We start from the raw sequence: 288,358 nt of genomic DNA, 5'->3' as shown, positions 1-288,358 counted from the left end.
TACTTCTACTTGTTCATGTGTTTGGGATTCTAAGCTCAAGTGTTTATGATACAATAAGTAATGCCAGGGTACCTAAACTTGTTAGGGGTGGGGCAAAGAGGGCATAATTTACAGTGTAAATAGGAGAAAAACCAGGGATTTTTTTTTGTTTGTTCACTTGTTCAAAATTAAAGAAAAGCTTTTGAGTTGTAGAGGCCCTCTGTTCACTCCTGCCAAAGGTCAGCACCTCCTCCTATTGTCCCGCTAGATCTCAGAAGCTGCCTGCAGGCTACAGGGGCAGCTGAGGGCCGGGCTTGCGAAGAACACTGGGTGAGGGATTCGTACTGACGCAGCCTTCTGCAGTTCAGCAGCAGCAGGCCTGTGCAGACGCATTAAAGTACCAGCAGCCAAATGTATACAACTATGTGCACATGCATATAAAGCATCATGGAAAATGTTCACCTACCAAGTCTATTTTCAGTAAAATACAAAAGTTTTATCCTACCATCTATTCAAATTTAAATGTAATTTGTAAGCCAAGCTATTTAACTTTATCTCTAGGAATTTTATGTTTCTCAAGTTGTATATACAATAAAATATAACCTTTGAATATTACTCAAAGTATTTGCTCAATATTTCTTTACAATATACTTGAAATGTATGTCTTAACATTATTACACCAGTAAATTTGTCTTTCATTAAATAATAAAAATAAAGTCAGTAATGATAAACTATTCCAACTCTGCACTGTCCATTATATTCTTTTCAGATAGTTTCTACAGATATGTTAATATATTTAAATTGAATTAGTAAGTAAATATATTTCAAATAATCATAATTTTTTCAACTAACTTGTAGACAATATTATCTATAGTATCATATTCAGTGAGCACAAGTAATTATTCTGTTAATAGTTTCCTAAATGAAGCTGTCTGAACATGATAGAATATACTATGTACATTAATTTATTCATTCACTGATTTTGCCACCCCTATATGCTTTAAAAAACATCAAGGCGCGCGGGCTGGGAACCAAAGTGTCCCAGGTTCGATTCCCAGCCAGGGTACATTCCTGGGTTGCAGGCCATAACCCCCAGCAACCGCACATTGATGCCTCTCTCTCTCTCTCTCTCTCTCTCTCTCTCTCTCTCCCCTTTTTTCCCTAAAAATAAATAAATAAAATCTTTAAAAAAAAAAAAAAAAAAAAACATCAAGGCCTCAGAGACAATAATTATAAGCAAGTCCATTCTGCCATTTGCTTTCTGAAAGTAAAGCCTGTGGAAATTTTTATTTTTTTGTGTTGTTGCCTTGCCTCTTGAAAGAAGAAATAGAGATCTGCTGTTCTATGGAGAGGTTAGCTTACTTTGGGTCCCCTGTCATAACCTAGGGAAGACGATAACATTTATTTTGTTAAATATAGTAGTTGACAATGGTTTTGAAAACAACCAAAGCCAAAACATTTGTATGCAATTGTATGCATATGCATATGTATGTATATATGAGTATGTAACACACACACAGTCTTTTCATCCCTACAGCCTTATGAGGCAAGTATACTATTATTATTCTATTAACCCATGAGGAAACAGAAGAAAACTCAGAGGGGTTAAGGGCTGTGCCTAAAGGCACACAGCTAGTGCTAGTAAGTGACAGAGCAAGATTTGCAATCAAACAATCAGGTTTGAGGTAAAATTTTAATCACTATAGTCTACTGCTTCTCATCATTTGAGAAATATATATAGAATGTCTATTACATGCATGGCTCAGTGCTACATTCTGGAGTGAACAAAATGGGCACAATATCTGATCTCACATGGACCAAACTTTACTGCGAGTTGTAAACAAATAAATGGACCACTGATAACCTGGTATAACGAGCTAATGTGAAAGCATCTCTTTTGAATCAAGCACATATGATCACTAGATAAAACATAGTAATATTTGATACATAGCCATTAAAAATAGAAAGCAATTCCTAAAACCCAGTCATGATAGATGAACTCTGAAAACAACAATCAAGAGGCATGACTGAAGAGTTCATGGGCATATATGAACATCATCTGAACCTTAACTCTTGGGACATGGGTTTTGGATCTACATTCAGTGGGGGACATCCAGGTCTTAGGTCCTGTGCACACGCAGAGCTAATGCTGATCATCGGTATAAAGTTTAGAGACACTAACTTTGCCCTGTCATAAAATAAACGGAACCAAAAGAAATTCCTCCCCCGGCCCACAAAAATAACAAATTTTGAAGCTTCTGTAGGTGTGAAGTTGACTCAATATACTCAATAAGTTCTTTCCAGTAATTTGCTAAGTCATTATACCAGTTCTCTGGTTCACACAGCTCTTCCCTTTGCTGAAAGTTCTCCTGGAGGAATGTTGGGGCCTCCCCAGCTGATCAGGACAGTCTTCCATTCATCAGAGACCCCACAAAGCAAAGATGATTCTCAGTCAGTGTTCTCATAGGATACTCATTGCTGGAAACCTGCCAGCCTTTTCTCCACAGCAAGGCCCACTCACTGTTTATTGAAAGGAGCTGTCTTTGTCAGGCTATCCAGTGAAGGCTCTTTGTAACATTTTATCCTCAAGAGGATGATGGTCAGCTAATCTCACAGTTATACAACTAGAAAGAACCATTCAGCTGACTTTTAAAAAAAAATCAGATTCAAAATGACTTGTCTCCACTCCCAGAGGAAAGGAACCAGCAGCTTATTATAGTTCTATCCAATTAAGCTTTCCTCTGTAGGTACAAATTCCTGCAGGAAAAGTTTGTATGAAGGAGAAGGAAAGATTCTTTTAACCAAATAATGTGCATGCTCTTATGGATTGAATTTTTGTCCTCCCCAAAATCCGTGTGTCCAAGTCCTAACCTCCAGTGGCACAGAATGTGAACTTATTTGCAAATAAGATGTTTTAGATGTAATTAGTAGAGATGAGGTTATACTGGAGAAGACTGGTATCATCAAACGGGGAAATTTGGCCACAGGCACAAACACAGGGGAAACACTATATGAACAACAAGGTGGCCATCTAGAAGCCAAGGAGAGACAGCTGGGACAGGTCCCTCCCTCACAGCCCTGAGAACTAATCAATCCTGCTGACACCTTGATCTTGGACTTCTAGCCTCTAGAACTGTGAGACAACCCATTTCTGCTACTTAAGCCACTCAGTTTGTGATATTTAGTTTTGGCAACCCTAGAAAACTGATACAAAACCCATAGAAAAGGGTTCTAAAGTCTCCTAACACTTGTGTTGGATATTTATTCAAGATTTTATGTAATAATTCTGAAATTCTTCTACTCATTACATAACATAAAAATACTTGAAAATTCATGATATTTTAGCATCTAACCTACATGTCCTGTGTTGTCCTAGCTAATGGTATAAAAGTCCTTTACCATAATATGGGCTTATCTGCTTGGGGGAAAAATGCTCAGATGTCCACTGAGGGCTGAGGTGGTACCTAGGCCCTTAGGATGGAGTAGTGAGAAAGCTTTGTGGTATGTCCCAAGATACAGGGCTCCAACAGGAAAGAAAGAGGTTTTTTATTTTAATTGCAGTTGACAGTCAATATTATATTAGTTTCAGGTATACAGCACAGAGGTTAGACAGTTATATAACTTGTCCAGTGATACGCCAGATAGGCCTAGTACCCACCTGGCCCTATACATGATTATTACAATATTATTGACTATATTCCCTATACTGTACTTTATAGCCCTGTGACTATTATATTAAATCCTCACCCAAGGATATGTTGATTTGTTTCAGAGAGAGAAGAAGGGAGAGAGAAAGAAACATCAATGTGAGAGAGAGACATTGATTGGTTGCCTCCTACGTGCACCCCAAACAAGAATCAAACCCACAACCTAGGTGTGTGCTTTGCCCACGAATCGAATCTGCAACATTTTGGTGCACAGGAAGATGCTCCAAGCAACTGAGCCACACAAGGCCAGGGCCCTGTGACTGTTTTTGTAACTGCCAATTTGTACTTCTTAATCCTTTCACCGGTTTCACCTGTTTCCTCACTCCTGTTTGGAAACCGTCGGTTTGTTCTCTGTATCTGTGAGTTTCAGCTTTGCTTATTTATTTTGATTTTTAGGTCTATTCATCTTGTCATAATGACAAGATTTCAATTTTTATGTCTGAGTAATATTTCATTGTATATGTGTACCACGTCTACTTTATCCAATTGTCTATTGATAGACATTTAAGTAGCTTCTGTATATTGGTTATCGTGAATAATGCTGCAGTGAATATAGGAATGCATATATCTTTTCAAAGATGTATACATTGGTCTTTGGGGTGTCTATGGGTAAATACCCAAAAGTAGAACTGTGGTTCTATTTTTTATTTTTTGAGAAAATTCTATACTCTTTTACATAAAGGCTGTACCAATTTACAATTTACAGTAGTACCAGGGTTGCCTTCTCTCCACACCCTTGCCAACACTTGTTTATTGATTCATTGATTATAATTATTCTGATAGTTTTGAGATGATATCTCATTGCAGTTTTTATTTGTAGTCCCTGAACATATATTCATATTTCTCTTTGGAGAAATGTCTATTCAGGTCTTCTGCCCATTTATTAATTGGATTGTCAGGGTTTGGGGAGAGGCATGCAAAAGAAGAAAAAAGGAACTAAAACACTTTCTTATACCATATCCAAGAAGACTCAAAATGAATTAAAGGCTTAAAGGTAAGACCTGAAACTATAAAACTCCTAGAAGAAAACATAGGCAGTAAATTCTTTGACATTGCTCTTAGCAATATTTGTGGATGTTTCCTGGGGCAAGGAAAACAAAAGAAAAAATAAACAAGTGGAACAACATCCAACTAAAAAGTTTTTTACACAGTGAAGGGACCCAATCAACAAAACAAAAAGAACCTACTGTATGGAAGAATATATTTGCTAATAATACATATGATAAGGTGTTAATATCCAAAATATATAAGGAACTCATACAACCCAACACCAAACAAACACCATAAAAATTAAATTAAAAGTGGAAAGAAAAAGTTTTAAAGTTGAGTCTCTGGCCTTTATCCACCGCTGATAATATAATCCCCTGTAGAACTCCTCTGGGCAGTGTGATAGGTGTCCTGCACAGGGTCTGTATTTTAATTTCAGCTTTTCCCAAGTGGATAAAAGTTTGCTGAATTCTATTGGGTTTACTTTTTTTTTAAGCAAGGTGGGTGGAATGTATTGTTTTCCAAAATAAGCACTGTCAGGTCCATAAAGATTTAGGTTGCCTGAAAATGTGACTATTGAAACATGAGACAGCGTATCTCTAAGTCTGTATAATTGGATCTGTGCAGCTATTTACTGTAGAAAATGAGGCAGCATACCATGAGTATTACCTTCTTTTGAAAATCATTTCAATTATCTTTTGTTTTTAGTTTTAGTTTTTATCTTCACCCAAGGACATGCTTATTGATTTTAGAGAGGGCAAGTGAGGGAGAGAAGAGGGAGACAAACATCAGTGTGAGAGAGAAACATCTATCATTGCCTCCCATACACACCCCAACAGGGGATGAAACCCACAGCCTAGCTATGTGCCCTGACCAGGAATAGAACCCAAGACCCTTTGGTCTCACAGGATGATGCTCACCAGGTCACACCAGTCAGGACCATCTTTAGTTTTCAGAAACGATTGAGTTATTTGAAAGTTGTTCCTAAACTTTAAATAAAATCACATTAAAAATGATAAACGCCTTCTAGCCAAGACGTCTTTATATTTGGAAACAGGAGTTGTTTAAATATCATCCTTGTTACATAATACTTCACTGCAAAATGTGCAAAACATTATGGTTTTCTTTTTTTCAAAGAAGACTGCTTTTTTTTTAAAGAAAAGACTGTTTCAAATGGATACGTCCTACATGATGCCATGTATGTAACATTTGTGAGAAAACATAAAGATGGAGAACAGATTAGTGGTTACCAGGGTCAGCGATGAGGAGTAAAGGAACAGGTAGTGATGGTATTGTTGATTATCTTGACTTCAGTGGGGGTTAGGAAGGTACATATGTGATAAGATTGCAAAGGTACATATAAACACACACACGAATACATGTAAAACTGGTGAGAGACAAGTCAGCTGTATGGATTATACCAATGTCCTGACTTTGATATTGTACTACAGTTTTGTTAGATGTTGATTTTGACTGAGAGATGGGTAATGGTGTTTCCTTGTACTTTTTTCAATTTCCTTTGAATCTGTAATTATTTTAAAATAGAAAGAAAAAATATTGAACCAATTTTAAAAAACCACCATGAAAGTCCTGGAATCTAGCTGATTCCCTACCCTGGGTTTAGGATTCTGTAAAAGAGAGCTATCTGATTCCTTACTACATCTTGGGTCCTGTCTGCAGTCTTCACATTCTCATCCACCAGGAGCTGCTGCTATTTCCAACTGGTGTGAAAGTGTTAGGATTTTCAATATTTCTTTAATTGGTCCAAGAAGCCATTTCAAAGACAATTCAGGTTGAAGTGGACTTCAACCCATAGCCTTCCCATTTGAGAAGACCTGCTCAGTTTTAACATATAATAAGGATCCTGAAAGATGTCTGTTCTTGCTGACTTTCTGTATTAGCTATAGTTATAGGAAACAGGAATCACTTTAGTTGTTTTTTTAAACAGGTTGGATTTAATACAGAGAATTGGACACTGACAAAATCATCCGAAGAGCTGGAGAAGCAGAAATCAGGGTATATTGCTGAATGTTTAGATCTTAGTATCTGAACACTGTTGTTGTTGCTGCTGCTGCTGCTGCCACTGCCATGTGAATGTGACTGGGCAGTAGAATGCATAACCCATCGTTTGTCTATGGAAAATTTCTTGTCCCCTGCTACAGATGCAGGCTTAGGTCTCTGGCTCTCTTCTGTCTTGCAAACTTCTGCAGATGCATCTCACTATTGAAACCTAATTCTCATTCAGAACTCAAGTCAAAGAGACTCGGAGAAATAGTGTTTAAACTTTCAGCCCTCTATAACAATCATAAACATAGAAGCAGATGGGAATGGGTATCAACTGCAATAAACAATACCATAACATTGGAATAACTTCCCTTCAAGAGCACAGTCTACCCAAGTTAGGTTCCTGGAAATACTCACCTTGGAAACCCAGTGTTTCCGTAATTCTTGGTCACTATGAAGATGGAAGTGCTTCATTTAGCCATCCTACCTTTTATTCTTATTTCACATATTGTTCACTTTCCTAGCCCAAGAAACATTTCTGTCCTTTATCCTCAAATGTTCATTATGCCTTCTGTATTCAATTTAATTCCATTGTAACTAAATTTAATTAGAGCCTCATCTACTCCCATATATTTGACCTTTGAGCTTTATTCAGATTGGCTCTTCTAATTTGTACCCTTACAACTATCACTGACTTTCTGAACATCTCTTATTCACTAAACACTTTGTTAAGGTGCCAAACTTCTACTCTCTTTCCTATGTTCTTCTATACAAATATCCTTTCAAATTATCATAGATTCTTATTTTCTTCCATATTGGCCACTCCGTTAGTCATTCAGTACCCTGATTACCCTCTTCGGTTACACTCCTAATCCAACTTGAAAACTTAAATTCTGAGTTCAGCTTCAATATTGTAGCATCTAATTAATTTACCTGACTTAGAAATGTTTTCTAAATATATTTTCTGTAAGATTTATATCTCTGGTTCCTAGATCCTCCATTCTTTTTCTATGACTACTGTCCAGTCATCGTCTCACACTTTATTCAGTTTAGAACTCGTGGGCTATCATTTCAAATGTGCGCACATAAATATCACCAATTCATTTGTCACATTTTTCTTCTGTTGGATCCCATTAACAGAATCCACACTGAGCATTACTCTGTGGGTCCATATGTTCAGGGTTGTTCAACACTGAAACACACTAATTGGTGCCTTTAGGAAACCATGGTCCATACTTCTAAATGTTTTCCCATTGCTTGCAATCACTCATGTTTCCTAATCTACCTTTACCTCCAGTTTTCTCAGAAGCCTTTTCAAACCCTCTTTGCTGTCCTCAAGGCTTCTGCTTTTGTGTAGCTTCACTTCATTTTCAAAGTAAAATATAAAAGTCATTGGGTGGGAAGTTTCTTAGCATTATGTCATCTATCTTCATACTTATTTACTTTCTCATTCTTTCTTGTTTGCAATATCCCTGAATTCCAGGGTCCTTCTCCCTCCACCTATTTGGGGATAGCAATTCAATCATTTCTTTCTGTCTTATGTATTTGCAATTATCTACTGTTATTCCAGATCTCCTATCTGCTTGAGTCTCTTTATTTATTTATTTTTACAGAAAAAATAAATAAAAAATCTTCCTTGATTCTTATTTCTCTTCCAAATATTTTTTCTCCTCTCTTTTATAGCCAAGTTTTTTCCTTTCCTTTCTTTTCTTTTCTTTTTTTTTTTTTTAAGTAAAGGTACTGAGTATCTTGAGTTGTGCTAAATGAATACCTCTACTGGGAAATAAGTTTCTCAGAGAATCTCTAGACAGAGTGCCTGGGGGTTAATGACTTTTGGGCTCCCAACAGTTTGCTCTACTAGCACCCTTGGAAACATTGGTGCTAATTATTGTCTGAGAGGCAACAGAGCTCATGGTGACCTCTGTGTACTTGCACCTTCTTACAGCTGGGTCAGTGCCCTCCAGGCCCCACTGTGGTTGTGGTCTATGTAGGACCTTCAACCAGGACCTGAGTCCATCTTACTCTTCTTCAGACAGAAGCCATCACAGAAAAGACCTAGCTCAAGGATTAATACCAGTTCCTATGCATAAAGTACAGGTGGGGCAAAAGCAGGTTTACAGTTGTGAGTATGTGAAACACAGAATTTAGTCTTGTATTATTACTAATTAATTAATGTATTATTTTTCATATGGACATCTGTAAACCTACTTTTGTCCCACCCTGTATTTACTCTCAACATTGTATTAAATTTTAAACCCTTAGCTATAAGCACCAAAATCAAGATTCTCAAGTACACCATAGTGACTTGGTTTTCCCTAAATCAGGATATTCGGAACTGTCTTCACCTTGGTTAATTGTGTCACATATGTGACAGATAGCACTTCTGGTGTCACTGAAGTAATGGAATAGTTTTCTGCTTGTTTTTGTGAGTCAGGAAGAAATATGGCACAGTGGTGTGATTAATTTGTATTGAGTTCCATTTTTCTTGCTAACCTGCATTTTTCTCTAAGTAGACTAATGTTTACATTAGTGACTTTGTGGTGAATAAAATTACTGCAAACAAATGCAATATTTCTCATTCACTTACTAAAAAAGATGTACACCTTAAATATGGTACCTGTCCAACTTCTAATCCACTTGTTTTTAATATGTTAGGCAAGCTGGCATGTAGGATAATGCTTCTCAGTGTATGATACTCCTGTCACCTGACACAATCAACCTGGGGGTCCTTGTTGTTATTCTGGGTGCTCTCATTTCACAAGATTCCAGGTGATTTCAAAACCCAGCTATATATGTAAACCACCAACAAAGTAAGTGCAATGGTATTCATAAAACCTTGATTTTGAACTCAGACTTTTTAATGTATTATAACTGTGATTTGGGGAAAATTGTCTAATATCTCTGAATTTTAATTTTCTTATCTTCAAAGTGGAAAAGTATATTAGCTATCATAAGGACAATGGAACTCAGATGAAATATGTGAAACATGAAATGTCTCATGGACCATAAGTTCAAGACCTGCTGCCTTATTCTTGATCCTTCTTTTCAGATTTCTTAAAATTATAAGGAAAATTATTTCATGGCGTTTGCATGAATTTACATAATTGCCTTTAATAAGGTTCATAACTGTTTAAAACTGACCCATTAATTCAAATCAGTTTTGTGGGTATTTTGTCTGCTTTTTTGAGTCAGTCAGATCAAAGTGGTAGAACTGGTTGTGTGTAAAAATAGAGGCAGCTTTGATAAAAATTACTGTTACATGCAAATAAACTGAGCATAACTAAAATAGGAAACCCCTTCAATTCTGTGACGCTGATTATAAGGCCTTGCTGTAAGGACAGCTGATTTCACATGTGACCTGCTCTAACACATGCCTGTGATGAATGGGAATGATGGCTCACAATTGCCAGTGACTCAGTATGTCCTACTGTCTGCTTTGAGGTACTTTTAGTGAGTAACACACTACCCTAGGACCACAAGATAGCTAGTAGAGTTATATACAGTTAGTACAGTTAGTAGTCTGTTTTGAAGACTTCCTGAATCACCCAATTTTATTCTGATAATTCCTTTATTTCTTCTGTTCTAAAATTGAGTCATTATATTTGCTTGGATTTAACAATCAACTTTACATTCTTTTCTGTGTGTTCTTTTTTCTTTCATTAGTATACATTGTGTCTGATATCTGGTGTGAACAAAATCAGAAAATATTTACTGAACACCCACTAGATGCATAACAATGTTGGATTCCTACTCCTATTGAGGGCAAGGGGCGATTCCAACATCCCTTGCCCTCAAAACACTTATAATCTCTTTGGAATGATAAAACAGACACCTTAAAAAATGCATAGTAAAACAGTGTTTATGCAGTAAAACATAGAGTTCAGAAAGCCCGTGTTTTGCTCTGAGTCTCTCACTAATCTACCACAACACTGTGGAAGCCTTTGGTCAACCTGAACGCTTGCAAACGAGGCTGGTCTGGAGGGTGTTAAACTAGAGCAGTCTGCCATTAAATTAGAGTTTGGAGAGTAAAGAATTCAAGGTACACTGGCTAATCAAAGACTATAATGAAAATATTTTGTTCATGGATCATGAAGTGTAAGGAAGGAAAAAGAAGGGGAAGCGAAACAAACACCTCCTCAGTGCACCGAGAGGTTGGCTTCTTGGTGCACTTTATCTCACTTAATCCTTACAATAATTCTGTCACTTTGGCATTAGATTTAACCATTTAAATATGGTTTTTGTGTGTTACTGACGGTCAAAATAGGCAATTTCATATGGTATAAGCAAATGCTATTATCCCAATTACAAAGAGAAATTTAGCCTAGGAAAAGTTAAATAGTTTATTCAGGGTCAGACAATTATATCTGACTCAAGTGTTTACCAAATAATTTATTTCTATTTCTCCTGCTTGTAATCCATCAGCTAGGTCCTGTAAATTCTATTCCTAAAATATCCAAAACTTACTTATTTTCCCTCAATCTCCACTGCTGTCATTTTAGTCCAAGTCTTAATAACTTCTCCCAAATAATATTATGGCCACTTTGCTTCTATTTGACTTCCTGAGACTCCCATTCTCTACAGATGCCGGCATACTTTAAAGTCATGTCAGTCCATATTTTAAAAACACATGCAAAATTAAAACAACAAAAAAAATCTGATGGCTTCCTGTCATGTTTTGAAACAGATTTATTTGTTTTTACCATGTTTCTTTGCCGCAGATACCGGCCTGCAGTATTTGTGGCACTGCCGATGGTCGAGAATCTAGAGAAATACACACAGACTACCAAGTCCTGTGGAGGAATTGGGATGGCGCGGCCACTCTCTCTAAAGGAGGGAGAGCGTGCCACCATCTTGCCTAAACATTCTTTTATTACGTAGTTTTGGGTAGGAATACAGGTACAGCTTATTAACCATTGAGGATCAAACAGATAAGTTCAAAGAGCTAAAAAGGGCTCACACTGAGTTGGGGTCTTGTCACCTAAAAACCTATGGAACTTAAGGGGCTAAATTCATTTCCTGCCTGGGCCTTCATAATCTAATTAAGAGCGTCCTCAGCAAAGCAGGTTTCACAGGATTTTACATATCCTTTTTTTCAGGCATAATCATCCCGGGAAGTTCGCTGTCCCCAGTGTGGATTGCACCACCCCTTGTTATTGTCACAGGCTTGAGTTGGGCAGAGGAGACAAAGGCAGCTGGGAGATTTGGATGTCTCGCAGGCAGAATGAGGACTCAGGCTTTGTCAAAGCTAAGGGGTGGGGGTTGAACATCCCCTCTTGTCCACAGCCCCCTGAGTCTTTCCCTGAGGGCCTTCTCACGTGATCATGCCTGTCTTAGATCCATCCTCCTCTGAGGAATCTTACCTGTCATTGGCTAACTGACCAAGCAATGAGGACCAGGCAAGGAGCAGGCAGCACTCCTGCCAGGGAGATAAGCTTGTCTCCTTAGTGTCTCAGGTCTGGAGGTCTCTCACTCAGCCTTAGCCCTGGGGGATTACAGTTCCTGAAACCAGGCAGGGCGGTTCCCAACATTTCTTTACCATAGTTCCTTCTTCCTACAGTTTAAATAGGTGGGATACATGTGGTCAGATTATTGGTAGAGTGAATTTAAAGTGCAATATCTGTTAAAGAAAGGTGGGAGAATAAAGTAGGCTTGATGAGATGGAAAATGACTGCAAGGGGTTTTGAATGGTGAGCATTCAAACTCGACTTTTTTTTGCCATTGTTTTGCAAATATTTTATTTTTTACTTTTTAATTTTTATTTTTTATTTTATTTTAATTATTGTTCAAGTACAATTTTTTATCTTTTACTCCCATCCTGGCCCACCCGCCCAGCCCTCCCCACCTCCCTTCCATTTCTACCTGCCCCTAGTTTTTGTCCATGTGTCCTTTATACTTGTTCCTGTAAACCTTCCCCTTTTCTCATGAAACTCCCTCCCCTCCCCGCTCTGAACACTGTCAGCCTATTCTCTATTTCAGTGTCTTTGGTTATATTTTGCTGGTTTCTTTCTTTTGTTGATTAGGTTCCTGTTAAAGGTGAGATCATATGGTATTTGTCTTTTGCCTCTTGGCTTATTTCGCTTAGCATAATGCTTTCCAATTCCATCCATGGTCTCGCAAAGGGTAGGAGCTCCTCCTTCCTTTCTGCTGCATAGAATTCCATTCTGTAAATGTACCATAGTTGTTTTTTTTTATCTATTCATTTACTGATGGGTACCTAGGTTGCTTCCAGCACTTGGCTATTGTAAATTGTGCTGCTATGAACACTGGGGTGCATAGGTTCTTTTGGATTGATGTTTCAGGATTCTTAGAATATAGTCCCAGCAGTGGAGTTGCTGGGTCAAAAGGCAGATCCATTTTTAGTTTCCTGAGAAAATTCCATACTGTTTTCCATAGTGGTTGTACCAGTCTAAAATCCCACCAGCAGTGCACTAGGGTCCCCTTTTCTCCCAACCTCTCCAACACTTGTTGTTTGTTGCTTTATTTATGATGGCCATTCTGACTGGTGTGAAGTGGTATCTCATTGTGCTTTTAATTTGCATCTCTCTGATAGCTAGCGATATGGAGCATCTTTTCATGTGTCTCTGGATCCTCTGTATGTCCTCCTTGGAAAAGTGTCTGTTCAAGTCCTTTGCCCATTTTTTAATTGGGTTGCTTGTCTTCTTAGAGTCATGTAAGTTCTTTGTATATTTTGGAGATTAAACCCTTGTCTGAGGTATCATTTGCAAATATGTTTTCCCATACAGTTGGTTCTCTTTTTATTTTGATACTGTTTTCTTTAGCTGTGCAGAAGCTTTTAATTTTGATGAGGTCCCATTTGTTTATTCTTTCCTTTATGTCCCTTGCTCTAAGGGACATGTCAGTAAAAAAGTTTCTGCGTGAAATATCTGAGATTTTCCTACCTACGTTCTCCTCTAGGACTTGAATGGTGTCATGGTTTATATTTAAATCTTTTATCCACCTTGAATTTACTTTCATGTATGGTGTAAGTTGATGCTCGAGTTTCATTTTGTTACACGTAGCTGTCTAGTTCTCCCAACACCATTTGTTGAAGAGGCTATTGTCACTCCATTTTATATTGTTGCCCCCTTTGTTGAATATTAATGGACCATAGAGACTTGGGTTTATTTGTAGACTTTCTGTTCAGTTCCATTGGTCCATATGCCTGTTTTTATGCCAATACCAGCCTGTTTTGATTACATTGGGCTTTGTAATACAGTTTGGTATCAGGTATTGTGATCTCTCCTACTTTACTCTTTTTTCCCAAAATTGCTGCAGCTATTCGAGGTCACTTATGGTTCTATATAAATTTCTGAAGTGTTTGTTCTATGTCTATGAAATATGCCATTGGCACTTTAATAGGCATTGCATTGAATGTGTAAATTGCTTTGGGTAGTATGGACATTTTGATGATGTTAATTCTTCTGATCCATGAACACGATGTATGTTTCCATTTGTTTGTGTTTTCCTTGATTTCTTTCCTCAATGTTGTGTAGTTTTCTACATACAGGTCTTTTACCTCCTTGGTTAGGTTTATTCCTAGGTATTTTATTTTTCTTTTTGCTATATTGAGTGGATTTTTTTTCATGATTTCTGCTTCTGCTGTTTCATTGTTGGTATACAAAAATGCCTTAGATTTCTGGATATTGACTTTGTATCCTGCTGTTTTGCCAAATTCATTTATTAAGTTGAGCAGTTTTTTGGTGGAGTCTATAGGATTTTCTATGTACACTATCATGTCACCTGCAAACAATGACAGTTTTGTTTCCTCCTTTCCAATTATTATGCTTTTTATTTCCTTTTCTTGTCTGATCACTGTGGCCAAAACTTCCAATACTATATTTAATAGAAGTGGTGAAAGTCAACAACCCTGTCTTGTCCTAATCTTAGTGGAAAGATTTTAGTTTTTGCCTATTTAGTATGATGTTGGCTGTAGGTCTCTCTATGATATATGGCCTTTATTATGTTGAGGAATGCTCCCTCTATTCCCACTTTGCTGAGTGTTTTTTATCATAAATGGGTGCTGTACCTAATCAAATGCTTTTTCCACATCTATTGATATGATCATGTGATTTTTGTCTTTGCTTTTGTTTATGTGATGTATTACATTTACTGATTTGCAAATGTTGAACCATCCTTTCATCCCTGGGATGAATCCCACTTGGTCATGGTGTATGATATTTTTAATGTGTTGTTGGATGCGGTTTGCCAATATTTTGTTGAAGATTTTAGCATATATGTTCATCAGCGACATTGGCCTGAAGTTTTCTTTCTCTGTTGTGTCTTTATCTGGTTTTGGGATTAGGATGATGCTGGCCTAATAAAAAGAGTTTGGGAGTCTTCCATCATTTTGGATTTTTTGGAATAGTGTGTGAAGGATAGGAGTTAGCTCTTCCTTAAATGCTTTGTAGAATTCTCCTGTGAAACCATCTGGTCCTTGGCTTTAGTGTGTCGGGAGTTTTTTGATAACTGCTTCAATTTCATTTGCTGTTATGGTTTGTTTAGGCCTTCTGCTTCTTCTTTATTGAGTTTTGGAATATTATATTTTTCTAGAAATTTGTCCATTTCACCTAGATTTTCAAATTTCTTGGCATACAGTTCTTCATAATAATTTCTTACACTCCTTTGTATTTCTGTGGTATCAGGTGTAATCTCTCCTCTTTCGTTTCTGATTGTGTTTATTTGGGTCTTTCTCTTTTTTTCTTGATGAGTCTGCTTAAAGGCTTGTCAATTTTGTTTATCTTTCCAAAGAACCAGCTCCTGGATTCATTGATCCTTAGAATTGTACTTTTAGTCTCTATGTCATTTAATTCTGATCTTGGTTATTCCCTTCCTTTTGTTTGCTCTGGGCTGTCTTTGTTGTTGTTCCTCGAGCCCTTGTAGACATAGGGTTAGGTTGTTTGTTTGAAATGTTTCTATCTTTTTTAGGTAGACCTGTATTGCTATGAACTTCCCTCTCAGGACTGCCTTCACTGTGTCCCATAAGTTTTGTGTTGTTGTGAGTTCATTTTCATTTGTTTCCAGAAACTTTTTGGTTTCTTCCCTAATTTCATTCTTGACCCATTCATTGTTTAATAGCATGCTATTCAATGTCCGTGATTTTGATTGTTTTGGGTTTTTTTCATTGGGGTTGGTTTCTAGTTTCAGTCCTCTGTGATCCGAGAAAATGCTTGATATGATTTCAATTTTCTTGAATTTGTTGAGGCTTGTTTTGTGTCCTATCAAGTGGTCTATCTTTGAAAATGTTCCATGTGTATTTGAAAAGAATGTGTATTTAGCTTCTTTGGGATGGAGGACTCTGTATATATCAGTTAAGTCCATTTCATCTAGGGCATTGCTCAATGCCACAATATCTCTGTTGATATTTTGTTTGGAAGATCTGTCCATTTTTGACAGTGGGGTGTTAAAATCCCCCACTATAATTGTGTTGCTGTCAATATCTTTCTTGAAGTCCTCTAAGATTTTCTTTATGTATTTGGGTGCTCCTATGTTGGGTGCATATATATTTACAATGTTTATGTCTTCTTGGTGGATTCTTCCCTTGAGTATTATGAAGTGACCTTCTGGGTCTCTCTTTATGGCCCTTTTTTGGAAGTCTATTTTGTCTAATATGAGTACTGCTACCCTGGCTTTCTTTTCCTGTCTGTTTGCTTGGAAAATTTCTTTCTAGCCCTTCACTTTCAGTCTGTATAGGTCTTTTATCCTGAGGTGGGTCTCATGTAGGCAGCATATGTGTGGGTCATGCTTTCTTATCCATTCAGTTATTCTATGTCTTTTGATTGGGGTATTTAATCCATTTACATTTAAAGTTATTATTGATAGGTACTTATTCATTGCCATTTTTTCACACCTGTGTTCCCCCCCCTCTCTTTTCCTCCTTTCCTTAAAGCATTCCCTTTAGCATCTCTTGCAGAGCTGGTTTGGTGGAGGTGTATTCTTTTAGACTTCTTTTGTCTGGTAAGCTTCTTATTTGGCCTTCTATCTTGAGTGAGAGCTTTGCTGGGTAAAGTAGCCTTGGTTGCAGACCTCTGGTTCTCATTACTTGGAATATTTCTTGCTATTCCCTTCTAGCTTAGAGCGTTTCCATTGAGAAGTCAGCTGCTAGCCTTATTGGGGCTCCCTTGTATGTTACTTTCTGTTTCTCCCTTGCTGCCTTTAAGATTCTCTCTTTGTCTTGAAATTTTGCCATTTTAATTATGATGTGTCTTGAGGTGGACCTCTTTGGGTTCCTCTTGATTGGGACTCTCTGTGTTTCCTGGATATGTGTGACTTTTTCTTTCATTAAATTAGGGAAGTTTTCCATCATTACTTTTCAAATAGGTTTTCTATCCCTTGCTCTTCTTCTTTTGCTTCTGGTATTCCTATTATAGGGATATTACTATGTTTCATATTGTCTTTCATTTCTCTTAATCCCTCTTCATTCTTTCGGAGCCTCTTTTCCTTTTCTTGCTCTTACTGGGTATCTTTTTCTACTTTGTCCTCCAATTTCCTGATCTGATCTTCTGCTTCATTGATCCTGCTTTTAATTCCTTCTACTGTGTTCTTCAGTTAAGAAATTGTATTCTTCATTTCCTCTTGACTTTTGTTGAGAGTTTCTATTTCCTTTTTCATGTTTATATAATTTGCAGTGAGATTGATGTAGTTTCCCTCTAACTTCTGATAGCTCATTGTGAGTTCATTGAACTTCCTGATAATCATTGTTTTGAACTCACTATCTGATAGTTGAGTTGCCTCTATTTCATTTAGCATTTTTCCTGAGGTTTCCTCATTTCCCTTCAATTGGGGGTTGTTTCTCCATTTTCTCATTGTTCATGGGTTTCTTTTTGTTTCTTCTTGTTTCTTAAATTGATCTGTTCTGGTTCCCTGTAATTATGGTGTGAACTTCTGTGGTAGAATACTTGTGAGATTCAGTGGTGCAATCTCCTTCGTGTATCCTGGTGTTTACAGCTTCCCCCTACCCTTTTTTTGTGATCAGTTGGAGGAGTATGGCGAAATAGTTTAAGACAGCAAGACAGTGTACTATGATATTTACATTAGCAGCCAGTAGAGAAGAGATGGGTTATCCTTTGGCTCCTTATAGTGTTAACCGTGATCCTCCACCCCACTATCCATGTTGTAGAAAGGATGGAAAGAGGGCAAGACTCTTATTAGGGATGAGAGGATTGTTAGTTGGATCTAGAAAGCTGTGAGGCTGTGGGAGGTCAGATTCTAAGGTAGGGTTGGATTAAAGATTAGTATATAAGAGTAGTGTGTAAAAGAATAGAGACAACCCCACAATAGTATAGTTCAGGAAATTGCAAAGTGGGCTGAGATCAGGTAGGGGTATTGAGTAGTATTTACAATTGTATGGACTAGGTCTTATTAACAGTAATAGTAAAGTGACAGTCTTGTGGCAGAATCGGTGAGATCTAGATAATAAGAATAAAGAGTATAGAACCTTGAGAGGTGTATTAATGGAACAAAGATGAAGGATAGTAAATTATCAACACACTGTGACTGAGATACCAGGGGGAACCTATCAAATGACAGTATAACCAGCCAAGCAAAGAAGATTATACAGAAAGAAAAAGAATACCAAAATATTATTAAAATAAAAAATGTCAGAAAAGTGAGAAAAAGATAATACAAATTTACAGTAACTTGCAAGATTAAAAAAAAAAGGAAAGGAAAGCAGAAGATGGAGTGCAGGAGAGATAAATTTGGAATGGAAAGAATAATATTAGGATGAATGGAAGAGAAACATAAGGGATTGTGAGATATAAAAATAATAAGAATTGAAAAATAAAATGTCACTTAAAACACAAGATAAAATCAATCAACCAACAACAGCCACAAAACCAAAGCCAAACCAAACAAAACCAAACAAAATAAGAAAAAAAACCCTTGTTGGTTTCTAACTGGCCAGACCAGTTTTTCTGATCTTGCTGGCTTCAGCTGGCTGAGGGACCTTTGAAATGCTTCTCTCTCTTCCCAGACAGATCTCAGCAAGTCTCTCAGGTACCCTGGGTGCTCCCGAGCACACTCGCTCTCCGGAGCTCACTGCCACCTTCTTCCGGACTCCGGGGTCCCTGCAGGGTTCCAGGTCTATGATCTCAGGAGGCACCCGTGACATTTTGGGATTCACTGCACCCTCCCTTGGAATTGTAAAAGGGCGCGCTTCTCCACCAAACTTTTGAGATTTGGGCTCTAGGATCGCCCTAAGCACCTCGACCCTTCGGGTTTCATAGCGCACAAGTCAGGATTCCCGATGAGGTGTGAGCCAAGCCCTTCCTGGCTCTGGGTTTTCCACTGATCCGAACTCCCACCGGGCTAGGGGTGCGGGCACATTTCCCGGCCACCCCTGGTCATGCCGGCTGGAGCCCCTCACTTCTCCCAGGTCTCTGGGTGGGTGTTCATAGTCCCTGGGTGATTTTTTTCCCAGTCCAACTGGCCAATCTGTTCCTTCAAGCAACATGTTCTCCCCTGGAGTTGCTCAACCCCCATATTCGGGGGAGGGAGCAGTGACTCCCCTTTCCCGGGAGCCCTGAGGGAGACCCGGGAGCCACGGGCCTGGGGACTGCACACCCCTAGACTCCAAGCTGATCCCTGGGTCCCTTTTGTCCTGAAGCAGTCTCCTTACTGTCTGGTTTTTCAATGATCACAATAATTTTTGATGTCCTGCTTTCAAAAGTGATTCAGTAACCTAGTCCACTTGCTCTGTTTCTCCACCGATCTGCGAGTTTCCCTCCTCTTCACAGAAGCCAAGAAACACGCTGCCTAGAGTAAAGCCGCCATCTTCCATCTCTGAAATCCTTCATCTCTTAATGAAAGATCTCAACTCATCCTCTTTCGCATCCTGCTGGTGTCCTAGTTCCCTCTTGCATTATTGTTGTTCTCTTGCCTGGACTCAGAGAATAGTTGTCACCAGGTCTTTACACTGCCTTTGGAGAACTTTCTTAAATGCAATATGTTCTTGCATTTTCAGACTTCCAGTGGCCTCTCTTGTGACCGTGTTCCTGTTCTCCCCATGTCCTGTAGCATCATGTCTGCTATCCTTAGTGTGACATACAGGGAACTTCTCTGTCTACAGCTTAATTCTCTTGCCTTCTTCATCTTTCACACTCCATTGTCTCCCCCTCCCATGCCTATGAGAGTTATCAGTAAATGGGCTCAGTAGGTTCCTCCTGCTGCACCCTCCATCCCCAACTCGAAGGGACCTAGGGCCCTGCTTTACACAAAACAAAGCAAAGGGGGTGTGGCCTCTCTGTACCAACCACGTGGTCAGAAACTTTAAATTACTCAAATAAAAAGGAAGACTCTACTGGGAAAAAGCACAAATGCAAGAATCAAGAAGTGGCGCTCAAGGAAGTTAGAATATTCTACAATGTGAATGTTTCATTGCTATTACATGTTCTGCTCCTCTCCAGAAAGCTGCACAAAGACCATGACCTTCTGCCCCTGGAGCTGGGTGGGGTGATTTGAGCTGCCCTAGAGCACTGGCTCTCCTCTTTCCTTAAAAAACTGATTCAGAGTAAAAGAGAGTTTGCAGGGTGACCTCATATTTCTGTAGTCTGGAGCCACATAATGACACTTCAATCAACAGTGGGTCACAGGTACCATGGTAATGTCGTAAGATTTAATGGACCTGAAATATTCCTGTCACCCAGTGATGTGAAAGCTGTCATAGGGTCATAGGGCAACACATTGCTCATGTATCTGTGGCAATGCAGGTGGAAACAAACCTACTGTGCTACCAGTTGTATAAAAGCGGAGCACTTTCAGCTATAAACAGCTCTGTTACTGGTTTCTGCATTTGTAGTACAATACTTTTTATTGTTATTTTGGAGTGTACTCTTTCTACTCATAAAATGACATTTGCTCTAGAACAGTATGCCCTGTTACATACTGTGTGGTTACCATATATCTCATGTTTATCATGTTTCTTGATTGCATCATTTTTCTTGTGCTTGATTTAATGTTGTGTTGTTTTATAATTTTAGTAGTGTAACCTAAACATAGAGTTTTATAAAGTCTATAGGACTGTATAGTAACGTTCTAGGCCTTCACATTCATGTGCCCACCCACTCACTGAGTCACCTAGGGCAACTTCCTGTCTTAGAAGCCCCATTCACGGTAAGTACCCTACACCAGTGTACTGTTTTTTATCATTTCTACCATATTGTAACTGTATCTTTTCTATGTTTAGATACACAAATATTTACCACTGTATTACAATTGCCTGTAATATTTAGCACAGTAACATGCTGTCAGGTTTGCAGCCTGGGGCAGTAGGCATCACCGTACAGCCTCGGTGTGCAGAGGGCTATCCCATCCTGGTTCGGGTAAGTGTGCTCTGATGTTCCCACAATGACAAAATCGCTTCATGGTGATTTCTCAGAATGCACCCCTGCATTAAGCTATGCATGGCTGTATGCACACACAAATGCAATATGAATGTTATATATGCACATATAAACACATACTGTATATGTTCATGTGATAGATATGAAAACAGCTTCAAAAATAATACTTATTTTTACTGTTTGTAATGTACAGTAATATACATTCCATTTTATCCCCTTCTATTTGGAGCATTATTAATAAGACCCACAACTCACTAATGGCTTGAGACCAGCACAGTGAAGAACGTTACTTAGAGATAAGTTAACCAACAAATGGTAAGGTTATTTGCACCTTTTGGACAGTGCTAGCTAACTGTGAGATTATGACTGGCCTTATTTTTAGTGTTATGTGTATAAATGTATTTTCTATCAGTAGTGTGAAATGAAAAGTCAATACAGAGAAATTATTTGGCCATCTCCAGTTTACTTGTACCCAATTGACAAGGGTTACATGGTGGACTCTTTTATGTACAAAGTACTATGTTGCTTCTGTAATGCAGAGGTCTAGCTTACACTTACAAAATAGTGTTTTTCATAGGTGAGCTTTAACCCAGATGCCTTCCATTACCCACTCTTATCTCTATTTTAGGGAGTGTCCAATTCTTTTATTTCTTTAAAAGAGTAGAAATCTTAGAGGTTATTTCATCCCATCATTTTATCCATCACATCACAGATATAAAAACAGAGGCATTAAATTAAGTGGCTTGTCCCAAATGATAAGCTGGTGGCATCGGGGAAAGGTCTAGAATCCTGGTCGCCTGCTTCTGGCTGCAGTGTGTTCTGCTGTGTGGAATTGCTTCTTTATGTGTTCTTATGGTACATGAGTTCACTGAGCTGCCAATGAGCAGGAAGAGCACACATATGGGAAATGTTTCCATTCCCAATTATCATGTGTTTTTCTCTTAGAAGCCCAAGGCACACAATGATTGACAGGTTTTGTTCAATATACTCATTATTTTTATAAATGAGAAAAATTGAGGCAGATTGACTAAAAAACATTTACATATTAAGTCTCTGGTGAATCTTTTACATTTTCTGAGCTTCTATGATTACTCTATACTTAGGAATGCCTTCTTTTAAGGCTTGAAATCTTGATTTTATTTTTTATTTTGTGACTTGCATGCCTTTATTGTTTTAAATTTTTTATGGTTGTCCAATTCCAGTCATTTTTATTTTCTCTCCATTACTCTCCCCAGCCCTACCCACCCCTACCTCCCACATTCAATTTCCCTCCCCCATTGTCTTTGCCATAGGTCCTCTATTCATGTTCCTTGAAAACCCTTCCTCTTCTTTGCCCCATCCCCCCCACCCTGTTACTGTCAGTTCTTTATTTCCATGTCTCTGGTTCTATTTTGCTCACTTGTTTGTTTTGTTGATTAGGTTCCATTTATAGCTGAGATCATATGGTATTTGTCTTCCACTTCCTGGCTTATTTATCTCATTTAGCATAATGCTCTCCAGTTCCATCCATGGAACTGTTGAACATTTGTTGCAAAGGGTAGGAGTTCCTTCTTTTTTTCTGGAATATAGTATTCCATTGTGTAAAATGTACCAGAGTTTTATGATCCACTCATTTACTGATGAGCACTTAGGTTGTTTCTGGCACTTGGCCTTGATTTTTCTTACTAGATTTTCAGTTTGAAGCTAAGAGGGAGAAAGAGTGTCTTAGAAGACAGAAATCAATTGTTAACATTAGTGCTGTCTTCCTCATTTACTCTCAACATAAAACTTGGGGAAGAAAGAAAGAAAACATGACTGCCGTCTCTTTCCTCAGCTGTTTTTTGGGGCCCAGGATGGGCAGACTCACCCTGGTGTCACTAAAATACAGTTTAAGGAACTTGAAGAGGATAGCCTGGTAAGAGGACACAGGTTACCCCAGGAGACAGGGCTAATTGGTGTGCTGGAGATTTCCAGGCCACTTCCCCACCCTACAAAGAACTTATCATTGGACAAAGGAATAGATCAAAGAGAGGCTTGGAGAATGTCTTCTGGAGACAAGGGGTATAGGGAACTTATCTGCATGGCAGTGGCGAATGTAGCCCAGCCCCTGATTTGGAAAACCAGCAGGTAGTGTGTTGGCATGCAGGAACCAAGCCCACAGATCAGTTCTCCCATGGGGAACCAGGCCTGCATTGTACCTAGGCTGCTTTGAGGCTTGCTTTTTGCTAAAACTCCCTCACCCTGAATTGAGGCAGTGAATGTTTACTGCATATTTTTAACTTCCTAAAATCTGTGTTAAACCTCCCAAGTATGGAGTGTAACTAGTTCAACCACTTTTTCCCTTGCATCTGCAAATATCCTTTTTCTTTGAAGTAATTAGCAACATTCTTTCCTTTGTTATCTATAAAAGGTAACCAACTAAAGCGAACCTGTGAACCCGTGCATAGTAAATGAGGACCATCCTCAATGTAATGTACCCAGAAAAGCAATAAAAGCTTGTCCAGGCAGTGCCAGGGCCCTCTCTCACTTGGAGAGTGGCCATGCCATCCCTTTTTCTCCACAGGACTTCTATAGTCTGTGTGAATTTGTTTGTCACAGGCACAACACATGGACCCTGCTGGCTGGAGTCCACATCAAAGGGGTACAGGGAGTAAATAAATAAAGCATCGCCTCTGCAAAAACCCTGAATCCAAAATCTGTAGAGAACCAGCTAAGTGTGGTGATGGAAATATCAGCAGTATTTGAATGTCAGGCACACATCATGAACAAAAGCTCCCCTCTCTTCAAGGGGGCTTGTCTGGGTGAAGGTAAAGAAAACCTGCTTCCATTTAGGAAAATAAAAATCTTCCCACCTGTCCCCAGTAAAAACAGAGGACAAGGAGAGGCATAGGAGAAGGAGAAGGAGAAAGGAATAGTCTTCAGATCCCATCATTACAGTCTGTTTTCCACACTCTCAATTAAGGGTGATATTATGGAATAAGTCGTGTCCCCCACCCCTGCAAAAAAATATCATATGTTGAAATTCTAGTCTCCTGTATCTCAGATTTTATGTATTTAGACACAGGATCTTTAGAGAAGTAGTTAAGTTAAAATTAGGGTGTGTCCTAATCCAATATGTTTGATGTCCTTAATAAGAAGAGGAAATTTGGACACAGGTACAAACACAGAAAGGTACACCATGTGAAGACACAGGGGGAAGACAGCTGTCTAAATCATGGAGAGAGGCCTCAGAAGGAACCAATCCTGATAACACCTTGATCTCAGACTTCTAGCTTTCAGAATTAACTTAGTTTCTAATAAAATTAATTTCTGTTGTTTAAGCTACTCAATTGGTGGTGCTTTGTTTTGGCAGCCCAAGCTGACAATAGGGGTAGATTGCTAACTGATCTAAGCCAAAATGGTCATGCATGATGTTTTGGGGAGATATTAGGGATAGCTGAACTGGGTAAAGACTTTAGGTCTTTTCTATCATATCCTCTCTACTAAGTTACAAGGAATGTAAACCTCAGACCAAATTCCACCACATTTCAGGATTCATTAGAAAAACAGCACAAAATAATTCTGTAACCCCTTCTGTAATCTCCCTTTTAGAAAATGCTTCATTATTGCATGTGGATGGGTCACTCAGAAAAGCAATATTCTAGAGACAGTGTTCAGTTAGCTCACTGTCTAGGTCAGAAAACCAGAAACTTCTGAACTCAGGACATTTCTAAATCTAGCTCTGTTCTAGGACAAATAATAAATGGCTCAAATAAATAACTATTCACTTAAGGTAAGTGGGTATTTGTATAATTTTTAGCCAAGATATGTAAGTATCTTGAACATTACTGCTTTCTGCAATGGCTATGTACTTCCAAAATTTGAGAAAATAAATTTCTTACTAATTCATATCTAACACCTTATCTTTGTCAACATTAGCCCTCCATTTAAAAGAAACATATCTGAGTGTGTGTAAAGGAGGGGTGTCTTATTCAAAGATTGATAGCAGAAAGTCTTTTTATAACCATAGACAGACTGCACTAATGGATTTAGAATTTAGAATGTGAAAGCAACTGCAAATGGTAATGGCTTCTCCATTTCCCTGAAAGTCACCCACACACTTCCATTGATTTTTCAATGTCATTTTATAGGTCATCAATATCAAAGGCATTATGGAAAACCTAAGTGTATTTTTTTCTGACAGAGTTAATGCCAAATATATAATTGCTAATGTAAAGTGTGTAAATCATCACTTTTGGCATCCTACCATTCTCTTTAGAATAGTTTCAGAAGTAAAGTCTGGAGAGAATAAATAAATCCACGGTTCACTTGGACGCCAGCTCTTCTTTCAATCAATACTGCCAGAGGATGCGGTTAACTTTATTGTCTTGCCATGCTATGCATAGCATGACTCCAAATATATGAATTTTATTTTTTAGACTTATTTATTCCCTAGTGATAAATCTGTGAAACTAATTTTTTGGCAAATGGTGAGGTTCAGCTTTGTCTCCCAATGGCTCATAAACAAGATGGTTGTGTCCTGATGGCTCTGTCACCTGATGAAAAAGTTTCCAACACAGCAGGCAGGAAAGCAGGTGGCCCACACGCCCTGCTGTCACCAGTCCTTCTGATTCAACAGACAACTGGCCTATAACAGAAGTGTTTTTATGACTGGATGATTATAAGTACAGATATTTGGATTAAAATTTATTAGGAAGCTAATCAGATCTAGTCAAGTCATTTCCTGCCTCGGTTTTCCCATTCACCAGTGTGGATGATGACATATTTATTTACGTCAACATTCAGATGCTGGAAACTTTTTAGATTTAACTAAGGCCTTGTAGCTAGTTCACCCTGTGTCTATCTACAGTCAAGGTACTTCAGAATAATAATGGAAGGTCAAAATTTCTTAGAAACTTTTTTTAAAATATAGAATTACTACCAAAGTATCATTAGTCCTCTAAATAATCTTGAAATTGCCAGGAAGCAAATACTTATATGAAAACATAAATACAAATAGAAATTATTAGTGATTCAAAATACAAATGGAATCAAATTACTTCTTACCTGGCATGTCTTTCCCACCTTCTTATGATGGAACATGCTCTTTAGTCTGCTAAGACCCACTGCAGAAATGCCACCCACTTCATCACTTCATGAGTAACTCTTCTCTTCTCTGCCCTCCTTCCTCAGGCAGAGCTGACAGCTCTACGGTATCTTGTCACTCCTCAGTTACAGTTTATGCAATGCATATTTTTGTTGCCCCTCTATTCATCAGCATAATGTGTGTCCATCAATAGTCTATGAATTCCTAGAAGCCTGCACTTACATTGTAACCATTCTTATTTGACCAAGAATTCAACAAGAATCTTGGCCTATGGTAGAGCCTCCATAAGGGGATGAAAGATTAATGTAGTACATGGGAAACTAAATAATAACACCAGAGAAATCATATTTTATGCTTCAAAAGGCAATAAATGATAACAAAAAGAAGTTCCATAAATTTTCAAAGAGCTGCCCTTGAACTGTCTAAGAAGGACTTATGTAGAAATGGGGACTGAAGGATGACTTAGAATTAGAGTAGCTAGAAAAAAAGGGAAATTGTTCCAAACCAGAATTACTGAAGTTGTCACAATAAGAAATTAATTAAATTAAATAAACTTATTTTTCCTAGGATGTTAAGTTGAAAATTATAGATTACCATTAGTTTTTACAAAATTACTGGGACATTATGGAACATTCAAAATTAGGACTTTGAACAAGAGGGTTTTGAAAAGAGAAGCCTATATTCATTGATTTTCTGATATAGATTGTAAACAACTTTTGTTTCAGTTTTTCCTTTATAGGATGGGACAAGAAGCATGTTACTTTTTCTGATATTGACTTGCTGTGATAGACCATCAACGTGGGGCCATCACTGGGGGAATGTTTCAGGCTCTGACATCGTGTGCCCAATGCTATGTGCAGAGAGCAACACAAGTGGGGTCACCCAGCTTGTCAGCTCTGGCTCCATGCCTCACCTGGTGCCAAGAAATTTGATAATCAATTGCTTTTGCAAATCTTCCCTTTTAAGAACAGATATATGCTTATACACAAGAAACACCAATTAATGAGATAATTAGGTAAACTTATGTTGAATGTCAATGAGGAAAACTGTAATTTGGAAAATGAATAGCATGTGGATCACTATAAAAACAGTGTTTATGTTTTGGTGAAATGCTAGATCCACTAAAGCAACCAACAATCAGTGATTCCTTGGAATCTTTCATTAATGTGCTTGGATCCAGAGATCAAGAAATGATGCTTGTACCCAGGTACACATTGGTGCTGGTGTTGATATTGACATTGATTTTTCTCTATGACAGAAGCAACTATTTGCCTTGGGGACCACAGTGTTGCAATCAAAAGAGTCCCCAGTCCTTCTGCACTAAGAACATTCTGAAAAGTCAGAACATTTTTATTATAGCAGTTACCATCTTAGCCTAGAATGGTGGTAGAATTATAAAATTGTCAAGTTTTCTAATCTTTCATTTTTGAATTTCTCCTTTTTCCTGTAGTACTGCTTATAAACCTCGACCTCCATAGAAAAATATGCTTTGTAGTACTAATAACTGTCAGAATTTAGTGAGCCCTTATTATGTGCATGGCCTAAGCATATATTAACTGTTTACCACAATAATGCTCATAAATACTCTATTATCTTGTTATATCTCTTTTTTAAAGATTTTATTTATCTATTTTTAGAGAGAGGAGAAGGGAGGGAGAAAGAAATGGAGAGAAACACCGATGTGTGGTTGTCTGTTGCACTCCCGCACCTGGGGACCTGGCCCACAACCCAGGCATGTGCCCTGACCAGGAATCAAACCAGCAACTCTTTGGTTCACAGGCCAGTATTCAATCCATTAAGCCACACCAGCCAAGGCTATTTTGTTATCTCTTTACACATATAAGAAAACTGAGGTCAAGGGAGGTCAAGTAACTACTTGAGACCACTCAGCAAAGAAATGATGAAACTAAGATTTTTAATGAAAGTAGTCTCATTCCAGAGTCAAAGATCTTGATCTCTATCTTATAAGGACATTGTGGATTAAAAAACCAAAAGGTCATTGAGTGATTAAATCTACTACAAATCCAACCAAAACAATGAGAAAACATAATAGTTTAACAAAGAGTTTATAGCCAGGTGCACTGTAAATTTAATGTATAGGACAAAATCCATGCTAACACATTTGATTGTCCTGAAGATATGATCAAACCCAATAAAAATAAAATGAAACAATAAGAACCTAAGAAGAAATAGTCAAGAAATGAAAAAAGAACAAAAATAATTAAAGTTGCTCAGAAATAAAAGAGGCAAAAAAACCAAGTTGTTCTATGGGGAAGATGTAGAAACGAAGCAAGTACCCTTTATATAACTATTTATTTTATTATTTAGATTGTTTAGATATATAATACATAGATATCTAATTTTTATTATCTGTAATAGGCATTATTATGTAAACCATAAACTAAACAAGAAAAGAAATAAACAGGGCCAACAGAGATTTCAAATCTTTAATTCGGGCAAAGAAAATTAACAACTAGCAGTAAAGGAAAAAGGCAATAATAACCATAACCAATTTCCCTACTAATCAAAAGCTAAGACTTTTTAAAATAGAGCTTTTGCCTAGTAATAAGAAAAGAGATAAAAATAAAACAATATTCATTAAATCTGATGTTACTATTTTTCTGAACAATCATTTTATACATAATAAATAAATCAGGAAAATCCACTTCAAATATACTTACATTCTCCACAGAATTCCATAAAGAAATGAAGAGTAATGACTATAAAGAGTATGCATAAATGTATTTACTGCATGATTTATTACAGTTGTAAATACTTAAAATATACTGGTGTAGTTTTTACTTTCATTTTTGGGGGGGGTCTGAGTTTTTATATTATTAACTGAGAATAAATGTAGTAAATGCCTTCATTAGATTTTAGATCCTTGCTGAGGGGAGACACCATCGCTGTGCTCAGGAAGCCTCAGATTCGTAATGTGAAACACATGAAGAAATTCAGAATGTTGTAAGAGGGTATATAATTCAAGGCTAAATGAGTTCTCTTTTCTGTGGGAATGTAGAATAGCTGGAGATCAATGGGAGTTAATCAGGGAAGGCTCCATGGAGGAAGTGGGACTTGAACTGGACATTGGATTTGACAATATTGAGTGTTTTAATCCATGAAACATGGACTATCTCTTCATTTGAATTATCTTTAATTGTTTCATCCATGTCCTGTAGTTTTCTGGGTATGGATCCTATGTATAGTTTATTAGATTTATATCTAAGATTTTTTGAAAAATATATGCTACTGTGAATGGAAATTTTTTAAAAATTACAATTCCAGTTGTTCACTTCTGGTATATAGGAAAGCAGCCAACTTTTTATGTACTGACCTCATACCTGTGACTTGCTGTATTCAGTTAGTTCCCAGAGGTTTCTGTTGTTGTTTTTGCTGTTTTGTGGATTCTTCAGAAGTTTTCTCCATAATCACATGTGCTAATGAAGACAGTTTTCTTTCTTTTGATATGAATACCTTTCATTTTATTTAATTTTTTTATTCTACTTACTAGGACTTTGTGTATGATATTGAATAGGAGTGGTAAGATATTATCCTTGAATAGTCTCAATCTTAAAGGGAAAGTGTTTCAGTTTTTCATTAAATAGAATGTTAACTATAGACTTCTTTTTTACAGAAGTTTCTTACCAAGTGCATTAAGTTCCCTTCTACTCATAGTTTGCTGAGAATTTTTACCATGAGTAGATGTAGATTTTCCCATATAATTTTTCTCCAGCAATGGATGGAATCATATGAGTTTTTTGCTGGCTTGGCCTATTAATTACTAATGGGGGTATTAATTAATTACTAATAAGCCTATTAATTAGTTACTAATGGGGGTATAATCTCCAACTATAACAATGAATTTAATTATTTGTCCTTTCAGTTTTTATTTTTTAATATATTTTGTTGATTATGTTATTACAATTGTCTCATTTCCACCCCTCTACTCCCCTCTGCCCTGCATACCCCCTCCCACCTGCATTCCACCCCTTTAGTTCATGTCCATGGGTCACACATATAACTTCTTTGGCTTCTACATTTCCTATACTATTCTTAATCTCCCCCTCTCTATTTTCTGCCTACCATTTATGCTACTTATTCTCTGTACCTTTTCCCCCTCTCTCCTCCTCCCACTCCCCTGTTGATAACCCTCCATGTGATCTCCATTTCTGTGGGGCTGTTCCTGTTCTAGTTGTTTGCTTAGTTTGTTTTTGTTTTTGTTTAGGTTCGGTTCTTAATAACCATGAGTTTGTTGTCATTTTACTGTTCATATTTTTTATCTTCTTTTTCTTAGGTAAATCCCTTTAACATTTAACATAGCAAGGGCTTGGTGATGATGAACTCCTTTAACTTGACCTTATCTGAGAAGCACTTTATCTGCCCTTCCATTCTAAATGAAAGTTTTGCTGGATAGAGCAGTCTTGGATGTAGGTCCTTGCCTTTCATGACTTGGGATATTTCTTTCCAGCCCCTTCTTGCCTGTAAGGTTTCTTTTGAGAAATCAACTGACAGTCTGATGGGAACTCCTTTGTAGGTAACTGTCTTCTTTTCTCTTGCTGTTTCTAAGGTTCTCTCCTTATTTTTAATCTTGGGTAATGTAGTTATGATGTGCCTTGGTGTGTTCCTTCTTGGGTCCAACTTCTTTGGGACTCTCTGAGCTTCCTGGACTTCCTGGAAGTCTATTTCCTTTGCCAGATTCGGGAAGTTCTCCTTTATTATTTGTTCAAATAACTTTTCCACTTGTTGCTCTTCCTCTTCTCCTTCTGGCACCCCATAATTTGTATGCTGGAACATTTAAAGATGTCCTGGAGGTTCCTAAGCCTCTCCTCATTTTTTTGAATTCTTGTTTCTTCATTCTTTTCTGTTTGGTTGTTTCTTTCTTCCTTCTGGTCCACACCATTGATTGGAGTCCCAGTTTCCTTCCTATTACTATTGGTTCCCTGTATATTTTTCTTTATTTCCCTTAGCATAGTCTTCATTTTTTCATCTAATTTATGACCAAATTCAACCAATCCTGTGAGCACCCTGATTATCAGTGTTTTGAACCATGCATCTGATAGGTTGGCTACCTCTTCATTGCTTAGTTGTATTTTTTCTGGAGCTTTGATCTGTTCTTTCATTTGGGCCATTTCTTTTTTTGTTTCAGCACCTGCTGTGTATAAGGAGCAGAGCCTTAGGTGTTCTCCAGGGTGGGGCAACCCATGTGGCTAGGTTGTGACACTGTATGTGGAGCAGGGGTCCGAGAGGAAACAATGGCACTTGCTCTGCTCTTTGCCAGATTTCAGTCTCTTCCGCTGATACCTACAAGCAAACTGGGCCGTTCTGGTGCCAATTCCTGGGTGGGTCGGTTTGTGTACATTCTAGGACCCTGTGGGTCTCTCCAACGAACTCTCCTATGAGGCTGGAAGTTTCTCCTGCTGCTGCCTCAGCCCTCATGGTTGTTTTCAATGAGAGGTTTGAGGCTTTATTTCCCTGTGCTGGACTCCTGGGTTACACTGTCTGTCTCCCTCCCCAGGTGCTCCTCCTGGTTTATCTGAGCGTGAATGTGGGACCACCCACTCCATCAGCTACTGCCTTGCCTGGCCCTCCGCTGCCACTTTGCTGTGAGTCCTCTCCTCCTGGCTGCCCTTCTCTGCCCCTCCTACCAGTCTGAATGGATGGTTCTTCTTTAACTCATTGATTGTTGGACTTCTATTGTTCGATTTTCTGTCAGTTCTAGTTGTTTTTTGTTTTTAAATTGTTGTTTGTTGTTTTCCTTCTTTTGGTTGTGCAAGAAGGTACAGTGTATCTACCTATGCCTCCATCTTGGCTGGAAGTCCTCCTTTCAGCTTTTAAATAAAATATTTTAGTGCTGTTTTTAGGTTACAGACAACTTCAGGATTCTTGGAAAATTGTCTTATTAAAGAAGTGGCCCCTTTGCCATTATGCAATGTCCTTGTTTTCACTGATGATTCCACTTGTTCTAAATTCTGCCTTGTTTAAAATTAATATAAGTATTCCACCTTTCATTTGATAAGTTTTAGCACAGTGTATCTTTTGTACTTACTTACCTTTAACCTATCTGAATTTTTATAATTAAGGAGATTTCTTATAGTAAGCGTAATTGGGCCTTTGAAAAATAAAATCCATCCTGATAGTAACTTTTTTGCTTTGACCATATTTAAAGTAATTATTGTTATAGTTAAATGAATTACATCATATTTGTGATGTTTTAAATTCATTGGTTCATTCTTTGTTCATTTTCTTTGGTTTCTCTAGTTTTAATTGAACATTTAATATAATTTTATCTATATTGTTTTAAAATATTAGTGGTTGTCATAGAATTTACAATATTTTTAAACTAATTTAAGTACTTTCAAGTAATACTATGCCTCATTGTAATGCATGTAATTTATGAATATTTCTAATTCATCTCTCTGATACTTTTTGATTTTGCTACTATTCATTTATCTATATGCTATCATCATCTAATACTTTTTATTATTCTTGATTTAAATAGAGATCTATTTTAAGTTAGTTAAGAATAAAAATAGTTTTACTTATGTTTTCATTTCTTAATTGTTTGTTTAGCAAGAGAAACTTTTCCTTAGCTCAAATATTCGTGTTCCATAATTCAGAAACATAGGTCAGTGACAAACTTCCATGGAATTCAACCCAAAGTAATTCTTTACATTCCAAGATCACTTTGCACTCAGAAAGATACAGCCTTCCTGATCTTCTCAAAATTTTTCCTGAAATCATAATTTCCGTATAAATTTGTATATACCTTCTTTCTTTGTTCAGCCACACCAAACTTATAGGAACCTGCCACCCCAGAGATGCAAGGATGGCTCCAACAATATGAAATCACAGACGCCTGTCCAGGAGGCCACTCACCTAAGGTTTTGTCAAAGTGCTGGAAGACATGGCCATTGTATTTTCCTCAGCACCAGCGTCCTTCCTGACCAAGAATAAAAATAGTTTTAATTTATCTTCACTTATTTTCCCTCTGATAGTCGTCCTTTTTTTCTGTAGATCTAAATTTCTGACCTACTTGTATATCATTTTCCCTCTCATGAAAGCTTTTATAGAGCAGCTCTTCTGGCTGTAAATTCTGCCCATTTTTATCTGTCTGAGACAGTCTATTTGTCCTTTACTTTTATTTATTTAAAAATTTTTTTTAAATTTATTTATTTTTAGAGAGGGAAGGGAGGGAGAAAGAGGGAGAGAGAATCATCAATGTGGGGTTGCTGGGGGTCATGGCCTGCAACCCAGGCATGTACCCTGACTGGGAATTGAACCTGTGACACTTTGGTTCGCAGTCCGCGCTCAATCCACTGAGCCACGCCAGCCAGGGTGTACTTTTATTTATTTATTTTTTTATTTTATTTATTTTTAGGGAGGGGAAGGGAGGCAGAAAGAGAATGAGAGAAACACCAATGTGTGGTTGTGCCTCTTGTACACCCCCTACTAGGGACTCAGCCCTCAGAAGACTGAATAATATTGATATGTTCATATGACTATTATATCTAATATGTATATCTCACATGTCACATTTTCTTTTTCTTATCCATCTCTCAACATTTGGGTGGTTTCTATATTTTGGCTATTATGAATAATGCTGCATTGAACATTGGAGTTCCAATATTTCTTTGATCTCTGAATTTCAATTCCTTGATATACAGGGTGGGGCAAAAGTAGGTTTACAGTTGTGAGTATGCAAAACACAGTGTTTATTCTTTTATTATTATCTATTAAATATTGTAATATTTTCTATACAAACAACTGTAAACCTACTTTTGCCCCACCCTGTATACCCAGAAATGAGGTTGCTAGAATATGTGGTATTTCTATATTTAACTTTTTGAAGAATATCTATACAGTTTTCCACAATGGTTGTATTAATTTTCATTCCTAACAATGTGCACAAATGTTTCCTTTATTCAACATCATCACCAACAATTACCTTTAACCTTCTGACAATAGACATTCTAACAAGTATAAGGTGAGATCTCATAATAGTTTTGATTTGCATTTCCCTGATGATTAGTGACATTGAGCACTTTTTCATGTACCTGTTTGCCATTCTTATTTCTTCTCTGGAAAAATGTCAATTCAGATCCTTCACTTATTTTTAATTATTTATTTATTTATTTAATTTTGCTATTGAGTTATATAAGTTTTTAAAAAATATTAGTTTGGATATTAACCCCTCATCACATATATAGTTTACAAATATTTTCTCCATTCCATTGGCTGCTTTTTCATTTTGTTGATTTTTTTTTTGCTTTGAAGAAACGTTTTGGGTTGATATAGTTTCATTTACTTGTTGTTGCTATTGTTGCCTTTGCTTTTAGTGTGAATTTGGAAAAAAAATCACCAAAACCAATGACAAGGAGCTTCTCCTCTTTGCTTTTTCTTTTAGGTATTTCATAACTCATAAGTCTTTGATTCATTTTAAGTAAATTTTTGTGCATGGTGTAAGACAAAGGTCCAATTTAATTACATTGCATGTAAATATGCATTTTTCCAACATCATTTATTGAAGTGACTGTCCTTTACCCACTGGGTATTTTGGGGGATTTGTTTAAAATTAGTTGACTATATATGCATGGATTAATTTATGAGTATTCTGTTGTGTTCCATTCGTCTATGTGCCTGCTTTTATGTGAGTACCACACTCTTCTGATTACTATAACTTTGTGATATAGTTTGAAATAAGGAACTCTGATGCCTCCAGCTTTGTTCTTGTTCAACACTGGCTTAGTTATTTGAGGTCTTATCAATTAAGTTCTATATGAATTTTATAATTGTTTTCAATTTTTGTGAAATAGTCCATTGGAATTTTGATGAGAATTTTATTGATTCATGGATTACTTTGGATAGTATGGACATTTTAACAATATTAATTCCATTTTTTGTCTTCTTTAATTTTATTCATCAATGTTTTATAGTTTTCAGCGTATAGATTTTTTACCTACTTCATTAAACTTATGGCTAAGTATTTTATTCTTTTTGATGCTATTGGAAATGGGATGGTATTTTAAATTTTCTTAGATAGTTAATTATTAGTGTATGAAATTGAAACTGATTTTCATACATTGATTTGGTGGAGTCTGTAGGATTTTCTATATATAAGATCATGTCACCTTCAAAGACATATGGTTTTACTTCTTACTTTCTGATATGGATTCTATGTATTTATGTATTTATTTATACATGTATGTATTTGTTTGTTTGTTTGCTTTCTTGACTAAATGCTTTGTCTAGGACTTCCAATACTAGATTACACTGAAGTGGTGAGAGTGGACAACATTGTCTTTTTCTGTAGCACTTCACTATGAGCCTAATGGAAGCTGTAGGCTTGTTTGGGCTTAGTTATGTTCAGGTATATTTCTTCTATATCTAACTTCTTGAGAAATTTACCCTGACAGAATGTTGGGTTTTGTCAAATACTTTCTTGCATCTTTTTTCTTAATGTATGCATTTATCACTATAAACTTTTCTCTTGAAACTACTCTTGTTGAATATTATAGGCTTGGGTATGTTGTGTTTTTATTTATATTTGTCTCAAAATATTTTATTTTTTATTTCTTCTTTGACTCATTAATTGCTCAGGAGTATGTTCTTTAATTTCCTTATGTTTGTGAATATTTTTGCTTCTCTCCATTTTTTGATTTCTTGTTTCACACCACTGTAGTTGAAAACATACTTGGTATAATGTCAATCTCTTTAAATTTGCTAAAACTTGTTTTGCAGATGATTATATGGCTTATCCTGGAGAACATTCTCTGTGTACTGGAGAGGAATGTGTGTTCTGCTGCTGTTGGATGGAATATCCTGCATATGTCTGTTAGTTTCATTAGGTCTAAAATATAGTCCAGTCCAGTGTTCCCTTATTATCTATGGTTTGGATATTCTATTCATTGTCAAAAATGTGGTATTAAAGTGCCTTATTACTGTGGTATTGCCATTTATTATATCTCCCTCCCGATCTGTTAATATTTACTTTATTTACTTTAGGTGCTCCAATCCTAGCTGCATGTATATTTACAATTGTTGTATTCTTTTATGAATTTTAAGAATTGACTTCTTAAATGTCTTTTCCTATCCCTTCAACTTTTAGCCTGTGTATTCTTAAATCTGCAGTGACTCTCTTGTTGGTAGCCTGTAGTTGGGGGATTTTTAAAAATTCATTTAGTCATTATCTATCTTTAGTGAAAAATTTGATCCATTTACATTTAATTATTGATAGGTAAGGATTTATTATCAACACTCAAAAATTTTGATAATTTTTGATAAAAAGTTTTCTGGCTGTTTGCAATAGTTCTTGCTGGGGCCCTCACTGTGAAAACCTGTGGGAGCCCAGGACAGCACAGGCCACCCTCTTCAAACTGAAGTCCAGTAGCTTTCCACTTTCATGGTGGTTCATGCTCAGCTTCCAAAAATATATCAAAATTGTGAATTTTCCTGTCACTTAATAACGTGATTTCTTTTCTTTCAGTAAGAAAATCTCAGCTGCTGTATCTGAAACCCTTCTTTTCAGAATTCAGAGTTGGTGTATTTATTTATTATTTGAGCAGCTAGTTCTTTAGAAATTCAATTTCCTTTACACTTTATGCAAATCAACTTTTCCTTTTATTTCCTAAATATTTCTATTTTTGAGTTTTTCTTTAGGCTTCTCATTGAATGTGTAGGTTTTTTTTTTAACTATAAAGTGAGGATAAAAATACTCAAAAGAGGCAGCATAGTTCTGAAAGAAAATTCATATAATTTGGAAATTATAGAAGATGTTTCATGTAGTGAACATGGAACAAATCTTATTTATTTATCTTTTGAATCCTTAGCACCTAATATGAAACCTAGTATCTGGAGCTCAACCACTGGTGGAATTGAAGAGATAAAATAAAAAATTTTGAAGATTACTTATTTACTTACTTTTAGAGAGAGGGGAAAAGAGACAGAAAGGAGAGAGAGAGAAGCATCAATGTGAGAGAGAAACATCAATCAGTTGCCTCTCCCACACCCCCTACCGGCGACATGGCCTGCAGGATGCACATCCCACTGAGCTACATCAGTCAGGGTTAGATACAATAAATTTAAACTCAGAAAATAGTATTGCCTGGGCTTCAGCCATATTGCATTAGGAATTAAAATTTTTTAATGCTAGAACTAAAAAGAACTTTATAAAAATAACTTTCTTTAAAGCAGTCTGACATAAAAAAAGAACAAGAAGTAGAGCCAAAAGGCCTATGCATGAATGCTGTCATTTGCTCAAATGACCAGTTAGTTATGTGTTGAAAGGTGGAAAAGTTAGTTTTCCCCTACTAGCCCTCATCAGTAACATAAGGATATTGTTTTCAACCCAGCTTAGCATTTCACATTAAGTTTTGTTGAAGATCAAGTGAGAAAATACTTGAAGTAGTTTGCAAACGGTTGCAATTAATTAATTGTATACAAATATTAAGTGGAATTTTCTATAGCAACCTTATTATTTTATAGATGGAGAGTCTGAGGCTCTACTGAAATACATGATTTATCTAAGGCTATAAAACTTGTAATGTGCGAATGGATCACCACCATCTACTTCTGCAGCCCTTTAATCAAACATTAATTTTAAATCACCAAGGAGCCTGGAATATTTGTTCTAGATTGAGTGTTTGAAATTAAAGATGTTATCTTACCTTGGAAGTTACCTAGGAAACTGGGAAAGACAGTCTGTGTAGAAGAGCCCAAGCACATTCAGAGAAACAGCTGCCCAGGACTGGGCCCAGAGGACCTGCATGAGATATAGGTTATTCCATTGCTTGAATGATAAATGACACTATTTATACTATTGTGTTATGTGCCTAAAAGGCAAACTTCAACTTATGCTGCCTACCTGAAATAAAACATAAAATCTATTAAATACATAAGATGTCAAATGTACGTTTTTTCACATATTGCTTTTGCAAATCATGTAAAGTACCCTAACATGATCTTATTCAGTAAGAAAATGAACTTACATTTCTTTTTTTCAAAAATGTCATGGATCGCCAATGTTTGGCCAATGTCTGGGTCCTCAGCGTTGCTGCTCCAGGGCTCATAGTGTTCTGGTGAGCCTTGACACAACGCTGGCTTTCTTCGGACTCTTGCTGCAAGGTTACAAAGAGAAAAATTATTAGTTTGAGCTGTGAATGGTGGTCCTCCAAACTACAGGAGTTCCTAAGGTCTATATTTAGAGGTTAAATTTGATGTTTGAAGATAAAAAAAAGCCAAAAAAATTGTTTTCAATTTGCTCTGTATGTCCCCAGCAATGCTGAAGTTATAATTAGGAATGTGGTTTCAATAAAATGTCATTAATCCAAAGACCACTAATTTGGAATTTTTAATAGTGTGAGGGTATTAAGCTGAAGTTCACTTTTACATTACAGAAGATAAATAGGTTTGCTATTATTTTAAATAATCTAAAGATAAGGATTAAATTTATGGTAATTAGGAAGTACAAGGAATAATTTGAAAGGGTTTAGAATCCTGGGATCAGAAAAAGCCTGTGGGCAAGTGAAGCAAGTCAAGCAGCTGCTGTTTTCTGTTGCATCCGACTCTTTGTAACCTAATGAACTCCTGCTTTCTCACTCACAAGCCTGCCAAATTTTCCTCAGAGAATCAGCACTCAATTTAAGGTAAATGGTTTACTACAACTTATGATGTAAAGTTACCTTAGAAATTAGTATTTTGAGGTTAACCAAAGACATAAGTTTTAGGTGAGCTTCAGGGAATGGAGTTTCCACTATTTATCAGAAGAAAGGGAGGATTTTGTTGGAAGTTAGCCTCCCTTTCTCTTTTCAATAATATGACAAATACACACATCATGTATTGGGAACAGTATTAAACACTGATAGTGAGTAAAGATACCAAGGCATGGTCTTGACTCGGCCTGAATCTGGCCGTAGTCCTCACAGTGCCCCTGACTTCTGTGGCAGAGAAAGGGGCAGAGCAGTGCTAGCACATAGGTGCCACTGTAGTGTTTCATTCAGTTGCCTTGAAAACTTCCAGAGTCATGAATTTTTTAAGGCCAAGGAGACACATGTGACTAAACAATGACAGTGGTAAGTAAGTGTGAGATAGCTACAAATAAGTGTGATGAGATCACAGTTGCTCTAGGAGCTTATTAGAGAAGCACATAAAGGGCATGATATCATACGAGATCACCAATGACAGGACAGTTAAAAGACAGGATAAGGGGTCAGTCTTGTGACTAAATACCCTAGAATTATTTGAGGTGAAAGAACACATGAGAAACCATAGAGAGAAGAAAGTATATGACACATCTGTAGTATCTAGGGACCTTGAGCAGTTTGGAGGTAAAGGGTGCATTGGGTGAGGTGAATGAGTCAGGAGAGGATGGTCATGAGACTAGGTTGTAAGGGGCCTCTGAGATTCTGCAGAAAACACTTGCCTTTGCTCTTAAAAGAAAAGATTTTAGAGAAGCTAGTGAAAAAAATGTTTAGTTTGAATTTACAAATGCCACTCTGACAGGATTGTTGTATATTGATTTCCTGGCAGAAATAAAGCTAGAAGAAAGGAGGAAGGCCCCTCCTGTAGTAATGCAGGCTGGTAATGAGAACCTGACCTACAATGGAAGAATGGAGAAGAAGAGAGGTTCCAATCAGATTTGGGAGGCAGAGTTGCTAGCACCTGGAGACTGGTAAATGTAGGGGCTGAAGAAGAGGATGACTTCTTAGAGGAATTGTGGCAGGAGGTGGGGTTGCAAGGTCAGTTTGAATTCACCAAAATGTGTGTGAGTTCTTCCCAGTGTGCATGTTCTGGAGTCCAGGGCTGACTTGATATTCCCAGGGCAGAGTTCCTCATCCACAATAGAGATAACCCACACTGTTATTATTATTGCAAGTAATTTTAGGGGCCTGTGGCAAAGTCTCAGAATATTTACCATTTTCCAAAAATTTCCAAGTGCCCGTGGAGTGCCTACACATAAATCTTGTACACATTAATGTGTCTTCCTAGTTCCCCAACTTTACTTTTTGTCTTACTGCCTGTAGCATGACAGACATCGTTGTTGGCTAACCCAGTGCTCAGTCCCCAGCACCTCTCTCTTGTTGCTGCCTCCACACAGGGATGGAAAAGCTACCTGCACAGTTTATCTTTCCTACTGCAGGAATGGCCATGTGGTACAATTCTAGACAACTGTAAAAAAAAATCTTACGGGTCTTCTTTTTAATAAATAGGGCAATTTTAGTACCGTCCTTTTACCTCATTTCCCTGCCTTGATAAATACCTGGAGTTGGAATAGTTGCCTTGGGTTTGTGGGAATCCCAGAGAATTGATATTATTGAGCTGGTAACCAGTTCCAGGGACTCTCAACTTGTTATTTCTAAGGAAAAAACCCCTGTCATGTGTTGAAGTCATGTATTGGGATTTCTGTTGACTGCAGCTGTGTGCCATCCTCATCAATGAAGAGCCAACATGGAGCTTCAGGTGCAACATATCACTTCTAAGACTGAAATATTCAACCCCATGCAAGTAAACAAATTCACTCATTAAAAAACCCTTACACCTTCAGCAACAGTCCCTGATGCTGAGGAACATATGCAATAAAATATGTCCCAAATTCACTGATCAGATTCTCTAATTTCCCTAAATACATAGGTAAACTAGATATAACGGAATTAAGAAAAATCAGTTCTAATATCCCAACTGGAAATGTCTCGGAACTAGAATAATCTGAGAAACAATGGTGGGGGAAGGGAGGTATTGCACAATTATGTACCTTTCATTGTTTATCAAGGTTCACTGATATAGCCCTATTCTCATTTTAATTTAAAGAAAGAAGAAATCAAACCTGAACAACTTCTGATCAATTGTTTAAGTCCCCGTCACTGGCATGATGCAAGCAGATGCTGGGTGCTCACTTAAAAAGGTGATCTTAGAAGATGCATGTATCAGTTATCTTTGTCACGGTGATGTTGCATAATAAATTATCCTAAAACGCATTGGCTTAAAAAGTGTTCATTATTTCCCATGAGCCTACAGGTGAGGTTGGCAGTGTGCCTAGTGTATCAGGGCTCTCCCTTATGGCTGTGGTCAACTGCAGATCAGCCATGCTCATCTCTGCTGCATTTTCTTACAGTTCTGAGACCTTTGCTGGGCAGCCAAACTTAGTTCTCATATCGTCTCATCCTCCAGTAGGTGGCCTTAAATTTGTTCTCTTGTGGAACAAAGAGAAAAAGTGAAAGTGTACAAGGTCTCTTGCTGCCTAAGGTAGGAACCGACTCAATGTCTATTCTATCACATTCTGTTGGCCGAAGGAAGTGATGAGGCCTGCCTAGATGCAAGAAGTGTTGGGATGAAGAGTCTTCACCTCATGACTGGAGGAGCTGCAACGTTATACTGCAAAGGATGTGGGTATAGGGAGGGGTGGTGGAGAATTAGACTAGTTTTTAATTACTATAATTTGCAATTACACATCTGAATGAAGGTGTTGAATTAGATGACATTTAGAGCTCCTTTGAGTTTAAAGAAATTTAAACTTGAAGGAAATTCTTGACTCTTTTATCTCAGAATAATTTCCATGAAAGATTTTTACCCTCCAATGCCTCTGGTAAAAATAGTTGTTGATTTCAATACTTCAGGAGGCATGTCTAGGTGTATCAGTTTGGTGCTCTGAATAGCAGACAGCACAATGAAATTGTGTACGAAAGAGATTCACAGGAAATGCCTGTGAAGACGGACAGCTTTCAGACTATGAGGCTGATTAGATACCTGTGCAAAGAAAGAGGGAAGGGTGGACTGGTAGAGAGAACCTCAGAACTCAGTGCAGTTCTGGGATGTTTTGGCCATGTAGGAGTAACTCATTCAATTATCTCTGATGTGCTCAGTTGTTGTTGCCTGGGAACAGCCTAGGTGAAGTGTGGCTTTGTGGGGCATGCAGGAACAGTCCAAGTGTGCCACCAGGAGGTGATTGGTTCCCTGTGTTCCCTGCATCAAGCCCTCTTGAAGGGAGATCTGAGTGGAATGGGTCCACCCCATGTACCATAAAAAGCAAAAATAAAAATAAGTGTTCAAAACTTTTTGAGGTCAAATTATTTCTGCGTTGGTCATATTAATCTAATCAGACCCAAGACACTAGGCTCCTGTGATGAATGCCTGGATTGTCAATGGAGGGCACCACTCCCAGCAAATGCTGTTCTTACTTGTTATGGCCGGAATTAAACATCTCTGCAAGCAGTCTCTTTTTCCCTCCACATCCCATGAATACCATGTATTCCTATGACTTAGGCAGTGCTCTCTGCAGTGCCTCTCATCTGCTGTCCACTTATCAAACACCCATACTTCAAGTTTGAGGCTGAGTCCCCACATGTATGATCACTGTAACAACTGATCACCTCCAAACACCTAAGGAATAGTGTTACCATACCTCTGTTCACCACTGAATGCATCTACTTTTATGATATTAGCCAGGTTGCCATGTCATTTAAAACTTAGGTTATTTGAGAAGAGAAACTATAAACTATCTCTTTTTAAAAGGATTTTATTTATTTTTAAAGAAGGGGGAGGGAGGGAGAAAGAAAGGGAGAGAAACATCAGTGCGTAGTTGCCTCTTGCACACCCCCTACTTGGAACCTGGTCTGCAACTCAGGCATATGCCCTGACTAGGAATCAAACCAGTGATCCTTTGGTTCGCAGGCCAGCACTCAATCCACTGAGCCACAGAAGCCAGGGCTATAGACTATCTTTTACTTAATTTTTTCAATAGATAAATTTTCAACTTTTTCAATTACAGTTTGCAACCAATATTATTTTTCATTAGTTTCAGATGTACAGTATAGTAGTTAGAAAATTATGTACTTTACAGAGTCGGTCCCCCAATGTTTCAAGTACCCAGCTGTCCCCATACATGGCTACCATGGTATTATTGACTATATTCCTTATGCTGTAATTCACATCTCCCAGAACTTTTAGATCACAACTTTTGTAATTTCTCTTTTCTTGTTGTGTTGAGTAATGTGGAGAGAGAAATGGGAATTGGGTGGAAAGTCAGCCTGCTTTAAAGATATGCTCAGCTAAAACAGTAAATGTATGTGATGTAGTGATAGAAAAGCAAATAGTACTCAATGTCATGAAAGAAATTCCAAATCTTCAGAGTTCGTTTATCTGCAGATACAGTCTGTGTACCACTTTCAGTTACAGTGAGACTATATGGGGAGTATCTGTGAGGTTTCGGGAATCAGTAAGTCTCCCTCCCCTAGGATTTCTGATTTCCACACCCCTGTTCATTCTATCTCAGGTATATGACAATGCTCTGTCCCTATTATCATCATCATATTGCTTGAATTGTTCTCACATCCTCCTAGCTGGCTTCCCTGATTGTATTTCAATCCCTTAATTTACCTGTATACAAAATCAATTTATAAAATCATAAATAGAAATGTCATTTCTTAGTGTGAGACAATAGTTGATTAGAAATATGATAACGTTCTAAATCCAGATATTCTGCATGTGATTTTCTTTCTCTTGGAAACTTTCAGAGCTTTCTTTATATATTGTATTTTAACTCAGTGGTCCTTTTAAGTCTAGAAACTCATTTTTTCAGCTGTGGAAACTTTATTGTATTAATGCTTTTGTAAGAGCCTTCTTCATTTTCTTTTTTTAAAAATTCTAGATTGAGCCTCTAGTTTTCTTATATTTTAATCTTAATTTTCATCTTGCAATATTTTCCCTGGGATATAGACTTACTAGAATGGTAGTCCCCAAACCTGCCTTTGAGGATTATGATTTTTAAATACACTTAATCCCCGGGTCTATTCCAGCAATTTTCAACTTTTTTCATCTCATGGCACACATAAACTAATTACTAACATTCTGTGGCACACCAAAAAATATTATATTTTTGCCAATTTGGCAAGAACATAAGTAAGATTTTGATTCATTCACACGGAATGGCTATTGTGTGACTATGTGTTTCTGTCTGTCATGTTTCTGTCAGTCTGCAGGAACAGAGGGCAGGACCCTGACTAAACAGCCAGGTGTTGCAGGGCAAACACTCTTGCAGCCCATGGGTTGAAAATCACTGGTCTATTCTGATATATTTAACCTTTCAGTTAAGTGACAAACTATGGTAAGTTTTAATGTTTTTCTCTTGCTATCTCTTCAGTAGTTACACGTGTCTCATCTTGAACTGATGGGCTTTCTAAGAGTTTGACTTAAAAATTCACCAAGAAATATGTTCTCATCATTTTTTCTTTAAATCAGTGAAATAAATTGGGCTATTTAAAGTGAGGGTAAAGTGCAATGTAATACAAATTTAGAAAGTAGGTCAGGCCCTACTTCTGTGTCAGGGATGAAAAATGAAATTAAGATTCAGAAAGGGAATCGTCAGTAATTGACACAAAAAGAGAAGTCCCTCATGTCAAAGTCATTTTTCATTCTGTTATGGAATTTAGGAACTCTCATCAACAGATAAACTCTAGGGAAGGTAAGTAACTCCAGTTTGTTAACTGCTGAATTTACAAAGTGTAACAAGATTTTTTTCAAGTATAGTCAGTAAGAGAATAAAAGGGCAAGGCTGGCAAGGAGACCAGTGGTCAGGCAGCACGGGGTAATGGGAAAACCTCTGGGCTAGCAACTGAGTTTAATTCTGGTTCAGCACTTGTGACCAAGGGTCAGACATAAAGGTGAGATCATGTAAAACTACAGTGTCTGCCTGCAAACACTGTATGTTAACACAGGATACATTAATAAAAATGTGGAAATAAAATAAGATCTGTGACATCTTTGAAAAGTATACATTTTATTAAAACTGAATAATTATTATGACTGAAAAACTATTTCAATTTACAATGAGTAATATAGAAGTGACAATTACATGTTTTTATTTATCTTTTTTTCTGATTAGGAAACTCACTAAATGAAAGTGAAGGATCTGAATTTGATTAGAAGTGCATAAATTTGGGCCCACTAAACATAAAAAAAATTCACTGAGAGTTTATGAGGACCTATTCTATGTGGAGAGAAATTGATGTCCTCAGAGGTTGCAATGACTTTTTCAAGAGTAGAGGGTAAATATATACAATGGGCCTCACAAATTGAAATATTATTATATTATCCTTTGTGCTCTCAATTGTTTATGATGATATAGAGATAATCTTACCTAAGGCAGAAACAGGTAGTATTATGAGCTTTGAGGATTATTTTTTGAAATAACTCAGAAATAAAAAAGGTGTTGTCAGCAAATGGGAAGCATTAGTAGAGAGGATGCAAAGGTTTCCTTTATGCACTAATGCCCACCTGGCTGGCATCGTTAAAATCCTGTGTGACTGCTAACAAATAGCTTGGCTCTTTAATAGACTTAGGTTAGTCGTTACTTCCTAAACCATTCCCCAAGGGGAACAGAATATAGTTAGAACATTAGAGCATTTGTCATCTATGCCCTGGTGTCTTTCCACTGACTGTTCCCTCTGGAAAGTGTTCTTCTTTACCCTCCACCTGGTCCTTGCACCTTGGAGACTCAGTGCAGGTGCCATTCCTCAGCTAGGGCTTTACTGATCTGTTCTTTGGGGTTTCAGTGAAAGTCTCTGTGTTTCCACCCTTTGTTGGCATAGTAAGTTATTTATTACTCTACCTGAAAATTGTGGGTCAATAGTCTGGGTCTTCCCATGGACCATGTAGACATAAGGGCAAGATCTTACATCATTGTTTTCCCAGTTCCCAGCACAATACTTGTTATGCTAGTTATGCTTCCTAAAATAATGAAGTAAAAGGAGAGAGCATGGAATTTATAATTGGAAGACCTGATTTTGAGCCCCAGTTCTGCTCCCTTCTGGGGAAATCAATTAGCCTCTCAAGTTTTTAGTTTTCTAAGTTTTCAGATGGGGATAATAATAACTTTGTTACACGCTTATTGAGATGTCAAGGTAAGATCATGTAAAACTACTTTATAAGCAGAAAAATGCTACACTAATATTAACATGGTTATCATTCTATGAAAGGAAAAACATATTAGAACCTGGTCTCATTATACCAGTCAAATGCCGATATCAAATGCCTGTATATTTTTAAAATTTTAAAATCCCTCTAAAAACATGATTCCTACTAAAATTACATTAAGAAACACAGAACTCCTGTGATCAACACTGAGGGGAAGGGCGTGTTGGGTGTTTGAAGAAGAGGTGTGGGGCCAGAGTGGAGCACTTCTGTGGTGGATACGGCTGAAGGGGGGTTGGGGACAGAAAAGACACAAGTGCATAGCTTATTTTACCAATGTTTAGATGAACAATTAGGAAACACACTTCTACAAAATGTATGAGTAAAGACATTCTTATTCAGAAATCATTAGGGTACATCTCATGTTGTCTAAAAGCTAACATGTATAGAAAAACTGATTTTGAGAGTTTCCCTTACTTTTGGTTATAGATTAAAAATGCCCAGCAACTTTTGAAGAAGGTGAAATAAATTGCTGTGTGTGGGTTGTCCTTTCCTTTGTAATAGAATTATTTGTCAGTCTCCACTTACGTGGCAAGAAGCCCTGAGTAAAAGCCATTGGATATGTATGTATTCAGAAAGTAATTCTCAAGTAGAACTAAAAAAAAAAAAGAAGAAGAAGAATGACATTTGTTTTATTTATATAAAAAGCAAAGCCAGGACTTTCACTTTGGGGAAAGATGGGGAATTTTATAGCAGACCAATGTGCTCACTGGAAAATGTTCCCACTAAAATCAGCTAGAAAGTCAGATAAAATATAACTGTTTAAATATTTAATAAGTGTCAGAGAACTGCAGAACTATGAGAACTAAAGACTAAAATTTTAGGGGAAGGAAACTTCTAGATAGTAAATTCAGGATGTATAATTCTCTCTGTGGACATTTTCTTTTTCTGGGCTTGGACTGAGTGTTGTGAATGTTGCTGGTGCAGACTCTGCAGCAGTGATTGTGGCAGCCGTGAGGGTCTGAGTGACAGATTTGAAGATATGAAAATCCTCCAACAGATGGCCAATTTCCCTTTTAATGCATTTGGTGAACTCTGCCAAGGACAGGAGGTGAAAGAACAAGTCCAAATTCCATAAAAGCTGAGTGGAATTTTCTGCAGCCTCCTGCTACTTAGAAAACAAATCCTTAGAACAGGGAACCTGAAGGTAAGAGATGAGGCATTACTGAGGTGTAGTGAACTGACATGGATGCTGAGCTCCAACTTCTTCCCTGAAGGCATGGGCAGATCCAGGTACAACTGTAATCTAAGAATCTAGGCCTGACCTCCAAGAGAGGACCATTGATGTAGACAGGGTACCCAACAGAGCTTTTGTCATTCGCTCAGAATTGGAGTGATAAAATTAGAAACTTGAAGGACTTGAAACAGCTGTTCTCCTTCTCGAGAGTATTGTCAAGTTGCAATGCTGTGTGGGAAGAGAGGCTAAACAGCTCAGCTGAAAACCTCTGCAAATTGGAACAGAAATTCCTGCAGTTTTTCATTGCTTAGGAGACAAAGAATCACAATTGCTGTAACTGGAAGCACTGAAGGGCCACATCCTAGGAACAGGCACAGAAAAGAAGATGGCTGGGTCTTCACACAACTGCAAGTCAGTGCTAGCCAAGACAAGCTGGGTTAAAGTGATCGGTCTCATTCTAACAATCAAGCAAAAGAAAGAGAGATGCCTCACTTGTGGAAGATAAAATAATTTGAGCAATCTACAGATTTTTACCCTAATATTTGACATTCAATTAAAATTTATGAGGCATGTGAAGAGATTAGAATATAGAGCCAAACCCTAAGACATAAAATAAACAGTAGAAGCAAACCAGCAAGTAGTCCAGATATAGGAGTGAGTAGACAAGGTATTTAAAATAAATATGATTATTCTAGATATGTTCAAGGAAGTATAGGAAAATGGAAAATAGAAAGAAAGCAGAATTTTACTATAAAATTGGTATACATATAGAAAATCAATAGACATCATTGAACTGAAAAAAAAAACACAATCTCTGAATTGACAATTTTAATAGCAAACAACCTACTAGAAGAGTGAATAGGAAGAACAGTCAATAGAAAATATCCAAATGAAACATAGAGAGAAAAATGAGTTAAAAAATGAAACAGAGTGTAAGAGACATATGGGTCACACTCAAAAAGTATTATGTACACATAATTAAAATTCAAGAAGTAGAAAAGACATGGAAACAAGCTGTTTTTCAAGAAATAATAGCTGAAAAATTTACAAAAGTGATTTTAAAAATCAGCTCATGGCCTCAGATGGCACAAGAAAAGCTAGTTTGAGACATATAAATTAAAAAATATCTAGGTAAATCATGGCCAGATTGTTGAAAACCAAAGAGAAAGGAAATTTTAACAGAAGTTAGGAAAAAAAGCACATTACTTCTGAAGAATCAGCTGACCACTCACTTTCCTACAGAACTGATGGAAGTCCAAAGAAAATGTAATTATCTTCAAAGTGCTAAAGTGCAAATAACCAGCAATCTCAAATTCTACACCCAACAAGTATATCTTTCAAAGATAAAGGTAAAATAATAATAAGAAGAACACATTCAGAATAACACTGAGTAAATTCATCATCAACAAGCCTATATTTTGAAAAATACAAGAGAATTCTACAGGAAGAGTTACTGATTTCAATAAAAATATGATTAGTGCATAAAAGAATGAGAAGCATTCTTTATTCTGAAAGAGTAAACATGTGGCTAAATGTGAAGAAATATTAACTGTAGGAAATATTTGTAATGTCTTATGTATTGAAAAATGTATGTAGAATTTAAATGTTTGACAAAAAAGACATGAAAGGCATGGGGGATAAATCGAGTTAAATTGTTGTAAGTGCTAGCATTATTGGGAAGTGGTAAAACAAATACTGATGCTATTTTGTACTAAATCAAGAATGCCTGCTACAATATATAGAGTAACCATTTGGCTTATTTACCTCCATGTAATGGAACATTTACCCATATTTACCAGAATAAGTGTAACTGAACAAATGAAGTTTTGGCTGCCGACCTAGACGAAAGCCAAACTCATGAGAGGAAAAGAGAAGAGGTTTTATTCAGGTGCCACACAGCCTGGGAGAATGGTGGACTCCTCTCTCAAAGACTAGCCCCTGTTCCTGCTCAAGCCTGCCATGCCTAATAGTGATAGGGAGGGGAGGGTGCTTTCCTATCCAACTATCTTGCTAGCATTTGGCATGCATAGGGCCCTATCCATTCATCTTTTTACCTTTCAATGAGCTCAGTGTAAGAACTTTCCCCTGTGCCATCTTGGCCAGTGGAGGAGACACCACAGCGGCCAACTGACTGTATACTAACATAGTGACATGCTTTATCTAGTCCAGGTTAGTCAAGATGGTTCTGTTCTGGAGGCTGGAAAGTCTATGATCCAGGTGGCAGCAAGGTCAGTTTTATTATGAGGCCTCTCCTCTTGGCTTGTAGGTGGCCGTCAACTTGCTGTGTGCTGTGACCTTTTCTTTGTGCATATATTGGGAGAGAGAACAAGGTTTCTGGTGTCTTTTCTTATAAGGGCACTAATCCCACCTTGGGACCCCTACCATCATGACTTCATCTGACCCCAATGACCTCCTGAAGGTCCATCTCCAAACACCATCACATTTGGAGACAGGGCTTCATATGAATTTTGAGAAGACACAACATTCAGTCCAAAAGTCATTGTTCAGGAAAAAGTAGTAACTGAAACTTCTGGCCAAATTATGATCCTTAAACTGGTCACTAGTTACATTGTTGGGAACACTGTGAAGATACAACGATGTACATGGAGTAACCTCTATATGTATACACTTAAAATCTGTGCATATTTTGGTGAATATGTTATAGATTTAAAAAATTGCTTTCTTGCTACATGATGCTCTTCTTGTATGCATTATAACTTCATGGTTGATTGCTTCTTTTTAGACTTAGGAAAAGTACCAAGACAAATCTAAATCAACTTTGAATGGTTCTCCCATTCTAAGAAGTTTTATTTTGCATTTCTCAAAAACTGATCAAGCCTTGCAAATATTCAGGCTTGAACATGGTTTATAAAAAGTTTGAACATGATTTATAAAAATTCAGCATAAGCAATACATCTATTAACAGATAAAAATTTTAAAAATTAAAAGAACATACAGAACTTAGCAGAACTTAACTTCTTGGTGGCCTTTCTGAAAAATCCTGAATCATTTTATTTCCTCACTGTCCCCTGCAAAATCCTCAATCATTCTGTTTTATGGCCTGAATCTCCATAGTATGTCCCCATCATTATGAGGAAAAGCACTGTAGAGCCAAGCAAACTGAACTTGAATCCTGGCATTTCTGCAAAGTGATGCTTTTCCTGTAAAATTTTAAGTAGCTACTGCTTTTATTGTCCTTTTAGGGAGAAAGCCTTGAGTAGTGCAAATTGTCTTTGACCTGTTTCATGGATATATGAGAGAAAAATGGAAGGAAACAGACTGCTAACCAAGTGATTTTTTATACTGCAATTCCCATAAAAACTTGTAACTTTTCTTTTTCTCTCAAAGGGCAGGAGCGGAGAGGTGATGATTGGAAATAAGCCCTCACCCCTATGAATCCTGGCCGCTGGTCTGGGGCTGCGGAAATTTGTCCTATTTTGTGGATGAAACATGCCCTGTTAGGATGATACTGTCTTTATGTTGTCCCACTTTTCAAACTGTTGTTCATAAGCTTTGTAACAAAGGCTGCTAAATAAGTCTTCTTGCTTGGAATTAAAACATAATGAAAGAAGAGAGGCAATTTTCTTTTTCTTAATGACTTTGGCCCATGAGTTTAAAACAGTCTATTAATCACTAATCATATTGTCTAGATCACCAAGTAAATATTTACCATGGGGTAAATCTTGTATAAAGTGCAAATTCCCATAAGCCTTTGGGATTATAAAATAATAAAACATCTTTAATGTGTGCTTTAGTATATTACATTACCTCTTGAACTGGCTATGATGGCTCACTACATTTTATGTCTCTGAAATTGATTCTCTTTTCACCAGCTGCCCAGCTTCTGCCTCATCATTTACCCCTAGATATCCTCCAAAGCTTTCTCATTGGTTTTATTATTGACCCCGATGGGTCAGGGTCCCAAACCAAGGTCCTTCTGCCCAGTGCCATTCACACCAGTGGAATGAGACTGAGTTTGGTAAAGCAGAAATGTTATTCTTTGATTAAGCAGTGGAGAAGGGTGACATCATGCTTTAATGGCACCTTCTCCCCACCTGGGAGGGCCCTTCTGTGTTTATATGCTGTGGAGTGGGAAGATTAAATTCCTTTAGGCATGAGCAGTTATTCTTCTATTGTACTCAGCCCTTTTGAGCAAGGTCCTTTTGGCACACAATGCCCTACCGCCGTCTCTGTTTATGACCTTGGCACCTTGGTCTTTGTGGTCTGGAATTCATTTCAGTTCCTGTAAACAAACATAGTTCATAACATAGTTTAGGTATTGAGAAACATTAGGGTCTTTTGGATGATAGCCCAGTGATCGTTTTAATTTGCTTTTCTCTACCCATGGCTCCTCCTTTCCTCCTCTAATGACATTTCCATGTCTACCTTTATAAAATGCACATCTGAGCATGCCACTCTCTTAATTAAAATCCTTTCAAGTTCAGCTTAGAGCATAATACCCTTCATTGTTCAGACTTTGCCCAATTACCCAGCTGAATGATCTTGGTCAATTCATCTTAATCTCTGCATCTTGGTTCTCTCCTTTGCAAAACTGGGAACATGAAGTTCCTATCTCATTAGGCACTGGTGAGGATTAAATAAGATAAAGCATTTAACAGACTTAGATCAGTGTCTCAAATGGAGTAAGTGAGCAAGACACTGGCTGTATTGTTATTGTTCGTATCTCCTACCACTTCCACCACATCACTCCTCCAGTCTCACTGAACCTTGCTGCTTGCCTCATCAAATGTGCCTCTGTCATTCTCCTACACAAACCTCCCAATAACTATGAGTATTTACCTGGTACAATTCAGACACCAATTCTAATGTGCTTTATTCCCCTCTAATACATCAATAATTAACTCAGTTCTCCAAGGGTATGACTGGGTGTCTCATAAACTTCACTTGATTCTAACACTATCAACCTGGAGAGAGCATGAGAACTCACAGGTGAAGCGAGGACTGAATCCCACAAGACTGCCTCCACTTCAGCTTCTAACTTCAAGTCCAGGTTGTTAACTGTGCTTCTAACCTATGGAGTATAAATCAAAGGCTCCCAAGACCCCTCTTTTGGGGTTCAATTTATCACAGTAGGTAGTTAGTTATTAACAAAAGAAGGGAGCAAATGGAATAAGACATTAAGCCTGAATAAGTCTGGAAGCCACAGCTTCCACACACTCCAGGGGATAGCCACATTGCCCTGCCAAGGGTATTAACACCCCTCCCTTCCCCTGAGAAAGGAGGTAGGACAAGTTTCCCATTTTCCACAGGGAACAACTCACCCCTTCCTATAGATTACCATGTGTGTGGGGGGACGAATCAGCAAAAAGGAAACTCTTCTGCTGAGGCATGCTCAGTAGAAGTCAGATGACAAGGCAAAACTTTGAGACACGTACAGTAGGAGCCAAATGGCAATCATAAAGGGGAGGAGTCTAGCCACAGAAAATCTGGGGAAAGGATCAGGTAGTATAAGGGCCTAGAACCTCAGCATATCCAGGAAAGGGATGGGTTAGAGATAGGGCTCAGCACAAGCCCATGAAAATTAAGATTGGTTAGTTTGAGAGAAAACTTACTCCTTCACAAACATAAGGTGATACAATCAAAGTTTAACAAAGGCCCAGGGCTTGTTTCTTTGAAAGCTCTCTCTATCCGTAGCAGCCACATGGGCCTGGCAGCAGATGGGCCCAAGTGCAGTGCCAGTCGCAGCCCAGGTTACATCAAGCCTTGGTGGCCAATATGCAGATAAGGAAATGAGATGCAGAGAAGTCATGAATTTCTGGGTCCTGGCCTCCTGGGCCTGACGTCTGTCAGGTGTGGGTCTGCGACCCCAGAGGCTGGACTTCTTCTGTAGCCAGACAGAGCTGAGCCACCTGGTCATGAATGAGACATTGGGCACCTGGGGTGATAACTATGTTTCCACTCTAGCAAACCTTGGCACTGTTCCTCACATCCTTTTATGGGTGAGTCCCCAAAATGCTTTCTTCTGACACTGTGGAAGAATCCTATTTCCACTGGCAAATTAATTTGTAAAAATGGCTCACAGAACTCATAGTAGTGAGTTTAACTCACTAGATTACTGGTTTATTACAAAGAATATTAAGGCAATAGCCAGATAAAGAGAGATCTACATATGGCCAGGTCTGGGAGTGTCCTTCACACAGGGACTTCTGTCCCTGTGGAGTTGGGGTACATCATCCTCCCAGTGTGTGGATGTGTTCACCAACCCAGAAACTCTCTGAACTCTTTCCTTTTAGGTTTTCAGGGAGGCTTCATTACAAAGGCACAGTTGATTAGATCATTGGCCATTGGAAATTGATTCAGACCCTATCCCCACCCCAGAGGCCAAAGGGTTGGGACGGAAAGTTTCAACCTTCTAAACGCCTGGTTGGCTCCCCTAGCACCCAGTTCCCCTCTAGAGATTTCCCAAAAGTTGCCTCATTAACATAACAAAGTCACCTTTCTGGCTCTCCTTTCAGGAAATTCCCAGGGTTTAAGGAGCTCAATGCCAGGAGTGGGTATGAACATTAAATATATATTTCTTGTTATTAATTACAATATCTCACTTGGTTAACTTCTTCCAGTTTTAGCTGAAGGATAATCTGCTCCAGCAACGCTGTGCAAAAAGTTGTTCTATTTCTCGAGTCTTTCACTTGGCTTCCTTTGTCTCTTCTGCACCATTCCTACAGGGCCTGCAGATTCCTCAGTGAAACAATCAAGGCATGTTATTCAAAGTAGACTCATAGAATCTTAGTTTAAATGTCTGTGACTTTCTTAAGTGGATTTCTGACATTAATTGCATTCACTTTTGAGTGTCTTTAAAAGTTTATATATTTATTTTGGATTGAAGTCCATCTATATTTTGCACCTTTCAGGTGCATACAATATTCATAAATGGTTCTTTCTCCACAGCTTGAGAGAGCTTTCCTTCCAGCTTACTGCCTAGGGAACATTGACAAGCACCCTCTAGTATGAGGTCATTATTCTGGCAAGATACTAAGAGAGAGATTAGAACATTGTCAGTCTTTTGTTCTAATGAAAAGAATAGATGTGAGCTGCACCTCGGTATTGTACATGAGGTGCTCTTTCCTAGGGTTCACAGGTGAAAATTTGAAATGACCAGAACAGGGGTTGAGATACATCTGAAGTTGTCCCTGGGTAACCTGACAGTGAGAACACCACACATCTTCAGCAAGGTCCAGAGCTCCTGGCATTTTTCAGCCATTGCATAAAAACAAGCAAGTTTAATTACTGCAGATGAAATAAATCAGGAGATCTCACTGGCAGTGCGGGCATGCCAGACAGCCTTAACTGCAGTCATCTCAGCCATCTGCCTAGGAGGGCAATTTGTTTCAGCTTCTGAAGGAACAGGGTGAACTGTCTAAAGGGGGTGGGGAGGCAGATTCAAGGCAGAGACTCCAAATGCCTGCAAGTTCTCAGCCTTTAAGAAAGCAACCCAGGATGGGATGATGAGGTCACAGGGCAAGACTTCAGATGAAGTACGTGGATGCCCACTCTGACCTCCCTCATCTCTAACCAACCCTAGTTTACAGGTACTAGAAATTTTGTTACCAGAGGAAATAGGTTCTTCAGTCGTGTCACAGGGAAAAAAAATCAGGGACACACACATATGAGTTTTAAGTGATAGAGGCAAAATTTATTAGATGAGAAGTGACAGTACATTCTCAGAGGGGCAGAGTGGAAAGGCTGGGGGGCAGCAGCTGACCTGTGGTCCTTGATCGGCTTCCAAGATCAGGTTTCATTTCCAACTATCTGATTTCTTGCCTGGCTTTTCCCAGGCTTATGTTTGTTCTACCCCATCCAATCTCTTTCCTGAGTATTTTGGACTTGTGCTCATACCCTTCCCCTATCCAATCCCTTTTACTCCCCAATTTTCCTCAGCCAGTGTCCTCCCCGTTTTATGGTCACCCTTTTGGCTCCTGCTGCACTACACATGCCTCATAGTTCCGCTTCATCATTTAGCTTCTTCTGCATGTGCCTTTAGTAAAAGGAATTCCTTTGCCATTTTCTCCTTCCTCTGGATGTCAGTCAGGCAGACTCCCCAAGGTGACCAAAATGCTGTCTCTCCTGCCCACTTTGTTGTGTTTATTTGGCAGAATGATGTTAGTTACCCCCCAAGTTGACTAAAATGCTGTGTTTTTCCTACTTAGTCAGGCTGAAGTGCTTCATCAGGTGCTTGGTTCTGTGAGCTCCCTCCTCTTTTGTTCATATCTAACCAGCTTCCTACTCTAACCTTCATCCCTCAAGAACTCTGGGCTCCTGTAATCTTACAAGGGTAAACAGCTGAAGGTGTCACTTTTTGTAGCTCCTTCCAGCTGTTGGAGGCACAGTCCTACCCACACCTTGGCCCACAGAGTCTTGCTATCTACCAAAGGAAGAAGGGAGCCAAAAGAGGAGGGAGGCTTTTATGCAGTGGAGAAAGATTTGTAATCCAGGGTTAGTCTGACTCTGTCCTTGGAAGGTGGCGTACACAGTGTCTAGAGGATGGCACTGCTGGACAAGTTAGTATCCTTATCGTAGGATCATCTGCAGCATGACAGCTTCTAGAAGGGATGCTTTGATTTTATTGGTTGTGAATTCCAGGCTTTCTCTTCTTAAAAAGAAACTCCAAGTCTTTGAGGGGTTAGCAGTCATAGGTGTGCTCATGGACACTAGCTTCTGAATTCTCTAGGGAGCACTCAGAAGAAAAAGGTTTCATTTTAGACAGGTGGACCCAGTTAGTGATTCCTGGAGTTTCACAGCTGTAGGTTGGTTAGGAGGACCTGACAGGAACCTTTCCACTTAAGTTGTAATTCGTCAGTGGGAAAGCCTTCCCTTCAGGTTTTGAGAAGGACCATGTTGCATGAGCTGATTTGAGTGGGGACAGGGCTCTGGTTGGGTGTAGACAGAATCCTGTCACCATCCTCTGTCAGGGCCTTTTTGTACGTGCCCTAGTTAATCAGGTATTTAACAAGTTCATAAATCTTTGTGTCAAATAGAAAGTCAGAGGTTAGGAAGGGTCTGCCATTTAACATTGCAAAGGAGCTGAGATTAAGATTAGCCTTGGGGGCTGCTCTTAGTCTAAGAATGACTATAGGTAAGAGTTTTATCCAGATCTCTGATGTCTCATGACACGGTCTGGTCAAAGTTTTTTTGAGAGTCTGATTGGCTTGTTCAACCTTTCCTGAGGATAAACGTAGGCAGTCTGGCTTCCTCACCCAGGTGTCTGGGCAACTAAGGAAAGCAGTTTCCCATAACCTTGAGAATGGGCCTGATAAGCAGTGTTCTCACAGTCTTGAGAATGGGTCTGATAAATGGTTCCCAAAACATGAAGTAGGCTTACTTGCACAGAGTATCACTGTGTTACACAATGTATTCTGGCTCCCTGCCAGCTTTGTCTGTATTTATTATATAAGTGGGTAGGGGCTTCCCACTGGGCGACAAGCAGTTTGAAGCATGCGTGGATCACCAACCCGTGAATAAAGGTATGTCGAGCATCCCCATGGCTCCACACATTTGCTTTCATCTTCCCAAATCCAGAGTGGACCTGCCAGGCCTTGACAGACTGCAAAGCAGGGTCTTTAGCTGGTATGGTGATGATATTATATGCCTAAAGCCAGGGGACACTTGCTGGGTAATTTTAGAAACAGCAGATGGGCCATTATCACTTTGTAGGGACTTAGGAAATCCAAATTGGAGAGTGATTTCTCTTAGTAGGAAGAGGGCAACCTCCTGGTCCTTTCCTGTTCTATATGGTAGGCTTCTACCCAAGCCATGAAGGTGTCAATAAATAAGTATTTGTTTTCATGAGAAGATGGCATTCGAGTAAAGTCTATTTGCCAGTCTTCTTCTGGGTATTTTCCCCATCTTTGGATGGGGGTTAGAAGGGGAGGGGTCTGATTTCCCCTCCCAGGGTATTAATCATGAATTGCAAGCCTTTGCGACTTCCCTGATAGTCTGGCAGAGCCCAAGTTCTGTAAAGATTCTATAAACTAGTGAGGTCAGTGCATCTCTGCCTAAATGAGAGGACCCATGAAGCCCCTTAATTGTTTTTCATTGAGAGGTTTGAGGGAGGAGTAAATGGGTTTAATTTTCATCATCCCTTGGCAAGTAGCTGATACCCTTATTGTTGAGCCCATTTTCATTTTCTGTGTAATGTAGCCTTTGTTGGGGGATAGGTTTCTATGGAAACAGCCTAGCTTGTATTGGGACTAATGGTAGGACAGCCCTTTTGGAATGGTATCAGTGAGGTTGTTTCCTTTAGTAATATCTGTGTCTTCCTTTTGATGCCCTCTGCAATGAATTATAGCTACCTCTGCAGGTTCTAATACTGTTTGTAGAAAGGTGAGCATTTCCCGGTGGTGTTGGATGGAGAGTTCTTTGCTATTAAGAGTTCCCTCTATTTCTATATTGCCTCATGGGCATGTAAGAAGAGGAAGTCATATTCAGAATCTTTGTAAATATTGACTCTTTGCCCGTACCCTAATTGTAAGGCTTTAGGTGGGGCCAAGAAGATGATGTCCAGACTTCAGTGACCATATTAAGGTCCATTATGACTACTGCATATCTGGCTTCCTTCCTTTCTTCCTTTATAACTACTGCCATCAGTGAACCATATTGTAAGTGAATTGTCTAGTGCCTGGTCTTTTAGATCAGGTCTGCCTGAATAAACTTGTTCCATTACCTCTATACAGTCGTGTGAAGTTCTTTTTCTTCCCTCCACAGGCAGGAAGGTGACTGGATTAAGGGTTTGGCATACTTTGAGAGCCACCTCAGGGAAGTCTAAAAACAATGCCTGATATCTAGTGAGGTGCCCCTCCCCATTAACTATTGGTCACCCTTGATTTCTAAGAGCCCCTGAACCTGGTGTGGGGTTAGGACATCTAGTGGTGGTCCCAGTGTTAGTTTTGTGGCCTCCTCCACCAAGAGCACTGTGGCTACAATGACCTTTGAGCATCCTGGCCATTCTGCTGCCACTGAGTATAATTGTTGGGAAAAGTAGGTCGCTGATTGCGTTTCTGGCCCCGACTTCTGTGTGAGAATCCCGGAGACTATTCGCTGCTTCTCAGTCACATATAAAGTACAATTTTCTTTGTTTGTTTTTGTTTTGAAATTTGAGATCCCAAGTGTTTTTGTGAGTAAATTTTTAGTTGTTGTGAAAGTGTAGTGTTGTGTGCCCATCCATCCAACTGGGTCAGTGTCAGGTCCCTTTAGGGACTCATATGGGGATTAGCAATGAGTCCAAATCCTGATATCCAGATTCAACAGAAACTTTCCATACCTAAAAAATTCCACAAGCAAGTCCAATTTGTTCCAGTTGGTAAGAGCAATTAGGATCAGTGTGATGGAGGGTAGTCATCCCTATAGGGTATCTGGTAGGCTGGGCTGCTCATATAATCTGCATGTTGCTGGGCTGCTCCCCAAATCTGGAGCTTTTTCTTGGTTGACAGCATTGGGAAAGAAGGACAGTTAAGTTTTCCAGGTTAAATTGTAGGTTTGGGTTAAAGTTTGTAGCTCCTCTGTGTATTTTTGTAGGATCCTCTGAAAATCTACCCAACCATGCCTTGCAGTCTCTCAGGTCTGACAATGAGAAGTGCACATGAACTCAGGTGACCCCCAAAGGCCCTCCTGCCACCTCCTGTTAGGGGCAGAGGAGGTCAGCTTTGGAGAGTCATTAGGTGCTGAGGGGTATAAGGACTTATAAGCAGATGGGTATGTTGGTATTGGGGTTTCTGGGTCTGAATTTCTAGGTATAGAGGCAAGTATGGAGGTGATATTGCCTATTACTTTCAGGGAGGGAGGTTTCTTTCCCTGTAAAAGAGGAAGTCACTGTTCAGTTAAAAGGAAACATGGGCATCCCCAGTTGTTCCCTGGTCCCATTGGGCAACCAGAACCTAGAATGGTGCATGACCCTCTGCTGCCCTGGCATTACAAGGCCTGTGCCTTGCCCCTACTCTGACCTGGGTGAAGGCCTTCTTGAAGATTAAGATACAGAGGAAGTTTCTTGCAGCAGAGTGAGGTCTGAGCCACCTGACCTATGGTAGGGAGTGAAGGGGAGAGTCTGGGGGAAGGTAGAGCTGAGGGGAGTTCCAAATCCAGAGCAGGAGAGGGCAAGCAGCAGAGAGGACAGCAGCCAAAGAAGCAGGAGTGCGGAAGAGAAAAGAGGACAGGAAGAAGAGAGGGAGAAGAGCCGCTGTGGCAGCTGTACTCAGTTGTGTGTCTCCAGCTGCCAGAGGAATCTGGGGCTGAAGAGCCAGGAACAAAGAGGCAGAGAGTATGTGAGAATCTGCAGAAACCATTGGGAATTTTAGTTCCTCAAAGGGCAGAAGATCATGAAAACACTAACCTTAGGCAACAGCAGAGGCTAAGCAAGGAATATAAGAGACTCTTAGAGAAAGATAAATTAGAGACCCTGCTGTTTCTGACTAATCCTATTAGGAAACTGCCTGGGGGTTTGGGAACATGTTCACAAAGTAGTGTGCTTCAGCGGAAGATTTTTTGCTTGAGCCTGGCAGGCAGCCTAGGGCTTCTGGCCCATATCCTCACCAGGTCAGCCTCTCACAGGGGAAATCTGTATCACAGTGGCAGGGTCCAAATGGCTCTTAAATGCCTGACCCATACCTACCAATAAGTGGGGCTGAAACACCCACCACCAGAGGCAGAATGGGAAAAAGAAAGGTAGGAGACTGGGGACCTACAAGCTTAAATGGAGCAAGGTCCTGTTTTCTTACCACAAGGCATGGCTACTCCTGATCCCTTTGTGGCTGCCAAAAACTGTTACAGAAGGACCCAAAAGCTGCATTTCCTACCCCAAGATGTTTTTGTCCATTTGGTGAAATGATGCCAGTTACTCCCTAGGGTGGTTAAAAGGCTGTTTTTTCCCCTACTTCATTGGGCTTAATCATTTAATCAGATGTCTGTTTCCATTAGCTCCCCCTCTTTTTTAATAGCTAACTAACTGCCTGCTCTGACACTTTCATTTTCATTCTTTCCTCGATATGCTCCTCACACTTTTATACAAACCATGACTGACTCTCTTCTCTACCTACAATGCCCTTCCCCAGCTTACTTGTCACCCCTGCAGTCTCCACTGGGCAGGAGTCATTCTTTTGCCTCTGCTGCATTGTATCATGATATATGTCTGTCTTCTTGTTGAACCATAAGCAATTTGACACATATCTATTTTCATTCTTATGTACCTTCACTTAGGCATAGCTTAACATTTGTTAAATCCATGTATACTGGCCTGACAGAAATCACATGGTGCATAGTCAGTACAAATGTTCATGAAAATAACATCTTTTTGTAGTATTTCCTACTGGGGACAATTCTGACCACCTTTCATGCATTTTCTCAGGTCATCCTCTCAACCTCCAAATGATTTTTGTGTTTTTATCACTGGAATTCTGTAGATGGAAGATGTGCCCAAGAACTTAAATGAAAGTGTCATATCACAGAGCTTGTAGGTGGCAGAGGTGGTTGGTTCCTATCAAATGATTCCAATATCCTAAAGCTTAATCTTCACACATTCTGCTCAGCTGGCACTAAAAAGTGGCATGTGATTTCTTATAAAACAACATGATTGCAAATAGAGCAATCATAAAGATATTAATATTCTTTATAGCAGTAATCTCATCCCTGGCAATGGATGATACAGCTATCAGGAATAATTATATAGAAGAAAAAAGCCACAATATGAGCATATAAAGACAAACCTTGAATGTGAATATTTGAAAGAAGGACAAACATACAGGCTTGCAGAACAAAGATTTATATCTCTTTATCCTCATACTGTTGATGGTTACATATTTATTTAGAAATATTTTTTTGATGTACCTTAAGTATACCACAAGACCAGGCTCACATTGTTAATCATTAAGGAACTTGTCTTTCATAAGTGAGCTAGATAAATTCATCATCAATTCTGTGATGGGTTCCTTAGATTTTTAGCTACAAAACAACATAACCCTGATAATAATTATAGCTAACATTTCCTGGGCTTTTAGTTACACTGTTCTGATCTACTTACATGTGTTAAACCAATATTCAAACAATCTACTGTTTTCCCCACCTTATAGGTGACAGGTCTGAGGCACGGAGAAGTTAATTGACTTACCCACTTTAGCAGAAATAGGAGGTGGTAGGTATAAAGCCAAACACATGGCTCAAGGTTGTAGCTTCATATGTAGCCCTGAACACCAGGCTGGGCTTCTCTGGGCCACTGTGAGTTTTCCTGAGTTAATCTACAGGATATAATAATTTGGCATTCAGCTTCCATTCCAATTCAGGCTATTGCTGCAGCTGTATTTTAGACTCCAGTGGTAGCTTTTTTCAAACTTGAATTTCTTTAATTCTCATAATACATAGCAAGTATTTGCCGCAGATTTTAAATGTTTTCAGCAACTGTGTTGAAGACCCAAGATTACCTTCATGTTCAATGATTTCTTATTACTCACAGAACTCAGTGAAGTTGTTACACTTATGATTAAGATTTATTACAAAGTAAAATACTTTTACTTTTAACTACTTTTAACTACTTTGGAGTCCAGGGTTTTTATTTGGGGCCAGTCACATAGGAACCAGTGACACTTGACTGACTTCAACTATGCAGCCTCTAGCACTCGTGCTCCTGCTCAGAGGTCAAACTGACGAGCTATGGCCTGGGGTTCAACAGAAAAAAAATGTATGTTCACCATAAATCTTATTGTTGACTAAATCTGGCTTGTCTCCAGTCCCCCAGGTATACAAACACACTCCTCTCAGGGAGAATGTTACAGGTGTTTAAAGGTGTTCTCTCAGAAGCTGGTCAGGGACAGTCCTTTCACTGGAATGTGCAGGGCTTGAGCGCCCCAAGCCCACTGAATTAGCCCTGTACTGCAGAGCAATGGGAGAGCACCTCTCTCAAACAGTAGAAAAGTCTCAAGGTCCAGCGTCTTCCAAATGAGTTACACAAAAGCAGATGTTGGAATACTACAGCATAATGCATTTTAATTAAATCGGTTTATCAAAAATTTTAAGATGTGAATTATTTTATTTTCTGCCACTTTAAACAGAAATTTATCTAACATTTTTTAAAATTTACTTATTGCTCATCATCAATGGCATGAGAATCAATTTTTTACATTTTGAATTGAGTAGAATTATTTGCCACTCCATTAAAGGGCCTTTGGCTATTGCATTTTTTTTGTTTGTTTGTTTCTCTTGGCTGTACTTTGCTCTGCATCTGTCTTACCCAGATTATCAGGGTTTAGCATTATTTCTCACCATTCTCTTGAATCCTTCTTCTAGATTTAATGCCCTTCATACTTTCTAATCTTTGTGATTCAGATACTCTATAATCAAGGTCACTTGACTAGGCTCTAGACTGAAAATTCATAGATTCTAAGAGGCTGAGATTTAATGCATGCTCTTTGCCATATGAAAGGTGGATGACTAGAGGCTTTCCTTCCTCCAGCAGGTCCTTGGCTGCATTCCAGAAAGCTGAGATTGTTAGGTAGATACCATTAAACAAACTAAGGTATTGGAGAAGATATAACTCTTTGTAGTCTTAACTATGTTTTCCTCATCTCTAAGAGATGCATAAACACATGATAAGATTCATTATGTAAGATGTTATGATTTTAGACATCTCTTGTACAAGTTCATTTTGGGACTGCCTTCCAAATCAGTAAGCAAAAGATTGATTAACCAATAAATGATATTTGGAAAAATAGGTAGGAATTTTAACAGTATAAAATTGGTTCCCTCGTTCTCAAATTATAACAAAATAATTCCAAGACTGATTAAAAATGCAATTAAACCCTATGAATAAAATACTAGCAGATATTAAGTGAATATTATAATTTCTCAGTGTGGCACTATAGGAAAAACTCTACAGAAAAGTGATAATTTTGACCACAGGAAAAATAATCAGTATTTTAGCAGATAATAATCATGATAAAGTTAAAAATAAAACTATCTTACCATAAACTATGAAAATTATTTTTAAATTATATGATAGGAAAGATTCAATATATATATATCTTTGATATATGGAATATCTTACGGACAAACAAAATGTGTATTTCAATAGTAGAGTAAATGTGTTACTATGTTGTAAGCTCTTTGAACAGTATCTGGTACATACCAAGAGGCACTTTTTTTTTTAGATTTTATTTATTTATTTTTAGAGAGGGAAGGGAGGGAGAAAGAGAGAGAGAAAAACATCAGTGTGTGGTTGCTGTGGGCCGTGGCCTGCAACCCAGGCATGTGCCCTGACTGGGAATCAAACCTGTGATGCTTTGGTTCGCAACCCGAGCTCAATCCACTGAGCTATGCCAGCCAGGGCTAAAAGGTACATTTTTTTAAATGAATGAATAGTGTATGGAAGTGTTGAGTAGTTATGAAATTCAAATATAAAATTACTATAAGATGCCGCAATCCAGCTGCAGCTGGGCCCAGGGGTTCCTGAAAGGTGGGTAAGGAATCAGCGATGGGAGACAGATGACAACACGCTTCAGAGGACAGTGATGCTCTGTTGTGTTTATTGCAAGTACAAGCAGGTTTTTATACTTTCATTTTTGGTAGTGATTAACATTTGCGATTAGGTGAAGCAGGAAAAAATTAATACAAAGGTAACCAAGAAAAATACAAAAGTTTCCATAGATTCAATTATATTAAACAAAGATTATTTTGACCAGGAGAGCCATAAATCAGACAATTAGAAATAGCTGTATGTACAAAGTTTGAATGTCTTATTGTTTATTAAAGTTCTCAGAATTTGTCATCTGACTCCCTGGTAAATGTTTTTACATGCTTAGTTTGTAATAGCTAACTAGCTTTTCTTATTCCTTTGCCTGTCTAATTCTACTTGATATATATTCCTTTTCAAGGTAAAGGCGGTGCTGTTACTCCAACAACTTTTAGACATTTAGGGGCTATTTTATTAGAGGGGATTTTGTTCTCTGGTCAAGAAATTATTTTATACAACTTCATTGGAATTATGCAAATCAATAAACCTGAGATACAGGTATCTAACAATCCCACCGCCTTTTAATCACCAAAACAAACATGTAAGGAGAGATAAACAGGAAATCCAGCTACAGTAAACCCTTTTTGTTCCTTAGTTAATGAACACCAGGGAGGTCTGCTTCGAACTAGCCTTTCCATGAATTTAGACTATTATAAGACACTTGGACTCTATCCTTGTTGACCATTCTAATATCATCCTCATTATATACTCCTGTATAAGGCAATGAGGGATATGGAACCCTCTGGAGACTCTTAGCTCCTCTTGGGGGATACCACAATTTGCCAATAATCCAATATGCTACCCAGGGGTATCTCTGGGCTGTGGGTAGGGGTCTATATAATTTTTTTCTCGTTTTCTTGAAAGACTCTTGGTATCTATGGGTAAGGAACAAGCATGGGAAAGTCCACCAATAATTCAGCCTGTTGTAACTGATTCATGAATTCTTTTATGGGAACAATCGGGGATAATTTCTTACTCAGGTTTATAAACACCTTGTTTAAAACAATTTGGGCATGATTCAATAGTCTAGGGAGAACTAGTTGTCCCTTCAGAATTTCCCTCAAAGTTAATTGTTGACTCACTTCGAGACTTTTTTTCCTCATGGCCTGTTCTTATGGGAATCAGGGTACAAAGTAAGACCATGATCAATATTAGCAAGGAAATTATTAAGAGCAATCCCCAGGAAAATTACCACCCCCCCTTTGTATGCCACGCTCTCTTCCAGGAAGATGGATTCCTTGAATTCCCTCTTTTTTTTTTTAATTTATTTTTAGAGAGGGAAGGGAGGGAGATAAATAGATAGATAGATAGATAGATAGATAGATAGATAGATAGAGAGACAGAGAGAGAGAGAGAGAACATCAATGTGCAGTTGCTGGGGGTTCTGGCCTGCAACCCAGGAATGTACCCTGGCTGGGAATCAAACCTGGGACACTTTGGTTCCCAGCCTGTGCTCAATCCACTGAGCTATGCCAGCCAGGTGAATTCCCTCTTTCCACATTCGGACCTTGTCAGAAAACATGGTTGGAAGAGGGCGTGGCAATAAGAAAATATATTTAATCATATAATTAATGTAAACACAAATTAAAACATAAATAACTGGTTTTTCCTCTCAGATGTTCAGTGATTAAAATAACTAATAGTAGTCAATGTGTCATGGGGTGCAGCCAGGGGCCCCCAAATGAAGGATTTGCAACAGGGCCCAGAACTTGGGGTGTCTGGAAAATATAAAAATATAGGATATCCCCATCTCTACAAATCTGAACGGGGGGATGGGACACATGAAGCAGGACCACTGAGAGTTATTTTGCATATCATCAGTTGGCCAACTTCATACCTGACATGCAAAAATGGTTATTTTACATATCTACAACAGCTGGCTAGCTTCATAGAAATGGTAAGTAGCTGTGGTCAGTGCTTTGAACCAAGAAGATGGGCATGACTTTGACCCTTGACATAACTGGGGGTCAGCTCCCCTTTATAGCACTTGAGTGAGAACTTGGAGATGATTCACTCCATGCCAGGGGCCATACTTGCCTGGACTTACTATGACAGCACAGAAAGGCTGGAAAGATAAGGGAGTGCTGGTAGGTGTAGCTGATTGTGGGAGGAGTCGAAAATGGGGTTGCAGAGGAAGATTCCCACTGGGATTTAAACCCAGGTATAGCAGCCATGTAGGTGTGAACCACGCTGTTTTGGGACTTCCTTTACCACATAGCTTAGGAAGCAGGAAAGACAATGCAGGACTAGTGACAGAGACAACGAGAGACATTGCAGGGAAGGAAAGGAGTGAAAGGACTCTTGCTGGTGGACTATGAGAAGGTATCACATGGGTTTGGATTAAGAACTGGAGATCCCAGTGACACAGCTGATGTTGCTGGGACCTGCTCATAGGAGGCCTGCCAGCTGAGCATGGATTACTGGGACTTCTATGTCTTTTCCTGAGGTAGGGTACCCCTGACTGGGCAAAGGGGGAAAAGAAGGACTGCATGTGTCTGTTGGTGTTTTAAGGGACTTTGGGATTTTAACTAAGACATTAAGTCATTACTCTAAGTCTGTATAACTTTTGAATAAATCGTTCCTTTCCTTTTCACCAAACTCTGGCATTGAGAGCCATAATTCTAATTCCCTGGCAGTGGGGAAAGAATCCACAGTAACAGAGGGACCCCATAACCCCTGGGTCCATTCTGTAAAAAAATATAGCAATCTTACAACTGCTTTTAGAATTTTAAATTAGTACATTTTTAAAGGGAAGTTTATTAATATTTATCAAATCAGGTTATAGAAATTTTACAAAGATATCCACATTGGGTTGTTTATAAATTGGAAATTAAAATTAAATTCTGCCCTGGCTGGTGTGACTCAGTGGATTGAGCATCAGCCTGTGAACAAAAGGGTTGCTGGTTTGATTCCCAGTCAGAGCACATGCCTGGGTTGCTGGCCAGGTCCCCAATAGGGGGCATCCAAGAGGCAACTACACATTGGTGTTTCTCTCCCTCTCTTTCTCCCTCCCTTCTCCTCTGCCTAAAATCTTTTGAAAATTTTAAATTCCTGTAATGGACATCAGTTAACTTATAGTACATTCAAGCAATGAAATAATATGCTGTTATTTAAAATGATACTGTAAAGCTATATTTGTTGGTGTAAAACTAACAATGATTTATTGTCTATAAAAATTATTAAGTAATATATAATAATCTTTTTTGATAATTTTAATGTGTCTTTAGAAAGTAATTCTGTATATCTGCATATAAAATTTTATCAGATGATGTAGTATTTCTTTGTGGTCAGATTAGGGAAAATTTTTGTCCCTTATAATACATTTATATATGGTTTAAAATATTATAATGAAGACATATTTTATAACCATAAAATCAATAGGGTTATTTGTGTTTTGAAAATAAAAGTAGAAGAATTTATAAGACTTCTGGATGAGATGACACAATAAAAATAAAGGTCTTTCTATTTCTGTTATGGCTTTTTCTTCATTATTTCTACCCCCTTCACAATTTCTCCATAAAATGATCAAAGACATAGAATGGGGGGAAATTGTCATCAATGCCCTACTCAGGTACAGGTGTCATTCAGAGTACAGAAGAGATAAGGAATATAAGCAATATAGAGTACAAAGGGGACTGATTTTAAAGGAAGCAGGTCTGACTTGTGGTATTTGTTCTTTGGAACATCCTGTTACTAGGAGTACTTAGAAGAGACCACACAGAAACTTCACCTTTAGTCGGGAGTAATACAGGAACGAAGTTGGAGGACTGACACTGCCTGACTTTAAGACCTGCTGTGCACCAGCAGTAATTAAGACAGCGTGGCACTGGCAAAATAATAGACTAGTAGATCCATAGAACAGTATAGAGAGCTCATAGATAGACCCACACAAATGTGTTCAACTAATGTTAGAGAAAGGAGCAAAGGCAACACAATGGAACAAAGATGGTGTGTTCAACAAGTGGTACTAGAGCAAATGGACACCCAGAGGCAAAAATTGAATCTAGTCACAGATCTTACAGTCTTTATGAAGTTTAACATCAAATAAGTGTTATTTTAGGAAGTAATTTGATAACCATTCTGTAATGCCTTTATGGAAGCACTTAAAAACACATGGGATAAAAATGGTTATGAGTACAAATGTAAAAACTTAAACTGAATCACATATCTAACTGTAAAATGTAAAACTACAAAACTCTTAGAAGGTAACATAGGAGAAAACATGTACAATCTTGGGTATGATGATGATTTTATGTATTGACAACACAGGCACAATCCATGAAATAAAAATTAATAAGCTAGACTTAATTAAAATTTAAAACTTCTGCTATGATAAAACAAAATCAAGAGAATAAGAATGTCTATTTGCAAAAGACATATGTGACACAGGACTGTTATCCAAAATATACAAAAAAACTATTAAAACTCAATAACAAATAAATAAAAAATCCAATTTAAAAATGGGACAAAGGTCTTAACAGACACCTCTTAAAAGATGTACAGATGGAAAATAAGCACATAAAAAGATGCTCCACATCATATCTCCTTGGGGTAATGCAAAGTCAAACAACAATGAAATCCCACTTCACCTCTACTAACGTGACCAAAACCTGAACACTGACAATGCCGGATGCTGGCAAGGGTGTGGAACCTGCAGAATGCTGCTTTATCGCTCGTGGGAGTGCAAAATGGTTCTGCCACTTTGGAAAATAATTGGGCAGTTTTTTACAAAACTAAATATACTCTTACCATAAAATCCAGCAGTCAAACTTCTTGATATTCACCTAAAGAAGTTAAAACATGTTCACACAAAACCTACACACAGGTGCTTTATTCTTGTTTTAATTGAATTTATTGGGGTTGCATTGGTCAATAAAATTATATAGGTTTCAAGTATACAATTCTACAGTATATGATCTACACACTTTATTGTGCAAAAGCTTGATTCTTAATTGCCAAAACATGAAAGCAACCAAGATGTTCTTCAGTAAGTGAATGGATAAATACACTGTGGTACATCTAAATAATGAACTATTATTCAGTACTACAAAGAAGTGAGCAATCAGGCCATGAAAAGACATGGAGGAAACCTAAATGCATATTACTGAGGGAAAGAAGCTAATCTGAAAAGGCTACATACTGTATAATTCCAACTATATGACATCTGGACAAGGTATGACTACTCATATTTAAACAATAAAAAGACCAGCTGTTGCCAGGGGTTCAGGGGAGGGAAGAATGAGCAGGCTGACCACAGAGAATTTTTAGGCCAGTGAAAATACTCTATGTGAGAGAGAGAAGATGGTGGTGTGGTAGGAGGGAGCAGATTCCACTTTTCCCTACACACAGGAGAAAAACCTAGCCAATCTATCAGCCAACAATATCACAACATATATGAAAATAGGAGATCAAAAATTATAGTGGACATTGAAAAACCAGATGGTAAGGAGAGTGCTTCAGGATAATAAGGGCCCAGAGATCAGTGTGGGGACCAGGGAGGTTGCAGCCCCCAGGCCGGGTGCTCCTGGGTCTGCCTCAGGGCACTCGGGAGAGAGCTAGGTCAACTGCTTCCTCCCAGCCAAACAAGCATTGAGCAGCACTGGGGGAGGCCTGGTTGCCTGAAGGCACAGAAAGGGGGTGAGGACTGAGTGGCAATCACACTGGGGCTGTGAGCACCCACACATAGCCCTGGTAAGAGTGTGTGCCCCAGCATGTGTAACAAAGGGCAGCCTGGTCACACCGCAACCCTGAGAGAGTGTGGTTTTGTGGAAAACCTGGAGCCCACAGCCATGAACATGGAAAAGGCACGGGCACTCCGTGGGATCCCCAGTGCCTACCACCATGAACTTTGGGGAAGTGCATGCCCCTCAGGATCCCAAAGCCCACACATGTGAGCCCAGAAAAGGCCCGGGCGCTCCGCAGGATCCCCAGAGCACAGAGCCGTGAACACAGGGAAGGCGAGCACATTCTGCACTCTGCAGGATCCCGGGAGCCCACAGCTGTGAGCTCCAGAGAACATGCTTAGGAGGGCCCAGATCCCACACCCAGGGCCCTGCAGAGAGGCACCAGACTGGCTCTGGGAAGAACGCTAGCCCTGGGGAAAATACGCCAGAGGCTGCCTGGGTGCTGAATGGGAAGGGAGAAAAGAGATGCCAATAGCCCCTCAGCCTGCTGAAGCCAGCAAGACCAGAAAAACTGGTTTGGCCAGTTTGAAACCAACAAGAGGTGTTTTTTTGTTTGATTGTTTGATTTTGTCTTTTTTTTAAAACTCACTTTTTATTTTTTAATTCTTATTATTTTTGTACCTCTCAATTCTTTATGCTTCTCTTTTTTACTTTCTAGTATTATTCCTCCTTCCTTTCTTTCTAAATTTATCTCTTCTTCCTTCCATCCATCTTCTGCTTTTTTCCCTTCTTTTGTTTCTTTTTTTTTTTGAACTGTCAAGTTATTGCATATTTGTATTATTTTTTCATTATTCTTACATTTTTTATTTTAATAGTATTTTGGTATTCCTATTCTTTCTGTATAGTCTTCTTTGCTTGGCTGATTATATTGTATCACTTGACAGGTTTCCCCAGTTATCTCATTCATAGTGTATTGCTAGTTTACTGTCCTTCATCTGTGTTCCATTAGTACACTACTACTCAAAGTTCTATACTCCCTATTCTTGTTATCTAGAACTCATAGATTCTTTCATATGATTGCTGCTCTAATATTACTGTAAATAATAGGTATTTCATACAATTGTAGATACTACACAACACCCCTCCCAGATCTTAGCCCACTTCACGGTTTCTTGAAATCTATTCTTGTATTGGTTAACTCTATTCTCTCACACACTATACCTATTTACTATTTTTTACTCCCACCCTACCTCAGAATCTGACTTCCCACAGCCTCACTACTTTCTAGATCCAACTCACAATTCTTCCCTTCTTAACAAGAGTCTAATCTTCTTCCCATCCTTTCTAAAAAGTGGCTAGTGGGGTAGAAGATCATGGTTAACACTATAAATAGCCAAAATGGCTAATGGGGTGGAAGATCACAGTTAACACTATACATAGCCAAAGGATCTCCTATCTCTTCTCTACTGACTACTACTGTAAATATCATAGAATACTCTCTTGCTGTCTTAAACCATTTTGCCTTACCCCTCCAACTGATCACAAAAAAAGAGTAGGGAAAAGCTGTGAACACCAGGATACCTGAAGGATACCTGCACTACTGAATCTCACAGGTATTCCATCACACAAGTTCACACCATAAACCCAGGGAACCAGAGCAGATCAATTTAAGAAACAGAGGCTAACAAGAAGAGTCTCATAAACATGAGAAGACAAAGAAACAATCCCTAAGTGAAAGGAAAGGAGGAAGCCTCAGAAAGAATGCTAAATGAAATAGAGCAACTCAACTATCAGATATTGAGTCAAAGCAATGATTATCAGGAAGCTCAATGAGCTCACAATGAGCTATCAGAAATTAGAGGGAAACTACAATAAACTCACTGCAAACTATATCAACATGAAAAAGGAAATGGAAACTATCAACAAGGGCCAAGAGGAAAGGAACAATACAATTTCTGAACTGAAGAACACAGTAGAAGGAATCAAAAGCAGGATCAATGATGCAGAAGATCAGATCAGGGAATTGAAGGACAAAGTAGAAAAAGATACCCAGAAAGAGCAAGAAAAGGAAAAGAGGCTCTTAAAGAATGAAGAGGGATTAAGAGAAATGCAAGACAATATGAAATGTAATAATATCCCTATAATAGGAATACCAGAAGGAGAAGAAGAGCAAGGGATAGAAAACCTATTTGAAAAAGTAATGTTGGAAAACTTCCCTAATTTGATGAGAGAAAAAGTCACACATATACAGGAAACACATATTCAGGTGGGCCTCTTTGGGTTCCCAATCAAGAGGAACCCAAAGAGGCCCACCTCAAGACATATAATTAAAATGGCAAAATTTCAAGACAAAGAGAGAATCTTAAAGGCAGCAAGGGAGAAACAGGAAGTAACATACAAGGGAGCCCAAATAAGTCTAGCAGCTGACTTCTCAATGGAAACGCTCTAATCTGGAAGGGAATGGCAAGATATATTCCAAGTAAGGAGAACCAGAGGTCTGTGACCAAGGCTATTTTACCCAGCAAAGCTCTCAATCAAGATAGAAGGCCAAATAAGAAGGTTCCCAGACAAAAGAAGTCTAAAAGAATACACTTCTACCAAACCAGCTCTGCAAGAGATGCTAAAGGGACTACTTTAAGGAAAGGAAGGAAAAGGAGAGAGAGAGAGAGAGAGAGAGAGAGAGAGAGAGGAACACAGGTACAAAAATGGCAATGAATAAGTACCTATCAATAATAACTTTAACTGTAAATGGATTAAATGCCCCAATCAAAAGACATAGAATAGCTGAATGGATAAGAAATCATGACCCACACATATGCTGTCTACACGATGCCTACCTCAGGATAAAAGACCTACACAGGCTGAAAGTGAAGGGCTGGAAACAAATCTTCCAAGCAAATGGACAGGAAAAAAAAAGCCAGGTAGCAGTACTTATATCAGACAAAAGAGACTTCCAAAAAAGGGCCATAAAGAGAGACCCAAACGGTCACTTCATAATACTCAAGGGAAGAATCCACCAAGAAGACACAAACATTGTAAATATGTATGCACCCAACATAGGAGCATCCAAATACATAAAGAAAATCTTAGAGGACTTCAAGAAAGATATTGACAGCAACACAATTATAGTGGGGGATCTTAACACCCCACTGTCAAAAATGGACAGATCTTCCAAACAAAATATCAACAGAGATATATTGTGGCATTGAACAATGCCCTAGATGAAATGGACTTAACTGATATATACAGAGTCCTCCATCCCAAAGAAGCTAAATACACATTCTTTTCAAATACACATGGAACATTTTCAAAGATAGACCACTTGATAGGACACAAAACAAGCCTCAACAAATTCAAGAAAATTAAATCATACCAAGCATTTTCTCAGATCACAAGGGACTGAAACTAGATACCAACCCCAAGGAAAAAAACCCCAAAACACTCAAAATCATGGAGATTAAATAGCATTCTATTAAACAATGAATGGATCAAGAGTAAAATTAGAGAAGAAATCAAAAAGTTTCTGGAAACAAATGAAAATGAGCTCACAACAACCCAAAACTTATGGGACACAGCCAAGGCAGTCCTGAGAGGGAAGTTTATAGCGATACAGGCCCACCTAAAAAAGTTAGAAACATTTCAAACAAACAACCTAACCCTGCATCTACAAGAACTTGAGGAATCAATAAGAAAGACAGCCCAGACCAAATAGAAGGAAGGAAATAACCAAGATCAGAGCAGAACTAAATAACATAGAGAGTAAAAGCACAATTCTAAGGATCAATGAATCCAGGAGCTGGTTCTTTGAAAAGATAAACAAAATCGACAAGCCTTTAAGCAGACTCATGAAGAAAAAAGAGAGAGGACCCAAATAAACACAATCAGAAATGAAAGAGGAGAGATTACAACAGATACCACAGAAATACAAAGGATTGTAAGAAATTATTATGAAGAACTGTATGCCAAGAAATTTGAAAATCTAGGTGAAATGGACAAATTTCTAGAAAAATATACTCCTCCAAAACTCAATGAAGAAGAAGCAGAAAGCCCGAAGAGACCAATAACAGCAAATGAAATTGAGGAAATAATCAAAAAATTCCTGACACACAAAAGCCCAGGACCAGATGGTTTCACAAGAGAATTCTACAAAGCATTTAAGGAAGAGCTAACCCATATCCTTCACAGACTGCTCCAAAAAATCCCAAAAGATGGAAGACTCCCAAATTCTTTGTATGAGGCCAGCATCATCCTAATCCCCAAACCAGACAAAGACAGAACAAAGGAAGAAAACTTCAGGCCAGTATCACTGATTAACATTGACACTAAAATCTTCAACAAAATATTGGCAAACCGCATCCAACAATACATTAAAAAGATCATACACCATGACCAAGTGGAATTCATCCCATGGATGCAAGGATGGCACAATATTCGCTAATCAGTAAATGTAATGCGTCACATAAACAAAAGCAAAGACAAAAATCACATGATCATATCAATAGATGGGGAAAAAGCATTTGATAAGGTACAGCACCCATTTATGATAAAAACACTCAGTAAAGTGGGAATAGAGAGCATTCCTCAACATAATAAAGGCCATATATGAGAGACCTACATCCAACATCATACTCAATGGGCAAAAACTAAAAACTTTTCCAAGATCAGGAACAAGACAAGGTTGTTGACTTTCACCACTTCTATTCAATATAATATTGGAAGTTTAGGTCACAGCGATCAGACAAGAAAAGGAAGTAAAAGGCATACAAATTGGAAAGGAAAAAACAAAACTGTCATTGTTTGCAGATGACTTAATAATGTACATAAAAAATCCTATAGACTCAGCCAAAAACCTGCATGACCTAATAAATGATTTTGGCAAAACAGCATGATACAAAGTTAATATCCAGAGATAGAAGGCATTTTTGTACACCAACAATGAAACAGCAGAAGCAGAAAAAAAAAGTCCCATTCAATATAGCAAAAAGAAAAATAAAATACCTAGGAATAAACCTAACCAAAGAGGTAAAAGACCTGTATTCAGAAAACTACATAACACTGAAGAAAGAAATCAAGGAGGACACAAACAAGTGGAAACATATACAGTGTTCGTGGATTGGAAGAATTAACATCATCAAAATGTCCATACTACCCAAAGCAATTTACACATTCAATGCAATGCCTATTAAAGTACCAATGGCATATTTCACAGACATAGAACAAACACTTCAAAAATTTATATGGAACCATAAACGACCCTGAATAGCTGCTGCAATTTTGAGAAAGAAGAGTAAAGTAGGCGGGATCACAATACCTGACACTAAACTATACTACAAGGCCACTGTAATCAAAACAGCCTGGTCTGGCATAAAAACAGGCACATGGACCAATGGAACAGAACAGAGAGCCCAGAAATAAACCCAAGTCTCTATGGTCAATTAATATTCGACAAAGGGGGCAACAACATAAAATGGAGTAACAATAACCTCTTCAACAAATTGTGTTGGAGGAACTGGACAGCTACGTGCAAGAAAATGAAACTAAGCACCAACTTACACCATACACAACATAAATTCAAGGTGGATAAAAGATTTAAATATAAACTGTGACACCATTAAAGTCCTAGAGGATAAAATAGGCAGGAAAATCTCAGATATTTCATGCAGAAACATTTTTACTGACATGTCCCCTAGAGCAAGAGACATAAAGGAAAGAATAAACAAATGGGATCTCATCAAAATAAAAAGCTTCTGCATGGCTAAAGAAACCAGTATTAAAATAAAAAAAGAACCAACTGTATGGGAAAACATATTTGCCAATGATACCTCAGACAAGGGTTTAATCTCCAAAATATATAAAGAACTTACATGACTCTACTCTAAGAAGACAAGCAACCCAATTAAAAAAATGGGCAAAGGACTTGAACAGACACTTCTCCAAGGAGGACGTACAGAGGATCCAGAGACACATGAAAAGATGCTCCATATCACTAGCTATCAGAGAGATGCAAATTAAAACCACAATGAGATACCACTTCACACCAGTCAGAATGGCCATCATAAACAAAGCAACAAACAACAAGTGTTGGAGAGGTTGTGGAGAAAAGGGGTCCCTAGTGCACTGTTGGTGGGACTGCAGACTGGTACAACCACTGTGGAAAACAGTATGGAACTTCCTCCAAAAATTAAAAATGGATCTGCCTTTTGACCCAGCAACTCCACTGCTGGGACTATATCCTAAGAATCCTGAAACACCAATCCAAAAGAACCTATGCACCCCAGTGTTCATAGCAGCACAATTTACAGTAGCCAAGTGTTGGAAGCAACCTAGGTGCCCATCAGTAAATGAATGGATCAAAAAACTATGGTACATTTACAGAATGGAATTCTATGCAGCAGAAAGAAAGAAGGAGCTCCTACCCTTTGCAACAGCGTGGATGGAGCTAGAAAGCATTATGCTAAGTGAAATAAGCCAGGTGGCAAAAGGCAAATACCATATGATCTCACCTTTAACAGGAACCTAAACAACAAAACAAAACATAGTCAAAGAAACTGAGATAGAGAACAGGCTGACAGTGACCAGAGGGGATGGAATTTCAGGGGAATTTCAGGGGAGAATGGGAAGGGTTTACAGGAAGAAATATAAAGAACACAGGGACAAAAGCTGGGTGGGGGCTGGAAATGGGAGGGAGGTGGGGAGGGATGGGCAGGTGGGCTAGGATAGGAGTAAAGTACAGAAAACTGTACTTGAAAAGAGAAAATTTAAAAAGAGAGAGAAAAAATACTCTGTGTGACACTGTAATGATGGTTACATGTCATTATACAGCTGTCCAGGTCCACAGAATGCAAAACACCAAGAGTGAAAGCCAATGTGAATTATGGACTTTGGGTGATTATGATGTGTCACTGCAGGTTCATCAGTTTTAACAAGTGCACCACTCTGTTATGGCATGTAGATAAGGGCAGAGGTGATGCAGGTGTATATGGAAATTCTCCATACCTTCCCCTCAATTTTGCTATGAACCTAAACCTACACTAAAATAATGGTTTTAAAAACATTGTGTATGTATGTATATATAGATAGTTTAGATAGATAAGTAGATAAATAGATAGGTAGATAAATTTACATAAAGAACTTTATCTGTGATAAGTAAATGATAGTCTATTGTGTTAACAGTATTTATAATTTTGATTGGGAATTAAAAGTATTTTGACTTTCTTTGTACAGCTTTGTATTTTTCCCAATTTATGCAAAGATCAGCTTATGATTAGGGAAATAAGACATCTTTAGGTGTACAATTTTCGCAAAATAAATACTGTATAAGGTAAGTTGGAAGCTATTTGAGCTTTGTAACTTTTTCTGGAGATCCAGAAATATCCAATTATAGGCATTATCTTAAAAATAATGTGATTTGATCACTTTGCAGATGTCTGAGGTTTTTTGGTTTTGGTTTTTTTTTCCCAATTCATATCGACTCATATGCCCCCATAACTCGGAGGAGGCTGATTCAGGGGGTAGACTCCTTCTGCAATAAAGAGGGCTTCGGAGTGGGGTGCTGTATGCTTTATTTTCAAACAACTCAGCACCCCTCATTAACTAATTGTATCTGATTAGCTCGAAATTTACTGTTGCTATTTTAACTGCCTGAGAAAACCATTAGAGGGTTTTAGCTAGAATGTCTATGAATATTCATAGACAGTCAGCCTCTGTATTAGAAACCACACCCACCTCTCTGCAGTGTCTGCAGCATGAATAAGAGCACCCTCTAGAACTCACAGGGCAAATGAAAACTTGACACCAGGCTGCCTACAGAATGCACAGAAGGTCTGCTTTTCTGTATTGACTTTTATATAAAAGTCCCTCTGATTGATTGTTTTGCATCATGGAAATTTTTTAAGCTTTTTTCATCTATTTTGCATGATGTGCTTAATCAAAAAATCCTCATAAATTTCAAATTGTCATTTTTTAAAATCAGAGATTGATATGTAGCACTTAAAAGATTACATATGAACATACAATTCCTGTATTATTTGGGGATGTACAATGAAGCAACATTTGCATATATACATGGTAATGAACATAAAAGGGTGATTAAATATCTCAATGAGGCTGTAACTTTGAGTTTGATTTTGGTATATGAATATAGGGGCATATGCAAGTGATTTGATACACATTTAAATACTGGCAACTTGCTTAAAATCATATGACTAGCTGGCTAAATCATTATATATGTTTTATTCATATGCATCATGCATGTATGTCTACACTGTGTCACATAAAGGTCTCCAGGAAACTTCCTGATCACGTGGAAAGTAAGGAGCTCTCCACATGAATACACATATTTTGTCAGTGTCTGTGGCCTACGCTCTCATGGCCTCCTGTGTCTTATACGTTGTCTTTGAGCTTCACTAAGTAGAGGAGTTGACATTAACAGATATTTGAGGGCCTCCCACCTCCTTCACTCCTCCCTCCCCTGCCAGTGATGCCTCGTCAATGAAATTTGGACTTACTACTGAGGTTTTCTTTTTATTATTTCTTTTTATTTTTTATTATTAATGTTTGAATACAGTTGTCTCCATTTTCCCACCACCACTTTCCCCATCCTCCCACCCTCAATCCTACGCCCCTTTGACTTTGTCCATGGGTGTGTAGGATACCGGCCAGCAGTGTCCATCTCGGCTGCGGATGTTCATCGAAACATGCTAAATACATACACAGAGACAACCAGGTCCTATGGGGGAATAGGAACAGCAGGGCTACTCCTCACATGGGGAGCACCTTGGCCACCCTCTCTTCAGGAGAGTGCCGCTTGGCCACCCTTCCTGGTGGGGAGAGCACCCCGCCCTGTTCCCCCTCCAGAGAGGCTTTTTATTGGCTTCGTTTGAATAAGAATTCAGGTAAAAGCTCATTACTCATTGCTAGGAAGTAAGGATCAAACAATAGATAACAAGGAAGTCTGAGGGCCTATTTTGAGTCAGGGTCAAACAGCTGTAAAACTTTAAAGAACAAACTTACTTTTTCCTTGGACCCTTATTATTCAATTGAGAGCATTCTAAACAAAGCAGGTTTCACAGGATCTTACATACTCTTTCTTAGGCCTGATTACCCAGGGAACCCACCCTTTTCAGCACAGAGCTGCACCACCCTGTCATTGTTTCAGGCTTAGGTGGAGCAAGGGAACTAAGGCAACCAAGAGATAGGGAGATTTTCTCCCAGATGATGAGGACTCAGGCTCTATCTCAGCCGAGGAGCGAGGGTCCATCACCCCCTTTTGCTGTAGCCCCCAAAATCCTTTCTTGGGGGCCTCCCACATGATTGTGCCTGTCTTAGCTCATTCCCCCCTTGGGGAATCTTACCCGTCATTGGCTAACTGACCAAGATTTGGGGTTCAGTTATGAATGAAGTAGCAGAAGCAGCGCTCCTGCCAGGGAGATAAGCTTTTGTCTCCTTGCTGGCTTATGGTCCAAGGCCACTCCCTCAGCCTTAGCCTTGGTGGGGGTTACACCTTCTGATACCAGGCAGGGCAGTTCCCAACACCTGGGTCCTTATACACGCACATTTATGACCCTTTCCCTTCTTTCTCACCTTATTTCTCTGCCCCCTCCTGTCTGCTTACTGTCAGTTTGTTCTTAATTTCAATGTCTCTGGTTATATTTTGCTTGCTTGTTTGTTTTCATCTGGGGACAAGAACTTAAAGCTTAACGTAGAACTTCAAACCTCTTTACCATGTTTTTTTCTAAAGTTCCTACCAGGGTCTCTCTCTGTCTGATCTCTCTAAGCATTTAGCCTTTCTTTTTTTGTCCTTTCTATTTCTATTTTTCTCCAAAAAAGTTCAGTTCTTCTGTTAGCTTGCAGAATTAATTCAGCAAATTTGCATATCCCAAATTTGCTTAACCAAACTTGTCAATGTATTCGCAAAACAAGGTTTTTCTTATTACCATGATACAGCCTTTTAAAGAATTCTTGGGGTTATATAACATAAAACAAGTTTTTTTTTTTTTTTTTTTATTGGCTACAAATGCTTATTTTTAAGCACGAGTGCCTCCAGGGTTCCATTTCGTCGCCTGCTCACTGGGCTCTTCTTCCACACCCTCCCCTCTTGCGCTGTTTCAGACTTGCGTTGCTCTTACAGCAATGCTCCGCCTCCTGTTTCCATATCCTCCTCCTGCTGCACTGCTGCAGCCCCACACCCAGATCTGCACAGTGGGCGTGTGGATTTGGAAGTCCCTCTAGAGCACCTTAAATTTTACATATGCTGAGTAAATCCTTCTGCATCCCACAAACAACCTGCTATTTCTTTTTGTGCTCCTTACATGTGTTAATACCACTACTATCTTCACAAACACCCAACCCAGAAATGCCTTCTGGGAGGCATTATTAAGTCCTACCTTTTCCTTATAAGTAACATTGGATTATTAATGGAAGTCTGTCTTGTTCGAAATCTATGGCTTCCTTTCCAGGCCCATTAGCCCTCCTTGACATCTTCATTAGTTTTTTCTTCCTAGGCTCTGGAAACTACCGCATTAATCGACTTGCACTTGGTCTGTTCCTATTTCAATCTATCTTCTTCCAAGTGCCAGAGAAATATTTCTTAACTACAAATCTGACTTTTACTCCCCTCCTCTGCCTCAAAGGTCAAGCTCAAGGGCATGAAATATGGCAGCCCCCCTTATTGGCAGTTTTGCTTCTCACAGTTTTAGTTACTCAAGGTCAATTGTGGTCTAAAAATATTAAATAAAAATTTGTACAAATAAGCAACTCCTAAGTTTTAAATTGTGTGCCCTGCTGAGTAGTGTGATGAAATCTTGAGCCTGCTTGCTCTGCCCCACCTGTGATGTGAATCATCCCTTTGTCCAGCGTGTGCACGCTGTGGATGCTACCACCCACCGTTTAGTCACTGAGCAGCCACTTTGGTTATCAGATCAACTGTCACAGTACCACAGTGTTCAATGATCCTTATTTTACATAATAACAGCTCTAAAGTGCAAGAGTAGCAATGCTGGCAATTCAAATATGACAAAGAGCAGCTATAAAGTGCTTTCTGTAAGTGGACAAGTATGTATGTACAGGAATAAACATAGTATATATAAGGATCAGTGCTCTCTGTGATTTCAAGATCCATTTTGGGTCTTGGAACATACCCGCTGTGGATAAGGGGGAACCTACTGCATTAAAGTACAACATCCTTTACAGTCTGGCCCCAGGTGACTACCAGCCTTATTTGCTTCCATTCCCTCAGACTCCCAATGCGAAGTCTAACCCCTTCCTATGTTTCTCAGAGACCTGTCATGTTGGACATTTTGTGTCCCTGTGCCTGTGTAAGTGCTGTTCCTTTTGCCTTGAAAGACCTTCCTTAGTGTTGTTTTTCTAACTGGTAAATGCCTACCATTCCTTTAAGACCCAAATGAAAAGAATCTTTCTCTGACAAGTCTTCCTTGACCCCTTTTCTTGTCTCTCCTGCTTAGCATTAATTCCGTCTCTACCACTCTCTTCCCATAGCACTTTCTTTACCCCTTATCAAAGCATTTGTTGTCTGCTGCTTTCTCCCATTGCCCCAGTCAAGATGATATCCTTAAGCATATGTATAATTATTTCAATGATATTGACATTGAATACCAGAAATCTCTTCTGGAAACATATAAATTACAAAATTTTTAGGATCAATTTTAATACTTCATAGTTACACTTTGGTTTTCTTTAAGTATTAAAATATATCATACCTACCTGAAGTCAGATATGAAAATAACACCTTATTTGGGTACTTGTTGCATATTATTTCAACACCTGCCACTAGGTGCTGAGAATATAAGAGAAAAATCCAGACAAAGTTCTTGTCCTCATAGAGTTTATTTTGTAGTGCAAGAGAATGACAAATGACAATAAATAATAAAAAAGTATGGAGTTGACAGGTGGTGATAAGAAATGTGGAGAAAAATATAGCCATATTAAAAAGATAGAGTTTACATAGAGAATGCTATTGTATATGGAGTAATCTGAGAAGGCCTCTAAAAGGTAATAACAGAGGAAATATTTGGGGGAAGAGAGAGAGAGAGATCATCTCATACAGAGGACCCCAATGCAAAGGTACGTGGGAGGGCTGGATGTCTGTAAGGAGCGTACAGTGTAAGCTGTGTGTAAGTTGGAGAAGATGGAGACAGTGGTGGTAGGAGCAGATAGTAAAACTTCCAGTGTTTACTTTGAGTGAGGTGGGACTATTGAAGTTTTTTTGGAGCAGATGAGTGACAGAGCTGACTTGCTCTTTTGAAAGCATTCCTCAGTTTGCTGTGTGAATGATAGACTATAGCGTGAGGACAAGGGCATTAACAGGGAGAGTGGTTAGCAGTTTCTTACAATAATCCAGGGGAAAGATGACAGCAACTTCAACTGGAGTTGTAGCAAAAGAAGTCATGAAAAGGGCCTGGACTATGAATATATTTTGAAGGTAGCTCTGTAGGATTTGCTGATAGATAATTAGTGGGTGGAAAGAAAAAGAGGAAATAAGGACAACTCCATGGTGTTTTGTCCAAATAGCATGAAGAATGATATTACCATTTACTAAGATGGGAGGAGTGATGATTTTGGAAGGTGGGAATTGGATAGTAAGGCTATGAAGAGATTTGCTTTTATATATGTTAATGATCTATAACTAGCATTGTCTCTCAAAAAGGCATTTGCTGCTTTTTTCCCTTGCCAAGGTCACAAGAGACTGCCCATGCAGTGGGTTGTACACCCAGATGGTTAGGTTTGCAATGTGATGTGGGCTGCTTGCCTCAAAGCCTAGTGGGTTTGAAGATGGAAGTTAAGTGTCCCAATGCCACAGACAGCTGTCTATATTTTACAAAGATAAGAGCAAGATCCTCATGAGATAATTAAGCCTCAGGGCAGTTTGGCTTGGATAGAACTGTGTCCAAAGAAAGCCTGGATTAGCACACAGACTGCTTCTTCATTTCCCAAGCTTCTTCAACACGTGGAAGTACCATGTCTAGCCCAGAGGTTTTCTGTGCTTGCTTACAAAAGGGGGTGATTTTGCCTCAAAAATAAGAAGTCACCAATGTTTTATTTTCCTAAAATGATAGGCTACTCTGGAAGTTGAGGTTGACAGATGCACCTCTCAGGACTGATGTATATGCACTGTTTAATTAGATGCTATTTCATGAAAAACCTCTATGAAGCAGGTTGGACTTGCCACAGTTGTTATTATTATCAGCTAAGAAATCCAAAGTCCAAAAATGGAAAAAAGAAACTAAATTCTCGGAGCAGCAAGTAGCAGTACAAGTTTGCAAAGGTAATTGCATCAGGGCTAGAATGAAGAACAACCTGTCTGTACTTGGAGTGCAGTATTCTTTACACCATAGCACACAAATACAATCACTGAATGTTTAACTGCATTTTTAAATTTCTTAGGTAGGTTTTTTTTTGGAACCAGCAGAAACCTCTGCAGTGTAGTTTATATATGCGTGTTGTTGGGAAGTAATTCAGAGGAGGCTATTGGCAAGTTGAGGAGGGACTTGCTTGTATTGAGTGATCATAAAATATCTTATATAAGCTATTGGAGACTATCCAGTTCTTTCTTGTTGCAGAGAAACTTGCCCTCTAACTGTTGGAAACAGGAATTTTAGACTCAACCAATGAAAGTGAAGGGAATAGCATTACCTCATCGAAAGTGTGTTTCATTGGCTGTTCACTTTTCAAGTAACTTCAAGATAGTTTCTAATACTTTAACCCTTGTGTTTATAAATTCTACATAGTACAGCATTAGAGTTAACTCTTGATCCTAAGGACACTCTGTGTGTTATAACATGGCTAGATTAAAGAAGCAAATGCCACTTATTTCCATTCAAAACATAAAACAATACCAATGGTCAATTTGATTTTTAAAAACTAATTTTCTTTCTGCTGAGTCATAGTGTCTCTATTGCATGCTAGAAATGTATCAATCCTTGAAGGAAAAGAGCAGAGAGAAGTATAAACTGATGTCTGCTATGCGTACCATACCCTGTGGCTTCTGAAATATCCAGTGTTTTCTGTGGACTAAACCTCCTCACCCATTTGTCTGTGGAAAGTTGGGGGTTAGTGTTGGGTTTAGGTGCTGGAGACGGGACTTGAAATCTATGCATGTGGGGAAAACTGGTGAATACAGCTCAGGGATAGGACCATCTTTAAGGGAATCCAGGGATATAAAGCTCATATGGTTTAACACCAGCAGATACTTGCCCTTATTATAAGAACACTTTCCCTGTCTTCCAACCCCACTGATCCTTTAGGCAAAAGTAAAATCCCATTGTGTCTATTTAAAACAACTCTAACTAGTCTTACATCACCTTTTGACCTGTGTGTCCTGTTTCATGACAGGACTGTGCTAGTACTGTGACCTAGTCTATGCTACCTGACAATCTGTAGCTTGTGTTGTCAATTAGGTTTCTATACTGTAATGTTACAATGTAGAAGTTGCAGTTTTTTGCATCTTTCTTAGAAGCCAGCACAAGAACAATCTGAAGACTGGTTAACATGGTGATGATTGAGTCAGAACTTGGGGAACAGAAGCTGAAAGTGAGCATAGTTTTTAATAGCTAACCAGATGAAGAAAGTCCACTTCAAAAAGACCTGTTTTTTTTTCTTAAATCCTCAACTGAGAATGTTTATTGATTGTAGAGAGACAAAAAGGGAGAGAGAGAGAGAGAGATGTAAGACCGGAACATTGGCTGCCTCCAGTAAGCACACAGACTGGGGATTGAACCTGCAATCTGTGTACATGCCCTGACAGGGGTCAAACTCACGACCTTTAGGTGTACGGGATGACGTTCCAACCAACCGAGACACCCAGTCAGGGCCTGTTTTCTTTTTCTTTCTTTCCTTTTTTTTTTTGTCTCTTTCTCACTTCACAGACCTAGTTCTTCAGAGTTTTAAGGTTACTAAAGGTATAATGAGCTTGGAAAAAAGCTAGATTTGATATCTGACTCTGTCCCTTTCTGTGTTGTAATTTTGGAAAGCCATTTAAGTTCCATGACTTTCAGCTTCCTGGTCAGTAAAACTGGGATAAATGGAGACCAGTTCACAAAACAGTCACAGGGATTCCAGGAAGGTATGTAGATCCACCCACCTTGCCATCTTTTTTTACCATCATCCCTTTACTCTGGGTAAGATCTATTCACCCTAGATGGTAGGAAAGAAAATTTTGTGGTTAGTAGGAATGTTCTGGTGTCGCCTCTTACTTTATTCATTCTTGTTCAGCTAGGAGAGGCTAAAACCCTTCCCTGGTGCCTTAAGTCCCTTCTAAGTCTCTAACCAATCTCCATCAAGACAGAAAGAAGAACACTGACAGAGTCCAACTTCTGAATTAATGGGTCTTGAATTCCATTGGTTGTCACTGATCTTCTTCACCTCTGATGAACCATGAGCATCGAATGTTACAGGCTGCAGTCTGCAGCTTTACCTCCGGAGTGCACCTCTTTGTTGCAAGCGTTTGGGCATTGTCTCCCTGCTCATCTCCTCAGATCCAGGGTGAGATAAGGGTCTTCACCTCAACTGTAGTGCCCCTCACTGGGACCTACACCTTGTTGATGGCACCTGTGTTCCTCAGGAAGGAGCTGTGCTATCCTATCAAGCTAAGGGGACTCACATCATGAGCCACAGGCTTGACCTGAGTTTGTGTTGTCACTGCTCATGTGACCTGTTTGCCTTCTTCTCTTTGAGAATTACTTTGGATTGCTGAGCCCCAGTTAGCCCACACATTTTCAAGATCAGTTAATTCATTCACTTTTTCACTTTTCTCATCCCTTCTTTCATCCATTTTCTGAGCATGTAACTCTACTAGAAACCCTTGCCTAAGCCCTAGGATACAGAGTTGAATATCTAGTTCCATCGATCTTGACCTGACCATGTCTCAGCTTCCCCTTGCACTGCACTGAGCCCAATATGAACCATAGCTGAGCCCAAATTATCCTTAAATGGTACCTTCCATCTTTTATAGGAGAAGATATTCAAATGGAAATGTAGAAAATGCATTTTGAATAATTTGGATATGTCCTGACATTTTAAATTCACCTCCAAGCACATTAGCAGTGGTCTTTCCTAAGCAGAATTATTTACATTAACAACAAACAGGTAAACAATAGGGTAGAAACGGAAAAATCTTTAAAGTATGAAGTAACATACTGCATTTGTCTAGTGAGAGACTGAGCATCAAACAAAACAAATTTAATGCAAGGCCCTGCCTTCTCTAAACAAATGCTCTAGTGTTAGTAGATGGCTGATTTGTTATAGTCCTAATGATTTAATGGAAATGATCAAAATCTTTCCAGTATTTCTTGCCTTTATTTTAAAAAATCAATACCCAGCTTTCCATCAAATTACATAAAGCCAATGCATAGAGTACAGAGTCTGCCAGAGTGTCTATTTAAAATGACCTAATGCAAGGACAGGTGCCCTGAGGCCTTCGTGATTCCCCGGCGCTGCAGCCAGACTGCGTCCCCTGAGCCAGCGCTGCTGAGACCCAGGGCTCCCCACCACAGCCGCCCCCCTCCGGCCAGACTTGGGATCAAGTCATCTTCTGCAGCCTGACTTTCCGTGGTCCAAGTCTCTTGTCCTGCCAGGTTGCCTTCTGGATCTTTTGTGGGGAGGCGAGCTCATACCAAAGCCAGAATTTCAGCCTGGCCTATGGGGCCCCAGTCTCACTCCCATGTTAGAGTTCTTCCCACCAGAATCGTTAGCTGCCTTCTAAAGTTTCTTTTCTTATAGTCTATCTAGTCTCCATTATTAAGATTCTGCTTTTCCAAGTAGCTTATAAATTCCTTTGTTTTCACAACAAATATTTATTGGACAATTAGAGTGGGCCAGGAAGGTATGGATTAGAACAAGAACAAGTGAGATTCCCCTACCCTCACCGAGTTTACATTTTGCAAGACATTACTACAACATGTAATAAGGATTAATAGGGCAAATACAATTCCTATCTCCCATGTCTCTTCTAAGGGCTTGACCTGGAATTCTGCTCAATGAGGAAATTTCCTAGATTCCTAAAGACAGTGTTCCTAATGCCAGAATCCTTCCCCTCCCCACTTCAATTTCCCCACTCTGTGTCCTTTCCATGGGGTCTATTTCTCAGCCTTGATCACTTAACACCTCATAACTGAGGCCTGTTTTTCTTTTCCCTAACTTTGGAGCTGCCTAGTTATCTCCTCAGCAGGTCTCTGTAGAAAATCAGTTACTTCCAGCAAAGCTCTGGCATTTTGCCCCGGGCTACCCCCTCAACCTGTGCTTTCACTCAGCTTCACATGCCAAGGTCCCTGGATTCCATGCACATCAGCCCACTAGGCTGCAGAGATTGCTGCAAATATACCTCATGCAACCTTTGACTTGGCACTGACTTTCTCTTTAGCTAAACTCTACCAGTGCCCCCTAAGATACAATGCAGTGCTTCTTTAAGGAAGCTGCAATCTCTAACAGACAGCCTGGTTCATTTTAAAGCCACTGCCATACTAGATACTTCATTAATGAGGTAGGCATGCACTCTCTTTTTATGCACAAAATGAGGATAATGAGTGTTGGTTTGAAGTTCAAAAAGGGATCATGCATGGAAAAGTACTTTTGACTGCAATGCACCATCCCCATGTGAAATAGTTTCACAGCTGCCTGGTAAGGGCTTCCCTGGTAAGATAAAAGAAACACTGTAACCTTCAAGACTGACTTGCCCAAGAGAGTACAATCTGTTTTTCTTTGGATGTCAGTTTTCTCTTTTATTAAATGAAAGGGCTGGGCTGGATGACTTTCCAGGGTTGATATTGATTCTGTAATACTATTCTATCTTATTGATGCCTAAATATTTCAGTAAGATCAATTAATAAGCAAATCCACTATTCACAAACATTTATCACACAAAGAGCTGGTACAAGAGTATATTGAGCGCTTGGGACACAATGATTTCCCATCTGATCACGGTTACTGAAGGATTCTCAGATTTAGGACGGAAGTAGCGTGTGTGGAAAGCTACAACTGTCAGCAGGCAGGTAAGTGTCAAATAAGAATAAGATACTACAAGTGAAGAATCAGAACAAACTTTACTAAGAACCAGTGCTTTTACCTCATTAAATCCTCATAATAACTGTGCAAGGTTTATATTGATATTCCTATTTTGCAAATGAGAGATGAGACTGAAATAACATTCATCATTTATTAAGCTAAAGCAGTTAGTGACTAGAAAGCTATTTTATAACAATATACAGGTTTTTCTACTAAATTAAAGAATTAGGTATTTCAGAAACCACAAATTTTGTTTATTTTTGCTTTTGTTGTATTTTCACATAATGTACTATAGACACTGAAAAACTTTTGAGAGTCAAAAGGGTTACTGTTAATAATTTCTTGGGGACAACAGACATAAAGCAAAACTGACCTGGGCAAATGAGGATATATGATCGCTGTACCTACCATGCTTTATTCAAACTATATCACTGGGAAAGAAAAGATGCTGCAATAATTCAGAGCAAGATTAAAGGCAAGTGCCCATGTCAGTAACTTGGTGGCAGAGCCATGTCTCTCCCGCCGTCTCCAGCTGTGTTCTCAGACGTCTAGTAATAAAGTCTAATACTTTTTACCTGCAGCCTCAATACATAGCTGGCAATGTATCTTCCTTCTTAAGCCCAGTGGTTATTTGCTTGAAGTTTTCAATAAGTTAATATAGTGATAATGACCTTGAGGCCACCAGTGGGTCTCCAAATGAACCTGTGACCTTATGCAGTCACCATTTTATCTCATTCCTGCTCGATGCCTTGTATTTGCTACATCAAACACAGGGTGCTTAGGAACCATCAGCAGGCCCAGGTTTGCATTTTCACCTCCCCAGAGTGTGTGGCATTTGGCAAATTACTTAACTTGCCTTTGCCTGAGTTGTCTCATCAGTAAAACGGGGATAATCGTAGTGCCCATCTAATAGAACGTTGCTTCCAAACATATTAGATGATAATTTTATTATTCATATTAGATACTTTCGATTCTCATTTCTTTCCACCAAGCAGAGAATGGGATAAACAGCTCAGTTATATGATTCACTGACATGACAAAGAGAATCACTAGCAGTGTAGTGGATTGCAAGTTTTAAGTCTTGGGTTAAGGTCTCAGCTTTTCCAAAGAATGTTTTCAGCCAAGTTGTGTTGCCTCCCTGGGTCTCGGTTTCTTATCTGTGTGCACTGAAGCTAATGCTTCAGAGTGATGCACAGAGTGATGGCCACCTCACAGGGTCAGTGTGGACATTGGAATAAAGTATTTCATATTGGGAAGGGAGCCTCATAAAAGTAAATGATGACAAGTTGTAATTCTGATGTTTTACAAATCATTTAACAATTTACTCTTAATAAAATGTGTATGGCACTTGGCAACTTTCAAATATTTTTAAGTGTAACAACACTTTAGCTTAACAAGTGAAATATCCTTGCCAGGGTTGGATTAAGAAGATTAGAGAAGAAATGAACAGATTTTGGTGAAGCAAATTGTGTCCAGAGGTTGCATATGAAGCAGTCCTCAGGGAGTAATAGGATACGATCTGCCCATTGTACCCAAGCCTTTGAAGAATTGAACCCTCTTGTACACATGTAGTTCATGTTCCAAAATAGGAATATATTACATATGAAGAAATATAGGAATGAAAACCTTATCTGGGTAGAGCTACCTCTTCAGGAAGGCACTTCTGTGGTGCATTGCAGAGGAATTTGTGTAGCAGGGCTGCATCAGTTACAGAAGTCAGCTTCAACCGCTGCTTGCTCCCTGGTCACACGCCAAAGAAACCAAGAGGACCAGCCTCAGCAGCAGGCCAGGAGGGACCCTGCGGCCATTTTCCAGAGAAAGATGATACATCAGGGGTGAGAGAAAGGTCTCTATACTGCTTTAAGGTGCTATAAAAATCAGATTAAATGCAGGAGTCCCCAAATGAAAATCCTGTTAACACAATAAAAAAATATAACTTGGTGTAAAATCAGGATTTTAAAAGGACATGTTGAGATTAATATTCACTTCTATTGAAAGAGAGGTGAGTTTTTCAATCAGCATTCCAAGGCCTGTGTGGATTCCGAGTGCTTGATGCTCTAATGCCATTATCTTGCTCATTATTCCAATGGCAGGGGGGTGGGGAGTGGGGAGGGGTCCCATTTTCCAGTTGGAGAAACAGATTGGGTTACTGCCTGACAGCTCACAGACGGGCCATTTCCAGGGTTCTTCTTTGTTGCTATTAAATGCCACCATCATTCAAGTATGTCAAGCAGAGAAATTGTATAAAATGCACTTAAAACTTAAGTGGTCAAAAGAGCTCATGGTTGCCTAGCAACAGAGCTTCCAGAGGTAAGTAATGGGATGCGCTGAAGCTATCTCTAGAGAAAGGAGGAAACCTTGCTTCTCCTGTAGCTTTCTCACTGTATTATGTGGGGAAAGCATTTCAGTGGTGGGGGATCTCAACAATAAAATGACATACTCGAACTAGATGGTCACCAGGGTTCCTTTTACCATTTTATCTGTGATTGGAGGAGGCATCAATTTATTACAGCCTTTGCCTCTGAGACCGGACCCCTTGGGATTAGATCCTGAATTTATCATTAATTCCAGTAGCTTTGGTCATTACCCAATCAAATTACTTCCTTACTGACTGTAAGATACCACAAAGAGTTAGCATATTGTTCTTTTACACAACTTACTAAAGAACAACTATTTCTTGAGCTAGCATGGTATGTAAGGCTCTGTCCTTGTGCTAAGTGGTGAACCTAAGTAAACCACAAACTCCATCTGCCTCACAGGCCTGCAGAGGGCAGGACAATGTGCACAAATATCTTTAAAACATGGAGAGGTTCCTGAAACTTGGAGTGGCCTTAGCGGTCACCTAGGAAATGATCTTTTCATTGGCTTTCTAGAGATCTGGACGGCTTTTATTTTATGACAAGGTTTATAGGGTGGTGAGTCCTGGAATGTCTTATGCATCTGCTAACAAAGAGGAAATCCAGGCTTGTGTTAGATCACATGGGTAGGAAGTGGCAAGGGGCAATTCAAACTCATGCTTTCTGATTATATAGTTAATATCTTCAAGCAAAATAGACCCTTGATAAAAGGTGGAAATCAATAGATGTACCTGAGATATAAAAGCACAGGATGCTCTTTGAAAGGAGGGAGAAGTTGCATCAGAAAGGAATTGGGGGAAAAGTCATGGAAGAAGTGTCATTTGAATCAAACATCATACAACACACTGACTTAGGTCTCTGAAGATGGTAGGAAAGAAATTCTTGGCAGAGGGAATATTATGAGCAAAAGAAACAAAAAATATGAATACTAAGACCCCATGGTTCAGAGGCTTTGATTTTATTCAGTAAGCAACTGAGAGAAATTAACAAGCAAAAGAATGGTATCCTATTTATGGTCCCAAAGGAGTTATAACAGGTATGAAATGCCTTTGTGAAGATCAGTTAGGGGGCTGCTGAGATTGTCTAGGAAAAGGCACAAAGGTGTCTCTCAGAATGAGCATTGATAGCAGAGGAAGGGAACGGGTTCAAATGACCTGAGAAGCAGAAAGAATGGCATTGTGGGATCAAGTGAGGATGTGCTTATGTGGTCACATTGTCTCCAGTCTGGTGACAGGAGGGTAGTGACCTCAGGAAACTATCCTCAAAGGGAAAACATTCCTATGTTGAAGGTAGATAAATGGGCAAAGGAATGATCATGTATTATTTATAAATCTGCGTTCCTCACATAAAGTAACAGAACCACACTTTAATGCTTTAATAACATTTAGTTACAAGATAATATACATTCAGGAAAAAGCACAGATAGTAAATGTGAAAATGTCTTTTCCCAAAACAATTGCCATAGAAAGTGATCTGAATTTCTGAAGAAAACCTCATGTCCTATCGCAGTTTCCTCCTTTCTTCCCTGGAGGTAACCACTCTTCCCACTCGGTCTTGCTTAGTTTAGCCCTTTATAGGGTACAGTCTTAGAGTATATACTCCTCTGTGTTTATCTTCTTGTACTCAAAACTGTGCCTGCAAATTCATCTATAAGGTAAATTTTTTATGTAGCAATATTTTCATATCATACCTCCTGATATTTTCATGTAGCAGTATATCATACCTTCTCATTCCTTTGTAGCATTTTATTGTTTGAATATACCACACTTTATTTATACATTCTATTGTTCATTAATACTGCTATGACATCCCTGTACATGTCTTTAGATATGTGTATGCATGTATTTCAATTGAGTATACACATGAGAATGTAATTTCTGGGTCTTGAAATGCACACACACATGCCCGTCCCCGCACACATGTTCAGCTGACTACCAAAGAGTTTCCCAAGGGCACTGTACCATCTGACACTGTCATCAGCAGAGTACCTGAGAGTTCTGGCTGCTCTACCTCTTTGTCAATATTTTATTTTATCGGCCTTTCCATAGAGTAATTCTAGAGAGTGGTAAGTAGCATTTCTCTGTGGTTTCAATGTGTATTTCTCTGATGGCTAATGACTGCCTGTGTATTGACATTTGGCCATTTGCTTATCCTCATTTGTGCATGCCTATTTAGCATCCTTGCCTGATCTTGTTGAGTTACCTCTTATATACTTACTGATAAGTAGGAGTGCTTTGTATATTTGTGATGCAAACACTCTTAAATTTTATGTTTTGCAAGTATCTTCTCCTGTTCTATGGCTTGTGTTTTAACACATCTAAAGGTATATTTTCATGACCAGAAATTTCTGATTTTATTCCATTCACCTATTTTTCCCCTTATCATTAATGGTTTTGTACGTGTGTCTTGCCTAAGACATCTTTCTGTACCTCAGTATTGTAAAGAGATTCGCGTACATTACACTTTCTATTATTTCAAAATTAGGTCTAACAATCCAGTTGAAATTGATTTTTATATGTGAAGTAAGTAGGAGTCAATATCCACCTTTTATTAGGATATCGTAGTGCCCAGCAGTGTTCAGTGAGAGATGACCATTTCCCCACGTCTGATGCAGGTCAGCCTGTGTGCAGTCTGCCTCTCAACCCTCACTTCCTCGTACCGCTCTTGTTCCCGGTCCCTCTGTATGTGCAGGCTGCCCTAACTGCTGTAGCTTCGTGAACAGTCTGGATGTCTGCTAACACTGCCCTCATTACTGTGACTTTTTAGAATTCTTCATCTCTGGAAGTGTAAGTTATCCAATTTTGTTTTTCTTCAAGTTCATCTGAGCCATTTCCAGTCCTTTCTATTTCCAGATGCAAAATAGTACTTAACATCAGCTTGCTATTTTCCATATACACCTATACCCCCCCACACACAAATTTAAAGATTTTGGATTAGATCAAATCTGTAGATCAGTTTAGGAAGAATTTACAACTTTACAACTTTAAAATATTGAATCTTCAAAACTATGAATGTTTCTCTCTCCATTTATTAGATCTTCCATAATTCCTCTAAAAAATATTTTATGGTTTTCCATGCAGAGGATTTTGAACACATTTTGTTAGACTTCTCCCTAAGTACACAATTTAATTTTTTATTTTTAAGTTACTGTTGGCATTCAATATTATATTAGTTTCAGTTGTACAATATGGTGGTTGGACATTCATGTAACTTAAGAAGTTACATGATAAGTCTAGTACCCACCTGGACCCATGCATAGTTATTATGATACTACTGACTGTATTCCCTGTGCTGCACTTTGCATCCCCGTGACTATTTTACAACTACCAACTGTTCTTCTTAATCCCTTCAGCTTTTCATCTAGGCTCCCAACCCCCTCCCCTCTGGCCACCATCAGCCTTCTCTGTGTCTATGGGCCTCTTTCTGATTGTTTGTTTATACTTTTAGATTCCACATATAAATGAAAGAATATGGTATTTATTTTTCTCTGACTTATTTTACTTAGTATAATGCCCTATAAGTCCATCCATGTAGTCACAAATGATAAGACTTCACTCCTTTATATGGTTGAGTAATATTCTATTGGATATATGTGCCACATCTTCTTTATCCAGTCATCTTTTGTTGGACCTTAAATATACAATTTTTTTACATGATATGATTTTTCAAAATTTTATTTTCCAAGTGTTTTTTGATAGTATAACAAAATACAATGTATCTTTGCGTATATCTTGAGACCTTGTTAAATTTAATTAGTAATCAAAACAAACTGTAAGTTTTGTTGTTTATTCAATAATAAAAATTCACATTATCAATAAATAACATTGCTTCCTCTCCACCTTTCACTTTCTTGATGTACTAGCCAAGACATCCAGTGTGATGCTGAGTAGAAGTAGTGACCCAGCACATACACCCTTGTCAACTCCTGATTTCAGAGGTAAAGCTTCACAGTTTCCATGATTAAGTATAAATTTCACTGTAAGATTCTATAGATACTTTAAATCAGTTTATATGAACATCTTTTTATCACTTTACTTTGAATTTTTGTCACAAATGGGTATTAATTTTTATGAAATGATGTTCTATACATATTAAGAGGATTGTATAATTTTTCTTTTGTAGGTTATTAATATAATGATTTATATTAATTAAATTTTAATGTTAAACAAACATTTTCTTCCTGGAATAAACCTAACTTCATTGTGATACATTATCCTTTTTATGTAGAAATCAATTTTATTTGCATCTATTTTGCTTTTGACATTTGCAATCACATTTTTCATTGACCTGTAATTTTCCTTTTTGTAATGTCCTCCTCAGGGTTTAGCAACAGGGTTATTCTCATGTCATAAAATAAACTGGGGGAAAGTTTTCATTTTGCTATTAGCTGGAAGAATCTGTATAGAATTGAAACACTTTATTACTTAAACATTTGGTAAATTCATCAGTGTAACATCTGGACCTGGGTTTTCCTTTCTGGAAGTTTTAAGGTTTTTTAAACTATAGTTTTAATATTTTAATATTAATATTTTAATATTTTAAGATGTATAAGATGTATTTGGATTTTCTATTTATTCTTGTGTTAAATCATATCTGTTTGATCTTTAATTCTTCCCCAATATTCCCAGTTCCTGGCATATTGTTGTTGCTCAGATAATATTTGTTGAATGAGTAAGTGTCTTGGAGGTAGACTGGATGCATGAATACATTAGAAACTATTACCTAGGAACCCAGGCTCTGTGCCCATGTACATACATAGGTTCACATGTGTGTGATTGTAATTTTTAATGAACTGTGGCTGTAAGAGGCTGTGCTGTGGGGCACAAGGAAATCCCCATAGCTGCTCCATGTGGAGGAGAGTAAGTTAGCATAGCTGGGCCAGAGCTACAAGACCCAAACATGGTACTAATCTCTGAGAGCCTAATCCCTGGATGAGTTTAAAGGCAACATTATTTCTTAATCTGGGCTGTCATTTGTACACAAGGGAGTCTGATCTTATGGATGCTGCAAAATAAAGAGAACTTCTAAATAGTGGAGACATACCTAGTCCAGTGAAATCAACATCATGACTGCAGGTGGTGCATCTGCTTTAGAACAAAATAGTGCAGTGTGGCTCAGTTGATGGGAGCACCGTCGAGTGGACCAAAGGGCTTTGGGCTCAATTATCAGTTGGGGCATGTACCCAGGTTATGGGTTTGATCTCCCGTCAGGGTGTGTGTCAGAGGGGAATGATCAATGTTTCTCTTCCAAATCAATGTTTCTCTTTTTCTCCCTTCCTCTCTCTCTAGAAGCAATGAAAAAGAAATGGGTTCAGGTGAGGATAAAAAAATAAAAAAGGAAAAGAAAAGAGAAGAAACCAACAAATGAAGTCAAAAGGATGATCCAGTCACCAAAGCAAATGCCGATGAGGCCTAAGTCCTATTTAGGTCCGTTGGCTTTAGCTCCAATTTCCAAAGCCATCAGGAGCTGGAGTGGCCACTGAGAAACAGACAGAAACCCAGCCTGTGGTATAGAAACTGATGATTGACATTTGTGCAAAACTGCAGCTCCATTGACAGTTGAGTGTGACTAGCTACAGGAGAATAGACCCTGGGCTTGGTGAAGTGAGACAATTCTTGACCCTCTCTAAGGTGGTGGCCAGTTTCCTCACAGGCAGCTTTGCTCATCATCTGAAGTGGTGCAGAGCTGAGCTGTCACATGATGGGCTGAGAGCCAGAGTGAAGCCGGCCCCAGGCTCAAGCGATGATAATGTTAAGTCTTCCCACACTATGTTGTCAAGGGGGCCTAATTCTAAGTAGATTACCTATGTGTTTTAAAGACAAAATTAGGAATCGTGTTGCTGTATCCCTTTGGAAACTTCTCTTTTTTTCAGTGGAATGTGAAATTAAGACAAGTAAACCCCTACGATGATGTGTGTAAGACAGGGAATCAGAAGTGCTTCCCCGGCAGGACTGCAATGAATGCAGAAGTGCCAGTACATGAGCTGCAGTGGGCAAGCACAGGAGGAAATGCTAGCAAATTAGTGGCCTCAGAGACAAAGCTTACAATAAACATCTTACACCCAGGGTAGTCTTGTAAAAAAAAATGCAAACTGTAATAAGAGTTCAAACAAGGAAATTAGATAGCAAACCTGCCCTCTTGTTTTCTTTTGCAGCTGCAAGGAGATGTCATTTTTGAAGTCCTGAGATAATGAGTAATGCGTTGTTTCATGCAAGAGCATTGTTAAAATGCTTTGATTTGTTTGTACTCTAGGATGTGAAAGCAACCTGGAAGATCTGGGATGTGCAAGACGTTTCTTCTTGCTCTTCAGTTATTCATTGTTGCCTTCTCTTTCCCTTGCTCTTCACTGGGTGTTTCAGTATTCATAAATATCTTTAATAGAATATCATTGAAGAGAAGAAAGCAGGGAATCATAGAGTTAAGGGAACTATTTTTGCAGGATCTGTCCTAATGGCTTTATGTATATTAACTCACTTAATCATTATAACAACCTTATGAGGTGGATACCATTATTATATTTTACATTTGATGAAAGTGAGGCACAGAGAGCTTACAGAACCCAGCCAGGTTTACATGTGTGGGTGTGTACTTAAGATTCAAGTACCAGTTTTCTGAGCTCAAACTATACCAGGGGGACCCAAGAAAACCCAGAATTATCTTCTGGAGGGCAGGCCCCTTGCAGTACAGGCTTCCCCACTAGGTGAGTGTCCTAGGAACCCATCTGTATCAGCATACCAGCTGGTATGGTGAGAGTCTGTGTTTGGCCTCAGTGCATTTGTTTTGAAGACTCTTTCAGTGCTTTTGCCTATTTCATGATGGGTGGTTTATAAGCACACCCGTCCACACCACACTGAGTGTTCAGCAGTTTTTGACCAAAAATGGCATGATTCCCACGGCTCACCCTATCTATTCACCCGATCTTGCCCAAGACGACCTGTTTGTTTCCCCAGATGAAAAAGTTCTCAAAGGGAAACATTTTGCCAATGTGCAGGAAGTGAAACAAAAATCAGAATTACTAAAAGGCATCAAAATCAACAAGTTCAAAAACCGTTTTGAGCAGTGGAATAAAGTCTTGATAGGAGTATTGTGTTAAATGGAGAGCACTTGGAAGGTGACTAAAGTTTAAACATGTAAAAATAAATACACAATTTTTGTAAATAAATTCTGGCTTTTCGGGGGGGCTCTCCCTCATACTCTTAGCCACCAAACTATGCTGCCTCTTGATGATGTGAGCGCTTTAGGCAATAAGAAGACAAAATCCTAATTCATTCCATAAACCTAATTTTAGGATCATCCATAAATTAGATACTATTGTGCTCTAGGTGTGGTGAATGTGAGTTAGACATACTGTTGGTAGGGGACAAACATACACGCCTCGAATCACAGATGTGGGGACAGGTACCAAAGTTTGGATTTTGTGTCTGAGATTATTTAAAGAAAAAATCAGTGCTGATTTTTCTAGCACCTAACTTAGACTTTAGCTGTGGCCCAGTAGGTTTTAGCCACAGTGTTTTATAAGAATTTGTTCCTGCAACTTTTTCATACCTGCTGGATAATTCCTTTATCACTATTCCATTACTTGTTTTTCTTTCTGCCCATGATCTAAATAGACATCCACAGTCAATCTATTTCTGTAGCTGGAGGCAGGTAAGAAACTGCCTCCTATACCTCCCAAGGTGCTTCAACCTTGCAGCATCTCAGTTTGGCTTACCTATACCATTCTCCGGTCTTTGGCTCTGAGAACTATGGGGCTGGAGTTTCTGGGACTGGTGTTGCTAACTGGAGTTACTGCAGTATAACCTAGACTGGCCTCTGCACTGTGTTTATGCAAATTCATGCAGCCCAAATAAGACAGCCAAAGGAAATGGATGTGGAAACCATCACTGCACCAGCCACTGTGCAGAAATGTTGGAACACAGTGACACATCTCCAGCTCCCCTCCCGGTGAATGGTTACTCTACCGTGTAACACTGGGCGGCTGGGGGCTGAGGGCTCATTACATTGCATGGAGTCATCGACATTTCAGTGGGTGATGAGACTTCCACAGATCACACACAAGAGCTTCTGTGATTCCCACCCAGATGGAACCCTAAAATTTTTCATTTTGCTTTTGAACAGAGAGACCTGGTATTTTAGAGTGTAGTTGTAAATGGCAATTCTATAGCAATTCTGGACTTGAGAGTGACTGGCTTGTCAACGGAGGACATTGACAAAACCCAGGGAACTTAATTTTATTTTTTAAAATTTGTATTGAATTTATTGGACTGATATTGGTTAATAAAATTATGTAGGTTTTAGATGTACAGTTCTATAATACATCATCTATAATTGAATTACATGTTCACCACCCCCCTTTCCCTCTGGTAATCAGCATACTAATGTCTGTGTCTGTAAGATTTTTTAAATCTCTTTACCTTTTCTACCCAGCCCCCCAAGCCCAGGGAACTTTAGAATTTGCCTTTGAGGCCACAGAATGCCAGAGCCATCCCTGCCCTGGACCCCTACTCCTTGCTGTTTTATTTTAACCACTATGACTTACAAAAATCACTTATAAAGATTTTTCTCATTGAGCAAGCAATAAAAAAGAATGCAAAACATTTGGGAAAAGGAAAATGCTTTACACATTTAAGCATAGTTCTGCTCATTCTAAATCCAGAACTATACACATATGATTACCTTATATGAAGCCAAGTATTGCTTTAGCTTCATTTGGGGCAGAGTTGAGGCATCTAATGAGTAAACTGGTGCAGAGTGAAGAGCATGAATTCGGGTTCTGGGAGGCCAGAGTTTGTGGCTTTGTCACTTACTAGGTATGCGACCTGGACAGATTGCCTCCCAGAGCCTCAGTTTTTAAATCTACGTAATAAAGATAATCATACTCATGTTCACGCTACTCAGAGATTTGCCAGGGCTCAATGACATAGCTCAGGCCAAACGTCCAGCAGAACACCTGTCCTACGGTTTTCCTAAAGTTTTAAATACTAAATCAGCAGAGTGGGCAGGGTTCCAATAAGATATAGGCTAACAGGTGGTTCATCTCAGGAAAGTGGCCACAAAGAAAGAGAAAACCCCATTGGTGTCTGTCATCCCTTCTTATCCCAGCCACTCTATGTGGAATAAAATCCATGAGGACCCAGATTAGTGCTGAATGAATAGATGGCACTTTCTGAAATGGCCCTGTAATGGGTCATTGCATGTTCACTAATAAGGGAATTATGCTGGAGAAGGTATCAAAAGAAAAAAACAACAAAAAACATGGGTAGTGGTAGCCCTACTGGGTGAGGGACAGGAGGGAGCAGCTCAGTATCTAGCTCCCTCCGGCTGCTTGCTAGCAAGTCCCCTCGGCTCTGTGGGGGTAAGTATCATTCCCTGAAAAAATGAGGAGAATGGCTCAGTGACCTTCCTAGCCTTGAACCAGTCTGAATCTGTGAAATAAGATTCCCTCGGGAAAAGGAATAGTTTCTGCAGCTCAGCAATAGGCCAACTGCTAAAGCAGAGCCATGAGATTTGGGGCAGGGGAGAAACCCAGCACTGTCCTTCTCCCAGTAGGAGTTTGCCTTGAAGGTCTCTGGAGCCCGGTCTGTGGGCAAAGCAGCGGGCTCACCATGGAGGAGCGGAGCATTTGGGACCTTTTCCCAAATGGGAATGTAGTCTGCAGGTGCAGTAGCTCTTTCTCACACTTTCATTAGCAGCCATTCCAGACCTGGAGGATTTTCCAACAAAGTCATCTGTATTTAATAATAATTCCATTTAGAATGTTTTTAATGTAATATCTATTCATTTTAATAAGTCCATTGAGCATTAAGATACCAAAGTCCATTTGTTCTTTTCAAATGTATTAACATTGGTGTGGGTTGGCATTTCAGCTTCCCCTGGATGAATGAAGTTCTGGGGCAGGCGCTGAGGTGACTTTCCTCCTTCAGTCCCGCACATACAACATGGGTACTCACTTTATCTGTCTATGATGAGTGGATGGTCACGAGGAGTCTAGGAACTACTCCCGACCTATGAGTTAAATAAGTGGACATTCAGTTCAGTGGCAATCTACTGAGACATTTAAATGTGGGAGGAAGCCCAGTCAAGACCCTATTAGGCCCAGGTGAGGACTCTTCGCCTCTGAGACTGAGCATCTACCTTGACAAATGAGAGGCCAGAACAAGGTGATTTTATAGGGAGGAAAGGAGAATATAAAAAATTCAATGAAACATTTTTTTAAATTAAAAATTTTATGTTTTTATTCTACATTTATACTGAAATCAGTGCTAATCTCATAACTGTATTTGAAAACTACACAGGTTTAAGGGATATTAGAATGACTTTTCTGCTCAAAAATGTAAAGTCATACCGTAGTGCCCAGCTAACATTTAGGTTCCTTGAAGCTGGTATTCAAAAGTTTTATAACATAAAAATAGTCACTCCAACATGATATGTTTTCTAGGATTATTTTAATGTATAATATTTCATATTTATACAATTTTAGAGGATCAATAGTATTTCTTATCTCAAGTGCTTATTCCCCAACCTTTTTTCAAACTCTTTGAGTAAGGAATTATAGTTTAATGTTTAGTTTTATTTCTTATTAATACCTTGCATATGGGAGGTGCTAAAATACATGAAAATATAAATAAACAAATGACGTCAAACCCTTTCCTTCAAACACACACGGTGAGGGGTCAACAACAAATAAGGGAAGTGTTAGAGTGGTGCGGGGAGCGTGGATCTGCTTTACTAGAGGCTTAAGACCAGAGCGATGCAGGGCTGATGACAATAGTCAGGAGCTCAGCTCTGCAGCACACCTGCTAGAAATGCCTGGAAGAAAACTAGTATCTGCCGAGTAGAGCTTGTGTACTATTCAAACAAACTACCTCTGCTCAGTTACACCAAGTGAGTAGCACATGAAAGGCATTAATTATTGAAGATGGGGTATCCTAATTTAAAACCTTTTACTGTGTAACCCTGAACAAACTATTTAAACACCCTGGGCTTAAAAAACCAATTATTAAATGAGAAAATGCAAAGAACTAAGTACAGATCTTAGCCCTTCTTAAACATTCAAAAACATGTTATTTTCCCCCTACACTAATTTTGTATTTCTTACCCTTCTTTATGAGATGAAAAGAAAAAGTCCTATGCAGACCATTTAGGTGATTAAAAAGCATAGGTCACTTCATGACCTTGGTTTTATTGGAGTTCATGCCAAAGGGACTGTTTGCACCCAATTCTGATCACTCTCATCTCTTTGCCCTTTTTTTGCATTATTGGTTCTTCCAGACTGCAAATCAAACAATGTGTCCTTGTAGATGTAGCTTGGGCTTACAGAATTATTACTGACTCAGTTTTCAAGAAATGGAAATTAGGGAAACTTTCCTGTGGGCAACACTTCCAGGTGAGACACTTTGACAGCTTAGCAGTTTCCACATGCAGAACTATGTCCATGGTCTATTTGTCGGCCATCTCTGCATTACTGAGCAAGATGCAGCAAAGCACTATAGCTCTCCGCAATGCTCCCTGGTCTGCAGGTTTCGACACTTCCACGTGGCCACTGACTTGGCTTCTATTGGCTTTCCCATCTTCCTGAGGGTCTAGCACGGTCTTTCTGAGGCCAGCACTATCACAGTTCCAAAATCCTGTTAACTTCATCAAAACTGCTGGAAGAGATTTCTTTCCAGTGGTCTGGTCATGTTCAGCATAGAAGTTCATGGTTGCCCACTACATCTCATTGTAATATGTCTTCCTAGCTTTCAAGCTCTTCCATCGAGGAACTTTGTCCACCCATTTAACCCATCTTCCCGTACTCTCAAACACCTGCTGCCCGCATTCTAGTTACCTTCTACCTTGTTATCTTTACCAAAATGTGACCTTTTCCTGAAATGCTATCTAAACTCCTAATGAATCCCAAGTCCTTTCTCTTTATCAGGGTTGAGATGGAATCATCCAGTCTGAAAACTGGATGGTTAGTCCAACCTGTGTGATTATGAGTTTCTTACCTTCACCAACTCCCTCACCACAGTTTTATGATTGGAACTGAGAATGTTTTGCTTGGATAGTGAATGACCTATAAGCCAAGTCTTCTCTTCTAATGCCCCCCCAAACTGTCTCTTTGTATCCACATTTAATGCTTGGAAGGGGTGTCGTGAATAGAAGCCCGACACAATGTGAAGGATAGAATGATTTAAAATTATTTAATTCTTTAACTTTTTTTTCTGCTTGTTTTCTAAGATTGTAGGGAACTGAATTTCATGAGATTTGGTCCAATTGAACTTGACCTAAGCTCATCTGTTTTAGAGCCCTTGTAATTGCCTGTGGCACTAAAGGAGGGGAAAAGATGTGTATTTTACCAACCTCTGCAAAGAACTAAGCAGAATTTTGACTTTGTAGCCATCGAGGTCTAGGTAAATGCCACTCACATGGCATAATTGATGACTAGCCAGAGGAGAATTTGTTATTTTGCAAAAAGGTGTGGTAGAGCTTTAGGAGATGCAAAAAAGATGGTAAAGCATCCTGAGGCTATCACCAGCAGCTAGCTCTTACCACCCTTATTCAAAGTGGCCAGTGGAGGGAACCATTACTGAGAATGGGAGGGAGAGAGAGGTATGAATCATTGCTGCTGTGAAGGAGCACTTTGGTGTGGAAGCACAGCAGCCTCCAGCCCACAGGCCTGTTTGGAGGGAGGGGGAAATCAAAACCCCAATAGCCTTCTTTCTCCCTAAACTCTTGCCTGTTGTCCCCTATTGCCCAAGCCCAAAACGAAGTCAGAACAAACATTTCACTGCTGCAGTCCACACTAGTCAACATCCCTGGGTGGAAAAAACAGGTGAAAAGGGTAGAAAGTGAATCTGAGGGGTACATGGAGAGCACCCAGCAGAGGCGGCCTGATGGTTAAAAGTTCAGAATGATCCAGAGAAGGGGTGTGGATCGTGTGAACCAAAATGCAACCGTCCAAAGGAACAACTTTGTAACCAGGGGAAAACTGTGTACTTCACACCTGTATAATTGAAAATTGGGGAGTGAAAAGGGAAAGGATTTTAATCACATGAATGCAAGTATTAACATCATTAGCTTAGTGGAGTTTAAAATTTTCCTTGTGACAAAGTTATAAAAACCATGCCAACTTCTCATATGGGTGTACATCCTCTGAGTCCGCTAATAAAAGATATCCTTGTGATAAAAGGAAAATTGCACTGTCATCTTCTAAGTACTGTAATATAATGCAAAATATTCTTACCATATCTAATCAAAATAGCAAATCACTTAAAAAAACTCTGTTATTATTGAAGCCTTGATTATAATAGTACTATATTAGCAGTGCCCCTTAAAGCAAAGAGGTAAGTAAACCCAATACCCAGAAGAAACAAGCCCTCTGTGCTAGAATTCTTAGTGATAAAAAGGACGGATAGTTTGTCAAGCCAGTCGGGTGTCTGGCAATGCTGTCATCCCGTGAGGCTAGTTCAGCACTGCAGCCAAGGAGGGTTTGTCCTGACCCCTGCAGATGGGTCATCTCTTCTTTTTGTTATTTGGATTGTGCATTGAATTTCAAAATAAGAGAATAATTTATCCTTTGTGTATTTGTTGGCATATATACAAGCATATTTGTTCAGTTTTTGAGTCCTCTCTTTATATGACAGTCTGACTGTCTTTTTTGTCCCATCCTCTTTAATTCAAGAACTCTCACATGCCGACATACACCAAGAATTCATACAAGTCTGGTAGCCAGCGTGGGCTTCCAGCTCTGGAATTTCTCCAGCCCACCTCTTATCCCAGCCAGTCCTCCCTAGACTACCTTGCTCTCTGATTCCAGCTGATTTCAATATGTGGACTCCTGATGTTCCCTCTACTATAGTTTTTTAAAAAATCTTCTCCAAGGACATTTTTTTCACTGCTTTTAGAGAGAGGAAGGGGGAGAGAGACATTAATTGACTGCTTTCTTGCACATCCCGGACTGGGGATTGAACACGCAGCCTAATTATGTGCTCTGACTGGAAATCAAACTTGTGACCTTTCATTTTATGAGGTGATGCTCCAACAATGAGGTGGTTGCAAGGGCCCGAGTCAGAGATGCCTCTCGATCAGCCTCTCTTTTGTCTCTCAGTCACAGTTTTACATTGTCCTTCTGGCTCCACTCAGGGCTGAGACGGTACAGTCTCAGGGCCTGTTGAACCTACCCCTGGACACACTCCCCTCAGCCTGCTCTACCAGATTCTCCACAAGGGAAAGCCAACTTGAAACAACAGGAAAAATTATAGTGACAGTCAAAAAACTGCATCTCTGGGTGTTTCAATCATAAAATAAAAGTATTACATTTTCATCAAAATTGTCTAAAGTTACTGACCCATTTATAGGAGACAGAAATCTAATTTCTTTTTTTAAGCAATTTTATTTTTAAAAGATTTTATTTATTTATTTTTAGAGAGAGGAGAAGGAGAAAGAGAGGGAGAGGAACATCAATGTGTGATTGCCTCTTGTGTGCCCCCCATTAGGGACCTGGCCTGCAACCCAGGCCTGTGCCCTGACTGGGGATCAAATCTGTGACTCTTTGGTTCGCAGGCTCCTGCTCAATCCACTGAGTCACACCAGACAGAGCAGAAATCTAATTTCTTAATTAAAGTACTGAATCCCATGATGGACAGGTGCCTTACCTTCTTGAAAAATATTTTTTTTCATAAAATACATATAATTTAAATTATCAAATATTATTCAAAGATATATATATGTATATGCACACACACGCACACACACACGCACACATACACACATATATATGGTGAAAGTAGCCTCTTCCCTATACTATCTCATTCTTGGATCCCACTCATTACACACTGAATATCCAATACTATGAGTTATTTCCATTATCAGCTATCTCCATATTTCTAAGTCAATTACTTATATTTCTATTTGTAAATTGGCCAGTTTTAGGGGTTATCTTCTTTCAACTAAAAAAGATAAGACTTACCACTTTTTTACCTCCTTTTTCTCACCATGTCTGCCTCCTAAACTTCCCAGAATAGTTATAGTGAAATTGTTTTAAATATCCATCATATCTGAACAGCATACTCTGTGTGATTACATTTCTTTCCATGTACATTTTCTCTTGGAGTTAAAATAGCCTAATTTAAAATTTCTCGTACAATAATCAATTTAATTGAAGAGATATGAGCACCTGGGGCATTGGGTCCTATTTCCAAAATCATCAATATCTCAGCTATTTTCCACTAGTTACTTAACTTCATCGGGCTTTGCTTTTTTTACCTAAAAAAGCAAACACATTTCTTTCCAACCAAGCCAGCATTTGGTGAGCCTCTGCTGTACTCTGCCCTGTGCCGCTGGTCCAGGGTTCTGTAGCAAGTGATCAGCTTCTAGCTCAGTAACTGAATAACTCAAATAGATATTTTAAAGTGACATTTTTAAGGAAAACTTTTCTGAATAATTTTACCCAATTGCTCCTATGATCATGGTAATTCACTGTACTTATTTACATGTCAGCAAAAAAAATGCCTAAAAGGTAACTCATTACAACGTCCAGCCTAATCTGCCTCCCCACTTACATTCTTTCTTCTTTTCCCATTCACCAGCCCAGTGACTCCTGAGACACCTGGAAAGGGGGTCCTTCCCCATGAGGAACTGGCTACAATCCTCAAGAAAGCTAACGCCCTGGTAGGGAGACTCTCACCCCAAGTCACAGAGCAGCAATCTGCTGAGTTGGGTTCATGCTTAAGTTAAAAGTCAGCCCAACAGAAAAACACACCTTTGATCCCAGTGCCCCCAACCCCAGGGCAGGTAGAGGTTGGCCAGCTAGAGCCGTGCATGGGGTGGAGCACAAGTCTCAAAGGGCAGGTGGTGGTTGTTGCTCATCCACGAGCATATTCTCTTCATTGATGAAGGGACCGATGAAGCCTCATCTACATGAACAAAAACCTAAGGCCAATTTAAACTTTCCCTGTACCTCATCCCTGTCCCCACACTATGTAATAAAAAGCTTCATGAAGCCGTCTGCTTCTCTCTGTTTCTACCATCCCTGGTCTCTCTCAAGTTTAATAACTTCCAACCTGGACAGAAAACACTTGTTTGATCATGTTACTGTCATGTCAAGTGTTATATTCACTTAAATGCCTTTAAAATAAACAGCTCAGGATACCCCATGCAGCCTACCTGCGACCAGCCCCCACGCCACACTTTCACATACACCTCCCAGTTCAGCTACGCCATTAGCTACTCACTAGGAATGGACCACAAAACTCTGGTAGGCATACTCCCTGGGATATTAATTGTCTGCTCGGCAAACCTTAGCACATGTGTTAAAAATTTCCTTTGTGCCATTTATCCCATTATTTTATGACCATTCATATAGGAGCCTGTTTTGCTTTCCCATGAGACTTGGGTTTCTTAGGGCAGAGCTTTATATACCTGCATATTTTCATGTACCTATCATATACCTTGAGTACAGGATGAATAAAGAAGTGAATGCCCTGGCCCATGTGGCTCAGTTGGTTGGGCATTGTCCTGAAAACCAAAATGATGTGGGTTCCATTCCTGGTCAGGTCACATGCCAGGGTTCGGTCCCCAGTTCAGGGGCATGTAAGATCAATGTTTCTCTTTCACATCGATGTTTCTCTCCCTCTCTTCCCTTCCCCATCTCTCTAGAATCAATAACAGAAAAAAATACCAAAGTAGATGAATAATTAACCAAGTAGAACCTAAGTGGTATCAATCTATATTTATGTATTTTGGTATTTTCATGCCAATTTCTCCCTGAAATCTACAAGTATGATTGTTCTGTCTCTAGTTTTTGTTCATTGCTTTTAGGAAAGTCACCTAGAGGAGAAGGGTAAGGAAGGCAGTAAGAAGATCGTGACTTCGGCTGTGCTGTGATCCCACAAACGACACTGTGTGGCCTGTCATTTTATCTTTCTTCTGAGTCTGAAGCTTTCTTGTTTGAAGAGGCCGATGAACCCAGGGAGGTATAGGGCGTTGGGCTGGGCTTGTGCCTGATAGTTCATTCCTGAAGGTGGGCTATGGAGTGAGTCCAGCTGGTGATATTTTCAGCATGGGAACCTGGTAAACTATCAGGGCAGCATTAACAAGATGGGATGCATTGATTTATTTTTCTCCTGAATTGCTTGGCAGTGCCTCAGCATTCAGGCATCAAATTTGCTCAGTGTGCTACTTAGATGATTTCTTCCTCCCCCAGCCAGTCTAAAGACTGCAGTAGCTACTGCTATTTTAAACTGTGTCCTTCTTCAGTGAGAGCACCGGACACATCTAGGAGAAGATCAAATTAATCTCCAGCTATTCTCTCAGGTGGACCAGGACAGGCATGTCCCTGAGTCAGAGCTTTAGGTTGTTAGCTTCATGCCGTTCTCCCTGGGTCACTGTCCCAAGCTTCTGTATCCAGAGGCTGATGCTGATCGCATGAGAGAAAAAGAGTAGTTTAAGTACAGGGTGAGAATGATTTTAAATGTTGGAGGGTTTGTTTAAAATAATGTGTACTTTTATATCTGGTGATTACTGTTTGATTCCTGTTAAAATGACAATAGACCAACAGAGGGAAGAATTTCAACATGTTCTTCCCTCTAATCATTACTTTGAAGAACCTGGAGATGATGTGAAGTAAAATGAACCCCCTACCACTTTATGACAAAAATGTTGACTCACCCACTGCCCTTTGCTGGCCAGACCCTTTCTAGATCAAAGTTACTCTTCCCAAAAGTAAGCTAAGGTCAGCCAGTGGTCACCTGTGCTGTCACTGGCACATCGGTGCCTGACAGGCCAGCTTCCGGAGTGGAGTGGGTATCAGTCCAGATTGCAGCTTTGGCCTGAGGCCTATGCTCCTAGTTTTGTTTTGCTCTTTATAGCTGTATGTCCGGGCACCTCTTATCCTCACTTTCCTCATCTGTAAAATACCTGTTATTGAGCTTTGCAATGGGCAGCACATGGGAAATGTGGGAAGGTCTGGCAGGTGCCTGGAGTCTGAAGGGTCCAGGGCAGACACTCTCTCTTTCCCTAGGTGCTCTAGTGCCCACTCATCTGGTGCATTCTTCACTTTACTAGAGCAAAGAAGGTGTCACCTAACCTCTACCCCTTTATTGACCTCTGTCATCCCCTTGTCCCCTGGCTACTGCCAAGTGTGAATAACTGGGCTGGTTTTCCTTCTCTGCACACAGACAGTGGAGGCAGCAACAGAGAGCCTTTCCAGGCATGCTAAACTGAACTAAACCATCTCTCAGGCAGAGCCCAGCTCTATTGAGAAAGCATCTTTCATGACTTAGAGTTGTAAAACCCAGAACTATTTCAGGGGCACTAGCGCCCCCTGGGACGTTGCCAGGAGAACAGTAAAAAGTGTTAATGGTCTCAAGTGTATCTCCAATACAGCTCCATCTTGATCACCAGCATCTCAGCCAGGGTCTGGTTGAAATGAGAGGTGACTGCTGCCTGGCTTCCTTTTCCCTTCTTTGCTGCATAAACCCGTGCATGGTTGTGTCTGTGACTGAGAAGGCTGGGGAGTTTCGTTGGTGGAAAATGAGAGTGGGAGTGAGATATATTAATTTCTCTTACATAAGTCTGAAGGTCCGTGACTTTTCCTAAACAAAATGATATATACACCAGCAGTGTGGTGGGGATTGAAAGTGTATTCTTTGGAGTTAGACTTCCTGGGTTGATATTCTGACTATACTACTTAATTTGCTATCTCTTTTGGCAAATTACTTGACTTTGGCTTTGATTTTCTCACACTGTAAAATGAAGATGACAATAGTAGTTAATCCATAGAGTTGCTTTAAGTTAAATGAAATAATACATATGAAGTGCTTAGAATAGTGCCTGACAAATAGTGTGTGCTCAATAAATGCTGTATTTGCTCTCTTTGCAACAAACTACTGGTATCCTTGAGCAAGAAGCACTGACCTCTAAGTTCACTGACCTAAGACTCCACGAGGCAGCTCTGACATATTGCTTCCCAACTAGCACTCCTGTGATCCCGAAGGCCCCTTTGCTATGTCTTTTATCCCCAGACCCCCCTGGGGCTTAATGTTATGTGTATCTTCTTTTCTGAGCAATCAATATCCATTACATACAGCTCATGGTCACAGCTTTTCCTGGGGAAAGATGTTAATGGATTCTGTCAAGGCCAGGACACAGCCACTTCCCTACCTTCAGCTCTTGAGTTTCCTGAAAGCCTGACCTTCAGTGAGAAAGTGATCAGGAAGTTTCCAATAAGCTCAGGGGTCTAATTGATATTTCTCACTCCTCCATGATGATTCCTGGGGAGACATCAGTTGTTGTCAATGGTCCATCACAAAGTCATATAAGTCACATAGGCTGCGGCTTTTCCTGACATTTACTAGCCATTATGTGTCCCCACTGGGATGGGGAGCTCTTCAGTCCATAGTGGCACTGGCCAATTTGCTGGTCTTCAAAAAAACATGGATAAGTAGATAATGTAAAATTAAAAAAAAAACACAACACACCCACAGTAGTGTTCAGAAGGCTGGGTCGTTCAAGGGCCACTGACAAGTCAAGTTGAGTTAGAAGACTGGAATTCAGAAATGAAAGTAAGTAGCATTTATCTTTCCAATTGAAAATCTCATTCAAAGCTTTCAGGTACAAGCCCAGCCCTGCTTCTGTTTAGGAGCATGGCCCGTCTCTGTGTTCGAGTCACACACACAACCTGGGTGGAGAAGGAAGTGGTGTGTGGCAAAATTCCCCCAGAGTTACATCTTTAACAACCAGAAACAGAGTTTAACAAATTTCTTAGTAAGTTGATTTAAAGTCAAAATTCTGAAGGCCTAGGGCTGTCCCACAAAGGAATGAAATCATGGAATTTTCTAGCTCACAGATTTAGTTTGATAGATTGCCACCTAGTGGCCATTGCAAAAACTTTGTGATGGGTTGTCAGGTACATTCACATGCTAATAAGGAAATGATAAACTTTCTTTAGATTATGACTACCCAGTTTTAGTGCATTCAACGTACTTTGTATAATTCCACAACTATGACGACAGATGCCTCAAGAAAAAAGCCAAGTGGGTATGTGCAGCTGGTCTATGTTTGACAGTAACTGGTGCTCTGCTGGGAATGTGGTTTTGTTTTCTTTTGATCACCGTTACTGCATTCCTGGCAGAACTGAGGTAAAAACACACTTGATCTTCCTTGATGCAGTAGCATTTCTGTAATATACATAGTAATAAATATGGATTCTGATTTCTTTTTCGGAGTGTTTTTTAAATGACTTGCCTGAACTTCAACTGCGCATCTTGTCCACCCTCTGCCCCCCAAAATGTACAGCTGAGGCTCTGCTAAGGTTTTACTTCGTATTTGTATATTTCAGGTTGTTTTTCTGTGGGCTGCCCTGGATCTGCATCACTCAGTGGCCAGGGACCTGAGCAGAAGTTTTGTTCAAACTCCCTGAGCTGGTAAACGTTCTGCCCTCAGCCACTGATCTGCATGCAGGGTGGGGAATGCATGGGAAGCTCACTCCATTTTCGCTCATCTGGGATTTCACTCTGTGTGATGCTCCTGGGTACTCATGCCCCCGAAGGCCTTTTTCAGGTCAGCAGGTGGGGGTGGGGGTTGCTGGTCAAACCTGCCACCCTCCTCTCCTTCCCAGATGCCCCTGCCCCCATTCTGCTTTGAGCTGGTCAGAGCCTCATCGTTGTTGCTGAGATTGCAACTTCAGCCTAACAAAGATGCATCTTTGTCCTATTTCTTTCCTATAGGCACTTATGCTGATTAATCATTTGAGTTCTTCCTCCCCAACCCTAATCCAGCTCATTGAATATCTTTAAAGAATACAAACATAAAATTAGATTAAAAGTCTTGGAAAATGCAGTATATGTCATGGGCCCTGAAGCTCAAGCTCTCTTAGGTTCCAGATAAATCTACCTCTGTCCAAGTCAAAGAGTACATGGCCCAGCTGCAGAGGATAGCCTAGGACCCTGAGACACCACATCCCAAGGCTGTCAGAGGTTCAGTCTAGTTTAAGTTTAGGCAAAAACCAGCATCAGGAAGGGTTCTCGAGCTGTGCACAGGCAGGGCAGCCAGCGGCTCCCGGGACTGAGGAGGAAGACAGTGGACTTAGACTGCAGGCCTAGCAGGTCCATCCACGCACAGCAGGAGTCCTATCCGCAGCTTTGGGTTCCAGGGAAAGAATTCAAAGCCCTGAAGGTGGCAAGAACCAGAAACAGTAAGACTATAAAATCATAACAGGCTCATAACCAGGGACAGAATGGGACCTCCAAGGGGACCACTGAATAACAGGGAGAAGGTTGAAGGGGCTTCATAATCTGTAGACCAGGGGTGTCCAACCTTTTGGCATCTCTGGGCCACAATGGAAGAAGAGTTGTCTTGGGCCCCACATTAAATACACAAACACTAACAAATGCTGATGAGCTAAAAAAAAAAGTCCCTGCATAATTTTTGTGATATCCACCACCACCAATAAGCAATGAAGTCCTCACATAATAACCCTAATTATGCAGCAGGCCTTTTGATAACCTTTAAAAATCATCAAGCAGGCCCCAAGATTGTGATCACTTATATAGAAAATGTACATATCTAAGTAATAAAATTTTGTATAAAACTCAGTAGTAAAACCAGGTAACATTTTAAGTAAATTTACGATTTTGTGTTGGGCCTCATTCACAGCTGTCCTGGGCCACATGTAGCTGGGGGACCCACGGTTGGACTCCCCTGCTGTACACGTGTCAGAAGGAGGAGGTTCCTGAGAAATAGAGTGCATTGTGGCAGCATTTGAGCAGCATGCAGGTAACACCTTGAAGGGCTAGGAGACGGAGTATTGGCAAGCATGAAGAACACTACCTAAAACAGAAGAGGGCTTTAGCTCTCAGAAGAGGGGGAAACAGGTTAGGACTTTAGAGTGATTATCTGGGCAGGGAGCAATGAGGCTGGGCGATTTGGGGTAGCAGACATATTCATAATTGGAGGGAGAGAAGAAATTTGGAGAAAATCACTAAAATGAATAGTTTGGGGAATGTGGAGTCCAAAGCAGAGGAAGTGGCTGGTGATGGTGAGTTCTCTGGAAGGACAGTCATGGGAACAATAACAAATCAAGAAGAGTATCCTTTACAGGAGGGATATCATATCACCAAAATGTATACTGTTCATCGCCATAGTGTTGTTCAGGTGAATACAAGTATGTGACTGTCCCTTCATTTTGGCCATCAGAGGATTAGTGTTTGCTAGTATATGCAAGGTTTTATATTTTATATGGAATTTCTCTTTTTTCATACATTTACATAAAATATTTAAATTTGCATCTTCTGCTTTAAGTACACATTTATCAATGTTCTTTCTAAAAGGGATGGTGTTTATCAGAACAACAGACACTTGTGGTGCCGCCTGGGTCTGAAGTGCTGAGTCACTCACTGCTGTCCCAGCTCACTCCTCTTTAACCGGCCAGGAGAGCAACAGGAATCTCACCAATGGCCAACCTTCTTCCTTGATTGGCAGCTTTTATTTAATTGAATCATAAAATTTGCATTTAGCACTTGAAAACTTTATTTCATTGAATAAAAAAAATAATGGCAGATGCCTTTAACAGTTAACAGAAAGAAAGCAGGGAGCACGAGAGAACATGCTGAGAAGCCTCAGTGTAAGAAGTAGCCAAAATCACTCCCAGGACACTCCACCCACATAACCAACTCTCAGGGCCGGTGCAGACAGCACAGGGGTCCCGTGTGAAACACTCAAATCTATAAATTATAAGGATCTTGCAGCCCTTCATGGGAATCATATTTCTTCTCTGCTGGAGTTCATTATCTGAAATTCTTGTAACTCTGTGACTTATCCGTCAGGTTCTTAAGGAATTCTAAAGATTTGGGAACTTAGAATTACATTCTAGAAATTGAGAACTCACCAGGAACATTTCAAGTCCCCTACTGCTGCCAACAGAATTTTAAGAACTGCTCTGCAATTAGGGTGACTATTCTGCCTCCTTCCTGACAGGAAACGAGTAAAACAGTCATCTGCTTTTAATTACCTAGTGGAATCGATGCCTTCCTGCACTGAATTTCTCAGCATTTCTGTAGGAGAGAATTTCATTTAAACCAGAATTAGTGGTAATCATGTCATGTTCAAATTAAGATAAGTAGTTACTTCTGTGTTTCCAAGAAAATAAATTTTATAAACAGTATTTTTTGCTTCTTGGACTCAGAGTGTAATTTATTATCCTCAAGATTTTGACTCTTTTTTAAGAGTCTAGACTAACATTTTTATAGGAAAATACCAGAGCAAGGAGACTGTTTTGTATTAAGCTAAAGAGGATTTGAAAAATATAATTTTTATAGCATGTCTACACTACAGGCTATGAAATCTACAGGCAAATATGACAGAAAGAAGTTGTCTGTCTTCCATATTTTCTGTTCAGACAAAGAACACTTGAAAAACTACCCAGATCCGTGTAGCATACACTGAGGGAGTGCTGTGAAGGTCTTGCGTCCGGGAGCTTCAGCTCAGCCTTGTGCGGCCATTCTGGGTATCCAATTTCAAACTCTAAACAGAAACATGTGTTTAAAAAATGAGTTGTTTTTGGTAAAATCTATAAACATGTTCTATTTCAGTTACTTATTTATATCTACTAATTATAATAACTTTTTTGGATTCTGCTGTAATTGGTTCTCCTTAGCCAAGGCCAATTAAGCAGCTATTGTAAAACAAACAAGCCTGTCACAAAGGAAAAAAGAATCATTTAGTTTTTCATTATAGGAGGCCACTTTGTTTGCACTAGGAGTGTTGCTTTTCACTCTCTGGTATGAGACAGACATCATCGTGAAGCGGTAGGGCCATTAGAAATATCCTTCTCCATTCCAGCAACAACAGTGCATTGGGCAGGACTCTTGTTGGAGCACGTTGCAGGGGAAAGCTGCATATTAACCCAGCACATTGCAGGAGCTCAGCAATTGTAGGAGCTCGACAAAAATCTTTGAACAAATGAAAGAAAGGAAGGAAACAAAAACTCTGAGATGTAGCCAAACAGTCCCAATCTTGTCTCCCTTTGGCACAAATCATATTTTTGATAAATTTTCAAACACAAACATAATAATTCAAAAGTGAAATAATCCCTCAGATATAGTCATTTATTGGTTTGGTAAGTGAAAACTTTGATAAAGCAATTATGAAAAAATCAGCACTAGTAATACCTTTTCTGTCATTACCAGGACTATTATGTCCTTTAAAACACTTCACGAGAACCCATTGGTGTATACGCTCTGGCCAAGGAAAAATTTGAGAGAGAAGTGTCATTTTCTTTGTTGTTTCTAAATGGTATTGGCACTGACCCTGTTGAATTCTAGCTCGATTCTTTGGTTGGGTTGGAAACTCTTGAATTAAAACACACTCAGCTGGATTGTCTGTTAGAAATGTTAGCACATCAGGGAAAAACATTTCAACAATCCTACTCTTTTGATTCGAGTGGAGGATATCCCCAGCCAATCAATGAAGATGCACCAAAGAACACAGAAGGATGCTAGCATCTGAACATGGTGGTGGTAATGGGGAGGGACCACCTGCCACAGAATCTGTGAGTCCTCTTTGCTCTCTAATTGCAGGTTTCTATAGTAAGTAAATGTCATTGTATCAGGAACCACACCAGCTATCACATGTAGACACACATGCACATGAGCACAGACACATGCAGACCACCTCTTCCTGATTCATGAAAAATCTAAGACAGGCTATAAATTCCTATGGGATAGGGTTGGGGAGATGGTTCTGATTAAGGGAAGTCTTATCAGAAACCATTTTTCCTTGTAAGCTTTGTGAGTCTCTCCAACCATATATTTGGTAAGACATTTGCAAACATTTTTCAAGTGCTAGCGCTTTCACTCAAAAAGCCTATCTGTTGAAATTGCAGGAAAACCACCCATGGAAGTAGACTGTGCTGGCTGAGTGTGCGGCATCTCTTGAGACCCTCTCCTGTGATAGGCAGAATCTTTGGAAGTACAAGCTGAAAACTATCTTAATCACACCCTTTTAGCCACAAAGAAAGACAATGTGATGATAATTGCTAATTTTAAAAATACACAGTTGAGAGTCGTGATGCTTTCAGCACCCAGTTCTGAGTAAGAACTACCCTACTCTGACCTTGAGAATACGGATGTCGACACAGAGACTGTAGCATTTTGGTTGATCCTAGAGATCCTATAATATCTCTTTTTTGGCCCAGTTTCTAATGCATGGGTGTGCTCTCTTGGCTAATTTACTTCTCCCTTGTCAGTACTGATCAGAGAATACATCTCCTCAGTCAGGGGGAGTCCCTGGGACCATTGAGGCCTCCTTGGAAACCATCACTGGGTGTTGACCCCTGAGACCCAGGGCCAGGACTAGGGTGAGGTGAGCGAGGCATTCAGCTCAGGAGCAACACTGAAAAAAGGCACATTCAGACTCAGTCATTGTGATAATAGTATAAAGCTAATTTCCAAGAATTCATCATGGATACGTCAATATTTTAAATAAAGACAGCATCTGATTGTGTCCTTGCATAAGCCACTGGGCTCCTCTTTTCCAAATCCCAGCCCTGCTGAGGAGTGAAAATTGCTCCATTTCTGCCTCAAATCGGAGACTGATATTATTGGATCATTTCAAGGAACCAATGAATGGTTAAGTACCATCAAAATTATTACTGAAATGAACCAACTGGCACAACCAACAGAACAGAGGCAAGGGACTCCACCAGTGTGATGCAGCAAGGACTGGAAGAACCAGCTGGAAGTCCCTCCAAAGACTCCACAGTTCTTCTCTGTGAAAGGTGACACTATGAACCTGCAATTAGTGTTCAAGCAAGTATGACTCTTTCCCGAACCCATGAAATGCATTTTCCAGCCATCTTTGGGACACAGGTCTAGTAAATGTACAAATATTAAAATACATGGGAACAATCTTCTCCCCTAGGTTGTTCTCTTGTAACAGCTGAGTCTAAGACCTTAGACTCACATAGGAGAGGAGCAAAAGCTTCTTTATGAATCGTGCTGTGAGTTGCACAAGGCAAGTCTGTTAGCCCCCGAATCTGTGTCTTTTTTAAAAACATATTTTATTGATTATGCTATTACAGTTGTCCCACTCCCCCCATTCATTCCCCTCTACCCTGCACACCCTCTCCCACCCACATTCCCCTGCTTTAGTTCATACCCATGTGTCATAAGCTCTTTAGCTTCTACATTTCCCATACTATTCTTGCCCTCCCCCTGTCTCTTTCCTACCTACCATCTACGCTACTTATTCTCTGTACCTTTTCCCCCTCTCTCCTCCTCTCACTCCCCTGTTGATAACCCTCCATGTGATCTCCATTTCTGTGGGGCTGTTCCTGTTCTAATTGTTTGCTTAGTTTGGCTTTGTTTTAGGTGTGGTTGTTAATAATTGTGAGTTTGCTGTTATTTCACTATACATGTTTTTTTATCTTCTTTTTCTTAGGTAAGTCGCTTTAACATTTCATAAAATAAGGGCTTGGTGATGATGAACTCCTTTAATTTGACCTTATCTGAGAAGCACTTTATCTGCCCTTCCATTCTAAATGAAAGCTTTGCTGGATAGAGCAATCTGGGATGTAGGTCCTTGCCTTTCATGACTTGGAATACTTCTTTCCAGCCCCTTCTTGCCTGCAAGATCTCTTTTGAGAAATCAGCTAACAGTCTGATGGGAACTCCTTTGTAGGTAGCTGTCCCATTATCTCTTGCTGCTTCTAGGATTCTCTCCTTCATTTTTATCTTGGCTAATGTAATGATGATGTGCCTTGGTGTGTTCCTCCTTGGGTCCAATTTCTCTGGGACTCTCTGAGCTTCCTGGGCTTCCTGGAAATCTATTTCCTTTGCCAGATTTGGGAAGTTCTTTTTTATTATTTATTCAAATAACTTTTCCACTTGTTGCTCTTCCTCTTCCCCTTCTGGTACTCCTATAATTTAACAATGTCCTGGAGGTTCCTAAGCCTCTCCTCATTTTTTTGAATTCTTGTTTCTTCATTCTTTTCTGTGTGGTTGTTTCTTTCTTCCTTCTGGTCCACTCCATTGATTTGAGTTGCAGTTTTCTTCCCATCACTATTGGCTCCCTGTGCATTTTCCTTCATTTCACTTAGCATAGCCTTCATTTTTCATCAAATTTGCGACCAAATTCAACCAATTCTGTGAGCATCCTGATCACCAGTGCTTTGAACTGTACATCTGATAGGTTGGCTATCTCTTGGTTGCTCAGTTGTATTTACTCTGGAGCTTTTATCTATTCTTCCATTTGGGCCATTTTTTTTGTCTTGTCACTCCTGTTACATATGAGGGGTGGAGACTTAGGTGTTAACCAGGGCAGGGGACCCCAGTCACTTGGGTTGTGACACTGTATGTGGGGGCAGAGTCTGAGAGGGAACAATGGTGCTTGCTCCACTCTCTGTTGGATTTCAGTCCCTTCTGCTGCTTTCCCCAAGCAAACTGGGCCTTTCTGGTGCTGAATCCCATGTGGGTGGGCTTGTGTGCATTCTAGGACCCTGTGGGTCTCTCCAATAAACTCTCCCATGAGGCTGGGAGTCTCTCCTGCTGCCTCAACCCCCACACGTGTACCCAGTCAGTGCCTTGAGGCTTTATTTCCTGGTGCTTGGACCCTAGGTTGCAAAGTCTGTCTTGTTCCCTAGCCTCAGCTGGTTTATTTGCATGAAAATGTGGGACTGCCCGGTCAGCCAGCAAACCTTGCACACCATGCCTCGCTTCACAATTGCCGCCTCTCTGGGTCTGCCCATTGCCACCCTGTGTCCAGGATCCACCTGCTTCCATCTTACATGCCCAGTGCCACTGATTTTTGCGCTGCAACCCCTCTTTGCCTGGCTGTCCAACTCCGCCCCACCCACCAGTCTAGATGAATGTGTCTATTTTAACTCCTTGGTTGTTAGACTTTCATATAGATCAATTCTCTGTCAGTTCTGGTTGTTATTTTCTTTTTAAATTTTTGTTGTCCTTATTTTGGTTGTGTGAGGAGGCACAGTGTGTCTACCTACACCTCCATCTTGGACAGAAGTCTCTGAATTTTAGTGTCTGTAACTGGTTGGGGACCTGTAGCTCCACAAGCAATTCTATCCCTTTGCACCTTGAGGGTCTTCAAGGGTCTTGGGAACTTAATATGGTAATGCAGATGCGCCTGACTGAGGTCGCCCCTGTAAAGTGCTTTCTGTCACCACCAGTGGATGGTTATATAACCAGAAAGCATGTTCCAGTGGAAACAGGACCAAGCAGAGGCATTGGTGTCAGACAGAAATGTAACCAAGCACCATTAATGCAACTGGGAAAGGACACCAAAGACACACTGTTCCCAAACAATTTTGCTGAGAACTGGTTTTTGATGAGTAAATATTGTGTCAGCCAAGCACAGACTAAATTATTATGTTTATAATTTTATGACAAATAATATGACAAGCCTAAACATGAGATTTGAGGGCCCCAACTCTCTTATATGATCTACATTTATAACATATTATGGTATATACACCATTAGTAGTAAGTTTATTCATATGCTAAACAAATATTTATTAAGTTCCTCATTTAACTGTAAAGCCAAAGGTCCTTCAGAAGCTCACATTCTAGAAAGTAACCATATGTCCCAGTTCTATTTAAACTTCTCCCTGGCTTCTGTCACTCACTGGTTACATGCTCAGGACACCTTCCCCTACTCGCTTCTGTGGGAGTGCACCTGCTTTGCATATTAATTTAAGGAAACTGTAATTGTGAAAGTACTGCAATAGCTCATGATGCATGGCTGATAATAAACACACATTAAGTGCTAAATATATACCAAGAACTGTGCTAAGTACATTTACATACACTTTCTTATTTAAACCTCAGGCAGTTATATGACATTGACATATGATTTCATCTCACAAAATTGCAGTATAAGCTTAAAACATGATCACATGATATTTCCCATCTATTCAATTAGACACAAGACTTATTCTCATCGCCTTTGGGTCACCACTGGCATAATAAAAAGAATACATGGATAAAAATAACAAACCATCATATAATTGGAGAAAGATGACCTATCTGTCCCTAAATATTTGAATGAGGGTCAGTAGAAGCATTTCTGCTCTACAGTCAGACATGCTCCTGGGGGCAGGGTGGCAGCATGCTCCACATTACTGTGCAGAAAGGAAACACAGGGCTCATGGGACAGGAAGGGTTGGGGCAAAGCCCCCAAAACCTCTGTAGTTGTGTAACCAGACCACTGTGAACCCTCAAGCCCCCTAATTTAAAATACTAGCACCATTATGTTTTCACTGACATTCACACCTGGTGATGATCAGTTGATAGTTTGCCTCAAAATATAAGGCATATACTCCCTCCAAGACAGTCCAATTGTGTAGTTTCATGGGTATAGTCTTTTATTAGTTATTTTTAGAGAGAGGGAAAGAGAGGGAGAAAGGGAGAAAAACATCAATGTATGTTTGCCTCTTGTGTGCCCCCTACTGGGGACCTGGCCAGCAACCTAGGCAAATGCCCTCACTGGAAATCGAATCAACAACCTTTTGCTTCACAGGCCAGTGCTCAACCAGTTGAGCGACACCAGCCACAGCTAGTTTCATGAGTATAATCTTATCAAGAATGCTTTTTTCATTAATTATTTTTTATTAAAGAAATGCCTTTATTCCTGGCCAGGTGGCTCAGTTGGTTGGGGCATTGTCCCATACAGCAAAAGGTTGTGGGTTTGACTCCCAGTTAGGGCATATACCTGGGCCTCAGGTTAAGTCTCCAGTCAGGGTGCATATGGGAGGCAGTGGTTCGATATTTTTCTCTCTTTCTCTCTGATCAATAAATATATCCTTTGGTGAGGAATTTAAAAATGCCTTTATAACTTCTTAATCTGTACTCACAGGTGTTTTTGTTTGTTTTTGCTTTTTTTGTGAGTTGAATGCACTGGCAAACACAGTTGTTGTTAAAAGCACTAAACAAGCCACTACCTGTAGAGGTTGTCAGTTTATTTCTTAGGTCTTCACATATTGATAAGACTATATATTACATATATATGTATACACACACATATATATGTAGTTATTTTAATAAACCTTTCCTTTAGTGCAAAATATACACAAAACGCACAAGTACTAAGTGTAGAGGTGGATGAATTTTCACAAGTGAGTAACTCGGTGTGGCCAACCTCCATCCAGATCCAAAAATAACGCTTTATCTCCTGCACTGAAGAGCATCCCTTCACCAATTGTCACCAATACTCTGACGTCTAATGCCACAGATTAGTGATGCCAGATGTTGAACTTGATATCAGTTGAATCAAACAGTTTCCTTGTGAATCTGGTGTCTGGCCTAACAGTCTGTGAGATTTCTCTGTGTTGCTGTAGGTATCGGTACTTCATTTTTTATTCTTAGTCTTTAGTGTTCCATTGCATGAATATCTGAGATAATGACTGTAAATGTCTCCAGTGTCCATGTGAACACATTTCTGCTGGGTTACACCTGTGACAAGAACAGCTGGGTCATGGCCATGTGTACGATCGGTTCTAAAACATGTACCGGCTTCCCTATGTTGTTTAGACCATTTACATTTTCGTTTGCTGTGTGTGAGCAGTTTCACTGCCAATCTCCCCACTAGGAATGGCTATTGTTACCCTTTATTTACTTTTAATCAGTTCACGGGAAAATATAATACAGATAAAACAACACACACAAAAAACAGATTCCTGGCTTCATGAACTATTTAAGGTGGATATCCGTGTAATCACTGCATTGGTTAAGAACTGAAACTGCCACTTCAAGTTTCCTATCATTATGCCCCCAAATTAGTCACTTTCCTTATTTAAAATAATGATTTCTTCTCTGCATGCCATTATATTTTCAGCCCCAAATATTTATCTCTCAACCTTATAATTTAGTCCTGTTTTAATTTAAATTTTTATAAGAAAAATATACATATACTTATGCATATATTGCTGTTTGAATAATTTTACCTATTGTTTGAGGAATAGATCAAAGTTAAGCTTTATAAGTGTGGATATCCAACTGTGCTGTCACCACTTGGGAAAAGGCTGTTCTTTCTCTGCTGAATTGCCTTTGCGCCTTTGTAAAAACTCAGCAGGCCATATACATGTGACTCTCTGTACCTCCTTAGTTAGGTCTCTGAAAGGTTTTCTTAGCATTGTATTACCACTTTCCATGTGAAGTTCTCGTTCATATTTTGTCATATTTATCCTAAATATTTCATATTTTGATAGTATTTCACATTATATTTTAGATTTTATTTTCCCATTTTTTGCTAGTCTATAAAATATAATTATTTTTTGTTTATTGTTTTTACCTTATAACTTTGCTAAATTTATTTATTTGTTTTACAAAAAATTCTCCTGATATTATAATTAGCATTGTTTTGAACCAAAAAAAAAATCAATTTGTGGAGAACTGGCAACCCAACCATAGTCAGTCTTTTGACTCATAAACATGTATTTTACTCCATTTATGTTTGTTTTTAATTTTTCTCAACAGTGTTTCTTAGTTTCTTAGTTTCTATGTTTAGGCTTACAATTTTGTCAGATTTATCCTGAAGTATTTCACATTTTCATGCTATTGTAAATGCTATTTTGTTATTTCATTTGTTTTTCTTGGATTGTTCTTTGCTTGCATATGGAAACAGAACAGATTTTTATATACTGATTTGTATCCTGAAGTCTTACTAAATTTACTTTTTTCATGGTAGGATTTTTCTGTAGATGACTGCATCTTCTGTAAGTCAAAAGAGGTTACTTTTTCTTTACAATTTGTTTCTTGTTGTAATGGCTCTAATCTCAAGTAAAATGTTGGACATAAATAGTGGGAGTGAACTTCATTGCTTTGTTCCTGACCTTAGAGCAAAAGCACTCAGTCTTTTACCCGTGACTATGACAGTAGCTGTAGGTTTGCTTGGTAGATACCTTTTATCAGGCTGAGTAAGTTTCCTTATATTTCAAGTTTACTGAGTTTAATTAGGAATAGATATTAGACCTTTTTGAATGCTTTTCCTGCTTTTATTGAGCTGGTCATATGATTGTATTATTTTAGTCTGATAATACAATGAATTAGGTTGAGTGAATTTTTAAGTGGTAAGTGAGCCTTGCATTCTGGGGATTAACCCCAACTAGTCACAATGCATTATCCTTTTTATATATTGTGAGATTTAATTGGCTAACATTTAATAATAGCTTGTGCACCCATATTTATTAGAAGTATTGGCAAGCAGATTTTTCTGTTATAATAATTTGTCTAGGAGGCTAAAAGAGAAATATTGTCCTCATGAAATCAGTTGGGAAGTATCCATTTTCTCTCTTTTTCTGGAAGAGTTTACATAGAATTGGTATTATTTCATCATTAAACATTTGGTAGAATTCACCAGTAAAACTATATGAGCACAGTGTGTTCTTTGTGGAAAGATTTTTACTACAAACTCAATTACTAAATAGATAAATGACTATTCAGGTTGTTTACTTATTCATGAGGAAGCTTGGTGATTTGTAACTTTCAAAAAGTTTACTCTCTCATTACACTGTCATATTGAAATGATACTTTTTCATGCTATCCTCTAATTTAACAAGTGCATAATCTCCTGTGATGTCCCCTTTCTGATTCCTGATAGTCTGTGCTTTATTATTCCCTGTGTACACTAATTCTTTATTTGTTTTACTTCTTCTAGTTTCTCAGAGTGAAAGCTGAGGCGTTTGATCTGCCCTTTATCTCCTAACACAAGCAGCCAGTGTTGTACGTTTCCCTTAAATCACTGGTTTCTCTGTTCCCTCTGCATTTTGAAATGCTGTGTTTCACTTTCTTATAGTTTAAAATACTTTCTAATTTATCTTTCGATTTTTTCTTTGGCCCATGGATTCCTTGAAACTTTTCTACTTTTTAATTGGAGGTTTTCCCAGTATCTTTCTGTTACTGATTTTTAATATGATTTTTGAGAACATATTTTTTATGACTTCAACTCTTTTACATTTATTATGACTTGTTTTTGTTCCAGAATATGGTTTATGTCTGCAGTTTACAGTGGCACACAAAGCAATATTTTACTTACCCAGTGTAGTTTGCTCTGAAGCAGTGCCTTGGTTTGCTTGAGTCTTGCCATCTACTCCTTCCCCATGTGTAGACTGTACTTGATGGTGTGAAATCGTGGTTAAACATTCTGCAATCTCCAACCTCATTTAACTTTAGGGTTGGTTCCACTTCAAACACACATTCAACTGCTTTTTTATTAATTAACCAACTACTGCAAATTAAGTTGCCTTACGTGTAGGGGATGGATGTCAGGTAGGATTGGCTCAGTCCTCGTCTGCTGCTCATCGCTGAAGTATCCTTTATTCTCAACTCCCCGCACGTCTCGGGGAGGGCTGTCAGGAAGAAAACCAAATACTGACACAAGATATGGGAGAAGCTTGTGGCTGACAGGAGGTTCTTAAAAGGCTGATACTCAGGTTATACTCTGTAACAATTAACTATGAGAGAGCAACCAAAATTAGTATTTAAAAAGCCATTGAGATAAGTATTAAGATGAGAACTTGATTTATTGCTACACTTACTTGGTCTTTGATAAGAGGTTATACTTCATACCTATCAAATATACTTTCTGGCCAATATATTCTCAGCCAATATATCCACAGCCAATATATTCCCAATCATGGTCTTCTTCAACACATAGAAAATACAGACCTACCTCTGAATTTGCTTCAATTTAATACATTTTTGGTGATGAATTAATAATGCAGTAGCCCCAACACCGATAATACCCAGGACAAGCACAACAACCAGGATGGAGATATCTGGAATGGGAAAAAAACTGAGCTTCAACTAGGATTTCAGCTTTAGGATAGTAGAGTATTAACATTTAACTGAGCTGCTATAACCCTGGTTCTCCCTTTCTTAAAAGACTTTGATTTCTCCTCCCCACAATTTTTAAAAATATAAAGTAAAAGGCCAAAATATTATACAAATTATCATCTATATTAACAATTAGTGCTCCACCCAAGGTGTCATTATGTGTAAGGGAACCCCAATCAACAGAAAAGTTTTGATTATCAGTTGTTAATAGACTATAGAAAAAGCTTTGTTTAGCTATGGGCTCCTAGAATACCTAATTGGAATTTAACTAGGAAAAGGTATATTAATTATAAAATGCAATGCAAGTAAATTCAAATGTTGGTATTTATATGTGCAAGATAATTTTAAAAGATCATACAAATATATACAGAAACACAGCATATATGTAGTAGACTCAGAAAAGAAGTAAAGTTTTTTCACTGGCTAGGCTTTTGATATATGCAAGACAGTATATTCTAGGATGCTCACTGGCAACATTTATGGTCTCTTCCCATTCCACAAATACTTCTTCTTCCTCACACTGGCACTCGAGGTCACTGCCACCCTCCTGGAAGAGTAGTCAACCATGTAATTTTCTCAAATGACTGACAGAAGCTGTATTTTGCACTTCACTTAGCTTGACATTAGCTAGTTCTACACCACACACACAGACACACTCAAACTTTTAATGAATCAATTAACTAAACTGCACACTAAAATCAATTTTGGAAAGAAATACGCAACAAAATAAAGAATCTACCACCTTTGAAGATGGCCTTTGAACCAGAGAATGATTCAGACAAATTCAAAACCAGATAAACAAGATGGCTTAAGTGATCTTACCAGAAGGCATCAGTTTTAGTAAAGGAACAGTCCCTTCTAGGGTTGAGTACATCACAGCCTATTATTATCTAGGCCTATTATTATCTCCCTAAGCCTAATAATAATGAGCTGATATCACTGTGGGATAGAAGTGATGGAGCAACACTCAGTTCGTCAAAGAGCACTGTGAATGGTTAAGAACACACACTCTTTCTGTGTTTAAATCTCAGCTTTTCCTTCCACAACAACTAAGTGTGACTTGTTCTCCATCTGTAAAAGTAAGTATAGGAATTGGATTCACCTTTTAAGTTGCAATGAAGCTTTTAAAATTTAATATGTACATAAAGTACTTGAAAGGGTGCCTGACATATAAGTAATTCTAGGTAAGTGTTCCTGATTAACTGAGCTTAAGAAAGTTGTTACTCACACACACAGCTACTAGTTACTGCTATTACTGAGTAAAAAATGTGTAATGTTTTGTGGTTTTTTAAAAATCTTTAGGCAAATGTTGAGGTTGATGTAAGTTAACTATAAGTAATATTATGATAGATCCAACTTCAAACTTTAGGTTAAAACTTCATATGTACATAAATTACTGGGTTTCTTGATTACCAGTCTAATAACAAAACATATACTTACAATACTGGCAATATCTATATGTAATATTTGGTTTGTGTCTTTGGATCAATTTTATTGATGATATGAGAAAAATGGTTCCCAAACATACATTTGATTTAAAACTCACTATGCATGCCTACATACATACGCACATGCACATACACACATGCCAGGAATAAGCTCTATGTAAATAAATGTCTGGTAAGACATTAATTTAAAAAGGAGTCAAGTCTTACAGCATTTTCATTGCACTCAGAGGAGCAATTGGTTGAATTGTAGATCTTTTCAATATTCACACATTCACCATTGCTGCACACCTGGAAATGATATAACCAAGATAAATTGGAATGGCATGCTCTTAGAACTTGCATAGTTTTTAGGGTGAAAAGTCCGATGTAGAATCCTCTGTGGAATAAGAAATCTTCTATAAAACTTTGATGGTCTTTTGAAAATAATGTACTCTATATTGAAAATAATGTACTCTAATATTGTAATTTTTGAATAAATATTGTTATACACAAACTCCTTAATCATTGAAATGTCTACATCTTATTAATTCTTCAAATGTAATCTGCATCTGTTTTTGGTGTCATACATATCCAGAAAATCATTGTTAAGACCAAGGTCAATGAGCTTTTCCCCTACATTTTCTTCTAAGTGTTATACTATTTCATCCCTTACATTTAAGTCTTTAATCCATTTTGAGTTAATTTTGTTCATGGCATAAGGTAAGTATCCAGTTTCATTCTTTTGTATGTGGAGATCCAGTATTCACACTGCCATTTATTAGAGAGACTGTGCTTTCCTCATTGTATATTCTTGATGCTTTCGTGAAAGATTAGTTGACTGTATGTGCATAGGAGTACTTCTCAGTGACTGTCGGGAGAGAATGAGAGGCAGCCTGAGGATCAGCAGGAAGAAGAAACCAAGGTGGAAAGAGGAAGGAACACGGGAGGGTTGTGGTGATGCAGTTTTGGCCATTGGACGCTAGAGGAGTGGTCAGGTTAATGAACTTTGTGGTATTCATAAGAAAAGGGGTGGTTTGACATGGAGAAGGTGTAGAATTGAGGACCTAATATCCTTACTTCAGAATTTTATTGTTGGTTTTATTGATCCTACCTGATACAAAGGGCTCCATCTGTCCATTAAATTAATGGACGAGATAAAACTTATCCATGCTTCACATCATTACAGTCTGAGAATATTTCAAAGTATAGGAACAGGCTACCACAGGAAGCTTTTTACTAAAGGGGCAATGGTACTTAATACTTGTTAAAGGTAAAGGTAGTTACAGGATAGCCATGGGGATGAAAAGTACAGTATAGGGATCACAGTCAGTAATATTTTAATAACCATGCATGGGGCCCGGTGGGTACTGGAAATATCAGGGGATCACTTTGTAAAGTACATGATTGTGCAATTACTGTGCTATACACCTGAGACCGTTACAAAATAATACAAAATTTTAAAAATAATAAACTGGAAAAATCACATTTAAAGAAAAAATTACTTATTCAGGTACTTCCTTTGGACCTGTGTCCTTGCACAGGATCTTAGGTCCTCAGCAAAGAACTTACAGCCATGTGCTCTGACACCAAGCAAGCTAGATGGAAGGCTGTAGTGCCCTCCAGATGCGCAGTGCTGCGGGGACAGGGGACGGGCTCCTCTGTGCCGAACCAGGTCCGCGGTGATGGGCTGCCATGCAGTCTGTGCACTCAAAATTGAGGTGCTGTCAGTGGCGGGGAATCTATTGCCAAGCCCCGCAGATACAGCTTCCATCAGAGAAAAGTTCTCCTGAACCACCTGCCCTTCCATGTCTACAGGAAACTCACTCAGTTCCACTCCGACCTCAGGGGCCGCCGCTGCACATGCAGGCTGGCGATGACCGAAACGCTATTGCGCAGCACATGACTCTACATGACTGAACATGGGGAAACTTTTGTTTAAAACCCATGTAGATCTCTACTACATGGAAATAGCAAGATATTTCTTATTTTTATTTTTTAAATTGTTGTATGTGTAATAAAGAAATAACTACAGAGTTTTACAGCCATTCTTCTGTGTCAGAAAGCAGACTAATTTCCTTCCTTCCCCCCTGTCTTCTACTCCTCTTTCCTCCCCACTCCATCCTGCTATCTTCGCTTCTCTCTTCTTCCCTTTCCCTTTCCTTTCTCATTAGCTCTGCCCTAAGCTCTGCAGCATAACTATGGAGAGGGCATCTGGGGTGCTGAGATAGTTGTCCTCTAGTCCTATGACAAATTCAATTAACACAGAAAAAATAATTACAAAGAGAAACTAGAATATTTTTATGCATTATAAGTTCCTTGTGTCTAAAAATAATATCTGTGTAAAACTAAAATGAAAGATTCTGTACCTAGTGTCTTGGTGATACCCCTATAGACTGGCATTTGCCACACATGGATTCATCCCCTCACCAGGAACTGGTTGGAGAACAGCACTGCTGTGATCAGTAAATTTCTGGACTCTGGACTAAGACTGCTCTTGAAAAAGTAGGTGCTCTATGTGGTGGTGCACAGTTACAATGTACCTGTAAGATCAAGGTGTGTTCCTTAACAACTGCTCCCCTACCCACCCCTTTGTCCAGCCCCTGCCACTCTTAGTAGGATTGAACGAAGCAAATGTCATACTTCTACTTTGTACTGCTGGATGACCTTCCTTATTGGAAGTGAATAAAAAATTGTTTTTTTTTAACCCACTGCATCACACTGTAACTTTTTGGAGATCCCTGAACTTTCTAGACTGTGGTGCACATAACTGAATTTTCACAAATAGAGATCTCTTACCATTTTCATATTTATTTAGTCCTTTTAATGGGACACTGTATAATTAAATATCTGGTCTTGAAATATTGGTCTTCATTAAGTTCTTAAATTCTAACTTTTTTTTTACATTCTGAGTTTTTGCTTTCTAAATCATTTCTCTATTACATTATATGAAGGACGCTGTAATGTTTGTGAAAGTTTGCATAAGGAAGGGATGCCATGTCACAGAAAAAAACTGTTCAATTTCAAAATAGTTAAGTTTTAAATAAAATCTTATATGTTTTCCATATATTCCCATATTTATCAACCTTGATGAGATGGCTATTGTTTTTAGTATGCATTCTAAAGTTTCATCTTAGAATAATAAGCCCTTTCCAATATGACCTCATTCTACCAGTTCAGTTTCATTTTTTTTCAGTTCACCCAAAGTTCCAGTCACACTGAAATGGTCAGTTATCTGACTATGCTATACACTTTGTAACATGACATATTAGGTAGGTATTTCTTTACAAAAAGTCTTTTTTCACTTTTTGTGTGTTGAAAAATTTTCATCAGTCAAAGCTGGAATGTTACTTGCTCACGGCAGTGTAAGATGCCACTCCATGTTCTGTAAGTGAAGTTAGACCTTTGGACTCAAGTGCATGTTGTTCACACCACTGTGAAAGCACTTGTGCTGGGTTGTATCGATATATTTCATTTAATCTATGAAATTCTCCACTGTGCTCACCTCTGTATCCTCTGGGTCCTGCCCAGACCCCAGCACCATATAGAATGCGCTTGGTGAAAATGGATGAATGAATAAAATAAATGAAAACTGTACAGCTACTTCATGGTCTAATTAATTAAAAAATTGTGTCTATAACTTCATTAGATATCTACTGTATGACACTAATTAAGCACATTTATAACATTTACATATCATTTGTATAGTAAAGATATGTCAAAATGAATATTTATGATAATATTATTGCTACTCTGCTCAATAAAAATGATACCTTATTTTTTCCTGCTTTCCCATATATAGGCCCTCTGGAACCAATTACAGGACTCAAAGGTGTTTTAAAGTGGCTGAACCAAGAAGTTTTAATAAAAGAAAGAACTTTCATCTTACCATTCCATCTGCACATTTTGTTCCAGGAGCAACCAGGCCCAAATCTTTAGAATTGTGATATAAAAAAAAGGTTTTGCAATCAGTGGTGATATTCTGCTTTGGAGCCTGAAGGTGGTAGATCTTTTCTTCCCCCAGGATAGATGAGTGCTGCCCACCGGTGCAGTATATCTTTCCACACTTGACATCTCTGAAGAAAAGGGACAATAGTCTCATACTTGGGACCAGAAATGGAAATTCAGAGACTAGGTTTGCACTGAAGTGCCCTGGCCACTCTTTTCTAGACCCAGGTTGGCCAGCCAGCTGCAGAGAGCCGAGAGGAGCAAGGTAAACTGCCGGCCAGCCAAGTCCTGACCCTGGGAACTGAGATGAACAGGTAAAGATGTAAAATGATCATTGTTTCTGATATCCCTGTGGTCCTCACACATCCACAGTAGCTGAAATTTACAGAAGAATATTTTCATTAGTAATTTGAATTAACCTAACTTTAATCAGGATGCTAACATTTCTTAACCTCTTTTGCATAGAGCATATCTGCTGATTCTCATAATAAACTTTGTTATTATTATAACCCCCATTTTAAAGCTTATGAAGTAAATGGAAATAAGGGAAGTTAAATGACTGGCTATTTTCATCTAGTGTATTTAGGAGCAAAGGTGAATTCGACCATAGGCTTTTGCAGTTGTTTTCAATCCAAGCCCATTTCGTGGCCCACAAAAGGCCTTGCCAGGTGTCAGCAACAAATGGACCAGGATGGCTCAGCTCGTGCTTTTCAAAATCAGGTCTGACTTCCAATTCTTCCATTTCCCTCCAATTTCAACTTCTACCTTTCTTTCTATGGCTTCACTCTTTTCCTTCTCTCTTCCTCATTTCCCTATTCTACTTATTTCCCCCCCTCCTCCCGTGTGCTCCTTTCTCTTTTTTGCAGCATTTCCCCTCCCTTTCTCTATTAAAAATCTGAAACATTTCCCATATTTCCTCCTCCCAGTCCACAGCCTTCAGCTAGTACATACAGTTGGTGGATGAGTGCCAGCTGACACCATCATGGATGGTGCTCTGCCCCTTCCTGCTCCCCTGTCCCAGCCGCCTCCATGCAACAGTCAGAGCAATAGCTGCTCTCATTTTGCAGTACTTTCTGAGAGGGCACTTACTTTTCCTCACAGGGGATTAATCTGCCGCCCTTGCTTTTGCAGTATCCGAATCTGTTTCCCTTTTTATTCATCAGGTAGCAGATATCAGGACTGTCTTTGGCCTCTGGATGCAAGATGGTACAATAGAAGTGAAACAACAAAAGCATTGCTCATTACATTATACTGCTTATAAAATACTTTATTTTTCTGATGTCATTGAAATTTTAGTACGATGTAGTGGTGAAGCAGAATTGGATAAATAAATAATGAAAAACTGTTCTATTCCCTCAGAAGGCTCTTTTAGTATGGCTATAAAAATGTAATAAATATACCATAACCCACATGAGATAGTGAATTATATTAGAGGTAATAATAATTAATATGAAAGGTAATACAATATGAAAAAAGATGCTAGATAATATCTAGAAGCAAATTCCCAAATAGCATCATTTCCTATTTTGCCCCCAGCATAGGATAATTACAGAGAGATAATGGCTATTAGTGCTAGCAACCATCCACTGATGTTGTCTCACCATGGTCGAACAATTCAGAGCACTGGCCATCCCGGGTGGGACATTTCCCCATGAAGCAGTAGCCTTTCGAATTCTTGCAAGGGAAGCCATTTGCTTGGAATTGGTCCCTGGGACACCCAGAAGAGTGGCCAGTACACACTTCAGGAAAATCACATTCATCTTTTGCTGGTCTGCAGATCGTCCCTGCTTTTTTCATCTGTTGAAGAAAAACAGAGTGATTGAATCTTGGACACATTTACGTAGGTAAGGTTTGTAAGTAGGAGGAAGGTTGACCCATTTAATTTATCTGAAAGAAGCTTTAGGGCTGAATCACACCTTCCTTTGCTGCTCCACTGAGAATTATTATCATTTGTGAATGCCTTGGCTTTTATTAATTTAAGCAGTGCTAAGATGGTGTTTATGAAATTTGGTACTAGAACAGTGCTGGACAGAGTTGGAATGGACATAAATTGGAGAAATGAATAAATGGTCTGTCTTCTTCAACCCTTGCTCCAGTACTTCTCTCCCCCAACTACCATGAGCACACACATGCACGCGCGTGCACACACACACACACATGCACACACACACAGCTGGGAGCCCCTGCCCATTGGGAGGCATCTCCATTCCCAAGAAATCAGGTTTCCCCCTACAAAATAGAAAAATTCCCTGGCTCTCATTGGAGGGCATGGCCTAGAAGGATTCTCTCATCCAGCCATTCAATATCCATTGAAGTGTGCTGAACTCTGGAAAGGTTTCAAGATGAGTAAGACATGCTTCTATTCCTCTGTGATTTTACAATCTAGTGGGGTGGAAGAAGTGTCAATAAATGCTTGAAAGTAGCCATTTGGGTTTCTGGTTATGTTTCCTAGAAATATATCTCCAGTTCCAGCATAATCCTTTCCTTTGTTAGTTCACTCTTACTGGGATCACCCCAAGCCGAAGTTGAATAGGTTGGTAATGATTTACGATGGAGCAAGAGTAACAATAGCCATGCTGATTCCATTCCCGAATCACCAAGCACTGCTTAACCATTTCTCCATTTCCCAGGTCACAATACTGCCCAGTGCTGAGAAGTCAGAGCATCTCCGAAGAGGCTGTGTCCAAGCAAGCCTTGCCACAGTTTGGGATTAGTGGTGTAGGGTCCTTCAGTGGTCAGACAACTCTCTGGTTGTTTGTTCATTTAATAAACTGAAAACAGAGAGATCCAGTACCAGTCAAGTTTCCTACCTGACAAGCTTCACAGCATTCTCCTTCTGCACAGGTAAACCCTGGCTTCAACATACATTTGTCTGCATCACAGCAAGGATCAGTGCACTCCTGGCAAGAACCAAAAATTAAAGATCAGAAATCAGTCTGCAGTTTGGCTCTTGTTTGAGGGGTTAGTTAGTTGTGCTTCTGTGTAAGATAGCAGCACTTGTCTTTCAGAGTCAAATACAAATGCTTGGTCCTTAGCTATCACATCTATACAGGGTGCGGAGAAAGGAGGTTTACAGCTGTGAGTACACAAAACACAGAGTTTGTTCTTGTATTATTATTTATTAATTATTGTATTATTTTCCATACGAGCAGCTGTAAACCAACTTTTGTCCAACCTTATATAAAGACTCCCACTTGCCACTACTGTTAGGGACTTTCACTTTGTCTCCTTCCCACTCGGCTGTTCAGTCAGTACCAGGAACTGACAAGTGCTCACGGCTGCGTACAACACCCAGTGTGTGACCTCCCACTGACCCCATGACCTCTGTTCTCTGGAAGCGCCCTGCTGCTTCCCTGTGCTAAAGGAGCGATGTGAGATCTGAACTTCTAAAGATCTGATTTTATGTTTTCCTCCAGATGCCAAATATTTCAGCTTGATCTTTGTGTTTTTAATACATAATTAAATAACAGCAGGAGGATGGACACTTAGGCTTTATCTGCTCAAACAAAATGTAAACTGCAAACAACACTGTCTGCATCCTGTCATGTGCCATGCAGCGCTCCCCAACCCTTTTTGCACCAGGGACCTGTTTCATGGAAGACAATTTTCCCACGGGAGCTGGGAGTGAGGGGTAGGATGGAGCTCAAGTGGTAATGCTAATGATGGGGGCCAGAATGAAGCTTCGGTTCATGGCCCACAGTTCCCCTCCTGCTGTGTGGTCTGGTTCCTAAAAGGCCAGGGACTGGTACTGGTCCACAGCCCAAGGGTTGGGACTCCTGAATCATGGTACTTCAAGTGTTAGAATGAAACTGTAGAATTACTCTGAAGAAGGCACATGGACAATAGCATCAATTGCCAAAGCTAAATTCTCTTTATATTTAATGAAAGACATTAGAAGACTTGATGTGTTATAATCTCTGGATGCATCCCTGTTCCCACTCTGATCGTGGAGTCTCATCACTGTCATCCTATGAGACTTGTCTGAATTGCGCCACATCTGGAGTGTGGACATTCAAAATGTGGTCCTTAGACCCACAGCGTCAGCTTAACCTTGCAAGTCGATAACAAGGAAAGGTCTCAGCCCACTCCAACATCCCCAGCTGATTTGTTTGAGCTTGATAATTGTCCTAGACAATTTCTTGACAAAAATAACTTCTATGTTGGAGAAAAGCCGATTAAGAATTACGTTAAAATTTGCCTGAAGGGATTCTTGTAAATGTTCCAGAGACCAAGGTTGCAATAAACATGTGAAAGGCTAGAAGGTTCCTACTCAGTTACAGTTTTCTTATAACATGAACAATCCCACCAGGTTATAAGCTAGCCTCACAACTTCCAGAGTACAGCTGGACTGACTGCGAAGAAGTTTGTAGAACAAACTTGTACTGTGCATGAGACATCAGACAGTAATACGGATGGGCCCCTCTCACAAGAAGAGCCAATTACTATGTAAACCAGGCAAACTGGATGGCGTGGACCTCCAGCAGAATCATTATACACAATTTATGACTCAGTGAGAAGCCTTTGATAAGGCTGTACCAACAGCTTGTTTCCAAATGATGGGGGAAAGCACATTTTTTAAGTGCTTTATAAGGAATACCATGGTTGATTAATGGCTGTACCCCTGTCTAGCTTCCAGCTGAGCACAAACCGTGTAACTTACAGACAGCAGCATCAGCAAATACCTGAGCAGGGCCACAGTCGCATTCTTCCCCTTCATCCAATTTCTCATTTCCACAATATGGAGAATCACTTAAGTTATCAGAAAATGGAACATTAAACATGCATGTTGGGTTATAGTCCTTCAGGAATTGTTCGTACTGGATTCTGCTGCACTTACTGAATTTTAGTGCAGGAATGCTGGAGATAGGATGAGTTAAAAGTAAAGATGAATCGTATCAATGCATACTGATAGAACAACTGTGAACATTTTATAAATAATTTAGAAAGAACAATTGTAAACGATAAACTCTGAAAGTCCATTTACTTTTCTTACTCTTGTCTTACTGTGATAGCAGAATACCTGGGCTCTTTGTTACAGAAAATGCCCTCCTGAAACACAGCCAGCACCTGCTGTTTTGGTGAAAACGCTCTCACTGTGTGCCCTCCCGAAATCCCTTCCTGATGCTGCAGCTTAAACAGGTTGCCTGTGCTTGCTGCTCTCATATCACTTGTTATATGTCCTTCCCGAAAAGTCTACATAGTTATTCATCACCCAGGTAAGATTACAAGCTTCTCAATGCAGGGACTCTCTCATGTTCAAGTTAAAAAAAAACACTAGTTAACACAATGCCTGGAACAGAGTAGTTCTCTATAAAAGTATGTCAAAACAAACTATTTATTTAATAATATCTTACTCATCCCAGGAATGCAACATAGTTCTAAAAAGAACTTCAAAGTTTAAAAAAATACTGAAATTCACCTCCCATCTTCCTTTTGTTTTGACTCCCTTCCCATTATTATTGACACAATGATTAAATACAAAAGGACTTTTAGAGTCCTGAAGGCATTTGACTATTAGATAGGGATGGTGGGACCATTACAATAAATGACTAATTATGTAGATAATAATACAAAAGTAGGTATCTGTTATAGAGCTCTTCCTCTATACCAGTCACTGTGCTTGGGTGTTTTAGCTACTTTACTTCATTTAATCAAAATATAGAAGCACTGACCACCATCAACAAACATTTTTCTTACTGTATGCAATACACTACATGTACACACTATGAAAAAGCTCAAAGATGTATAAGGTTGAGGACCTAACTGCAGGTAATTCCAAGCTGGAAGGAGGCTGGGCATTCTCTCATTCATATGGAGTACCCCACATGTGTCTGGGGCTTTTCTGACCAGCGGTTCTCTTCCAATGAACAGAGCAGTAAAATAAAACCCCATGAAGTTTGTATCCTAATGGAGGAATAAACTAATAAGTAAATTTGTAAAACAAAAACTCTATTAGATAGTGGTTAGTATTAAAGAATGGGGGGAAGCAAAGGGAGAAGGTGTGACAAATGTTAGGATATGGGTGTGAGGGGACAGGATTGAAAAATGGGATCAGGTGGCTGGGAAGACTTTTTTGACAATGTCTGAGAAAAGATTTAAAGGAGGAAATTATAACTGATAGTAAAGGTGACAAATCAAGACACGTGGAGTGTATCCCTCTCCTAAGTACCTTGGTATAATTTTTAATTGATTGCCATGTACTCTTGCAATATGCTCAAACGGAGCTTTAGAATTCCTTTCATCATATCACTGGGAGAGACACTACTCAGGGGTAAGATTTAGCTGCCAAAAGGAAACACCTTTCCATGTCTGCTTTTGTCATCAACCTTCTGGAGTTTATTAGGAAGAACTCCATAGAATCACAATGTGCCCTATGACATGGAGTTTTAATCAAAAGTCACTCCCAAACTAGCTAAATGCATTCTCTATATCGTTTGAGCCTTACCTTCCACCTCTGTCCATCACACATCTTCCCAAAGTACAGGTACACGGGTAATCGTCATGCTGCATCCCAAGGCTATGGCCTAGCTGATGAGCTATTCTGCTTGCAACTACGTTAAGGTCAGGCAAAAGGTCCTGAAGCCAAAAAGATGTGTGCATTAGACATTCCCACAAGAGAGCACACTGCAGAGCACAGAGCTTCAGACTACTGGTTGAGACCTGTGCTCTAGCTTCTGGTTAGCTAATACTTATTTGAGAGGCCATGGGCTTGGTTACCTCCCTCTTCAGCCCCACAGTGTCTTTAATTATATAATGAGGTTGGACACATGATGCTTTGAGTGTGTCTAATGCTGCCATTTTGAAATTCTTTTTTGTAGCACAATAATGGTCATTGTTGGAGCTACAGGGACACATTCTTACCAATAGCTAAAAATTATTAACTAATGTTTTACCCAATAAAATAAACATTATTGGTTGTTTTCTATATACTAGCTATTCAAAGGGGTAAAAATAAAAATATGCATGGTTCATGCTTTCAATGTATAGTCTCAAATTGCATACAATTTTAATGCAATCATGAGAAGGGAGTTTCTGCTATAAAAAAATACCAGCAGGTCAGTGCTGCAAAATCCAAAGCAGAGCTGATTGTTACCTATTTGTAGCTCTATTTTATGTTTTGATCTTTACGTTAATGAAAAGTATTAATTTCCAAAGGGGTGCAATATTGGGTTACCATAAAATACCCCTAAGCTGGTCATTTCATCTTGCTCATTTGAAGTTTATAATGTGTCCTAGCTGGGTTATAATACCATAATTGGAGTAGTAAGAACCTCTATTAGATTTAGATTTGGTCTTTATGCAAAATTTATGTTATTAAAATTCTGTAGGCAAAAGACATAATCATACAAGGAATTGAATAAGGCCATTAAGTCATTTTAATAAGCACTAGCTTACTTTCAAAGCCTCAACAATATTGGGCTGAGCATAGCAACCACTAGGCAGAGATATTAAAGAAAAAACAATCCAATCTTGAGGTTTTCAAGAATTTCTTAGCTATGGTTACTTGGACAGTGTTTACTAGAAGCTTAGTGCCTTGTGAAAGGGTCAGATAAACAAGGGGAATCAGCAGTTTGAGGGTCTTTCAACTTTTGGAAAGTGAATTCCAAGTCTGTTTGATATGATATTTCAAATGATCTGTGCAATTTCTTTTCAGCATAACAACAGTTATCCTCACTTGGTAAATTAGCCAAGTTCAATGGACTTTACATGTCCTTGTATACAACCATATCTAATATGCAAAAGAGCTTCCCTAATCTTTGTGTGTTAGTTTGCACATGATGTTCTCTTAAACTCCAGACACTGGCTTACCGTTATTATTCATCTACAACTTTTTATAAAACATTTTCTCTTCATTTAATAAAGGAAGTATGACAGTGTGATTGTGGCATATCTTGGTGGGAATATATGAAGGGATGTGTATGTGGTCCCTTTCAATAGGACACAGCAAATTACTGAAATTTAATTCAAACTTTTTATTATGCAATATAACATAAATAAAACACAGCTCACCTTAACAACACTGGAGGAATAAATGGGCAGGCACATACCCCCTGGAAAGGCAGTTCCTTGCGCGTGGGTATAGAGCCACTTCCCACTACACACAAGATGAGAACACACTCCTGAGGCTGAGATAGCAGTTTAATTAACACATAGATTGAACTGCAGTGACCCCCACAATGCTAGTGCCTTGCACACTGAAGTGCCTTTTTTTTTTCCTGGCAGTAAGGATGGCCTCCGTTGACATTAAGCTCATTTTAAACTTCCCAAAGTTCAAATTAACTTTGGGAAAGTTAATGCAATATGAAGTTGAAATCATTAAAAAAATGCCTTCTAAAAAAACCCCAAAATAGAGTCCTGCTCTATTTGATTTTAGTTTACCCTACACTCAGTTTTGGATAAAGTCACTTAAAAGAACAAAAATTAAATTGAAAATGTTCAGAGGTGAAAATGCAACACAGAGAATGGACCAGGACCATGATCAATTAGCTGTGGCTGAAAAACTTTAAAAATGTTTAAACAACCAAAAAGACTCAGAGAATTTGACAGTTATAATCGACCCTTTAAAACAGTTGTCATGTGGAAACAGGACTATCTCTAGATTACCTAAAATTTAGACACTGATGTGTATATGAAAGGGACCCAAATCTGGTATGCTTTTGAGAAGAACATTTAGAGCTGGAACACGTTAAAGAGAGCTCTTGTGGGCTGGAGAGCCATACCTGCAGTGTAACAGAAAGGACATAAATACAAGAAATGTGGTCAGGCTAGATGTCCCCTTTCAGTCTTCAAATTTTTTGATGGAAAAGATGTGCTCCACTTCTGTCTTTATAACTGAAATGTGCCCGTACCCACATTAAAGTGCAAGTATCTGACTATACATCTTGGAGGAGCTTGGTCTCCTTAGGCTCTGGAGACTTTAGGGGAACAGCAGCTGCGGAGATGAAGCACCCAAGAAAGCACAGTCCAGATGCTGATTTTGCTCATTGCCACTTGAAACCAAAAGTCAGGCCATGACAATGCCATACATAGTGCCTCATCACTACTGGATCTACGTGAATATACCTGGGAAGGTATGTAAGGAGCTCAACACCTAAGAATGCCCAAATACAATGCCCAGTTAGACATTTAGAGCACCCTCCACCCATCCTTTCTCTGTTTGTAGACATACTATCAGTAAGAGAAGTTACTGGTCAGAATAAGGGCCATCCATGGAAATAAAAGGTTTTTCACTTATACACATTTAAATAGTTTTAGATTAATTTACTAAGTATTTTAAAACACATGTCCAAGGAATAGGCATAAGGGCTAAATAAGTCCACTATGAAGGCTACAGCAATATTTTACTTTACCCCTTATAATTTTGGGCCATACCAGTTCATGAATAGCCAAGCCCAAGCTAGGTGCATGTTTCCCCTGGAAATACATGCTATGGACCAGTCCAAGTATGAAAATCAGAAATGGTAGTACTTGGGAGGACTGGTTCATGCTCATCATTCTGATGAAGGGCTGGACCTGAGGTCTGACTCCAGGCTTTGGAAACTTCACGGTTCTGAGTTCAAACTGAAAGCTAGCATTAAGGTAATGGTCAAAAGCACATTTGCAGACTATGTTCGCAGACCTTAAAGAAACACTGATGTTACAGGTAGATGGGGTAGGTAGACTGGGTATCTATGTTTTATGGCAGCTTTAAGGGCATCAGGGGAGATCCTAAAAGTCTCCATTGCTCCAAAGTGATTCTTCCATAATTTAGCATTCCTGATGCAGGACTATGTGCAACATAAGGTTGAAGTCAGTTTAGTTACACGTTATTTGTTATTTCCCTATAGGTTGAGTATTTTGAAGAGCAGATATTTTGAAAACCAAAAATGATTTTTAAAATAGCCCCTATTTTTAAAAGTTAATGATCTAAATATTCTAAATAAATTCAAACTTTTTCTCAGGAATATTTGAGCTGTGGAGGTTCTAATTCATCATGTTAGTGTTCTGCCATTTTGAGCACCCGTCACCAGATGGGCACTCCCTGCTGAAGGGAAATGTCCAGAGAACAAGGTTCCCTAGAACAGAAGGTTTCCCAGAAGCATTGATTTTGTGGGGAGAACTGGAATAGTATTGTGTGGAAGGCTGAAGGGAGTTAGGGTTAAAAGAGGAGGAGTAAAGTAAATGAATTCTAAAAGTTCTTTGCTTATCTAATGACACCTTCAACACTTCCCAGGAATATAAATATATCAGATTTTTCCTTCCTAGAATTTCCTTCCTATTATAAAGTTAGGTTATTAAAAGTTCATACAGAAACTTTCTGTGCAGCTGGACAGAACATTTCCTTCCTGTGCACTGTCCAAAAGAATCAATTGCCTTAAAAATTGCACTTTTGTTTTCTTTTTTAATATTCCTCCTAAGGTATGCAAGAAAATAGAGCAGTTACATACCTGAGTAATAAAGCATGATCAAAATCCTTCCTTTTTTTAAGGATCCTTTGTTGCCAAAATGAAAAACGCAATAAAGTAGTGTCTATGTTGGAATCTACTTTTATTTTATCTCCATTTGTCCATATCTCAAGGCCAACCAATGTAACACGAACATCCAGAGTTTTATAAATCTGGTCAAGAAAGAAATAATTTTCCACAAAGTCAAGTTACAGGAGGATCTTCACCATTACTATACCATTTTACATTTAAAAAGTACTTTTAATGTGTAAGGGACCTAAACAAAAAGTGCAGTTTCAACCTAAACAGTTGTATTGAAACTTTATGTGGCATGAATCACTCAGAACACCAGGCGAATTGCCACGGCCAACAAAGAAACTCAACTGAAAACATCTGATTCCCCTTGAACTATCATAAGCCTTCTAGGCACCAGACTCAGAATGTATTAAACTAAATAATGTAGTGAAGCTCTGAGATTACAAACTAAACTGAGAATGTGAATTGACTAATAGTAGCACACAGTGGAATGAACATTCTTTATTCAACTCTCTACTTCCAGATACTTAGTTCTGTGGCAGATTAGAAGCTGACACTGGCTTTCAAAAACCAATTGTTAGCTGCCATGTTTGTTTTCCATATTTGATTTTTTGGAACTACTCTGTTGCCTAAGGATCTTTTCATGGCTTGATCAAAGCAGGAAGAAACAGTTGTAGCTCATAAACCTTCTCACTTCTACTCCCATCTGCTTTTGTAAATGACTAGTTGAGGGATACTTGATGCCAGGAAAGAAAAAGACAGAGTTTAAGCAACTTTATATTATGAGGACATTGAAACAAAGAACTAGGCGTTATCTCAATTTTATATTCTGTGGCAGGTAGGTTGAAAGAAAGAATGAATGATAAACTAGGAACACTGAGTTAAGAACATAAAAGTAGAGGTTACTCATATAATATTAATAGAGAATGTAACTGGTTATTGAACACTTAATATAGCATTATAACAATAACTCTGTGTTAACTTTCCACTTGTTTTTACCTACATGATATGAATATATTGAATTCCATATGTCAGCATGATAGCCCAACAACAAGATCATTTCAGAACCATGAGAACTAGGTTCTTTTAAACCTGAGTGAAGTTAGACCTTCAGTTAAATCATCATTTCAAATCTGTGCTGGAGCCTGTGATATCCATTGCTTTTGGTCCTGGTCTTGTGGAATAAGCCTCATGAGTCAGGTCCCACAGAGGAAGAATTTTTTTTAACCTGGGCTCATCGGGCTCTCTACATTCATGAATGAACTTTAGGATTATAAAACTGGGTGTAAATGCAAATGGAAATATTTGTCATCCTATGAATGTGTTCTCTTCTAGTAAGAAAATAACCTATAAAATAAAGACACTTTTTTTGTGGGGGACAGACTGTTCAATGAGGTGACTACGGACAGACTCTCCAGCTAGATGAAGCTGGATCAGGGACAGAATGGAGATTGCTTCCCACAGATCCCCCAGAGGGTCTGACTCCTCACTGTGGGCAACACGGGTGATGAAGGCCAGTGAAAAACAATATGACAGAAAGGGTCAGGAAGTTGTAGGCAATGCCACTTTAAGTTGTTTGTGGTATGACCTCCTAATCTAAACTGAAAATCATATGAATTCACCTTTAACAGGAACCTAAACAACAAAACAAACAAGCAAAATATAACCAATGACACTGAAATAGAGAACAGGCTGACTGTAACCAGAGGTAAGAGGAGTGGGAATTCAGAGGAAAGGGGAAGGGTTTGCAGGAACAAGTATAAAGGACACATGGACAAAAACAAGGAGGGGTGGAAATGGGAGGGAGGCAGGGAGGGCTGGGGGATGGGCTGGGATGGAGTATAAGGCGGAAAACTGTACTTGAACAAGAATTAAAAAAAAATTTAAAGCTCAGCAAAGAGCAACAATTTTGTATTTATGCTTACTTTGGAGATGAAAACTCAAGGAAAGAGACTGAGTCTTACATTGGGATCAACATCAGGGTAATGATAAAGCCAATTAATAGATACAAGAAATAGCCCTGGCTGGTGTAGCTCAGTGAGCATGGGCTGGGAACCAAAGTGTTGCAGGTTCAATTCCCAGTCAGTGCACATGCCTGGGTTGCAGGCCACGGTCCCCAGCAACCACGCGCTGATGTTTCTCTCTCTCTCTTTCTCCCTCCCATCCCTCTCTAAAAATAAATAAATAAAATCTTTAAAAAAAAAGAGATACAAGAAATAGAAGGAAACAGAAATGACTCTGAGATATACTCATTCCACTCTGCATTGCTCCCACATTTTAGAAAAAGTCATAGGGAAGATTTTTAATTTCTGTAGACATAGATTTACTTTTAGGAGAGATTCTGCTTCTTTCTAAGATGTATGCAGTTGGAAAGAGTGCTGCTTTTACCTGACCCAAAGAAAAAGCCAGGAAATCTTCAAAATCCTATCTTTTGTTGAAACTGTGAGAGCTGGGGTAACGAGACAAACATGTAGCCTGAAATCTAAGGAAAGAATCCTTCAAAGAGAAGTGGTACTAGAGCATCTCCCAGTGGCAGAGAGTGAGAAAAAGAGATGCTTTGCACCGAATAGACAGATAAGAATCTGGCAAATATTTTTAAGGGATTGCTAAAAGGCAAATGAGGGATGGAATAAGACTGCAGGATCCACTGGGAGACAGACACAAGGAATCAAGCCCACACACACGCACACTCAAGGAATACATGGGGGAGTAGACTGGGGCTAGCCTTCCCTGGTGGTACAGGCCTGGAAGATGGGAGCAAGTTCTGCCTTGGGAACACCCCCCTTTTTTTTTAAACATTTGACTTATTTTTAGAAAGAGGGAAAGCAAGGGAGAAAGAGAGGGAGAGAAACATAGATATGTGAGAGAAACACGGATCAGTTGTGTCTCACACGCCCCTATCCAGGGTCCTGGCCCCCAACCCAGGCATGGGCCCTGACTGGAAATTGAACCTGCGACCTTTTGGTTTGCAGGCCAGCAGTCAATCCACTGAGCCACACCAGGTAGGGTGGGAACATTTTAAAATGTATCAAACTCTTCTTTCTTGAGAAACAAAAGCCTTAAGCTGCTATATGAAGTTCAGCAAACTTTTCTTTTATACCCAGAGCTCAAGTGATGACCTCTTGTGGCTGAAAGAAGGGGAAGGAAAAACACCTACCCCAAGAGAAGAGGGAATAAACTCTCACAAGGCCAGACCATTCGAGGTCTTCTACTGAGGGAGGAAGAACATGAATGTTGAGAAATATCCACCCAATGACCCATGGGCAGGACTTTCCTAAGGCCAAGGATAGATCAGGATAACAGGAAACACTTTGAGTCCCATAACTAGCCCAGCAACTACCAAATAAGAAACAAGAACAGACCACTACTGAAGAACAGACACATAGGTGAAAGAAGACCTTTTTTGAGCACTGGCCTGAGGTTGAAGTTGAAGCAGAAATTCTCTCTCCAGAAATTCAGGACCCACTCTAAGCCAGGGTAACATTACAGGAATCTGAAGCTCACGGTGCACTATAGGTAACAATAGCAACATCAAAACCTCAAACCAGTGTAATTGCTGACAAGATTGATTCAATCCTATTTGCTAATGGTATGGCAAAAAAAATGTAGTTTATAGTTCCAGGCATCAGTAATACTTCCTCTGTCCCTACTACCCTATACTCAACACCCAGTAACCAAGGTAATATTAAAGAGCACACAAAAAAAGTGAGGAAAAACAATCCCCTGTTTGAGAGATGAGTCAACAAAACTGGACTCAGAGACAACCCAAATGTTGAAACTGTCTGACTGGAAATATTAAATAACAATTATTAATATGTTAAAGCTCTAGTGGAAAATATGGATGTGGTAGGCAGAATTCTAACATAAAGGTATACAAAATATTCCAACTACTTGGAAATTAAGTAACACACACACACACATATAACCAAGGATCAAAGAGGAAGTCATAAGGGATATTAGAAATATTTTTAAATTGAACAAAAATTAAAAATAAAACCTCAAAATTTGTGGGAACTGGCTAAAGATCTTATGCTTACTACTTGACCCTGCATTCTTACTTCTTTGTCATTTACAAAAGAAAATAAAAATTTGTGTTTTCACATACATCTCTATGCACATGTTTAAAGGAAATCGTTATCATTATAGCAAAAGCCAGAAACTGATCAAATGTGCTTCAACTGGTGAATGAACCACCGCTGACCTAGGTGGAGCTGAACTAGGAGGTTACAGCACCTTCCTTTAGGTCTGGTAATGAAGTTCGTGACTTGGAAGAGGTCATCATAAAAAAAATGTACAATTCACAGCATTATTTTTAAGAAAGGTTATAGTTAATTATGTTTTAGACAAATTCATCACTTAGACATTTTACTAAAATATTTTCCTTAATTTCTCTGTCAAAATATGAAAAATAAATTATAGCTTGAAAACCTTTTTGCTATGCAAGGTTGTGGAGCAGTAATTTAAAATAGTGGATTTGACTTATGCATGAAGGGTGTTCAAATCTTTGTACATTGCTTTATTAATTTTTGTGATTAGTGACCAATATTCGAAATGCATTTAAAAGTTTAAGTATTAAATGTCATTTACTTAGAAAACAAAAACTCAGACCCATAGTTTATTTGTTGCTGTGAATTTTTCAATGAATTTTTTCTAATTAGTCTACTGGGTGAGTTTTTGTCTTTTGGGCTATCTCAGTGTCAGAACTACCACGAAAATTCAGCAATATATATCCTACAAGTTTCTTTCCACTTGTATCTTTAGCTCGATTTAAACCACATACACTCTTACCATGTTGACAAAATTGACCATTCCCCAAATTCGGTCCCTCAGTTTGTTGTGGGGATTATTATTCCTGCGATACTGAAAATATAAACATCAGATCGACATTTATTAATAATAGGAGTTGAATACAAACAGTAAAGTATGTCACCCATTATCAGATATTTTACAGAAAAAGTTCATTGGCATTCCTTCAGTCAGCTAAAAATCTGGGCAACTTAAGCAGAAATATATTTTTTATATAAAATAGGTACCACACTTTCAAAAGACACATTTCAACTTAGCAACTACTTTAAAACTTTTTTTAACTTTTTCCCCTTTCACATTACATTTTATTACACTACATGATTTATCAAACCAACTAATGTGTTTTTTAGAATTCACATTTATCATGATGATGAAACAAAACTCATTAAAGCTTCACAGCAACCATGATGCTGCGGGAAACAGCTACTTGATCAGCCCTTCTGTGTCCGTAGTGGTCACAAACTAAGGAACACAGAACCAAAGGGCCCCCGGAGGCAGAGCTGTGAGGAAAGGGGCTGTGGCCTGCCCTTGTGTCTGGGAAAAGACTAGGAAGGTAGCGGAGACTTTCCTGTCCCGCCTGTTCGGACTTCTGTTCGCTTCTTACAAAGGAGTTCTCTGTTTCTGCCTTCGGAGCTTGTTCTCAGCATTATAATTTAGACCTAATAAAATATACTTAACCATAACAGAAGGTATCCTTATACAAATGGTCAAGCTTCTTACCTAATACAAACACAAAGAAATATGCCTTTTCTGAATCCTGCAAGTATCCTCTAGTTACCAGTTCATTGCCGTTCTGTTACCTTAAATATCTCCACACCTCAAAGACACACCAGTAGAATCTCTTCAATTGTTATCTTCCACCGACTCCTCCACTCACTACTCATTGCTTCACTGTCATCATTCCATCGAAACTATTCTTGATAGACCCACAAATGTCCTCTTACTATCAATTCTGAACACACTTTCTTCATCTTCCTGGAATCCTGTTCACGTGTAATATTGACCATTTTCTCTTTCAAGAATGTTCTTATCATCTTGATTTCTATTATCATAAACACTTCTAGTGTCTCACTGTTCACAGGTTTCTCTTTTCCACCATCCCCTTAAAATCTAGATGACAAATATGTTTCACCCAGGATACCTGTTCATGAATGGGTAGGGCTGGCCTAAAACACACCTGAAATGGGTAGGTGAAAGGGGTTCTGAGGCTGTTCTAAGGACCACAGACATCGGGTACTTTATCAGTCATTGATTTTAGCCCATGGGGGTAAGGGAGAGGGATGGCTATGGGGTCTTGGCATTTTTATTTTCAAACCTTTATTGAAAGTTTAGTGTTCCCCAAGATCAGACATCTGTGCTCTGCCTTCTCTTTCAATTTGCTGACTCTGGATCTACACATTCATATCCTCAGTCTACTTAGCTGCATAAGACTCATCACTTTGCTTTCCTGATGTGTAAAACCTTCAACTTGTTTCCCGGAGCAGCCTTTGTTTTTCCTAGTCTATCTCACTGAGCTACACTCACTCTTAGTCTTTATTAATAAATTATTATTAAGAATAAAACTTACCTTACCATTCTTTTAAAAAATTAGTTAATATGTGTTCTTACCAACATGCTAATGTAAGCCTATCTATTGATAGGCTTACATTATCTATATCTATCTATTGATTAGTGCTTAGAACTTACTAATGCATTTTTTTTAAAAATTGTAAGTTAATTGTAACTTTTCCTATTTTTACACATGTAACAATGGTGTATCTTTCTTTTTAATTAACATAGACCTTATTTATTTTCTCTTTTAACATTTGCTAGGAATTTCAGTAAATAAGTTGAAAAACTCTATTACTGAACAGATAGATGTACCTGATTCCCAATTTTGTAGGAAAATCTTCAACATTTATTTATTAAGTTTAACATTTACACAGGATAAGATTTTGGTAAATATTCTTTATTGTCCTCCATTTCTTATTTGCTAAGAATTTTATTATGAATTTTGAAATATAGGTATGATACTTGAGATGATTACATGGTTTGTAATAATTGTATTACTATATACTTTCATTGTCATGCAGACTTTTTAATATGCACTGGGTGTGCAAATATTATTAGAATATTCGAAGTTGTGTTTATAAGTGAAATCAGCCTTATGACTTTACTTGTCTGGGTGTGTTACCAATGTCATTATAGATTGTCACAGTAGTCACCCTTTAGGAAATTACTCTTCTAGATATCCACACCCTTAGGTAGCTCTCTCTAACACTAATTCTAGGCTTGATCATATGGCTGGCAAGTGAGACATTAATAAATGTAATGCAATCAGAAGCTTGAAAAGCTCTTGTACATAGAAGCCTGGCCTCTGTCTTGATGTTTTGATGCTCAGCTATGAAAAGCACAGGCCAGCTTACTGGAGACAGGTGACCAACTGAAACCTGATTTTTTAGGAAGATTGTCACATTGTAGTAGGTAACTAATGTGAAGATTATAGTAACTTTATAAAATGTGTGAAGAATATTTTCTCTTTTCCTATTCTTCAAAAAAGTTTATAAAAGATAGAGTTATCTGTTATAACAAATTTCAGCCAAATTTGTCTTTAAACTCATCTGAGCCATGTCTTTATTCATTAGTAGATTGTGGGCTGCTCATTTAATTTTATAAATTTGTTATAATCTTTGTGGGGTTTCCTATTCCTTCTCAAGTCAGTGAAGTAACATTAAACAACATGCTGCTGCTCATAAATTTATTGGCTCAATGTTGTACATTTTTTAAATGACATGTAATCTCTACTATGTTTACAGTTATGTTTTCCTTTTATTCCTAATTTTACTTGTACTTCTATTTTTTCTTAATAAATATTGTCAGAAGTTCCTCTATTTCATTAATCTTTTCAAGAGATTACCATTTGGTTTGCTGATCTACTCAATTGTTTCTTTTTGGTTGCGTGTTTTATTAATTTTGTTCATTGTCAAAATTATTTTCTTTTTTCTGTAATTTTTTAATGTATTCTGTTTCATTTTCTAACTTCTCCAGTTTGACTCTTAGTTCACTAAATTTCTTTCTTTAATTTTTGATTTTATCTATTTATTTTTAGAGAGGGAAGGGAGGGAGAATGAGAGAGAGAGAAACATCAATGTGCAGTTGCTGGGGGCCATGGCCTGCAACCCAGGCATGTGCCCTGACTGGGAATGGAACCTGCGACACTTTGGCTCACAGCCCGTGCTCAATCCACTGAGCTATGCCAGCCAGGGCTTAATTTCTTTTTTTAATACAAATGTTTATTCTCAAATATCATTCTAAATACTGCTTGCCACATGCATCTAATAAATTTTATCTATAGTAAATATTTTTGTTGCAATAAAGTTGGATAAATCAGGATAATTTCAGATTTAATTTTTAGTCAATTAATATTTGAACATATATTTTGCTTTTAGTTTGCAAACCAATGATTTTTTAGTGGATTCATGCAACAATTTTTGTTATAGTTTCCAAATTGGTTCTAGTTTTTTAAAAAGTAATCTGTGCCCTGGCTGGCGTAGCTCAGTGGATTGAGCATGGGCTGCGAACCAAAGTGTCGCAGGTTCGATTCCCAGTCAGGGCACATGCCTGGGTTGCAGGCCATGGCCCCCAACAACTGCACATTGATGTTTTTCTCTCTCTCTCTATCTTCCTCCCTTCCCTTTCTAAAAAATAAATAAATAAAATCTTAAAAAGAAATAAAAAAATAAAAATAAAAAAGTAATCTTTATAGTATCTATACCTTCATATTTCTTTGTACTTTCTTTGTGGCCAACTGTCATTTTAATTTCTGAAAATGTTTTATTTGCATGTGAAAATAATATATGTTGTCTATTTTGGGATAAAATAGTTATAGGGTATTTTATCAAATGATTAAATAAAATCTATATTTATATGGTTCAAATCTTTTCCATTTCTGTTTATCTTTTTCTTGCTTGACCTAAAATTTTCTGTTAGATGGCAGTTAAAAACCCTTATTTTTCTATAATCTCTCATTTTTTATTGTATATCTTTTTAGAGTAAGACGTTAGGTGTATGATCTGAAATATCATTAGATGATTTAAAGTTCTCAGACAGTTTATTTTGTTTATTTTCCTTTCCATTATGTTGGTTGACTCTTCCTCATGTGGTTAGTTTGACCTAGGATTATAAAAATGTCCTTTAAAAGCATATTTGATTTGGACTCTAGCAGTTTACCAAGTTTCTGATCAGTTTTTATGTTGAGACCTTGGCTTGGCATTTTTGCTTTGGAAGAAAAATATAATACCACACCATGCATGACACAGACCTAGGATTTTTGCTTTCCCCTTGCATATCTACTCCCCTTTGCCGCAAATGGACAGAGCACTTCCTTCCTTTTTGCATTTTTAGTGCACGGAGCTTTTCTAGTTCCCTTTCAGGGATGCGCCAGCCCTTCATGGCTCTGGGTATCATGCACTATATTCTATATATTGTGGGTCACCAAGCCTTTGAATTTTATTTACTACTCTAATGAAGATCTTCCTCATTTTTAGCACTTGGGGATTCCCTGTTTTACTTTTTTTAAGCTCAACTGCAGACTATGAATATAGTTTTATTTTTCTTTATATGTTGTTCAGCATTTTCATATGTTTATAATGCGGAAAGTTCTGTTATTTTGGTTCAGTTTGCTGTACTGACAAAGGACCTAATCATCTCTTAAACAAATATGTCAGGAAACTAAAAACAGAACTTTGAGCCCAGAATGAAATTCTGATTAAAATATTTTTTTCTTGGTTAGAATCACAACTCTAGTTTTAGAAGGATGAGTGAAGAAGCAGATGTTCATCTGGAAACTTACCACATTATCATCAGCAACAACGAACAGTTCAACATAGTTTTCCTTATGCGTGTTCTGGTAATGTACAAAAGTATTAATGAAGTCTAGTTAATGTTTCTTATCTTAACATTTTAAGTTACCATTAATAACATAAGAAATGTTATTTTTTTGACACAGGAAGATGAGGTATAGATGTATACTTAATAATCTTAGGAAGTTATCTAAATAGAACTTATTATATTATTAAAACATGTGTCCTTGTAACAAACCTGAACCAACATTCCATGTTTGATTATTCTTTCTTTCTTGGTTTAGTCTTTCAAATAAGTTATAAATAAAAAATTATAAATCTAGTTTTCAATGCTTAGGTTTTTTCTTCATTTACAAAATAAATGCTTACAAAGCAAGCTCTTGTAAAAGAAAAAAATCACCCATCTGTAATAGCTCAGAACTAACACAAAGCTAAGTTTAGCCTACAGTCTGGCTAATAGGACTGATTGTTTTCCATTTACCCTCCCTCCTCTCTCCAAATGGCCTCTATTGCAGTAGTCTCAATGACAAGCAAACATGTATAAAAGTTGCTAATTTTAGATCTTTTATAAAAAAATATGAAGGAATTCTAAATTTTCAGCTTTTGGTGTCATGTACTGAAGTACATACATATTCTTTGACTATAAAACAGGGACATATTGTTCAAAGATCAATTCATTTTTCATTAAATTTATTGAGATGGCATTGGTTCATATGGTCATATAGGTTTCAGGTATACATGTCTGTGATGCATAATCTGTATATTGCATTGTGTAACCACCACCCAAAGTCAAATCAACTTCCATCACCACATATTTGGAGACTACATAATCACTTATTGATTGATTCATTCAATTGGAGAACAGCTATTAGGCATCTAGTATGTTTCAGACACTGTCTGGACTATGATATGTGAAGAAGATGAACACTCTTGGATCTTAAAGACTAGTATCCAGGGGGGATTTAAAGAGATACAAGCTGATTACAGAGAAAAACCTAAAATACAGAGAACACTTTGTGCAATCATCCCACTAGAAATTGAACCTATTATTACTCTTAATTGTCCTTAACATTTATAACACTTGACCCAATGAAAGGGAGAGAGCCTGGCCTATCAACTCCCCAATAATGTCAGAGAGACAAGAGCAGACAATATCTAGGATAGGTTTCAAGACATTATAAATTTCATTCTTCCCAGCCATTTACTGCCCTAATGCTGTGTACCTAGATATACATTCATAGATATTACCCTTCCTTGAATTCAATGGGACAAACTGAAATTTACTGTACAGAACTATCACTTTCTATATAGATAACAAATACAAATTTTGACATTTCAGATTTCAAACAATTAAGAGTTCAGCTCAGGTAGAATGTATACTTCATTAACTGAGGTCATAATTTTCCTCTTGAGATCATAAAAGAAGAGAGGAAAAGGTAATTTGAAAGTAAAGTACTCACTTCCATTTGGGAGTCTTCCATGGACTTGGTGTTATTGTTTGGAACAGTTGTCCTGCTGAAATTGAGCTCTTTACAAGAATAATTGGAGGCATACTGCATCTTTGCGTTATATTTGAACACCAAATGTTCTCCCTCATCTGAGTATTTCACTGGTTCAATGAGATACCTTTGGTCATGTACCCTGAAGAATCCCCTGTGGAAATTGAAAATACAATGTATAGTTAAGACTTTTTACTACTACGTTACTACATAAAACTACTCTATCCCATTTTTATTGATGTTGCCTTTTAAGAAAGGGGAAGAAGTTTAAGAGCAGAAACTCATGAGCAGGCAGCCAGGTGTTCTAAGTGATGAAGATATGAAATAATGTACAGTCTTTGATTGAATTACTAAGTTTTTGTAAAAGTCAGCTCATTTGGATTTTTCAGATGTTTGACACCCCAATATCTACTTTGAAGTTTCAGGTAGAATAGCAGTTCCCACCTGCACTTGTAGATCCCTGGCAAGTCTCGGATTTCTTTCAAAAAATACTGTGAATTTTTATGTCCACCATGCATTAATTACAGAGTATATACTCTACAAGTACTATTATGTGGTAATTTTGTTATTAAAGGGTTCTCATGCTTGAAAATACCAGGAACTACTCAAGTCAAGTCCTCATCACAGGAGACAGAAGTTTCTTGTTTTTCTACCCACTACCTCTCCACATCTTCCTCCTTTGTCCTGGAGCCAAAGATCTATAGGGAACTTCTGTAGGCTGTACTTCTGATGTTTTACTTCCTAGACATTGAAAACACTGTGAAGTGCTGTAGTGTGGCGGGGATTCACAGAACTAGAAGTCAGGAGGCCTGGTTTGGACTAAATTCCACCACTAGCAAATAGAATGTTCTGGAGCGAGTCTTTGATTTCAGTGTCCTGATCTATAACAGATTTCCAGCAGGCTTCCCACTCTGAATCTCTTGATCACATACTGAAAAACTTTCATTGCTTTGAGCTGGAGTTAGACATCTTTTGTCAAAGGTGAACATAGACAGTGGGCTGAAGTGGAACTCATGCTGAAAATATACAGTAGCTTTTCTTGATTAGCTTTTCTATTTACCACATGGTTAAAAAGAAAGGTGAGAAGTCAATTTCTTTAAAAATCCATAAGAAAACTCAAAGAAAATGGAAAGTGTGCATTACCTGAGACCATGGCATGTGCTGATACTGGCAGCAGAATCATGTTCATGTATAATGGATCCTTGGTAAAAACAGTGATCCTAAAATATGTGGAGAGGCTATTAACATAAGTACATTTACTGGTATATGAATAAAATATCTACATACTATATGTTCCCAATATGTCACACTTCATTTTCACAAATTACATTTATATTCATCCATGCATTCATTCAATGCATTCTTTCACTTGAAAATTTTGAAACTACTTTAGAATCTTTTTACTTTAATTGCATGATTACTTTCTGAAATATTACTACTTTAATCCTTCCTAAAATGTCAACCAAACTACTCTCCTGTGCTATTATAGCTTTTCCCCAGTTGAGTTGCCTATGATCGTTAAAATTAGGTCTCATTCTTCAACTAGGTTCCCTTATGACTTTCTGTCCTGATTCTCTGCTTCAACAGAGTTGGTATCTTTATCACTCCCTACTTGGTCTCTGCCCATGGTGATTCCATCAAGTAATAACTCTCTCCATCATTTCCATCTGTTCAACTCCCACCTACATGTAACATTTCTCCATGGTCCTCCAGGGATCCCAGACCAACCACCACCCCCTACATGAAAGAATGTTCTCCAATTTTCTTTCTGTTCTATTTTACAAAGATTGCATGATGACTTAGATTTCATAGTTAACAGTTGCCTCAAATAGAGAAAATATGTTTTAAAAGTATACTTTTTGTAAGAGAGATAAGATTTTCCCTGGTCAGAAGGCCAGAGAGGGCATGTTCTGGAAAAGTGAATAAAATTATAAAAATAAAGCCCATATCCTCTGAAATAACACTAATGATAAATAAACACAGATTTGTTAGGAGAATGAAGGTGAGGCCTCCGTATTGGTGCACCAGGTGGATGGGGCAAGGGGATGTGACTCTCTTAAGGGTTGATTAGATGAAAGGTTTAAAATTGTTTCATTTATTTAGGTTTTGTCCATTTCACTTGACTGCAATTTCATCAGGGCTCCTTAAGCTCCTTTGGTGTCCTACTTTACCTTTTGGGGTCCATAGAAGTCAGTTTGGGAAAGAAAAATATGTTAGTAGTCATCTCTTTGCTCATTAGGCAGTGATCACTCTCTTCTAGAGTTCAAAGGGCCATAGTTCCTATTCTAGGATCATCCAGTGACAATTGTCAATGTAGGATTCATTTCTGATGTAACACTCTCTGAAGCCAGAATCGGGTTACAAATCACATGAGGAAATGACAGTTTCAGAGAAGAGGCATAGGGAGGTTCTATAAGATACCGTGATGTGAGGGTGTCTGGTGATTTCTTCTCCTTTTGCCGAGTAGTGTGTTTCACTGTAATTTGAGGCTAGGAACTCCCTGGAAAAGAGGAGAGAGAGGTACTGAGATTTACTCATTTTAAAAGGTTAATAGATAAAAACATTATGTGAGCAAGAAGTCTCTGGGCTGTTTTCAAATCTCAGGAAATGTTAGGATAAAAACAGATAAGCAAAATCAATCTCACTCACATGAAAAACCTTTCTACCTAGATTTCACGGTTTGGTAAAAGACTGTAGAGGAGACAGAAAAAGATACTGGCAGTTTTAGCAAGGTGACACCTTGAGAACCTAGGGAAAATATTATCGTAGTAAAAATCCCTTGCCTTAAGAATCAAAATTCATGCAAAAATCTCATTAGAGACTATAAAAGTCACAAGAGAGGAGAAAATGTCAGCATCTTTTGTCAGAAGAAATAAAAATTCTGTTTACCCGTATAACAGTGGGAAAATATAATGGTGGGAAATTGTAACCCACCCCTCCATTCTTTTGACCTTGTTTCTGTGAATGCCGACTCTGAATAATATATAGCTTATAGATGAATGGCGTGTTTCTGTAAGAATCCTAGGAACTAACTTCAGAAGCTACACACTCCAACCTTCAGGCATCCCAGCTCTGAGAGATTTGCTGACCTTCAACCGTGGGGCCAGCATGACAAACCAGGATGACACATACCGGGACCATTGCTTGTGTTATCAGAATGGACGGTGCTCAGCTGCATGTAGAGAATGTCTCACCCCCTCTCTTGATCTCTTTGTTCTGTTCCCCTCTCCTTCCTTATAAAACCTGCCTCCACTGAGAGGGGGAGATGGGCTTTGAGACATGAGTCCCCATCTTCCAGGTGGCTGGCACCTGAAAATAAACCACTTGCTCTTACATCAGCACCTGCCTCTTGAGTATTGGCTTGCGTAGTGACAGGCAGCCAGACTTGCATTTGGTTATACCCCTGATTTCAAATTTACAAAAACTGGCCTTCAAGAATGACGAAAAAAATAAAGGCTATTTCAAATAAAATTTGTGTAGTTCACTTTTATAGAAGTTTAGATAACACAGGTATGTGCATTTGTCAAAATTTAGTGAATGTATACTTCAGATTTGTGCATTTCATTATAAAGATTTTTACATCAAAAGAAAAAACTGTTAAATACTAAACTCTAATGATATACTTGTTATTTAGGGGAAAGTATATTAATGTGTGCAATATAATTTGAAATGCATAAAAATAATGGAGGATAGATGGCTGAATGGAGAGACAAGGAATTCTGATATAAAATAAGCATAATAAAACAATGGGCATATGTGTACATGTCTATATTGATGGGATTATGGGTCTATGTTTATATTACTGGGTATATAAATGTTCACTATAAATTTCTTTAACTTCGTATATGCATAAACAGAACTTGGTTTGATATCTATTTTACATAGCTTTGAAGTTACTTTAAAAGCCATGGTTTTCAAATTTCTTTTGTTTCATTGATTCACAAAGCAGTGATGCATTAACTCTCTTCTTAGAGCATGTGGACCTCAGAGTACTCCAGTGCCCTGCGTAGGGTGTGATATATGAGTTAGAGAATGATGTCCACAATGGGGGGCTGTTGAAGTGAGGTGAGTTTACATCTGAAGGGTACGAATTCAGATTACATACAGACAACAGTGACTTGAGAAATTAACTTCACTGGTAGTTTTTACGAAAACTGTAACACTATACACTAATAAATCTGTTATTGAATCATGATAGCACTTACCTTGATTTTAAAAGGTGAAGTATAAAGATTTTTTTATGTAGACTTATTTCATACAACAATTCATCTTCATAAGTTTCCTGAAAAACAATATCCATCAAGTGACTTAAACATGTGCTGCTCTAGTGTGGGCTCAGGGTGGGTAACGGGGTGAAAGCCTGGGTGGACTACTGCTGAATAGACTATCTTTTCAGGCAAAGTGATAGATACGGATAAAGCTGGATTTGTAAGGGAGCTAATATATGCTGGATTTTGCTTTCAAATTATTTTAATTAAATTGTTTTTTTTTCTAGTTAAAAAATAAAATAGTGAAAAAATTATACTGTCCCCTTATCCAGAGATATGTTATTACATGTTCTTACAGTTTCAACCCCTGATAAATCTCTGCTTATGTATTTTGAACAACTTTGTGTATACCGTTCTACAGCCTACTTTTTCACATACAAGTAAACCACAGCCAGGGCCATTTTCCGATCCCAACAAGTATTCTTTTATGGTCTGAACTTTACGGCTGACAATGGAATTTATTTAATCTACATTTAGATCAGAAATTTGATTTGGGCTATACACTAGAGTTTGACAGAATTTCATTGTCAGGAACACAAGAAAAGTGTAAAGCTTTTGGTAAATACCACCACATTGCCCTGAAGAACAAAAGTGTAAATTTAGAATTTCACTAGAAATTTATAGTGGCTCTTCCTTCTTTGTCTTAAATGTTATCATTAATAAAATAACATTGTGATAAACCACTAACTTTGATGAAAATTAGAATTGACATTTTCTTTTGTTATTCATATATTCATATATGAATTTCTAATTTATGTCTTTTCACCATTTTCTTTTCTAGCATCGTATTTCTTTATGATTAACAAGAATTCTTTATAACTTAAGAATTCACAGTTATTGGCCATATATCCTACATATTTCTTTAGTTTAGTGTTCATTCATTTATTCAAGCACTGTTATTTCAGCCACAGTGACCATAGGGAAGATACAATGGTGCACAAGTTGGAGGTTACTGCCCTCGTGGAAGCTGCAGCTTGGCAAAAAATAAAATCAAACAAGTGTAATTGAGTGTTGTAAGTATCATAATAGAACAGTCACAGAGACTGCGCTGGGGTTATTGGAAGGAGGAGCCAGGGACAAAGAACAGCAAATGCAAAGGTCTTGGGGTAGAAAGGAGCTTGACATGTCTGAGGAACGGAGAGAAGTTCAATGTTGCTGGAAAGTCAAAGGTGAGTAGAAATGAAAAATGAAAAGATAGAAAGGAGCCAAATCTTGTACAGCCTAGTAAGTCACCTAAGAGGATTTAGACCTTATCTTAACAGCAAATGGAAGCAAAAGGTTTTGGCAGAATAACTCAGTAGATACAATATTTTAGATACTTCCTTATTATAGGTCATGGATCAGCAGAAATAATGACTGTAGGCAGGAGAAGCATGTAAAGACTATGGACAGAATATGGTTCATTTGGGTAGGGAAGTGGCAGCAACAATAAGGAAGGGTTGATAATTCTGAAGGATATTTATAAGATAGAATCTATAAGGCTAGGAGATTGTTTTAATGGGGTAGGCAGCAGATAGGAGTCAAGAATTACTTCAGATTTCTGGTTTGTTTAATTAGAGAGAGACAGCTTTGAGGGGGGAGAAGGGAGTTTTGCATTTGCTACATGTGAAGTGTGCATCAGTTAGGGCTTTTTTGATCACAAGTTTCACATAAAATTAGTACCTTATTATAAAGATGCAGTAGTCACAGTGGGCAGGCAAGAAACAGATGTTCAATTAAATAAGGGTAGACTCCTGTTTTACAACATGACGACCTTTCTGTGTGGATGTGTAGCTGTGTGTCTGCGTCTCTGCGTGTAACAGGATGGGATATCAGGACTTGCTGAAATTTGACTGTTTGAATATGATTTTTATGTTATCTGATATTGAGGAACTATTTTTATAAGGGTGAATGTGATAAAATTATTTTTAATCTTGTCACTAATAATATTTTAATAAACAGAATATTTAACTTTATTTTTTATTTCTGGATTTTATTTATTTTAACTTAATTTTTAAATGTATTTTTGTTTTATTTTATTCTTTATCTTTTAATCTTCACCTGAGGACATGTTTATTGATTTTAGAGAGAAGGGAAGGAGGGAGGTAGAGGGAGAAAGAGAGAAACATCAATTGATTGCCTCCTGTATGCTTCATGACCAGGGATCCAACCTGCAACCTAGAGATGTGCCCTGACCAGGAATCGAACTCACAGCTTTTTGGTGTATGAGATGATGCTCCAACCAACTGAGTCGCCCAGTCAGGGCAAGTTTATTTTTATTTTAGAATCATTTTAAGCTTAGAGAAAAGTTGGAAAGACAATACAGAGAATTCTTCTGTAACACAAAACTCAGGTCTCCATATTGTTAATATCTTATCCTCTTGATGAACCAAGATTGATATTGCACCTAAAGTCTACACTTAGCCAGATTTCCTTAGTTATTGTCTAATGTCCTTTTACTGCATTAGGATTTCATCAAGAATGCCACCTGACATTTAACTGTCATGTCTCCTTACACTCCTCTAGACTATGACAGTTTCTCAGACTTTCTTTATTTTTGATGACTTTGACTGTTTGGAAGAGTACTGGTCAGCTATTCTGTAGGCTGTCCCTCAGTTTAGGATTTTATGATTTTTTTTTCATTCTTGGAATGGGGTTAGGGAGATTTGGGAGAAAACAAAATAAAGTGCCATTTTCATCACATCATAGCAAGAGTACATGCCAGCAACATGACATCATTGGCGAGGTTTGCCTTGCTTTACTGCCCAAGGTGGCACTTGACAGCTTTTCCCACTGTCAAGGTGGACCTTTGCCCTTTCTTGTTCTGCTCTTCAAAAGGCAATCAGTGTGGACAGCCTCTGCTTACAGGGTGAGGAGTCACGCTCAACCTCCTAGGGAGGGAAATACTTACCACAACTTTCTGATTCTTCTGTATGGGATATTTATCTATCCCAGCCCCTATTTATTTACTTACTAATTATTTATACCAATATAGTGTCATGGATATTAATTTATACTTGATCTTATCATCCAAATCTATGTTATTTGTTTTGTTTTTCTCATTGTTTCTTCTTTGGCCATTCGGAGCTATCTCAGTTGGTTCCTGGGTTCTTTTAATATCCTCCTCTCATTGTGGGTTTGGATTTTTGTTTGTTTGTTTGAGAACTTCCTTACTTTCTTGTACTACAAGGTGCTCCATACCCATCTTGTGTTTTTCCTGCCTGGGGTCAGGCTCACCTTGTACACTCATTACAGGACGTTTCACTCAGTCTTGATTAGTCTTAAGATAAAGGTGCCAGAAGAGCCCACCAGCTTTGACACAGTGGGTGGTGGAACGCTGGTGTTTACCCCTTAACTGAGTACCAACATTCAACCAGCAAAAAGTTCAAGAAGGTGAGGAAAAAACTGGAGTTTAAGACAAATCTGTTTGTAACGAGGTTATTAGACAAAATGTTTAGATGTGATTTCCAAATGGCAGCAGATAGAGAGTTGTTTTCCATCATCTCAAGCCATGGCAAAGAGGCCTCAGTAGCACCATCGGGAGAGTTGAAAGGTGACTTATTTACCACTGAGAAACCTGATGAGTGGAAGCCTGGAAGGCTGGCTCCTCTGACAGTGGCAGGGACAAAAGCCAATGCACTGGGAAAGTTTAGCCCTCCCAAGGTGTGTTGGTGCAAAGTGACAATATTCTGTGGGCCAAATTAAAAACCCAAGGCTCCAAATGCAGTCATTTACAATAGTCTTTTACCATAGTGGAGATTGAAAATAACTCCATTTTAAAGTTTGCACCCCATGATGTGTGTTACATCTTTTCTACATAAATAAACATCAATTACTGTTGAAAATAAAATTATAACTGTTTTTCATTTTAACACCTGAATAAACACCAATTGGCCAAGGAGGCCTTGTTGTGCCTGTGAAAGTTGTCTAACTTTGCTGCAGAATCTGTAAGGCAAATAAGCCTGCATGTCAGATCACTGGAAAGCAAACGCCCAGAGGTCACAGTGCACAAGGAGTCAGCTCAGAACAAGTGAGGTCGCCTTCCATTCGTGTGGAAAGCTGTTAGTGGAACACCTCACATAAACTGGAAAATGTTTAATGGCACCCCTAAAACCCAAACTTCACTCCTTTTTATTTCCAAATCTGTCAAGGGGCTGCTTCCTCTCATCCTCCACCTGCGACCCAGCCACCCACCCAAGCACACATTCTAAGCTGAGTGTGAGTCCTGAGAAAAATTGAGACTCTTTTACTGATTGCTTCTAATCAGAAACAGAGGTGGCTTTCCACATGCCTGTGAAAGCCATACACCTTATTCATTATTTCACAATCTATACCTGTACATCATCATCATGGGTGTGCCAAACATCTCGCTTCTGTATAACGGGGAGCCTTTTAGGATAAACCAGTTCTTGACCTTGAGCTCGGAGGATTGCCTTTTCTGAGAAGAAGCATAGGGGAAAATACATGGGGCATTAATATTCACCACAGGGACTGGATAACAGAGTCACTCTTATAAGAGTTCAGTTGCTCCCAATTAGCAGCCATGTACAATATCACTTTAAAAGAGCACCCCCACTCTACGGGGAAGGAAATACAGACAGATGTTTCCATAGCAGGCAAATACAAGTAAAATTGGAAAGGAGGCAAAGAAGTCAGCGTCTTCCATCTTTTCATCTCGTTCTCAGTTCTCACCTTCTTCTCCTCACAGAGAGGACTGTTTCAATATAAGCTGCTTTTTACCTCCCAGGGACAGTTGCATTTGAAGTCTGCACTCCAGTAGCTGAATAGCAGGCTTCCCTGGTTAAAGGGATTTTTGGTGCTTCTCAATCAGGGCTAAATATAACGCACACATTTCCCACCACATCGGGGTCACCTGTGAGCTGAGCCCCGCTCACTGCATTTCACTGCAGAGCCATATAGAAGAGGGAGTGTGGGAGTGTGGACTCTGCTCTTATGTAAATCGAGGTTTTGCCAGTTTATTAGCAGTATGGCCACGAGTAACAATCTCATCCCTCTAATCTGTCGACATGAGTCTCAGTTTCCTTTTCTGGAAAGCAGAGGTCATGACATAAAATTTTGAGCAGGCTACTGTACAAAGCAGCTCATGGCAGCACAGTGGCTGCCGCACCACAGATGCTCAGGACACCCCTGCCTCCTTCCCACGGTACCTCGGAGCGTTTGGGGGCACCGAATCACAGAACCACAAGGGGAGCCCTGATCTGGTCCCCATCCTGTGCTGTGTTCTCTGCAAAATCAGCAACAGATAGTAATGTTTTTATCAATTACAATTTAAACTTTGTGATGAAAGAGACATTCTCTCCTAACATAATAAGATTAAGACATACCTGTGATGTGAGAAGTGAGTAGAATCATGAAAAATAAACTCCCAAGAAGCATTCTGAATGATTCTGGTTGAAGAGGGTGTGTGGGCTTGAGACCAAGTGCTCACAGTTCTTTGTCCCTGCTTCCACAGTGAGGATGAAGGGCCCACCAGGCAGGTCGGCAGTTTTGATCCTGCTCAAGGAAGTGTTCTTGGGTCATGTTGCACAATTCATGAGATGCTTAAGGTTAAAGCCTGGAGGGTGGACATCATGTACTAATTAGAGCGATTGCCATGCTCGTGGCAGTAATGGTGGTGGTGGTGCAGGTAGGCTGGGCGGGGACCTCTACTTGACTCCTACTGTAAGTATGATTGATTCCCAGTGCACTAAAGGTTCAAAAATGAGAGAAAAAATCATATATGCCTTAGAAAAAGTGATCAAAGAATGTTTATATAAACATTGGTTGAAAAAGACACTTCTATGCAAAATGCCACATGTAGAACCTGTAAAGGAGAATTTGATAAAATAAACTAGATAAAAGTATTGACATCTTTTATTTTCTAGCTAAATAAAGCTCTGGGCCATGATTACAACTGCCATTAGAGTGCTGGATGAAGCACAAGACGGTAACCCTTATTTCACCCCCACTCAGATGAAAGAACCCAGACAGCATTAGGGCAACCAAAAAAAAAAAGAGAAAGATAAAAAATAGCTGTATTATTTTTTCTTTCCAGTTGAGATGTAATTGGTATACAGCACTATTTAGGGTGTGCAGTGTAATGATTTAACTTACTTACACTGTGAAACAATGCTAATAAGTTTAGTTAATATCCATTATCTCCTGGAGTTACCAAAAAAGAAAAAGAAAAAATATTTGTGTTAAGAACTCTTAAGATCTACTCCTTAACAACTTTCCTATATATCATACAGCAGTGTTCACCACAGCATCATGCTGTACATCATGCCCTAGTACTCATTTATCTTAGAACTGTGCCTTTTGACCACCAACCAAGCTCACTTATGGAAGCTTATTAATGATATAAAACTCAAATTAATTCAAATTAAAATATGAACAAAAACTCTAGAAATATATGAAACATATATAATAAAAGTTGAGGGGAAAGGTCCTTATATCCTTATAATATAGAAGTCTTTCAAATCAAACCCGAAAAAGTAAACATTAATGGTAAATGTACAAAGGACCTGTACAAACTTCCCTATCCATTTGTTTTCTTGCTGTATTAGAATAGATGTCCCTTTGCCAATACAACCCTTTATTTGTGTTTTGGATTTTATCCCCACCAGTAGCTCACATTACTGATTATCCCCCTAGTGCTCCCCAAAACTGAACCAATCTCTACCTGACTTTATTTAAATAACCTTTTAATTGATCTTATTCTATTTTTTTCTAGTCTGTCACAATTTATTATCTATACATCATCTAGGATGATCTCACTAATACACATCACATTATGTGTTTCTTCTTCTCAAGCATTTTCAGCAGCTTCCCTTTTCAGAGTAGCAGCTGAAGAACCACCACGGCCTCCAGGACCTACATGAAATAGCCTGATGTTCTCTGGCTTCTCCTCTTGCTGCTCTCCTCTCTGAATCTAATCCTGTCACTGTGTACCTTGCTGTTTATTGGACATGCCAAGAACCTTTTGCTTCAAGTGTCTTTGCTTACTGTTTCTTTTGCCTGGGATACTCTCCTTTCAGACACATGTCCTGCTTTTTTCCTGTCTTCAGGTCCCTACTCAAATGTCATTATGTCAGTGAGGTCTTCTTCAAAAATCCTATGCAAAATAGACATGCTTACTTCTGCCCTGTACCTCTAAGCCCTTCATTGTCTTGCATTAGATGCCATCTGGAATGCTATATATTTACGTGTGTGTGTGTATGTATATATATAGTGTGTGTGTGTGTGTGTGTGTGTGTGTGTATCCTCCCTTGAGGACATTTTTTTCATTGCTTTTAGAAAGAAAGGAAGGGAGAGAAGAAGGGAAAGAGAGAAACATCAATGGAAGAAAGAAGCATCAATCAATTGCCTTTCTGTATCTGCCAGACTGGGTAACTAACCTGCCTGGACCAGGGATCGAACCCATAACCTTGCGGTTACAGGATGACACTCCAGCCAACTGAGCCACATGGGTCAGGGCTATGTATTTATACTTTAATTGCTTGCCTCTCCTTCTAGAAATGTAGCTTCATAAATGCAGGAATTTTTGTCTATTTTGTTCACTGCCTGGAACAACAGGTTGCAGTACATTTAAGAGCTTGGAAAGATAACTGGTAATAGTAAGCACCTAAGAAAAAGAAACTATAATTATTTTAGCTTTTAATTATTGGGAGGTTAGATAGTACAGTCAATAGGAGGACACCTTCAGATGCAGCCCACCTGGGTGCAGGTCCCACCCAGCACTGACAGTGCCCCCCCCCGCCACGCCCCGCCATGGGCCTGGATGACTCCCACTCTCCCTCTGCCTCAGTTTTCTCACCTTCTGAAATCAACATGTAACAATGGTACCTAACTCTTCTCAGTTGTAGTGAAGATTAATCGAAGTAATTTGTCTAAATCATTCAAAAGCAATACCTGATGCATATTAAAAGCTAGATAAGTGTTACTTTTTCAGAGGTATATTAATGCTAATTTGGCTTTTATTACTTTTTATTCACCAATTTTACCCACATTTCATTTTTCTTCTCTGAGCTTCAGATTCTCTGGCTTTCTCTCCTTAGCCCAATGCACTGTGCTTTTTTCCACTAAAGGGCCTCTGGACACATTTGCTTCTCTACCTGGAGTTCTCTTCTGCCTTTTTGTGGCCAAATCATTATAATTCTTCCTTCCTAAGTTCTCAGTTCAAGGGTCCCTCACTTGGGAAAGCCTTCCCTAACCCCACAGTCTAGACCAAGTTTCTGTATGAAATGAGATTCTCTTTTTACCTGAAAACTTACATTAGTTTATCACACGCTTGCTTGTCTAATTATTTGACTATGTATCTCCTCCAGCAGATGAGATACTCCAGAAGGCAAAGGCTCTGCTTGCTTTTGTTTCCTCTGTCACCAGACACACCTAGCAGTGCCTTGCGTGTAGACACTGTATTCAGTGTAAATGCATTGAGTGCAGTTTGCTAATATGATTATTGTCTGGTTCCATCCTTGTATGCCTCCAGCAGTTTTGAACATAATCAAAACTTTTATCCAAATACAAGAGATGGTTGAAGACTGATGGGCACACTAAGTGTATCTGGTTACCGAACACACTTCTCCACAAGTCAAATGAAATTTCTCAGCTCCATTCACAGTAACAGTCAAAAAGAACATTGTTTGTTGGATGATAGAAACTCTATTGAGCCTGCCTGTATTACAGTTAAAATTATGGAAAATACAAAAGGATAAACAACTTTTTAAAATGCCAATCATAAAATCTTAACTATTAACTGTGTCACGTTAAAAGATAAGGCTTTAGGGCATTTGTCTGATGTCTTTGAGCAAGTTATGGCTAACCTTAATTTCTAGCATATCTGAGTATTAAAGGTACAGCATTGCCTATGGTTAACCCAAGTGAAACAACCATGAACATTCAAAGAAGAAAAAATTTTGTAACTTAAGCCACACAATCAATAAGTGGGAAGAAGAGATTAAAAAAATTTCTAACATGGAGGCATAGGTGGACCCACCATGCCTCCTCGCACAACCAAGATAGGGACAACAACAATTTAGAAACAAAAAAACATCCAGAACTGACAGAAAATTGATCTGAATGGAAGTCGGACAACTAAGAAGCTAAAATAGACCTGTTCATCCAGACCAGTAGGAGGGGCAGAGTGGGTTGCAGTGCGAAGAGCAGAGAGAATTGGGACCAGCACATAAGGCATCTGGGGCACACGAGACTTCAGCAGGCAGACCCTGAGTGTGCAAGCGGCAGCTGGTAGACCCTGGCAGAGGGGTGGCAACTGGTAGACCCAGCGAGGTAGAGATTGTAAAGCAAGGCAGTGCGAGCAACCCAGGATCCCAGCGCTGGGAAGTAGAGCTTTGGGACACTGATTGAGGACACTTGTTGGAGTTGAGGTGCATGGAGAGACACCCAGCCTCACAGGAGAGGTCCTTGGAGGGTCCCATGGCATGCACAAGCCCACCCACATGGGAATTGGCACCAGAGGGGCCCAATTTGCTCAGGGGAAGCAGCAGAAGGGACTGAGGTCCAACAGAGAGTGGAGCAAGCACCATTGTTCCCTCTTGACCCCACCCCCACATACAGTGTTACAACCCAGCGACTGGGGTGCCCAGCCCTGGTGACACCTGAGACTCCACCCCTCACCGTAACAGGTACAACCACACCAAAAAGAGAGAGAGAGAGAGAGAGAGATGGCTCAAACAGAAGACCAAATGGAAGCCCAGAACCCATCCTTTTAAGTGACTGAGAGATAGCCAACCTATCAGATGTTTAGTTCAAAACACTGGTGATCAGGAAGATCACAGAATTGGTTGATTTTGGTCACAAATTAGATGAAAAAATGAAGGGTACAATAAGTGAAATGAAGAAAAATACATAGGGAACCAATAGTGATGGAAAGAAAGCTGGATCTCACATCAATGGAGTGGACCAGAAAGAAAAAAGAAATAACCACACAGAAAAGAATGAACAAATAAGAATTCAAAAGAATGAGGAGAGGCTAAGGAATTCCAACATCCAAATTATAGGGGTACCAGAAAAGGAAGAGGAAGAGCAACAAGTGGAAAAGTTATTTGAACAAATAATAAAGGAGAACTTCCCCAATCTGGCAAAGGAAAAGAACTTCCAGGAAGTCCAGGAAGCTCAGAGAGTCCCAAAGAAGTTGGACCCAAGAAGGAACACACCAAGGCACATCATAATTACATTAGCCAAGGTAAAAATGAAGGAGAGAATCCTAGGAACAGCAACAGATAAGGAGACAGTTACCTACAAAGGAGTTCCCATCAGACTGTCAGCTGATTTCTCAAAAGAGACCTTACAGGCAAGAAGGGGCTGGAAAGAAGTATTCCAAGTCATGAAAGGCAAGGACCTACATCCAAGATTGTTCTATCCAGCAAAGCTTTCATTTAGAATGGAAGGGCAGATAAAGTGCTTCTCAGATAAGGTCAAGTTAAAGGAGTTCATCATCACCAAGCCCTTATTTTATGAAATTCTAAAGGGACTTATCTAAGAAAAAGAAGATAAAAAAATGTATAGTAAAATGACAGCAAACTCACAATTATTAACAGCCACACCTAAAACAAAGCCAAAAGAAACTAAGCAAACAACTAGAACAGGAACAGAACCACAGAAATGGAGATCACATGGAGGGTTAGCAACAGGGCAGTGGGAGGAGGAGAGAGGGGGAAAAGGTATGGAGAATAAGTAGCACAGATGGTAGGTAGAAAATAGATAGGGGGGTAAGAATAGTATGGGAAATGTAGAAGCTAAAGAACTTGTGACACATGGACATGAACTAAAGGGGGGGAATGTGGGTGGGAGAGGGTATACAGGGTGGAGGGGAGTGAAGGGGGGAAATGGGACAACTGTAATAGCATAATCAATAAAATATATATTTTTAAAAAAGGAAATTTCTGCCTGGCTCTGTGTTCTTTTTAAAAAAATGACTCACTGGTGCTTCTTTTTTTGAGGGGAAGCAAACTTTATTCTTTCTCATCACCATCTATAATTAAGCTTTCAAACTCAATTTCAAACTCTATCAAGTGACTAGTGTAGAATAGTCTAATATTATATCATAAATAGCCCATAATTTTTTTCTCAATCTCAGGTTACAGCTTTCTGTGTTTAAATTAGCATGGTCACTGAAAGTATATAAAGCTTTAAAAAAAACAAAACAAAACAAAAAACATGATCCCTGAAACAGGTTCCAATATCAAAGGGGTTCTGTGGAGTCCAAATGTTAAAAAAAAAGATCTTTATTTCCTTATTTTTATTGAATGTATTGGGGTGGCATGGCTTAATACAATTATATAGGTCTCAGGTGTACAAATCCACAGTACATTATCTGTATATTGCATTGTGTGTACACCACTGCAGATCTTAAAGATTAGACATGTGTGGGATGTCTGTCCCCTTCTTATTTCTCTGCTGCAAATCAGTGGTGCAACCTCTCATAAGAGGTTCTGGAATCTACTCCCATTTAGTTTCCATGAACAGTGCGAGGCTACAGATTCTCATGTTCATTCCAGTCGTCACCAGGGTCATTTCTTCACACAATAGCCACCCAGCAGTATGTTTCTTGGAGGCCTTCCAGCTTTGCACAGAGCTCGCCTGCTCTCCCCTTTTGGCCTCCCTCACATTCTAGACAACCCTCAGTCTCACCCTCTGAAGCTCCCTTCTCTCCCTTCTCCCCTCAGTTCCACTCCCTCTCTCTTAGCGAGCAACTTGGCAAGCAATCCTGCAGACCTTGTTAAGGACTTAAATTCGCAATGGTGAAAGTGCAGAATGGATGACAGATGACAGAGTTTACATTCTAAGTCATAACTAAGAAGCAGGCTGAAAACGCTTACTCTTGTACCACCTTTGTAAAGAGAAACAGGAAGAAAAGGGACAATGAATTCAAGGGAATGCAGATGATGAAGAAAAAGCTATGATTCAAACTATAATAACAATGGCAAAAGCTTCACAGAGAAACAACAAATTAGCATTTTTGTCCTACTTTAAAAGAAGTATCATTATAAAAGTACTCCCAAACCACATTAACTAAGAGGAACTCGTAATTCTCTTTGTAGGAGCTAATTTCAGCCCGTTAATGGGCCTTGATGTGCACTGCAGAGAACATTAGATGCGGAGTCAGGAGCCCCACATTCTCCTGTGACTAATTCTGCTGCCTCTGGCAGATCACTTACTTCCTGGGCTCCAGAGTCTTATTTATAAATTGGGATTGTTAAACTGTTTGATCTCTTAAGACTTTTTTTTTAACATCAAGATGCTATGTTTCCATGTTTTTACTGGTTTTTTCTTTTTGTCTGAGACTTTTTCATTATAAGTAGAAATCTGACCTATAAGAATAATGACAAATTTGGAATTTTTATCACTATCACATTTCCCAGTTGTAACCACAGACTTACCAATTAATATGCATAGTAATTGTCATGTGATACATACAAGAGTCATTAAAGATCAACTCGCTTTGCCTCCCAAAGGGACAAGGTTATTCTTGGGAAATGGCAGACCTGGAATAAGCACAGTGTGTAGTAATTTCACCTCTTAATTCTGATAATCCCATTACTTCACTACAGACATTGAACAAATTGCTTGATTTTCCTAGAGTTTTTGTTTCTTCATGAAAAACTAGGGACAATAGTATTCTCTGCACTGGATCACTGTGTGGGTTAAGTATACTAATTAATGAATAACACACAACACATACATTCTCAAATTTGTTGATAGGATGACATTATTTTTCACCTTCAATTTAACTCTGTTTCATAAGAACTTTATGAAATACAGTAAATTTAGTAAGGTCAAATGGTTTAAACAGGACAAACTTAAAGCCAAATGGTGTTAGAATACAAAATGAAATGCAATCTAATTAGATATTCTTGTGTTGGATAAGTAGGACTGAGGTGATAGCCTTCGTAAGTCCCATACTCCTATAAAACTATGTCACACCTTCTCCTTACTCCTCAACAACTTGTAATTATCTTCATCTTTCAACAAATTATTCCCATTCTCTTGACCTCACGTGTCCTTTCAGTAACCTCAGTATTTCTCTGACTTCTTCACAGCAAAGTCCTCTCAAAGACTCATCTTACAGTCACTGTCCATAAGTCCTCCTCCTCTCTTTAATCCACTCCACCTGGGGACAAGATACTGACTCTTTTGTTGCCACCACTTTACTGAAATTACTCATCAAGGTCACCAGGGATCTCCGGATTTTAATTTCAATGGCCAGTCCTCGCACCTGTTTCATCTCTCAGCCACCTTTGATGTCATATTTGACCCTCTCTTGATTGGACACACTTTTTTACTTGACTTCCAGCCCTGCTGTTTCTCCCTCATGAGCTGCTCCTTCTGACTTGAAGTTCTTCAACCATTTCTCCTCAGACCCCAGACCTTTAAGTGTCCAAGGGCCCTAGGTCTCACTCTTTGAACTTATTCTCTTTCCTGTCTATAATTCTTCCCTTGGAGATTTTACAGAATCACATGAGTTAAAAATTACCGTGATGCTTTTAACTGACACATTCAAATGTCCCAGAAATATTTTTTCTTCAGTCGTCTATTTGGTATTTCCATTTTGATGTCTGGTGGGTATCACAAATTTAATATATTCAAAAAAACTTCCTCCCGATCTTCATCCCCAAAACTGTCCCTCCAGAGGTCTTGTTCATCTCAGGAAATGACAGTGCTGTCCATATATATAGCTACTCAAGCCAAAGATTTTGGCACTGTCCTGAGCCCCCCTTTTCTCTCCCACCCCATGCACAATGTGTCAGGAAATATTGTGGGCTCTTCCTTCAGAATGGATGCAGAATCTAACCTCTTTTCATGGCCTCTGCCGCTACCTCTCTGAGAAAAAACCACAGTCACCTCTCACCTAGGTCAGTACAACTTCCTGATCAGCTGTCTTACTGTTTCCATCTTTGCCTTTCCTTCACAGACTATTTTCCAAAATAACTGAACATCCCTTTAAAATGGAAGCAATCTCATGTCACCCCTCTCTTTAAAATATCCCAATGGCTTAACATCTGAGTAGAAGCTAAATTCTTTACAATGATTTACAAGTCCTTCACTGTCTGGCACCCTGTTACTCTTGAATCTCATCCCTTTGTCTCCCCCTTGGCTCTCTGCAGCTGCTCTGTCCTTCTCGCTGTACCCAGCACAAATATGCCAGCATGTTGTCACTTCAACTTTAGGTCTCCATATCTCACCTTTGTCAGTCCTCTCCTCAAACATCACCTTTTCATTAAGATCTTCTCTGCACGTTCTATTTTACATTGTATATCCCTTCATACAGTACATCTAAGCTCTCCTATCCACTTCCTACTTGGTGAATGAAAACTAAGCACCTGGCCAGTGAAGACTTTTGTTTATGTATTTGTTTTTTCATCTATGTACTTTTGCTAGAATACAATACAGAAAATGTTGTCTGTTCTTCAGTGTTATATCCCCAATGTCCAGAATAGTACCTCACACATAGTAGGCTCTCAATAAATGCTTTTAGTGCAAATTAACCCTTTGTTTCATGATATTGTCCTTAAAGCTTATATTTTCTTTTTAAGAAACTGAATAAGTATTAGCAATGAATGTCTGAGGTTCTTCCTTCTTCTGCCTTTCTGAAGAATGTATCCTAGCAGCAGGAATGGCCAAATGTAAGGACAAATAACTTATTATGTACAGACACTTCTTGCAAAATATTTTAAGATTACTAACACAAAAGAGTGGAAACAGATTATTTGCTTGGTTGGCCTTGCACCAAGTTCTTCAGTTCTTGGTGTCCCTGCACCTTCCATTAGCGCCCTGTGTGAGCTTTCCCACACATCTGGCTTGCCTTTCATCTTCCTCCAGGTTCAGCTGAAACACCTTTTTCAGGGTTGACCGAACAGAACTTAGAGTATACTAGTCAGTCTTTTGTGTCTTAATCATCTTCATGTCATGCCACCATTCTTCTCCAATTTGACAAATACAATAATACATTACCCTCTGGGGTGAGGGACTGTCTCTGTCCACCTTTCCTGAACCCACACATCTCCTGCCACATTCTTCATGACATTTCTGTTACCTACCACAGAACTACTGTTCCTTCCTTTCCCTCATTCCTAACACTCTGCCTGCCTCTGCCTGACAGTCTGTGTGAGAAACTTTGAATGAGTTTTTTTTCTCTTTTCTTAGCTTGTGTTTTTAGACTAGATATAGGGTAGTCTCTGGTATTGAGCAAGTTTGTGTAGACCTCAGTAGAGTGATATATCTGAAGTTTCATGTGTTCCTCCTGCCACTTCTCTCAAACTCTAGCAATGCCAGGATGTATTAGTAAAATTTTCATCTTATCTTCTGAAATATGCACAAGCTCTTTGAAGACAGGTTGTGGTTAACGTTCACATATTCCCTGCAGGGTCTAGACCTTGCAGGGTCTATTCCCAGACCTTGTTCACTATCGGGACTCAATAAGTAGTAGATTAAGAAGATTAATTTATCATAACTTTATTGCTGCACTCAGTTTACAGAATGATGATAAACATTATAAATGTATTGTGACTGAAAAAATGGCATTCTAATTTTCTTGAAAATTCAAGCTTCTCTGTGTCTACAGTGTATAGCTAACACAAGGCTGCTTAAAAGCCCCAGGGTCACTTGTAACCAGGAGCTAAGCCAGACCATCAAATACTAGGAGCCAAAATAATATCATTATTTCCAAAAATTGGATATCCATCATGCCTTTCTTCTGAAAATAGGAAGGTGATAGCATCTCCACAGTGTGCCCATTGTCTTCTCCCACACTGGTACCTTCCGGCAGAGCTTGATCTCTGCGTGCCTGGACTTGCAGCACTCCATTAGTCACAGCCTGAGGCTGGGCATGGCCCTCAAACCTGGGCCGTGAACTCCCCACAGCCAAGGCTGTCTCCTCAGAAAGAGAAAGCTAAGGACGGAATATGGGCCCTCAGCGATATTTCTTAACTCAGATTGCACTATTTTAGTTCAGGCTTGAAATTAACCCTACTACCTCATGATGAAATGAAACATGTAGCCTGAACACTCACTCTATCAGGCAATTCATTAATTTGTAACAATATGTGGTATTATACTTTTGACTTTCCCCAAAGTTAACTACCTAAATTTTCCCTAAGTATCTGCAGAGGGGTTGGTTCCAGGACCAACCCCCCCCCCCCCCCAAGGCATACAAAAATCCAGGGTTTGCACAAGTCCTCTGTATGAAATTGCAAGGATCAATGAATACCATTGGCCCTCCACATCTGCAGACTCCCTACCATGGATCAAAAACAGCACAGGACTGTATTGAAAAAACTCCATGTGTAATTGGATATACACAGTTCAAACCAATGTTGTTCAAGTGTCAACTATACTCACTTAAACAGGACAAACATTATATGAATATTATATGTATAATAGTTAGATATTGATGGAATGATGAAATTGCTCACAGGTATGAACTATCTGGTTGATTGTTACAAGAATCAGAATAAAATTGTTTTAAAATAATTTAGATGAAGTCAACTCACATCCAAACCTCTGGAAGATTCTTGGAACTGGGCACTCAGTAGAGATGTGTTTACCAGTGCAACAGGGCAGACGGGACTGGGGAGGTGGGGCTGTGCCACCAGACAAAGCTACCCGATAAGTTGGAGATGGATTATGTAGAGGTCTGTTTGCTAGAGTAAAAAGATGCTTTTTTTCATTCTGAATGCAATAGCCACAAACGTTTTAAACACAGAAATATTATGTTAGACTTATTTTTTAATCATATGCCTTTCTGGGATGATGGATTGGAGTATAGAAAGGAGAAAATGAACTGTACACATGTATGTCTGCCCTTCAGTTCCTGGCACAGGATTCTTAATCAAAACTCCCGCACTTTCCTAAGGGATACAAGCCTCTCTTGTTCTAAGGTTTGGTCTTTGACCCCTGGGAGCATCTTTTGTTCTAACGAGGTGGATCTGGTGGGCTCCTGGAGGGCTCCTGTACAGAGGCTGGTCACCAGAAAGACCAAACTATGATTAGGAGCTTGAAATTTTTAGCCTTGCACCACTGTCCTCCAGAAAGCAGACATAGGATGGAAATGGAATGAATAACGGATCATTCCTACGTGAGGAAGCCTCCATAAAATCCCAGTTGCAGGGGGTTTCAGAGAGCCTCCAAGTTGGTGAGCACATCTGTGCACCGGGAGGGTGACGCACTCCAACTCCGCAGTGACAGTGGCTCCAGCACTCGGAGCCCGCCCAGACCTTGTCCCACGTACCTCTGCATCTGACTGTTCACCTGTATCCTTTGTCATACCCTTTAATAAACCATTAAGTGTAAGTGTTTCCCTGGTTTTGTGAGCTGTTCCAGAAAATAATCATATCCAAGGGGAAGGAGATCATGGGAACCCCCAACTTGTAGCCAAGTTGGACAGAAATTGTGGATAATCTGGGGACCTACTCCCTGCAATTGGCACCTGAAGCAGGACAATCTAGTGGGACTGAGCCCTTGACCTGTAGGACTTGATGTTCTCCCCAGGTAAGTATGTCAGAGCTGAGTTGAACACTAGGACATCCTTCTGGTGTCACAGAACTGGTGGCCAGCAGCAGCAGAAGTGAGGTGTTCTATATGGAAGTAAAGGAGAACAACAAAAGGCAAGAACACTAGTTTTTTTCCATACACAAGAGAATAGCAAAAAATATTTAGACGGCAATGTTAATGTTGGTGAACATTTGGAATAACTCAGATTCTCACATATGACTGATGGAGATGTGACATGATAATATTCTAGAAAACATCTTATTAGTTTCTTCTAAAGTTAAATGTGCACTGCCATATGATCGAGTAATTGCACTCTTGGCATTCACCCTGAGAAAGGAAGCCACCTGTCCAAAGACTTGCGTGCACATGTTCACTGCAGTGATACTCAGAATAACCACAGACTGGAAAGTGCCTTAATCCCCGTGAGTGGTAAAATGAATCACACAAACCATGCTACAGACACAGGATAGCATGCTATTGAGTGAGTAAACAAAGAGAAAGCTGCCAATGCACACGATGAAGTAGATGAGGCAGTTTTAAAATACATTTGCAAATTCTTTTTCATAGTCTTTGTTGGAACTTCTTGTGGGTCTGGATTGGCATCATGGTACACTTGCAAGCAACACAAAGCACCTGAAGTGATACTATATGACATTCGTGACTAGGTCAGGAAAGGGCATACAGCTCCTGCCTGGTCTAGTGGCACTTGTTTTACACCCCTGCACTGCCAGGTACTAATTCTCATAACTCTGAGGCCACACATCTGGGGAGAAGCCATGAATCAGTGTCCTAGTCCAAGGTACCTTTGGGATTGCTGCCATTAGCTAGCACCAACCTCCAGGCTAAGATGACACTGCCTTAGCTGCTGTGGCCCCCAGGCATTAAGCAACTCCCAGTCTTTTCATCTGAGGCCCCCAGCATCACAGGGTGTGCTCTATGGTGCCCTGACGAAATCCTGACCTACCAAGGCAATGAGCATGCAAAAATATCTCATGCCACTAAGTTTAGGAATGAGTATTCATCATGGTAACTGGAATGATAGATGAATCTCTCACACACCATGCTGAGTGAAAGACCCTGGGCACAAAGAATATATACCGTAAGATTCCCTTTACTTGAAACTAGAAAACACAAACAATGCACAGCAAGAGCAGATGAGCAATTCCATGGGACTTAGGCTGTGGGTGGGGGTGCTGACAGAGGAGAGCGTAGGAATGGGTACTGAAATGAAAGTGTTCTGTATTTTCACTGTGGTGGTGACATTTGCGAAATTTATGAACTGGTCCCTTAGAGTAAGTGTGTTGTATTGTATGTAAATTACACCTCAATATATTTGTATTTAAAAAGTAGGGTCAAAGAGATTGAGAAAAGTGTTATTGATATGGCCAAAGGACCAGTAGATGTCTGCAAATATTTGTCCTCCTAGTGGTCACCCAGTCACTTATGACCACATCTTCTTCGCCTTGGGTTGCTCACAATGTTTCCACACAAAATTCTACCTAGCTAATTCTAGAATTTCAAAGTTCAAGAAAAAGTGAACTATGATTTGCTCATTTCCTGCTGGAAGTTTTCATGTTCTAGCAATGTGTATCTCTTTTCATAGGAAAGGCCAGCAGGTAACTACAGCAAGTTCCTTACTCTGGACAGCAGGGGTCACAATTGCCTCATCAAATAGAAACCTACTGTGTTTTTCTTTTTCTTTTCTTTTTTATTGTTTAAGATTGTGTTTATTTACTTTATTAGGGAGACAGAAAGAGAGGTTGAAAAAGAGCAATGTGTGAGAGATACATGGGTCAGCTGCCCCCAAGAAGGGGCCTAGCCAGCATCCCAGGCATGTGCCCTGACTGGGAATCCAACCGGCAACCCTTCGGTTCTTAGGCCAGTGCTCAATCCACTGAGCCCCACCTGCCAGGGCCTACTGTGTTTTTCTTAATGCAAAAGAGCAGAGCCTGATCATCGTCAAGGTCCAGGGAGTGTCATGAATTGACATGGTAATGAGTTCATTTACTCCAATGACATGTGACATGCAGTTAAGTACAGCACTGACTTAATAAACAGTCATTGAAGAGAAAAAAGGAAACATCAACTCATCAAATGTACATGCATGCATGCTTGTATACAGTGTCCATATATATATTTGCTTACTACAAGTAGTATCTGTTGTTTATAAATGTTAAAATGTGAAAGGATGTTACCTTTAGCATCGATGAAATGTGGTAACTAACCACACGCTATTTGCTGGTGCCAATAAGTCCCACAGCCCTGGCCACTGCTTTCCAGTTTCCCAGATGTCTGCCTCACTAGGCTTCCCATGCACAGACTTGAACTCTGGAGGAGGCCAACCAAGTGCCAATGCCCCTGCTGGTCGATACCTCAGAAAACAATAGAGATTTCTGAGGCCAGCAGAGCCTAGGACAGTGAAGGATGGTGGTGGGCACCGGGTATTGGCTGATGGACATCAGAGGCTTTTCTTTCATTCAGACTTTTCAGACAGTCAGGAGGGACATAAGGGGTTTTCTTTGCTGTCTGTAACAGAACCTGCCGCAGGTGCCTGCCCTTCTGGTAGTTGGCCCACAGTAGCTTGGGAAATGCAGGGAAATGAACCTGCTGACCATCTCGGGAAAATGACCATCCCAACCTTGGCCACAGGTCATGAGAGCTTCCTCTCCCATTGGTCAGCAGAAGTTTTTATCTGCCTGTGGTCCTAATGTTCTTAGAGAGTTCTTTACTGTTGAACATTGTTTGTACGTAGATTTATTTTCTAAAAGAGTGAATTCGTCCTCAATTTTTCATAGATCTCTGCACATCATGCCGGGCCCCTCATTGTGGCCAAGACCATCACATCCTTTGGTGGGGGCTATTTTTGTAAATAGAAGGACTGTGCATGCTATGCCCAAGAAGGAGTGAAAGATGTCCTGGCTGGCATCTTTCCAGGACATGAGTGCACGTTCCCCAAATTTAGTTTTTTCTGTACTTCTATTTATTCCACAAAGGAATAAATGTGGACCTAAACAAAGAAGTAAACAATAATAAAATGAAGCAGAAAGTTATAACACCTTTAAATGATCAATTACCAACGAATGAAAACATCTCCCCCCCATGAAGACAGCCTTCTCCAGGGTAGGAGCTGGAAGGTCCAATCTCTAATGGCAGTTACAGGGCTGACACTGTGGTCTAAGCAAAGCGCAGGGACACCCCTGACTTGGAGGATGGGGATGAACGTGATGGTGATGCAGCCTGGTTCAGCTGGAAGGCGTGTAAGAGCAGAGCCATCACCAAGAAGGACTGGGAAAGAGCAAGCCACCAGGGTGTGAAACAGGACATGCAGGCCACGTCCAAACTGAATAAGGGTGCACAAACTGATTCAGGAATAGCCATGGGGGTCTTCAGGATGCGACAAGTTGCATCGGGACTGGCAGTCCTGCAGAAAATGTACAACTAGAAAAACAAGTTTGTGGGGAATGGGGCATCCACCTGACGAGGCTGCAGGTGCCTTCTGACTGAATGCGGGGGTTACCTCCAAAGCCTGGAGACGAGACCTAGATGTTTGAATGCTTCATCATATGTTGCTCTGGAGCACATGATCTGCCGCAACAATCTCAAGCCAGACCACTGATTCCTCCAATCCAGATTTTTTTCCTACTCTTAACATCCCTGGAGAAGAAACTGGAATCTCTTCAGTATTTGGCAGTTTCCTTTTGTGCTCCTGACTATGGATGACACACCTGGGGTCTATGCCTCCCTGCATAGGCTTTAGGGGACAGCTCCGTGGAACCTGCAAACACTGTCAATAACCATCGCAGGTAATTCGGTGCCACTCAGCTGGGGGCACCAGTGTGTGTGTGTGTGTGTGTGTGCACGCGTGCGTGTTTGGGCATATGTGTGATAGTAGCAATGTCCCAAGGAGATCCGTCCAGACCATGCATGCCTCTCTGTCCTCCGGCTTCTTCAAAGACTCCTTTCCAGTGGAAAACTAGTTGAGTGTTAAATGAATAAGAAAGAGGTTCCTTACAAACTCTAAGTCCCAAATTTAGTTCCAAATCAAAAGTAGAACCAAGTTATTTTTATTGAGGCAAATGGATAAACTTGGCAAAGGATGCAGGTTTCAACCCAAGAGGGTCGATTTTGTTAAGACAACCTGAAGGAAATGCAGGTTGGGCTTGTAGAGGCTGTGAGTAGGAACTTGGTTCAGGGGCAGGCCCTAAGTCATCTCTCTGTAGAACCTGTTTTCTTCTCTCTGCCGTGGTCATGTACCATTGAAGCAACACAGCCCGAGGCCCACACACAGTAAAGGCATTGTCAGAGAGGGCTGCATTACCACTGAGGTTTTACTAGGTCAGCCGAGTATTTAGACATGGCTCTGCTGCTGTACCCATTGTGTCCACACGTGGGCGCGCAAAGCCATATATTTGTCAACAACAAACAAAACACCTGCCAGAGCCTCTCTCTAAGTTTCCAGACTCCTCATTAAAGCCCACCAGCTCCCCGTCCTCTACTCTACTCAACAGCAGCTCGCTTGTCACGGCCCCTCTGATGCTGGGGAAAAGTAGACAGAGACACAGAAACGGAGAGAGGCAAGAAGCACTTGCTCCAGGGGGAGTCTCCAGCTCAGTCAGGCCTTGGGGCACCCGGTGCACCCTGCTCTGTGGTACAGGGCTGGCTGGGCTGAGAAATCTGTGTTCTGTTCCCTGCCACTGTCACCAGCACACTCAGCTCCTAGTCACAGGTGTTCAGTCCAGGGAGAGAGCCTGAAGTGGGGAAGTAAGTGTCATTTCTGTGAACTTAGCAGGAGGGGCCAGCAGATAGTTTAGAGATGGGATTTATAGGGATGAATGGGGATCAAAATTGAAGAAGAGAGGTTGATAGCCAGTAAAATGGAATAAAATGGAAAAATTGAAATAAAGGAAGGGAAGAGGCCAAGGTACAGAAAGATGTCCCAGTCCTTAGGGCCAGAGTTTCTGCAAACAGCAGATTGCTGCATTTTAGGAAGAGGACTGTTTATGTTTGTGTCTGACACTGCTGTTTATCTCTCACTGTTATTAAGTATTCAGTAAAGTTAGTTTCTGGGAAAAACACTGTACTTGGCTCTGCTAAAGGAACCCAAGACAGATGCTTTTATTTTTTGTTATGTAAGATCTTTTTGTAAGAGCTGAGGGGTGAGTGCATGTGGAGCTGGCGTGGCAGGTCTGCAGGCAGAGCGAGCCCAGTCCAGGGCACAGGACTCAGGCTGGGGATCTCTTCGAAATACTTGAAGAGTTGTGGATTTTTTTTCAATGTGATAGGTTCAGTTACTTATAAGTAATCTCTATAAAGGTGATCTGACTGCCTGGCTCAACAGTACTGACCTCTTAAACCTTGATTCTCCCTCTCTGCTTCTTTTCATCTGCCTACAGAAAACTCATCACCTACCTTCATCTGAATTTCTCACTGCTTTCTTACATCCCATGAATGTTGGAGCTGAGAAAACATCACTTCTTTTCCCCAAGGTGGGAGGGAGGGACTTGCTTCCTCTTTGAGTTTATCTTTTGTTGATTACTGTCACTTGTCTGTGAAGATACCAAAATCCAAGTTAATATGATTTCAGAAATGAAAAGGTGGTGGTCTGGGGGATGAACAAAGATGAAAAACTGTCAGTCCCTAATAGTTTGCGAAATATTTTGATATTTAATGGTAGAAATTTAGAATGATTTTATAGTCCTCCGAAATAGAGTGGTACCAGTCTTGGAAGAATCTTTTCTGATTCTTCTATTGAGGAAAGAAGATTTCTTTTAGTTCCTCCCAACTTGTTCTCCATTTTCTTACCTCCTTTTCTCCGGTGAGCTTTTTCTGACCCTCTGTCTGCCTCCATTTCTCTCTTGGAATTTGTTGACTATGTGTGTGATCACAAGAGAAAAAGGCAATGCAAGGACTGATCTTGATGGTTCAAGGCTCCCTGAAACATATGCTGGTGAAGGGGGCTCTTTGAGGGAAACAGAAGTAGAATGCAGTGTCAGATGCTGCATTCAAGATGAAAGCCAGGCTGACAGGTTGAGATGTTCGCTGGAGTCCTCAGAATCCTAAAGGTCAGCTTAGAAAAGAGGTCCACCCAAGCCCAGGCTAGTTCAGCTGGGCCTAACTGAGTCAAGGTGATAGTTGAACTTCTAACTTGGAACAGCCACAGAGAGAATACAAAGACTGAGAACATGCTTTCTGGAATGAAAGGTGGGAAGAAGAATGGACAAGATTATAGCATCATGGGATAACTGCGGCCCTCGCAGATGCGGATGCACTCTTCAGCACGAGTCTAAACTAGTTCATTTTCATGGATCATTACACTTCTTTACAAATCGTCAAAACTACACATTACATTTATTAACGCAAACATGTTTTTATTGCCCTTTGTTCTCACTGTTGGGTGCGGCCTCTGTCAGCAGAAGGTCTCTCCCTAAAACAAAATACAGATTCAGGCCAAGAGGAATGGCATCACACAACCTGCTCTCCCATTTTCACTTGAGTTCATTGAGAACTCTGCCCCACTTTCCGTAAAGCTCAATAATCATGTTTTTTTTTCATCTTTCCTTCTTTTTCCTATAGATTATTTCAGAGTCCGAAGAACTTATAAGTGCTGTTCGGAGGAGTTTGTTTCTTTCCAGACCATAGCTTTCCCTAAACATTGTGTGCAACTCTCTTTTCCCATTCTCACATCACTTGTTTTCGCTCCCTTTCACCGTGTCTCTGTTTCTGTCTTACTTACTTTCCCTCCCTCCCTCCCTTCCTTCCTTCCCAGTGCTTGGTTAGTGCCAAGCTATGTGCTAGTTGTTAAGATGCTGGACCTGTGGCCACCCTTGTACCCTCAAACCTTCGTTCTAAAGGAAGTTCCCAGAAGAAAATCTAATTCAGAGGTGTCTTCTGCATAAGATTCCAGAATGCCTACTTGAGAATACCTCCCTTAAAATGCAGTATTGCTTCCACACTTTTTTGTGATTTATTCTGGGGTCTCCGCAGCCAGTAAAACCCTCTCCAACATGCCCTTTCATAGGTAACTCTCATTTTGTTTTAACTGCCTTAATCTTAAACCTTGAATACTATTTTCTAAACCACATTTTCCATACAAATGCTTCCTTACAAACGTAGGCTCCTTATGGTCACAGTCCTGGCCTGCACTTTCTCTCCCAAAAATACACCCTACAACTTCCCTTACGAAGGCCTCTTGTTGCTGACTCTTTGATCCTCGACCACTTAGTGTCACTTGGAATCAGCCAACTCTCTTCATTCTCCCTCTGCTGCACTTCAGAGCCTCTTCATTCACTGCCATCCACAGAAAATCATTTTGATCCATAAAATCTTCACAGTCACACCTGGACCCTGTGGCTCTTCCATTCTTTTCCTGGCTGGTTGAACTCTGCTTCCATCACACCCAGCATCCCTACTCACTGTAACCTCCGAGGACAGCTTGTTCCCCAAATTCCTTTGTGTGGGTGCTTCTGTGTTTGAATGGAATTCCCTGAGCAAGTGTATGGGCACACACGTGCACACACAACATGCACGCACGTACCGTGTGCACACACACATCACGGATCATGTCCCTTACCTTCAGTGACATCGAAGGTTTGATTAGATCAGTCCTTCATCTGGTCTAGTTATTAAACATACAGATTCTTCAGTTTTTTTCTAGACTAAGAAAGGAACCACATTTTAAAAAATTATGATAGAACATTAAGAGCAGGTCAAATCTATTTTCTCTTTGTTGTTTATTATGACATAAAAGCTTCCAGAGAGTCCCAGAACTGGCTTATGTGTAATCACAGGCTGGGAGACTTCTGCCATGGAGGGGGCTGCTGGGAGCAGCCTCGGGCCCACCCACTCCTGCTCCCTCCACACCAGTTCCCTGCCCCCTGGGAGCAAGAGGGTTGGAAGAAACATGAACTGTAACCTACTTTTCTTCCCTGATTTCTAGGAAAAAGAAAACTATTTTAAAGCCTTTCAAGCTGCTTGTATACGATCTCCCTTTCCTATCTGTTTCCTTGGTTGCTTCTTCACGGGGAAGAAAGTTTAATTAGTCACCATTGTCTGCATTGAAATATTTTATATGCTGCTATTTCATCTTTCTTAATTTGTACAAAACTCTAAAAAGATGATTTGGTCTTACGACTATTTAATTTTCTTATTATGATTTTTAGCTGTTAGTTTTTCTTATTAGTTTCTAAAATACATGATGATTAAATATACTTCTCAAATACTGAAACATCAGTGTACTTTCCTAGAAAGAGTGTCATGTCTGGGGCAGGGTCCGGTCATCCATTTGTTTGCTGTGTGACACTGGTTCACTCTTCCTGAATGTTAACATTATCATCTGCAAAACTGAAACATGACCAAACTGAAGTGAGCGTGATGGAAATTAGAGAAGATAATACATGGCAAGGACTTAGTACAGTGTCTACTAGGTAACCATCCTTCCTCATTTCTAGGTCCTACATTCCCCCACCACCCACCACTCACCTCGCCTCCTGCTCTGCCCTGTGGCACTCTCACTCATGGCCACAGAGAAGGCTGGGGCCTAAGGAGAGCAAAAGACAGAGGAGAAGGGAATTCACTCCTCCTCCCTTCCAGCCTGCTGCTTGAGCTCCAACACCTCACCTCCTCTCCTGCCTTTGGACTGAATTGCACCTTCGGCTCTCCTGGGCTTGAGTTTGCAGCTGTCAGGTTGTGGGAATCCTCAGTCTTCATCATCACATGAGCTGATTTCTCATAGTCAATCACTCTCACATGTATCGTATAAATGAATAAATACACATTTTCTGTTTCTCTGAATAAATGTGACTAATACAGGTTTTAATATGATGTATTTAATTACACATTCATGCAGGTTGGTTTTCAGTAATGGCCATGTTTGACAACCAGTTCATGACGTTCCTGAGAATTTAGCAAGGGGCACGAACAAGCCTGTGCCAGCTGTCTGCAGCACGCTATTAGCTATGGTCCCGGCCACTCAGCAGTTTCACTACAAGAAGCCTCTACTTGATCTTGAGGTACAAGGGGGAAAATGTGCTTAGAGAAACTTCTACTTCCTTGGAAGAACCGGTTGACTAGGGAGCAGAGGCTGTGAGCTGTGCCCTGGGGCTGTGGCCTGGCTTCAGCTATGACACCAATAACAGCAAGACAATGAAGGGACAGGGAGCAGCCTTTCTGAAAGGCTGTCCCTTTCAAAGCCTAAGCTTTAGAGGTTTGTCTGTGCTCCTGATCTCCAAGCATAGGCATCAGTGGAAATTTCAATAATTTTTTTGAGTAATTATTTAAAAGTTTGTACAGAAAGAAACCTCAGAGAGTAGCCTAGTCCTCTTGGGTGACAGGCCTCAGGTCCTTTCATTTAGAGCATGAAAGGACAACAGGACATACAGCAATGCCTAGCTCTCTGTGGCAATACTGTCATGTGACCAGAGGGACACTTGTCTAATAATGTGAGGCTTTAACACCCAGCACAGAACTGCAACAAAGCCTGAACCTATTTGTGTTACAAAATGACCACACAGAAAAGCCTCAAAAAAGTTGTGTTTTTATTCATTGATTATGGCTCATTAAGTCAATAGATGAATAAAGCATTCCTTGATAGCTGAATTAAAATGTAAGCAAAGTAGACTTCTCAGAATTAATTATTATCTGTGATGGTGAGAGGATTGTGCATGATAGAATAAAGATGTTTATATTTAATGAATCTTGGCATGACACAGGAAAATAGCACACTGGGAAGAGCAAGGCCAGTGGAAGGCAGAGGAGGAATAGACAACAGATGAGTGAAATGTTTTACTCCTCAAGTCACGACGTTGTTTTTCTCATGGGCTGTAACCAAGAAGATGAAAGTGGAATTAAAATACAAGCCACCTGTACTTTTACAGTTCTGGATTGACTCTGAATGATTCAGTGGTGCATTCAAGGTGTTTTGGTCGAGAGCTAATTTCTTAGTTTTTCAAAGAACAGAGCTAAAAGCAGCTTTGTGATCCTTAAAAACACATTAAAGAACAGGTCTTAGAAAAGAGGCAGCTTCTTTAAGTACAGCTATTCACCAGTGAGCTAGACTGGAAAAAAATACAGAAAGGATAATGACAAATAAAAAGCAAAATATATCTAAGTGCAAAGTGATAATACACAAGACTCCTGGTATGTTCAGATTTCTAGATTCTTGTCCCAGCAAGAAGGCAAGAAGCATCTTCAATAAAGTTGATTTTTTGATTCACTTGCTGATTAAGAGAGAAACAATTTGGAAGCCATGGTTAGTATAAATGTTAAAATATTATACAATCATGATAATGAGCATTTATAGAGTTTAAATGATACTGATGACCCTACTGAGAGACAAGATAATTCACTCTACTTTCCAGATGAGAAAAACTAATTACATTGCTTGGCTTAACATCCAACAGCTCATTTTGGGCAGAACTGAGAAAAGAATTGACATTTTTCTGAGTCCAAATTTAATTTTCTTTCCCTGTTACTAAATTGTCCATCTGGTCCAGTCATGGGACATGACCACCTCCCGCCTCAAGCCCCAAAAGCATTGAATGGACATTTTTAGAGGTGCTATGCTCCATTGTCTAACACGATTAGAAGGTGGACACAATTTTCAGAATTCCCTACAGAGTGGCTCACAGGAGGGTTTCAGCAGTGCACGGTAGGTGGCCCCTCATGCGCAGAGATGCTGTTCCTCATCTACTACTTTGCCGGTCCTTCCCTGAGAAAGTGACCATCGATGGAGACTGAGTCCATTAGTCTCATAATCTCTCTGGTTCCAGTTCCAGAAAAGATCCATGAAAGATTAGCATGGATAACTTCTTTCATATAACTTAGTCAGACCCTTCCCCTTATTTATGCCTTTTTGTAGTTGTTATTACCATTTTTAGATTCAGAGACTATTTTTTCACTGACAAAATTACTATATTTAGAGCTACTGGGTTCCCTCACCCAACTCATATAGTTTTGCATAAAACACAACAAGGATACATGGATTATAGTTTCTTGACACACTTTGAAAGGAATAACATCTTTTTCATCCATTTCCCATCCTCCTCCTCTTGGGCAACCACCAGTTTTTATCCATGAGTCTGTTTCCATTTTGTTTTGTTTGGTTGGTTATTTCATAACCTTTTGTAAAGTAAATACCAGTTGTAAAATAAATACGCCACAGGAGAGAATGTGTAGCCCAGGGACTAGGGTCAATAATGCAATAATTTTGTCAAATGACAGACCAGCCCTGTTGTGTGGCCACGTTGCAGAGTATATGAATGCTGAGTCACAGTGTCATATGCCTGAAGCTTACGTGATGTTGTACATCAGATATACTTCAATAAGACATAAAATTTAAAAAATAAAAGCATTACATTTTATAATATATTTTTAAATGTTATTGATTTCCTGACTACCTTGCAAATGACAACTATCAGCTCTTAACCTAGAATAAAATTTAAGCATCAATCAAGGCTTTAAAAAAATGAACTTCTCTTCTCTTAGCTAACATTAAACTCATCACTACCTAACAAAAATATATACAATTTTGAGCACTTGTTTCAGCAGTTCTAGTCACAGATGACAACGTAGCCATTTTCTCATCAGTATGTTAGTATACACACAACCCTGAGTTAGTTGTGTTTATAATGATGTTTTTTCTTTCTGAAACTGAGTGATGTTTTATATTTTTAAAATATAAAATAAATTATGTTTTATTGTATTCTAGAGCCCAAAGTCACACCATTCTCAAACATGAAATCAAAGTGAGAAGACATCTGAGAACAAAGAAAAAAAAGAAAGGGCTCACGTTGTGTGGTTCTGAGTCCACTGTGCACAGTTGGCACTGGGCTTGAACTTGCAGTCAGTGGCCTCGCAGCACGGCTGGGAGCATTCCTTTAAAGCACAAACAGAGGGCAAGTGGGGTCAGCATTTTTCCTGTGGAATTATCATACAAGATGGCAAGGAAATTTCACCTTTTACTCTGAATTACTTTGTTACACAAGTGATAGTGGAAATGACCAAGGAAAACCAAAAATTAAAAAATTAAATGTAATGAAAACTACTGCTTAAAAGGACAAAAAATTGAATTATCCAAGAATCACCACAGATAAATTTGTCCTAGATGATACCATGTAAATTAATTTTAAACTTCAAGGGAGAATATTTCTATACTATACAAACTGAAGACAGAGGGAAAATATTAAATCCTCAATTTGTTTTACCAAGAATTCATAATTTTGATAATGAGAACTGGTAATGGATATACACACACTGCTGTCATTTATGAATATAACTGCAAAAACTAAATAAATTATTTATAAAGCATCATTTTATTAATATAATAACTCTTTCTTACAACTATACGGAGTTATTTCCTCACCAAAATGTAGGAGTGTCTCAGTTGTACAGAACAAAATGACATAATCCATCACATCAAGAAACTGAGGGAAGAAAACAACTATTATTGTGATAGATGGCAAAAATTAGTTGGTAAAACTTCAGTAGCCATTACTGAATTATTTAGGCATGTTATAAGGACACTATGAACAAAATTATGTATCACCATGATGAAGAAAATCTACCTGATTAATAGCAAAAATGCATTCAATAAATAATGAGGCAAAGATTATTTATAGTTTATATTTTTCTGAAAATCCTAATAAGTGCTATGAGACAAGAAAATATATGAAAGTATAATATGTGGTTAGTATATATCACATTTTCACTATTTTATGTGATAAAATTCTTGACCTGGCTGAAAATATAGCATCAACTCTAAACATATTGGGTGAGTCACTAAGATGGCTGTTTAGGATAATCCAGTAACATAAAAAGTAATAATAATTAGAACCTAAAGTAAACATTACACATATTAGTAGCAAAAAAATAGAAAATACTTCAGAATAAACCTTCAAAATGTGTCAGAATTACATGAAGTATTTTACATATAATGTTCCTGAGAAACTTTCAAGGCAAATTGTCTTTGAAGACAGAACTCAAATTTTGTGAAAATGCCAGTGGCCCTCAGAGTGAAATATGAATTTAATACATTTCAATGTGAATTTCAACCATATTTGTGGGCAAACTGACAAAAATGCCAAGAGTTATATGGAAAAATAAACATTAAAGAATTGCTATGCAAATTCTACATATATATGAAGAGAATTACTAATAAAGATATTAAAGTGCATTGTGTAGTTACAATCACTAAAATAGCATGATGCTTGTGTTATACTATTTAGCCAGATAGAATGATAACATTCAAAACCTCGAAAACACCCAAATATGTACACTAAGGAAAGAACCAGATGGCACTTCAGATCTTGGGAAACTGGATTATTTTCTAAAGAATACTATATTACACATATATATGTGTATATATGTATAGATATTATATATACCATTTGCCTGCTGAAATTAGGAGTACCTAGAATTATGAACAATTTCAGTGGTCTTCCACCTGAGAAAGCATATGGGGGTGTAAGCAAGTTAAGAATGATATAAATACAAATCTAACATTTATAAAGCATTAAATAATTTTTTAAATTCCAACTCTCATTATAATTAATAAAATATTTGCAGTGTTTGTAAATAATTAAGTTATACCATGTGATCCAATATAATTCAACAGTTTAGAATTTCTGAATAAACAAACTGAAGCACAGAGAGAACATACACCTTCCCCTTTTTATTTTATTATTTTTAAAGATTTTACTTATTTTTAGAGAGAGGGGAAGGGAAGGAGAAAGGGAGGGAGAGAAACATCAATGTATGTTTGCTTCTCGCACACCCCCTACTGGGGACCTGGCCCACAACCCAGGAATGTGCCCTGACTGGGAATGGAACCGGTGACCCTTTGGTTTACAGGCCTGTGCTCAATCCACTGAGCTGCACCAGCCAGGTGCCTTCCCCTTTTTAATTGAGCCTCTCAAAGTAATGGGAAAATCTTGGGTTGCAATGGGTTTCACTGATGACTAGTTTTATATCCATGGAACTAGTTACTCAGCTTTTCTTAGTCTCACTGCTTCTTTAGTTTGGGATCATCACAAAACCTGTTTTATAGGTTTGTTGTGAGTAATAAAGGAGATGATGTGTGTGTGTGTGTGTGTATTGCACATATATATGCATTTTGTAGACTGACACATGGAAAATTTCTTCAAATAGTAACTCAATTTTTTAGTCTTAAAAGTAAAAAATTACTAAGAAAACATAATGGTCTCTTTTAGAAACCTAATATGGGATTGCTAGCAAACATTCCATTGGAGACTCCTAGAAAGCCTCAGATTTTATAGATATCAGCAGACATATAGTCATTATCTTGGATTTTCAATATTAATAACCCGTTTTCTAGAGGTTTATGTTCTTGCTTCTCTTTCTCCATTGTATTTAATGTTTGGTTTACATACTAGCTGGCTGAGGGAAAGTCAGCTAACTCTCTGTGGAGTGGACTTCTAGACCTGTATTTGTGACTGTTCAACTGATGACCAGTTGTGATTTTATGGGGCAGAGGGTTTCTGACTAATGTATCAGGAAAGCTCATGTGACATACCACAATTAATGATTTCTTTCTTTACAGTGAACTTCACATGATGACATCAAAACTATATCCTGGCTTTTGAAATGCCTTTCAAAAAATGCCTGAAATCAGTACTGACATAAGTGCAAGTCTACTTTCTACAATGATGCCATGCTTGTCTTTAGAAATTTTTTAAAAGCATTCTGTTAAAAAAGGAAAAAGAAACAAAGCAGTGATGCTGCAGTCATTGCATAGTAAGGTTTCTAACCATGGACATTTCCATACCTTAGAAGAGCCACAGTCGCATTCCTCCCCCGCTTCCAGAAGCTTGTTCCCACACACTGGGGCTGTGGGTACATCTTTAGCAGTTGGGGCTTGCAGCAGGCACTTCGATTTTGCAGATGAAATGTATCTTTCGAAATGTGAGCGGGAGGATACGCTAAAATCCTTTGGGAATTTTGAACTGTAACCAGAAGAAAAATAAAAAATACCATGATATACTGTGATAAATGAATGTGAGAGTATGACTTGTCTAAAAATATTACCTGGTTCCATGGAAATTCCAAATTTCCTAACTGTTTAGGCCTATGCTGTGTTATATATGAAGGGTGGCATTGTGATCAATCATACAGCACAGAAAAATGGATTGATTGATTGGTCATTGGTAAAACTTATGCATCAAGAGGCTGGAGGGTGAATTAATGGGATACACAGCTCTTGATAAAAAATGCCCATCCAGCTATAGAGACTACATCTGATTTCTTTTTTTTTTGATCCTCACCTGAGGATATGTTTATGGATTTTTTAGAGATAGAGGAAGGAGGAGAAAGAGAAAGACAGTGAGAGAAGGAGGGAGAACATTGATGTGAGAGAGAAACATCAATCAGTTGCCTCTCGTACTTTCCCTTGGAGGCAGTCGAACCCACAACCTAGGTATGTGCCCTGCGTGGGGACTGAACCTACAATTGACAAGGTCTCACCTTAGATATTCATTCATCACACAGCTCCCAGAGGGGCACCTGGTGGTGTATGGAACGTCAGGCATACCGAGGGCATGACCCAACTCATGTGACATCACTGCTACAAGAGCCACATTATTCTTTCTGTTAGCCTTGAAAAAATAGAAATGTCTATTACTTCTTCTTTTTATTTAGTTAATTCTTAATTGTTGTCAACATTCAGAAGTAAAATAATAGTTTGGCAAGTAAAAAATAATAGTCATGAAGTTCCTTTCCCTGCCATTCATTATTATAAAATGTTGAATAAACACTTGGAATTATTGGTTACTATGAATCAACCATTGAGTCAGAGTTTAGTAAACATTTGCTGAACTAATAATACTTTCTCAGTAAACCATGATCATATTCAAGTAAATACATTCTTCATAAGAAGTCCCAAAAGGTACCATACTATGTACTCAAAGGCTGCCCAAAACTATTGACATCAGTAGTGCTTGGCCACATCACACCAGTATGCACCTTGTCTGATCTCTCTGGCCATTGATGTTGAGGGTGATTAATTTGAAGTTGGCTCAGGCCACAGAGGACACCTGGATTCCCTTTCTCTCCCAATCTCTCTGCTCTTACTCCCTAATGCCAGCTGAAGAGTTAAGACTTCTGGGAGAGCTGAGGTAAGGAAATATTCAATTCTGTAATCCAAGGAACCTTCAATGTCATAGTTTTCTTTCTACTTTTATTTACTGACTCAGCAAATGCTCATTGTACTAACTGTATATAAGGCATTATGCTGGTCTTCATAGATAATATGGAACCACAGAGAAGATTTGCTGTAAGTTTTCAAACCTCAATAACAGCAACTGAAGATGGGGAACACAGGGAATTTGCGGCTGCCACTCCTGCACGTTTATGGGCAAAGGCACGTCCACTGTGAGAAAGTTAAAGGTACATTGTCACAATCTAAATCTTTGGAACAATTTGCTTCTGTGAATCATGTCTTTGATTTTCCTTGTTGTCCTACCCTATTTATATTCACTAGGTCCCTGAAAAGCGTATGCCATTCCATAGCACTATAATGACTGTTGGTGGTTGTCCCACAGCCGAGAACGTGTTTTGGTAATCTGACATTGGTCCTCAACAACCTCACAGGTGAATTGCTAATGGCAGGACTACAGCCTCTCTGACAACCGATCAGGGACACATCACTGAACAGTAATGTCTTCCAAGAAACCTTTGGGATAACTATCTGCTATGCCTGCCTACGCCTGGCCCTGGCTGGTGTGGCTTACCTGAGTAGCTGAGCATGGTCATGGGGCTTCATTTTTCCCAGGTTGGAACGATGCCAATTCAGAAAGTTGGTAAAGGTGGCACCTGCGTTGGGTTCTATCTTTATCTTATCACCGTCAGACCAGATCTCCATACCTACCAAGGCCACTTGAACGTCTATGGTGTTATAAATCTGTGGGAAGAGCATTTTTCTTCATAAATTTTTTAAAGATTTCTTTAGTGTTTTAGATCCTTTGCTGACCACAAGTGATGGATAAGTGTATCCCATTTTGTAAAGGGGAATTCTAGAAGTTGCCTTTGCTATAGTACATATGATTTTACCTTAATGTTTATCCTTGTCTGCTAAATTTCTCAAAACTGCTGCTGACCTTAAACCATGCAACCCTCCCGACTCCTTATTTGGTGAAACCATAGGAAAGCCTGAGGCTATCTCTTACCACATTGAGTAGATTCATCACTTCAAACAAGAAGCTTCTCACCAAAGTCAGATTTCCCTGATACATGTTGTACTGTGAAATACAAAATGCAAAGTATAATTAAGATCCCAAACTACAGTGAGAAAGTTGATGTAGTTCACATTTTAAGCAGAATCATACATTTTAATGTATATAAATCTCTATTCATTCCATGTCTACCTTATATAAAATTTCATGTTTCAACAAATTATATTTCAAATGTAAGATTTTTTTGGTAAGAGAAAAATTAGACATTCATATAAATTTTCATTTTTTGATTTTTATATTGAATAAATCAGCTAATGATTTAAATGTTTTAAACCATTTCAATATTATTAAAATTTGATTATAAAGCAATTTTTATTAATTAGAAGCACTGATTCCAGTGTTTTTGTATATATAACTATAATGTAAAATGTATAGAGTTTGAGTCTACTTTATATTTACATAATATAGTGAGAATTAATCAATGCTTTAATAACCCATTCATTTTTGGTTTTCATTAATTTCATGTATTTCTAATAACTAAATATTTTGGCAGCAGGTGGACATCAAAGGGGTGAGGGAACACCGTTGCTGGCCAGATGGGTAGAACAGGTCAGGCAGTCAGGGGGACGGGCTCTGCATTTTCAGCCAGAATGCTTTGTTGTTTGTGTTTGCTGATAAGAAGTCTTAAACGTTGACTTAACTTGACAAGGAGCACACACGTTTCATACTCACAAAGGCATTATCCAGCACCAAAAAGAGATCAATATGTTTTGCAGCCCGAAGAAATTCTTCTTGCTTTACAAAGAGTAAAAGAACACTGTTAATAATTACCTTTATGCTAAAAGTGTGAGAAGCTTACAAAGACAATTCTTTTCTTCAGAGGGAAATTAAATCAGTGAATAAGTAAATAAGGTATAGGCTTTCCCTATCGCAGTCATTGCTGGGCATGACAGTCTATTGCATTGTCATTGCTGAGACGACTGAAATGAACAATGACACAGGAAAGCCACACTCACCTCTGGGCTTTTGAGTGACCTAGTGGTGCGGATGATGCTGTGTTTTCTGCCAACATTTTTTACACCACAGGTGAGATTAGCTGGGTCCAGCTCCTCCTGGTTGTATGTGAGGACAGCATGTTCTTCTTGGTCTGTGCTTTTCAGAGGCTTTATCATGTACCTTTGATTCTGATGTGTAAAGTATCCCCTGTGAGACATGGGGGCTCATATTTGAGGATTGTCTGTCACAAAGTCACATGTACTGACCAGAATGGATTGACACCTTTCCCTCTACCCCAAGCTTACACATACAGTATTTTTTCATAGGCTTTTGGCTAACTTTTGCTAATGTAAGTGATAATCAGCATTTGTCAATACTAAAATGGAGCCTGTATTATTTCCCAGAGAGTTGTGAACGAGAATGACTAAATGAAGCTACCCAAAGACTTCGGGATTGACATCATGAGCTCAGTAAAACTTGCCATCATTTATTCATACGTTTAGCATATACTTCTTGGCAGGTCTTAGGAACATGGTGGAGCATGGAATAAAGGAGCGTCTAGATCCCAAGAACCCCAGAGAAGGCAAACATGCTGAGCAGATTATCCAGAGGAAGAGTCTGGAACTGATAGTTTGAAGAAGTTTGAAGAATTCTACCTTATCATAATAAAACTCATTCAGAAATTTAAAGTCAAATCGATATGATGGAATATTAAAAGCATACATAGCAATTCAAAAGTTCATCTATGAAGGTATCTCATAATAAGAGAAAAGGCTTTTTATGTCACATGATATGGACTATGTTGGAAGAACACTTATGTCTATTTTATTTTATATTTCATCCACATAAAAGATATATTTGTCTATATGCATAAAAGATGCAAACATGACAAAATGTTAATAATAGTAATCACACAGAGGAAAAACTTTATGGTGGGTACTTTCTTATTTTCTTACTTGCATTTTTCTTATTTTTCAAATTTTTCCCAATTGATAAAAATTACCTTTTTAAGGAGAAATACCACACACATACAGTTTTTAAAAGTATGTTTCACCATGACAATTGCAGGGTAGAATCTTTAAGAAAATAAGACAGAAGTTTTTAGGGAGTAGGATGGATAAATGTGGAAATGTCATCAAAGCCCAGAGTGTAGAGTCTTGTTTGAATATTTCCAGGACTAACTTCTACTAGATCAGCAGATTATAAAATGATTGCAAGGGTGATCTTTTATTGTTCACTTTAACCACACATATTCAGCATTTTATAGATGGAGAGAATTTAACCAAGATAGTATAAGACACGATGTCCTGAAGACTCATTCTGTGTAACAAAATGATGCTTGATGTTTAGTATTTTGGGGAACAGATCTCACCTCAACCCATTGCAAGTACTAATGCTGGCCACCGAATCTTTTTCATTCAGGATGTGTCCTTTGTAGTAGCAGTGTTCCTAAGGTTGGAAAAAAGAACATTAACTGCAAGAATAAATGTATCACAGTTGTGGTGGAAGCTGCTATCTTGAATATGTAGGACAGGTCTTTGAGTAGTGGCTGTGGCCAGACCACTTCCCAGAAACAAAACCAGTGAGAACCTCTGGGGCTGTATGAACTGTCCCACCACTGACCCTGCACACTCTCCATACTGGATGACAGAGCTGTCTTCCTGACACTAATGGCACTAAACAGAAGTCCAGGGAGGCTGAACCTAAGCACACTTATGGTGAAAGTGGACGAACGCTGCATCTGAGAAGTAGCTAGCTCCTCTGCGATCTAGGGAACTCTCAGAGATGAGGTACAACTTGTGAGAATTTGGTTCCTTTTGCTGAGTCCCTAAGACACTGTGCATACTACATTAATAAAAGGGAGTATGTATTTTTCTAGAGTCTACAGTCCTAAGGAGGCTGCACAACCTCTCCTAAGCCCCTCATGTTAATTGGCCCAACTTACCATATTAAATGGTGTGTTATTGGAATTTCTTGACCATTATCAAAATTCCAGAGAATTTGTCTAAGACTAAACATTCAGACGTGTTTGATGATCCATATAAGTAAAATAGGGGATTGCTTATATAGAATAATCTAAGAAAGCTAATGAATAACCTCTTGTTCAAAATAAACTGACTTGTCTCAGGGTTAAAATTCCATTTGTTTTTCTTTCCTTTGGAAGAAACCTTGCTATTGTAACATTTTCTCATAGAAAACTTGGAAAAGGTACCACATTAAAGTATCAGCCACTGCACTTGAGTTTGAATTAATTTATTAGATGATTTCCTTGGAGGTCAATGTTAGCAAAATTCTGGATATCTATGAGATGAGAGTTTTCATGTGATTAGGAAACAAAGAACCCTTTGTGTCAGAAGTCTTATCTGTAGTTTTCTAGAAACGTACACTTTACACAGTGGGTGGGGGTGGCTCTGAGAAACTCACTGAGTTTGATAATACTCCATGACTATGCCTTTTTATATTCTTTTTATTCTTCCTTTGGCTTTGATTCTCTGTCTGCCATCTAGGCCTTGGCATTATCTGTTGGGTGGTGTTTTAACCATATATAAAATTATATTAATTAAATAATTGATATTCTGTTGCTGACCTCAGGATAAGTGCATGTATTATCAGAATATAATAAATAGGTTATTTCTAACCTATTGATAAGGTGATCTAGGAGAAAAGTAGCCTTTTGATGGCTTCACAAAATGTAACACTTGGAAGCCTCCTGGTACTCCTATCTTTTAAAAATGCTGAGTATGCTTTTTTTACCTTATCTCATTGAATAGATAAGCATGTGGCTTTCAAGTTCTTCAAATCTTTCAAGTTGTCCTTGGATTCAGGAATCTTATAACTAAGTGGTGGGTCTCTAGAGAGTCCCAGGATGCATTCAAAACCTACCGCATTCTGAGGGCTTGTGGTGATCTCTTCTCCGAGAGAGTAATACGTTTCAGTGTAGTTGGGCCCCAGGAGATGCCTGCAGTGAGCAGAAAGTTGCAGGATTCACCCACTGTGCTAATAAAGGTTAATTTTCCTGCCACAAGCTCCAGCACTAAAGGAATGACACTGTCTACGATGAGAAGGCATTGGCATTCTGACCCACTGATCTCTTCCCAGTGCTGAAATCCTGCTCCTGCAGCAAATCGAAGCCTTAGCTACACCTGCTGGATCTGAGGGAGGAAATGTCTTCGGCTACCCTTTAACCGCATGTTCTCCACATTCAGAATGGGTTATTTGGAGATTTTTTGCACAAAGGATGCCTCCTTCCCAGGGCCTCTGTGCTGGGCCACAGATGTGCATAAAGGAATGTTCCTGGCTGCTGCAGAGCTCACTGGAGCAGCACCTCTGAAGAAGCCTTGGATGTATGTTCTTATAAAAGTAATGAAAGGTCACATCAAAGGTTTAAGTTTATCCGGGTAGAAAAGTGTTTCAGTAAATTCCAAGAAGCATCAGGGAAGAAAGTCATTTATTTGTGCAGCTCTCTTTGTTTTACACTTTACACGTAATCTCTCCTAGGAAATATTGACATTTCTGAGGTAGCATTAGCACAAATGTATCTGAAACATCTAAAACTCAATATATTTTATGTCCTTTATCTCCAATCTCACTAAACAGAGTCTCAAGATTTATTTTGCCACATTCTCTTAATACAATCTAGTGACTTAAATTTCAGAAAGTACAACTTACTTGGTTTTTTGTAGGGAGAGAATGACTTCTCCATTTAAAATAATCTGATACTGAAGTTCAGGTTCATATCTTTCCTAAAAAATTTAGAGAATATTATGCTAAGTGAAATAAGCCAGTTGATTAAACAAATACCATATTATCTCACCTATAAGAGGAACCTAATGAACAAAAACAAACTAAGGAGCACAATAGAACCAGAAGCATGGAAACATAGGACAGTCTGACAGCAACCGGGGGGTGGAGGGCAGGTAACGGTGGAAAGAAGGGGAAGGGATTGGTCAAAGAACAAGTATGGAAGACTCATGGGCATGGACAATGCTGTGGGGACTGACTGTGGGAGTGGGGGCTGGGCTGGGCAGAGGAGGGCAAAGGGGGAAAAACTGGAGCAACTGTAATAGAACAAAAAAAATATTTTTTTAAATGTAATGATATAATGATATCAATTTATATTTTGGGAATTGCAAATGCATGTAAGATAAAAGTAGCTCTCTATGCCTTTATAACATGTAAAATTAAATATAAATTGTATATTTAAATGGATTTCCAAAAAGTACAACAACACAATAATAATACAGATTAAACTAACTCTGTTATGTGAGATAGGGAATAATTATTTGCCCTATATATAGTACACAGTCCTGTGTATCCTAAAGGATCACTAATAGGTTAATAATATGGCATATGCTTTTATTACATTAAAATCAAACTAAATATACTAAAGAAAATCAACCAAAAACCTACTAAGAATTAAAAAAAGTAAAAATGATAAAATAAAGGAAATATTTGCAACAATGAAATAGTCAAAGAGTTAATATCCTTAATAAACCTTAAAAATCGTGTTAATTAATGAGATAATTTCGATCTCTCCATTACAGAAAAAAATAGTCAAGAAAACAAGCAATTCAGTGGGGAAAGAGGGTAAAGGTAGGGGGCATGAGTTTGGGGGGCTCGACAAGGAACTTATTAAAAAATAGCTGCCTTTCCTGGGCACCTTTTTTCCCTCCCAGAAACTAGGAGAAATGCCTGAGCAGTTTTATTCTTTCTGATCATGTGAGGCAATTAACTTCCTTGCTGCTACTTAATTGTGAAAGCATTCTGAGAAACCCCGAATTCTCTCCTGGATGAACGGGAGGTGTACATGAGGGCTTCAATAACAAACCATGAGATATTGACTAATGACATCAATTCTATTAAGAAAAAGGCTCTTTATTGTCTCATCAGATGATAGAGAAACCCCACAGTCATTCACACTGCTTACCTCATTACCATGGGTCTCAGTCCGGTTATTCTGTACCTCTCTTTTGTGTAAAATGTGTAGTTTTTTAGGATGGACTACTTTATAGAGTTCTATTTCAGGTGTTTGCCTTATGGCTAATGCTAGAGAAAGAGAGATAACAGTGATAAAAAAAACATTGAAAGGATTTTGTGTTGGTTTCTTCTTTTTGCTCAGTTGTTTTGTTAAATAGCATGGAAGACTGAATTCCAGTTGAGAAAGTAAGCATTCAAAAGGAGTTCCTCCATCTATTTGAAACTTGATAACTAAGAACTTTTCTTCCCCTCTCACTTCGCCCACCCCGATTCTGGAAACAGTTCGTTGGATAATCTCTCAATGTGTGTAAATCTCTCAATGTGGGCCATGAGGCCCAGAAAAAGCAGATTTGGGATTAGAACCAAGCTGGGAATTCCTTAAAAACCTACCTGTAGTATCCAGATTCTCCCTCCTCTATTTTCCTATCCAAAATTATGAATTTTTCTTTTAGTGTTCTCAGAGACCTCTTTTGTTTTTTTATGTCTTTTGCTCACTGTGGTGCAACACCTGACTACCCTCTCCAAAAATCAAATACTTCTTAGATGGATACTCCTTCAATTTTAGGAAAGACTCTGCTAACAGTTATTTTATTTGTCAGTGCAGCAATTAGCCATTATATTCTTTACCTCATTAGCATTTGCCTTCAAGACTTTATTTTTCACAGGAAATAAAGTTCTTGTTATTCTCTGGTGGAATAATTTTAAAGCACCAGAGAGCCAGAAGAAAAATTGTATGTAGACTAAATGTTCTTCTTGATTCACTTGGAATTACATTACACAGACAATTTTCTATTGTGCTTGCATACAGTAGGAAGATAACTGATATTGGAGCCAAAATACATGGTCTTACATCCTAGCTAAATAACCTTGTAAAAGTCACTTTGATTTCTATCAGTTTACTTACCTAAAGTAGAGGTTGGTGTAAAAATTAAGTAGCATAGTGTATCTAAAATTATTTAATACCAGTCTAGGAAGTTGGCAAGCACACCTTTATCCATTTTTTCTTTATTTCTTCAATCATCGATATAAGGTTAGTTTTATTTTTAAATGTTCTCATTGTCACAGACAAGTGTCTATGCTTAGAGATAGATTCTCACTCTGTGACTGACAGACAGTCAGTGTGACCTTAGAGACACCAGGTAGTTCTATACCTGGCTGATGTAGATAGACAACCAGAAGGGAAGTAGTAATTCATAACATCTCTGCTAGTCACCTCCCAAAGCTCTGCTCTGATGCTGTCCTTAGAAGAACTCATTACATATGAAAAAAGGAATTTAAAAATATATTACTAAAATGTCTTTATCAAAAGAGAATATAAATTCCATTCGTGGAAAGGGTTGTGGAATTGAAAGTAGAGTGAATTTTAGTATCTAGTACTAACTGATCAGTTGGTGAATTAATCTCTAATGTTGCTCAAAAATGCAATTATGTTTAACTTAACTCTAATTTTATGTCAGAGTCTTCCTTGTCATCCACCCCAGTGCAGCATTTGGATAAACTGTGGCTTTAGATAAATGATTGGTTTTTTATGGGGTAGAAATATCAATGTCATTTGAGATAACATTGAAGGTGGTTAGGAAATTCTGGAATTCTTGTCTGAAGTTACTTTTCTGCTATCATTTGGGGCAATGTGTTTTAGAAAACAAAATGATAGAAATTGTATGATTATTGAATGAGAGATAAAATTTCAGAGACATCCTACCTAAATTATTTCACCAATCGTAACACCTAGATGATGAGCACAGTTTATATAAATTGAGTAAATATACCAAAATGCAAACAGTAGTGACCTTTGGGTCACATGAGCATGCCATTTTCTTAAAAGTACTTTAAAAATGCATTAAATAAATTGACTTTTGTATAAAACGTTAATATGAGTGCTTACCTTCAGTGTGCACAATGAGCCCGAGGACAGAAAGCAGGACCAAAGCCATGTTGGTGACTGCAGGAGCTGAGACGTCCCACACAGTGTGAGACGTGGGTTCCCAGCTATTTATCTCCCCCGACTTCTCTTTATAGATTGAAACATGAAATATGAGCCTCAAACCTTACTTATGAGATTGAGGTAAGTTTCATAACGGTGTTGGGAAATTTCCAAGAAGTTTCAGTGTCAACATCGGGAGAATGTTCCGCATTCAGGAGAAGTGTTTATGTGTGTGGTCGCAGCCTGTTTAGGAAGCACTTCTGGACAGCTGTTCGCCCTACTGCTCCTATAATGGTAGAAAAGTACCATCTGAGGCTTTGAAGCCCATGAGCATATTTGCATACTCATCAAACTGAACCATCACTCTTGTTCCTCAGTAACCTTACAGAAACTGGCCTACAAATTTAGAAAATACATCGGTAGTCCCTACATATTGTGAGAAGCTGGCACAGAAAACACAAAACTTATAAAACAAGTACCAGGTTAAGTTGTACAAGCTACAACATTGTAATCTCTCTGGCCCTCAGTCTCCTTTCTATGAAAATGGGATGATGATAACAACACCTACCTCAAGCTTCTTATAAAATTCACACATATCTTATAGAATTAAGGTAACACATATGCATGCATGCACGTATGCACATAAAACCACAAACCAATGTGCAAATGTAATTCTCTGGACAGTGTTAGCCTCAACTTATGCTGCCTATGATGTATGTTTGAAGTGCACTGGGAATTCTATTACAGGAAAATAACAATATTGTCCTGGATAAAAAAGATATTTTCATGGTCATAAATATCAAAAGAGTATACTGAGGGAAAAAAGTTGATCATCCAACGGCCCAACATCAAAATATGACTTTTGTTAACATTTGGTAATTTATTTTCATCTCTCTTCCATGCACTAATGAAAGGAGAGAAATAAAAGAAACACAAATTTTAGACTTTGGTACTTATTGTATAAAGGGTTTTAGGAACCTGTATTTTTGCATAGCATTATGACATAATATTGGATATTAAGACATTATTTTAATGGCTTTAGAATATTGCCTTGTGTGTATATGTTGTACCTGTCTTTGTATGTATATATTTCTTGGATAAGCTACTAGAAATGGTATTACTTAGTTTAAAAAGGTACATCACTTTGAGATCCTTGGTATATTTGTATATTGACCTGGTACTTCTTAGAGATTTAGCACCAAATTAATTTCCATTTTGAGAGTTTTCCCAATCTAAAAATCTATTTTCAACTGCTGAGCTTATTTTCACTGTTAATTTGAAAGTTTGTTAGAATCTGAATGCAAGGTCTACAGTGACCTCTCTGTGGCTGTGTATTGTTTTTGTTGTGGTCATTGTTGTTCCCCTGTGGGCAAAGAGTGACTTAGATGTGATCGTAGCTGCCCTGATCTCCTCTTCAAATCATCTCCCTTCCTCTGGCAGTGCCGCATCCCTACCTTCTGTCCTTCAGATAATGGCCTTCATTGTGTTCTGTTCCTCTTTAAGAGGCTCTCAGAATGTGTCAGACACATTCACTCCCTCCACCACACCTGTAGTTCAATAATTCAGGGGCACTGTGGCTGATGAAATTCAAAGTATTTCTGCTTGCTACAGAGAGGAACACCTTAGTATAGAGCCACTGTTTGAATTCAGGTGAGGTGTGAGTCTCTTCTAACATTTGAATTTCAGATATTAGGGAGGGTGGGCAGAAAAATGTTCCCCATTTGCCTAAGACATCTCATGAAGCATCTCCTAATTGCTCTGAACCAACCTACCATCAGAATATGCTGCCTCTTACTATCATTTCCGCTGTGTTTCTTGTTACATTTGCTATTTTAATCAAGGCATGGTGAGCAATCTGCTTAAAGGCAAAAATCTAAGGCCCACAGATAGGCCTTGTACTTTTAGCTTCGTGCAGCTGTTCACATTGAAAGTTTGAGCAATGCTATTGCACAACCACTAAAGTTTCTCATCCTTTAGAAAAGCATATAATCTGAGCATTAAGAAACAATTTAACTTGTTCATTAAAAATACTACTGGAACAAATTATAGTGTATTTGAAGAGTTCGCTCTGAAAGCAAAACCAAGTATTTTATATTATTAACAGAAACAAAAAGGAAATGTTAAGAGTTGCATAGTAACTATTACCAACAGCCAAATTTCAACTGTGCAGATTTCATTATTCTGAGCTCCTTTTTATTTTTTTTATTTTAATCATTGTTCAAGTACAGTTTTCTCCCTTTTACTCCCCTTCCAGCCCACCCACCCAACCCTCCCCACTTCCCTCCCATTACCACCCTCCCCCTAGTTTAAATTTGTTCCTGTAAACCCTCTTAATCACCAGTCCCAGGCAGGCAAGAGCTGCTCTGTGCACACTATAAACCTCTCAGCTGGCATGGAGAGTGGGCCCAGGGCTGGGGAACAGACAGGCAGGGCTGGGTTAGGCCTTCCTAAATCAAAACTTCATAGAAAGATAGCTTTAGGATAAAATTGCCTTTCATCATTCAAATCAACACTTTTTTTCCCAATGGAAAGTTTTGATTAAAACAGAGAAGAAAAGAGATTAAGTAACAGAAAGGACACTGCGTAGAAGTCCAGGAATGCAGGTAATACCGAGGCCCTTTTTTCAAGCATCCGCTCATCATTCCGCCAGAGCCCTGGAGCAATGGAGACTGACACAAGCTCACACTCTCTCTAGTATTTTGTTAAACTCAGTGTCAGTGGGGGAAGTGAGCCAGGATTAGAAAGACACTTTATCTACCCACTGCAACTTAATATATGTTGCCCCAATCAAAAAATAAAAAACAGATAGAAATTTAGCTTAAAAGTTGCATAAAAATTCCAGGATAGGTTTCAAATCCACCATCAGTAAAAACTGTGCTGTCAAAAATTCTGCATTCAGTCTACTAAACTGAAATTAATTTTGCTTATTAAATATGCAACCAGTATTATAAGTTAAATGTTATTGAGATTATATTAGATTTGATTTACTATTTACTTAATCACTGGTTTATATTAAATTAATATCACTTCTGGGCATGCCAAAATGATCCTGATACTACCCCTACTACTGAGATATTCCTGTAGTAAGTATAATGGTGGAGATAAATCTACCAACAGACATAATTGATATAAATGGTAAGCATTGTGTTGAAGTTTGTGCATTGTATTCAGGTAGATTTTAGAAGCATAACATTTGGTAAGTAGAAAAAGTCAGATAATATTAGCTGAAAAAGAAATAGAGGAACGGACATTCTGGTGAGAGAAAACTATAATATATATGAACAAAGTCATGGGTGCGTTTGTGGGGCTGCAATGTGTTTGCCATAACTTGAACATAACATAAAATTGCAGGGATATGATCTAAGCTTGTGAAATAGGCAGAAGTCAAGTTATAGAGAGACAAATGTTGAAGTCCTTAAAGAAGAAAGTAAATATCTGTGAATTATGTGGCTCCTAAAGTTGTCCGACTTTGCAACTGGGGAGAGAGAGAAATCTGGAGTCAATTCTAAGGCACAGCTCGAGCAGCTGTATGGCATCTTCCAACTTGGCCAGCTGACAGGAGCTGCACTTTAGTTACACCCCTTCAAGGCAGCAGGTGTATCTCCTGGTGTACCACTCAGGAGCACAGCACCTTGAAGATAACAGATGTTCAAACATGTTCATTCATGTTTCAGGGCTTTGTTGCATGAAAAGAATTTGTAAATTGAACTATCTTCCTGCAATACTGATTCTGTTTATTGGATAGTTGAATAGCAACTCGTAAATTAAAACTGTACAAATAACAATGAAAAGATTATTTACTTGATGCATCTGGAGGGAATGAGGAATGATATATATATGGGCCCTTATGAGTACAATATTTGAGAATCAACTAAACATAGGACTTAATTTATGATCATGAAATTAAGAAATCATGACCAACATTCTGACCACAGAGAATTTTGTTCCCGTAAAACTTACAATTTAACATTCCGGAATGTTTCCTAATAAAGTATATTTTATGATTCATGGCAGACATTTAGTATCTAACTAAAAATGAAACTCAAATAGCAACATGGACAAAAATTATAATTCCTTAAAATAAAAATTTGTATACACATTATATTATTTGGTCAATATAACAGATCTAAGTGGTTCAAACATTATGATTCCTATTTCACAGGTGACTCAAAGAGGTTAAGTGACTTACTTCAAATGGAAGGGTGCCCAAACTTTGGCATCTCTGGGCCACACTGGAAAAAGAAGAGTTGTCTTAGGCCACACATTAAATACACAAACACTGACAAAAACTTATGAGTAAAAAAACGTTTTCAAGTAAATTTGCAGTTTTCTGTTGGGCAGCACTCATAGCTATCCTGGGCCACATGCAGCCCATGGGCTGCAGGTGTGGCACCCCTGCTAGAGGGTCTATTATATATGTCTCCTAAGTTATGGAGGTAGGAGAAACAGTGCTTGATATGAGAACTACAGTGCTTCAAATATGTTATTGTGGGAGAGTCCATGATGATTTCAGTTGCCTTAAGTAAGAAGCCTATTCCAAGGACATAAGAAGATAGGAATTAGTGAGCTGGGTAAGAAGTTTGAGATGAGAAGAGAGAGTTTAGAATAAGTATTGAAAGGGGATTCTGTTAAGGAGAGTTAAACAGATCATTTAGCCAGTATTGATGAAGTAACTAAGGTTATAAATCACAGAAATCATTAGATGTGGAAGAGTTTCATATTAGAGACTGGATTAGGTACCTAGGTTTTCTGAAATGATTGTAAGGCTGTTACCATTAGAGTTAAAGTTGTCTTGTAGTGAGGTCCAAGAACTGTAATGCTAGTCTTTCTTTGTAGGGAGGGGTCCTTAAATCCTAAAAGTTCTAAAATGACAGAAGAATTTATCAATATAGAAAAGTAATATGGTGTGTATTAAAGGTAATTCTGTTAAAGAGCAGTTATTAAAGGGTTCTTACTAAGGGGTAATAACATATAAATTCCAAATCTCAGTGCCTATACACACAATATGGTTTCTTTATAATGTAGTCAGGGTGTTGTACCACATGGTCATTCAGAGACACAGGACACTGGAAGTCCTGCCAGTTTTAACATGTAATTTTCAATGTTATCATGGAAGTCAACATCCACCTTGAAGATGGAGCAAGAGAAAGGGTGAGGCATTTATGGGACTAGGTTTGGAAATGATGACATTGCATCCTTGGAATTCCATTGGCCAGAACTCAGTCACATTGTCACACTTAACAGTAAGAAAGGTTAGGATAACAGTCCAGCCATATGGTCCAGAAGAAAGGGAATGAAGTTGGTGAACATCTATGTCACACAGCTTTAATCAGTGTTTGTTAGATATCATAAAGTTGTTCAGTATCAAAGATGAGTAAGAACAGAAATTGATAGCTGAGCAACATGAAACTCAAAGGAAATAGAAATGGAAAAGAAATAGTTTCAAGGGCAGAAAACTGTACTTGAACAATGATTAAAATAAAATTTTAAAAAAGTGGAAAAAAAGAAAAGAAATAGTTTTAAAACCATCTTTAGGTGCTTGGCATCTGGGGCCACTCATAGTTCTCGGCGCCCAGCCCAGCTTCTTTCAAAATGTCTATTGTTCACAAAATTCTATGCCAGGTCAGCTTTGAGGGTAATCACTCTACACCCCTAAATGTGTATGGGTCAGTTAAAGCTTACAGCAACTTTGATGCTGACTGGGATTATTTTAACATTGAAATGACCATGAAGAACAAGGATGTGGATTAGGTCACCATTGTCAACATTTTGACTGACTGTAGAAATGAACAGGATGTTGCCCTCACCTACCAGGGAAGGACCAAAAAGGAATTTGCATCAGCACTGGAGTCAATATTGTCTGGCCACCTGGAGATGATGATTTTGGACCTATTGAAAACACCTGCTCAGTATGATGCTTCTGAGTTGAAGGACTCCAGAAAGAGCTGGGGACTCACTCACTGAGATCATCTGTTCAAGGACCAACCAAGAGCTGCAGGAAATTAACAGAGTCTACAAGGAATATGAGACTGATTTGGAGAAGGACATTATTTCTTACACTTCTGGTGACTTCCACAAGGTAAGAGTGGTCCTCGCAAAAAATGGAAGAGCAGAGATGGCTCTGTCATTGATCATTAACTGATGGACCAAGATGCCCAGGATCTCTCCGATGCTGGAGTAGAGAGGAAAGGAAGTGATGTTCCTAACTGGATTGGCATCATGACCCAGTGGAGCATGTGTCACTTCCAGAAAGTATTTGAAAGGTACAAGAGCTCCAGCCCTTATGGTACATTGGAGAGCACCAAGAAGGGAAGCAAGGAAGATCTAGAAAATGCTTTCCTGTACCTGGTCCAGTATATCCAGAAGAAGCCCCTGTATTTTGCTGATTGTACAACTTTATGAGGGCAGGAGGACATGTGACAAGATCTTGATCAGAATCATGACCTCCTGCAGAGAAGTGGACACGTTGAAAATCAAGTCTGAATTCCAGAAAAAGTTTGGCAAGTCCCTGTACTATTATATACAGCAAGACACCAAGGGTGACTACCAGAGAGCCCTGCTATGCCTGTGTGCTGAGAGTAACTGAGGCCCGAGGTGGCACAAACATCTAGGAGTGATGCTCCTGTGTTTCCAGCTAAAAGTTCTAGAAAATCAGCTTGCAACTAATAGCCCCTGTGCCCATCCTTGTGAGGAAGATGTTAGCATTGCTCCTACCCTGACCTTCTTTCAGTTGCCAGAACCTTTCCTGGCTTTCCCCTCTAGTCTCTCCTTTCAGCCAAAGAAATGGAATTTCTTTCAGCCAAGGAATTAGAAGTGAAATCTATGATGTGAAACATTATATCATAAACAGATGAATAAGCTGTAATTTTACCTTAGAACCAAAAAATAAATAAATAAAACCATCTTTGATGAGCAAGCAGTTTTCCTGAAAAACATGTGAAGTACATAAGAAATACCCCTAAAATGGGTGAAAGTTAACAAGGCCATTGCCTGGGGAATGAAATTTCACTTACGATGGATGGAACTATAGATGTTGAAGAGATTGAAGGTAAAAGGTAAATTTGTTGTTGAATGAAGGTCTCTAGATATTTCAGTACAAGGATTCAGTAAGGTATGCTAATTTATTCAACAACTATTTAGGAATGTTTACACTTTTATTTTCTAGGCTTTGTATAAGGGCTTTGGGATGTGAGATTGAATACTTAGAATTGTGAAGAAAATTCACTGAATGGTGAGCTGAACGGTGCCTAAGGAAAAAGAGAATGTGGAGTTGGGTGAGAGAGGACATTTTGGGTATCAGCTAAGGAATACTTCTAGCTGTGGTGGACTGGTTATACCAGAGCATTCCCCTAGTGGTGTCTTAATGAGCTAGAGGAAAACAATGTATATGTGACAACTGTTAGAAGGCATTTAGAGTAGCGTAGCTAAGACAACAAGGCCTGGAATGTCCAAGATTTCAGACAGAAAGGAAGCACACAGAGGTGAGCTTGACATTCCCCTCCACATTTCCCTTAAGGCATTTATGAATTTGTAGGTTCTATCTAACAGGTTAAAAACTGAGCAGAGTTCTCAGTAGTCTCACACTGCTACAAAGACAAAGATTGGAATTAAGAGTCCCCCAAGAAGGAGGGAGCTTGATAAATTCCCCAGGATAAGTTGGGATCTATGAAAGACTGCAGTCTATCAGTAAAGGCAAACAAAAACTACTCCAGCCTTTACAGATTAAAAACCAGTTTCTGATCAGCTCAGTCCCCGATTATATTAAGGTGATGGGCCTGGCGGTTGCTGCCTGCCAGAAGAAAAGGCACATGTTGGTAAAGCTGCAGTGAAAGTATAGCAAAATACAACCAGAGACATTGAAATAAAGAACAAACTGACAGTTACCACAGAGGAAGGGAATGAGATATTAAGGGAATATTAAGGGAAGGGACTTCAAGGAGCATGTGTAAAGGACATGTGGACAAAACCAAAGGGGATAGGTTCAAGTGTGGGAGGTGAGGATGGGTGGAGCGGGGTAAGGGAGTAAAAACTGAGACAACTGTACTTGAACAATAATAAAAAATAAATAAAAATAAAAAAAAGAAAATATATCAGCTGCTACATGCAGAAACCTGAATAAGTTCCACATATATATTTTGAAAAAAGAAAGACCCTATGATTCTACTGAAATACATCCCCAAACTGGCAAAATTCAGCTATAATTTCAGATATCACATAGTGGCTTTGTTTGGGAGGGAGGGAAAATAAGGACTGCAAGGAGAGATTACAGAAGCTTCCAGGGCACTGATAATGTTACAGTTATCTTGATGGATATAGTAGTAACATGGGATATATGTCATGAAAATTCATTAAGCAGTACCATTGTAAATTTTGTATATTTTCCTAAACATGTGTATTTATACTATACCTCTATAAAACATTTGTAAAGCTTTTATATGTGTTTATATCTATCCACACATGCACATATATATGTTTTGGATACTGTGTTGCAGCTGGTCAAGGCCTGGCAGGTCCATTCTAGATTCAGGCAGGCTGAAGAGAGTGAGCGGAGCCGTGGGGCTACTTGACATGCCTTTATTCACAGGTAGGCGAGCCAGGCACGCTGCAAGCTGTGTGTCATCTCTAGTGAGAAGTCCCTATTTGCTTAAGTACTAGAGACAAACAAAGCTGACCTCAAGCCAAAAAATTATATAACATAGCATGATTCTGCTCACACGAGCCCACTTCATGTTATAGGAACTGTTTATCAGACCCATTCTCAAGGCTATGAGAACACTACTTATCAGGCCCATTCAAAGTTATGGGAAAACTGCTTCCCTTAGTGACCCAGACACCTGCGTGAGGAAGCCAGATCCTACCTGATACAACCTCAACAGTTCAAAACATTTGGCTTGTTGGGAGCTTATTTTTGTTGTTGTTGTAAAATTGTGATCACTACAGTCTTATTTATACAATAAAGGCTGTATTTTAAACATAAGTTCTTATGAAACCTCCATTCTTTATAAAAAACTTGTTCTAGTTACCACTACACTGTTTAAGCTGTTATTCTAAAGGCTTTCGCTACAACAGTTTATTATAAGTATATATCATTTTGAGTTTGTGTATTTTATCTAGAATTATTCATGGAAGAAACATAATGATTTAACCATGTCTAAGATTAGTACCTCTGATAAAACAAATATTAATTTCAAGAAGGAAATATACTAAATCCTGCCAACATGTTTCATCAATTGACCATTCCTACGAACAATTTTGCAATTGCAATATAAGAAGGTTAAATATGCATTTCATTTTCCTTGGGAAAGTATTTATAACTAATAAAGAGATTCTGAAGCAAGACAGTGAAAGATCAAAAAAGCAAAGGATCAGAAAAGGATCAGAAAGGATCAGAAAAACTACTAGGATCTTATCCTATTTGATATTTGAACTTTTATAGAATCTACTATTTAATTGCCATAGATAGTGATCCATTTTTCTTAATGGATATCAAATGAAGATAATTAGATAAACTATAATACTTGATTTATAACACATTCTTATCCACATATAATCCAATTTTAAATAAATTAAGGTTAAGATTTGGTTTGTTAATTATTCACTTTCAATAATGTTTAAGTAACTGGGAGGACACCACCCAAAACAAAAGCTACAACCTTTGACAGTAGTCTGCACCTAACTAGGTCCATCTAATCAACACATCCACTTTCCTTCCCGACCTAAATTTAGTATTGCCTTGAATACTCTGTTCATCTTTCCTTGCCTTTTCTTTTCATCAATAACCTTGCTGAATCTATATATGGTCCTATGACACATGCCCACCTGCCTGCACTGAGCATGGAATGCTGTGGATGGTTCGTCAAAACATGAGAAAACACACACAGAGACAACCAGGTCCTGTGGGGGAATCGGGAAAGAAGGGCCACTCCTCACGTGGGGAGCGCTTGTCCCCCAGCACAAGCAGGGTTTTATTCTTGAATACCAATACAGTTTGCAAATTACAAGTAGTTAGCTTTTGAAAGGTGCTGGCAGATTTCCTACTGGGATCCTAAGCCAGAGATTTTGGGGTTTTATCATTTAAAAAGACTACAGGACTTAAAGCTTAGTTCTGTTTCCTGCCTGTGACTTCATATTCTAATTAAAGAGCATCCTCCAACAAGCAGATTTCACAGGGCCTTTCATATTCTATGTCTTAGGCAGTTTCTGGTCTGGACTGTACCGCCCCTGTGACTTCCAACCGGCCTGAGTTGGGCAGAGGAGACAAAGGCAGCTGGGAGACTTGGCAGTGGACTCAGGCATTGGCAAAATTGATGATTGATGTCGATCACCCCGTTATTTCCACAGCCTTGCGAGTCTTGTCCCTGTTATTCCTTTGTGAACACATCTGTCTTAGATTCATTCTCTACCCAAGAGAATTGTTACCCATCATTGACTGCTGTTCAAGCCAGGAAAATAAGTTTTTGTCTCCTTAGTGGCTCCTGGTCCGGAGGTCTTTTACTCAGCCTAAGTCACGGGGGGTTACAGCCTCCTGAGACCAGGCAGGGTGGTCCTCAACAGTCCTACTTATCTATTGCTGTCTAACAAACTTCCAATCCTATCTAACTCATTTCTACCAAGATGAGGGGCAGGGGGGTTGTCATGCCTATTACTGCCTAGTGAGCACGGAAGGACCATTCCTCGGTCCTGTCAGGCACATCCCCACTGTGGAGGGCGAGCGGGCCTGGGACAAGTCTAGCAAGTGTGGAAATCTAGACTTTCCAGTCAGCCTTTGCTGGGGTAGTAGGAGTGCAGCCACAAGTACTTATATAGTTTCGGGCTGGAATAGAGCATTTATTGTCTAAAAGTTTTGTTTTTCTAGTTTGTTTTGTTCCTGGTCCTCTGGCTAAAGTGAACAGACTTTTGTTGGGGCTTTTCTTGTCTCTGTCCATTGCTATTTCCAGGTTGATGGATTTTTCAGGTTCAATCTGGAAAGAATGAAAGAGAAAGAAAGAAAGGAAGAAAAGAAGAAAGGAAGAAGGAAGGAAGGAAGGAAGGAAGGAAGGAGAAAAGAAAAAAGAAAAGAAAAGAAAAAAGAAAAGGAGAGAAAGAAAGGAAGGAAGGAAGAGAGAGAGAGGGAGGGAGAAGGAGGGGAGAAGAAGAAAGAAAGAGAAAAGAAAACAAAACACTCAGGGTACTCACTACTGTGTCCTTCGCATCTTGAGGTCTTAAAAGTTCAGTCTTCTCTCCAGTTTTCCATCTTATCATGACAGGGTGCAGCAGAAGTAATGCCTGCTTGAGTGTGGTTGGTAGGGCAACAACATGGATGTAATAATTTATAGTTTTAATTTGAACATTTCACCTAACATGTCATATGGAGTGCTTGAGTGTGACATTGTTAAATTACAGAATTACATACTTTTGATTTTGTAATAAAAAGGGATGTTATTTGTGCCAGACCATATACAGATATATATAGATGTACATTTTATAAAGGGTTTTTAGTTGTACTTCATATGAGAAATAGGAAAAATGATACACCTACTTCATCTTTCTGATTAAATTATTTTCAAAGAAACTCTATTTCATCTAAGCCACTGAATTTGTTTTACCATAAAGTTTCATCATACTTTGCTATTGTCCTTTCAGAGTCTAAGGGACCTGCCATGCCATCTCTCCCATTCCCAGTATCGGTCATTTCTGCTTTCTCATTATACTCAATGTGTTTTGGTAAAGGTTTATCAATTTAAGTTTCCTTTTTAAATAATCAAATTATGGATTTGTTATTTTCAATCCTCGTATTTTCTGTGTGTACTTCATTTTTCTTATTTTTCTTATTTTGTTTATTTTTATCTTTTATTATCTGAAGTAATTAATTTTAAGCTAACATAAGCATTGGGACGATATACATTTTCACAGCACTATCCAACAAATTTTTATATATTTTTATTTCATTATCCTTAAGTTTAAAAAAATCTCCTAATTTTATTTTTTATTAATTCATAAGATTTTGAAGTATGCTGGTTAATTTTAAACTTCTCAAGATACCTTATTTTAATGGAATTCTAGTATATTTCTATTATGTTCTGGAAAAATTTTTGTAACATTTCAGCTTCTTGAAATATATGAGACACGTTGATTTGCATATTTTCTCTTTTAGTGAAGGATCCATGTTCTCTTTAAAATTACATATTTTCTGTGGTTGTGAATATAGTACTCTTTATTAATTAGACTGTACTATTTGCCTAGCTAATAGTGTTGTTCAAGACTTCTATAACTGTGCTGTTAACATTTTTCCTGGTTATTCTATCAGTTCCTAAGAGAGGTATGTTAAATCACCTGCCATAGGTGAATTTACCTATTTATCCCATAATGTTTATTAGTTTGTGTTTCATGTATTTTAAGCTTTATTACTAGGTGCATAACATTTAAGATTATGATGTTTTTATGATGCATACCTCACTATATTTCCAGTTGTATTTCTTACATAAAATCTATTTTTCTAATATTTATATAGCCATACTGGCTTTCTGATAAAGTATTTGCATGGTATGTTTGATTTTTTTTATATTCAATTCTGTCTTTACAGTAATATTAAATGCCATATGTTTCTTGGAATATAAATACAACTTTTTAAAGGCTCTCTGGAAAGTTTTTTCTATATGATCTCTGCAATTTAATTTCTTCTTTAATTCTATTTATTCTACTATACATTCTACTTTAGTCTGTATTTCAACTATTACGTTTTTTTAAAAATTATTTATTTTTATTAAGTTTATTGGGTGGCAATGGTGAATAAAGTGTACAGTACCACAATACATCATCTATATATTGCATTGTGTGCACACCACCTAGAGTCAAACCTCCTGTTGATAGGGGACTCAAGACTTGGAAAATTTTAGCTTAAGGTCAAAAGTTATAAGTCTAGCAAGTAAAGTGTATGTTAAGCTTTTGTTTCAGAAACTACAGATAAGACCCATCCTGGCTCCTGAGAAAAGCAGCTGACCTCCTGGGGTACTGGCTAGAGATTACCACCTGGGGACATGTTGGAGGCATCCAGGCCTTCTGTGTAACCAACACCCACCCCCCACCCCCCTTAGGAACAGCTAACTGCTGAGAACAGGAAAGCTGCAGCTTCACTCACCTAATCCTCCCTGAATTTCAAAGCCCTCACCGCACCTTGCTTGTCCTCCCCACCCCCTTATAAAAGATCTGGCCAGGAAAGAGAAGGCAAGGTGGCTTGTTAGGGTATGAACCCACCACCATCTTCTCAGATCGCCAGCCATCTGAATAAAGTGCCCATAAAAGATTCAATCACTGTCATTGCTTCTTGGACTTGGTAGTGACAGGCAGCCTGAATGCCGGTGTCTTTTCCGGTTACACTATCACCATGTATTTGACCCCCTTTACCCTCTTCTCCCTCCTCTGAACCACCCCCCCCAACCAACAAGGCTAACAAACAAAGCCTCATAGACACAGATAAAAGCATGGTGGTTAATGATTACATTTTTATGTCTAGTATTTTTCCTTGGATCCATTTTTTATGTTTTCTTGTTCTTGTTTTATATTTGGAATACCTTCCCTTGTACTTTTTAATATATTTGTTATTTGTTGGTCCTTCTTTTTTCATGTTTCTGCATAGTATGGAATCTGTAATGCAATATATTGTTTTTCTTTGAAAATATTTGTTCCCTATTGGGTTGTTGTTTTGGTCATTTTTACATGACACTACCGCTTTTTCTATGAAGCAATGCATATAGAGAAGGACAACCTCAGATACTATCAGCTGCAAAAGCTTAGAGAGTGGGAAGTTGATCAATCTCCCACAGGGTGGAAATCCTCAGACACCAGAAAACCAGCCCATGACTCACCACTCACAGACAGCTCTGGGTCAGGTTACCTTCTGCCCCTAGAGAAGCAGCATCTGAAGATAAACTCTTTAGATGTTACTGGCTGCGGTGAGTAAACAACTGTCAGGGATTAGTAAATCTCACTTCCCCAGGCTTCCCACTGAGGGAGAACTCTGACTTTAATCTCAGACCCCAGGAGCAGTTTCAGTTGCTGCAAGTATACACAGACAGTGCCATGTGTGTTAGACAAAACTGGCAAGCAGCCAGAGGGCGAAACTGATAGTCTACCCTTCTACTCTGTCACAGAACTACCAGGTGATTTCCTTTCCAAGCCAACCACGCAGGAAGTCTGCAAATGAAGCAATCCCACTGCCTCTCCTCCAGGGGATCTTCCAATTTCCTTAAGTTCTTCTGGGACCAAAGAGAGCGGCAGCTGTGTCCTACCAGCAATTTGCTGGAAATCACCGGATTTATTTTTGTAATGTAAACAAGATAAACATGGCTTCTTTTCTCATTACATTTACTTAGAATCAGATCACCGGTCCTCTTTGTTGCCCCATTTGTGCTTCAAGAAGAAAGCAGAAGTTTGCCCAGACAGCCCCTGTGTCCTTAGTTGTGAGCCACTGTTGCAGGAAGCCCCACACACTGCTGTTGGAAGAGGACTTTGAGGCCCTCTGAGTGACAGAGATTCACCACCTGAAGAGAAATTAGAAAACTCATATCAGTATAAGTTCTATTGTGACATTATCTCTAGTTGCAACAAAATGAAAGGTATGACTATGTCTGGCAAATAAGCACATAAAATGTTCAACATGATTTATTATTAGGAACTGCATATTAAAACAATAATAAAATATCAGTACCCACCTGTTAGAGTGACCAAAATCCAGAGCACTGGCAGTAGCAAATGCTGGCCAGTGCCAAGACTGGGAAGATCCAATGGGAAGCTGAAGCGTCAGATGAAAGTCAAGCGAAAATGTAATGGAGATTTATAGGAGAGAATAAGAAAGAGTATAAGTAAATTACTTCATAAATAAATAGCGTTATGTGGGGAAGGTAGATAAATGCAGAGACAGACTCTATGGCTCTGCCAATAGCCAGCTTTTTACACTTAATAAATAATTTAAACTCTATGGGCATCTTTAAATTTTCTCATCTATGAAATGCAGTGAATTTATAACTTGTCAATTTCCAAAAAGGGTTTTCTAAGAAACATGTAAAGGTAGTAAGGTCGCATAAAAAGCAGTAGAAGAGAGATGTCCATGGTCTAAAAAGGGAACTCTCTGTGGAACATTTCATATGAGATACGTAGAGCAAATACTTCTGAGAGGTATGAGAAAGGAGGATGCTTATAATCATTGGAAAATGAATGCCTGGAAGGTTAGAGAGAATAGAAAGTGAGGGGGGGGGGTTGGCAGAAAAGGAGTGAATAATTCTAAATTCAGCTCTGAAACAAAGTAAATAAAAAGAAATGGTATTGAAATCATATTCCCCTCAGTAGCAAATAACAACTCAAGATATAAGACAAATTGGCAGAGACATACCTAAGTGTTCTACTGATTTTTTCTCTGATCAGAAAAATTATTGACAGAAAATTATTGACAGAAATTATGCAACCCTGTGAATTGGGGAATGGTTCAAACAAATTTCCTGGGTCTATATGGTGTTTTTTCCTTTTACTGACTTATCCAAGTAATAAATGTAACTTCAATCTGTTGCTATTTCAAATGTCTTTTTCCTTGTAGTAATCAGAAGCCACAAATACCAGGAGGTTCAAATTTGAAGAGCAATTCAAACAGCTACCACTCTTTTGTTATAGAAATCAGCAAATCAAAAGACTTTTTTGTCTAAATGCAAGAAAAGTTCACAAGTGTGAACACATGTACATGCAGACAACAGTAGTAAAATTCTAGGTAAGATTTTAGTGTCAGTTCAAATATCTGATGCTTTTCACCCTCCATTAAAAAGAAAAGAATTGCAAAAATATAGGAAGTTAAAGGATTGAATGTGGGTGGTCAATGAGTAAATTATGGCCCAAACATCAGAAATAGATGTTATTTTTCCTTGGGAAGCCAACAGGGAATCTGAATGTGGGACAGATGATTCATTTATACCCATCCCCATCCCTTACATACGTAGAACAAGAGTGGCTCATGCCTCAAAACAAAGCCCTTCTAGAGAATTCTCTACAAGCAATGAGGGATGCAAGAGCCCGAGAAGCAGCACAGAGGCTAATGATGGGCACCCAAAATAAGGCATCAAGGAGAGATTCAGTGCAAAGGGAAAGCAACTCTCAGGAAGGAAATGAAATGAAGACTTCTCTCCTCATGAAAGAGGGTGTAGACTGCGGGGGGCGGGGGGGGGGGGGGGGCGAAGCCTCCACAAACCTTGGTTGAGGGATGGGGGAGAGCAGATGATAGAATTAGATACTTTACATTACAATGACAACTTGGTAGCTTCGGTAGCTAATTTAATAGCTGTGCTACTGTCTGGGGCAAGGTGGGTGTGACTTTCAGACTGTATGCTGACTTGTGACTAGCCAGGGGAGGTGGTTCCCCCTGGATCACTGAGTCACTCTTGTCCTGACTGGGGATGGCAGCAGAGTATAGTAAACTATACAGAAAACTGGCAAACGTGGCTCATAGTGGGAGGAGTCAGAGATGAGATTACTCAGGAGGCTCTGGGTCAGAATTTAAAACAAAGGGCAGGCAGCTTTAGGGAAGGAAGGAGCCATGCTACCAGCAGTGAAGTAGCAGCTATGCAGTTTGTAGGGATTATTCAGGCATGCGGCCTGGTGTAATAAGGGAAAGAATGGCATGTTGCTACTCTGATCATGCCTGCTGTAGCTGCCATCAAGGATCCTGTCTTGCAAGACACTGACCTGTTGCCTTGCAAACCCAAACTCTATCTGGATGCTTGGAACTTGTGCCTTTCCTGGACTTCACCATGGTCCAGTGTAACATGGCACCTGCTTTCCTGGACTATAACATGGAGGCTGATGACAACGTACCCCAGATCCTGAAGGAGAGAACTGCCGCGTGAGGATGGCAACTTTGGTACCTTCCAGAGTGATTGGAGAACTGTTTGTGCAACTGGCTTAAGATAAGGAAATAGGGAACTACTGAGCTTGGTTTTGGCTTATAGCCTTTTGAGGAACAAGGGAAGTGCTAGGTCTCGTGGGAAAGGAGGGCTCCAATCATAAGTGCTCTGAGTTGGAATATTGTAAATAAAAACCTGTATTGATTGTTGGGTCATTCACCAAGGCACCACGTGAATGGGTCCCTGTCTGCTCAGTTACACCCATTGCAAACTACTCTTCACCCTGGCTACAAGAGGTGAGGATCCCCACTCTGGCTGTCCCCACCCTGATGGCCTGTAGGGAGATGTGTCTATCTGCTGACAGAGCTCATAGCCAGATCTCTCATCAGGAGAGGCTATTGGTAGGTACAACAAACACACACATATGCAGACAAAATCCATGTGAGCTAGGTCAAGGCAATCTAATTTCATATTCAACAAAAGATCACATACACTAAAGAAAAAACAACATAATGAAATACAAGAGACAAGGTGAAAAAACAGAACAGTCCAACTCAAAAGAAATAGAGATAATTCAGAATACAGAATTAAACCTACAAAACGAACCTGTCGTATTCTTAGAGAATTTTATGAGGATGTTATATCTATAACTAAGTCAAGGCAGGCATGAAAATGGAACACTCAGAAAACAAGGAAGTTTGGGGAATTAAAATATTACAAATATAAAATTTGAGGAAGTTGTTTTGTATGTAGAGTAAATGCACAAGAATGTGGAAAATAAGGTTTAAAAATTGTTAAAGAGCCCTGACTGGTGTGGCCCCAATGGATTGGGGTTTTGTTCCACAAAGTGAAAGGTCGCTGGTTCGACTCCCAGTCAGAGCACATGCCCGGGGTTGTGGGTTTGGTCCCAGGTCAGTGCACGTGTGAGAGGCAACCAATTGGTGTTTCTCACATTGATGTTTCTCTCCCTCTCTTTCTCCCTCCCTGCCCCTCTTTCTACAAATAAATAAATGAAACCTTTTTCTAAAAGCTGTCATAGAAACTTTGAAGATAAATACTGCAGATTCAGTATCTACAGGACAGGAATTTCAAGGGGAGAAAAAGGCCACAAAATCTTTTGTTACACTAAATAAAAGCTTGGAAAAGAAAAGCAGTTTCTCAGGTAGACATGAAATGTTACCTACAGAACACCACGGAGGAGTCCCTGCAGAGAGGAGGGGCCCAGCCCTCTTTGCACTGACACTGGAGCTCATGGTCACACACCTGGGGGATCAAGGATCCTGTCAGTTTGCACATTAGACTGTCCACTGGTAGAGGGCCTACCCATCCACTGTAAATCCATTCTGAAAACAGAATAACCCCATTCTGTGTCTTTCCACTATCTACATAAAAACAAAGTAATGATAGGAATTTCACATACTATTTCATACTAGGTTCTTAGAAGAACTTTTTCACTCAAATACCCTATTGAGGGGTTAGACAAACTTAATCATTTTAATCATTTCACCCTGAAACATTCTTTTACATCATCAAAACCGACTTAAAAATTATGTAAGATTCAGCAAGCTTGGGGAAACATTTTCAAAACTTACAGCGTGTCCTTCGCACCTAGATGAGCAATTGGTCGATTTGTAGGCTTTCTCGATATCCACACACTCTGCTTCAATGCAAACCTGAAAAACATGATGGGACACTAAGGCCCAAAAGTGTCAGCTCTGCAAATTTCTGTCTGTTTGGAATTTGGCTTTATATTATTAGCCACTATTTCCAATATCAAACTTGCCTTTTTATTAGGGAAATCACAGCATTCTTTTGAAAATAGGAAGGGGGGATCTAGATACTTTTTATTTAATATGTTATTAAATATTAACATATTTACAAAATCCTCTTAAAGATTCCCTTACTTCATTCAAAATGCTTGTGCTTCATTTAACAGGGGTCAGTGCACATAGCACAAAGTACCCATTCCAACCAAAGATATTATGAAAAGTATGTTAATATCACATCTTCTGTAGCATTTATAATGATCATTCATGTAAAAATAAATAGTATTGTTAATCTCTTTATTATTATCAGAGTGACTAGCATTCATTGAAAACCTACCAGTTTGGGGACAATAAAATTTACCTAAGTTTAACAATCTTGTGCCAAGCATGTAATAGGTACTTATTAAGTAATACTGAAGGAATAAATGCAGGTAGGCATGAATGAATGGCATAAGCATTGCTTTGAAAATTGCTCCTATAAAATAAATACAAAGAGGCCTTGAAAACAAAAAAACCCCTATTTGAATAAAAATCACAATTTCAACTTACCTTCTTATCTCCACACTTGGTTCCGTTGGCTACCATGCCTATTTCTTGACTCTTGTCTTCAGAGTGAAATGCTTTACATGTCAAGAAAGTTATTACAGATCCTTTCTGGTGCAAGTTATCTGACCCACCTTGACAGAACAACTTCCCACACATGACGTCACTGAGGAAAAGCCAAAATTTGCTGCCGTTGAAATGCCAGAATCCAAGTTGCAGTTTTATACAAATGCTGATAGCTCCCTGGCTATCATAATTAACTAATGGTTTTTCTCCCCATAGCACAGACTCCTGGTTCTTTATATCAATTTCCCCCTATTCTTTAGTAATAGAACCACTGAATATGGAAAAGCACATTGTTGCTGTAACAACGTATTTAATATAAAAACACATTTCCCAGTTTCCCATGAACCTCATTTTGGCCAATCGCCTAAGCTTTAGCCAATAGGAAGGAAGCACAGTCTTAAGTACAATACAAATGCTTGAAGGTACCCTTACTTTGGTGGGGGGTTTCCTTTTTGCTTATTGGAAAGTGACACTGGGGCTGGGGGAGCACACATAGACCAAAGAAACACTTGGGAGAGGAGGTCATATATGTGATGGAGCTAGAAAATATAGAAGAATGGGATTCTAACATAATGGAGGACACCTAGGAAATCAATTTCTATCTTATTTTAGCTAATGTTCCTTATTTATTTTCATGAGTTGCAGCAGAATAATTCTCTCCGCTGTGGTTGGGTCAATACAAAGCTGAGCTTTGGCTGACCCTCCAAGGCACCCCCAAAGAACTATCTCCCTGCAAATTCAGGTGAAACTGCTCGGCCAGCACTCAATAAAGCCATTCATTTACCACCAAGGAGAGTAAGGTCAATGCCAATAAAACCGCAGTCCATTCCTTTATGCAGAATTCAGAAGAGGGCTGTGAAAAAAATATTCTGGGTACACATAGAATCACATTCTTCTGATGCCTTTGGTGGTTGTTAATAAATATGATTGAGGAGTGGAGAAAGGCATGCATTCTCTCCAAACTTGAGAGGGTGTTTTCTTGAATCATTTAGGTGAAGATTCTAGGGTACTGGGAATTATAGGCTTCCTCTCCACTCCAGCTAGTTAGTATGAAGAAGTGGCTAGAAAGGCAGCCTGTGGGGAGGAGAAATACTTGTGCCTCTAATGACAGAAATTATTCAGTGCCCAGACAGACGGTAATATAGGACAGTGGTGTGTATGCATGCTGCAGAGAAAAAATGGAACTACCCTATGCTCTTTTCCCACTCTCTGCCTCTCATACTACATATCACTCTTCCCCTCCCCCCAAATATTTCCTTTTACATATTTCCCCCCTTTGAATCTACTCTGATTTTTTAAAAAGGAGAAAGCACAGAATATGATGACCCATCCTATAGGCCCAACTGCCCCAAGAGATGACCTTATGGCCAAAATATAGTTTGTTTAGAAAAACTAAACATATGTGTATGTGTGTATACACATGCATATGTATGTATATATGTGTAATATCAATCATCTATAAAAGTTAGTGTTTAATAGAAAACTTTGAGAAATGTTGATCTTGTTTAACCTCTTCTTGTACATGAACTTAAATGTGTAAAATATGGAACAGGTACAAGTAGTTTATTGTAATTTGAATTTTTAATGTCATTTTAAAATTGCACAATCAAAAAATCCTATAGAAAGATCTCAAATTCATTGTATGTAATAAATAGTCTATGATTCTTCTAGAGTATCACTATAAAAATTAAAACATTCTTCAGGTGAAGTGTCAATGTTTTCTCTTACTGCTTTTTTTCTTTATATAATTTCATGGCAAGTTTAAATTAAATAAAACTGTACAGGCACTTTATTGGTTATTTCTCTAAGTCAGTAAATATTTGTGCCACTAGACTCATAATCAAAAACATCAGATGGGAAAATACCTAAAATATCCTGGAAAATCGCTGGACACATTTTCAACCAGGCCCATTCACTCACACTGCATGTTCCATCTCAAACATTCCTTCTATTCACTAGTGATTGTACTTGGTGTCATCTGAAACACCTCTCAAGAAGGACTTGAAAAGAGGGATCAATTCTTACTTCTCTTGTTAATTCAGTGCCTAGCTTGAAACATGGCACGTAATAGTCATTCAGTGACTATCTGTCATGAATGACGTCTAAATTCACTTTCTCTCTAAATGAAATAAATCAGAATGTGTGGCTGGATGTGAGCAAGTTCCCTAGTCTGTGGAGCAGGAGGGTTCAGACAATAAAGCCACTTACTTTGCTTTACAGGGAACGTGTGTGTCGCCCACTTTGCGGCAGTACCCATACCGTAACCCATTTGTGTTCTTGCTGTAACATGACATATCTGCAACCTCAGCTCCTGGGCCAGGCATGATCAATAGGGACATATTTGAAAAAAAAAAGAGAAAGAAAGTTCAATGCAGCAGAGTGTTAATGGGCTATAAAACCAACAGCATAGGGACTATAGTTAATAATATTATAATAACTATGTATGGTGCCAGATGGGTATTCAAAATAATGGGGTATTACTGTGTAAATTACATGATTGCATGACCACTGTACTGTACACCTGAAATTAATACAACATAGTGCTGAATGGAAACTGTAATGGAAAATTAAAATTTAAAAAAATACCATCATAAGAAATGCTATTTTAACATACAACCATACATTGCTTAACAGCAGGGTTGCATTCTCAGAAATGCACCATTAGGCAATTTTTTCATTGTAGGGATATCACAGAGTGCACTTACACAAACCTAGATGGTATAGCCCACTATACACCTAGACTGTATGGTCTAGCCTACTGCCCCAGGCTACACGCCTATACAGCATGTGCTGAATACTGTAGGCTATTGTAACACAGTGGTAAGTGTTTGTGTATCCAAACATGAAAAAGATGCAGGTCTTCTTGTTGGACTGTTCCTTTTCTCATTATGTACTGCCTTTCTTTTTTGAAAATCTACTTTGTTGGATATAAATGCTGCTACCCCAGCTTTTTTCTTTTCCATGTGCATGAAATATCCTTTTCCATCCCTTTACTTTTACTAGTCTGTGTGTATCTTTCTATCTGAGATGGGTCTCTTGGAGGCAGCATATATATGGGTTTTGTTTTCTTATCCATTCGGCTAACCTATGCCTCTTGGTTAGAGCATTTAAGCCATTTATATTTCCTAAAAATATATTTCATTGATTATGCTATTAGAGTTATCCATTTTTTCTCCTCTTTATTCCCCTCTGTGCTGTGCCTCCCGTTCCACCATCATTCCCCCACCTTAGCTCATGTCCATGGTTCATACATATAAGTGTTTTGGCTTCTCCATTTCCCATACTATTCTTAACCTCCCCCTGTCTATTTTGTGCCTACCATTTATGCTTCTTATTCTCTGTACCTTTTCTTCCATTTTTCCCCTCCCACTCCCCACTGATAACCCTCCATGTGATCTCCATTTCTGTGAATCTGTTCTTGTTCTAGTTGTTTGCTTAGTTCATTTTTGGTTTTCTTTTGTTAGGTTTGGTTGTTGATAGTTGTGAGTTTGTTATCATTTTACTGTTCATATTTTTTATCTTCTTTTTTTTCTTAGATAAGTTCCTTTAACATTTCATATAATAAGGGCTTGGTAATGATGAACTCCTTTAACTTGACCTTATCTGGGAAGCACTTTATCTTCCCTTGTATTCTAAATGAGAGCTTTGCTGGATAGAGTAATTTTGGATGTAGGTCCTTGTCTTTCATGACTTTGAATATTCTTGCCAGCCCCTTCTTGCCTGCAAGGTTTCTTTTGAGAAATCAGCTGACAGTCTTATGGGAATTCCTTTGTAGGTAGCGGTCTCCTTTTCTCTTGCTGCTTTTAAGATTCTCTCCTTACCTTTAATCTTGAGTAATGTAATTATGGTGTGTCTTGGTGTGTGCTTCCTTGGGTCCAACTCCTTTGGGACTCTTGAGCTGCCTGGACTTACTGGAAGTCTATTTCCTTTGCCAGATTGGGGGAGTTCTCCTTCATTATTTGTTCAAATAAGTTTTCAATTTCTTGCTCTTCCTCTTCTCTTTCTGGCACCTCTGTGATTCTGATGTTAAAATGCTTAAAGTTGTCCCAGAGGTTCCCAAGCTTCTCTTCATTCTTTTGAATTCTTGTTTCTTTATTCTGTTCTGGTTGAATGTTTATGCCTTCCTTCTGCTCCAAATTGTTGATTTGAGTTCTGGTTTCCTTACCTTCACTGTTGGTTCCCTGTACATTTCCTTTTATTTCATTTTTCATAGCCTTCACTTTTTCTTCTATTTTGTGACCATACTCAACCAATTCTTTGAGCATCCTGATTACCAGTGTTTTGAACCATGCATCGGATAGGTGAGCTATCTCTTTGTCACTTAGTTGTATTTTTTCTGGAGCTTTGATCTGTTCTTTCACTTGGACCAAATTTTTTGTCTTAGCATGCCTGTTACATAGTAAGAGGTGGAGCCTTAGGTATTCGCTACAGAGGTGCAACCCATGTTGCTGTGTTGTAGCAATGTATATGGGGGAGAGGTCTGAGAGAGAACAAAGCCACTTGCTCAGCTCTTGGTTGGCTTTCAGTCACTTCCTCTGCTACCTACAAGCAAATTAAGCCCTTCCAGTGCTTATTCCTAGGTGGGTGGGTTTGTGTACTTTCTAGGAGTCAGTGGGTCTCTCCAACAAACTCTCCTGTGAGGCTGGGAATTACTCCAGCTGCCTCAACCCCTACAAGTTTTTTTCAGTCAGAGGTTTTGAGACTTTATTTCCCTGGGTTCCACTGGAACCCTGGGTTGCATGGTCTGTCTTGCTCCCCAGTTGTTCCTCCCAGTTTATTCTCATGCAAATGTGGGACCACCAGGTCTGCCAGCAGCCACCTCACTTGCCCTGGTCCTCTAACCGCCACCTTGCCATGAGTCCTCTCCACCCTGGTTGCCTGTCTCTGCCTCTCCTACCAGCCTGGATGAATGTTTCTTCTTTAACTCCTTGGTTGTTGGACTTCCACACAGTTTGATTTTCCAGCAGTTCTGGTTATTTTTTGTTTTTAAATTTGTTGTCCTTCTTTTGGTTGTGCAAGATGGCAAAGTGTATCTACCTATGCCTCCATCTTGGCTTGAAGTCCATTTACATTTAAAGTGATTATTGATAGGTATGTATGCAGTGCCACTTTATCTCACACCTGTCAGAATGACTATCATCAATAAATCAACAAACAAGTGCTGGCAAGGATGTGGAGAAAGGTGAACCCTTTTACAGTTTGTGGAAATGCAGATTAGTGCAGCCATTGTGGAAAGCAGTATGGAGATACCTCAAAACATTAAAAATGGCTCTTCCTTTTGACCCAGTGATCTCACTTCTGAGAATATATCTGAAGGAACCAGAAGCACTGATTCGAAAGAACATAAGCACCCGTATGTTCATTGTGGCGTTATTTACAATCACTAAGATATGGAAGTAGCCCAAGTGTCCATCAGTAGATGAGTGGATAAAACAACTATGGGATATTTACACGATGGAATACTACTTGGCCATAAAAAAGAAGAAAATTTTACCCTTTGTGATAGTATGGATGGACCTAGAGAACATTATGCTAAATGAAATAAGCCCAGTCAGAGAAAGACAAATGCCAAATGATTTCACTCGTATGTGGAAACTAATGAACAAACTGAATTAACAAGGAGAACAGAGACAGACTCATAGTTGGAGAGCAGATGACAGCTAGTCGGGGGATGAGGTTAAGGGGTGGAGGGACTGAGCAAATAGGGGGCTGAAGGATTGTGGAAGGATCTAAGGGAACTAAATAACAATGGAAAAATACAATAAAGATTAAATAAAGCCCTGGCTGGCGTAGCTCAGTGGATTGAGCAGGGGCTGGGAACCAAAGTGTCCCAGGTTCGATTCCCAGCTAGGGTACATTCCTGGGTTGCAGGTCATAACCCCCAGCAACCGCACATTGATGTTTCTCTCTCTCTCTCTCTCTCTTTCTCTCTCTCTCTCTCTCCCCCTCCCTCCCTAAAAATAAATAAATAAAATGTTTAAAAAAAAGATTAAATAAGAAATAAATAAAAGGTACAGTAATATTACACTATAAATGACTAAAAATGGTGAACCTGTGTAGGGCACTTACCATGGATGGAGGTTGCAGCACCGGGAGTGGCTCCGGTGGTGTCAGTGGGCGGGGAGTGAGTGTGAAGGCCTAGGATGTGACTGTGCAACACTGCAGACTTTGTAAACACTGGGTGCTTAGGCTACACTAAATCTATTTAAAAATACTTTTCCTTCTTTAATAATAAACTAAACTTAGCTTACTATAACTTTATTTTATAAACTTCTTATTTTTAAAACTTTTAAACTATTTTATAACAACACAGCTTAAAACACAAACTATTGTATAGTTGTACAAAAACTTTTTTCTGTATATCCCTGTTCCAGAAATTTCTCTCTATTAAAATCTTTTTTTTAAACTTGTGTCAGGATCATTATCACTGTCTCCCACCTCCACACCTTGTCCCACAAGAGGGTGTTCAATGGCAACAACATGCAGGGAGCTGTCATCTCCTATGACAACAGTGCCTTCTCCCGGAACACCTCTTGCTGGAGGCGCTTCTTGAGAAAGTTATCACTCTTTTCAGAAATACGTCCATGGTGGTTTGTTGGCTTCTCTTCTTCATCGTACATTTGCTTGTAAGCAGACAATGCATCACGAGCATTCCTCTCTATTAATGAAAACCTTTCAGTGGTAGCCTCCCTGTTTTCAGACTTTTCAAGAAGCCTGCTGAAATCTGTAAAAGCTTCAACTAAACCCTTCACAGCAAATGTTCCTGGGGGGGGGGTCTTCTTTTTCCTTCTCCCAGTTTTTTCTCTTTCCTCTTCTCCAGCTATGCATTCCTGTTCCAGTTCCAATGATCCAGTCATTGGTCATTGGTCAGTCCTCAGAAACTACCTCCACATGTGCCTCAGTGTCATCCTACCCCGCCCCCGCCCCCCGGCAGAAGGCATTTGCCGTCTCCACCACTGTCTCAATTGCTGCAGCCTCCTCATCCTTGGCAAATCTTGTGAAGTCATGGGTGAACCTCTTGAGTGTCTTCTTTCCAGATGCCATTCATACTCTTCTTGGTGACATCACCCCAGCCCAAGGAAGGTTCTTAATGCTGTCAAAGATATTTTAATCCTAAGCATCTTTTTGTGTCTTCCTCAGTTACGGCAACAACCTGGGCAAAGGTCCTCCTCAGGTAGTAGGCCTTAGAGGCTGCTATACCTCCTTGACTGTTGGATCAAAGAGGTGGTGTTTTGAGGGAGAAACATACTTTGTTGTCAGGATGAAGATCACCACTAAAAGGAGGATGCCCAGGAGCTTTATTAACAATAAGCAAAATCTTGAAACGTATGCTGGGAATAGCATACGTTTCAAGATAGTCCAAATAGCACTTCTCCACATCACTGGCACAGCAACCCAGGAAGGGATCTTGGACGAGGAGCTGGGTCAGCCATGACCTCCTATTGCTCCTGTAGCACACTGGCTGGGTGTGCTTGCTCACAAGCTCCAAGACCCTGGGGTTCTCCTTATGCCAGACCACAGTGGGTTTCCATTTGTAGCCTGTAACACTGCCCCCAACCAAGACTGTCATCCTGTCCTTAGAACCTTGAAACCTGACACTGACTGGCCCCGTTATGGATGAGAGTCCTTTCAGGCACCCATTTCCAGAGTAGGGAGCTTTCAACCATATTGAATATTTGCTCTGTCAAGTAATTTTCCTCCACAATCAGCTTATCTAGAGTTTTCAAAAAAAATTAGCTGTTTTCACATTAGTAACTTGCATACTCACCACTCACATTCACATTATGTAATGAATAACAACTCTCAGATCATTTAAACCAACCCACACTAGCCATAAATTCAACATCATCATTTCAACATCACAAACAATTTTTTTGCTTTGGACATAATTGTCACAGTGCTGAGAAAAGCACACTTCTGTGTCTGTTCTTCAGTCCAGGTCATTAGAAGTTTCTCCCTATCTGATAACTCCCTTTTTGAATATTTTTCTTTTTTTAATTAAATGTATTGGAGTAACATTTGTTAATAAGATTATTTCAGTTTCAATTATAGAATTCTATACTACATCATCTGTATATCATACTATGTGTTTACCACTCAAAGTAAAATTATCTTCCATCACCATATATTTAATCCTCTTTACCCTTTCTATCTTCTAACCCCTTCCCTCTGGTAACCACCATGCTGTTGTCTGTGTCTATGAGTTTTTGTCTTGCTTGCTCATTTGTTGCTTTCAGTTTTATATCTCATATAGTATTGAAATCATATTGTTCTCAAATTTGTGTTAGTCTCATTGCCTTCAAGGAAGCAGACTCTTTAACAGCTTCTATCATTTTGTTCTTGTTCTTCAAGATAGTTGCCGTGGTGGAAGGGGACATGCCCAAATGGCAAGCAACAACTACCGCCGACTTCCTACCTTCATCATCCTTATTCACTTCTATCCCCAGGTGAGTCCTCTGATGTGGCCTCTTACTGGCAACATTAGCAGTGGATTTTGTACATTTAAGAGCCATGATGAACAACACATGAGAGTAAATCAATAACACAAGAAAATGATGCATTACATAGACACGGTAAACACGAGATGTCTGAGACAGACTCTTGTACAGCAGACTTTTCTTAAAAGCAGAAAGAGAACACTAAAATAAGGATGAGATGGATACTATAGTAAATGTATAAACCAATGATGTAATTATTTATCATCATTACCAGTATTATGTCCTGTGCATAACTGCATGTGCTACACTTTTATATAACTGGCAGGGCAGCAGGTGTGTTTACATCAACATTACCACACACATCTGAGTGATGTGTTGTGCTATGACATTATGATGGTTATGACATCAGCATGTAATACACAATTTTCAACTGCATTAAATCTAATTCAAATCTAATTCAGCCACCTTAGGATATGTGGTTTGTCATGACTGAAATGTCATTATCCAGCACATGATGTAATCCCATTGGAAATTCTCAGAATTAGAGCCTGCAATAACTTAATATCAAGAGCTGACTGGAGCCCTGGCTTGTGTGGCTCAGTGGATCGAGTGCCAGCCTGTGAACCAAAAGGTCACCAGTTCAATTCCCAGTCTGGGCATATGCCTAGATTGTGGGCCAGGTCACCAGTAGGGGGAGTACAAGAGGCAACCTCACATTGATGTTTCTCTCTTTCTCCCTCCCTTCTCCTCTCTAAAAATAAATAAATAAAATCTTTTTTTCTAGACAGAGCTGACAAGTTAAAAACAATCTTTTAAATCTATTTTTGAATAATGGCTATCTTACTATTTGGAAACATCTGGATGGTTTGCTGAAAGTTGAGAGAAATCTATGTAGCTATGAAGATTTAGACAGGAGAGCTGCAGTCTTTATGTTAACACCCAACAGGCAGATGGTGAAATGCTATCTTGCTGCTTCTACTGTGACAAGGACATGCTATGCTTGGTCAGACTCCTGTTTTGCCAGGAACAGTGATGAGCATCATATTTAATTTCTCATGTAATTTCCCTCTAATACCCATCAGCTAAGCAAGAGAACATGGTGCTTAACAGCTCAGGTGTTAAGTAAGACTGAGCAGCTGTGTGATCTTGGGCAAGTGCCTTAACCTCGTGGTTTTCTCAGCTATAAAACAAGAATATATAAGAGTGCCAACTTCATAAGGTTGTTGTGAGTGTTAAATGAGTTAATATACATGAGCCAATAAGAAGAGTGGATAGTGACTAGTAAGTGGTTGAGAAATATTAGCCATTGTTATTACCATGTCCATGTTACCAATAAGCAAATGGAGAATCATATTGATGAAATCACAGAGAGAGATGAAAAACCAGATTGCCCACCCAGTTCTGAGTTTAATAGTTATGCTCCTATTCTGTGTGAGATGCCCCTCTTAAATTTCAATAAATAGCATAGGAAAAATTTGAATTCAGTCTTTCAAAAAACAAAATAGGTTAAAATAATTAAAAATCTATGAAGACATGACACTGGTTTTAAGAAAAATCATTGAACTTCTTATAATTATTTGTAAACTCAAACCATTTTAAGGGAATTTATGTCTCAATGTTCAAGATGATGAAATTAGTTTATTACCATATTTTCTCGATTATTTGTATCATAGTAGCATTAGTTCCTTACTATACAAAATATCTACACTGAAAATTGATTGAATAATTTGGCATGAATAATTTGTAAAAAGGATATTCTTTTTTAACCACAGTTTACATTCCATACCCTTCTGCACCATTTTCAGATGTACAACAAAGTGGCCAACAAACTGTGCACTCTACAGAATGGGCCCCAGGCACCCACCTGGCCCGTACTCTGTTAGCTCCACATTATTGATGACATTCTCTGTGCAGTACCCTGCACCTGTGTGGCTGTTCTGCAGCTACCCATCTGGACTGCCCAATGCCTTCGCCCTTTTCACCCAGCCCCACCCCCTCTGACAGCTGTCAGAATGTTCTCTGTCTCTATGAGTCTGTTTCTGTTTTGTTTGCTAGTTTATTTCATTCATGATATTCCACATATAAGTGAGAACATATGGTATTTGTCTCTCTCTAACTGGCTTATTTCACTTAGCATCATACCCTCTAGATCCATCCATGCTGGAAAAAGCATATTCTTAATCCCAAACTTCAGAGTTACTATGGCTAATATTGAAGAAAGTATCATCCATATACCTGGTATCACACTGCTTCATAAATTACTTTTTCCCAATTAACTTGTCCTTTCCCCAGGTATTAAATATTGTACAATATCATAGTTGTAAAAAAATCCATTGGATTGATACACTATAATTTGACTAACCCTTATTCTTGAAGTTTCCCAATTATCCACTATTATTTTTTTAAAAATGATGGATGAAATCCTTGTAAATAAATATTCCTGGGTACAACTTTTAGAAAAAGGATTACTTTTTTCATGTTGTATACAGGGGTTGGCAAAAGTAGGTTTACAGTTGTGAGTTCTTTTTTTTTTTCAATCTTCGCACAAGGATCTGTTCTTTTTATTGATTTTAAGGAGAGAGAAAGAGACAGAGACAGAGACAGACATTGATGTGAGAGAGAAATATTGACTGGTTGAGTCCCATAGCAGGGCTCAAACCCACAATGTTAGTATGTTCCCTGTCTGGGAATGGAACCCTCAGCCTTTAGGTGTACAAGACAATGCTTCAACCAACTGAGTACCTGGCCAGGGCACAGAGTTTATTCTCATATTATTATTTATTAATTATTGTCTTATTTCCCATGCAAACAATTGTAAACCTACTCTTGGCCACCCTATATGCATTTCTCCAATTCTCTCTGAAGAGATTATGCTAATTAACATTCTTACCAGTGTGTGAAATCAGACATTTTACACATCCTCATCAACACTAAGCATTAACTGTAACCCAGAGTTGCCAGTTTAACTGGTGTAGAGGATTTACTTGTTTTTACTCATATTTTTTACTATATTTTCACTCGATGTACTAGTGGTATCGACCTTTGCTCCTCACACTGAGTCTCAGCCCACCCTTGCCTGACACATAGGGGAATTTTTCTAGATGCTTGTCCATTTATTTCCCAGGTTTCATTTATCTTAGGTATAGTATGAGTCAATAATTACTGTCGTTTTCCTTAATCTTGTCCCTTGTATATTTTTAGGAATTATAAAATGTTTCTGAATCCAGTTACATTAGAATCTCAGATACACAAAAAGTACTTTTTATTATGAGTTTGCCTCAAGTACTGCATGAGACATACAGATACGATAAAAGATTTTTAATCTGAGATTAAAATTTCACTGGGCCATTCTTATTTTTATTTGCTATATCTAGCAAACCCAAATTGACCATACGCCCTAAAATGCAGCAGTACAGTTTCTAAGAAAAAAGAACAGGACAGAAGGCTACTTGGGCCATGATTCAATGCTGTCACTTGGAATAAGGTGATGTTTTTTGTTTCTTTTTTCTTTTGGGCATGTGTGTGGAGAGAGGTGGGCATGCCAGCAGCACTGGTGTGTCTCCCTACCTGGTCCCCAGAGCTCAGAGCACTGTGCCTGCAGCGTGGGGCACAGCCCCATCAGGCAGTAGCCCTTCCCATTCTGGCAAGGGAAGCCATTGACTTGAAATCGGTCATCAGGGCAAAGAGCGGACTGACCATCACACATTTCTGGCAGATCACACTCATCTTTTGCTGGTCTGCACACTGTACCACCCTTTTTAATCTGCAGGGGAAAAAAGGATACAAGGCTTTTATTCACCTCACCTACCACATATCTCCATTTGATGCAAATGATATTTTCCCTCTGTCCTTTTATTGTCGAGGTAGTTAGGGGCATTATTCTATTCCAATTTACACTTACACTGTATAAGCTACAGTCATCTTCTATTGTGTCATTTCCATTGACTTTGACCATGCCCTAATTCTTTAATCAATCAATATTTCTGGATTTGGAGTGCAAACACTACAGAAATACCAAAGATACAAATGCAGACAAAAACCAAGCAACATCTGAGATGCAAAGAAGGAAGTTATTTATCCCTTTGTGGAATGCATCTTTGTCAAGACTTTCAAAGAGGTTTCAATGCGTAACCACAGAGATTTGTTGGTGAAATGGATATCCCATGTTAATAAGGAAGATAAGCTCACCAGCATCCGGTCAGCATGCTCTGAGAGGATCTCAGGCATCATGCTTCCTAATTCTTAATTCCTCTCATATATTTCTTTTCAACTCACTTCTTAGGGAATAATTTATAATGAAGAAGAAATATCCAAATATTGAAATGAATGAATATATTGAATGAAATATTCATTCAATGTATTAATTCCATTACAATGGAATGAATGAAATATTCATCCATTGAATGGATTTCATCCATTGAATGAAATATTCATTCAATGTATTAATTCCATTACAATCTACTACTATGAATCTTGCTTTTATTTCCTGAGAGAAATCTTAGTAAAACAAGGTTTTACTGTGTGGACACAGGACACGTTTCTTCCCTAGCTGAAGGGAGCAGGTATTCTTGCAAGTCACCCAGACACTTTCAATATTTTTATGCTGGCGACAGAATAAAATCCAAACTGACTGGACTGTATGAGTCCCCCCAAGTTGCTCCAGCCAGACAATCTCTATACTGTGCTTATACTTTTTGTGCTGTCTTTGTTCTTTCTCTCAATGTCCTTATTTGGAAAAATTTTCTCTTTTGGTTGATTCTCTAAAATCTGCTCAATGATTTCCAGACTAGTCTGAAAGGCTCCCATTCCATGAAGCTTCCCTGACTTCTTCCACACACGCAGCTGCGCCTCTCTTCTGTGTGCGGTAGGAAAGGCGGCCGAACTGGCCAGAACACACATTTGGGAGATGCAGATTTGAGCCTTGGCTCTGCCAGTGGCTAAGTGTGTTACCTTAGAAAATGGATTTAATCTCTCTGAAAATCCATGTTCCCATCTAATATTTAATTTACAAGTTCATTGTGAAAATATAAGTAAAAAGATTTATATGAAGGATATGTACCAGTACAATATCTACCTGGGCATTCAGTCATACCTTCTATTTTCACCAGTTTCAGATATGTATAGCATTGTCCTGAGCAAGTAGCAAATTCTTTGAGGTCAAAGACTGCTTTTTTTAACATCTCTCATAACAGCTAGTAAATAGAATGTAATACACACTTGTTGAATACTACATAAGTTCTCAAATTTTCTTCCTGTTAGCCTCCTTTATTTCTTTTCTATCCCTAACTGACATTAAAAAAAAAATCTGTCCCAAACCCTACCTATAACCTGGTACACAATACACACATTCTTTCTAAAAATAGTTATTGAGCATTTAAAATATATTAAATTCTGTGCTAAGTAAAGGTTTCAGTCCCCTGCCCTTAGGAGTCATTCTAACAAAGGACACAGACACACAAATAAATAATTGTTATAAACAATGGAATACAAAATGCTGAATACAAACTTGAAAGAAAAGTCAGAAAGTCTCACAGAAAAAATGACAGGGTATCCTCATTTATGAATTTCACCCTGAAGTGACTTCAAAGGTCAAAGACAGTGGAGCCTCAACATTATTTTAAAAAAATGTTTTCTACCAAACTCATTGTTAAAGGGATTTATAACAAATTATGAGATTTGCACCAAGAAGGCCATGTAGCATCTCAAGAAGCAGGAGGGAGGAGTGAACAGTATTGGCTTTGGAACCGGTAAATATGGAGTTTGCCATTTAGTGGTTCTATTATTTTGCATATTTTCCTGTTCTGAGCCTCTTTCCCCTCAAAAGTAAAATGAGGTAATACAAACTACTTTGAAGGGGTATTAGAGAATCAAATAGCCCATGCTTGTCAAGCACTCAAGGAGGACTTGGTAAATGGTAGGTAGCATTATTTTAGAGACAGAAAAATGTTGCTTTGTCTATTTCACTGATCACCAGCCCTGAGATTTTAACATGGAAAAATAAAGGGCACTCATAACTGCGAAGACAGACGAAGACTCTCACCTGGCACCCTTCACAGCACTCCCCGGATGCACACATCGATCCTGCCTTGACCGTGCACGTTTCAGCATTACAGCAGATGTTGGTACACTCCTAAGAAATACCAGAAAGAATTGCAAATGCAGAATTAATTTTTGGTCTCATTTTAGCACAACTCATGATATAATTTATTCATCACACAGACCTCACTTTGGTGTAGTCTCAAAATAATTTTCAGGAAAATAAAAAACCCCAACAAGATTAATGTTAGAAAAACTGAGATTTTAGAACAACCCAGGGTGCATTATTTTTCTGAATTCTACTTACATTTTTCAAAAATTTGAGTATATTTTTTAGTTCACCCAGTTTTCCATAATAATACTCAGAATATGAGAGCAAAAAGAAAGACAAAGAACAGGCTTTAAAAAAATAAAATTTATCTAAAGAACATTACTTCAACCAATCAGTTTTGTACCTATTCAGCATTAAATTTACTCTTCAGAACATGTAACTGAAAATCAAAAAATACAATTTATTCAATTTTGACATTGACTAACTTTGCATAAAGCAGTATGTTTTATTTTCTCTCTCTTTTTTTGTTTTTGAGAAATCAGGCCCCCTACTGTTTGTAGCTGTTCAGATTCCCCATGAGGAATGATATATTTAAAATTACAAAGTTTAGGGTTAAAATTCTGGCCCTTATTGCAAATACAAACATCATCTGAGAAAGATTCATTTTTCTACTGGATAAATAAATGTGTGATACTGTTTTGAAGGTCCTGCGAAGCTGGAACCCTGAGGACTGGATGCGCTGCAGCCCAGCCTATGACACAGTGAACAAGGTGGGGTCCTCCAATGGTAGGCTCTTCTAATGGTAAGGAGTCCTGAGTTACCAGGGGGCAAACTGTGCGGGCTGAGTCCGGGACTGCTGAACTAGTACGCCCGAATGCAAACCTTGGCTCCTTTGTTTACCAGCTCGGTGACCTGGGGCAAGCTACTTCCACTCTGTGAGCACTGTCACAGTTTGACCTGTGTGTCATAGGCACACAAGAAATGTGGAGTACTTCAAACAGAAAGGGAGGCATGAGGGCACAAAGCCCAGGCAGGTGTGTTGTACTTAAAAAACAGATATGGGGAAGGAACTCCAAGACAGTCTTTTAAGCTATGCAGTGTTCATTGTTAGAAAGGCTGGCCTGACAAAGATTTGCAAATAAATATATATATATATATAAATCACAAGAAACATGCAAATTTATAAGGAATCACACTATGTAGTTTTTTAAAATATGGCTCAAAAGTGTTTTACTTTTAATTGTATGTATCGGGGTGACATGGGTTAATAAGATTATGTAGATTTTCAGTGCAAAAACACTATAGAGTCCTATAGTTTTTCTTCTTCGCAATTGAAAGGCAAACTGGACTTTCGGTAGGAAAGACTGGATCGTACCTCGGAAGTCCCGCAGTCGCAGTCCTCTTCCGCCTCTACCAGCTGGTTCCCGCAGAGCGGGGTGGATAGGACGTCTGCAGGCAGCGGGGCATTGAAGAGGCAATCTGATAACTTACCTTCAGAAAACTGGGCAAAGCTGACACGGCTGCAGGAACTGAAGTCCGTGGGTGTGTCTATGCTGTGAAGGGAAGGGAAGAAAAAATGAGCACCAAGGGGGCCCTGAGGATGGTGCCCCAAAAACCTGTCCCAAAAGATCAGATTAAATCCACTGACCAGCTACTAAATCATGGATGTATACACATGCCTGAATTAGACCACTGGGAGGGACAAACATCTCCAGCTAAATGAGCAAACATGGTCATATCTCAAAGTATATCCAGGCTGCTCTTTAAAAAACATGCTTCTGATTTACCTAGATAATCTTATTTGGCCTTAGGTTACTTTGATTGTAAAGTTCTAAAAGTAGTACAAGTTTACATATTTACATGTCTACGAATTTACTTTCCTTCAGAGGAATTCCTATTGACAGAATTTCTTCATTCCATTAACAAAGCTGAGGTTTAAAAATGCACCAGCATCTGGAGGAGATAACACCAGACCATGTAGCCGGCACACAGCCATGTGCTATTTTGTGGAAGGGAGACTGACCCTAGGTTGCGAGAGCTGAGAAGGAAATGGAAAAGAGGAAATGCGTGTGAAAAGGGGACTGTGGAACTTTTAAAGATAAAATTCTCTGGCAAATTTGTCTAAGGCAATGCAGAAATGGGTCATATCTTTTCACAGGTTCTCTCTTCATCCTCTTGTGAGAACTTTCTTCTTTGGGTTTTTTCCTCAAACTTTTTCCTTATCACTACCTAACATGGAGTTACTGAGAACTTGATAAATTCTCATGAATTTCTGTAGATGAGGATAAAATGACAAGTCACTGCAACAGCGAAGAGACTATGTTTAAATTACATCTCAGCTAATGAAAAAATGTTAACATAGAGATGAAGGAGGGGGTGGTTTTGTATATATAGGCACACATTCATAACTATGCTATTTAATCATTTAAAACCTTGACCGTGTTGTGGAAGATGATATAAAAGAGTAGCATAGCCCAAAGGGAACCAAAAACAGGGGAAAATAGCATCTTCCCAGGAAGCCTTACCTTAGTGCTTCTTCCATCACACATATTTTTTCTGGACACTGGCAAAGATAGTAATCATGGAACATTCCAAAGTTATGGCCCATCTCATGGGCCATTGTCCCTGCAACACTAAGTGCATTGTCACTGTGGTCCTAAGGGTGGAAACAGAAAAACAGATCTTCTGGTTCTCAGACTGAATTATCACTCAGGGTATAATTAAATACTTTTACTGTAGCCAAGTGGAGTACAGAGACTGATTTTAGCTGCCACCCAACACACCCACCCACCATCTGTTCTCCCTCTCTCTTTCTTTCCACACATACACCTACAAAACTTCAGTACTAAATGCCCATCACAGAACATATTACCTACTCTTTGTTCTTGTGACTGGAAAATAATGAGAAAAATTTTTGTGGTTTTCTGCTATGAGAGATAGTGGCAAAATTTCTTCAAAAATGATATGAAATCAAAAACATTTAAAAAATAATCTACCTCCCTCTCCAGCTCTCTTTTTAATATATTCTAGTTCAATTGGAGGGCTCTGATATATTTAGCTAATGGAGCTTTAAAAGAGTTCATTGACCTAGAACTTTAGTAAAATAGTATTTTTTTCAACTCTGTTGCTACCAAGACTAGACATTGGTCAATTCCAGACTTGCCCCATTGCATGAAGTCCTGCCAGTGGCCAACTTCATTACCAGGTTGTATCTGATTAGAGGTGCTGGACTGGGGGCCCAAGTTACCTAGAAGCAGCAAAATAACAGCAGAAAATCCTTGCTGATTGTAATTTCCCAGTAGAGGGACAAATCTGCTGATAACACGCATACACAGAAACCTCTTTCCCTTATCTACTTCATTTCAAAGAACGAAATAGAGAGATTCATAGGGCACAGTACAAGACCCAGACAAGGAACACTTGTGCCATATAAGATGAAAAGTTAATACCTACCATTCACAATATTGTTTCATACCAAATTTGTTTCATTGTTGAAGTAAATTTGGTAAGTCTAGTTATCTAGTTAGAGCTCCCCATATGGAGACAAAAACAAATAAAAAAAATTAAGAAAAGTGGAAATATGTTTAGAGACTTTCCAGATTGCCTTGATATTCTTTCAAATTTAGGGTATTTTCATTTAAATAATTATTTTCATAACTTCAATGTTTTCCCCCTGGAACGACCTCCATAAACAAGATAATGCTTTATGATTGTGCAGAGCTACTTATGGATGTGTGAAATTGATGCAACATTTGAAATTCAATCAGTGTTAACCCACCATGCCAACTAACTGAAGGAAAAAAACTATACTATCTTTTCAACAGATTCAGAAAACAGAGCTTTTGATGAGCTTGAACATAAAACCAATTGCTTATCTTCCAACAAACCTGAATGACGCCAACGGAATAAGGAGTGCACATTGAAGACATGAAAGCAAGGCCCACGGTCGTTCCAGAAAAGCCTCTTGCCCTGCAAGAAAGAAAGAAATTAATATGAAAACTTCCAATTCTAAGCTTTATTTTATAGACAGTTAATCTACAATTCTGAATGGTCAGCACAGATACTCACATTATGAATCATCACTCATAAATATTTCCTTCAGTGTTTTTAATTTGATGAGGCATTTTTCTTTTTTTTCTTTTTTCTTTTTTTTAAACATTTTATTTATTTATTTTTAGAGAGGGAGGGAAGGGAGGGAGAGAGGGAGAGAGAGAGAAACATCAATGTGGGGTTGCTGGGGGTTATGGCCTGCAACCCAGGCATGTACCCTGGCTGGGAATCGAACCTGGGACACTTTGGTTCCCAGCCTGCGCTCAATCCACTGAGCTACGCCAGCCAGGGCTGCATTTTTCTTAATAATAGTTGTCATATCACCTAAATCCAAGCACCTGAATGCAATCACTTTTAATATTATATATATATCATTCATAGTTATTACATTTTCATTGTCAAATTCACCTCTTGTCAGAAAATCAAAGGTTTTTTGGTCCTAATAAATGTTTTTCTTTATATACAAGGTCTGTCTAAAAAGTATCCATCCATTTAATATGAAAAATAGAGACAGTTATTGAAGAAGATACAAGAAACATTGTACATAGGACCTTGAGGCCTCAGTGCCCTTCAAAGTAGGCACCTTGGGACCTCACACAGTTCTCCCAATTGCCATTAGCTGCCCTGTTATATTTTCTTGAATCTCATCAACAGTCTGAAATGTCTTCCCTTTCAAAGACAATTTTAGTTTTGGGAAAAGCCAGAAGTCACAGGGCACCAAATCTTGGCAGTCAAGGGGCTGAGTCACCTGAGTGATTTGATGTTTCACCAAAAAACTCTGCATGACACTGGGCATGTTATTGTTATAAAGCTGCCAGTCACTAGTTGCCCATAGCTGCGGCCTTCTGAATCATCTGAATGGTTTCTGCAGAGGAATGTTCAAGTTTCTCATAAAGTCTGATGAAGATTCATTGCTCTACTTAGTCATTTTTAATGTGACAGCCACACAGTACACATGCTCACTCAATGGTGTCTAGCACCCCTACTGTCTAGTATAGTGAAGTCATCATTGTTCACACATGTGCATTCCAGTCCACTGTCCTTGGCTGCCAGGTTACACTGATGCTGTGCAAACCATTTTCATTATATGAACAATGGTTAGATTTGTTCCAGACAGTCTGTCTATCTATCTATCTATGTATCTATCTATCTAGAATATTTAGAGATAGACACATCTATCTCTTTAAATATATCTATCTATACATTTAGATATATTTATTTATAGATACATTTATTTATACATTAGATATATCTAATATATCTATCTAAAATATATATTATGTATCTTCTTTTGATATTAGTATTGTCACATATGTTTTTTACTTTTATTTTCCTTTAGTGTTTTAAGTATGGTAGTATTTGGAGTTTGGGCCTATTCGGAAAGAATTTGCGTTAATGAACCCTTTATGTTATTGAAATATTTGTCCCATTGAAGAGGGATTTGAACCACTTGCATTTATTTATAGAGATGATATATTTGGTTTTTAGTAATTCTAATCTTTTGTTTTGGTTTTATATCTTTTTTTTTTTGCTTTCAACTTGTAATGAATCCATGGTCCTCATTTGTTACTATTTTTCTGTTATCTGTTCAAGAGTCTGGCCCAGATTTGTCCCTATAAATTTGCCAAATATGCATCATTTTAAAAATTCACTTAGTAGGTGGATTTACAGAAAGAGTTGAACCTATGTTTTCCTGTTATCAACATCAAAAATGGAGAATATTAATTTTGCCATTAAAAATGAGAAATTAGAGAACTTCCGCTTTACATTCACTGTGGAGTTTTCAGATATTTGTTATTTTGAAATGATATTTTGCATCATACATGATATTTCAAAGATTTATAGCATTTTAACCTTCTTTTAAAATTATATTGTAAAAATACTTGAGTCTACATTTGTTTGCAATCATCTTACTACTAGCTCATTTATAAAATAAAATCTTTCCCCATTATGGAGTTATTTACTTTGGTTCCTCTTTTTAGTGAATAGAATATATTTGACTCTAAGGTTCCTACCTGGTTACGCCTAGTTATAGGTATCTTTGTTTGTCAGGTAATGGTAAAACTTCCAGTTTACAAGTGAATGGACAATTACTTATTTCCATAGTATATTTTTAGTGCTTATATTGTTTATTTTGGTCTATTCAAGAAATTGGCTTTTGAGCCCTGGCTGGTGTGGCTCAGTGGATTGAGTACTGGTCTGCAAACAAAAGGGTTGCCAGTTTGATTCCCAATCAGGGCACATGACTGAGTTGTAGGCCACGTCCACAGTTGGGGACATGCAAAAGGCAACTACACATTGATGTTTCTCTCCTTGTCTTTTTCCCTCCCTTCCCCTCTCTCTAAAGATAGGTAAATAAAATCTTTTAAAAACAAGAAAGAAAGAACTTTACTTTTGAAATAGTATTTCCATTTTTTTTATTTATACATCTGACATCTTGTCTGTAATTTGTACCTCCCCACCTGACCACTTCAGATACAGGAGTACACTACAGTTTGAACATGGCTCTGGAGCCAGTCTATAAGAATTGGGTTCCCTTACTACTCTCTAGTATGAGATCTTGAAAAATCACGAACTTCAAAAATGATCTCTTTCCTTTGGTGGGCCCCTGATTCTGGAACTCACCTTTTCAAATGATGGAACTGTGGCAGCACTTCTTCAGAGATAACCCACAATGAGCCAGCTTTGCAATATTTACATCCTGTGTAGTGCCTATGAATCTGGATAGGTCTATGACTTGCTTTGACCAACAGAACAAACCAGCAATGACACCGTGATTTCCAAAATTGTTTCATAGCAAAGCCTTGAAGCTTTCTCCTAAGCCTTTTAGAATGCTTCTTCTGGGGAAAGCTAGTCACCTTCTAGGATGTGCAAAAGCCAGGGACTGCCATGTTGAAGGCAGTGCAAGTTAGCCGTATGAAAACTGCATATATGCAGACAGACACCCAACCAGTCCCCTGCTCCAGCCATACAAGGCAAGTTACCAGCCATAGAAGTGAAGAAGACTTAGTGTAAATCAGGAGGTTGTGAGCTGATGCCGTAATAGGTAACTAGAAAAGGATATTAATTCTGACAAAATTTAGTCCACTATTTCCCATGACTCCCATCATTTTCTTAGGAAGTGAAATTCAGAATTTTAAGTCATTTTTGCTTCCTCCTTCTGTATGAGATAGCTGCAAACTACCCAGCCAAATTTTCTTGATTTCTTTTGAGGCATATGCTCTATACTTCTTGTAGGATTTACAACTCTTAGATTTATTTCCCCTGTGTTTTTTAATTAGTCATTTCATCAGTATGGTAAAGGAGTACAATTAGAATATAATATTCAATTTCTCTTCTATCCTAGAAGTTTGTCCTGACTCATGCTGAAAACTAATCAATTATTTTTAAATGTTAAAGCTAAATCCCTCTTGCCATTCTCTAAGCCTGTCTTTCTTTTCTGTGCATCCAATCAGAACAGACAAATTTGTGAATCACTGCTAAATCAGTAACTTCTCTTTAAAAAAGAAGAGCATATTCAACATAAGGTTCAAATAAATACTTTTTAAACTTTTAACCTTCTATGTGTAAACCACTTCCTCTTACCCTGTGCCCTGCAGCACCACTTGCTTTGCCCAGGCCTTGAAAAGCTTTAAGCTAAAAACCGCCTAGAGTACAAAGGGGGAACTCTGTACATACGTGATTAACTGAGCGATATCATGATGCCTTCTCCTTAAGAGGACACTCTCCCTCCATTTCCAAAAGTTGTTCAAGGTGAAGCTTGCATTTGGGCTTATCTCTATCTTGTCCTCCTCATTCCAGACTTCCATCCCCACTAAGACCACATGAGTATCCAGTTTTTTATAAACCTGTCCAGAGAGAATAAATGGAAAAACATCAACTTATAATGGCGATATTATTGTTTAATATTCTCAATGTACTTTAGATTTTCAAACTTATTTATGGCAAGTTTGTAAAATTTTTCTTCCCAAACACACTTGTGAAATGGAAGTTACCATCTCTTTCTTAAAGGCACTAGCATCCCTGTTCTTCAGCAAAACAAGCACCCTTGGATATTTCAGGTCTATAAATTCCTTTTGGGGGGAATAAAAGGTCCTATTGAGACAAACTATTCCTGCTTGCAACCTCAAGAAATACAATTTTATATCGGCAGATCATTATTATAACTTCATTTTAAGTATATTTACTCAAATACTTTGTAATGTTCTGAGAGCCATAATATTTCAGATTTCAGCAAGGTTGACTCGGTGTTGATCCGGACGGTGGAAAAGAAACATGCAATGTGAAAAAGCCCTACACCTGGGAGTCACGATGAAGCAAATGGTCCTCAAATTCTGACACCTGGACTAAACCAAACACTCCACACTGAACAAAGAATGACCTTTGGGAAAAAGTTAAGCTTATGAGACAACATGCTAACTCTAAAAATAAACATTTAAATAGATTCTATGGTTTATAAAACTATAAACTATAGTGTTGGTCAAAGGATGCAAACTTCCCATTTTACTGTGAATGAGTTCTGGGGTATTGAATGCATAGCATAGAATATAACACTACTACTATATTATATAATATACTTGAAAATTGCTGAAAGAGTAGAGCTTAAATGTATTCTTCACAAGAAAGAAATAGTAATTATTTGATAGGATGGAAGTGTTAACTAACCTATGATGGTAATCATTTTGCAATATGTAAGTGTATCAATGCAATACTTTGAACACTTTAAACTTACACAAAGTTATATGCCAATTATATCTCAATAAAGCTGAAAATAATTTCATAGTGACAGGCTTTCTCGTGAGGCAACATTCTGCTGAGAAACCCAAACAAATTACTTTTTAAAAAAATAGTTTGGGTCCTGGCTGGCGTAGCTCAGTGGATTGAGCGCAGGCTGGGAACCAAAGTGTCCCAGGTTCGATTCCCAGCCAGGGCACATGCCTGGGTTGCAGGCCATGACCCCCAGCAACCACACATTGATGTTCCTCTCTTTCTCTCTCTCTCTCTCTATCTCCCTCCCTTCCCTCCCTAAAAATAAATAAATAAAATCTTAAAAAAAATAGTTTGGAAAAATAATGAAAGCATTGAGGAATGTAATTATCACCAAAAGAGAAGTAAAAACCTAACGATACTAAAATTCTCCCTTTACTTTCATGTCTTATTTTTGTCACCTGACAAAGCTCTGATTCTGGTTAAACTACTCTGTACTCTGCCTCCCAACTGCCTGTCCTTCACCAATGCCCAGAACACAGAGGGGGAGCACACTACACTGACCACTTCACTTTGAAGCCATGACCACTAACCTCAAGTGGGCTTTTCCAATCTCTAGAAAACTGGTTGAGTTTTCAAAATTCACTCATTCTCTGCACATATTTTTCATACCCACTCCTCTTTCTTGGAAATTCTGACACTTTCTTTTAAATCCTCACTTTAAGTTGATGCCCCTGCTTTCAAATTCACTGAGTGTATAGAAGCAACCAGCAGGGAACTTACTGAGCCCCTACCACCCATCTGCCCACTGGCCTGCACCTGTTCCAACCACTCCAGAGGCCCCTTCTTAGGCTATGCATATGCATGACTGGTCTGTGAGCCTAGGGGCAACATCTTTATTCTTGCACTGGATCTCCTTTCCCCAGATCAAAGACAGTGTTCCAGCAGGTCTTCCCTCCCCCTGGTGCTGTCAGTGCTTAGCCTTCTGTGGACTTGTTAACATTGGCAGCAAAGGTTGGCACTTGCAGTGGGGGTTGGGGGGGGAAAGAATTTCTCTTTATAAGCCTTCCACTTCTAACTTATGCTCCATTTTTCTGCTCCCCTTCATAGGAAAACTTCTGGAAAGAATTTTTCATATTTGCTGTCTCTAATTTCATTTCACTCATTCCCTCTGGACTCACTCTAATCATGCTTTTACTTTTACACTCCACAGAAACTATGTCATTTGGGTGACCAATAACCTCTGCTTTGCTCAATCCAGTGGTCGATCCTCAGTGCTCACAGAATCTAAAATCTTTGGTTATTTTTCCTGCAATAAATTTTTGTTTCAGGTAGCTTCCAGAACAACTCTCTCATGGTTTTTCTTCCACCTCACTGTTTACTCCTACTCCACGTCTATCAGTTTTTCTTCCACTCTGATCTCTTTGCCAAGTGGTGCTTCAAGGATCTGTCTTGGGGCCATTCTTCTACTTAACTACACCCACTCCCTTGGTGAGCTTGTACCAGTGTGGGAAAACTTTTTCTGTAAAGGTCCAGATAGAAAATACCTTAAGCTTTGAGGCCATGTTGTCTGGGTCGCAACTACTTACCACCTCTGGCATTGTATCAGGAAAGCAACCACAGACAATGTGGGAACAAATGAAGGTGGCTGTGTTTCCATAACACTTTATTTTGTGAAAAAAGTGCAGCCTGGATTTGGCACACAGGCTACAGCTTTCTGACCTATGCCTTCTGACCTATGCCTTCTGCCTTCTATATGCACTGAAGACTTATAGATTTATATCTCCACCCAGGCCTTGCCCCTAAACTCCAATCTTATGTTTCTAGTCCTTCTACCAGGAACTCTATACAAAAAGGTATCTCAATGTTAATGTGTCCAAAATGAAAACCCTACCCTATCCCCTGAGTCACTAGCCCCTACCATTTTCCCCACTCCCCATTCTTCAAGTCAAAGCACTTGGTATCATTTGACTTCTCTCTCTCTCTCCCTCTCTCTCTCTCTCTCCCTCTCCCTCTCCCTCTCTCTCATTCTTATCTCCCACACAGCTCACAAGCCCTGTTGACTACCTCGCAATCAGCTAGTCTCAATAAGTCCACTATCACTGCTTTTTCCTAAACCACCATCTTCTTTTGCCTGAATTATGGCACAACTCTCCTGTCTCATCTTGTTTCTGCCTTTGCTTCCCTTCAGTGTATTTTGAACACAATGGCCAAGATAAGCTTTTAAGAATACCCACCTGAATATGCGGGTATTCAGGGTCTCCAATGTCCTCACTCGTGAAGAATAACCAAGTCCTTACACAGGTCTACTAGGACATTCAGGTTTTGGTCACTGTCACCTGTCCGATTTCATTTCCTCCCACCCTGGCCCTGGCCTACTACATTGCAGCCACAATGGCCTTTCCATTGGTTCTTAAACAAGACATTCCAGATTCAGCCCTCAGGTCCTTTGTTCTGCTTTGCATGCCTCCCATGCCTTCCTTCAAGTCTCTACTCAAATGTCACCTTATTGGAGAGTCCTTCCTTGATTAACTTAGTATCCAAGATGAACCAATCTCTCTCTCTCTCTCACTTTATTTTTCTTTATAACAATTATCACCATCCTGCATACTCTTCATTTAACTTGTTTATGCTTGTCTCCTTGAACAGAAATGTAAACTCCTTGAAGAAAAGGATATTCACCAGTTTTGTCCCCCACTTTACTTATGTAATTTCTAAGAGTCCCTGGCACAAAGTAGATGCTCAATAAATATGACCAGTTCTTGAGTTTCCTTAAGAGGAGTCACCATGATCCTTGTGGTGAGAAGCTGAGATTTGATCCCGGTCATTGAATCCACTTTCATTTTCTTTCTATCCTTAAATCAGGCATCCCCAGCCCCCGGGCCACGGATCCATAGCAGTGTAGTCTGGTAGGAACTGGCCACACAGCAGGAGGTGAACAGCTGGTGAGCAAGCGAAGCTTCATCTGTATTTATAGCTGCTCCTCATCTCTTGCATTACTGTCTGAGCTCTGCCCCCTGTCAGATGGGCAGGCATTAGATTCTCACAGAAACATGACCCTACTGTGAACTGAACATGCAAGGGATCCAGATTGCACTCTCCTTATGAGAATCTAATGCCTGATGATCTGAGAAGGAGCTGAGGCAGTGATGCTAGTGCTGGGTAATGGCTGAAAATACAGATTATCATTAATAGTGAGGTTTGATGGCACAGAGACCATAATAAATTAATTGCTTGTAGATGCATATCAAAACCTTATCAGTGAGAAGCAAGTGACAATTCAGTTGCATCTGGTGGCAGGTTATAAACCATACTCGCCACCCCAGTTAATGGAAAAAGTCCCTGGTGCCAAAAAAGATTGGGGACCACTTCCTTAGATGACTTTCAGGACACCACAAAGTGACCTATCCATTTCATATAAGCAGGCTAACTATATGTTCAACTAACAGGAAACTGAACATTAAGATTTAAATAGAAGGGATATAGAAATAGGTTTTTTTAAAGATTTTGAAAATTGGGTGATAAAATCATGTTTAAAGGACAGAATCAGCAATTGTGTAGTCAAAATGGGCTTAAAATCTGAGTTCAAATTTTACCTCTACCTTTTTCTAACTTTGTAATTTTAGACAAGTTACTTTGTTTCGCAGAGTATAATTCCTTAGCATTGCTTGATTACTAAATGATACAAGGTATCGAGAGATGCTACTCTGCCACAGCTTCCATTATTTTGTTTGCTCTTCTATTTTCTTCCTTAGACTGGCTTTCCATTGAGATTTGTTTGTCAGCATTTTCTTACTGTGCTTTGGAAAAACATAAACCATGCAAACACTGTTTATATCTTCATGAGCTGTGAATAGTGTGATATGTAGGTGAGAAATATATCTGTCACATAATGATAATATTTCATTATTTAGTAAAAGTTGTGGTCACTTTTCAAGAGCCATTCAGCAGTATTAGTCTTAAGACTATTGACTTTCTGTCCCTGCTTCATAGGTATTCCTAGCAATATCTAATGACACTGTTTAGCAAATTGTTAAAATCACATTTAATAAAATATATCATACCATATTGATGTAATTGACCATCTCGAACACCCTGTTTCTTATTTCCTCTGGATCTCGATTGTACTTGTTAAACTAAAAGACAACCAAGACAAAAAACGGGCATTGATGGAAAGGAACATAATAGGAAGGTGAAAAAGGCATCTTCAGTTTATTTTACTTATCAGTGGTTGTCACTCACGATCAGTTATACAAGTCAGAGGTTAGAAACAAGTGCTTCCTTATTTCTCTAAATTCAAGTGCTCTAGGAGTTAAGATGGTGTTTTGTCCCCTAAAGCACTAGCTCAGTGTACAGTGTGAAAGAATTATTATAAATTCATTTCAGTTAGATAACATAATTTCCTAAAGTGGACAGAATCAGCAAAAGGAATAGCTTATTCATTAGAAAAATATGAACAGTAAATAAATGTAGTATAAGTGAAGTCAAACTTTTGGGCCTGAACTAATTAACTTAATCATATTCTCAGGTTTAGAACATTCAATACATGAAAATGCATTCTCATGAAGAAGAAAAACAATGGAAACTACCAAAAAGTGCTTTTTTAAAAGATTCCATTCATTAGTCTTTTATATTTAATGCTCCCTTATAAGCATAATCTAATTTACCAATGATTTTCTGAGTTAACAGAAATCAAAATTACAAAGAAATTTAATTGAAACTAAGTTTGGAGTTCTAAAGACAGCAAAAAATTCAGTGTATCTGTGTCAGATTGTGTCCATTCCTGAAAAGAAGAAATCATGCCAGTCTAATTTAGGTCAAATGTCATATGTTCAGAACAATTTATAAAAAAGAATAGCTCATAGTCATGATGTTTTAAAACCAACCCATATAGTTAATATCTCATATAATAATTTAGGTAGAAAGAGGTTATAAAAGATATATTTATCTGGTGTACTTTACCTCACCATTGTCCAGTACCAAATAATATTCTACGTATTTCTTTTGTTCTTGAACCTTCCGATCATTTAATTTCTGTAATAAATATTAAAAAAATTACTAAGACAATTCTTTCTCTGCAAGAGTTGTTCTTTTATTAGAAATGTGTGATTTTGTAGGAGACTGGTTATTATCTAGGAATAAAGGATGACAGGATTACTATTTTAATTCTAATTAATCAGCCAGAATCATCTGTAGACAAGGCTCAGAATGTCAGAGCTAGAAGTGATAGTCTAGCCTGACCCTTTTATTTTACCAAAGAATTTAAGTGATTACACAACTAATAAAGAGGAGTGCTTGAATTAAAACCAAAGTCTTCAGATGTGTTTGAACCGCGCACTTGCTGTAGTGTCCTGCTATGAAACAAACTGACTTCAGTGTCCTCCTAGCGTTGTTCTAGTTGCTGTTTAGTGTCCTTTTATGCCTGGTCCAGGGGCATTCCCTCCTTACCAGTGACTGATGGGCAACGCCCAAAGTCACCACAGCGCCCAGTCTGCTCTTCTCTTCAGAAGAGCTGGGTCTCTTTCCCACATGTCAAGCTTCCCTGTATTTTGCCTTCCTCTCCACAACACAAAATAAAATAAAATAAAACAGAACAGTAACAACAAAATAACATGTTCTATAGTGGATTGGCCCATTGAAAAATAGCAGACATTATTTGTACTAAATAATAAATCATCATGCCCTGGCTGGCATAGCTCGGTGGATTGAGCGTGGGCTGTGAACCAAAGCATCACAGGTTTGAGTCCCAGTCAGGGTACATGCCTGGGTTGCTGGCCAGGTCCCCAGTGGGAGCCACATGAGAAGCAACCACACATTGATGCTTCTCTCTCTCTCTCTTTCTCCTTCCCTTCCCCTCCCTAAAAATAAATAAATAAAATCTTTAAAAAATAAAAAAATAAATCATCAAAGTTTATTATGTTGCTTTTCTATAAGTACTTGCCTTTTATGAGGTAAATAAGCTGTTAACAGGAACCATTAAAAGAACAGGTTACAGAAGATAGACTTTTAGGTATTCTCTAAGGAGATATAGACTTACCTCCCACCTTCCACAGGAGCAATATATGTATTTGCACTTACTGTGCACCAACAAGGCTCTGGGCGCTGCAGATACAGCAGTGAAACAGACCTGCTTGGTGTGCTTAGGGAGTTCATAATAGACAAACAAGCACAGAGCTGGCCAGCAGGCATGAGTGCTGTGTGGAGGGTTAAACAACATGGTATGAGATTGTGTGACAAGGTAGTCATTTCAGAATAGATGGTTAGAAAAAGCTCTAAAGTGTTGGCTCTGAAGCTGACATATTAATGAAAATGAGGAAGGTCAGAGGAAGATAAATTGAAAGATAATTCCAGCGAAGAAAAAATGCACAAAAAAGACTCCAAGGTAAATTGATGTTGGCATGCGTAAAGTGCAGCGAGAGTTTGTGTCTGTCAGAGCAGGGCAGTCACTGATGGATGGTGAGTATGAGATGGGGAAGATTGGAGAGGTAGTTGAGGTCCTAGTCATACAGGGGTCTGTAACTCAGGGTCAAGACTTTCTGTTGTTTTTGTTTGTTTGTTTGTTTCAGTTTTATACTAAATGCAATGAGGAGCCATTACAGGGTTTTAAACTGAAAAGTGACGTTGTGATTTAGAATCAAGCAATCACTCCAACCGTTGTGTGGAGGTGGATTCTACTGAGGCTGGAGTGTGAGTGGGAAGTCGGGTGGAGGACATTGCGGTGGGTATAGTGATAGGGGTGGTGCCATGTGGCAGTTGGGAAGAGGGAACAAAGTGAAAGACCTGGACGATGTGGAGGCACTGGCTGCTGGATACCATATGAAGAGGGGTGAGCAAAGCAGGAATCAAGGCTGGTTTCTGGATTTGGGCCTGAGCACATGATGAATGGGGGTACTGAAACAGGGGAGAACAAGAGAGAAGCAGGTTTCGTTGGGGGCTCGGAAATCAGTAGTTCTGTTTTGACCACACTAGGTTTCTGATAGTAGACATTCCATTGGATACATGAAGTAGACAGTTAATTATTAACATTCTGGCCTTCAAAGGAGAGTCCAAGGCTGGAGGTATATATTTGATAGAGATTAGTGCAGAGCTCCTGTTTAAATAATACATGGAAGGATAAGATTACCTAGAAGGAATGTATAGATAAAGTAAAGAATGCGACAGACCCAGGATTGAGTTTTATGAGGAGCCTCTAATATTTCGTGGTCAACCAGTGGAGAACTGAGAAGGCACAGCACCAATGAGACAGGAGAAAACCACAAAACACAAAACAAACAAACAAACAAAATGATGTCATGGAAGCATGGTTATTTGCACATGGTTAGCAAAGGATTGAGACAGAGATGAAGTCTATACCAGCTAAAGCAGGAAGTCAACACTCATATAGCTAACAGTGGTTCTTCTGGCTGGTAGCATTTAAACACCCAGCCAGTTGAACCCAACAACAATTTTATTTTATTCAAACCAATTCTGTCCAGTGTTTATAGACATTCATTTATGGACAAATGTTTACAAACATTTATAAGAGATTACTCTTCTGTGACTGGAAGCTGAATTCCATAAATGAAAGCACATTCTAAGTTCCTGTGGGCAGATCCTATAAGATCCTATATTTATTTTGTTTGCTGCTACATCCCCAGTGCTTATGGCAGTACTAGAAGAAAGGTTTGTTGAATGAGTTCATTCATAAAGACTGTAGGATATTTTACCTCAAAGTAATAACAATACTTGACACCATCGTATGTGGCAGTATTGTGAAAGTTACCTGCCCTAGAGGGCAAGCCTTACATTCCTTTTAGCCCTAGCACATTGTTGTTCATAGTAGTTGAACCATAAATATGTATTAAGGCAATGTACAACAAGGTTTTAATGTCTCCCTAACCTACTAGTTTCAACAATGACTGCAAAATTTCAGTAAAGTGCAGTTGCTAAGACTGGAACTCAGGACAGACAGGACAGGATACACAAGACCATTCCACATAAAAAAGAAAGGTATGCATACAACCAGACTGGTGGCAGGTGGGGCCCCATGTGCCCATAGCAAGTCATCTGCCCCGCAGGTGGCATCAGTCTTCTTTGCTTCGGGATCGTGCATGAAGAGTGCATGTTCCTGTTCATCCCAATTTGTGGGACTTAAAGGTTTAATGAAGTACCTTTCTTCTCCCTGACTGAAGTAGCCCCTGAAAAACACGAGAATCCAGGTTTCTTTATTCCTGCATCTGAGTGCTATATTTGACAGACTCCAGAATGTTAACATGGCAAAAACATTCCAAGCTCATGGCTGCAGAACACAATGCAGCATTACAGCTGAAGATCCCCACAGAGAAGAGCTAAACTGTTTTCTCTGTGAGGAAATGGAGCCTTTTGGGAACAAGTGACTACTGCAATCTTATAGCTAACCTAGGTCAGAGCTTGCACTAGAATGAAATTTCCTGACTCTTGGTCCAGTGCTCTTCCAATTCCCTTTCCTTGACTGCCCTCAAGGTATACTGAAAATGAAAGAGATTTTGGGGTCTTATAAACAAGAATTAAAACTCTGGCTCTATCACTTATTAGCAGTGATACTATGGGAAATTACTTAATCTCACATAGCTTCAGTTTTTCCATCCATAAAATGAGAATAACAATACCTACAATATGATGGTTATAAAAATGGAAGGATATAATAGGTAAAGCATGTAAGCAGTGAAAAATACCAATTTCATCTTAATTCTCTCTGCTGAAGCCCAAAGCTACATTTCATTCAACCAAAATTTAATAGCCACACATCATTCATTAAGCATTAGACTAAAGACAGATGGGAGAGTCATGGTTTCTCTTCTCTTAGAGCTTATATTCAAATAATGAAGACAGATGTAGATGAAACAATTACATCTGATTCACAAGTACATAATCATATGACAGATATCTAATATATGTAATGAAAGCAGATAATTCCTAAGAAGAAAAAGCAAAAGAATGTATGACAGGCAACTAGACTAAGTATACATAGAATTCTCATATAAGAGGGGATGTGGAGAGATAAAGTAGGTGGTTTAGTGCAATGTCTGCATAAAGGTCACAGTTGTTTGGATGGGGATGTGGCAGTAGAGAGAGAATGTAGTGAATAATCTCAGAAACTATTTGGAGCATATAAGCAATAGGGCTTGATAATGGGTAGTTGAGGGGCAATAAGTCATCAAGAACTCAGGTTTCTGGATTGGGCAAGTGGCTGGGTTGATTATACAATTCACTGAGATAAGGAACACTGGAAAAATTCCAGATTTTGGAGAAAATCATTAGCTTGATTGAGATTTCATTGAGATATCCAGATATGGAAGAGATATGGAGATATGAAAGGGAAAATGAGATAATCAAGTCTGGGCACCAGAAGTCTGTATATCCTGCTGTTGGCAGATACACAGGGAACCCTTAACACAGAGAAAAAATGGCTATGACAGGCATGGGTAGGTCAACCTGGAGGCTGTAGAGTGAAGAGAGAAGGTGAAAAAGGGCTCCCATTCCAAAGGTTCTGACTTTAAAACACAGACTCAAAACCTCTATTTTGAAAACAAGCAAACAATCAAACAAAAGCAATTCAGAAAGCAGTTCTGGTTTGTCATTTATAAACTGTTATCAACAGGAGCCATGTTTCCTTCAAACCTCAAAATTTTTAGCCCTTAGAATTCACATTCATCTAGGTATGATTAAGTCTATCTGATATTCTTTAGTTTTATTAAACACACACCATCAAAGACACACACAAACCACAATGAAGTCTTACCTGAGACCCCTACACGTGCTGATGCTAGCTTCAGAAAAGTTTGCATTAATGATGTGCCCTTGGTAATAACAGTCGTCCTCAAGAAAAGAGGAAAGGGGTTTTATAAGGGAGAGTGTGCATGTGTTTTCGACCCACTGCTAAAGTTAAACTTAAAATCTCAAAATAGGATCTATAATGGTTTTAAATCATTTTATGCTGAATAACAGTCAATGTAGAGATATTGAAAGCATTTTAAAAGTTTTTTTATGGTTAAAATCTTTACTATTTAGTTAATGATCTCAAATGTCTACAAAGTGTTAACTAAATGTTGGAGTGAATGCTGGTGCTGCAGAGAAAGGACAAGAGGGTAAATACAGTCTGGAAGAAACCAACTTCCAGACGTATGTTTATGCACCATTTTACCTGAGCACCCCAAGCATCAGACATTCATTCTTTTCCTCGACTGATTGCTCATTATTTTTTTCTAACAACTGTGAGCTATTTCCAAAGAGTGTGTTATTCAGATTGTGTTAATATTTCTTTATTTATCCCAGCAGTTTCACCAAAGTGGATTAGTATTGCATCCCCTGCCTCCATTTGGAGCAAAATGCCCAACCCTAGCCCTTTTTCACATGTATGTTCTTCTGTCAAGTAAACCCTTCTACTTTTGGAGAGATGAGGTATCAGCCCATGTACACCCATGTGTGACTGTAGAATTTTATGGAAGAGACTGTGTGAAGGCTTTCCAATAGAAAGCAGGCCTCTGAAAAGGTGGCAATGTTAAAACACCTTCATGTTACTTCACACTGAGTCATCTTCTCTGAATGAGAATGAAGAGTGGAAATTGTTTAAAGAAAATACAGAATTTTACAATTCTACCATTGAGGAAATGATCTTGAGTTGGAGAGATTACATGATCTAGAGAGGTGACAGGCATTAACTAGGAACACCAGAGGTATGTGATTCTTCCATTTTCTAATGAAAATAAGAAGCTCCTTCTGTCCACTCTCCTGTAGGGACAACTTTGAGGCTGGAAACTGTTACCATGGTTGTCAAGGAGTGACTTTGTTTTTGTCAGACTCTCCAAATGATGGAGGGTCAATTAAGAAATGACTACTAAATAAAGCACTAATGCCATAAATCCTGCTTCTCTTTCCTTATTTGCTTGGCAATGACATTGCATTTGGATGTGTGGGTCAAACCCCAATTAACATTCAGTCTGGGACACTCTATTTTACCATGATCTGTGGGCTGGCGGTGACCTCCTTTCCAAAGGAATTATAGTGTGTTTCCGTGTAGCCTGGTGCACGGATGTTCCTAGAGAAAAAGCAAAAGAAAGTCATGATTACTCATGCTGATTGCAAAGTTCAGTGATCAAAGGGAGCACTTTCACCAGTGAGCAGTCAAGTTTTAACTCCTGAACTCCTCCGAACCCCTGAGGACATGTCCCAGCATGAAAGGGACACTTAAGACAGAGAGAGCGAGAGGGGCAGGGACCTTCATGAGCAGTATGGGACAGTGTCTGCTTGCTCACCAGACTGTGCATGCTGATCTGAGGAGAGATTTGAGGAAGAAAAGCAACTGAGAAGGGGATAGTGGGTAAAAAAATGTCTGAAAAGAGCAATGCTCCTCACCAGTCTAAGAGAACTGTGTTTCCACCTAGCCCTTTTAGTTACCAGTGACTATTAAAGTTTATTGAAAATTAACTTGCATTTGGTAGTTAGGGCCCTTCCATAATTCTGCCAAGCTTCTTAAAATTCTTTCAGTCACCCTCTAGAAAATAGGAGTCTGAATATATTTGTAAAAGAGGTAGGGCAAAGAGAAAAGGAAGTAACTTATATGTATCAAATGCTGTACCCATACTGCTCACTGGGTTAGGACCTGTTACAGGAGTCATCTGATATAATCTTTTCAACCATCCTAGAAGGTAAACATTATTCTATTTATTTTTCAAATGAGATTAAATAATTCAAGTGGCATAACATTATATTTAGGTCTGCCTTAACCCCAAGCCTGTATTACTTCCATTACACCACACTATTTTTGAACTCCAATCAGTTGTGATTTTTTGCAGGAGGTGATAGTATGTTTGTCTATCTTGCTGTCCTACATAGAACAACTGAGGGACTCAAAGAGCTTGAAAGCACAGGTTAGGAAAAACTATTTTTGAAACAGTGTAGATGGAGGATGATCCATATCTGGGTGAGAGTTAAGGCTGTGAAACTTGAAAAAGAATGTGGACTTTTGATGAACAGGACAAAGAAGAGTGTGAAGGAGTGAGAGCCCAACATAATGTGCGAGAGGGATGGCCAGGTCAGTGGGCAGCTGGGCGGAAGGCGCATCGGCTCTGGAGTCCGGCCAGCCCAAGTTGGCTTCGCCACGGACTGCTACTTTGGCCCCAGAGTTTATTTAATTTATATGTCTTAGTATTTTTCCCCAATAAAAATGCTTGCAAATTGTTTTAAAATTTAATCTTTCAGTACTAGAATAATAAAGTGAAATAATATAGGGGAACGGTTAAAAATCTATAGCTATTTTATAGAGTTTGATAAAATGTATGTCTGCTTGCACCTCATTCATCATTTTATTAGAAGTATCAAAATACTTGTAAACTGTTGTTTTACCCAGTGTGTTTCTACGACTTCAGTAGGAATAAATATTATTGGGCCAGTTGAGAGCCAAAGCGGGCTACGAGGTCTATGAGGTTTCTGTGAACCATAAGGAACAGCAGACTCCATTACCACACTTCCCACTTGCTGACTTGCTGTTGGTGAGGATTATATCAGAAGGAAAGACACTTACTTGGATTTTTTCAAATAAAGCACTGCTATTTTTCCATTAACTGTCATTTCATATTTCAATTCAGTTTCAAATTTTTCCTGCAAAAATGCACAAACATTTGCTGGTAATTAAAAACACACACAAATATTCATGTTGCTAGGCCTATCTGTTTAATCATTAGTAAGCAATGCCTGTTTTTCATCAACAGTAGTCTGTTTAATGCTAAATGTCTGTTGCTTCCTCTTTTAACAAATAAAACTAAATAGATAAATTATCTCTGAGACCTGTATATCCATCCATCTACCCATCTATCCATTCATTTATCTATCTATGCATTTTACGAATATTATTTGGGTGCTAGTTATTTGCAAGTTATGGTTTGGTTCTGGAAATTTAACTCGAAGTAACAAAAAATGGTATCTGCTTCTATAAAGCATATTATCAAGTAAAAAGACAGACAATAAAAATAAGTTACATTGTATGATGAATAATATAAAGATGGAAGCAATGTAGGATGTCTAATATCCTAAAGGAAGGAATGGCTTTCCTGGGGAAGGAATGTATAAGCTGAGATAGGAATTAGCCAGGTGAAGGAGGGTGAGGAAGGTATTTGAGAAGAAGAAATGGTACACACGTAGACCCAAAGACCTCTAAGTCTCTCCCTGGTGATTTTTAGTGTGAGACCTTCTTCAGACTCAGTGGAGGTCAGAATATGAGCAAAATAACAGGAATATATACCTTAAGGCAGGAAGAAGTCATCAGGAATAAAGAAAAAAATATCTCCTCAAGTAAACCATGTGAAATAGGAGAACTAGTTTAAGCTTAGAATTGTAAGAGTTCTGTCCAGAAAGCAGCCAGCCATTTACTATGAGAAATAGTGACATTTATTGAAGGCAATACAAGATACAAGAAACATTTTACATAGGACAATGATGCTTCAGCCCCCTTCAAAGTAGGCACCTTCCCAATTAAAAAGCAGAGTTAACATGGTCTTGATCTTGCTGCAACTTTGCAGCACCTTCTTCAGGCATAGAGAACCAGGTGACATCCATTGGGACGACTGGGCCTTCATTTCCAGATCATAGCCGTAGACCCATGATTCATCTGCAGTTATGATCTTCTTGGGGACATCTGGTTCATTGGTAGTGGTTTGAATCAAGTCATCAGCAACTTCAGCATGATGTTCTTTCTGCTCTGGTAGCAGAAGCTGCAGAACAATTTTGCCACCATATGTTTCATGCCAAGATTATGAGTCAAAATCTCGAACACAGTAGTTTTCAAAATCCCCAGGTCAGCTTCTAGTTCTTGCACTGTCAGTCAACGATTTTTGTTGATTGCAGCCTGTACACATTCAACATTCTCAGGTGTTCTGCTCATTGCAGACCTTCCAGAATGTGGATCACTTTAAACAGACTCTCAATCATTTTCTGAAGCATTTGTACCACACTTTTATTTGAGCTGCCCTCATTGCATCATCCCTGAAAACCTTCTGAAGCATCTAAATAGTTTTCATGGAGGAATGTTCAAGCTTAATAAAAAATTTGATGCAGATTCAAATTTTGAATCTACTCACTCAGTCATTCTGAATGCAACAACCACACAGTACACATGCTCATTCAATGGTGTCTACCGCCCCCACTGACTAGCACAGTGAAGTTGTCATTGTTCATGCATATGTGTTCCAGTCCCTTCTCCTTAGCTGCCAGGTTACATCAATGTCACACAAACCATTCTTTTTATATTAACAATGGCTGGACTTTTTCTGGGCAGACCTCTTATACATAGAAGAAGCTATAGAAGACTATGCAGAAGATCTTATTGGGTACTGAGTCTTGGCTTTGTTCTTTAAAACTGGGTTATTAGCCTGATTACACCCAACATCTAAACATTCACTGGGAAGTGCCAGGTCATTGTTGTTAAAGATATCTACATACGGCAGATAACACGACTGAAAACCACCCGAGGCTGCACCCGATGCCCAGCTTCTCTTCTGCCATCCCTCTCCTGGCCAGAACAGTACCCGAGCTCATTGAGGGACACCCGCTAGTGCATTAGACTCATCAGGTCAGGGGTACCACACAGAGGTTTGCCATCTCCAAGGTCAGCTGTGTTGACCCCTATTTCCTTGTAATTATCAATTATTGGTGTCCTTGCTGGGGTCAAAAGTCCATGACCATAAATATCCTACAGTGTGGGCCTAGATAGACTGAGGCTGCTATAAATTAGTTCATTTTCATGAATAACAGCAAGTCCAAAATAAACCGTGAGGGTGAAAAACAAAATTCACAAGGAATCACTATAATCACTTATTACCCAGGTTTAAGAAAGACTAGATAGAATGAAAATACTGGGGGGATATAAGATGAACTTCTAAACAGAAAAGTCTTCCAGATATCTGTTTCTATTAGCAATGGAGTTTTAGTGGATCCTCACCTAAAAATATTACCTGGAGGCTGATTTAGAAAATAGACATCACTTTTGGAGTGGGAGGTTTGGCCAACACTAGAACAGAGATTATAGATGAGAGGAAACAGCAGCAAAGAAAACCAGAGTTTCTATGAAGCGGGGTGCCCTGGGGGAGGGCATGACTGTGCTTCCAAGTATGATCCAAGGTGAAGGGCAATGCCTGCTCGTAAGAAGTGTGCCCAGCCTGTGTCCTATCTGGGTTCTGAACTAGGAGTTAGGTGAGGAAAAATGCGCCTTGGTTTATAGAACATCCACCAGAAGGAAATGATGTGGAGTTTATTGCCTTAGTTTAGCTGGTCACAGGGGTGTAAATATATGCAAATTTTCTCCAGAAAGCAATGCCTTGGGCAAGGTTAAGGGAGTAAACTAGGAAGTCCCTGGTCATGCATGGCCCTGAATGGGAGCAGATCTATAAAGTCAGGATGCTGCCCACAGGCACACAGGAAATAGCAAAGGAAACCCCCAAGGAGGATCTTAATTCAAGTCTTGCCATAATATACAGAGAATCCAAGACTTCCACAAACCCTGGTAGCCCTAGCTAAGGCCTGAAATTGTTCCTAAAAAAGGGGAAGCATTATGCTGCCACATTCTATTTTATGGAATGAGCCAAAAGCAAGATGATTTTGGCCTCTAAGGACGTGTGTGAGCTAGAGGCTGAATTCTAGGAAGAATAGTGACTACCTTTAGTAGGTAAGTTCCCAATGTCAAGGAACTTGATTAATTATTTGTTGAGTACATGTTTGTGCAGCTCTATGGGAAATGCACTCCAGTTATACTCCTTCATTCGTTTGTCCATTTCTCTACTTATTCATTTGCTCATTTACTCAAATCCTTGTTTAGTTTCCCTATGCCATACATTTAAATACAATCAAGAATATAATCTGCAATCATGAATAAAACATTCAAGGTTCTATCCTGGTGTTTAGTGGGCCCTCCAAAAAGCTTGTCAAAAGATTATTTCATTCCAGAACAAATTGTAAGTCATGGCCAGTTGTGTTGAAGTTAGAAAAATGGAGCCATGCCTGTGTCACCACGGACAGGTGACCCTGGTGCCCGGGTCTCCCGTCCAGGGCAGGGCACAACTGTCTAATGAAAAGTACGAGGGTCCAGGAGGCCTTGAAACATGATTAATCTAGATGGAGGGCCAGGCAGCACCACTGGGATACAGAGATCCCCTTGGTCACATGCATTATGAATTCTGGAGGTTTCAAGTATTGCTCATCACTCTTTTACACAAAGAAGAATAGTCTCAATAAAGAAATCACAAAAATAACTTTCAAGACCTCGGCTTATATCTGTAAGACAGTGTTGTTATTAGTTGTGCTCTGTTTCTGAGCAAAAAGAGAACATTCTAAGTCAGGAGAAAGCATGTGCCTGCTGTGTGGCAGATGAGAACATCACTAGGCTTAGGTTCGGCAGACAAGTGTGATATGCAGAACTCAGTGGCCCTGACAGGGCAGGGCTGAAATATCAGACATGCAGCAGCATGGGTTCTTCTCTATGCAGATGGGACAAGGGCTGGAATCGTAGAGAGATGTCTCTGGTGTAGTTCTGCACACTCACAGGGAGATAACAGAAGCCACATAGTATGATTGCCAGGTAAGATCCAGGTCACCAATGAAACTAGAATGTCAGATAAACAGTGAAAAAGTTTGCAATTTTAGCATGTTGGGTACAATATTTGAGAATATTAATAGTACAAAAGCAAAACTTGTTTATCTGGCATTCAAATTTAAGTAGGTATCCTGTATTTTTGTTTGCTACATCTATAGGACAGGGACTGAGAGACAAGGATGGAAGAGGGACAGAGGCATGGCGAAGACATAGGAAACACATTTTTATTGGCCTCAGCGGTTTAAGTCCAGAAGAGAAAATTATACACACTCTCATACAAAGACACACACACACTCACCACCACTATAATAAAATCAACATTTAAAAAAAGCCAAGACTAAATGGTATTACTCTGACTGTGTAAAAGCAGGGCTTTAGAAAAGGCTGGCTGGCGTAGCTCAGTGGATTGAGCGCAGGCTGTGAACCAAAGTGTCGCAGGTTCTATTCCCAGCCAGGGTACATGCCTGGGTTGCAGGCCATGATCCCCAGCAACTGCACATTGATGTTTCTCTCTCTCTCTATCTCCCTCCCTTCCCTTTCTAAAAATAAATAAATAAAATCTAAAAAAAAAAAGGGATCTATCTTTCACCAAGAAATGGAAGACAGCCTGAGCTTCACTGACAGAGAGAGCATCTGAAGTAGTAAGAACTCCAAAAGAGAGGGCCTACAGTTGTGCAAGCATATTATAATGAAAGGCTTAGGAATACCTAGGGTGACTAAAAAGAGGATTGTGTTGAGAAGCAGAAAGACAACAAAAATGGCTTAACAAGCCATAGCATTAAGTACAAAGTGCCTCGAAGTACAACATGATTGGGTTACAGAGGCTAGCATCATAGCATCTTCTTGAACAGGGAGTAATGACCGCATCCTTGCTTTGCCATAGAAGATAAACAGGACTATTATTGGCTCAACTTTCCGACAAAGAATTTGAAGTCATGTTTACATAAATTTACACAGGGAGAGTGAACAAAGCTAAGACATAGACACAAGCCCTCTGCGTTCAGATCCCTTACACTTTCACCTAAGTTTACAGCCAGTTGTCAGAATAGTAGACTAGATAAATAGGTATTTTCAATAAATATCAAGCCTATTGAATCAACTGCATCCATCTACTCATTTAACAAATTGATTAATCATATAGTATGTGCCAATAACTACTTTATGGTTTTTCATCAAAATAAATTGTTCCAAACCTTAAATGTACTTTTACGTTGTAAAGAACTCACTATATAACTGATGAAAAATGCTGGACATGTATTCAAATTGTTCTCCCAATTTTCAGTGAAGAAAGGCATGGGACATTGTCCAGTGAGTTGCATCTTACAATAGATGGATGCAAGGTATTATTTATGTCTCATTTGACTGGATTTTCCGGGCTCCTCGCAGAGGAGTTCCAGGTGTAGGTAATTAGAAAATTCTTGTTGAATGAATCATTGTTGTAGCTTTCCCCTTTCCTCTTTTGACTGAGAATGTGTCATTTCATTAAGTAGCAAGATTTATACAAACGTGAATTAGCCGCCTGCCTTTTTCAAAAAGACAAAGGTAAATGTCATGGTTAATTATAGTACTTAATTTTAATTTAATATGCATGCATGCACACATTCACCCACAACATTTTATTTCTACTTCAGTTTTAATGTTGATGGTTTTGTTTGCCTGTGTGTCTATAGATATATGGCCAATAAATTGCATCAAATTTCTTTGGGAATACACAGAATATATATTACCATAAGAACTATCCAAAATTAACTGTATAGGTATATATTACCATAAGAATGTTAAATTTTACTCTCTGTATGACCTTAGACAGTTTGTCAGGACCTTAATGTGCAACGTGAGGCAGAATGTTGCGTTTTTGTGAAGATTAATAAACATATTATAGGTCAAAAATGGACACAAATGTGTATGTATATGTGTATGTGTATTGATATGTTAAATATAGTTGTTCAAGTTTTTTCATCTCTGCTAAACCAAAAGCTGCACCTGCTGGTCTGGTTCCTTGACCTCTCTTTCACGTAGTGGATGAACTCTTCTGGGATACACCACTTCATATTTCTTTCCTCCAGAGAAATCTTTCAGAGCAGTTACTGGAAAAAAAAGAAGTAAGAGAGAAGCTTTAGCTGAGAAGAACCATGGCAGGCTGGCTGGAAATGGCCCTCCTTGTGCGCTTCTGAGGAAGGGAGCCGCACGCAGAGAGTCATCCTGTCAGAGAGTGACTGAAGCCCGGGCACCAAAGAGGTCCTCAAATCAGAGGTCCGCTCTTCCCTGCAAATCTTTGCTTTAACCAATAGCTTCAAATGTTCCCCCACTGAAAATATTTATTTTTTAAACTTTTATTTATTTTTAGAGAGAGGGGAAGGGAGGGAGAAAGAGAGGGAGAGAAAGTTCAGTGTGTGACAGAAACATCACACACCCCCAGGTGGGGACCTGGCCTGCAACCCCGGCTTGTGTCCAGGAGTTGAACCGGGGATCTTTCAGTTCACAGGCCAGCACTCAGTCCACTGAGCCACACCAGCCAGGGTCCTACTGAAAATATTTCTTTTGCATTTTCCCACTTCTCTTCATTGTTTTGGATCCCCTGCAGAGGAATGGAGCAAGCAGTGTAGAGAGAAGCCGGCAGAGAAGGCAGGAGACAAATGAGCCCTCTACGAAAAGTCAATGGCAGAGTAATTGAGCTGAAGTGCTCTCAAAACTACACAGTGTCAGTTTCTAATATATTTTCCTTGGGTTTCCCAATAGCAGTGTTTTACACTAACGAAGCAAAGGCTCCAATACCAGCTCCACAGAATGGGCTGGCTTTTTGCAGTACAGACAAACCTGCATAAAACATGTAAAAATATTTTTTAAAATGTGAGAAACAGATCAATAGAACACTATCAGTGGTCAGGAAGGAAATTTCTGAGCCTACTATTATATCAAAAGAGAATCGAACATTTATCTCATCTAACCTTCTATCTGCCACTTGGATTCTCATTTCAACATTGTATCCAGAAGTTATTTTTGAGGGAAACTCAGTTTTTCTAAAGCTGACGCTCGGCCCAGCACCTGTGCTGTGCAGACTGGAGCTGGAGGAAATGTCAGCAGACCTGCGCTCCGGCTGCTGAAGAGGCTGTGGGTCCACGAGAATGCAGATGCGGCGGGAACCAGGGCCCAATCCAAAGACTGACGGACCCTCTGTGTAAACTAAAAGGTTCTCTAAAGGTGGCCCTGGTTCACTGCAGCACTCAAACCTACTTTCTATGGTAGAAGAAATTTATGTTACTATGGTTGACCTTTTAACAAGTAGAACTGAGTATTTTTGTTAGTTCCCTTGGATGACTGTACAATGATCCTAATAGGCTCCAAAGAAGAAATATTTATTAAAATTTTTTTTTCATTACAAACTAAAGCAGAAGTTTTCAAAATTCCTAGTGATATCAATTTTCTTTTATCATTTTAGGATAGCTTTATTTCATTTGATCACTCAGAACCATTTATATCTAACTTTGAAAGATTTTTTAAAAAGTGATTAAATTGTCTAAAAACCCATTGGATCAAAAATGGGGTGTTAAATTGAGGTAACACCTTTCCAGTCAGTGGCCTGAGATTTCAAAAACACTTAAAGTCATGGCAGCAACATTAGAATACCTTAACTTTGGGTTTAGTTGGGGTTTTTAATTATTTGAAAAGAGAGGGCAAATTAAATGTTCTCTGGCCAGTTCAAGTAGTTTTCGACATTATACCAATGAATACAGAATCCTCTATAGTATCTTCAAAGAGGTAATGATCATTTGGATAAAGTTCTAATATCTCATGATAAAATAAGTCTCATCACATAGTCACACTTCCAGAACATCACAAGTTCCCTCAGGCACTTGCTATGACAGAGATAATCACTGGCCATCTTTTATTTCTATACAGTTAATTTTGGATAAAATAAAATAATAACACTAGTTATAAACATTGTCATAGCTGAGTTTCAAAAGCCTAGGAAAACACATTTAATCAATTATTGTCTTTTCCCTGACTGAAAATTTTTGTAATTATCACAATTATTTCAAAATAATATGTTGAGGTAAGAAACTTACTCCTGCCAGAAATTAACTAACAGTATCAGCACAGTTCTCTACAGCCTCCTGTAACTCTGTGATACCGACAAGCCCCACACCAGGAGGCGCCCATGCTGGCTGGCTGGTGGACTGGGTCCAGTCCGTGCAATTAGTCCCTTTAATATGGAGCTCCCAAAGCCATATAGTCACCAATGTTGCAAACACTGTAATCCTTTTAAAAATACTGGATGAAAACAATTATTTTCATCCATAATACACATTCTGATAGGAAATATTATCTAAACTGCCCTCAAGTCATAAAATAATACCTACCCAACTGATTCTTTTTATAAAAGCACAAAGCCATAATAACACACACACATTCCCATTGAGAAGTGGTAAGAATGGTCCAATCCAACCAACACAGGTTTTCTTTGATAGACATGCCGATCTCTATGCTTCTAGTCAGTACATAAATTGTAATGTTTCATAGACTCTGAAATTACTAACTGGCTCTCAAATGTGGAGTTGAAATACATAAGTCAGTGAAGAAATTTATTTTCAACTCTTTGAGGGTGGAGTATTTCCAAATAGCAAGCAAAATAAATCAATAAATAAACCAGAATATTTTTTTAAAAGTCTTTGGCAACCTCTCACTTTCTTCAGTTTGAAACGAATGATTTCTATCTCTTCCCAAACTCTTGCAACATAGTGCATTCTCTAAAGAAAACAGACTGACTTTCCCTTAATGGCCCTTCATTTTCTGAACTCAGGAAGGCCCCCGAGCCCGTGTGGGTTGAGATATAATAAATTACACGGCAGTTAGAGAGATGCAGCAGACCTTGATACTGTTTGGCTCATTCATCCTTACCGCTGATGCTCCCTCCCTACACAGGCTAATTATTTTGAAGCCTGTGGAACAAACAACTGCCATCCAGGGAATATACAAATTGCAGCTGTAACACAATGTGTTTCTACTAATTTGTTGTTAATACCTGCTTCCTCTCTCCCACAGAACTCACATACTGGATTAGTTTGGACTAACAAAACTAGATGAAAATAAAAAGAAATCTGTTGTTTTGGTTTGGCTTAGATAATTAGTTTCATGTTTATTAGTTATTAAGAAGTTAAAAGTTGTTGACAAGATTAATATAACAGACATTGACCTGGATTACTTTGATCAAGTAATAATGCAATGCTTTAGAAAATAAAATTGGTCAAGTATTTATTTCTAAATTAGTCATACTTATTATCACCAGAAATGAAAGAACTAAATATGAAAATGTGAACTCAAAAGGACAGGGCCAGCCAACCGGTCTGAATAACAATAGCAAATGCTCTCCAAAGCCTTCGATGCAGCAACAGAGAGTCAAATCCACTGACTCTTTGCCACTCTAAAAATGACAAGGCGAGTTTTGATGAATTTCACTTTTGGGCTCAAGATTCATATTCATTATTTAAGTTATGCTGAATGAAATCTTCCACTTGATTTCCATATTCTCAGATCATATATGTAAATATTGATTAAGGATATCTCTTTGCCTCTTATTTACATTGAGTGTTTATATCAGTCAATGTCCATCCCTGCCCCCCAAAAGAAAAAATGCAGCAGATTAAAACCTGCCCAACTAGCTAGCAAAATTTTTTAAACAAATATATTTGGAGAAGATGAAAAGCAAGCAGCTCACTGATGTGTTTCATAGAACCTAAAAAGAGCTAAACACCTACCTGAGGCTGAAGACAGGAAGCAAGTGGCCACTAACAAAAGGCCTTGCAACATCCTGGGCGACCCCAGGAGCCTGGCGTCTGTCCGTCTCACTCAAATAGACCAGCACCGCTTGGTCTTCTGCTGCCACCTGTCCAGTGAGACAGAAGGAAACTCCCAGGCTCGTTCTTGTCTCTGCTTCAGGAAGTGTTTACCGAAGGTGTTGCACAACCTTGAAGCTGTGGTCCTGAAACAATGGCACCGGCAGGTGGAAGTTCTCACTGCCTCCTGGTACAAAGATTCCTTTACCATAAACTATGGTTTTTCTTTTCTTCTTCCCACTCAAAAGTAGTGCATTTCTAACATATTGCTATAGCCCAACAAGCCATCATGAGGTAACAGCTTCAATACCTTGATAAATGTGTGTGTTTTTTATGATACAGGTAAGGACATTCCTGCTTTGAACCCATATTTCAGATTGTGTAATTCCTGTGTTGTAAGTTCTGAGATATTGGGAAAGCCCCCCCCTTTAAATACACACCTGATACCATTTGAAGTGCATGATATATAGTGTCACTAATTCTAACAAAAACTTTTTTGAGTCATGTCTCAGGTCTCCAAACTACATATGAGGAAACTGAAGCCCAGAGGCATAAAGAAAATGGTCCAGGGGAAGGGTTTACAGGAACAAGTATAAAGGATACATGGATAAAAACTAGGGGTGGGTGGAAATGGGAGGGAGGAGGAGAGGGCTGGGTGGGTGGGTTGGGATGGGAGTAAAAGGTAGAAAATTGTACTGCAACAACAATTAAAATTAAATTTAAAAAAAGAAGAAGAAAGAAGAAAGAAAGAAAGAAAGAAAGAAAGAAAGAAAGAAAGAAAGAAAGAAAGAAAGAAAGAAAGAAAGAAAGAAAGAAAGAAAGAAAGAAAGAAAGAAAGAAAGAAAGAAAGAAAGAAAGAAAGAAAGAAAGACAGAAAGAAAGAAAGACAAGAAAGAAAGAAAGAAGAAAGCAAGAAAGAAAGAAAGAAAGAAAGAAAGAAAGAAAGAAAGAAAGAAAGAAAGAAAGAAAGAAAGAAACAGTCCAGGCGACTGCAGGGATGGGTGAAGATTGTTTGTGGTAGCGTTCACCAGCAGGGGGCGTCCAGATCTTAGCCTCATCCTGCAAAGAGCAGTTCATGGGGAAATGGTTGTCAGAGAACACCCTTCAGGGGTACGGCCAGGGAGAGGTTGACAATGAATGGATCCCACAGAATCAAACAGGAGGCACATAAATAAAGATTATTGGACCAGAGAGGATCTAATTTTGGTTGGTACTGCCTTTTTGTTGGTGATTTGGGAGGCATTTCTTGGAGCTGAGAATCTGTAGTACAGTATGATACTCTCTCCTGGTTTTCTTCTGGGTGCACACCTCAAAAAAGAAACTACTGGAATGGTAGACACAGATAAATAGGGTGGGGAGATATTCATCTTCTTTTTTTACTAGTAGGTGGGTCCTCCCTCCCAGGAGTAGATGGGCCTAAAACATGGGAGTGAGAGGACAGGGAAGAAGGACCCAGTTATGGGTAGTTTCTGAAGATGCATGGTTTGGGCCTGAATGCAGTAATATAATTGTCCTGCTGTGTTTTCTGTATATTTATTTCATTTAAGGCCTTCCAAATGTCTTCAAATGTGATTACTTAGAACCACTGAATTATATGAATGAGAGATGGCTGGAACTCTGCTTGAGGTGGGTTGTTACCGGAGCACCAGGGTGACTTTGCTCTGTCTCTGTTTCACAGCCAGGACCATAAGAGCTCTACTTCCCACTACTGTACTCACTGAGGGCAGAAGAGGGATTGCACACTTGGAAGATGGTTTCTTTCCTCAAAAGATCTTCACAAAAAAATCCCTTTTGAGCCCAGAATTCTCACTATTCTTTTTGCTTTCCATGTTGATTCTTTAAAAAATGTCATGTAGGAAGAAGAAGGAGTGGTAATTGGTGCCAAAGGCTGGAAATGGGAGGAAAGGGTGATCCAGTCACCACATCCTGGAACCATGCAGGCCAAGGGGATGCCAGCAATGTGTTCTTTGGTGGGACTGAAGGGAACAGCATTGACTGGATGGTTCAAATGTGCCAGTTTCTTTATGTCACCATGTGACAATCTTCACCCCAACTGTAATAAAGTAGTGTTATTGAAACCAAGGACAATAGACCTTTTTTGGCCATATGTGACTAATCTTGGGACCATTGGGTGTAGGATTTTTAATATTTGTTTTTATTTAGTTAAATATTTATAAACTGTCATGCTCATACACTCGCTCCCAGAATGGACATGGAGGAACCACTCATTTGATCCAAAGACAGCTATAGAGTCATTGACAACTGGGGCACTGCCTCCTTTTCCCTGAACCCGGTGATGCGCTGTAGAGAGGGGGCACAGACTAAATGCTTTCCGTGCTGCTAAAGGGATGTGTCGTGGGGTTTAAGAAACTCAGGTTTTAACATGACCGAACACATTCCTTCTCTCTACTCCATACGTACTGAAAACTTGTTTACAATTGAAAACATATTGATCATGCATCTGCCCCCACTTTGGGTAAGGGCACGAACAAAAGTCACCTCCAGGAGAAGACTTGCCATTGTCACGTTCAAAATTTAAAACATCGTTCATATTTAAATATATAATTAAACTACTGAGAATCATTCTAAAAATTATCTAAAATATAAAATAGTTTCATGTATCAACATGTTAAGCATACTATGTATAAAAGATAAAACTAAAATTAAATATCCAAAAATAAGATGGTTATTTAATCTACTACATATCTACTCAATGAAATATTAAGCCAACATTTAAAATTACCTGTACAATGAATTTTAATATTATGGGAAAGCTTTACATAATAATATTAGGACAGAAATAAAGCAATAAAGTTATATATAAAATGATCAAAACTAAATAAGAATGTCAAAACTATTCAGAGTAAAGTACAAAAACAATAAAAAATTCCAAAATATCTAGGGAAGGCTTTTTTTTTTTCATTTGTGCTGGAAAGATATATTTTTACCCCTTTCTTTCTCTTTTTAAAATTTAATTTTTAAGTAGTAGTTAGCATTACTTGTATAATTTTTAAATTATGAAAAATAAAGACAAAAGTATGCAAATCTTTTCCAAATTATTGACTGGCCATCCTTTTCTTAAACCGAGCTCTCCTTTAAGCTATGTATTAGTCCTCCTTGCTCCCCAGGTCTCCACCGTAATGCTTAGAAAATAGTAGCTACTGAATTTTGTCTGCACACTGAATTAACGACTGAAAGAAGGTCACTCTAAAAAACAAGGAGAGCCTCTGAACCACAAGGCATGAACAGCTGAGTCTTAGAAGAAAAGAAGGAAAAAGAGCTCTTTGTCTTTTAAAGCCAAGACAAAAAGACTTAGCATTTCTTATTCTAACTTATCATGTTCTCACCTGTGGTAAGTAGATAGTGGGGCACAAAGGAAGGAAGGCTATTTGCTTTTAATCTTGGTAAATATATTTTTACACAGGAAAGCTGACAGATTTTATCATCTTTCAGGTGCTATATTTACATAAGATTTTACTTTCTTGCTTAGTTGTTAATTTTATTATTAGCCAATGACCCCTTTGCCCATGAAGTACTAGCTATGTGCTTAAGACATGCTACATTCCATTAGGTTCTTTGTAACGAGAAGTGATTGTTCTCTTCATTGTACATTTACATTAAATGCAGTAGGTCATCAGCAGAAATTTGTTAGGTCCAATCAAACTGACCCATCATTTACAAGACCTAATGTACTTAACTAGCAGAAAAGGGCTGGTGGAGCACTCTGTCTTCCAGGGAGAATGAGAGTGGACTTTGTCTAGTCTTACAGTTGTAATGCCCACTTTTTCTGTACCCTCTCCCCCATTCTCTTCCTGGTATAAGAACTAAATTAAGACCCAACATTATATGTACCTTTACATCTGCAGGAAACTGAGAGGGCCCGCATTAGTCTAACAACAGATTTCTCTTCCTGCTCTGCTCCCACCAGTAAGATCCCCTAATCACACACTTGTCCTTATCACAGGTCCTGCTTATCTCTGAATAGTGAGCTTCAGTTTCCTGCCAACCTACAGAGTTACTCAAACAAGCCAAGCACACAACCCACGGGGAGCAGGGGCATCTCACTCCCTTGCTGCTACTAAGCTTGCCTCCCACAGCCCCTGGTCATTCACTCTGTTCCCAAGTGCAACCCTTGTGTGTTTCGGCATGGCGTGAGCATTCTGCAGCCCTGGGCCATGAGTATATGTGACATAAACTGTTGTCAATGGCACCTTCCCAATGACAGGTGTGTGTTCAGCCATACCATAACCTTAGAGTTAAAATCTGTGCCTCACTGATGGAATAAATAGAAGGCAAATGAGACACTCCAGCACTCACACCTCCAGGAGCAGTTACATTTCCTTGGGAACCATTCTGTTTATATCCACTTGGACTTACTATGTTTTGATTTCACAGTGAAACTCCCACAGGGGGATCACATTCCTCTTATTTATAATCAGGGCTAGAAAGAGGTTTCCTGTTTACTCCCATGATCTGCCTACACGTGAAAATCCAGGCTGACTGAAAATCTTTACCATCTCAATTAAACTCAACTTCAGGATTACAGTGACCTTCCTAGCTGTATAGGACCTGCACCTCGGTACTCTGCACTCAGCAGTCCATCCCTTCGGGTCACTGAGCTTGTCTTCGTGTTCACTGTACTCTCTTGGCTACACTGGATTACTCCATGGTCCCTGACCATGTCAGCCATATACTTACCTCAGCACTTGCTTTGACTGTTTCTCCTGCCTAAAACGCTCTTCCCTCAGATACCTACCTGAAGGTCGAGCTATTTCTAGTATTTGGTCTAAGTCCACCATCTCGGTGAGAAGTAACCTGGTCAGAAATTTCTATTTTTCTATTCTCTAGCATAACCTATAACTTTATGTTTTGTTTTTCGTTATTGCACACATCACATACTAGCATTCTACATTATACAGAGGTGGGCAAAAGGAGGCTTATAGTTGTGAGTATGGAAAACAGTTTACTCTTGTGTTATTGTTTATTATTGTATTATATATTTATATTATTTGTCTTATTAGTATTGTTATTACTTTGTATTATTACTTGGGATTAATCTTTTAGGTAATGATGGATGGTAATTTAACCTACTTTTGCCCACCTCCGTTTGTTTGTTTATTTATTTATTTATTTATTTATTTTTATAGTCTGTCTCTTACCAGTTGGATGTAAGTTCCATGAGGGCAAGTGATTACCCAATGATGTGTCTCCAGCATCTAGAATTGCATTTGTTTCAGAATAAGCACCCAATACATGTTTGGTAATTTTGTCAAATGAATGAGTTTAAAGGCTTTGAAAAATTTTTTTAGCAAAAGTTATTCTATTTATTAACATAAAATTCTGATATATATGTATATATATATAGAGAGAGAGAGAGATGCTTCTAGTGATCCATGTTAACCCAAGTAGCACACTATTAGCAGGAAAACTGTTATATTCTATACACCCTTCCCCTCCAGAACCAATCGGCAGCTCCTACAGGTTTACATAGTTGAGAGAATGTCATGCCTTTCTGAGATATTATGCGAGAGTGAGAAGTGGATTCCGATTGGCCTGTTCCAGCAATTGTCCTATCACTCGATGGAAGCTTGTCCATAATGTAGAATTATTTTTACAGTCTCTGAGCCTTTCTTAGACAGTAATGGTGCCCCACATAGGGCACTATGGTTCTGAGTTCACATCAACTTGGTTTGCCTTTTTCACATTGGCTCCTTCGTGCCAACGTAGCTAGAGCTACAGACGGAGTGACAGCTATGTACTGCTTCAAACTGAATCTGACACTCAAACTCAAGCTCTTGTCTAGAGCCCAGTCCTCCACTTATATTCCCTTTCCCACAGGCCATTTAATTCCTGTTTTTAGTCATCATACTCTGAAGTATTCCCTGAACTGCCTCACAAAGTTGTGGAGGCAGGCAAGTCTGAAATCTGCAGGGTGGAACAGCAGGCTGAAAATCCAGAAGAGTTCATATAGCAGCTCAAGTCCAAGGCCACCCACTGGCAGAATACCCTCTTTCTCAGGGGACGTTTATCTTTCTTCTGTTAAAGCCCTCAACTAACTGAATGAAGCCCACAGTGTTATTAACCCCAGCAAAGAACCTGCTGAATGCATCCAGTATCTGACCTACAGTGACTAGTCTGCTTGGAAGAATCCTTAGTGGGCCTTCTAGCCAAACCCAGTTAGTTTCCTAGTAAGAAAGCTGAGGTCAACAAGGCCAAGTAACTTTTAAAAAAGTCCCACTATCAGTTAATGCCAAAGCAGGAAATATACTCACTACTTCTATCTCTTAATCCTGAGCTTTTGTTGTAGTTGCAAAACTCTGATTCAGTTATAGTATTTCTCATGTGTTAATTTAGGCAGTTAATTTGGACCATGGCCGGGTATGAGGCTTGTCAGTATAGACTGAGAGAAATGGGCACCCTTCAACAGTGCAACAAATAGAGGAGTTGAGGGCCTTGTCTTTGGAGGTAAAGTTAATGTAAAAAAAATCCATTATACAATTTAGAGGTTCATCTTACAAAACAAATTTCTCCAAAGCCATCTCTCCTCACCATTTCTGGATGGGGAAGAGGAATGGAACATGCCATATTTGCATACAGAGGATGTGGTTGTTACCAGATAACAAAGTGAGTCACGATTAACTTGTACATCTCTGTATCACTTCTCCCTAAAGCATGATCTCAGGCTGAATGGTGTATGGCTCCCCATCTTCACATGCCCTGTGTACACAGGAGTCATGGTTCTGTGCCCTTTGCTGTTGCTGTAGCTTTGTCTTAGCCTGCTAACGTTTGCTTCAGGTAAATGTCAGATGGCATTTTGTGCAAACATGATCTTTTAGATCAAAATTAGGCATTCAGGAGACATCAGGTAGATAATTTGAGCCCAGGTTTCCAAGAAACCTTAGTTTTACTCTGTTCTAGACTAATGATCTGTGCTGTCACTCTGGGGTATGTCTAGTCCGCTCTTGTAAGGGAGATTTTTTTGTTCTGACCCAAAAAGAACACTTGAAGTCTTGGAGCAAAAGCTTTTAGTCAGCCCTGACTGGTGTGGCTCAGTGGATTGGGTGCCATCCTGCAAAGCAAAAGGTTGCTGATTCAATTTCTGGTTAGGGCACATACATGAGTTGTGGGCTCAGTCATGCCTCCTCCTTATCTCTCCCCATCCCTTCCCCTCTTTCTAAAAATAAATAAATAAACTCTTTTTTAAAAAAGTGTTTATTCAGTTGCATGGTATTTATTTTGGCAAAATTGGAAACAAAGCAGTTCACATAGAAGCATAAATTTAGCCTACAATGAGATATTTCAGCTCCTACAATACCAAATAGAAGTAGCATTTCTAAGGTATTCTTTAATACATTCTGAGAAACACAATTATTTTTTTAAGTATTAAGAGTTGTTTCCACCAAAATGTTCATTTAGTGCACTGAATGCACAGTTAAGCTGTGACAGATAGGCTTTGTTTACCCTAATACTTATCACAAACTTTAATACATTATGGTGCCTGATGACATGCCAAGAGAATACAGAACTGCCAAAAGATATTTGATCACACGGATATTTTTGGTGGAAGAGTGCTAGTTATCTTTTGCTGCATAGCACACCATTCTTCACTCTAGTACTTACACAACAGTCATATAGGACTGCTGTTATCTCACACATTTCTGCGATTTGCTGAGCTAGCCAATTCTTGCTGGGGTCTCACAGGCGATTGCAGCCTCACAGTGGCTGGGTCCTGGAATACCTAAAGGCTCATTCTTGCACAGGTCTAGAGGTTAGCTCTGGCTGTTGCCTGGGGTGCAAGCCTGGCATCAGCTGGGCTACTCTCATAGGGTCTCACCACATGGTCTGGATATTCCTTCACTCAGAACTTTCCTATGAATTCTAAGAGCAAGTGTCCAAAGAGAGACCTACATGGAAGGTGTGTTAATACCTAGCCTCAAAAACCATGCAGCATCATTTACACCACACTTTTTTCATTAGAATCAAGTTACTAAGAAGGCAGAATTAGATACCTTTTCATGGAAGGAACATCAAAAAATTTGAGGACAGGTTTCAATACCACCACATTATTTAAGGTAGTGTTATTCAGAATATAGTTTTGAAAACTCTCTTTTAGATATTTTATAAACTATTGACAGTTTTAGGAAGAGTCCAAAACATCACAATCCTGGTGCTTCACATATCAGTCATTTTAGCTGTTATTACAAAGTAGATCTCATAAAGAAGAAAGCAGCATATTCTTAGGTGATTTATCACAACTTGTCATTCCATACCATACAAAGGGTAAGTGAATGGTAGTGTTCCTTCCCTGTAGACTGAATGGAAATTTCCCATGAGCTCAGCAAACCAAATAATCCATTTGGACTCCTTTTCCTTCTACCTCATATCCAGGGAGACCACACAGCTCAGCTTGCCTGGTACAGTCTCAGATTTTGTGATCAGAAACAAAACATGACTATGAGTAAAGGTGAAAAGTTTTTGTATGAGATTAAAGCTGTGTTGTTATCAGCTTAAAATAGACTGTTATAAATTGACTTACATAGGCCTTGTGGTAACTTTAAAAAACCTATAGTAGTATACAAAAGAGATATAAAAAGTAATCAAATATATCCCTGCAAAAAAATCATCAAGTCACAAAGAAAGACAGCAAGAGAGGGAGAAAAGAACAATGAACCAGTCAGAAAAAAAAAAAAAACAAAACAAAATGGCAATACTAAGACCTTCCCTATCAATAATTGTATTAAATATAAATGGATTAAGTTCTCCAATGAAAAGACATAGAGTGGCTCAATGGAATAAAAAAAAAAAGACCCAACTATATACTGTTTCCAGAAACTTCACTTCAGGTTTAAGGACAAAAATAGACAGGAAAAAAATAATGAGAAATGATATTCTATGAAAATGGAAAAGAGAGCAGGGATAGCTATATTTATATCAGAGAGGATAGAAGTTAAGTCAAAAAGTGTAACAAGAGACAAAAACGTCATTATATAATGATAAAGGGATCAACTGATCAAGAGGCTGCAATTACAAATACGTACACACCCAAACAAAGCACCTATATATAAAGCAAGTACTAACAGGTCTGAAGGGAGAAATAGACAGCATTACAACAGTAGTGGAACACTACAAGACCCTGACTTCAACACTGAATAAATCACTAAAGCCAAAAATAAGGAAACATCAGCTGCCCCATTGTGTTTTTCTGAATCTCAACAATGGTCTGAAATCTCTCCCCTTTCAAAGGTGATTTTAATTTGGGGAAAAGCCAGAAGTCACAGGTGCCAAATCTGGGCTGTAGGGCAGCTGAGTCACCTGGGTGATTTGATGTTTTGCCAGAAAACTCTGCATGAGACATGATGCATGAGCAGGTACGTTGTCCTGATGAAGCTGCCAGTCACCACTTGCCCATAGCTGTGGCCTTCTGAATCATCAAAATAGTTTCTAAGGAGGAATGTTCAAGCTTCACACAAAATCTGATGCAGATTTGTTGCTCTATTTGTTTGGTCATAGCAACAGAAAATAGAATGGTTCTTGTCCAGGGGTGGGGTAGGGAATGTGGGGAGGTGTTAGTCAGATGATACAAACTTCCAATTATAAGGAATAAATTTTGAGGATCTAATATATAGCATGGAGATTATAGTTAACAATGATGCATTTTATAGCTGAAAATTGCTGCGTGTAGATCTTAAATGTTCTTTCCACAAAACACAAAAATTGTAATTATGTGAGGTGATGGAGGAGTTAATTAATCTTATTGTGGTAATCATTTCACAATATTATATGTATCAAGTCATCATATTGTACACCTTAAACTTATGTGATGTTATATGTCGATTATATCAGTACAGCTGTAAAAAATAAAGTTAAAAAACAAAACAAAATAAATTTTAAAAGAATAATAATGGAAGCTAAAAATTGTGAAATAATAGGTTTAGGTTGCTGAGAAGAAAATAGGTGTAAATCTATAACTGCATAACAAAAATATATTTTAAAAAGGAAAAAATGAAAGCTTTATTCAGAAAAAATAATAATAATTATCTAACAATGTAGAAGCTGATAGTATATATTTCAATAAGAAAGAAAATTATGAAGGAAATATCTTAGATATAAGAAGAAATGCTAATATAAAAAGTTGCAAATATGTAAATCTAAATAATTACTGACCATTAATGTTGACAATAATATCTCATATGTGGAGTCAGAAAACAATCTAAAGCTAAAAACCAAAAAATAATGGCATCTGGGTCAGAGGGAATATATGCAACTCTTAAGTTTATGCAATTCAACTACTCAACAGTCTTGTATTGCTGTGGTATAACTGAACACAGGTCCGGCTGCCTGCCGCTACAAAAGCCAGTACTCAAGAGACAGGTGCTGATGTAAAGGAATGTGGTTTATTTTCAAATGCCAGCCACCTGACAGATGAGGGACTCATGTCTCAAAGGTATTCATAAGGAAGGAAAAGGAAACAGAAGAAAGAAATCAAAGGAAGGGATTGAGAAGTTCTCTCCATGCAGACAAGCACAGTCCATTCCAATAAGGCAAGTGACAGTCCAGTATGCAACATCTTGGCTTCTTGTCATCCTGGCTTCGTGTCCTCTGGGCTCCATGGTTGAAGGTCAGCAAATTTCCTGGGGGATGCCTGAAGGGCTGAGTTGGTATCTTTTGAAGTTATTTCCTAGGATTCTTAGTTCCATGTAGATGCAACATGCTGTTCATCTACAAACTTCCTATCAGTCAGAGTCAGCACTCACAGAAAAAATGTCAAAAGAAGGGTGGGTGTGTTACAATTCCCCACCATCACAGTTTTCCACTGTTATAGGGAAATGAATAAATGTTTATTAATTTTATAATTTTATGTAACTATCCTTATTAAAATATAAAGAAATCCTCTATAAGAATAAAATTAGAATGAAAACATATCAAATTAATGTAGAAAATAGTTAAATTAGGAAACAAACCAATATAACTAATCGTAAGTAAATCAAGATGGGAGGAAAATGAACACAAAAACAATAAAGAGTAAACATATGAGCCCTGGCTGGTGTGGCTCAGTGGACTGAGTGCTGGCCTGTGAACCAAAGGGTCATGGTTCAATACCCAGTTAGGGCACATGCCTGGGCTGCAGGCCAGGTCCCCAGTTGGGGGTGCATGAGAGGCAACCACACAAAAATAAGCTGTTTAAAAAAAGAGTAAGCACATGAGTTAAAGTAGAAATATATACCAATACATTGCTCATCACAAAAATGTAAAATAATAGATTATTCAGGTATGTCATAAATAATAAAAATCCAACTATGTGATGTGAATGAAAGGCAACTTCTAACATAAGTTAGTAAAACATAAGAATAGAAAAACAAGTGAAAGTAGATGGAGAAAATATAATAAGCACTGAAAACCAAGTGATGACACAATAGCGGACAAATGGTCTTTGAGGCAAAACATGTTTGTAGATATACACAAATTCCCTACACATTGATAAAGATTTCAATCTACCAGGTTACACAAAAATTTTTAATTTCATGTTTCTAATAACACAGAGAGACCAAATTGACAAAACAAGGAGAAATTGAGAAATTCATAATCATTTTAGGAGATTTAACACAATTTAGTAATTGATAGATGCAAACAAAAATTGATGTGTACAAAAATTATTTGAACAAAAAATCAGAAAAATATCTAAAATACATATATAGGACACTGATATGCAAAACAAACAGTTTCAAATGTTTTCAAATACATACAAAACATTGACAAAAATTGACTACATATTAGGTAATAAAGTAAGAATTTAAAATTTTCAAAAATGTTTTTTGTGCAGGTTAAGTTTTCAGACCACAGCATAATTAATTTAGAAATCAAAAGGAAATAAAAAAATTAAACTCTTATGAGTGGGAACTTAAGAAGAGAGTTATGAATATTGGAACATCAAACAAACACAAATATTAAGAGGAGTTAGAGAATTCCTAGAACTGAATAATGATACAAGTATTACCTAGCACCCATGGACTAAGGTCCATAATCCCTAGAAGCTTCAATGCATACACATAAGAATAGAACTACATTCCACCTGGGTCCTTACAGTTGGGCGGAAAGAAGAGAATGGCGGAGAGCTGAGGAATGGCAAGTGCTCCCTCTCACACCCCCACAAACCTCCACCTCAGCTAAACAGCAGAGTTGACACGTAATCTCTATCAGTCACGTACCTCTCAGTGGAGAAGAAAGCGTTTTAATTTTTTTTTTAAGATAAGCTTCAAAGGGGGAGAAAAAGAACATGAAAACACTGAGTACCTTAAATGGGAGGGGTTGACTTAACCAGAGTATTGTTAACAAAGGCAAAATATTATATTACAGAGAGGAGAGGCTGCACATACCAATGATGAAAGTATCAACTTTACAGTTTTATAGCAGGATTCACTTCCTTTGAAAGTCTAGGTCAATGATTTTTAACTCTTCTTTGGTTCAGAAAACCCTTGGAAAATTTGTAGACTTGACCCCAAGCAAATGAAAAAACAAAACAATAAAAAAACACCCACAAAATTTGGCACAGATTTTCATATAGGAGACACTGAGCCCCTGAAGTCCATTCAGAGGTCTGATTTCAAAATCAGTGTTCTGGAACATGCACTGACTCCTGAAATCACAGGTAGGCTGCAGTAGTGTTGGCAAGGAGGTTGTCACATCTTTGCTGTGATCGTCTCCCACTCAGGTGACCCGGTCAGGACAGAATCAGGCCTGGCCTCCCACCAGCCTCCAGCATCAGTTTCCTTTGGCAGGAAGACCCAGTTCTCGACAAAGCCAGGAGCCAGTTCTGGGACATGTCTCCCATTTCCTAGAACACTATCTTCCTCAAATGCATTATCTGGTTATGTTCAAAGCCTGGGAATGTCACCAGGGACAGTGAGGAAACCAGAAAAGTGGAATAGACTTGGACCTGAACAGTTGGGTTCTGGCCTCAGAGCAGTAGAATGTGCAACTTCAGGCGATTCACTTGACCTGTCTTCCTCTCAGTTTCCTTGTCTGTAAAATAATGCAGCCAGAGGAGACGATTTTTTATTTTACGTTCAGCACTGTGGATGTGTCCAGGAGAGGCAGCACTAGAAGTGCCACCTGGGTTTGGAGGGTCTGATAGAATAAATATACAGAGAAAGTCAATTGTACATTTTTGGTGAACTTTTATTAAGTCTCCAAAGTGTATTTAAAGCAGCTAGCTTTAAATTTTTCTATAAAGAAAGAGACATAGAAAGTTCACTTTAGCCCTGACTGGTGTAGCTCAGTGGATTGAGCACAGACTGTGAACCAAAGAGTCGCTAGTTCAATTCCCAGTCAGGGTATATGCCTGGGTTGTGGGCCAGGTCCCCAGTAGGGGGAGCACAAGAGGCAACCACACATTAATATATCTCTCCCTCTCTTTCTCCCTCCCCTCTCTCTAAAAATAAATAAATAAAATCTTTTTAAAAAAGAGTTAACTTTATTTAGAGAGTTGGGTGCGTTATTTGGGAGTAGGATTACCTTCCATTTATAATCACTTGTAAAACATCTATTGAAAATCAATGGGTAACCAAGATATATTCTGTATTTTATTATCTTTGTAGGGCCTTAGTTTCAGGTAAGACAAATCAATTTATAAACATTTCTGTTTTGTAAGAATATTTCCACTGTGCCACACTAGAAAATTCTGAGTGCCTGCTTTCTCTTACTTTTCTTAATTTAACTCTTTATGATTCCACAAAACAATAGAAAGAAAGAGTTGTGAATAGGAAGGTGATTAAAAATAAACTTATTATGGTGGTATTATTTCTTTGTAAATGTTCACATATGTAGAAAATTTATATATAAAGATATATGCATGTAAGTATATAAAATAATTTATATAATAATTTTAATCACTTAATGTAATCAAGTACATTTTAATTAATTAAATTTTAAATTATAATAAAATAATTTATATAAACAATTTTATATTAATACATACCTATTCATATATACTTATATAAAAATAAATGATATATTCACATCTGTATCTTCACTTAAAATATTCCATCTTGGTGAATAGATACAAAGATTAAGCAAAACATCTTTTGGGCTTACAATCCCTCACAGATTTTAAACATTTCCAAAACTGTTCCTTTTTTCCCAATATTACCTTAAATGATATTTCAATGTAATAATTCCTTCCATTGATATAGCTACTTAGAATTTTGCAAAGTGTTGTTACTAACAAGCCTTCCTTTAATTTGACTTAAGCTCATGGGGTAAATGTTTGATGGTGAACTCTGAGCTTGGCTGCGCCCGTAAAAGCTAAAAGAGACAATAAAAATCAAGATGGATTTGTGTTTCCTTTTCTTATAAAATCCCTAGAAAATGTTCCATACATCATGTGTTAGTCTAGAAAAATCAAAGATCAATCTATCAATTTTAAAACCGTTTAAGATTTAAGTTGTGTCTTCATATTCTAGGGTTTCATATAACTTGTTCCTTTTTTTAACTTTATTTTTATGGTTGACACAGTTACAGGTGTCCCTATCCCCCCTACCGCCCATCCCCACCCAAGCCTGGCCCCCTGCCCCCTGGTGGTCAATACACTGCTGCTTGTGACTATGGGTCATGCAAAGATGTTCTTTGGCTAGTCTCTTCACCTTTTTTCATCCAGTCCCCCTGCCTCCACAACTGTCAGTCTGTTCCATGTATCCATGACTGTGTTTCAATTTTGTTCGTCAGTATTACAACTTATTTCTAATTTTACACACTGCTAATGTAAGCAGTACCCCACACCAGCACATTCACTTTTAGCAAATGACAGGATTAAAAAATAATTCCTATCACCACAGTGAATGGAGAGTATCCATTTACCCACTAAGTATTCTCTGAGAACATGTAAAACATGTTGGCCATAAAATCGCTGTCTTGGCCTGCCCATACTTGCCAGGCACGGCCCTGGCGTCAGGCCAGTCACACTACGGAGAAGACAGCGCAAAAGCAGCTGTGAGAGTTAGATGAGAGCGGGCCCTGGAGCAGAGACACTCCACTCCGGAGTAAAGTGGAAAGTGCCGAAGTTTTATAAAAACATTTGAAAAAGGAACTAAAACTTTATAAGAAAATTTATATAGTTGGAAGCTAGTTTCCCTAAAATTTATGTTTCCATAATTCTTGGCTCAAACTCTGACCCCTGGTGCTTCCAGAAACAATTACAGTTTCAACAAAATGATTCCATGGAACTCTGTTGGTCCTGAATCGACGTTTCCATTTTTTAACTAATTGTTGTTATTACTAGTAATAATGACATAGCGAAAGTGGTCAAGTTTCATAAGTGAGTTTATCTCATGAAATTTCTGGAAGAACTCCTAGAATAAACAGTTAAGCTAAATATTTAGAGTTTGCCAATCACAAAGAAAAAAGATGGAATATAAGAAACACATGATGGTAATATAGGGTACAGCTGTATGCATTTCTTGTATTAACTTCCTTTTTCCTTGCTAAAGATGCCACAGTTATGCTTGGGTCTTGGGGGAAAAAGTGTGAGTGAGCAAAGACTGCTTTTAGTAATATCTCTATCAGCAATCTCCCACTAGCCATTCCACTGGAAGTGGCTTTTTTCAATTAAATCTCAAAAACTGAATGTCTTTGTGAATTTGGTAAATGTTTATCAATTACCTATACATGGGCAATGTTCTAGGGACTACAGATAAAATGGAAATTAGTGGGACATAATCCCTGCTGTCACTTAATATTATAACCTAGAATGCAAAATATGACAAGTCTTTTTTTCAGTTTCTTTTTAAAGATTTTATTTATTTATTTTTAGTAAGGGAAAAGGAGGGAGAGACAAAGGGAGAGAAACATCAATGGGTGGTTGCCTCTTGAACATCTCCTTTTGGGGACCTGGCCTACAACCCAGGTGTGTGCCCTGACTGGGGATCAAACCAGTGTACAGGCTTCCCATGCCTATGCTCAATCTATGAAATACACCAGTCAGGGTGACAATTCTGAAAATACACTAAAGGGAGAGTATAATAGTTATTGTAAAAGGGATTCATGCCACATTAGATATTTGATTTGGTTAGTTCTTGATTAACAGTTGCATGTGAAATTACTATAAATCCATTTCTTTCAATAAATACAGTGCTATCAAAGAGGATGATTCCCAGTAACCCATTTCATACTACTTATGAAATACTAATATTATTCAAAAATAAATACAAATAAAACATATTTGTGTATATTTAGGAGATATTTTTACTGCATGGATTGAATGCTTACATGCTTTTCAAATTAGAATTTATGAGAATGGACGATAATCTTAAGGGAGAATTATAAAAAGAAAAGAGCTGAGAAATGAATTTAGAGTAAAACTACTTGGAAGACAAGACATAAAAAGGAGTCAGTAAAAGAGTGTGAGATGTAAGACAAGAATTAAATTAGTCACTGTTGCAGAGGCAAAAGAAAGTGTTGGTGACAAAAAAATAGGAATAGTGAATTACAGGAAGTCATAGGAAATGAGGTTTGAGGATAGAAGGGAAAGAGAAATAATGAGAGGTCAAATATTGAAAGGGGGCTGAGGAACTCTGCTCAGTTAAGAGATTTGGGATCCAGAAAAGAGGGAGGTGTCATGCTAATATAAGGTAGCGCCAGGGTGAAGGAGAGTTTGTATTGGAATGGTAAGACATGAATATGTCTGAAGGCAGCAAGGAAATGAATGAGGAGAGAAGAAAGAGAGTGGATAAAGAGGTTATAGAGACTTAGCTGGTTTCATAGGAGTGGGAGAAGATGGGATTCACTCAAGGTAATCTTCAGGAGGGATTTTGTGAAGCACAAAAAGAAATAGGGGAGATATAAAGAAGCGAAGGGGCTCCTAATGAAAGGAGCCAGTCATTCTTATTAACAGAGAGAAGGCCACCTATCACAGAAGCTAAACTGGGGGAGTAGATACTTGAGGAAAGTTGAAAAGGGATGAAGTAGCCATTTTAGACAATGCAACAAGAAGACCACAAAATTTAAGTGAAATAATTACGGGTCAGAAATGAGGTAGAGACTGACAATATTTCAGTAGGATCAGCATATTAGCAAAACTTTCTACAGTGATGCTTGGCACTAAAAACAAAGCAAGCAGTGTGAATTTGCCTCGGTTGAACTTTGATAAGGTTGAGTAGCAAAAGTATACAGTGTACTTTCTTATAAGTCAAACTAATTTGGCCCTAGTAAAAACTGTAGGACAATTAATATCATCCCTGGGTTACACTCTGATGTTGACAAACATCACATCAATACTAACCGGATGAGCCAGAATGCCCACAGGGCCCCATCTGTGAGCAGCCCAACCCAGTGCAGGCAGCCACAAACCATGGGTTACTTGTAGCTTCAAATGGGCTGTGGAGGGCCAGACGTGGACAGCATCTGACATTGGCTTGCACCAGCTTCTGACAATACCAAAGGGAGCAGTATCCAAAGGGAGAGCCCAACGGGCAGGCACTAAGCTCTGCTGAGATAAATTCTACTTTGTTCTTTTTCATTATGTTCTTTATTTTTTCTTTATTAATACTTTTTCACTTTTACTTTTTTCTTTCATATCTTTATTTTACTATTTTTCTTACCCTATATTTTTCTTTTATCTTTTCTTTTTCTTTTTTCTTTTTTCCATTTTTCTCTTTCTATTCCTTATTCTTATTTTTTCTCCTCCTTCTTAAATAAATTTATTGTGATCACTTTACAATATGTACATATATCAAGTTATGCTGTACACGTGAAATTAATATAAAGTTATGTAGCAATTGTACTTCAGTTAAAGAAAAGAAAACAAGCTGTCTTACAGGAAAAGTTGCCCAACTCTTTGAGAAAAAAGATTTGGAGAGCTTTGAGTATTTCCTTTTCCAACACTGTCCATATCAAGAGCCTTATGTCTACAACATCAAGATCTAGTATTACAATTCAATATACTATTCAGTGAGTATTTACTGGCATCAACGACACACACTCTAACATGGACACAGATGAAGCCATTTCAGGTTTATTTAGAGGCTTAACAAGAATGAAGGGGGAAAAACAATTGATTCTTACAAACCATTTTCCCATATTCAAATCTGATCTGTTCCATCTTGATTTATGTTTAAAATGTTTTGTATTTTCTTTGAAATCATCAAAACTACAGAACAGAGGTTATCTCTAAAGAAACAGAATAGATAAAAAGTACAGGCAGTGACTGAGTGGTATCACAAGGAAAATGTGTGGTTAGGTAACAATAATGAAGCTTGGCATTGTCTGAATCAACCATGCTTTACCAAGTTCACAGGATACTTAAAAGAGGTGGTTTTATCTGTCAAGATCATATACTTACCGAGACATGTTCCCTGACCATACAGAGACGACACTGATTTCTTCTGCTAATGAATACCTACAGTCTTTCCTGCCTCCAACACTCATGTGGCATTTAGTAAAAACTGTTTTTTAACATGAATAATCTTTCCAAGTAAGTGCCTCATTTCATCTCCACCACATGCCAGTTAGTTATATAACTTCTCTTTGAGTGAATTTCCATCTGGATGTGATAACGGTACCTGTCTCACTAGTTTGTTGTAAAAATTCAGTGAGTTAATATACATCAAGCACTTAGAACAGTGCCTGGCATAAGCCATAGCAGTAATAATAATAAGAGTGGTACAGTAGACTGAACACTCTTTAAGAGATTAAGTTACACCATAATGCTTATCAGAGTGTGGATAACTGGTGCATATATGTTGATTTATACTGGATATAAATAACTGCACCTATGTCTTAGCTTCTGGGAACTAGAAGAATGAATGCGTTTTTGTCATTGAACTTATCAGAATGTGCACTTTATAAGTTATATTAATGTCTAATCACCATGTTATACCTGAAATGAATATAATAGTGTATATCCACTATAATTGAAAAATTTAAAATAAATTTAAACCTGATTTTTGTGCAAAAGAAGCACTCCCTTAAGAGGTTAGGTTTAGCTTCAAGGTAAATGGTTGTTACTCATTAAAGCCCAGTTATAATCAACATATCTGAAACACCTTGATTTCTGGCTAGAATATTTAAACCTGTGCAAAAGGGTAACAAACAGATGCCATTACAAATTACTGGTGAAGAATAGAGTTACCTTACTGATCTATGGTACAATAGCTATTACTCTGCTTACTGTCACCAGCTAAGGATCAAACACAAAATTAACCTTCGACCAATAAAAGTATGTATTTAGAAAATCACATCACACAAAATAAAACCTTCCTCTTATTACCACTTATACTTAACATGTAAATTCAAGTTTTCTCTGTCTGTGATTGACCTGTTTTCTTTCCCCTTTAGCTTTTCAGAGTATAATGATATGAAAGAAAAATTAAAGGAAAAATCAAAATAGGGAGAGTATAGCATTAACATGTAAATATTTCATGAGATACAATGATACATTAGAAGAAAATCATAAGTGTATTTTATTAAAGTATTTATATCTTAAACTGAATCAATCAGAACATGCCATGATACTCTGCAAATTTAACTGCGAGAATTAGCAGTGGGCTTAAAGCCTAGGAAGTCATTAGAAGCAGCGGGAGAACTGAGCGTGAGAGGGGGCTTGTGCTGTGATTCTGTGTGTGGATGTGTGTGTGCTTTGAGGAGGCGGGTGGAGGGGGACCAATCATTAGTTAGGAAGTGAAGCTACCAATATTTTAATCCAGGAATTACAACTGGCTAGGTAGGTGATCTGGACAATTCACTCCCAGATTCTCATGTCATTTTTCCTTTGTAAAATGGGGACAGTAATACAGGGTGGGGTAAAAGTAGGTTTATAGTTGCTTATAGAGAAAATAATACAATAATTAATAAATAAACTCTGTGTTTCACGCACTCACAACTGTAAACTTACCTTTGCCCCAGCCTGTATATTATTTGCCTGTCCCATAAATAGTAGAGGGAAGACAGAATTTATAGCACTGTGGAAAGATACAGTCTACAAATTAAGCAAATGTTAAGATATTAAAATAAGAACAAAATACTTCATGTAAGATTTCTGTTGACCGTCATCTTACTACATTTGAGACCAATGTGATATTGGGTTGAGCCAAAAAGTTTGCTTAGTTTTTTTCCACATGATGGCTTTAGTAGTCTTAGTTGTCTTTAACCTCGTTTGAAACAATTTTGTTAGAGTGTATTGTGACATATGTTGTATCAGTGTGAATTTTAAAAAAGAACTTATCAACATTGGTGAATCTTTGTACAGCCATTTTAATATTGAAGCTGGAAGAAAATAAGCAACATTTTTGGCATATTATGCTTTATTATTTTAAGAGAAGTAAAAACACAACTGAAACACAAAAAAGATTTGTGTAGTGTGGAGAAGGTGCCGTGACTGATCAAATGTGTCAAAAGTGGTTTGTGAAATTTCTTGGTACAACTGATATTTTGGCCAAATAATTCTTTGCTGTGGGGCTGTCTTATGCATTGGAAGATGTTTAGCAGCACCCCTAGCCTCTACCTACTAGAAGCCAGTAGCCTGAGATAGCCGACATAGTCAGAATATTCAAATCAATAAACTTATTGGTGAAAATTAAAAATGTGTCTTTTATTTTATGGTAAAAACTAACGTTACTTTTTGGCTAACCAAATAATTGGCCCTAGTGTTTCTATTCTAAGCACAAATCATTGATTCATGGATAAAAAACCTTTTTTTTTTTCAGGAACTTTAATGAACATTTTTCTGAATTCCAATGTGCCCTATATTGTCAATACTCTAATTCAACAAAATGTCTTAATTGATCACTCTAATACTTTCAAATTTAATTTACCATGGGCCATATTCATGATAACTCAATCCTATGTACTCAACTCAGTATCTAGTCTTTATTGCAAGGTATAGTAATAACTCACACTAAGTGAATAAATAAATGAATACATGACTCAGAGGTGGCTATTTGGAGATTCTCTCAGTTTCTAAGAAAAGTCATGTGCTCTATTTTCCAATAATTAAAACAAAATTGTGAACACTTCATTTTGGTGGTAATACAAATGGAAAAAGAAAAAGCTGTTTCTCCAATATTAAATAATTCTAACACCACATTTGTGGAGGGTTTTTCAACATGGACCAATTCTCTGACATTAACTGGGTGCCCTGCAGTTCAGATTGGTTCTGCCCCTGAAGTTACCTGATCCCACAGGTTAAGGGCCCTGCCCAGCAAGACTGCTCCAATTTCAGGTGACAATCACAAGGTCAGGTGTCCTCTACTTCTGATCAACCAGCTGTAAATTGGAGCTGTTTAAACCACTATTCAGGTTCAACGATTTGCTGGATTGACTCAGAGAACCCAGGAAAGTGCTTTGCTCACTATTGTCAGTTTACTTGAAAAGAGATAATGCAGGGACAGCCAACCCTAAGAGAAAAACAGGGCAAGGCATGGGGTAGGACTTTTTCCAAAAGTCACTTCATTAACATAAACTCAGGTGAGGTTGAAAGAACTGCTATGAATGAGAGAAGATGCTCCTTTCATCTTCACAGCTCTAAAGTTATTTTGTGAATTGGGGACAAAAAATATTATAACCAAAGATGTTCCTTTTTCTCTTAAAACCTGGGACATTACATGGAGTTTAGGAGTTCTGGCCAGGAGCTGAAGACAAAGATTAAAATCTGTATTTATTATATAACAATATCACAGTAAGATAGAGAGAACATAAGTTTTTCTCAAGTGTGTTTTAGTATAAGTGGAAAAAAACTTTTTGTTGTAAAGACGTGACCATTACTATCCATCCAGTGCCTAGCATAACAGGCCTCCAGCTCTTTGCATCCAACCTGCCTTTTGCCAAAGATTTTAACTGGGTGAGTGTTCATTTCTGCATTTCCAGGCACTTCCTGTTCTCAGCATTCAATTTATTTCAGATGCTAGCATTCCTTATGATTTCAATATAAAACTGTTTCTTATGGATCAATTAGAACTTCTTTTAACAATGTGCTTCCATTGCTCACTCATTCTCTCCCTTCTCCTTCCTCCTGCAAGTGTGCAAGCCTCTGTGCACACTTACAGACACAGAAAACAATTACAAGTATTTATATCCTGAAATTAGGCCAGGCCTTTCTGAGGGAGAGTAAAGCTCAAATAATAAGTGCTCTAGAGATGAAAAATATAATTGGCAATGAATTGTTTGGATATTAAAGGGAATTAAAAATAGGCTTGCAAACTCCTCCTAAATTCAAAAGAAAAGTATATGCACAGAAAATATAAATAAAGGGTAACAAAGAACTTACCTGTGTGATGCAATGTAAACAGGATAAGAACTTACCATAAATGGAGCATAAAATAGGCACAGTTATTCATGACAGAGTATTTATAATAGTTATAAATGGAGGCATAAATATTAATTCTCAAAAGATTAGATAAAATGTAAAATAACAAAATAACAGAATATTACAAAAATATGTAAATGCTATTATAGAAGATACTTAGTGTATGACATGGTATGACATTTCACACTGTATTGTTAAAAAGATTTTAAAATAGTACTGTGTGATCCAAATTTTATAAAGATATGCTACATAGTCTAAGAAATAACTAAAAAACATTTTTAATAGTGGTTCATTACAGATGGATGGAAATATGAGAAACTTTTTCCTTTTTCCTTTCTTTTTTTCTTACTTTTTTTGTTTCCAATGATCTACTATAAATTTGTATTTTGCTTTTGTTTCTTTAATTAAAACCATGAGGGTTTTTCTTTCCTTGTTTGTTTCTTTTTTTGTCAGGGAGGGGATTTTAAGTGAAACAAAAAGAAATGTGAAATGACTTTCTAAAGATTCTGAAGGGGAAATCCAGGTCCTCACACTTCTGTATGATCCTCGCAGGACATTTATGTGAGTTCCAGATAGTTGGAAAGTGAGACCTCAGTGATGGTCAGGACAAGTTAGAGATCTATGTCATGGCTTCGTGGCTGCAAATGACTCTAAAGGCAGAATGTGCGAGAGTGATTGGCTGTAATATAAGAGGTTACTGAATAACCCTGGAAATAAGTAGTTTTTTACTTTACAGTTGGGTATAGAATAATACAGAGCAGACATCTGTTTTCTATGGGAAAAGAGCCCTCAATCATGGCCAGTGTAGAGAAATGCAGAATAAATGGCCACAATTACAAACTCTGCTTATTCCCTTAGGCTCCTGATCCCAGTCACATTCAGCTGCAGACTTCTAAATCCTGAAATACTTAGCAACAGATTTATTCTGTGATTACTTAAACCCATTATCTGACATACCACTCATTTGCCAAACATATGTTCCTTCGAATTTTCGGTTCCTGGGTAAACCAACTTGGCTGCACTGTAACTTCTTTACAATTCTGGAGAATTGAAGCTCTTGGACAGAGATTTTTCTTTCCAAAGTTCAATCCAAAAACATGGCTATTCAATGAAGACTGCTTTATTTTATTTATTTATTTAGCATTTAAACTGCAGATTTAATAGGTAATGTATTTTTATTGTATTTTTCCATTACCATTTATCCCTCTTATGTTCCCCTCCCGCCTGCAATCACCACACTGTTGTCAGTGTCCATGAGTCCTCTTTCTTTTTTGCTCCCTCCACTCCCCAAACCCCCTCCCATAGCTGTCGCCTGCTCTCTATCTATGAGTCTGTCCCTGTCTGCTTGTGAGTTCAGTTTGTTCATTAGATTCCATATATGAGTGCAATCATACAGTATTTTTAGCTAGAATTACAATTTAACACCTTTGAATTGTGCTTGAACAATTAAAATTAGGGATTATTAAAATTAACTGATGAAGAAACTCAGATGTTATTCAAATATATTACGGAAATGGGAAAAATTAACTGGGGTTTCAGTGTCTTCAGTGGTCCCTCGGGTCTGCCTCCCGTTGGGACAGAACAGAACCAAGGATGGCTCTTCTTCCAGTTTTCAACCATCTTCCAACCTCTTTTCCAGTCTCCCTTGGGAACCATCTCACAATGCTTAGGCTCCTACACTAGGAACCTACACCGTTTTTTGAACTTAATTCCTTATTGCTGAGCAACCACGAGCTCCAAATTCACCAGAATTATTCCACTGAGGTGGTGGTCACTGTCAACCATCTGGTCACCCTGCAAATGTGGGTCTCATACACCTACCTCTCTCTGGGCTCCTATTTCAAACCAAGATGTTGGCTCTGGAGGGTATGTGCCACTTCCTCTATGAGTTGGCCCAGAAGAAGTGGGAGGGGGCCCAGTGTCTCTTAAAGATGCAAAACCAGCTCGGTGCCCTGCCCTCTTCCAGGATGAGCAGAAGCCATCTCATGATGAGTAGGTGACACCCATGATACTAGTGAAGCCACTGTGGTCCTGGAGAAGAACCTGAAGCAGGACCTTGTGGGTCTGCAGGCTGTGGATACTGCCCACACAGACCCTCAGCTCTATGACTTCTTGGAGAACCACGTCCTGGATGAGCAGGCAAAAGTCATCAAGAAGATAAGTGGCCACCTGACTCACCTCCCCAGGCTGCCCAGCCCCCAGGCTGGGCTGGGTGATGTCTCTGGGAAAGACTCCCCCCCTCCCAAACACAACTAGGAGCCTTTGGGGCAGAGGCCTTTGAGGGACCCCTCTGCCCCCTACTCTGGGTGTCTGGCTTCTGCCTGAGCCTCTCCCTGAAACCACTAGGCAACCTTTTAACCACCCTGGAGCTTCTCCCATGCCCTGGAACAAATAGAAACAATAAAGCTTTTTGGAAAAAAATTGACTGAAATAAATACTAACCTGTTTTCCTCACATACTGAAAAAACGCTTTTATAAATAATCAGTTAGACATCCAATTGCACATATACTATATTGACTTTGGTGTACTAATCCATTAGCACTTATTTGAGAGTGGTGTGAGAGGCACTGCATGTGTGCTATAGGAGAGTACAAAAAAGCAGGCCTCCATGTTTCTGCACTTAGAGACTTTCAACACGGTTGACATAACAAGATATAAGCATAGAAAAAAAGGTGTCTGGCAAAGCAAACAGTGCCTGTAAAAGCCTGAAAGAATGGGATGGGCTCAAAAAAGGCTGTTTTGGTTTGGGTCCAATGTAAATGGAATGGTAGGTGATAAAATAGAACTTCTATATCTATATCTATATCTATATCTATATCTATAACCATATCCATACCCATACCCATATCTATATATCTATATTTATATCTATATTTTAAAGTTTGGTTGCCTTTCTGAAGCATGAAAACTCTTGAACTAAGGTATTTTCCTTGGGAATACGGACACTGTGTGAGGCAGTTTTATAGACCAGACTGGATGAAAACGAGGCTTGAAAGAGTGATTATAAACAGATCATAAAAGTTACTGAGAATACCAAACTGAGTAACTTTAATTTTAGTACATGGATAACAAATACTGGAGGCTGGTATCAGAGCAAGGGCATGATGTAATAAATGTAATAGATATTGAACACTATATCAAGTATCTTACTCCATTCAGGCTGCTATTACAAAATACCACAGACAGGGTAGCTTGTAAGCAACAAAAGCTTATTTCTCACGGTTCTGGAGGCTGGAAGTTATAGATCAGGGGTCCAGAGAGGCCCTGGTTCAGGTCACAAACATCTTGCTGTGTCACCACATGGAAGAAGGCGTGAGCAAGCTCCCCACATCTTTTTTATTTATTTTATTTATTTTTTATTGTTGTAAAGGCAATAATTCTTCTCCTGAGGGCTCCACCCTCAAGACCTACCATATTTTGCCATATATAATGCATAATTTTTTGCCCAAATATTTGAAGGAAAAGGTTGCACATTATCTGTGGGTATAATGGTCACATACCATGGGTATAATAGTCCTGTGCATAATGCACACAAAATGTGGGGGTGTACTATACATGGCAAAATATGGTGATCACCAGGAACAGAATTTTATTGGACCCCTTGGAGTCTTGCTGTAAGCTCACATAGTTTTAATTTTCTACACCAGTCCCTGAAGATACGATCCTGAGATGTAGATAGGTAAACCTTTTGCTATTGACTCAGATCCATTAGTATATGAATATCATCTCAGAATTCACTTAATGATACACAC

The 288,358-nt window shown here is 38.7% G+C and overlaps 3 protein-coding genes, 1 long non-coding RNA gene and 1 pseudogene across 12 annotated transcripts; 2 read left to right on the top strand and 3 right to left on the bottom strand.

The window, feature by feature from the left end:
* Nucleotides 1-114,161: 114,161 nt before the first annotated feature.
* ADAM7 (ADAM metallopeptidase domain 7) lies at nt 114,162-172,056 on the bottom strand. The gene is made up of 22 exons (XM_028521380.1): nt 172,021-172,056; nt 170,550-170,682; nt 159,104-159,207; nt 154,728-154,804; nt 152,944-153,022; nt 151,666-151,742; nt 150,484-150,676; nt 149,014-149,067; nt 144,165-144,236; nt 139,344-139,513; nt 136,927-137,011; nt 135,362-135,492; nt 133,599-133,773; nt 131,727-131,816; nt 130,518-130,713; nt 130,006-130,108; nt 128,858-129,044; nt 125,200-125,280; nt 124,013-124,091; nt 123,381-123,486; nt 122,958-123,057; nt 114,162-114,281 (listed from the first exon to the last, which is right to left on the bottom strand). The coding sequence occupies exons 1-22, from the start codon at nt 172,054-172,056 to the stop codon at nt 114,162-114,164; spliced, it is 2,448 nt and encodes an 815-aa protein (XP_028377181.1).
* A 4,786-nt stretch (nt 172,057-176,842) lies between these two features.
* On the top strand, nt 176,843-184,120 carry LOC118502036. The gene is made up of 3 exons (XR_004904713.1): nt 176,843-177,044; nt 181,129-181,291; nt 183,988-184,120. It is a non-coding gene; the product is annotated as an uncharacterized LOC118502036 (long non-coding RNA).
* On the bottom strand, nt 181,797-197,933 carry ADAMDEC1 (ADAM like decysin 1). Its single transcript, XM_036032696.1, has 14 exons — nt 197,322-197,933; nt 195,387-195,505; nt 194,129-194,202; nt 193,343-193,418; nt 191,832-191,908; nt 190,480-190,666; nt 190,196-190,258; nt 189,458-189,529; nt 189,023-189,192; nt 188,580-188,661; nt 187,758-187,888; nt 187,063-187,240; nt 184,069-184,154; nt 181,797-182,497 (listed from the first exon to the last, which is right to left on the bottom strand). The coding sequence occupies exons 1-14, from the start codon at nt 197,368-197,370 to the stop codon at nt 182,491-182,493; spliced, it is 1,371 nt and encodes a 456-aa protein (XP_035888589.1). The 5' UTR covers nt 197,371-197,933; the 3' UTR covers nt 181,797-182,490.
* Nucleotides 197,934-202,866: 4,933 nt separating this feature from the next.
* LOC114504162 lies at nt 202,867-205,285 on the top strand (annotated as a pseudogene).
* A 6,332-nt stretch (nt 205,286-211,617) lies between these two features.
* Nucleotides 211,618-262,423, bottom strand: ADAM28 (ADAM metallopeptidase domain 28). 9 transcript variants are annotated; one of them, XM_036032688.1, is made up of 20 exons: nt 262,237-262,420; nt 258,464-258,567; nt 252,422-252,498; nt 250,858-250,936; nt 249,641-249,717; nt 247,883-248,057; nt 244,843-244,914; nt 243,945-244,016; nt 238,852-239,021; nt 235,011-235,092; nt 233,649-233,779; nt 232,499-232,676; nt 231,076-231,165; nt 228,603-228,798; nt 218,806-218,908; nt 216,538-216,697; nt 215,815-215,895; nt 215,403-215,485; nt 212,051-212,130; nt 211,618-211,879 (listed from the first exon to the last, which is right to left on the bottom strand). In XM_036032688.1, exons 1-20 carry the CDS (start codon nt 262,286-262,288, stop codon nt 211,719-211,721), a joined length of 2,223 nt encoding a protein of 740 aa, XP_035888581.1. In that variant the 5' UTR covers nt 262,289-262,420; the 3' UTR covers nt 211,618-211,718. The 9 variants fall into 9 exon arrangements, with proteins under 9 accessions (XP_035888581.1, XP_035888580.1, XP_035888584.1 ...); XM_036032687.1 differs by having other exon boundaries at nt 247,880-248,057; nt 262,237-262,417; XM_036032692.1 differs by having other exon boundaries at nt 211,854-211,879; nt 215,407-215,485; nt 247,880-248,057; nt 262,237-262,416.
* Between the last annotated feature and the right edge of the window lie 25,935 nt (nt 262,424-288,358).

Source organism: Phyllostomus discolor, chromosome 8 (genome assembly GCF_004126475.2).
Source record: "Phyllostomus discolor isolate MPI-MPIP mPhyDis1 chromosome 8, mPhyDis1.pri.v3, whole genome shotgun sequence".
Lineage (NCBI taxonomy): Eukaryota > Metazoa > Chordata > Mammalia > Chiroptera > Phyllostomidae > Phyllostomus > Phyllostomus discolor.
The sequence above is the reverse complement of the archived record's forward strand: the minus strand, read 5'-3'. Positions and strand labels throughout refer to the sequence as shown.

Bases quoted from the DNA above. Each gene is read 5' to 3' on its own strand.
- ADAM28 (XM_036032687.1), bottom strand. From the start codon at position 262,288: ATGTTGCAAGGCCTTTTGTTAGTGGCCACTTGCTTCCTGTCTTCAGCC. The intron at 249,718-250,857 runs GTAAAATAGAGT...TCTTTTCTTGAG, and splicing joins CCGCCAGCCCACAGATCATG to GACGACTGTTATTACCAAGG. The intron at 228,799-231,075 runs GTGAGAGTCTTC...TTTCCCCTGCAG, and splicing joins AGTGCTGTGAAGGGTGCCAG to ATTAAAAAGGGTGGTACAGT.
- ADAM7 (XM_028521380.1), bottom strand. From the start codon at position 172,056: ATGACAAAGGATACAGGTGAACAGTCAGATGCAGAG. The intron at 144,237-149,013 runs GTAAGTTTCCAG...TTATATTTTCAG, and splicing joins TTGTTGCTGATGATAATGTG to TATCGCAGGAATAATAATCC. The intron at 139,514-144,164 runs GTAAGAGTGTAT...TTTCTTGACCAG, and splicing joins TGGTCAATTTTGTCAACATG to ATTTATAAAACTCTGGATGT.
- ADAMDEC1 (XM_036032696.1), bottom strand. From the start codon at position 197,370: ATGGCTTTGGTCCTGCTTTCTGTCCTCGGGCTCATTGTGCACACTGAA. The intron at 194,203-195,386 runs GTAAGCAGTGTG...TAAATTTTTTAG, and splicing joins CTGAGACCCATGGTAATGAG to GAAAGATATGAACCTGAACT. The intron at 190,667-191,831 runs GTGAGATCTGTT...CATGTCTCACAG, and splicing joins AGTACTTGCAATGGGTTGAG to GGGATACTTTACACATCAGA.